This window comes from Trichomycterus rosablanca, chromosome 12 (genome assembly GCF_030014385.1).
Source record: "Trichomycterus rosablanca isolate fTriRos1 chromosome 12, fTriRos1.hap1, whole genome shotgun sequence".
Lineage (NCBI taxonomy): Eukaryota > Metazoa > Chordata > Actinopteri > Siluriformes > Trichomycteridae > Trichomycterus > Trichomycterus rosablanca.
The window spans coordinates 13,128,726-13,417,083 of record NC_085999.1 but is presented as its reverse complement, the minus strand read 5'-3'; the positions used below and the strand labels follow the sequence as shown (position 1 = coordinate 13,417,083).

At 38.2% G+C, this 288,358-nt stretch overlaps 11 protein-coding genes across 22 annotated transcripts; 5 read left to right on the top strand and 6 right to left on the bottom strand.

Annotated features, from left to right (window-relative positions):
* Positions 1-73,888: 73,888 nt before the first annotated feature.
* On the bottom strand, positions 73,889-98,636 carry arhgef7a (Rho guanine nucleotide exchange factor (GEF) 7a). 4 transcript variants are annotated; one of them, XM_063005348.1, is made up of 22 exons: positions 98,472-98,636; positions 94,265-94,348; positions 90,568-90,652; positions 90,151-90,284; positions 87,956-88,157; positions 87,739-87,827; positions 87,031-87,125; positions 86,027-86,122; positions 84,915-85,037; positions 84,675-84,813; positions 84,524-84,583; positions 84,184-84,330; positions 83,276-83,362; positions 83,029-83,107; positions 82,769-82,908; positions 81,532-81,753; positions 80,090-80,183; positions 79,924-80,013; positions 79,390-79,560; positions 76,146-76,245; positions 75,983-76,037; positions 73,889-74,703 (listed from the first exon to the last, which is right to left on the bottom strand). In XM_063005348.1, the coding sequence occupies exons 1-22, from the start codon at positions 98,634-98,636 to the stop codon at positions 74,578-74,580; spliced, it is 2,583 nt and encodes an 860-aa protein (XP_062861418.1). In that variant the 3' UTR covers positions 73,889-74,577. The 4 variants fall into 4 exon arrangements, with proteins under 4 accessions (XP_062861418.1, XP_062861415.1, XP_062861416.1 ...); XM_063005345.1 differs by lacking the exon at positions 79,390-79,560 and having other exon boundaries at positions 87,950-88,157; XM_063005346.1 differs by lacking the exon at positions 79,390-79,560.
* Positions 98,637-103,742: 5,106 nt separating this feature from the next.
* Positions 103,743-134,194, top strand: aff3 (AF4/FMR2 family, member 3). Its single transcript, XM_063006057.1, has 18 exons — positions 103,743-103,832; positions 111,870-111,947; positions 112,060-112,093; positions 115,885-115,933; positions 117,670-117,721; positions 118,485-118,522; positions 120,112-120,301; positions 124,675-126,615; positions 127,662-127,786; positions 128,626-128,758; positions 129,231-129,364; positions 129,456-129,519; positions 130,504-130,640; positions 130,785-130,856; positions 131,733-131,826; positions 132,624-132,673; positions 132,766-132,965; positions 133,375-134,194. Exons 2-18 carry the CDS (start codon positions 111,873-111,875, stop codon positions 133,494-133,496), a joined length of 3,510 nt encoding a protein of 1,169 aa, XP_062862127.1. The 5' UTR covers positions 103,743-103,832; positions 111,870-111,872; the 3' UTR covers positions 133,497-134,194.
* Positions 134,195-137,053: 2,859 nt separating this feature from the next.
* Positions 137,054-155,156, top strand: mphosph8 (M-phase phosphoprotein 8). The gene is made up of 14 exons (XM_063005737.1): positions 137,054-137,252; positions 140,903-141,052; positions 141,216-142,244; positions 143,213-143,279; positions 143,397-143,831; positions 144,689-144,811; positions 144,937-145,025; positions 148,686-148,826; positions 148,918-149,004; positions 149,119-149,273; positions 149,361-149,518; positions 151,914-152,038; positions 152,171-152,254; positions 152,354-155,156. Exons 1-14 carry the CDS (start codon positions 137,151-137,153, stop codon positions 152,393-152,395), a joined length of 2,787 nt encoding a protein of 928 aa, XP_062861807.1. The 5' UTR covers positions 137,054-137,150; the 3' UTR covers positions 152,396-155,156.
* Positions 155,157-156,822: 1,666 nt separating this feature from the next.
* zmym2 (zinc finger, MYM-type 2) lies at positions 156,823-181,003 on the top strand. Of its 3 annotated transcripts, none has more exons than XM_063005597.1 (24): positions 156,823-156,864; positions 165,261-166,077; positions 168,224-168,512; positions 168,599-168,761; positions 168,870-169,082; positions 169,891-170,038; positions 170,946-171,067; positions 171,162-171,284; positions 171,374-171,524; positions 171,738-171,910; positions 172,988-173,147; positions 173,246-173,271; positions 173,400-173,529; positions 173,626-173,753; positions 173,875-174,037; positions 174,500-174,562; positions 174,921-175,055; positions 175,253-175,365; positions 175,620-175,797; positions 176,647-176,798; positions 176,888-177,002; positions 177,665-177,907; positions 179,629-179,764; positions 179,871-181,003. In XM_063005597.1, exons 2-24 carry the CDS (start codon positions 165,276-165,278, stop codon positions 180,055-180,057), a joined length of 4,113 nt encoding a protein of 1,370 aa, XP_062861667.1. In that variant the 5' UTR covers positions 156,823-156,864; positions 165,261-165,275; the 3' UTR covers positions 180,058-181,003. The 3 variants fall into 3 exon arrangements, with proteins under 3 accessions (XP_062861667.1, XP_062861666.1, XP_062861668.1); XM_063005596.1 differs by lacking the exon at positions 156,823-156,864 and adding an exon at positions 159,836-159,885; XM_063005598.1 differs by lacking the exons at positions 156,823-156,864; positions 174,500-174,562 and adding an exon at positions 159,836-159,885.
* Positions 181,004-190,566: 9,563 nt separating this feature from the next.
* Positions 190,567-191,859, bottom strand: gja3 (gap junction protein, alpha 3). The gene has a single exon (XM_063006602.1). It carries the CDS (start codon positions 191,857-191,859, stop codon positions 190,567-190,569), a length of 1,293 nt encoding a protein of 430 aa, XP_062862672.1.
* A 3,161-nt stretch (positions 191,860-195,020) lies between these two features.
* gjb8 (gap junction protein beta 8) lies at positions 195,021-198,308 on the bottom strand. Its single transcript, XM_063005452.1, has 2 exons — positions 198,268-198,308; positions 195,021-196,547 (listed from the first exon to the last, which is right to left on the bottom strand). The coding sequence occupies exon 2, from the start codon at positions 196,521-196,523 to the stop codon at positions 195,744-195,746; it is 780 nt and encodes a 259-aa protein (XP_062861522.1). The 5' UTR covers positions 196,524-196,547; positions 198,268-198,308; the 3' UTR covers positions 195,021-195,743.
* Positions 198,309-200,216: 1,908 nt separating this feature from the next.
* Positions 200,217-219,805, bottom strand: cryl1 (crystallin, lambda 1). The gene is made up of 8 exons (XM_063005903.1): positions 219,675-219,805; positions 217,957-218,064; positions 216,990-217,116; positions 215,303-215,464; positions 214,541-214,735; positions 205,037-205,145; positions 200,700-200,806; positions 200,217-200,587 (listed from the first exon to the last, which is right to left on the bottom strand). Exons 1-8 carry the CDS (start codon positions 219,713-219,715, stop codon positions 200,489-200,491), a joined length of 948 nt encoding a protein of 315 aa, XP_062861973.1. The 5' UTR covers positions 219,716-219,805; the 3' UTR covers positions 200,217-200,488.
* A 201-nt stretch (positions 219,806-220,006) lies between these two features.
* Positions 220,007-236,647, top strand: ift88 (intraflagellar transport 88 homolog). Of its 7 annotated transcripts, none has more exons than XM_063005743.1 (28): positions 220,007-220,024; positions 220,892-221,023; positions 221,272-221,334; positions 221,480-221,539; positions 221,661-221,702; positions 221,841-221,894; positions 222,007-222,070; positions 222,218-222,287; positions 222,386-222,476; positions 222,624-222,728; positions 222,833-222,935; positions 223,157-223,271; positions 223,362-223,593; positions 225,806-225,876; positions 225,951-226,037; positions 226,251-226,350; positions 226,820-226,906; positions 227,766-227,952; positions 228,225-228,333; positions 228,528-228,678; positions 228,798-228,913; positions 232,406-232,458; positions 232,574-232,639; positions 232,745-232,851; positions 233,689-233,749; positions 234,995-235,042; positions 235,625-235,738; positions 236,094-236,647. In XM_063005743.1, the coding sequence occupies exons 2-28, from the start codon at positions 220,937-220,939 to the stop codon at positions 236,213-236,215; spliced, it is 2,565 nt and encodes an 854-aa protein (XP_062861813.1). In that variant the 5' UTR covers positions 220,007-220,024; positions 220,892-220,936; the 3' UTR covers positions 236,216-236,647. The 7 variants fall into 7 exon arrangements, 5 of the variants coding, with proteins under 5 accessions (XP_062861813.1, XP_062861812.1, XP_062861815.1 ...); XR_010014143.1 differs by lacking the exons at positions 220,007-220,024; positions 236,094-236,647 and adding exons at positions 220,084-220,217; positions 235,523-235,548 and having other exon boundaries at positions 234,995-235,419; positions 235,625-235,704; XM_063005742.1 differs by lacking the exon at positions 220,007-220,024 and adding an exon at positions 220,084-220,217.
* A 667-nt stretch (positions 236,648-237,314) lies between these two features.
* il17d (interleukin 17d) lies at positions 237,315-240,486 on the top strand. Its single transcript, XM_063006138.1, has 2 exons — positions 237,315-238,745; positions 240,110-240,486. The coding sequence occupies exons 1-2, from the start codon at positions 238,465-238,467 to the stop codon at positions 240,423-240,425; spliced, it is 597 nt and encodes a 198-aa protein (XP_062862208.1). The 5' UTR covers positions 237,315-238,464; the 3' UTR covers positions 240,426-240,486.
* A 7-nt stretch (positions 240,487-240,493) lies between these two features.
* On the bottom strand, positions 240,494-244,232 carry eef1akmt1 (EEF1A lysine methyltransferase 1). The gene is made up of 5 exons (XM_063006137.1): positions 244,138-244,232; positions 243,224-243,377; positions 242,849-242,931; positions 241,980-242,278; positions 240,494-241,755 (listed from the first exon to the last, which is right to left on the bottom strand). The coding sequence occupies exons 2-5, from the start codon at positions 243,359-243,361 to the stop codon at positions 241,625-241,627; spliced, it is 651 nt and encodes a 216-aa protein (XP_062862207.1). The 5' UTR covers positions 243,362-243,377; positions 244,138-244,232; the 3' UTR covers positions 240,494-241,624.
* Positions 244,233-247,400: 3,168 nt separating this feature from the next.
* On the bottom strand, positions 247,401-285,637 carry xpo4 (exportin 4). The gene is made up of 23 exons (XM_063005581.1): positions 285,554-285,637; positions 282,404-282,509; positions 280,109-280,250; positions 279,391-279,529; positions 276,484-276,600; positions 276,233-276,386; positions 270,968-271,080; positions 262,709-262,866; positions 261,010-261,184; positions 257,703-257,879; positions 257,368-257,510; positions 257,133-257,278; positions 256,488-256,665; positions 252,943-253,102; positions 252,642-252,811; positions 252,006-252,180; positions 251,633-251,926; positions 251,364-251,544; positions 250,208-250,329; positions 249,932-250,062; positions 249,623-249,740; positions 249,423-249,515; positions 247,401-248,110 (listed from the first exon to the last, which is right to left on the bottom strand). Exons 1-23 carry the CDS (start codon positions 285,617-285,619, stop codon positions 247,913-247,915), a joined length of 3,456 nt encoding a protein of 1,151 aa, XP_062861651.1. The 5' UTR covers positions 285,620-285,637; the 3' UTR covers positions 247,401-247,912.
* Between the last annotated feature and the right edge of the window lie 2,721 nt (positions 285,638-288,358).

The following is a 288,358-nucleotide window of genomic DNA, read 5'->3' as shown; positions in this document are numbered from 1 at the left end:
TACTGGACTAGTAATCTGAAGGTTGCCGGTTCAAACCCCACCACTGCCTGGTTGCCACTGTCGGGCCCCTGAGCAAGGCCCTTAACCCTCAATTGTTTAGACTGTATACTGTCACAGTACTGTTAGTCGCTTTGGATAAAAGTGTCCACTAAATGATGACAATTTAAATGGATTTACTTATGAATATACTGTATAACCAAACAATGATTATACCATAAAACATTTAACCATTAATCCTCAGTAACCATTACATCCTGAGCACACCCTGACCTGCAACACCAATACAGATGCAGCCTCCCTGCTGAGAATGCACATGAAGTCCAAAGTGCTGAGGATGTTTGTCCAATTTACCAGTAATACAGAAAATGCATTTCAGCAAAAAAGGAAAGAAAATTACAAAGCAAACATCACATTTGTTTAGCGAATAAAGAGCAAATTAGATACAAACTGACTGGAGCACTACATTCACAAGTGATACATTGTTTTAATGTGTAAAGATGCTGACATCCATGTTTAGTTGTTGGTTATTTAATTTTATTCACAGTATAATGTGTTGATCATTATTATATAATATTGATCATTATTCGCTAGTAATAACCAATGAACTGTAAAGAAAATACAGGTATTTTTTTAGATCTTTTTCTAGTCTCATAAATAGCTAGAAATCAATATGTTTAGTCACCAATGTAAACTTATTGAGCTAGTCAAGCTAGTGAAGTGTATTTTGGCATTCAGTAGACTAGCAGTAACAACTCTATTCACTTAATTAATATTTCTTCTTTTGTTAAAAACATTTAGTACACAAAGTAATTTTCTACATTCAAGTAACATATGTCTCTGTTTATCTGGAATTGTAATATTACATGTGTTGCCTATGGGTTATAGTCTCCAGTAAATAACATTTACACTATTTGTCATGGATTTGTTTGTCACTTGATTATTTATCCTCAGTAACCACTTTATTCTGGATAATGTTGTAGTCAGTTTGAAACCTACCCTAAAACACTGGAAACAAAGCAGGAACATACCCGGTGAGTCAAAATTATGTTAACACTTGAATGGCAGACACCATTTATTCACAAAACATACTTCATATGTGTAAGATGATTTACAGGACAGTCTCAACCTGTTCGCCATCATGTTCAACACACAAAAACCAGCAACAGTATCATTTAAAGCTCGGACACACATTTCGTGGGAAATAGATCCATTAGTGTTAACATAATTTTGACTCACTCGGTATTATGAACACAACTCTAGTCCATCATAGAGTAATACCTACTTACTTAATTACACATTTAATCATATGGACAATTTAGTTTATTGTTTTACGCAGTGAACAACAAACTACATGATACCTGTGGTCTCCATAGATATGATATTCTAAGAATTTATTAAACGTTCTTCTCCCCACATGGAGCATAAAAACGTAATCATTAGAATCAGTTCCTCTCCATCTTGATTTACACCTTAATATGTGCAGGACAAAATAAGAGAAAATTAGCTACCTAAAGTTAAATGGGCACTTTGTTACCACATTAAACTCTACACACTGAGTCACGCTTTGAGAAAGTGAAACACACTCAGCAACAATCAAGAAAATCATAAAATCCTTCATACTTTGCCAGTGGATAGAAGATCATCTCTCTCAAAAAGGCTCCATTACATGTGAACAGTAAATAACAGGCTCAGTGAGGCAGTTTACTACTGATCAGGATTGCCCAGCTCAGCTTGTGTCTCTCTATTCAACTCAATTCTAAATACTCTTGTACAGGTACAACCTCAAATTATATGTACTCTGAGGTAGGGAACGCTCGGATTGTAAAAGTGCAGACACAAGTGAAGAATGGAGAGGGAGAGACTCGCCTAACAATTTTGTCAAATGTCACATCAATTCAAAGCTAGAAAAAGGGTGGCTTGTGGCATTTAAGCAAGGGGGGTCACTAGGTTCCTATGAGGGATTTAGAGAGGGGTCAATATCTCTTCTACACGCTCACTTGACTTAGTTCTGTCCATCGTTGGCTCTGTCATTTTTCTTTTCCAAAATGTGTTTACGGGAACTGTTGACAGGAGGATGCAGAGATCAAAATGAGTTCAAGCCATGATATAACAAATGTAGATTATCACTCTCCTTTTCTCAGGTATGTTTCACGCTTCATTTATCGAATTTTATCTATACATTTGTGTTTTATTAAGGACACTTAAACATTTTAACATACTAATAAAGTATGAAATCCAGAGTTACTTACATTCATGCATGCCAGTAATAGTGCTGGTAAATTGTGTAATAAATTTTATTCTTTCCTCATAAAACATTTATTGACATAATGAAACCTGGGTGTTTACATCACTGCTATTAGAAGGGATGGCACAGAGTTGGATACCACTACCACCATCACACACACACACACACACACACACACACTCCCCCTCATCAGCCCCCTTATCCCCATCTCGTTAGTGGGGCTGCATGGCAATGATTTCTCCTTACTTTTGTGTGGGCTCTAGTTTAACCCAGCCACTAATGGGCTTTTTTCTACAGATAAGAAATTACCAGCGCAGGCCACTCTTTTGTCTCTCCCTAGGAGCTCAATAGCCATCGGCGTGGAGAAAGGCCTCGGTTACCAGAGAAACGGCGAGTGTGCTCCCCTCGTCTCCATGGTAAACAGCAGAGCATTTTGTCACAGCCTCCTTTTCAGACCCTGAACACGCTTTAGCAGTTGGGTTTCAATCAGGCCTAATGCATACTAATAATTTTTACAAGATAATTCATCTAAAACACTCCAGCATGTGTATGGAAACTTAGGAAAACTCATAAGCTGAGCACACATGGTAATAAAATGTTTATACCACATAAGGTACAGTGTTTTATACTTTGTTAAAAAAAAATTTAATACCAAATAATTTAGTAAATAGTAAAATAATAAGTTAGATTTACATAAATAATTAATTATTAACAAATGCCTATGGTGAATATTGCCATGGTGAACTAAAACCTCAAATCATAAAATGTAACATTATAGCTTTATAAAAGTTTTATATCTTCCCTTAGATTATTTAATATCAAAATTAGAAAATACTAAAGTAAGAGCATCTTTTCTGCTTACCAAACTTTGATACTGTAAGCCGATACTGGTAGTGTTGCTAGAAAAACAGAACACGATCTAATACTGTATTTTAAAAGTATAATTAATTCAATTTTATGCAAACGTATAATTATTATAATTCTGTTGGTTTGCACTTTATTGTAATGTTAATGTATTTCACTATTTATTGTGCTTGCAAGATACATGAAGATTTGTAAATTGTGTCTTTTTGCTTAATTATATATGTATAAATATATTTTTATGTAACCGGTAAAACATTTTAAAATTATTTCAAAAATACATAATAAATAAAGCATAAATAAATAAATAAATATTCTTATTATTTGTTTTTATTCTTTTTTTGTACAGAAACAGTCCACATAGTTCTAACAATTTTCTTGTTGTTTTTATTCATTAGTTTATTTACTATTATTTATTTTTTAATACAGCAGTATTCTTTTTATTTACCATATCAGGTAATGGTGTATTATACTAATAAAAAGACATTAACTGGACGTACTTTCAGTGCATAAATACACTTTAAATTTACACACTTAATGACTTTTGACTTCGTATTTACTGTATAATATTTCAACAAAATTACGACTTTATGAGCATAAAAAGTAACAATTGAAAAACTAGCCTTTAGTTAGCTGGAAAGTGTTTACACTGTATGTAAAAGTAACATTTTAACAGCATGTGTAAAGATAATAAATACAGTTTTAGATGTTAATACTGCAAATAAAGAAAAAAATATTTTCTCGTGTAAATTACATTTCAATTATATCTTGACAATGGTTGGGAAGATTTTATGCAACATGTAGTGCAACAGTGTAGTGATAATGGTAAAGGGTAATGAGCTCTAGATTTCTCAATTTCTACATTATTTATTAATAACACAGCAAATAGCAAATTAAAACACTTTTGACATTCCTAGGACTGGTTTGATAATCTATAAGTGAAAAGTTAATAAAAGCACAAATAATTCCTTTACAGGTTCCACACAATCTTAAAATAATTGCAGGATGACTTGAAAACAGCAGGAACAACAGTTAATTGCAATTATTGCACTGCAATTATCTCAGTCCCTTCACCTCATGCAAAACTACTCTGCTAAAATGAAAGCACAGGAATGCACATCTACAATTTGCACACACTAAATTAGAAAAATTAAGACGATGGGCAAACCAAACAAAATAACTCTGTGGCATTAATTCGGCGTGTCATGTTTGGAGATAGAAGAATTGTGATCCCAAAACACCAGGCTCACAATAACATATGAAGGTGGAAGCATCGTAGTATTGAGCTGATACTTTTAAAATGGCACTGGGACATGAAAACATGAATCAAGCAAGTGTACCAGGACGTTTAAGAAAAAACTCTGGACGGTTTAAGACAACAAAGAACATTCAGCCACATTAACTTAAGACTGGTTTCCAAAAAGGACTTTACATAGTCTAGCAAATCTCCTGAACTAAATCTGGTTGAACATTTTGTGCATTATGTGTATAACACAAACATTATAATAACACCAATTTATATTATATTTACAAATACAAAAAACATTCAGTCACGTTTATTCAAACAAAAAAGAAAATATGGTTGAATACTTGTTTTTACCTCCACTGCCCAAACAATTGACTACAAATTAATTGCTATAGGTGGCATGTAAATTGCTCATAACACGGAATTTACCAATAAACCCTCTAAATTCTTAAAGTAGCTATTTTGGTTTAGTAGTAATAAACTGTCACACTTGATTAATTTGAAACTAGCAAATTAAGGTAAAGAAAAAAATTATCCTAAATGTTCTGCTGTTCTAAGTTTGTTATAATGTTTTACGTATTTAACCTTTACATGTAGGTTCTTATTGCTATGTCACTGTTATAATTTATGTCACCACTAGTTTCACAATCCTTACATGTTCCCACATTTGGATATACTGGGTAAATTTTGGAAGTATTTTTCAATGTACATTTTGTACAGTAGCAATACGTTCCAATATTTAGCCTTAAAGTCTAAAATGAAAAGGTTAGGGTGTTCTTGTATTCATAAATACTAGCCAGTTACAGCATCATTTCAGTTGTCAGGTGTTCAGGCACTTTAGATTTGAAAAGAAATGAATGAATAGCAGTGCTGAAGAAAAGGGGGAAAGGCAAACAGCTCTATTTTTTGTGACAGAAAACAAGGCTGCTAGTAGCTTCCATTTCACTTCAATCAGGGCGAGGGAAACAGGGAAATTACAGCGCACACAAAGACACTGCCGTCGTAATTTTAGGGATAGACAAACCCTGCAATAAAATTACCCAAATTACCGGCGCGCCCTAAACGCTGCTCATGGTTAATCTCTCAGCGGCGGCAGGGCCCCTGCAGGAGCACACACACACACACACACACACACACACCACATCACTAGTAATACAAAACTAAATTAAATACTGTAGAATGTTTATCTAGAGTTCAGTACGAAACATATGCATGTGCTTTAAAATGCATTATGTGCTAATCTTAATTATTTAATACAGATTTTATATTAATGCAGGTGATAAATAGAGGATAACACATAATCCAACCTAAAATATAAATAATAATAATAATAATAATAACATAAATTAGCTCAAAAGGCATATAAATATAAAATCATGCAGAATACAGACAGCTAAGTTTAGTGTGTTTAACATCATGATGTAAAGTTTTACAGCATGAAGTTAAACAAACACATGTATATCACAGCATCAGGGGTGAAACTGCACTTTATAAGCAAAGTAAACAAAAAGTTAATTAACAGGTAAACCTCAACAATATCAAAAAAGGAAATCATCCAATTAGTCACTAAAACAAATGAAGAAAGCAATCAGGTAATAAGGAAATATTAGATTCTAATTCCTAAGGTAAACAAACTAGTACACTGTGGTTTACTATAAAAAAAGTAAAGCCTTACTACAAATGTACTAAAATGTGTGGGACACCCGTCAAGCTTTAAATATTAGAACTGTGCAAAAACTTTGTAGCAGGACTCAGTACAAAAATAATGCGAGTACACTATGAAAAATTGTTTATTTGTTTCTCACTAGAATGGTCAAACGTCTTTGTACATTAAATCTCATAAAATGTTTAACATATTGTTTACTGTAACTTTAATACATTTAAGGTTTACTAGACTTACTTATATCTTACAATTTACAAATCAAAGATACCAGCCCAGTGTGAAGGCAAGGCAAGTTTATTTGTATAGCACCTTTCATACAAGGTGGCAATTCACAGTGCTTAACATAAGGAAACATTAAAAGCATTAAAACATTCCTGAGATCTAAAACCTCAGAAAGGCTTTTTGCAAATATAGTTACAATTAAAAGAACATGAAATTAAAACCAGAGGGAAGTTGCTTATAAAAAGTAAGCGCAGTAAGATTTGGTGAAATATAAAAGGATTTTTAAAAAGAAGTACTTGTATGTTTTAAGACTAACTGCCCATTAGATATACTGTACATGAGTATCAAGAAGTGAGTGTCTAAAACATTGTAATAAACTGGCTTCTCGTATACAGTTAATTTATACCTTGCATACACTGTTGAAAAACAATAACTTACTGCCAGTGTTACCTAAATAAAGAAGCTTAATTTATTCATGAATGACCTAACCTTGTTCAAGACTTCAAAGATGAAGATCACTGAGTCTTAATAATGCATTACACAAGAAAGAATGGGAAAATGCTACAACTGAGCCCATGGCTTGTTGACACAACTAGTGTTAAGTGGATGAATCAATTCTATTTTCAAATGCAAATTGGGGTTCATAAAATGTGTTTTTTTATTATTAGTATGTTTTTAGACAGATGCAGTAATATCCATAAATCAATCTATATATTACTTATAGTTAAAACTGAAACACAAAATACAAAATGTTAAATAAAACAAACCACTGCATCAGATACATTTAATTTCGCTTTTAATTGTGTCACATATTTCACTACATTAGAAAGATTTAATCTCTCCACCCACATCTAGCACTAATACAGTGAGATTTGTTTAACATCTCCTTGTTTTTTTCTTTTTCATGTTAAGAAACAGGATATGTTCCAGTTGCCTACAGCAGGAGTGAACACCAAAGCTTCAGTGACAAACCACACAAAGACGAGAGCTACAGAAACTGGTTTCACTGACACCAGCTCTACTTCCATATCTCATCCAGCTGTCTTCCAAAATACAGTAGGTATGAAAGAGTCTCAGCACTAAGCAGCTTCAGCACATAATGAAACACTAAGCTCAGATTAGAGGAATGGAGGAAGTACAGCTGTACATGTTCTACATTATGCGGTGGTCAAATGGAAATGAAGCTTGTTGTCATGAGTTTCCAAAATGCTAACACAGACAGATGAGGTACAAACAACATTAGTTTAATTATGTAGTGTTCAATAACTTGTGCTTTTGTGTTTTTATTTAAGAGGACTGGCTACCTCCTGTTATGACCTGTTATATTTAGCAGGCGTTTAGTTTGAAAAATCCACCAGTCTGAAAAATGATTCTACAATTTTTGTATTAGTTATTAGAAAATGATTAGAATTTTAGTGTTTTGTGTTCTATACTACAGTATATTTACAAATGGTGTTTTGTATGCTCAGCAGAATAAATCTTTTAATTAACTTATTTCAGGTACGCAATACTGCAAATAATCCCAGAAAATACCCTTTACTATGCAGTCTAAACTGTTTTGTATTTATGACCCCTTAAGCCTTGTGTTTTATCTGTGCAATGGTCCTTACAGTGATATGCCATTCATTCATTCATTCATAGTCTGTTTTACCACCGCTTTATTCTATTAAGGTTCTCGGTGGGTCTGATTTACTGGGTGAAAGGCAGGTGTGATAGAAAATTATTTGTAAGGGGCTTCTTATAAAATCATATAAAAGTATTTCACATATTTAAAGTGTAAGATGGTTTTCACATATCCAGTAAGGTTTATAAGAGCACTGCGACCGAGGTCACAGAAGAGAACAGAACAATCAGTTAGAACATGCAAAAATAAACATAACAAGGATGTAAAAACAAAAGATATCTAAGAAATAACAAGACCAGAATGATTTAGAACATAGCAGACTCTATGGCGCTAAGATGTATCTTCTTATTTTTGAACAACACTTGTAAGAATCATCCTCCTGATGATGTTCTTGTGTCTGACTCCGAGGAGGAGGGCTTGGCAATAGGGTATAAAAGACCTATGTACATTTGCTTAGTTGTTCTTACTGCGGTATGCTTCTATGTTGTATGTAAGAATCCACAATTGTGCTTTCATTAAAACTTTAATCCAGCTAAAAAGAATCTCGTGTCTGAGTTTGCTTTCTGACAGGAAAAGTTCCACCACACAGGAAACACCCGAGAGAGGGGTGCCAGTCCATCAAAGGGCAACAGTGATTTCTTCCATGCAGGTGTGTGATCATTTTATAAAAATAAAAAAAGTGCAGATGGTTTGGTATACTAGTTATTTTATTTATTTGTTGATTAGGATTTTAACATCATGTTTTACACACTTTGGTTACATTCATGACAGAACCGGTAGTTACTCGTTACGCAAGATTCATCAGTTCACAAGTTTTAATGTCAAACACAATCACGGACAATTTTGTATCTCTAATTCACCTCACTTGCACGTCTTTGGACTGTGGGAGGAAACCGGAGACACAGGGAGAACATACAAACTCCACACAGAAAAGACCCCACCTGGGGATCAAACCCAGGACCTTCTTGCTGTGAAGAGACAGTGCTACCCACTGAGCCACCGTGCCACCCCATTGGTTATTTTAGACGGAAAGGTCAGTGCTTATCAAATGATTATACAAATTGATTTAGACTGCTCGTTTAATTGCTTAGAAAATTAAAAATAGAACATTTCTATCCTGAAAGAATCCCTAAATTATGGAATAGTCTCCCACTTGATATCAGACTCCCTGAGTCTACATTGACCTTCAAGAACGTCTTAAGACACACTTTTATTCTTTAGCACTTCAGAGCAGTGATCTTAAGCAATGGGGCTGAATTTCTTTGTAAAATGTGTGTGTGTATGGGTATATGTGTGTATGTACAGTATATGTATGTGTATTTATAGTGCGTTTATAGTGTCTTATTTGGGATTAATGTTGTATTAATGTATTTATGTTATTGTGTAGCATTTATGAGTTTTAATTTTGTGTTTTATTATATTATATTTTACTTTGTGCTATATAAATAAACTTTACTTACTTATTAAATTCTTGGATTAGTATTAAAAAGTAATTAATTATATGCTATGGCCTTGTAGTTGCCAGATTTTTAACCCAGTTAGACATTTATTAGATGTTTGGACTGACTAAACATCACTGTCCATCATGATCATCAAAACAGGAATTAAATTAATTTATTTAAAAAAATTTTGTTTTATCTTTCCTGTTCAGTTCCAGAGACTTATAGGAGGTATATGGTGGCAAAAAACCCTCAATGACACAAAATGTAAAAGAAATCCTAGCACAGATATTTATCCAGTGTTCCTATGCTCACCTTATACATACCACCATTTAATACAAGCTTTGTTTCCAAATTACTGCACATTTCACTATTTTATAGCCATCAATGGAACCTTTAAAATAATTTAAATTGCATCTGGCTCAGTTAGTGTGCTGCATAGCATTAGCTGGGCGTGACAAAGAGCATGAGTAATTGGATTGTACGTATGTTACTGTATGTGAGTGAACTCATGCCCAAGGCCTCGCTGGCTGGCTGCAGGCTGGGTTTATTTGTTGAGGAGATACTGCAGAGCTGCACTAAGAGAGCTAATCACCAGGAGGGGGAGAGACCATGACACATAGTGTGATTGACACACAATAGCCATGGATTCCCTCGCTCTGCTCATCTCCTCTCGCTCTTTCTAAAGAAAAGGGAGAATCAAGAGACAGGAGAGGGAAGAAGAGGGGGTGTGATGGAGGGAGGATGGAAACAATGCAGGGCAGAAGGGTGGAAGAGAAGGAGGAAGAGTTGAGATCAGGCAAATCTGTAACTTAAAGATGATACTTACAGTATGTAGCTGATGTACATGCACATACATGCACACACACACACACACACACACACGAACACAGTATCATTATAATTATTTTCTTTTTCCTGATTATTAGGGTAGTTAAATAATGCAATTTTACATCCAACCCTAAAATTAAACCATGCAACCAGACTTTTGGTTTTGTTTGTTGCATTTTGTTTACCACTAATAACAGCTCTAGGATAGATTGATGCCCTGCCCAAGGTTTTTATGCTCTGTGGTCAATGTTTCCAGGTAGCGCTGGGCCTATCGCACTGACCAGGATAAAACTATAAGAGAAAATAAATGAAAAGTTTTAGTGGGTCAAATTACACCGATCAGGCATAACATTATTGGTCGGTGTATACTTGTAACTTCTGGGAATTTTTGTTTAAAGGTGAGTGGGAACCAAGTCTTACTAGAGTGAGGTGGGACAGTGGTAGCCTAGTGAGTAGAGCTTTGGGCTATCAATCGAAAGGCTCTGCCATGCTGCCACTGTTGGGCCCTTGAGCAAGACCCTAAAGCCTCTCTTCTTCAGGGACGTCGTACAACGGCTGACCCTGCGCTCTGACCTCAGCTTCCAAAGAAAATGGGAAATTCGTTCAAAGAAAGAATTTCGTTGTACTGTACACCTGTATATGTATATATGACCAATAAGGGCATTCTTCTTTAGGTAGAATGTAATATAAGTTCTGTTAGCCAATACCTGACTCCTGAAGGTTGCAGTGACTAAAAAGGAATGCATTTCAATTACCATCCTAACATACCACAAATCATGTCTATTTAGCACTACCAATAGTACAGTTACACACAATGTAGCAGCCAGGAAATCACTTGTGTAATAGGTCTGTCATGATGTGAACGGTCATGGCTAGAAAAAATCAGCAATAATATGTCTATTAAGTGTGAATGTTAGTCTGAACAGCACATCAATTGCAGCAAAAAAAAAAAAAAAAAACATTATTGAAAGGCGTAAGCTGTTTAGCTGATATCATATAAGATGCACAGGACAGATGAAGTGAAAGTCTGTCTCTGCTCATCACAACCAAGATCAAGCTGTTGAAGTAAATATGATGCTAAATACATTGATAGCAACAGTAATAAATATTTGAACACTAGAACATTTTTTGAAGCCAAGTACTTGAAGCTGATACCCATAAGAATGGATGCAGCAATTATACTAGTGCAATCAAACACATCTTAGGAAACCAAATCAAATGATAAGCCTAATTCTAAAACATTCAACTTGAAGATTTATTCTCTAAGGTTAGCAATGTCATCTCACTCAACAATGAAGTGTTTATAAAACTATGCTATGGAACAAGAAGCAAAATGACTCAATACATGTATAGCATGAGAAATAACACTATACAGTGTATCACAAAAGGGAGTACACCCCTCACATTTCTGCAAATATTTTATTATATCTTTTCATGGGACAACACTATAGAAATGAAACTTGGATATAACTTAGAGTAGTCAGTGTACAACTTGTATAGCAGTGTAGATTTACTGTCTTCTGAAAATAACTCAACACACAGCCATTAATGTCTAAATGGCTGGCAACATAAGTGAGTACACCCCACAGTGAACATGTCCAAATTGTGCCCAAAGTGTCAATATTTTGTGTGACCACCATTATTATCCAGCACTGCCTTAACCCTCCTGGGCATGGAATTCACCAGAGCTGCACAGGTTGCTACTGGAATCCTCTTCCACTCCTCCATGATGACATCATGGAGCTGGTGGATGTTAGACACCTTGAACTCCTCCACCTTCCACTTGAGGATGCGCCACAGGTGCTCAATTGGGTTTTCGAAGGGAGGGGATCATGCTCTGTTTCAGAATGTCACAGTACATGTTGGAATTCATGTTTCCCTCAATGAACTGCAGCTCCCCAGTGCCAGCAACACTCATGCAGCCCAAGACCATGATGCTACCACCACCATGCTTGACTGTAGGCAAGATACAGTTGTCTTGGTACTTCTCACCAGGGCGCCGCCACACATGCTGGACACCATCTGAGCCAAACAAGTTTATCTTGGTCTCGTCAGACCACAGGGCATTCCAGTAATCCATGTTCTTGGACTGCTTGTCTTCAGCAAACTGTTTGCGGGCTTTCTTGTGCGTCAGCTTCCTTCTGGGATGACGACCATGCAGACCGAGTTGATGCAGTGTGCGGCGTATGGTCTGAGCACTGACAGGCTGACCTCCCACGTCTTCAACCTCTGCAGCAATGCTGGCAGCACTCATGTGTCTATTTTTTAAAGCCAACCTCTGGATATGACGCCGAACACGTGGACTCAACTTCTTTGGTCGACCCTGGCGAAGTCTGTTCCGAGTGGAACCTGTCCTGGAAAACCGCTGTATGACCTTGGCCACCATGCTGTAGCTCAGTTTCAGGGTGTTAGCAATCTTCTTATAGCCCAGGCCATCTTTGTGGAGAGCAACAATTCTATTTCTCACATCCTCAGAGAGTTCTTTGCCATGAGGTGCCATGTTGAATATCCAGTGGCCAGTATGAGAGAATTGTACCCAAAACACCAAATTTAACAGCCCTGCTCCCCATTTACACCTGGGACCTTGACACATGACACCAGGGAGGGACAACGACACATTTGGGCACAATTTGGACATGTTCACTGTGGGGTGTACTCACTTATGTTGCCAGCTATTTAGACATTAATGGCTGTGTGTTGAGTTATTTTCAGAAGACAGTAAATCTACACTGCTATACAAGCTGTACACTGACTACTCTAAATTATATCCAAGTTTCATGTCTATAGTGTTGTCCCATGAAAAGATATAATGAAATATTTGCAGAAATGTGAGGGGTGTACTCACTTTTGTGATACACTGTATATTATACAGTATATATATATGGGTCAATGACGAATAAGGAATTTCAACAGGCCAATTTTAAAATACTAAAAATAAGAGTGTTTCTTGCAATTGTTCACTTATTTAGAATGTTGTGTACATGTAAATTCCTATTAAAATTTTTAATTAAGTCATTTTAGTGTTTTTTCATCCAGATGAATTGGCTGTGGCCTAACAAAATGTCATGTGGTGCGACTGTGATTTATTTTAAAATTAATTAATTTTCTCAATATGCTTAACAGTGTTTTTGCAAGAACTCAATAATATAATGTGTTTAGAAACAAATTATGTTATTACTTTAAGTTTTTGTAAATAATGTACTTGTATTTTTTGTTGTATAACATCAAATTCACTACCTTAAATGTACTTGACAGACTTATTTTTCCTGTAAATCCCATTAAACATATTAATTTTTTTTACAACTACCTTTAACTTAGGCATACTGCATCAGTGATTAATATTTTAGCAACATAAGTGAGATTTATTATTTATAATTTAATTCAGTTACTTCTGTTATTGGTTGCACCACATGATAAGTGGTCGCCCCAAATGACATGAAGACCTCTTATTGTTAAAAATCTATTTGAAGAGATCAATAAACAAATTGCCTACAACAATAAATTTAAACCAGATTTTATTAACATTTCATCAAACTGACATGAATAGAAATGTTTCACAAACTTTCCATGAAAGGGTGAACATGGTCTGCAACAATGTTTAGGTAGGAGCTACGTGTCAGAGTAAAATCCACAAGGATGGCAGGACCCGAGGTTTCCCAGCACAATGTTGCCCAAAGCATCACACTGCCTCCGCTGGCTTGCCTTCTTTCTATAGTGCATCCTGGTGCCATGTGTTCCCCATGTAAGCAACACACAGCACCAGCACCCGGCCATCCACATGATGTAAAAGAAAACGTGCTTCATCAGACCAGGCCACCTTCTTCCATTGCATGGGCACCCTGACTGGTCTGCGGCTAAGCAGCCCCATATGCAACAAACTGTGATGCACTGTGTATTCTGACACCTTTCTATCAGAACCAGCATTAACGTCTTCAGCAATTTGAGCTACAGTAGCTCGTCTGTTGGATCGGACCACACGGGCCAGCCTTCACTCCCCACGTGCATCAATGAGCCTTGGCCGACCATGCCCCTGTCACCGGTTTACCACTGTTCCTTCTTTGGACCACTTTGATAGATACTGACCACTGCAGACCGGGAACACCCCACAAGAGCTGCAGTTTTGGAGATGCTCTGACCCAGTCGTCTAGCCATCACAGTTTGGCCCTCGTCAAACTCATCAAACTTTTCCTGCTTCTAACATCAACTTTGAGGATAAAATGTTCACTTGCTGCCTAATATACCCACCCTCCCCCCCAACTAACATGTGCTGTGAAGAAGAAATAATCAGTGTTATTCACTTTAACCTGTCAGTGCTCATACTGTTATGCCTGGTCAGTAAATAGTGTTATGCCTTAATTATAGGGTATATTTTATTTTGCACTAATGATAGACAGCAGAAAAACATGTTAATGAAAAATCTATTTTTCTCCAGGTGATAAAAAGAACTACAATACACCCAAGCTATATGTACTTCATGTTTGTTTATTTATGCTGCATGTTTAACATAACCTTTCTCTTCTCCTAGCCAGGTACTGAGATCATACTGCAGATATAAATAAATATATAAATAAAAAAAGAATAAATGGCTAAAAATGCATAATTACCAAAGTGAAATTACATTTACTAATTTTAATTTTGCGTTTTTCAAAAATTGTTCAAAGTTTAAACAGAAGTCATTGTTTCTGAAATATATTAGTCATGTTGCAATAAAAAATATCCCAAAAACTATAATAAAGTACTTTACGTATATAAATAATCAGCTTTATATATATATAAAAGCACAAATACTGCAAATCTAGGACATAAATCCATCATGGAAATCACTCATGATATTTGGTTGCACCACATGATATTTTCAAGTTGAGTTCAAATTTACAGGCACAGAATTGGCCACCTTAACAAAATAAGCTAGCTTCCCACATAATGTAATTCTGAAATCTATAATTAAAATATATGTTTGTAGAAATAACTTAATATTCATTATATTTTTGAGGTCATACCACATGATATCCAAATATGACAACTATATACTAGCTGTTAAAAGGGTTATTTTTTTGAAAATTGAGTTTGAGTTACAAACCTGCTTGTTGCTTTCAAGGGCCCTTGACAAATAGGTGTATGATACAACTTCAAGTCTTTGACTTGTTTTCAACATTAAAACCCCAAAGTGGTCATTTCTTCATGGTCGCACCACATGATATTTCATAAAATGGGCATCATCGGACAAAGTTTGTTTGTATATTATGATGGAAATTAAAATAAAAACGCTTTGCATTTTTGTACAGTACTGCAAAACACTTTAAAAAATATGCCGAGTAGGACATAAAATAAAGACGAACAGGTGTAGAGAATTTAAATGAAGTTTTTAAACCAGAAGTCATGGCCGGACAGTCGCACCATATGATATTTTGACACTTTAAAAATCAAAAAATGACAATTTACTAATGTTTTGTGAAAATTTTAATTGAGTGCATATATGGGAGAGATACTACATACATATGGCATCTTTTTATGCATTTAAACATTTTCTTAACTGAAGAAAATGCAGTCGGACAGAAAATTTAGGCGTCACGTCAATGACCCATATATAACATAATTATAACATTACTATATAATGTAATAACATTGTTATGCTTTTATTTTGACAGGTAAGTCCAGAATAAAAAAAACACCTTATGTCCTGAAAGTAACTTGCTTGAGAAGAATGGCTGCATCCAACCAGCTGCTTCATTCATGCTAATTTTGTCAACTATCAGAACTAGGAGTTAGTTGTAAAGAGCGAATCTTTTGTTAGCTGCTTAGCTAGATCATTTTCAGCATCTTACATGTCAACATTTTAACAAAGTATGATTTATTGTTGGCAAGGCTATGGATACTTGAGGGCAGAGGTAGCCTAGAGGGTTGAGCTGTGGGTTACCAGCTAGAGAGTTGTGAGTTCAAATCCTGGTGGGTTCAAATCTTGGCACTCAAGGGCCCAACCATTGAGCAAGACCCTTAACCCTCTTGGCTCCAGGGGCACAATGGCTGAACCTGCACTCTGACCCTAACTTCCAATCATCATCATCATCATTATTATTATTATTATTATTATTATTATATACTGTGTATTATGCTAAATTATATTATTATTATTATTATTATTATTATATACTGGGTATTGTGCTAAATTATATTATTATTATTATATACTGGGTATTGTGCTAAATGATATTATTATTATTATTATTTATATTTTTATTATTATTCTTACTAGTAGCGGTACTGGGTATTGTACTGTATATATTTGGCATTATATATTATTCTAAATTATATTATTATTATTAAATATTATATACTGTGTATTATGCTAAATTATATTAGTATTATTATTATATACTGGGTATTGTGCTAAATGATATTATAATTATTATTAATATTATTATTATTGTTACTAGTAGCGGTAGTATTACATATTGGGTATTACATATTGGAAAGTGGTAGCTCAGTGGTTAAGGTACTGGACTAGTAAACAGAAGGTTGCCGGTTCAAGCCCCGCCACCACCAAGTTGCCACTGTTGGGTCCCTGAGCAAGGCCCTTAACCCTCAATTGCTTAAAATCGTGTTTAGTCATAATTGCGCTTTGGATAAAAGCGTCTGCTAAGTGCTAAAAATGTAAATGTATTATGCTAAATTATATTATTCATATTATTAAATATTATATACTGTGTATTATGCTAAATTATATTATTATTATTTACATTTATTATTATTTTTTTATAAAATCAAGCCATGGGCAGTTGAGTAGGCTAAATTTACAACCTGGTGGTTTACAAAAACCAAAAGGAACTAGCATATTTTAATGATTTCTTGATTGCAGGCCATAACGACTACTGGTTCCAAAACCTAGAAATCATGAAAGTGCTTGGAAGCCTGTGACTTTTTTCATTTTGTATCTGAGCTCCATGTGCAGCAGCTCTGACTCTGTTAGATCTCAGGCTGAGCTTAAAAAGATCACAGGCAGATCAGAAATGAGTCAGTAATGACATGGGAAAATTTCCTGAATTTCTCTCAGCTAGATCACACCGAAAAAAAAGAGAGGAAGGTCAGAGTCAATGTGATGAAGATTACAGAGTAATTTAACAGGTGCTCCTCATAGTGCCAGATTTCTGTAATGCAGGCTAAAAGGTGCCCTGACCAAAAGTGGCCCTTCTTACTGTTAACTGAATGATAAAAGTCTAACGGTAATCAGTGTGCTGTGAAAATACTGACGTTTATCCAAATTGAGGTTTATCAAGGTGATCTACAGTAATTCATGGGGCTTCAATTACTTCTGCGATTGTTCTTATATAATGTATATTGTGTATATACATATACATATATACACTGATCAGCCATAACATTAAAACCACCTCCTTGTTCCTACACTCACCGTCCATTTTATCAGCTCCACTTACCATATAGAAGCACTTTGTAGTTCTACAATTACTGACTGTAGTCCATCTGTTTCTCTGCATACTTTTTTAGCCTGCTTACACCCTGTTCTTCAATGGTCAGGACCCCCCACAGGACCACCACAGAGCAGTTATTATTTGGGTGGTGGATCATTCTTAGCACTGCTGAGACACTGACATGGTGGTGGTGTGTTAGTGTGTGTTGTGCTGGTATGAGTGGATCAGACACAGCAGCACTGCTGGAGTTTTTAAATACTGTGTCCACTCACTGTCCACTCTATTAGACACTCCTACCTAGTTGGTCCACCTTGTAGATGTAAAGTCAGAGACGATCGCTCATCTATTGCTGCTGTTTGAGTTGGTCATCTTCTAGACCTTCATCAGTGGTCACAGGACGCTGCCCATGGGGCACTGTTGGCTGGATATATTTTTGGTTGGTGGACTATTCTCAGTCCAGCAGTGACAGTGAGGTGTTTAAAAACTCCAGCAGTGCTGCTGTGTCTTATCCAATCATACCAGCACAACACACACCAACACACCACCACCATGTCAGTGTCACTGCAGTGCTGAGAATGACCCACCACCCAAATAATACCTACTGTGGTGGTCCTGACCATTGAAGAACAGCATGAAAGGGGGCTAACAAAGCATGCAGAGAAACTGATGGACTACAGTCAGTAATTGTAGAACTACAAAGTGCTTCTATATGGTAAGTGGAGCTGATAAAATGGACAGTGAGAGTAGAAACAAGGACGTGGATTTAATGTTATGGCTGATCAGTGTGTATATATATATATATATATATATATATATATATATACACTTTATAGTGCAAACAACCTAGACCAAAATAAAGCAGTGGTAAACATGAGTAAAAATATGAGTATGATTGACTATAGCTAGTCATTTTTGTGCCCAGTTTGAGTGCAGCCTATAAAAAGTACATGGAGCAAAACTCTTGCCAATGTCAAAAAGAAGTCTTCTTAGGCTGAGAAGAAATTTGTCATCATGGTCAAATACAAGAATGACATGAATTACAAGCCTGACATTATCCATAGTCAAGGCACACATGGTACACAAAAAGATGCCCATTTTCATACTCATTAAATATTACAGTGAGTCCTTATGCTATGTAGATGGTATAATATTTTTTTATCATAGTAATTAGGTGATCAGTCAGTATAATAGTATGAGTTTGTAGTAACCCTTATTGTAATTATTAATTCATTGTTTTGCGTCTGCACTGTATGTTTCTTTAATCATTTATTCTTGTTTTCCTTTAAATGTGTTTCCTTCATTTTTTTTCTATGCACGAGCACAGAGACCAGACTGCACCTAACCTTCAGTTTGAGTGTAAATAGTCAGTGCTAGACCACATAAAGGCAAACAAACTGCTTTCACCACCCAAGCATCTCATATATATATATAAGCACACATATATAAGAATTACCACAATAGCTATGCAGATAAACATATGAACCTAAAATGAACAGCATGGCTGGATAAATATTTCATTAGCACTGCACTGCACCATCATCATCTAGTGTTATTTTAAATCATTCAAGTTAGTGCACAGAACTGAGTTGGAGGGTTACAGAGCTCCCCCTGTTGTTCGTATTAACAAACATTCATTACAATCTTGGTCGCTTCTTTAAAAACAAAATGAAAGGTGTCTTATTAAAAAAAAAAATACTGTAAATAAATACACTTTAGGTATGGTGACATGGACATAACTGGTCTGGAAGATTCGACAATAGTAGAACAGCTGGAACTCCAGTCAAAATTCCAATTTAGGAGTAAAAGAAACTTTTTGTGGAATAAATACAGATGTCGATCTCTTCTTTTTAAAGACCCCCACCCCTCCTCTGAGCTAATTAACCTGGTTGCTCTGTAGTAATGAGTTCTCTCTGGTGGCAGGCTAGCACTGAAAGGGAAGGCATAGGGTACCGATCCTCTCTGCCGTATCATCGGAACATTGTCAGGCCAAACAATGGGCTTATCGGCCTGGTTTTCAGACCCCCATGATTAACGCAAAGAAATGGGGGGGATGAAGAAAAGGGCATGTCCTTGCACAGGCACAATAAATGTCAGCAAAAAGGCCATGGAACCAGCCATACCCTTAAATACATTAGATTTTAGAACAAAGAATCCGGGTCAAGACAAATGAGGGTAAACGGGGAAGGAAACATGCCACACACATCTACTTTATTAGTTACCGAATTCAAGAGAACACAGTTTAAAACTCTGTCACCACAGCAGAACCTGAGATAGACATTTTGCTCAAGGAGGACAGTTTCCCATAATGTCCAGAAACTGAACTGACAGGTGTACACAGTGAAGTGGTGCAGTGATATGTGTCGGTGGAGGGAAGGGGGGTATTGGGTTTGAATAAGGACAAGTATTCAGTCATTTTTGGGCTTTTTTCAGTGTATCAATTTTAAATTAAGAACCATGACTTTGTACTTATTCCCTTTGGACAAACAAATATTTGTATTTATATGTATTTAAAAATAATGGGTGAACAATTCAAGGGCGGCACGGTGGCTAAGTGGGTAGCCCTGTCGCCTCACAGCAAGAAGGTCCTGGGTTCGATCCCCAGGTGGGGCGGTCCGGGTCCTTTCTGTGTGGTGTGTGTGTGTGTGTGTGTGTGTGTGTGTGTGTGTGTGTGTGTGTGTGTGTGTGCGTGTCTGCCCTGTTACTGTGTGAAAAGCAGTTCAAATTTTATTTTTAAAATGTTGCTGTTACTTGATAAGAATGTTTATTTTAAAGGAAAATAAGTTTCCCATAATTTTTATGGGACAAAATTAAGGGAAATGATACAGAGCCAAAGGAAACACCATAAAGTTAAATGTCAAGTGAAAGGTTCATGGAACCATAAATAATCCACAAACATTTGTGACTCACAATTTCATAAAATGCTCAAAGACTAATCATAAGGAGGGTAAAGAGGCTTGTAATTACTTGAGAAAAGCTGAGGGACAAACTAAATTAAAAAACAAATGTAACAACTGCCACACTGTAAATAATAAACAATTAGCAATCATTTCTGTATCTACAATAACATTTCTAACATCTAAAATTTAGCAAACAAGCATTTAGACAAATTAGAACAATCGTTACATTAAACAAAAATAGAACTCTATTTAATAATTTAACTAATCATCCCTAAAGAAAAAAGGGGTTGTGCATATAATTTTAAGAACACCATGCTCACAGTAAATTATAGCTGAGAGCATTATGATATGGGGCTGCTTTTCTAAAGTGTGACTGAAACAATGTCCCAGAACATATTAGTCAGTTAAATTTTATAAGCCAAGAAACTAAATATCGACATTTTAAGAGGAAAAAAGAAACAAAAACATGTAGTAAAAATATTTCCAGTCAAAAGACATAAAGTGGACATATGTACTAAAAGTGTATTTTATGACATAGAACCATTGTATTAAGTATTATATTATAAACCTAAGATATTGAAGAGTAATTTAAATGTTGGTGGCACTGATGTGCAGTGGATATTGTTGCCTTGCAGCAACAAGGGCCTGGGTTTAACACAGGGTCCTCTCACTTTAAGCCTGCATGTTCTCCCTGTGTCTCTGTGGGTTTCCTTAGGAAGCTCCGGTTTTCTCCCACAAGTACAAACACATGAAATCAGAGCAATTGTAGTTTGCCCTATATTACATATTGCCGTGTGTGGGTGTGTGTGTGTTTGTGTGTGTGCCTTATGATGGACTGATGACCTGAATGAATTAGGCTCACTGCAACCCTGAAGAGGATATAGTGGTGTTAAAATAAATTATTAAATAAATAATTCTAATGTCTTTAATATCAGGGTTGTTATTATAGTTAAGAGGAGCTACTATTGTGAGCCCATGAAAACTACAGAAAACTATAACAATAAAGCATTCAAATAAATGACAAACAGGCTATAAAACTAAACTAAAATAATAATTCCAAATATACAGTGGTTTTTCATTAACATCTGTATAACTTGAGTACTGGCTTAATATAAAAATAGTGATTGCCACATTGAGTAACTGCACAGTGACAGTATTTAAATTCAGTTACATTTGCAAAGTTACCATTAACCGATTCATCAAGAGAACTAAATTTACAAAAAAAAATAGCATTTGAAGCTAAATAAAAACTAATAAAAACTGACAAAAATGATATGCAAATCAAATTAGACAAAACTGTGGTGTAAATAAAAATGTATTTAAAAATAAAACTGTATCAATACTGTTTGTACCACATTTTCTCCCTCTCTTCTTAAGTATTTCCCTGTTTTTATCTAAATGAACAATGGAGTAATGAGAAGGCTGGGCAGTCTGAAGATCCAGAGCTCACCTCACTTCCTAACTGTGCACTATGAGTGGCCACTTAGCACTGGGACAAGTTGGGGGACAGGGAAAATAGAAAAGGAGAGTAAATGAGGACAAGGGCACATGACAGATTAAGAATGAGAGGGAGAGAGGAAGTGATGCTGAGAAACAGTAAAAGAAAAAGAAAGAAATAAAAATAGAAAATAATTCTACACTAGCAATAAGAATAAGCACTGAATTGATGGGCAGATGCCACTCAGATACTGTCTCAGACGATAAGAGCATTTTAGATGTATCCGCATAAATCACAGATTGTTTTGTTAGGAGAAGAGGCTATGTAAGCTATGATGGCTGGGAAATTTGGAGGATGGGAGCATGAGGGAGGACAGCTTCTTTAATAGATCCTGTTTATTTCATTATCTAGTTGGAAACAAATGTGTCTTTCTCCATGTGATGGGGCCTCCCACAGAAATACAAACCAAACAAAGATGCTTCTGTCTGGGCTCTCTGCCCCCTGAAGACCCCCTTAAGTGCCTCAAGGTTTGCAAAAAGCCTGCAGGAGCGACCTATTCACACATTCGTACATCTATTCATTCAGATTCACACAGACGCATACATGCTTGTATTTTTCTAGTGCAGCAAAATAATTTAAAAAATTAGCAGCCGGAGTGGCCTCATTCAGTTTCACATGTAAATGCAGTGGTAATGTTGGGAAAAAGAACCTTAGGAATAACTTCAGATCAAATTACTTATAAATTCTGCATATTTCTGTCATTATATGAACTTTTCAACCCAGTAAAGAGATAAAAACAGGTTCAGACACAAATAAAGAGACACCGAGAGAGAGAGAGAGAGAGAGAGAGAGAGAGAGAGAGAGAGAGAGACTGTTCTGCAACACTAATTAATTCCAATATTACCCAGCCAATTACTATCATACTGGTTCTGTTCAGAAATTATTCGAAGCATTTTTCAATTAGCCTGCACATGCTCGTTGAGTTAGACCACCATGCATAACGTAGCATGAGAGTGTATTATTGCATATATACTGTACACCGATCAGCCATAACATCAAAATCACCTCCTTGTTTCTACACACATTGTCCATTTTATTAGCTCCACTTACCATATAGAAGCACTTTGTAGTTATACAATTACTGACTGTTGTCCATCTGTTTCTCTACATACTTTTTTAGCCTGCTTTCACCCTGTTCTTCAATGGTCAGGACCCCCACAGAGCAGGTATTATTTAGGTGGTGGATCATTCTCAGCACTGCAGTGACACTGACATGGTGGTGGTGTGTTAGTGTGTGTTGTGCTGGTATGAGTGGATCAGACACAGCAGCGCTGCTGGAGTTTTTAAACACCCTGTCCATTCACTGTCCACTCTATTAGACACTCCTACCTAGTTGGTCCACCTTGTAGATGTAAAGTCAGAGACGATCGCTCATCTATTGCTGCTGTTTGAGTTGGTCATCTTCTAAACCTTCATCAGTGGTCACAGGATGCTGCCCACAGGGTGCTGTTGGTTGGATATTTTTGGTTGGTAGACTATTCTCAGTCCAGCAGTGACAGTGAGGTGTTTAAACACTACAGCAGCACTGCTGTGTCTAATCCAATCATACCAGCACAACACACACTAACACATTATGTCACTGCAGTGCTGAGAATGATCCACCACCCAAATAATACTTACTCTGTAGTGGTCCTGGGAGAGTCCTGACCATTGAAGAACAGCATGAAAGGGGGCTAACAAAGCATGCAGAGAAACAGATGGACTACAGTCAGTAATTGTAGAACTACAAAGTGCTTCTATATGGTAAGTGGAGCTGATAAAATGGACAGCGAGTGTAAAAACAAGGAGGTGGTTTTAATGTTATGGCTGATCAGTGTATATACACCGCTGCTTTCACATCATCATCACATGAAAATCTTTGTCCCCTTAAATCTTCTTTAAGCAGTCCAAAAAGGTGGGAATCAGATGGTGCTAATCCGGACTATAAGGTCTCTCAGACACGACCAATTACTATTCCTCCCACCTTCACCTTTTCCAACCAAAATCCAACCAGACTTTTTGAAGATCCCTCGTATTTTTCATTTATCACAAAAACTTTAACAACACTGTTTTGAACACACTGTTCAATCTTGCTGGAGCCTATCCCAGCTTTTCAATGGGCGCAAGGTACACAGTAACACCCTGGATGGGGCGCCAGTCCATCGCAGGGCAGACACACATACACATACACACACACAAATACACACACACATACACACACCCATTCTCCTATAGGGCAATTCAGTGTCTCCAATTAACCTAACTGCATGATTTTGGACTGTGGGAGGAAACCCACGCAGACATAGGGAGAACGTGCAAACTCTCTACCTGGACCTCTCTACCAGTGGATCGAACCCAGGAACTTCTTGCTGTGAGGCGACAGTGCTACCCACCGAGCCATTTAATTGAATTAAATTAAAATTAAACTAAACAAGCATATGAAGATTGCATACTATATGGCCGTAAGTTGTGCGAGACTTTCTTCTAGGTTACTTGTTTTGCCTGACATTTAACATACAATAAAACTGTAAAGATGTAAAGCTAAATTGGCTACAGGATCAAGAGCATATGTAGTAGCCCAATTTGTAGAGCTTTGAGCTATCAATCGAAAGGTTGTGGGTTTGAATCTTAGCTCTGCAAGGCCGTGAGCAAGGCCCTTAACTCTTCCGGCTCCAGGGGCGCCGTACAATGGCTGTTAAATGCAGTAAATTAGGTACGAGAAAATTAAATGTAGGAATATTAAACTATTTTACTCCAAAAATCTGCACTTGTTTACTTTGAGCCTATCACTGCTATACACCCGAGGTCCTCAGTTATTGCAGGGCAGCATGGGCCACAGAGATAAAAAAAAAAACAATCTAAAAGGCTGTAAACATGAATTAACATACAGATATTATAGGTCATAAGTAGAGAAGTGCAGGCTGCGTCTCTGGAAACATACCACCCAGGCTTGCAGGTTAAGAACCCCTGCTATACAATTACGCATGTTTGTGGTTTGTGGCCTGTGGCTTGTGGTTCATGGCCACTGTTGCAAATCAGATGATAAAAAGGTTGTCCATCATTGATCTAAATAGAATGCAATATTAAAACCATTCCAGAGTAAAACACTTTCTTACTGTATTTCTTACCAAAGCCAAATACATATTTCACCCAACATAATCCTATCAAATACCACGGTTCATGGCTCTTTATCTCTCAATACTGCGCTCTTCATTTCTCCCTCCTTTTCCATGACACACTCCTGCATACACACTTGCTTTCTCTCTCTCTACACCTATTTGAGATTGAGCATGCCTCTGAGGGATTGCTGTTCAGCGCTTGTCAGGCTAAATTGAAAAGATGATCCACTGAGCCATGGGGTAAACACTGAAGCCTTTTAATCTGAAGAGTCCACAGTTAAATAAATAGAGGAGTGTTCGCTCGCTGCCACCCAGCCCCTCTGGGCTTCATTAGGCTCCAATTACAGGTTCATTCAGCTGTGAAATACAGAAACGCAACAGCTGTATAAACCGCTTATGGAGTAGCAATTTGTGCGTTATCCATAAGGCTGATGCTATCACGCCCTAATATGACATAGCGTTTATCATTACATAATGCTAACTGTGCTCTCCACGACAATTCAGGTAATTAATTTCAATTCTGTTTTTAAGCCTTGCTGCGGGACTGCCAGCTCCAGTGCTCCAGCATTCAGACACGTGCTGTTATCAAAGAACAATTATATGCGTACACACTCATGCAAAAACAAACACAAGCACACACAAGGATTTACAGGCTAAAAGTTTGTGGACAGCCCTTATAATTATTGGGTGTAGATACTTCAGCCACATACAATGCAACACCCATCCAAATAAAATCAAGCATACATCCATTAAATCTTCACTGACACACATTAAGAATAGAATTAGTAATACAGATGTGCAGTGGCTTTCAATGTGTCGCCAACATGCCAAAGTGCAAATTATACCCTGCTACAATTACCCTGATAAAATTTCCCAACCCTAAATTGTTGAAAATGGTCAAATGTACGTTTTCTTTATGTACTTTTAGTATGTCTAGTTTTGCATGGTGAGTAATATAACAGCGGTGTGTTACACTGATCAGCCATAACATTAAAACCACCTCCTTGTTTCTACACACATTGTTCATTTTATCTGCTCCACTTACCATATAGAAGCACTTTGTAGTTGTACAATTACTGACAGTAGTCCATCTATTTCTCTGCATACTTTTTAGCCTGCTTTCACCCTGTTCTTCAATGATCAGGACCCCCCACAGGACCACCACAGAGCAGGTATTATTTGGGTGGTGGATCATTCTCAGCACTGCAGTGACACTGACATGGTGGTGGTGTGTCAGTGTGTGTTGTGCTGGTATGAGTGGATGAGACAGCAGCGCTGCTGGAGTTTTTAAATACCGTGTCCACTCACTGTCCACTCTATTAGACACTCCTACCTAGTTGGTCCACCTTGTAGATGTAAAGTCAGAGACGATCGCTCACCTATTGCTGCTGTTTGAGTTGGTCATCTTCTAGACCTTCATCACTGGTCACAGGACGCTGCCCACAGGGCGCTGTTGGCTGCAGTAACAGTGTAACAGTGAGGTGTTTAAAAACTCCAGCAGTGCTGCTGTCTGATCCACTCATACCAGCACAACACACACTAACACATTATGTCACTGCAGTGCTGAGAATGATCCACCACCCAAATAATACCTACTCTGTGGTGGTCCTGGGAGAGTCCTGACCATTGAAGAACAGCATGAAAGGGGGCTAACAAAGCATGCAGAGAAACATATGGACTACAGTCAGTAATTGTAGAACTACAAAGTGCTCCTATATGGTAAGTGGGGCTGATAAAATGGACAGTGAGTGTAGAAACAAGGAGGTGGTTTTAATGTTATGGCTGATTGGTGTATATCCATCAAATGAGTTCACGTTTTACATTTTAGCAGACCGACTAACAAAACTTTGCCTGTCTAAAAGCAGATTCCTCACCGTAAACTGTATATTTTTCATGAATGAAGCCTAGTGAGGGAAAATCCTAATACTATAGATTACAGTGACATTTCTGAGAATTTTCTGTTTCCAACTCAAGCCTGACAATTTCCCCATTCACTACACAAGGTCCATAAAAACATTTCTCTCTTTTTTTTCGAGTGGGGTAGTAGAAGAACTTCATTGTTGTCCAGCTTAAGTGTCTGCTTCACCAATGCTCCAGTGCTCTTGTGGCTGAATGGAACAGAATCCACATAGAAAGGGTGAAGCAGTTATAGCAGAAGAGGGGAGCATGGGTTTTAAATTAAATGCTAAAAAAAAAAAAAAGAAACCTAAAGATAGGATTTTCTAGTGTCCACATACTTTTGGACACATACAGTAAATTGAAACATTAATTATTTTAGTATGAAGACGTGAACGACCAGGCTACAAAGTAGCTTTTTTTCCACAGTCCATTATGCTCATGAACAATTGAACAGTACTGAACTGTTTATGCTCGGGACACTTGTCTAAAACTACCTATTTAATTTATATAATTGCATACACAGGATTTTCACGTTCACTTCAATTCCTTATTTATATATTTTTCTATTTTTCTATAGTTTTTATATTGCACAAAACACTGCACCTTTTTAAACTCACAATGTGAACTGCACATGCCAATGTTTACAATGTTTACAGGTACGAATGTGTGTGTTAAGGAGAGAGTGAGATGTGTGAGTAAGATTATCTGTACTGTATTTTTCATGCACTGCAAGCATCTGTGTAACCAAAAACAAATTCCTTGTATGTGTGAGCATACTTGGCCAATAAAGCCTGATTCTGATTCAAAAAGGACTGATCTTGGTCCAAAAAAACCTGACCATAGTGTATTTTATTCCACAATATTCTGGAGTGTTCAGGTGCTTGCTTTCTAGGCAGAAAGAGACTATGGAGAGCAAATAAATAAGTAGCATGAAAAAATTCAACCATCGATTTGGCCAAGCTAAGAAAATGACTGAATGGGTTTTCAAGGACAACGAGTACAAGAGACTGAGTAATAAAAAGGTATAATGAGAAGCCGCTGTTAAAGATAGCAGATTTCTCCTCCTAAAAGGAAGAGAAATCTGCTAGACACACACGATCCCCCGCATGCACTAATGTTAGTATGATTATCAGACACACATAAACACAAACACAAACACAAACACATCCCCTTGGACTGAGGCATAATGGTTGCATGAAAGTCATCAGCCACATCCTTCTAAAAGCATCTCCCCCTCCATACTACCCCCTACCCCACCCCCAGGAGTCTGTTTCATCATTTTAATTAATTTCTAATCAAGCAACAGTAAACTAATCAGTGAGTGTGTGAAAACAAGGGTGGAGGTGCTCAGCTGTGACGACGACACAGTTCTGATAGAACGCTATGCATTGCTCAGAACAAACACTATTCTGTTACTTATATTATGACCTAAAGAATCTCATGTTTAGCATTATAAAATAAATAAATCACTACCCAATATACAACACTGTCACATTGGTGAGGCATTGCTAAATGACATGACTGTTTTAAAAATGCAATCATTTCACCATTATCTTAAACTGCATAATTTTAATAAATTATGCCACAGAAAACACAATATAATGGCAGGACATAATCATAAAACTGGCTGCATTTATTTAATTAAATTAAGTGGCCAACATTTGTTAACATGCCTCTTATTACTTTTTAAAAAGACCCACCCTGAGACCATCAGTTAAAAAAAGACAAAGACAAAAATCTACAAAAGTAAAAACAAACCCTAAATCAGTTTGTATGTATAATACAGATTTGCAATATATATATATATATATATATATATATATATACACTGTATATCTCAGTGGCGATTTCTCTAAGACTGCAAGGGAAGCTCAGCTTCCCCTAAAATGTCCAAAATTAAATGGTCAAATAGGTACAGTTTGTGTTAACATTTCATTGACTACTAATGCGTTAGAACACGTATATCTCTCGAAGACGAGTTCGTTCAGAATCAGCTAATTATCACAAATCGACTCGATTTTCTTAACTTAACTCATACATTCCCATAGCGTCAATGCATTTGCCCGCAGAAGCTGAGCGTCTCTTCACCTCTATGGGACTGCGTTGAGGTTTTTTTTTTTATGCTCCGAAACTCGCCGGTCATTGGATAAATGCCTCGATTTTGTCCCGCCCCCGGACGCTGAGCGTCTCTGGGGGTGAATGGGGCTGTGGGCGGGTCTGGATGCTGAGCTTCTGCAAGATGATTGGAGGATCAGTGGAAAGGCTGGCTGAATCCCGTTTTGATTGACAGCTAGTTTGAGCGCTACACCGTCACTTCTCAAACTCAAAAGAAGCTTTATTGGCATGACAAATAGGGACATTCGTATTGCCAAAGCAATACACTTCATTAGTCATTTAATCACTGGGAGCTTCAGTCCCATCGCGGATTAAAGTCGGAGTAAAGTCGAAAGACAAACTGCAACCCATTTCAGGTCATTTTCTTGTAAAAGGAATGGAGGGCAGAATTTATGTGTAAATAAATTGACAAATTTTATGATGTAAGCCGACAATGAGCTTCCCCCCTCTTTGAAAGACCAGCGGCCGCCACTGATATAGATTTATATATACAGTGTATCACAAAAGTGAGTACACCCCTCACATTTCTGCAAATATTTCATTATATCTTTTCATGGGACAACACTATAGACATGAAACTTGGATATAACTTAGAGTAGTCAGTGTACAGCTTGTATAGCAGTGTAGATTTACTGTCTTCTGAAAATAACTCAACACACAGCCATTAATGTCTAAATAGCTGGCAACATAAGTGAGTACACCCCACAGTGAACATGTCCAAATTGTGCCCAAATGTGTCGTTGTCCCTCCCTGGTGTCATGTGTCAAGGTCCCAGGTGTAAATGGGGAGCAGGGCTGTTAAATTTGGTGTTTTGGGTACAATTCTCTCATACTGGCCACTGGATATTCAACATGGCACCTCATGGCAAAGAACTCTCTGAGGATGTGAGAAATAGAATTGTTGCTCTCCACAAAGATGGCCTGGGCTATAAGAAGATTGCTAACACCCTGAAACTGAGCTACAGCATGGTGGCCAAGGTCATACAGCGGTTTTCCAGGACAGGTTCCACTCGGAAGAGGCTTCGCCAGGGTCGACCGAAGAAGTTGAGTCCACGTGTTCGACGTCATATCCAGAGGTTGGCTGAAAAAAATAGACACATGAGTGCTGCCAGCATTGCTGCAGAGGTTGAAGACGTGGGAGGTCAGCCTGTCAGTGCTCAGACCATACGCCGCACACTGCATCAAATCGGTCTGCATGGTCGTCTGCAAAACAGTTTGCTGAAGACAAGCAGTCCAAGAACATGGATTACTGGAATGCCCTGTGGTCTGACGAGACCAAGATAAACTTGTTTGGCTCAGATGGTGTCCAGCATGTGTGGCGGCGCCCTGGTGAGAAGTACCAAGACAACTGTATCTTGCCTACAGTCAAGCATGGTGGTGGTAGCATCATGGTCTTGGGCTGCATGAGTGTTGCTGGCACTGGGGAGCTGCAGTTCATTGAGGGAAACATGAATTCCAACATGTACTGTGACATTCTGAAACAGAGCATGATCCCCTCCCTTCGAAAACTGGGCCTCATGGCAGTTTTCCAACAGGATAACGACCCCAAACACAACCTCCAAGATGACAACTGCCTTGCTGAGGAAGCTGAAGGTAAAGGTGATGGACTAAACCCAATTGAGCACCTGTGGCGCATCCTCAAGTGGAAGGTGGAGGAGTTCAAGGTGTCTAACATCCACCAGCTCCGTGATGTCATCATGGAGGAGTGGAAGAGGATTCCAGTAGCAACCTGTGCAGCTCTGGTGAATTCCATGCCCAGGAGGGTTAAGGCAGTGCTGGATAATAATGGTGGTCACACAAAATATTGACACTTTGGGCACAATTTGGACATGTTCACTGTGGGGTGTACTCACTTATGTTGCCAGCCATTTAGACATTAATGGCTGTGTGTTGAGTTATTATCAGAAGACAGTAAATCTACACTGCTATACAAGTTGTACACTGACTACTCTAAGTTATATCCAAGTTTTATTTCTATAGTGTTGTCCCATGAAAAGATATAATAAAATATTTGCAGAAATGTGAGGGGTGTACTCACTTTTGTGATACACTGTATATATATATATATATATATATATAGTGGGGGGGGTATGCAGACACGGGGAGAACATGCAAACTCAGACCGCACCGCCTGGGGATCGAACCCAGGACCTTCTTGCTGTGAGATGACAGTGCTACCCACTGAGCCACCGTGCCCCAGGATGAATTATTCATTTATATATAAGGATTTTAACATCATGTCTTACACTTTGGTTACATTCATGACAGGGCAGGTAGTTTCAGGGTAAACATGATTCATCAGTTCATGTTCAATGTCAAATACAGTCATTGGCAATTTAGTGTCTCCAAATTCGTCTGACCTACACGTCTTTGAACTATGGGAAGAAACCGGAGCTACCAGAGGACACTCAACCAAACACCTTCCTGCTGTGAGGCAACACACGTATGACGGATCATTATTATACAAAAAGCAACAGAGTATACCGAGTCTTGTCTACGTACAGTGGGGCCAAAAAGTATTTAGTCAGCCACTGATTGTGCAAGTTCTCCTACTTAGAAAGATGAGAGAGATCTGTAATTTTCATCATAGGTACAGAGAAAAATAAATCCAGGAAATCACACTGAAGGATTTTATAAGAATTTATTTGTAAATTATGGTGGAAAATAAGTATTTGGTCACCCACAAACAAGCAAGATTTCTGGCTCTCACAGACCTGTAACAACTTCTTTAAGAAGCTCTTCTGTCCTCCACTCGTTACCTGTATTAATGGCACCTGTTTGACCTCGTTATCTGTATAAAAGACACCTGTCCACAGCCTCAAACAGTCAGACTCCAAACTCAACCATGGCCAAGACCAAAGAGCTGTCGAAGGACACCAGGAAGAAAATTGTAGACCTGCACCAGGCTGGGAAGAGTGAATCTACAATAGGCAAGCAGGTTGGTGTGAATAAATCAACTGTGGGAGCAATTGTAAGAAAATGGAAGACATACAAGACTATTGATAATCTCCCTCGATCTGGGGCCCCACGCAAGATCTCATCCCGTGGGGTCAAAATGATCATGAGAACGGTGAGCAAAAATCCCAGAACTACACGGAGGGACCTGATGAATGACCTGCAGAGAGCTGGGACCAAAGTAACAAGGCTACCATCAGTAACACACTACGCCGAGAGGGACTCAAATCCTGCAGTGCCAGGCGTGTCCCCCTCCTTAAGCCAGTACATGTCCAGGCCCGTCTGAAGTTTGCCAGAGAGCATATGGATGATCCAGAAGAGGATTGGGAGAATATCATGTGGTCAGATGAAACCAAAATGGAACTTTTTGGTAAAAACTCAACTCGTTGTGTTTGGAGGAAGAAGAATGCTGAGTTGCATCCCAAGAACACCATACCTACTGTGAAGCATGGGGGTGGAAACATCATGCTTTGGGGCTGTTTTTCTGCAAAGGGGACAGGACGACTGATCCGTGTTAAGGGAAGAATGAACGGGGCCATGTATCGTGAGATTTTAAGCCAAAACCTCCTTCCATCAGTGAGAGCATTGAAGATGGAACGTGGCTGGGTCTTCCAGCATGACAATGATCCCAAACACACCGCTCGGGCAACGAAGGAGTGGCTCCGTAAAAAGCATTTCACGGTCCTGGAGTGGCCTAGCCAGTCTCCAGACCTCAACCCCATAGAAAATTTGTGGAGGGAGTTGAAAGTCCGTGTTGCCCAGCGACAGCCCCAAAACATCACTGCTCTAGAGGAGATCTGCATGGAGGAATGGGTCAAAATACCAGCTACAGTGTGTGCAAACCTGGTGAAGACTTACAGGAAACGTTTGACCTCTGTCATTGCCAACAAAGGTTATGTTACAAAGTATTGAGTTGAACTTTTGTTATTGACCAAATACTTATTTTCCACCATAATTTACAAATAAATTCTTTAAAAATCCTACAATGTGATTTCCTGGATTTTTTTTTCTCATTTTGTCTCTCATAGTTGAAGTGTACCTATGATGAAAATTACAGACCTCTCTCATCTTTCTAAGTAGGAGAACTTGCACAATCAGTGGCTGACTAAATACTTTTTGGCCCCACTGTATATTAGAAGTTTTCTACACTGGAAAGAAATTGATTGTAAACCTGTTGAAGATAAACTTTAAAAAGCATGACTAGCAGCAGAGTGTCTCTCTGACTCAACCTGAGTGCATTATAAATTCAAATCTTTAATCTTTCTCAAGCCTTTAGGATTATACTTCTCTCTCTCAGTGTGAGCGAACATGTTTACCCACTGTGAATATATTTAGACTCTAAATTCCACTGCTGTTTCCTCTACCCACTGGCTGGCACAGAGTAGGGCAAAAGAAGAGTGCCAAGTAGCAGATAATAATACAGAATATGAGAGAGAGAGAGAGAGAGAGAGGGGGGGGGGGTAAGAATGAGAGAGTCCCCTGAAGCAGAAAGGGAGGGAGAGAAGAAGGATTAGGCTTCTCATCTCCCTATGGATCATCCACTCTCTTCACTGATGGTGTTCTCTGATATCCAACAGCACAGAGGGATGATCTTATTACACGCCAATAAACACACCAGCACAAAAATACAGTTGCAGTGCTGCAGCGCACCAATTTAAGAGACAGTCCAACAATGTACAACCTGTACAGAACTTAATACAACACGCTATACCACAGACTAGCTTTCCAAACTACCCCAAATACTACATTTACACTTCATATGTGTACACATTACTAATAAATAATAATACATTTATTTATCTTAAGTAACTGCTTTATTCTGAACAGGGGTGTTGTGTGTGGGGTTACTCACTGCAACCCTTAAAACAGATCTGTCTCTGTACAGTATGTGCATTATGCAAGAGCTGACAATGCAATACGAGGAATTAGACATGTCTAAACAAGAAAAGCAATAAAAAGGAAAAAAATCTGTCAAACCAACCAAAAAACACCAGAGCAAAGCAACAATTGATGTCTTTGCCAGTCTTAATCTTAACTCTGTGGCAAAATCTTAAAGGTGCTGTACTCAACTAACCTGGCAGAACTTTAGAGGTTGTTTGTTTGTTTATTAGGATTTTAACATCATGTTTTACACTTTGGTTACATTCATGACAGGAACGGTAGTTACTCATTACACAAGGTTCATCAGTTCACAAGGTTATATCAAACACAGTCGTGGACAATTTTATATCTCCAATTCACCTGACTTGCATGTCTTTGGACTGTGGGAGGAAACCAGAGCACCCGGAGTAAACTCCACACGGAAAGGACCCAGACCGCCCCTCCTGGGGACAGAACCCAAGACCTTCTTGCTGTGAGGTGACAGTGCTACCCACTTAGCCACCGTGCCGCCCACAAAACTTGAGAGTCATGTAAAGTAGAGAGTCATGTCCAAACAGACTATTAACTGTCATAGCTGTAGTACAATAAAGCCTGTACTCAACAGGAGGGGTGCATACTTATTAACTTCCCATAACAAGTAGTGAATGTAAAGAAAATGGTAAAATGCCCACAGATAAAATCAGAGTAATACAAAAATCAAGACTGACCGACAATGGGTATCCACCTGCATATTTCCTGTCTCAGACAGGGAGATAATAAAGTGCTCTTTTCACACAGTGATGCCCTAGGTGTGGGGAGGAGAAGGGTGGGGTTGCATCCAGCAAAAGACTTGAACAGGAACAGGTGTAACTCTAGCTGACTGGGCTCCATAAAGCCCACTCTCGGGTAACCGCTGACCTTAGACATGAACTTGAGAGGGATATCAAATCAGCTTCAAAAGATGAAAGAAAAATGATAGATTACAGTATCTGACATCTAAACAAGGACATTGGTGACAGTAAGAGACGGATTTACTGCACATCGACCCTGGTTTACATCAGTAAAATACAATAATGTATTTCTTCTTCATTATGATGAATGTGTGTGTTTTGTTCTGGAAATTGTACCACTATTACAACCTATCTAAAACAATTTTTTCTCCCCTTTTTCTCTCTCTTTTTTCTCTCTGCGTCATGCTTCCCCTACACTAATGCTGGCCCCAGCTCTGATTTGAGGAGAACGGAGCTAATCCACGCCCCCTCCGACACGTGGGCAGCAGCCGTATGCATCTTTTCACCTACACTAGACGAGATCAGCTGCGGATCAGCTCTGTGTACGGAGAGACACACCGTGATCCGCACTCTTTTCCCCGCCTCTTTGCAGGCCCCATCAACCAACCAGCAGAGGTCGTAGTTGCATCAGTGATGAGAGAGTCTCTATCCGGCTTAATGCCCCACCCCTATATGAACAACAGGCCAATCGTTGTTCATGTGGTTGCTCAGCCCAGCCGGCAGGCAGAGCTCATATGTAGATGTATTCGAGATCCCAGCTCTGGTGTCAGCGTGTGTCAGTGTTTTACCACTGCCCCACCTGAAGCAGCATCTAAAACTATTTTTTAAATACATTTTACTTTTCTGTCTGACTTTATTATAAATAAGAGTCGACATGCCTGTCTCACCCATTACGATTAACCATCTTAATGGATTTGGTTTATCTCAATTTTTCAGTTAATCTCCCTTACTCACTGAGATAAACTAAAAATGACTAAATATAACAATCTGCAATGGGGAGGTAATAAATCCTGCACATTTATTTCCCATTACATCAAGAGAAAACAATTCTGTAATAGTTTGTTTGTTTGTTTATTAGGATTTAAACGTCATGTTTTACACTTTGGTTACATTCATGACAGGAATGGTAGTTACTCATTACACAAGATTCATCAGTTCACAAGGTTATATCGAACACAGTCCTGGACAATTTAGTATCTCCAATTCACCTCACTTGCATGTCTTTGGACTGTGGGAGGAAACCGGAGCTCCTGGAGGAAACCCATGCGGACATGGGGAGAATATGGAAACTCCAAACAGAAAGGACCTGTACCTCCCCACCAATTCTGTAATAGAGTGACAATTTGTGCAGTACAGATGTTTGTCACAAAAGTGTTGCCTTCTATTCAAGAGGAATGAGGAGTCTATCTAGTTTTATTGTTAGATGTGGACAAAATAGAAACAGTCACACATAATGTACAGTATAACAGTTGGTATGTGATGTTGAAGGGCTCAAACCACCCACACCACTAGATGTATAACCTAAAAATCAAATAAAAATCAAAAGGCCAATGGTAGCTCTATAGTTAAAGTACTGTACTAGTGATCAGTAGCTTGTAGGGTTCAGACCCCACCACTGCGAAGTTGCCACTGTTGGGCCCTTCAGCAATGTTCTTACCCTTAATTGCTCACAATTGTAAATCACTTTGGATTAAAGTGTCTGCTTAATGCAAAAATTGAAAATAATAAGATTGTACTATCTTGTAAGGTAAGGGGTTGAAATCATTGTAAAAGTACAATAAAAGTTATTGTGTCTAAAATCTGTCAGGATAGGATATTTTAAGTGGCAGTGCATCTTGAAACCAGCATTGGGAAAGAATTTGAATATCTTCAATCATGCCCCTTGTCAGCGTGATGAAACAGAAGGAAAGTAATGAAGAAGAATGAGAAGCTGATCGATGAAATTCTGTCCCCTGGGTACGCATAGAATCGGCACTGGAATTTTACAAATCTGTGATTTGAGATTTGGTAAACACAGAAAGAACTGCATTTATTAGCTTTTTTGTATGTATGCGAGAGGTGAATGTGTCACATATTTAGTTCAGATGAAAGAAGACAGAACCACAGGAAACAGCACACCTCAAGCTATTTTACAGTCATTTTTTCAGTCATGCATTAATTTGGGATCAAAAATGCCTTAGAATCATTTTTATTTACTTTAACAGTCTTTACAGTACCTTGAACACTAAATATAACAGCTCCTCTGGCTAGGATTATGTGTCGCTTGGTGGTACAACATAATTTGTGTTGTAAAACAAAAATGGCTCTTCATATGCCGAAATAATTGACAATAATAATAAGTTAATTAAAAAATTAGTAATGCTTACAAAAATTGTCAGTAACTGAGTCACTGATGCATGATGCAACACTAATTGCACATTCTAGCATCAAAACACGTTCTGCCAGTATCACTAATTATAAAACCACATTTAAAAAAGGGCCAGATATCAAGTAATGTGCAAACTTATAAACTTGAGCTCATCCAGACTAATACAAGGTTTTAAGATATTATGTAGAGTTTAAATATTTTTGATATAATATCCTGCTTCTAAATACTACATCCTTACCTTCTTTATGGACTGAAACTGAAATAGGCCCTCACAAATTGTTGTCCCAAATTAAAAGCATTATTTACTTTATATTAAATGATTTTATATGCCTAAATATATTTGCTAAATAATATGCTTTATATTGCACATTATAACACAGTAATTACAGTAAATTGTTATGCTTTAAAAAAAAAAAAAGCTTTTTAGACTCTCTCAGAAAAGCTGATTCTCACCATTTCTCAGCACCCTGAGCTATAACACAAGTTTAAAAGTGAAACGGGAATACAGCTAAACACAGATACATGTGGATGTGGAAGCACTAAACAAAGCAACAGTCGCACACGTCAAGTTTACAGGAAACGAGTTTAAGGGAACAAATTTCTCAACGAAGAGGTTAGAGTTTCAAAGATTTCGAGTTTAGGGGATGTCAAGGCACCTCTGTATTGCTATAAATAATCAATTTAAAAGAGAATGTGATTAAAGATGGACAAACATACCAAACAAATGTTCCACAGTGACGAAAACTTAGTTCCAGTACTAAGGTAGCTGAAAAAATTGGCAGGTACTATTTAGTTGGTTCATTTCCATTGTTACAGTTTGTATATCTTTGGTGAGTGTGCTTGGGATTATGAGTAGAAATAATTAAAAAAAATAGAAAAACATTTTCTATATGTAGAAAATCACCACAACTTTTATATTTTCGTTGGAAACGGTGAGGGCGGGAGGAGTAGTAATTGGTCGTGTCTGAGAGACTGAGAGCGAGCTTGTAGTCCAGATTTAGCAACATCTGAATTCCACCTTTTTGGCTGCTCAAAGAAGCTTTAAGGGAAAGAAGATTTTCATGTGATAAGGTGAAAGCAGCGGTGCATCAGTGGCTACACACTCAACCAAACGCTGGGAAAAATGCATCGCAAAGGAAGGTGTTTATGTAGAAAAGTGGTGTAATTTGTTTTTGAAATTCTTAATAAATAGAGTAAAAAACTTTTTGAAGAACCCTCAAACATCAATAATTAGATTTTTAGTTATTTTATCAATACGAATAATAAGCAATGGTAAACAACCTTGCAGATTCTACAAGGCTGTTTACCATTGCTTAACATTCTTATTGGTATAACAGGGCAGTGATAGCTCAGTGGTTAAGGTACTGGACTTAACCAAAAGGTTGCCGGTTCAAGCCTCACTACCACCAAGTTGCCACTGTTGGGCCCCTGAGCAAGGTCCTTAACCCTCAATTGCTCAAAATTGTGTTCAGTCATAATTGTAAGTCGCTTTGGATAAAAACGTCTGCTAAATGCCAAAAATGTAAATGTAAATTGGTAAAATAACTAAAAATCTAATTCTTGACAGCTAGATTTAGTGAATTAAAATGGGCAATGTAAAAAATTTGTAAGGACATGGTTTAAAATGGGGTTAATAAATTCAAATTGACATCAGTGATACAATTATATATGCATACACACATACTATATATGTAGGAATGTCTATGAATTAGAACATTTAGATAATCACCAGGCTCTCTCTTTAAGGCCAGGCCTCATTGGTGCACATACCCCGCTCCTGTATGGCACAGAGCCTTAGAGATATCACAGTGGAAGCTCCCAGCCACCTGTCAATCTTTCTCTACCTCCCCCTGGACTAACCACCCATCACAGCTAAATTGCAGTTTAAAAAGATGGGGGAGCCGGAGAGTGTGTGTGCGCGCCAGTGTGTTAGAGGGGCTCGTGGGACAGCACACAAAAGAGTGGAGAGCTGACCAGCGCTCAGGTGAAATTGACTTGGAAATCTTCCATGACTCGTTAGCATAAGAAAGGAGCGTGTGGCTTTAGACAAAGACTCCTTTTCTCATGCAGAAAATCAATCTCTCCCGAGGCCCAGCTATTGTTCCCCGCCACAGTACAGGTGTCCCTTCAATGGTCCTTAATCAAAAGTGTCAAAACAAAGTTAGAAGTTATCTCACCACTGCTGTCTGTGTGTGTGTGTGTGTGTGTGTGTGTGTGTGTGTGTGTGTGTGTGTGTGTGTGTGTGTGTGTGTGTGTACGTGTATCTACATGCAAATATGAGTGAGAGTTTTCACATAAATAAGAGTGGAAGTATGAGCTCTAGGTGTACCGTATATGGAGAGTGTAGGAATCATACAAAGATGAAATGAAATAAAGGTAATATTGCTACTAACCTTGTATCCAGTATGTTTAATCTCAGAGAATTGCTCTTAAATCCTGTTCTCAGTAGAACTACATCCTCGGGTGTTTAGTATACATGTATACCCGAGCGTCCTTACACAAAATCAAGACCAAGGTCTTTTAGTAAGCTATGCATTCAGCTTTGTACTGTAGCTCTAATACTTTTCTTTTTTTTTACCTTTCATGGTCATACAAGTGTAGGCTGACATGATTCAGAGACGCATGCTTTCACAGCGGGATCTCAACCTGATGTATTGATTAAAAAAATGCCAGAAATCTAGCTTAAATTATTTGTATTTTTTTAGCTAGTGTTGTCTGTAAATCCCAAATTTCATATATAAAGGGCACATTTTTTATTAGATAAATAACATTATAATGGCATATAATAACTGCTAAAATTAGCTTAGCAGTTCAGATACTGGATTTTTGATACTAATCCTAGAAAATACTAGAAAATTGTTGGTTTTAGCCTCACCAATGCCAAGCTGCAACGGCTGGGCCCTTGAGCAAGGCCTTTAACCCTTAACTGCTTACATTGTATTTAGTCACTAGAGCTGGGCAGTTCCTGAATCACCTGGGTAAATGATTCAAATCTTTGTACTGAATCAGGAATCACCAGTCCGAAATTAATATGAATTATTTAACAGAAATGATATGCTTTTTAAAATATTTTTTATGCGTTTTTCTCCCATTTTTCTTCCAATTTAGTGTAATAAATTTGATTCCCCAATTTCCGCTGCTGGGGAGCCCCCATTTTTTGCAGTTGAGGAGGGTATGTTGCTGCTCACGCCTCCTCCGACACGTGCACAGCCCTTAATGGAACCCTTTTCCACCCATGCACTCTGCACAGGCGCGTCTATCCGCCAATCAGTGTCCTTACACAGCGCCCAGCCGACCGGTGGCAACACCGAGTTTCGAACCGAGGAGTTCAGAATCTCAACGCTGGTGTGCTAGCGGAATATCCGCTAGGCTGGCTGCTGCTAAGTACACAAGGCGAGTGAGCAGCTCACCGGAAACACCGCGGACTGTGATTTGGCTGAACCGACTTCTCTCCAGTCCGTGAATGTAAGTAATAAGTTAAATATTCCAATAAACAAGCAGGTAAACACACTGGTGTTTGTTATGTGGCTGATTGTATGGTGAAGACAAGTGATATTTGGATGCATTTTCATGCAGTAAATCAATCGCAATCAGAATGTCAGTACAAGTGACTCAACTTACTCAAGTGAACCGGATCACATTACTGAATGACTTAGATTAACCCATGTCCATAGAATGAACCGAATTTACCACCACTATTAGTCACAACTGTAAGTGGCATTGGATAAAAGCGTCTGCTGTATGCCATAAATCTAAATGTAATTATTAATTTAAACTTATCCATGGTTGTTAATTCATTTGGGCATTTATCTTAATAAATCTATTTGTCAAGCATATAATTTTGGCGCCCAGGTGGCGCAGCGGTATATTCCGCTAGCACACCAGCGTTGAGATTCTGAAGTCCTCGGTTCGAAACTCGGTGTTGCCACCGGTCGGCTGGGCGCTGTGTAAGGACACTGATTGGCGGATAGACGCGCCTGTGCAGAGTGCATGGGTGGAAAAGGGTTCCATTAAGGGCTGTGCACGGGTCGGAGGAAGCGTGAGCAGCAACATACCCTCCTCAACTGCAAAAAATCGGGGCTCCCCAGCAGTGGAAGACAAATTGATTACACTAAATTGGAAGAAAAATGGGAGAAAAACGCATAAAAAAATATTTTAAAAAGCATATAATTTCTGTTAAATAATTCATATTACTAATACCAAATGTCAGAATATACATCCATTTATTCATTCATTGTCTGTGGGTCGCTGTGGGTCTGATTCATTGGGCAAAAGAGAGGAAACACCCTGGACAGGTTGCCAGGCCATCACAGGGCAGACACACACACACACACCTGACTGCATGTCTTTGGACTTGTTAGAGGTAACCGAAGCACCTCTAGGAAACCCACATAAACACAGAGAGAACATGCAAACTCCACACAGAAAGAATCGTGGCCGTCCAGCTGGGAATGGAACCCATGTCCTTCTTGGTGTGAGGAAACAGCACCCCATATTAAAACATTGTTAATTACAAAGTTAATTACAAACATAAATATATATATTTTCAATTTAAGTGTAAGTACAGAGCGGCACTGAAGCCAATGAAGTTCCACTAAAGTACAGTGCACAGGGCACTGTTGTGCTGAGGGAGGAAAGGGCCTTCCCAAAACTGTTGCCACAAAGTTGAAAGCAAATAATTTGTTTTCTATGATTGATTTTATACACATTAGCAATGAGTGTGACTTAAATACCTGAACTTAATACCTGAGAGTGGTGTCCATGGTGCAGTCATTGAATAGCTCCCCAGTCTACAGTACTGAGCTTTTTCATTTCTCTCCCCAGCTCAGTCCCGGGTTGTCCCTCTTGTCCCTAGGGCCCCACACCCTAAACACAATCCCAGCATCCCCCAGGCAATCCATATGCAAACAGAGGGTTGATTAAAAATGCCTTTGCCAGGCAAAGAATTGAAGCCATATCATCTGTTTAATATCTCTGTGCAGAAGCCCGGAGAATGTTAATGTTAACCAAGCCAGCAATTTAATACATTAATGTAGATACAGCACATATGTCATAGCTCAGAGGAGTTTCAGCAACAGCTTTCTCAAGCTTTTCAACAAGTACATCAGAAAAAGGACAGGGAATAGTGTGGGGCTGATGAAAATGATTCTAGTTTGCTTTTTCCTCAAATTGAATTCAGTTATAACAACGATTTAAGTGAAAAATTAAATGCACATAAATTTGACTTACTTTAGTATTTGTGTCCCCCTTTTACTATATTAACAATATGCATTTAAGATCCATGACAGTCAGTACTTCTTGATATTTGTTGGTCCTCAAAGAGATATTGCAAAGTTTTAAGGTTTAAGATTTGTAAAAATGTTAAACAGATGCTAAATAGTGGCCAAATACTTTTTGGCCTCAACTGTATATTCACTAATTAGGACCTCCTAAAATGTGCATGGGACGAGCCGCTCAGGTGGCGCAGCGGTAAAAAGACACGCTGCAACCAGAGCTGGATTCTGAGTACCTCGTATCGAATCCAGCACTGCCTCCCCGGTTCGAGGCTGAGTGGCTGTATGAGCAACGATTGGCCGGTTGCTCAGTTGGGGGGTGGGACAAAGAACCGGATGTGGGTCTCTCTCTGTCAGAATGCGATTACGACCTCTGCCGGCTGATTAGAGGCACCTGCACAGAGATGAGGAAGAGTGCCCTTAGGGTGTGTCTCTCCGCATGCAACGCTAGGTGGCGCCAAACTCGTCAATGTGCGGGTGGCAAAAATGCATCCGGCATGCTGCCCATGTTTCGGAGGGGATATGGGTTAGCTTCGATCTCCTCGGTCAGGGCAGGGTTCGGCATAAACAGAGAGGAAGCACGATGCAAATTGAACAATTGGATGTGGAAGGGGAAAAATTATAAAAAAAAATAAAAATAATTTTAAAAAAATGTGCATGGGACTACCAGTGTACAACAATTGTGCATGTCAGGGTCAGGAATTTTAAGAACTGCATCAGAACTGGAAACGGCAATGGAAGAAGGTCGACTGGTCAGATCAGTCTTGTTTTCCTAAAGATAAAGTAGATGGGTGGGTGAGTACACTAAAGTGCTAGAAAAACTGGCACAACAGTCTTATACTTGGTAGATCCCCAATGGGAGCATAGGACTTGCAGAAATATTCTGTAGGCATTCAACACCATATGTCCTGCAGAATTGTCCACAATCCCAGATGTGTTTAATAACGTTGAGATCTGGTGACTTAGAAGTGCAACACAAATCAAAAGCATTTAAACAAACCAAACACATGATATGATGATGTCAGAAGATGCAACACTACGTACTGTGAGAAAACAGAGTGCATTGAAAACAATTATTCTGGCACTGTTATGACTCCTTTATCCATTTTACCACTTCTTGCTGTGTTTCCATTTGGTAAAAATACTATCAGGTATACACAACCCTGATAAGTGCATCAAGCCCAGCATGATGCATGACGACCGGCTCGCAAAATAAGTTATATGTGCGTCATAGTTTTTTTCTTATTTTGATTCAGTTGTAAATTCAAGAACGCTAAGTAAACCAGGACTAAAAGGTAACCATGTATTATTTTCTTGGTTGGTCCAGACCAAAGGGAACGGAACAACAAGTATAAACACTACCTTAATCGCAAAATAATAAAAAGAAACAAATCTTTTGGATCACACTAATATAAAACTATATCTAAACCAATGGTTTCTCTAAAAGACCAACAAAACGTTCTTTTCAGAGAGAGAATCTGTTGGATGGCAACCATCTCTACAGCACTCTCTACATCAGGCCTATATGGTAGCGTGTCAAGACAGAAGCCATTGTTGAGTAAAAGGCATACGATGGCATGTAATTGTAATGTGGAAAAAGACCATCCTAGAATAAAACCTACTACAGAGGGCAAATCCACGTCTGCAAAAAAACAAAGTTGCTCAAAAAGTTGCTATTGTCTACATTATGAGGGACCTTCAAAACATGAACTTTGTATCAGATGGTCAGCTGTAGTGGTGGAACTAAAATTTTATTAAGTGCACTAAATTAAGTTGACCTCATAAAGGATTGAGACGAAACCCACTTGGCTTCGTCGTGGCTTAGTGACAAGCATGTCAGCCTGTGATGGCTGAGACAGGCCATGCAGCTGGGAATGACAGGGGGCATGATGTCAGGCTAAGGTCCTTGGCCTGTCACTTCCAGATGGTCAAACAACACCAACGTAACTTACAGCACTTAAATAAATGTCTGTTGTAAGTGGAGTCTGTGGGTCTCTACATAGACTGAATTTTACGTCATTCTACACACTCCCGAGTAGAAGGCTGTCTAAATTCTTAAATACCTTCAAATGCTGCCTACTGAGACGCCTTATTCTGACCAACATTCTGACTGAATGACTGAGCATCCAGTGCTTCCTCAACGGTGAAGGCAATCCAAGCATTCAGCGTAGCACAACTTTTCTCTCAAAAAAGATTTAAATATGGTAGACAGATTGATGTTATTAATTGGTATAAAGGTGCACAAGTGTAATTTATTTGCAAATTTTGGGTTGTCTGTGACAAGTTACCAATTTTCGGACTGCTGGCCGTGTCTCCTCAGCCCATTGAATAGGTTTAAATGGCGTGAGGCTAACTGTGTTAGCTTAGTAAGAAACTGTGATGACGTAATCGCTGTAGTTGCAGTATAAGCAGTGCGTCTAATAATCTGCCTTATGAATACAATGTCTTATTAAAATCTGCTCTATTAAGCAGTGGGCAGCTCACTAGATTTTTTGACAACAAGACCCACTGTCAGAATGTCTTCACTCCAAATGCCACAGCAAATAAAGTTTACATTTCGTGTTCAATGCGTTAATGTTAAACGGGAACAAATTAAAGCTGAAACACTAAATCACTTGGTATTCTCGGTGCCAAAATGTCCTTTAAGTCAGGTGAAAAGGAATGGCAACATTACAAAGTGGTAAATGCTTTACTGTCCCAACTATTTCTGGAATGTGTTGCAGGCCTAAAATGCAGGAATGGATGTTTATTAATAAATGAAATGAAGCTGACCAGACAAAACATGAAATATTTCAGGTTCATCCTGTCTGCAATGAAATAAAAGTCAAAGTAAATGTAAGAAACTGTTTTTTTATTATTTGCATTTTCCATGCTGTCCCAACTTTTTCTGATTTGGGGTTGTCAAATAATAGGCCTATGGTATATTATCATCATCATCACCATTTTCATGTTTTACCAACACTTAATCCTGCTCAGGAACCCTGGAATCACTGGCCACAATGCAGCAACACAACCCGGACAGGACAACACTCCATTGTGTGGCCTTGGCTACCTACCCTGCCCTGACATAGCACTAATGGGGATTTGAATCCTAGAGGTACTGGGTTAGCGTAATGTACCGCTATCCCACTTGAGCCCCGCTATAGCATAATAGATTATTATTACTACTATTATTATTATTATTATTATTATTATTATTAGTGTAATAATTTTATATTATATTTATAATATTTTCTGGTCAACTAAAGTACAAGTCAAAATACATGGGTAGTAATTTTCTCCCATCTAAAATATGTTCATCCTTACACATTTAAAAGTACACATATAAACACAGGCTAATTTTGTTTCCTTAATTTTTCTGCAATTAATAAAATCACCATTTTTTAAACTGAAGTTTAACAACCCCCTCCTGTTTCTTGGGCGGTAACAGGGACATTCCAGGCCTGATTTACCCAGTAATTATTATGCCATCAGTCAGTCTGCTGTCAAATTCAGAGTCGTAATATCAATAAAGATGCTATACGTTTCTATTGCACTCGAGCATCTGACACAAGGCTCAGGGGGGTCTCTTCAGAACAAAAAAAGATCAAGGGGCATGACAAAAGCAGAGTCTGATGATAATCCCTCAGGGATAATATACTGGACAAGCCCTAAAGATGAAAAGTGTACTCTAGCTTAGAAGGATTTAAAACCTTCTGTGTATGTCTCCTAAGCCTAGAGGGACATCTCTCAATCCTCTCTGAATGACCAGAGTAACATATCTCTGTACATGTCAGATAGTCTGACTTCCATTCTATCAAAGCCTATTAGAGATGAACTGCAGTCGGCCTCTATTTCAGCCTGTCAGGGATGCACTGATTTCAAGAATATCAGAATAGTAAAGCCAGAATGAGCACCGCTCTGAAAGTGCTGCTTGCTGAGAAGTGGTGATCTTTCTAATGTGGATAATTGTGGGCTGGAGATTAGAGTGGACACATTTTACACATTAGTCAAAATGTGTGTGCTCTTGGCACTGACTGTGGCATTTTTTAGTACAGGAAATCAGACAGTTGGAAGAGCAGACAGACAGTGAGACAACTTGCTCTGGCAAAGGGGGCTAGACATGCTAAATGGGATAATTACATGTCATTACAGAGCATCTATCTCTGAAGGATATGAATCTTTAAAAAGAAATGGAGGAGAGACAGCATGGAGAAGTGCAATGTGTCTGGTGAAATTAGCACAAAACACATCTATGTTTGGAATAAATAATTAGCTACAGATGTGGAATTTTAAAATAGGTCACCCCAACACTACCTTAAAAATTCTGACTAAAAAAACAATTATTGCTAACATGAGACAAAGTGTCTTATCGTTATCCTTATCTTCCTTTTTCAAAACAGTAATGGTAAAACATGGATACAGAAGAGCATATCAATATAGTCAGATCAACTCACCACATAAACAAAGAAGAATTCACACATACTGCCAATTTATAAGTAAAAAAGAGAGAAATAGGACTAGCATACATTCGCATATGTGGTGTATGTGTGTGTTAGATTAGAGTATAATGAGTGGATAAGACACAGCAGTAACACTAATGGAGTTTTTAAACCCCTCACTGTCACTGCTAGACTGAGAATAGTCCACCAACCAAAAATATCCAGAGCCCTGTGGGCAGCGTCCTGTGACCACTGATGAAGGTGTAGAAGATGACCAACTCGAACAGCAGCAATAGATGAGCGATCGTCTCTGACTTTACATCAACAAGGTGTAACAACTAGGTAGGAGTGTCTAATAGAGTGGACAGTGAGTGGACACGGTATTGAAAAACTCCAGCAGCATTGCTGTGTCTGATCCACTCATACCAGCACAACACACACTAACACACCACCATCATGTCATTGTCACTGCAGGGCTGAGAATGATCCACCACCTAAAATAATACTTGCTCTGTGGTGGTCCTGTGGGGGTCCTGACCATTAAAGAACAGGGTGAAAGCAGGCTAAAAAAAGTATGTAGAGAAATAGACGGACTACAGTCAGTAATTGTAGAACTACAAGGTGCTACTACAAGGAGTGTAGAAACAAGGAGGTGGTTTAAATGTTATGGCTGATCAGTGTATATACTTTATATGTCTAATGTACACTTGTGTCACTGTTGAGATCTTGAGCTTGAGTGTGAATCTCAGCTATGCACTATCAATCTGGCAGCGTGTCCAACACACGCATTTAATCGTGCCTGAGGAATGGATGGGGAGGTCTGAGAGAGATCTGTTCCAGGTATCTGCATGAATGGTGGATGAGGTACAGCATAGCATCACTCTCTGTACACGATACAGCTCTCTGTGAGACTTCATCCCTGCCAGGTAAAAACAGGCTGTCAGAGGGAGTCCTTGATATCTGTAGCTCCTCTCTGGGGGTGTAAAAGGCAAGGAAATTGCAATTGGGAATTGGGAATGAATAGATTGGGAGAAAACTGGTATAAAGGGCAAAAAAATGCTGAGTGGCATCAAGCGCCTTTTTATCACCTGATCAATCAGGATGCAGCACAGAAGAACTGAGATAAAGGCCTGAGTGTTGATTGAATGTTGCTGGTTAATATAAGCAACTGCAGGACACAATACATAGAAGATATACTGTAGAAGTCTGAGCAGACAGAATTGGGGTCCAAAACAGATTAACTTTACATTTTAGATTATTTTTTACAGTATGGTTCTGATCTGTGGACATAATTCACTAGCCAACTGTTTACATGGTTGCTCTAGTGAGAAGTTGCATGTGTTCCTTATCTCTGCTTTGCCTGTGCCTTAAAATGCACTTCAAATAAACAACCATGTTGTGCACATTACTTTATAAAAACAATGTACTTTATCAACTGAATTACCCAGAGGAAAGCCTAATACTTTTGTTGCTGTATTGCTGTGCCTACTACCAAGCATCCACACGTCCAGGATCGGTCTGCGACTTGGTGGTTGGAAATTATACAGCCTAAAGTCTGAGGCAGCTCAAAGTTAGATAGTCCTTATTGTTAAACTTTACCTTAATCTTTAATAAAATAGAAGAGGCTGTAAACCCAAGTGAACTAAAAAGAGAAGAAACAAAAGTCTCAGAGCCTGTTTGCTTTTCTTGATTATTTTCATGTCATAATGACATCTAAAATGACAACTTCATGGGTTGACAAAGACAGACAGGCAGCACTGACAGCGCTACAACTTTTAACAGATGTCGCGTTCCTCAGTCCTTTGAAACGTACATGAATGACAGGCAACAAGTAGCACTGTGTTGTTCCATTCACAGAACTCACAAAGGAACAGAAACAATAGAGTAAAACGGTTAGAGCCAAAAATGGGTGGGGGGGATCTTTGGGTAGTAATCAAGGTAGCAAATAAGACAAAGGCAACAGCACATTTCAAAAAGTCTACTGTAAGTGTTTATTATCTCTGCAGATGTACAGGACACTTTTCAGTAAAACGTGTTTAGTCCTAGAAGAGCTTAGAGACTCTATGAACCCTGTACGACCTGTATTTCGTGAGTCTTAACAGTGTGGACAACACAAACACAGCTCAAATGAGCAGTAACTCAAGGTGAAAAAAGCTACTCATGAGACTAGTCGAGTTGTGATAGGAGGAGAGATATGGTGTCCTATTGTAAAACAAGGAGACAAAGCCTGAAAGTAAGAGACCGAGGCAGAGAAAGAGAGGATGGTTAAGTCTACTCTGTGTCAGGGGACAGTGTCATTTTTCACACCACACACTCACAGGGCTGGGCGAAAACATCAGTTCTGCCAACATACTGAGTAAAAAAATATAGATTGGGGTACCACACAGTTAAGAAAGGCTGTTATTGGTCGCCCAGAAGCCTTTAGAGTGAGGTAAAAAAAAAAAAAAAAATGAATGACGGGGATCACTAAAGAGTGGGTGTAGGTACAGGCAAAGACAATTAACTTTAGATAAGAACAGGCAGGTGTGTGGGGGAAAACAGAGCTCAATATGAAGGTGAATTTAGTGATGGAGGGAAAAAAGTTGGATAAAAGACAGAGATGTGGGATCAAGAGATGGGGTTGATTTAAATAAAGATGGCCATGACTGTAAATGAGAGCCTCCTCTTGGGATTCTAACTAATTAAAGCGTCCTCTCTTGGAGAGACAGAGATCACATTGACAGGCAGCTGTTGGTAAATGCTTAGTGTCAGAGGAAACATCCCACAATGCATTGCTTCCTGAGGGGCTCCGATCAGACCACTAATTACAGTCTGGCCCTGTCAATGTCATTCAGATGCTGTCAAAAACACTAAGATGACATCAAAAACACACCAACGAGCAAGTACACACGTTCACAACAACAAACACATACACACACATAAATACATAGACAATTCTGAATACAGCCACACACAGGTGCGTACACAATCCTTGTTCTGTGTTATGATTCTTCATCTTATTTTGCTGACCTTTGCATGGCGGGAGTTCAAAAGGACCTGCACACAATCTAGCCCAATCTAGCAGTGTTGTGCCAAGGGGGGAATTGGATCACCTCTGTGCTGACCCAACCACAAGTGACGCCCTGCTCTCTGTGCCCTCTGGTGTTAGGGTGAGCGTTCAGGACGTTCAATCCTGACCCTGCGTTTCACCCCACTCCCTTCTGCTGGCGCCTACATTTCCATAAGTTGCCATTTGTCTCCGTCTTCCTCTTACAAACACAAACTAAAAATCAGGCTTCCATCTCTCGGCTAAATGCTCAAACATGCTTAATTACACATCTGAAAATATATATTTACACACATTTAAAGTGAAATATTTGAATTTGAATATATACAGTATATATACTGTATATATACACACACAGTGTATCACAAAAGTGAGTACACCCCTCACATTTCTGCAAATATTTCATTATATCTTTTCATGGGACAACACCATAGACATGAAACTTGGATATAACTTAGAGTAGTCAGTGTACAGCTTGTATAGCAGTGTAGATTTACTGTCTTCTGAAAATAACTCAACACACAGCCATTAATGTCTAAATAGCTGGCAACATAAGTGAGTACACCCCACAGTGAACATGTCCAAATTGTGCCCAAATGTGTCGTTGTCCTTCCCCGGTGTCATGTGTCAAGGTCCCAGGTGTAAATGGGGAGCAGGGCTGTTAAATTTGGTGTTTTGGGTACAATTCTCTCAAACATGGCACCTCATGGCAAAGAACTCTCTGAGGATGTGAGAAATAGAATTGTTGCACTCCACAAAGATGGCCTGGGCTATAAGAAGATTGCTAAAACCCAGAAACTGAGCTACAGCATGGTGGCCAAGGTCATACAGTGGTTTTCCAGGACAGGTTCCACTCGGAACAGGCTTCGCCAGGGTCGACCAAAGAAGTTGAGTCCACGTGTTCGGCGTCATATCCAGAGGTTGGCTTTAAAAAATAGACACGAGTGCTGCCAGCATTGCTACAGAGGTTGAAGATGTGGGAGGTCAGCCTGTCAGTGCTCAGACCATACGCCGCACACTGCATCAACTCGGTCTGCATGGTCGTCATCCCAGAAGGAAGCTGACGCACAAGAAAGCCCGCAAACAGTTTGCTGAAGACAAGCAGTCCAAGAACATGGAGTACTGGAATGCCCTGTGGTCTGACGAGACCAAGATAAACTTGTTTGGCTCAGATGGTGTCCAGCATGTGTGGCGGCGCCCTGGTGAGAAGTACTAAGACAACTGTATCTTGCCTACAGTCAAGCATGGTGGTGGTAGCATCATGGTCTTGGGCTGCATGAGTGTTGCTGGCACTGGGGAGCTGCGGTTCATTGAGGGAAACATGAATTCCAACATGTACTGTGACATTCTGAAACAGAGCATGATCCCCTCCCTTCGAAAACTGGGCCTCATGGCAGTTTTCCAACAGGATAACGACCCCAAACACAACCTCCAAGATGACAACTGCCTTGCTGAGGAAGCTGAAGGTAAAGGTGATGGACTAAACCCAATTGAGCACCTGTGGCGCATCCTCAAGTGGAAGGTGGAGGAATTCAAGGTGTCTAACATCCACCAGCTCCGTGATGTCATCATGGAGGAGTGGAAGAGGATTCCAGTAGCAACCTGTGCAGCTCTGGTGAATTCCATGCCCAGGAGGCAATGGTGGTCACACAAAATATTGACACTTTGGGCACAATTCGGACATGTTCACTGTGGGGTGTACTCACTTATGTTGCCAGCTATTTAGACATTAATGGCTGTGTGTTGAGTTATTTTCAGAAGACAGTAAATCTACACTGCTATACAAGCTGTACACTGACTACTCTAAGTTATATCCAAGTTTCATGTCTATAGTGTTGTCCCATGAAAAGATATAATAAAATATTTGCAGAAATGTGAGGGGTGTACTCACTTTTGTGATACACTGTAGATAATACAACAGTTAGTTCCGTGATATTCGTGATAACAGCACGGCCTTTTCACACCACAACTGTATTACTCCGCTGACGCGTTGCCAGTAACGACAAGCTTCATGCACACAAACGCGCACGCAGGCAACACAGCCTTTTTTTCCGATCGCGTTTTAAATCAGTTATCTGATACACAATCTAGCGCACTGTGTAGGGAACATAAATCAATTGTCTAGAAGTAGTGAACATGAATGCGTTATCCGATACACAATCTAGTGCACTATGTAGGGAACATTAATGTGTTCGTAACGCGAACAGTTAGCTTAATAGCCCAGTTAGCAGCTCCTAAGAGTTCTGTTATCACCCATAATCCTTTGGTGTGTGCGAGAGGTTTTTTATTTCTTTTTTTCCCTTCGGAGGTTCTTGCCTTTTTCTTCTTGTTCTTCTTACCTCCCTGAAATGAGTTTTTGCAACTTGGGATGTCTGCTTTGTAGTGTTAAACTTTATATTCTTGTGGAACTACTTTTTGGCGGAAGGTATTGTCAATATTAAAGCATATTTATTATGAAATTCAGGGCTTCTTTGATTTATTTTCTTTCTTTATTTTGTAAAAACTGTTGTATGAAAGCAAAAGAACACTTGAGGTCGTGTGTTATCGCGACCTCAAGTGCGCCTTCGGCTCGTGCCTGCGACCAAATCACAGCCGTGATGTTATTCGCGATAACACACTCCCTCTCGTGATTTACATTTACATTTTCATTTTCAGCATTTAGCAGACGCTTTTATCCAAAGCGACTTACACAATGAGCGGAACACACACTAATACACCACCACCATGTCAGTGCTACTGCAGTGCTGAGAATGATCCACCACCCAAATAATACCTACTCTGTAGTGGTTTTGGGAGAGTCCTGACCATTTAAGAACAGCATGTAAGGGGGCTAACAAAGCATGCAGAGAAACAGATGGACTTCAGTCAGTAATTGTATAACTACGAAGTGCTTCTATGATCTATTATATATTATATTATAGATCTATTATATATACACCGATAAGCCATAACATTAAAACCACCTCCTAGTTTCTACACTCACTGTGCATTTTATCAGCTCCACCTACCATATAGAAGCACTTCGTAGTTATACAATTACTGACTGAAGTCCATCTGTTTCTCTGCATGCTTTGTTAGCCCCCTTACATGCTGTTCTTAAATGGTCAGGACTCTCCCAAAACCACTACAGAGTAGGTATTATTTGGGTGGTGGATCATTCTCAGCACTGCAGTAGCACTGACATGGTGGTGGTGTATTAGTGTGTGTTGTGCTGGTATGAGTGGATCAGACACAGCAATGCTGATGGAGTTTTTAAACACTTCACCCTCACTGCTGGACTGAGAATAGTCCACCAACCAAAAATAAATCCAGCCAACAGCGCCCCGTGGGCAGCGTCCTGTGACCACTGGTGAAGGCCTAGAAAACGACCAACTCAAACAGCAGCAATAGATGAGCGATCGTCTCTGAGTTTACATGGAACCGGGTCTGCCAAAACCCTGACTAGGACAAAGCAATAAATAAAATGTAAAAAGAAATTGAATTATTATTATTATTACTATCATTATTATTATGGTTGTTGTTATTATTATTATAATAAGTACTGACATTTTACATTACTTTAAAAGCAGTTATTTGCTTTCAACCCCCAGTAATAGTACACACGGTATTGTCATTGCAGACAATGAAGCTTAGAATTTTTATTTTGAATATGCATTCATAAATATGAAGGCATATATTTAATGCACAAGTAAGCAGGTCAGCTATTTTAAAATGGTGCATTTTAGAAGCAACCCTGCTGAGACAGTCACACACCTATCATTCAGTCTTACAGCGGCACTCCACTCATGACCATCAACAGAGCATGCGAGTTGCACGCGCACCACTAAGTCTTATATATTAATAGTGAATAGAACTGAACAAAACACCATTGGGGGGGGTCAAAACAATGTTTTTTTGTTTTTTTTACTATATAACCAACAAACCTGGGTATGGTAAAAGACAGTGAGAGGAGAAAAGCGCCACGTGGGAGAGGACAAGCAGACACATCTTGTATTCATTTGAATAGCTTTGAATTCAAGCTATTGAATAATACAGATCGTTTTTGAAAAGCCTAACTAAAAGTAATTCCATTTTAAAAACAATTACAGCTCTGAATCCTCATCCCATGCCTGAGGTCATAGATGCTGTTCACCTCTCCATGGTTACTGTCCGGCTGTGCGCTGAGGTAATTATGGGCCGTTTTAGGCAAGACCCCCGTATTTGTATAGCGCGCCTCAGTCTCAGCATCTGCATGCTACCATGGCTACCCCTGCCGTTTTGTCTTACCATGACCTGCATAATGAGTGTCACATTAGCAACACAACAAATCAAAACGCACAGCTGTCAGCCATATCGTGTCATCTGATTTTAATTAATATGATAAGTAATGCTTATTAGATGAGTCTCCTTCTCTATCACTTTTCAATTTGCGAAAATTTCAACAGCGATTAAAAAAAGGCTAAGGGGGTTGCGTGAAAAAAGGATGAATATGAACTGATGTTGCACACCATCCATTAAGCTTTATAAAAAAAAACACACACACCAACATTAGCTTACATTCAGAACTTTTAGTCAAGTGAATCTTTCCGTTTCCTGTAAAGTGGAATTTTTTATGGAGCAGGAAAAGTTGCTGCTACTAATCGCTGCTCATTTTTTCTGGATGACATCCTGACATCTTTGAAGCAACGGAAATGCAATCATTGGCCCGCTTCACCTCCACAGTACCACCCAAACCTTGCTCCTTTCCAGGGGAGCAGAGAGTGAACCCCTGCTGACTGGAGCATATGAGCTTATGAGACTCTGTGATTAAGCTAACACTGCTAATCAATGAAACATTCAGTCAGCTTCCTGTACCACCGCTCATTCCCTGCTAGCTCTTAATTGGCCCATTCTCTGGTAAATAAGATGAGTTCACACTGCACTTCAGCAATTGCCAAAAATCATCTATATTACACATACAAGAAACATACAAACAGATGTGTTCTCCAAATTAATGTGCACATGCTCACACACACATACATGTACGCACACACACCAATACACACATAAGCGCACACGCAAACACACACACATGCACACAAAAAAGAATCAGAAAGCTAAAAGAAAAGGGCACAAAGGGGCAAATTTAACTTTAAATTTATCCTTAATTGCCAAATTTAATTTACCAGAGAAAATAACTATATCTACACAAATGCTGTAATAAGGAGAACATTTCATCCAGGTGAGGACAAAAAACGACTTAAAAAAAGACGTCCTTAAAATTAGTTTTTGTCTGGTTGAGGGTTAGGTTATATTCTATAATGAAGTGAATTGTAAACCCTTTTTAAGCTCCCGTGAACAACCAAAATGCCACCTATACACAAACAAGAGAACTGCCTGTTTCTGTCCCTAAAGCATTGCTGAATGTAGACAAAAGAGAGACAGATACTACAGCAGTAACCTAAAGTAATGTTTAACATGAAGTAATCAATATAAATTGGCTTAAAAATAAAGTAATTAAAGCAAAACTGTTATTTGGTATTGTGTGACAGAAATAAGGGCTAGAGTTTGTCATATTAAAATATCCAACAGCTGTTTTTATTTATTATATTTACAAATTAAAACAGCTGTAATATTTTGTGTTATTTTAAGTAGCTATACAGTAAAATGTGCATCCTACAATGTGTATATACACTGATCAGCCATAACATTAAAACCACCTCCTTGTTTCTACACTCACTGTCCATTTTATCAGCTCCACTTACCATATAGAAGCACTTTGTAGTTCTACAATTACTGACTGTAGTCCATCTGTTTCTCTGCATACCTTTTTAGCCTGCTTTCACCCTGTTCTTAAATGGTCAGGACCCCCACAGGACCACCACAGAGCAGGTATTATTTGGGTGGTGGTGTGTTGGTGTGTGTTGTGCTGGTATGAGTGGATCAGACACAGCAGCGCTGCTGGAGTTTTTCAATACCGTGTCCACTCACTGTACACTCTATTAGACACTCCTACCTGGTTGGTTCACCTTGTAGATGTAAAGTCAGAGACAATCGCTCACCTATTGCTGCTGTTTGAGTTGATCATCTTCTAGACCTTCATCAGTGGTCACAGGACGCTGCCCAATGGGTGCTGTTTTTTTGGTTAGTGGATTATTCTCAGTCCAGCAGTGACAGTGAGGTGTTTAAAAACTCCATCAGCGCTGCTGTGTCTTATCCACTCATACCAGCACAACACACACTAACACACCGCCACCATGTCAATGTCACTGCAGTGCTGAGAATGATTCACCACCCAAATAATACCTGCTCTGTAGTGGTCCTGTGGGGGGTCCTGACCATTGAAGAACAGGGTGAAAGCAGGCTAAAAAGTATGTAGAGAAATAGATGGACTACAGTCAGTAATTGTAGAACTACAAAGTGCTCCTATATGGTAAGTGGAGCTGATAAAATGGACAGTGAGTGTAGACACAAGGAGGTGGTTTTAATGTTATGGCTGTTCAGTGAATACTTGTTACAGAGCAGAAAGATGACCAACAAGAGCTGGCAGATGTCAGAAATTCACAGATGAGCCAGAGACCACCATAGTCAACATGGATTTAGAAAATAATGCCATCACCCTGAGGGAAATCAGAGACAGAGTCTTTGAGGACAGTGTCCGATTCACAAACATTGATCAGGTCAGCCTGTCCACAATCAACGGTGTCTTGAATTAACACCAGCTGAGGATGAAACAAGTATATTTGTATATTCCATTTGAGCGCAGCTCTAAGGTGAAGGTGCAATGATACCAAGAGGTGTGCGAGTATTTAAGCATTTTGTCTAAAATATTTATTCTCCGTTTTTTTAAAGAGTGCTTGAACTTGATGCCAGTGTTGTTCCCTGTAAACAGATCTTTATTGACAGGGTAGGTTTAACCAACAGAAGACCAGGTGGAAGGATAGTATTATCACTGATGACCATGCCATTGTCAATGTCCATGGGCAGCGTGGTGAAAATGTCAAGACAAGTCAAATTTATTTGTATAGTGCTTTTTACAATAAACATTCTCAAAGCAACTTTAAAGAATCCAGGACCGACAGACCAAAAACCCTGTTGAGCAAGCCGAGGGCGACAGTAGCAAGGAAACACTTTCTCAAAAGTATAGGAAGAAACCTTGAGAGAAGCTGCTATTGGTCAGTGTGGGGTCATACATTGCCATGCACAAGTTGGTCCCTATAACACTCTCTGTATGCTAACATTCCTTGAAAAACTATCCTCATCCTCCCACAGGACGAGGAACCAGAACTACCCACCTATGTTGTCAGTTGGGTGGGATAAAGGGCTGCTCTGATCCACAACCGGTTCACCAATAACTCACAGGTTGTAGTGTTGTACTTTCCACCATATTTCCCAATTCTTTTCAGTATGGCAGTTGAAAGTGTACGAATGCAGACCACACAAGCGTGTGGCACTACTGCAGGCAATGGAGGAGGCATGTCATGACATCCATGTAATTGAATGCCAGGGATGGATCTGCCATGCCAAGCGGCTTCCCCCCACTTCTTGGCCGCATAAAACATCACAGCAGATGTAAATGAGCTCCTGCGGCCTGACCAAGATCATTCGTTACCTTTTTAAATCTCTGCACTACTTTTCTTTGTGGCATTTCTCATTGTAACGCTAAGTGGGTAGCACTGTCGCCTCACAGCAAGAAATCCTGGGTTTGATCCCCAGGTGGGGTGGTCCGGGTCCTTTCTGTGTGGAATTTGCATGTTCTCCCCGTGTCTGCGTGGGTTTCCTCCCACAGTCCAAAGACATGCAAGTGAGGTGAATTGGAGATACAAAATTGTCCATGACTGTGTTTGATATAACCTTGTGTAAACTGATGAACGTTGTGTAATGAATAACTACCGTTCCTGTCATGAATGTAACCAAAGTGTAAAACATGACGTTAAAATCCTAATATACAAACAAACAAACAAACATTGTACTTACCCAAATGAAACTTACTTATACATGAAGTACTGTACAGTCTTTTTTGGGACCAAAAAACTTTACCTAAATTAGAAAAAGGAAACTTATTTCAACGCACTTGCATGGATTTGAATATGTAACATGAAATCGTGAAGCCAAAACACACACTTAACATACACTTTTGATGGTATTGTTTTGAATTTATCACATCAGTGTTTAACTGAAAGCGTATGATAGCTGTGTTTATTGTTTTTGGTGGAAGGGATCCGTTTTGAAAAGAGAGAATGTGGTTTTAAGTGCTGTGTTTCATTTAGCAAGATATTTGTGGAGTTTTGACAAAGTAGTTAACTCCTCTCAGTTTGTGTTTGAAGATTTGAGAAACTAAGCCACCGTTTTTGGAATTGTGTTTAGGTAAAACAAATGGGGTAAAATAAGTTCATAAAAGATATCATAAATATGAAAGACATACTAGCTTTCAGTAGCACAGTGGTGCTTATTTTATATATATATATATATATATTCTGGCCACTTGATTACGTATTGTATTAAACAAGTATTGTTCTTGCACCTTGTTTTGTTCTTGCACCTTATATTGTTTTTGCACCTTATATTGTCTTGTCATTGCACCTTGTCTATGCACCTTATGTATGGTTTTCTTTTGGTAACTTCCCCCATCCCCTCCCCCATTGTTTTTGCACTATTGTCTTTCATTGTCTGCACTGGAGATGTAGCCTGACAGTGTTTCGTTATACTGTACAACCCTGTATTGTATAATGACAATAAAGTTGAATTGAATTGAATTGAATTGAATTGAATTGAAGTCAATGATCAGAAATTAGTCACATTTGACACCTTGGCCAGACTCTGGACATGCCCAGTGTAGGAACTTCATGGCTATGATTTCTCTAAAAAGTCCAGTTTATTCCTTTGGTGTTTTACCCAATGGTTAACCAGACTTTTTACAAGTACATAAACACACCAAATCAACCAAATTCTAAAAAAATATGTTGGCAATGTCCTGGTGAAAAAGACGCCACATACGTGAGTGTCATTCAATTGAAGAGAGCAACACTTCTATCGAAACAGATGCCATTACCAGCCTCTCCATGTAGCACTACTGACTTGGAGCGTCCTCTCTGACAGGTTTGTGTGTGTGCGTATTCTCTCTGACAGGTAGAGCGATAGCGGCACACACCTCCAATCCCTCTGTCAACAACACTTAGCACTCAAGAGCACGCTAAAACACCACTGCAGATAAAGAACACAAATATTAGTGTTGGGTAGTGTGCATCTGTGTATGTGTGTATACATGTGTGGGTGCATAAATTGGTTTGTGGGTAAAAGTGTGATGTGGACGTACAAAACACATTCACAAAAATACAGCTTATTCTATTCCAGACTAGCTTTATGCTAATTTAATTTCAGGAATGTAATGTAATGCAGACATTAAATACAGTACATAATAGATCAATTATCTTCGTAAATATTGAACACGTCTGGCCTAAATGCAAATGTTTTTTAATAATAGTTAAAATAATTAATGCAGAACTGGTAAAACATTTTATTATATAGCAACACATGTCTTTTTCTTTCACAAAGATGCTTGCCATTGCCCACAAATACATTTATGGCTCCTGCCATGTGCTAAACGGTTAGATTCTCTATACAATATTGTTGTTGAGAAAAAAAAAAACATATCTACTATACTATCTCCGACAGTAGTAAATTTGAAGACTGCCTATACAAGATGAAAAACTTTGTTGTTTTTGTTCGACAACCAATACTGTAATCTGTCTCTCTTACCTCCTCTAACTGCTAGAAAAGTTCTATACAAAATCAATTAAATTAATTTATACATATAGAGGGAATTGAAAAAGCTCAATGAAAAAAAGAGTGCAAAAAGCCAACCTCAGTGAGGTAAGTAGAGAATAAAAACTAGATGAATTAACACAAAATATAATTTTATAAATTATTTTAGTACTACACTTAAACTTAAACAAGTTAAACTTTAGGCCTACTAATTTTTATAAATAATCAGAAAGGGGTTCAAATAAAACACAAATTAAAAACCTTATAATTATAACTTCTTAAAACCTACAGTTATATTTAGCTATATATAAAGCTATAATTACAAAATAACAAAGATACATTTTAGTGCTCTGGAGACCTTAATACAAATACAGTAACTTAAAGCTTTGCATCAGAATCCCAGTTAATAGCCTTGTTCCTTTTTAACAGATTAATTGATCAATTTACAATCATTATTACAGTTCAGACTGATGAATTGTTTTTTATTTAAACATGGTGCTTTTTAGGAAATCAGTTAATAGTAGATGCTATTGAAAATGAAAAATTTGAATTTCAAGTAATTTGTTACTATAATATAATTAGATTTATTTAATTATTATTTATTAAACTAGTATACAAAATACTTGTGAAATATCAACTCTAAACATAAATACAGACAATATATTAAATCCCTAATGTCTTTAATAGTTTCTAAAATGGTATATTCCCAAAGAAAGAATACATAATGACAGACAAAATTATAGACTGTTCTTAAGAAAATATTGGCATCACTCTGGACACATGACGTTTAAAGTTACATGCAGTTTGTTACATTTAGTTCCTTTATTCATCAGCAATACAGCCTTATTGCTCTTAATATTAAACACTATTTTAAAATGCTTGCCAGGTAAACTTTTTACTTTTGGGCAGTAACATGATGCTATTAACTATTAATGCAATACAAAAGGTGAAATTAGAAAGAAGAATGCCCTTACTGTCCATACTCATGTACAATACAATAATTTGCATATCCTGGCATGTTTAAAAAGTAACGTCATAGCACAGGTCAGCCATTATATGGAATCCTCAGGCCGAGGGTGAAGGGCCTTTCTAATAGGCCCAACAGTGGCAGCTTGGCAGAGCCAGGATTTAAAAAACACTCAGGGGTGGCACGGTGGCTAAGTGGGTAGCACTGTCGCCTCACAGCAAGAAGGTCCTGGGTTTGATCCCCAGGTGGGAAGGTCCGGGTCCTTTCTATGTGGAGTTTGCATGTTCTCCCCGTGTCTGTGTGGGTTTCCTCCGGGTGCTCCGGTTTCCTCCCACAGTCCAAATACATGCAAGCGAGGTGAATTGGAGATACAAAACTGTCCAAGACTGTGTCTGATATAACCTTGTGAACTGATGAATCTAACGAGTAACGAGTAACTACCCTTCCTGTCATGAATGTAACCAGAGTGTAAAACGTGATCCTAATAAACGAACAAACAAAAAACACTCAGCCTTTCACCAACATGGCCTGAAGGCCCTAACCACTAAGCTGCCACAATGTTTGAACAACATTTGGAAGGCAGTGTGCTGCATCAGTGAAAGGTGATTGTGAACAAATCAAAAACGAATGGATGGAAGGCTCATTGAAAAGAAGGGTGGCTATAATGGTCACTGAATATGGTCGCTGAATATTTTTTTGAAAGACCAAAATATTATTTAATTGTTATTTTGTCAAATGGAGAATCGACATTTGTGATTTGAGTTTTTTACACCTATAGATCATGCTAAGACAAAACTTACTTTTCCTTTGTTAAACATTAAAGTTTGCCTTTCACCAACATGGCCTGAAGGCCCTAACCACTAAGCTGCCACTGCTCCACTTGAACTTTTAGGTTGAAGTAATGTTATTGAACATTTAAAGCAGTTATTGGTGCAGTTTCTATTATTCACAGATACACACCAGCACATAATGCTTTTACAGTAATCATATCAGGAGATGATTGCATTATTATTATCAAATATACACATACATTTAGTTGACATTAATTCTTATTCTATGTTTTACACACACACACTGATTAAACTCTGTCACACATTAAACTCTAGGTCTCGTCACTAATCACCAGCATTAGATAAAACAAAGGAGGTTAATGGTCCATGTGGCCTTGCAGCACATGAAAAATCTAGATAAGAGCAGAGGCTCTGTATCATGGACCTCAATGGAGCCATTACTCTCGCCTCCAGTGTAAGAGAACAGAAGGGAATAGCAAAGGAACAATCGATGCGAAAGAGAAGCACTTTCTCAGTTAAAGCCGCAAAACTTATTGTAAAGTCGAAGGCACAAAGGGCGGGGGTCTCACTCTAAACCACAACCTTTTGTGTCCCTGTCACCTTCTCCTGTGATGTATAATAGCCTATTACAAAAATGTGCGGCCAAGCTCTATTCAATTAGCTTATCAAATTCTTAATAGCCAGATCATGAATGGGTTATCGCAGATGGAGATAAAACAAATTTATAACCCCAATAATGATTCACAACAAAAGAATTTGTGCTGAATGCCACTGTTTCCTTCCTTAGTGTGTAGTCAATGAAGCGTACACCAAATCCAAATGGTAAAAAGCACATTTTCGAACACAAACACAAATTTCTGAAATAGTGACATTATATTCATCATCTTATAAGGTGATATCTGGCAAATCATTATACACTATATGGACAATATTATAATACCATTCTATTTAAATAACAATGTGCAATACTATACAGTTGTGGCTATGGCTGTGACTATACAGTTGTGGCTGTAAGAACCTCCACTGTGAAGTATTTCCACAAGATTCTGAAGGGTGTCTATGGACATTTGTGACTGTTTAGTCAAAAGAGCATTTTTGAGGTTCGTCACTGATGTTGAACGAGAAAGCCCGGCTCATAATCAGCGTTTTATTTTATTCCAAAGGTGGTCATGGGTAGAAGTCAGGGTTCTAAGCAGGCCACTGGAGTTCCTTCCCACCAAACTTATCAAACAATGTAATCTTAATTAGGTATTAATTAATAAGTTGTTTTACATATACACATTACACATACATTTAGGTACAACCTGTGCCTCACAATCTATATTATTGTATACTTTATCAGTAGAGGCAACATGCTTAAGGACTAGTAATCAGAATGCCCTTGGTTAATTCCACCACTACTAGGTTGTCATTGTTGGGGCCTTGAGCAAGGCCCTACCTTTCATTAGCTTAGATTGTATATGGTCACAGCCATAAGTCTCTTTGGATAAAAGCATCCTCTAAATACCATAAATGTAAATGCAAATGTTAAACAACCGGCCAAACCATTTATGAGAGCACATATGCACTATCTGAACACAAATGAACTCTGGCATGTTATGATAAATAGAAAGAAGGCTCCACTTCAAATTCAGGACAGAGAAAGGGATGTTTAAATTTTAAATGACAAATAGACTGTGACGACTAGAAAATAGCACGCAATTTCCTTTTCACTGAAGCAGCCAATACAATGTCCAAAGGATCGATACAAATGCACTGTGAGACTCTGACCATTACTCTGATTGAATCTCCGCTATGATGCTCTTGTATGGCAGGAGCTCAGGTACAGCACTCCACTCTGTGGGCTTTGCAGATGAATTAATAGTCTTTAAGATGAAGCTGATGGCCTGCCATCTCTTTCATAGAGCGCCTGTCGTTGGTAATGTGTATCAGTTATAAAAGAGCACTGGATAAGTAAATGAAGAAGCAAACAATCAGGTTTAAAAATAAGCGGAGAAGAGATGGCCTACAAAAACACATCATACAACCATGTGTGGGCCTAAGCCCTCCAGTCTACCTAGAAATGAATATAAAGTGCATGTAAGAGAAAATAAACTGCCAGACTGTCATACTGCTTACCTAAGGGTGACATTTGGACACCAGTGAACCAAATACTCAATGGATGAGCCTGAGAGAGCAAAATGGATGTCATCATAAATATATCTAGATTAAATAAAAAGAATGGCTTGCTGCCGTATTACTTAAAGTGAGGTAAAGGCCATGTTTTTTTCTGCAGAAAAATTGCAAGACCAGTTACTGTATGTGTTAGCTGAAGTGCAGCTGTGTACACTATATGGTCAAAAGTATAAGGACAGCTGAGCTTGTTGAAAGTCCTATTTACCCTTGTGGATATTGATGTTTAACAATATGGCTTGAATTGGCAGTTAAATTCACATACATGTGGCCATTTAGTGTATACAGAATACAGTAAGCAATCTGCAGTTATGGACAACTTTAATAAGTACTTTTACTCTTCATTCATTCATCTTCAGTAACTGCTTCATCGAGGTGCCACAAAGCAGGAATACAACTTGAACTGGGCACAACACACTCGCCCGTTAACTTACTTGCTTACACCTAGGGGCAATTTACAGTAACAAATCCACCCTTATCATGTTTTTAGAAGGCAGGAAGAAACCAAAGTACATGGAGAGAACACATAGCAGTCACAGGGCATTTTTTAATTCCACAGAGACAGTAACCAAAGGCAAGGTTTGAACTTAGATCCCCAAGATGCCACCAACTGTATTTCTGAAAGCAATAGCTATCTTTTATTTCACCTTATATTTAACCCTATATAACACCTTATATTAAAAAGTCAACAAAATGCATGCCAGAAACTCATTAGTCTCCAGTGCCACCATATTCCAGAACTGCAACCTACCTGGAGTGTCCAAAAGCACAAAGTGCCAGGCACTAAGAGACATGGCCAAGTAAAAATTGGCTGAAACTAGACCACCACTGAATAAGATTCACAACTTGAAGCATCAAGATTTGGCCAATAACTTCCCAAACACATATTTCTCAAAGGCTTTGTGGACAGATCAAAGAAAGTGACTCTTAATTAACCAGATAAACTGGCCCATGGCTGGATCACTAACAGACACACGGCACCACAAAGTCAGACTCCAGAAAAGTGAAAGTGTTACTGATATAGTCTCATTTTATTAAAGATGAGCTAGTTAGATCTTTTCATATTGAAAAGAGACTGAAAATTAACTCCCAGTCCTACTGCTATTATTGAAAGATACTTTCTTTAAGAAGCAGTACAGGAAAAAAGACAGTAGAATACAAAAAAGCCATTATCTTTATGTGGAACAATGCTCCATCATATGCATTCAGGTACTCCACTGCTTGGCTATCCAGCAAGGGCCTTAAAGATGACCAAATGATGACCTGGCTCCCTTCCTCACCTCAATTAAATCTTATTAAGTACATGTTGACCCTTAACACAAGTGTGAGATTTACAATTAGTGAAGACAAAATACATGTTTGAACAACATTTGGAAGGCAGTGTGCTGCATCAGTGAAAGGTGATTGTGAACAAATCAAAAACTAATGGATGGAAGGCTCATTGAAAAGAAGGGTGGCTATAATGGTCACTGAATATGGTCGCTGAATATTTTTTGAAAGACCAAAATATTATTTAATTGTTATTTTGTCAAATGGAGAATCGACATTTGTGATTTGAGTTTTTTACACCTATAGATCATGCTAAGACAAAACTTACTTTTCCTTTGTTAAACATTAAAGTTTGCCTGAGATCACTGTGTGCACTTGACAATAACATTAAACCTAAAGAATACAAATGGGGTAACAGTTGTTTGTTTATATCATTTATGGGTTTAACCAGGAGGCCAGGCTAACTGCCCATCACATCACTGTCCTGCTGCAGAACGTGTCCTCCGAGGAAACGGAAAAGTGCATTAAGAGCGCCATCTACAGGTAAATAACTTCAAATTGCAGTCACTTGCCAATAACCTTTTAGCTAAAATTATTGATCATCTTGTCAGTTAGACCTACTAAATAGGTGCACTCTTGAGCAAAACTGTTATTGACTGTAGCTATGTTGCTATGCACAAATGCAAGACACAATCTACTCTGTCCAAAGGGGTCACTGTCACTGTCAGCGGAGTAGTGGATCATTTTTAGCACAACCAGTGACTATTATCATAGTGACATGTTGGTGTTGTTCTGGTAGAAGTGAGTCAGGTGTAGAAGCGTAGCTGGGGCTTCAGACAGTGTGTAAATGCCACCTTATGTGGCACACCTACCTTGTAAATACAACTACACAGCTGTTCACTTATCTGATATTCTTACATGCATGGTTTGTTCGTCATCCCCATAACCAAGGGGCACTGTTAGACATTTTAAGTGCTGGGCTATTCCTAACCCGGCTTTGGCATTTACTTACTAACCTATCTAATATGGCAAGGTGATAGTGGCAATCCTGTATCTAACTCTTAAAGCCCCTTTTTAAAGCAGTAGCTGCTTTTTAAAAAATGTGTACCGATACAAGGCTGGCTTACGTAATAATTAATAACAAAATAATCACATCACCCCACTGCTGCGTTCTCTTCACTGGCTTCCTGTAGCTGCACGCATTCAGTTTAAAACACTGATGCTCGCCTACAAAGCCAAAAATGGACCAGCTCCAAGCTACCTTTGTGGTCTAATCAAAGCCCGCTCTGTACCACGCAACCTCCGAGCCACTAGTCTCGCTCGACTTGAGCCTCCACCCAGGACTAAAGGAAGACAAGCATCAAGGCTCTTCTCTGTTCTAGCACCCAAGTGGTGGAATGAACTTTCTCTGTCTGTCCGAACATCTGAGTCTTTTGCTGTCTTTAAAAAAAACGATTAAAAACCCACCTTTTTACTAAACACTTAAGCTGACCTATACCTATTTACTAACATTTTTTTTCCATTTCATTAATAAAAAAAAAATAATAAAAAATAAAAAAAAACACTTTGGTTCTAACAGGTTTCAGCAGATTTGTGTTCTTTGACTGTTGTTTACTAAAACTTGAGAAATGAAATGTTTACTATGGAAGCACTTCTGTAAGTCGCTCTGGATAAGAGCGTCTGCTAAATGCTGAAAATGTAAATGTAATAACACAATCAAATAATTACCACATACCACCATACAACCAGACAATTTTGAGCAAGTAAATTTAGTTAAGAGTTCTTCTAGCCTTTTTCAGCAATAACAGCCTTTCCACAGCAAATGACTTGATGAAAAAAAATGATAAACACAATGAAAATGCTAACTGTTACTAGCATCCACACTGCCACTTTTACACTAAAATACAGCCACGTGTCGTGTACACAGCCCAAAAGAGGCAGCTTCATTAAAACTATTTCCTTTCTTTCTCTTTTTTTTTAATTCAATTCAATTTAATTCAGTGTTACAAAGTCAACTCTTCACAAACACTTACACGCAAATGTACTCAGTTTAATTATGATTTGCATTTTCCTACCTTGAAATGCAGATAGCAGGCGTGAGTGTTGGTGTAAAAACTGAAGTTTTTCGTCATACTAGACGTTCTTTATTTAATATTTGAAATGTATTAATTGCTTCATGAATTCAAAACACTGAGAGGGAAAATGTGACAAGTTCTTTGAGTGCAAATAAAAATATCATGTCTGCTCAAAAGTATTATTATTTAAAAGCATTTTTTTCGCCCCATCTGGCGGTAAAGACACGCCACGCCGCTGCCAGCTACAGCTTCTGAACGCCATTTTGTCCAGTACAACACTGTCCTCTGCTGTCCACATATTTTAACTACAACGAATTTTTCACATCTACTTTCTCACTTTTTTTTAGAAATAAACACCAGACAACATTTCTACAGATTTCTGAAGATAACGAGACGTAAAATATATATTTTTAAAAATTGTTTGTCTGGCTAATAGTAACAGGCCTGGTTAAAAATAACGGACAACCGGCTGTGCCGTTTCCTACGCCGCACACTATACGCTGTTATTGGGACGCTATGGCGGCATTAAATTATTCTTAATAGCTTTCGTGAAACAGATTTTGTTGGATACTTTGGTTTTCTTTTACCTTCGAAATACATGCAAGATGGTGGGTTGGCTGCTCGAAATTGTCCCTGGGCGTGAATGTCTCGCCCCTGTGATGGATTGTGTTTGGTGTGTCCCTCCGCGAATCTAACCAGGGTGAAGCGGTCAGTGTAACAGGACTATTAAACTATATAAAAAATAGCTTAAATAAACATTATGAATGATTTTTTATTTTCCTACCCTGAAATGCACAGACAGCAGGCGTGAGTGTTCATGTAAACACTGAAGTTTTTTGTCATAATAGACGTTCTAACTATCTAACTTTTTGACTGTTAGTCAGAGTAAAATTACCTGCCAGAATTTCTGACCAGATCTGTTCTGTTTTAAAGTCAATTAAACATCAACATAACATATAAATGATATTAAACATTTGCTATCAGAACCTAATATGCAGTCAAAACAGCTCTGACCTGCCAACGCAGGGACGTCACAATATACCTGAAGGGTTCCAGTGGTATCTGATGCCAACCCAGCAGAAATGGGGCTGTGTACACATTGTAGAGCATTTCACAGTGGAAAAGAGTAACTATGGGCACACTGACTGGCCTGTGACTACACTGTCCCATACACAGAAGGGTTCAATATATTGTGTGTTGTGACACATTCACTTCATCACTAGTATTGAAATGATCTGCAAGTTGAGTCACATTAGACCTTCTGTAGTCAGAGTAGCCACAGCATTCAGTTCAATGAGTGTTGGACATCTACCTATCAGCGATTTGTGGCCATAATGATTTGCCCTTCATAAAAGTCACCCAGGTCAGGGCACATGCAAGGAATAGACTATACAGAGAACCATTCCACTTTTGCCATAATTTTTAGAGGTGAGGAACAACTGGATTACATAAAGGAAACCATAATGTGTACAGCCAAACAACAGGCCAGATCGAACCCAGGCCAGGACGAATGTTTTTGTGCAACACTGGTCCACCATCCTATTGCTTGTATCTAAATTAAATGTAGTGGTAAAGTTAAACGATGAATCCAAATACTTTGTTTGACAAAATTATTCCTATTTTTATGGTATCAATGTGTAAAAACTGCTTTTTACTATGGCATTTGTTACTAAAAGTTATTGTAAAATGAGGCATGGAATTGAATGGAATACATTTGTTGCTATGGTTACATTTCAACAGCACATTGATTGAGAAATACTTTAGTAGAATAGGATGCATACCTTGCATACCTTTTAGTTATTTTTAACACATTTATGTCTACATAAACAGATGTGATACCATTTGTGTCATTTGGCTTTCTTATTGGTCATCAAACATTTGGTAAATTTGCATACTCCAATAGGTTCTTAATCAATGTTAAAATTCAGTAATTAGCCCAGAATGCTGTACAATAACAAGACAGACAAAGCTTTCTTTTTACAATAACTGAATGTAAAAAATTTAGGGTGAAACGGGGGCGCAGTGGGTAGCAAATTCGCCTCACAGCAAGAAGGGTCTGGGTTCAAGATCTTTCTATGTGGTATATGCACGTTCTCCTTGTGTCCATGTGAGTTTCCTCCCGGTACTCCACACTGGTCATACACACAGACATACAGTCAGGTCAATTGGGGCTACTAAAATTGCCCTAAATATATATGTATGTGTGTTTGACCCATCGCAACAATGACCAGGATAAAGCAGTGGTAAAACAGACAATAAATGAATGAATTATGTCAACTGATATTTTGAAAAGTCTTTTTTTCTTGTGTTGGTCAGTTTTTTGTTTGTGTTGCTTTAACTGAACACGAATTTGTCAGCACCTGCTACCATAAATGTATTAATGACTGATTAAATGTCTTGTGTGCACTTATCTTATCCAGGGACCATGTGCTGGTCATGTAACTGGTTCTCTGCTTAAAGCAGAAATAAGTGCATGTATCTGTTTCATAAGAGTGATTAAACTGTACGTATTCTATTTCACAAGTTCTAATGTATTATTTTAAAAAGTTATTTCCATTTTTGTCTGAGCAACATATCAGTCTTAAACCCACTGCTGTCATTTGAGCATCAGGTACTAAATGAAAGCAACATTTTACATCAAATACCTATTAGTTACCATTTCAGGTTTTAGAGTCTATAGCAATTATTTCAGCAACTACACTTAACAACTTATCATTAACAAAACAAAAACAGCATATTTATTTACATTGATTGTGGTGTAACTGCACCATAAGAGACAAAAAGCAATCCTTAAGTTCTAGCGGTGTACCTGAAATGAGTTTTAAATGTACACTTGATTCAGTTTTTCAGGTAAAATAAATACTAAAGGAACCACCATTGGAGGGTAGCACATCAGGAAGACTGTGCCTTAAAAGTTATAGTCACTTGACTCACTTTTACCTGAAGACGTTGATCAAGTGTACATTTGTTTTGGCCAGAAACAGGATTGTAGAATTAAGACAGGAGTGCTGCTAGAATTATGTCAAATGTGCACATTTTTAACAAGCAGCATGATCAATGCCTCATCGTTTACATCTTTCTGCAGTCCCATAAAACACTGATCTTACACTTAATACCTCTTTGTTTTTAACTTGTAAAACAGTTTTACAGATTCTAATTAATCCCTGATAAGGGTGATGTACATCCTGGTAACAATCATTTTGCAATTAAGCAATGACTTGCATATACTCCTGGCATATATTCCTGAACAATCATAAACATCTGAATTTAAATGTGGGGGAAAATAAAAGTCAATGTAATGATTTATGAGATGACATGAACCAAAACCACAATAATGAACAATCACAGAAACACGATACAAGATAAAAACACACTCACTTACTTACACATATCTGCTGATTTATTGCTGAAATGTCACTGCTCCACATGAGTTTTTTACATAAAGACAACAAAGAAGTCTTCTGAAAACTATATTTCTTGAATTCCGGAATTCCACAAAGTTACAAATAATTCCTGATTATTTTCCTTTGATAAGAGAAAATCCACCAATATAAGAAATAAATTGCTATAAAAATCACCAGAAGGAAAGAAAATGTCAGCAAGATCTTAGAAAAGTGTTTTCCTTCCCATTAATAGTCTTAATTGGTTCTCTCTGAAAACATGAGTGACTTTTTACTTGAAATGCACATCCCCAAGTTCCTTCATGCTCTGCAACATGATGTAATAAATGATACAGTTCCTTAAATGAAGTGTGTATTCCAGCTTCACAAATGTATAAAATGTGTAGATTCCTTTTAAACCATTCCTTTTCCTCAGCTCCACTTGCTTTGTGATGACAGGAATCTAGCATTGCACTTTCCACTCCCACAATCCTGTTAGTCCAGTAGTTTCCCTTGGGAATGCAGGTGGAGCTTCAAGAGTGAGTCCAAGAAAGAAATCCAGCACTGTCCAAGTTCCTTTAAGGTGAAGAACTAATCCTGACTTGAGAGATTGAAAAGCAAGATCCAGATAACATTCAGTACATAGCTGGAATAAACAACATTAATCTTGGAAGCATGTAATGTAGAATCCGAAAGTAGAAACTAATAAAAAGAAAACTTACAGTGTAAAAATGTTGAGAATTGAGAGCTTGCGAGAGCTTACAAGTAAAAAGAAGCTCTCACTGAGCAGGCTGGTTATAAAGAGTCCAGGAGCAACCCATCCCTCTCTTCATGCACACAGCTATAGTACTGCCTTCTAGCCTTTCCCCAGCATGAATATATTACTATGCACACAATGACACTGCTTATTGTTTATGAATTACTGGCATCCTCGCCAACAAAGGCTATTTTCATAAGAAAACTCTAATTCATTTCAGTTCCTATTTGATTGGAGGCAGAGGAAAAGAAGCCCTTTGGTCAAAGCCCCAGAGGACTGTTTTTATTCAGTGCTTTTCAATAGGGCTTTATTGCTCTTCTTTTCAAAAGCTGACGGGGAAAGGCTTTTAGAGTTAAACATTGACGAAAAATTATTGGGCGGCTGTTTTTTTGTGCAATAACAAACCCTTTCAAAAGGACACTGAGCTCTTATCCATCCATCCGTCCCTCATTCTCCTTTCTTTCTTTTTGGCAAATTGTAAAGCCTGGAAATTAATGACAGACAGTAGCAAAAGCGAGAGAGAGCAAAAGAGAAAGACAAGCTCAGCCACAATGCATGTCAAATCTAAATGATCACAAGCTACTGAATAGACCCAGGGGAAGAAAGAAAAAGACACAGTCTTAGAGAAGTGTGTGCATGTGTGTGTATAGGTTGGTCAAAAGCTAATTGATTCAATGTCCGCAGAGTCCTGCTGTCCCTTTCACCCAAGCCTTCAAAGACACCCATTATATTTCACTGTCAGGAACAGCGGAGGAGGTATTAATACCTGGCCTGAAACTTCCCTTCTAATAGAGAACCATTACACTCCACAAGTATTACTGGCATCGTACTAAAGTAGACTTGCACAACTTCAGTCATATAGGACAAGTGTCCAGCATAGTTTGGTGACTTATCTTTTTTAAGACAGCTACTTAACATTGTCATTGCATAATTAATCCAAATTATTAAACTGTGCTGAATGTACCCCTTTCCTAAACTGTCTATGATTCAGGCCAGATTTCTAAATGAATTATGTATGTTTTTTTATGAATGATTATTTGAAGCAACTTGTAAAGCTGGTGTCATAATGGCAGGAGTTAAAGATCTAAATGATTGATGATTATAAATGCAAAAAGTATATAAATGCAAGGAAACGTATATAGGGAAGTCTAAGGATATGTTACAAGCATGCCAAAATCCTATCTGACATTGATCTGAGGCAAGGTTCAAACCCAGTTTCACAATGTGCTACACAGACATGAATTATTAATTTGCATTGTTCAGTTCCTCAAAGCATCCATGCTGTGTTTTTTTTCTTGATATGCTTGTTATGTGCTGCAGACAGTTGTCATATACATAATACCAGCACAACGTCTTCTAAACTCTCAGTGAAAAAAATATTAAAGAATAAACGCGAACAAAAATGAAAAGGCCAACCTGGCATTTATCTGCGGGTTTTATCTACACACGACAGGATAAATCAGGATAAATCAGGCTTTCTTTTTATCAGGATGGCATTATGCCCCTTTGTATTTATGCAGGAATATTTAACTGAAGACAAAAGGTGACTTTCTCCTCATTCATCTACGAACAAGGGAACGCTGGCATTCTGAAAAAGGCTGACATTTGAGCTTTTTGCCAAGACCAGCAAAATGATATTCTTTCCTTTGTAAATCGATGGAGTATAATCATCTCCCACAAAGGGCCTAGATCATGTTGTTACTGTAATAGATCCAGGTGTATGCACAACCTTCATCTAGCACTGCTGTACCAGAAGGAGCGACACAAAGTTATCCTTATCACTGGTCTTCCTTTCATGAACTTAGTGCAAATATTATTCTGTAAAACTCTGGTCTTAGATTTGCACAGCTATTCATATGACTTGGATAAATTTCTAATTAAATATACAGGTAATAAACTTTATTATAGCTTTGTTTGGTTGGCTGTTTTGTCATGTTAGCATCTACGGCTATTTAATTGACAGACACCTGGATTTCTAAAAAGTCTACTGTACCAGTTTGGAGTCCAGCTGCTTTCATATATCTGCATTTCAAGCTACTGTTAAGCAGTTATGTGCCACCCAGCTCAGTGGCATGTGTAAAAATGCTCATTAGGCACAATTACCTTCAACCTAGGATCAAGATGGCACAAGAAGTGATCCCAGGACATGGACTGTTTGTCCTTCTGCCTTCAGGACAGAGATACAGAACAATAAATCTCAGACTAGCAGGCTGAGGAACAGCTTCTTCCCCAGAGCTGTGACCTCCATCACTCCCTCTGTACACCCCCACTCAAACTTTTAAGAGCCGACACATTTTTGCACCTAATTTTTGCCACGTGGCACCTCAAATCTTTATATGCTGCTATTATTGACTGCATGTATTATGTCTGTGTGTTGCCATGTGTTGTTTTTCTTGTTATATGATACATTTATGTTGAGAAGTACTGCACAGTATATGGTGTACAGTACTATGTACACTGACAAATAGTTTCTATTCTATTCGATTCTATTCTATGACTAATAAATCATTCTTGTAAAACTAGTACATGGGCAGTGGTAGTTTAGTAGTTAAAATACTGAACTAATGACCATTAGTGCAGTACCTCTGTTATGATTTGGGTCCACTTGTCCTCTAAAAGGAGATTATTCTGCAATCTATCATCATAAAGGTCTCATCTAGGAGCTCCATCCTCAAAGTACAAAGGCTCAGGGAATGATTTAAATACTATGATATTGTAATTCATATGCAATGGTGCCAGCCTCGTAAAGGTGTTGGGTCGCCACAAGTCATCTGGGGGTCCCTCCTGTAAAAAGACATGTAGGCTCTACAGCAGATGCATTGAACCTAATAAGGCAACAATGTTGTTGTTTTTTATTCGTTTAAGTTACCCCCCTGCAGCTTAATTTATTTCTTTTCTTTCTTTACCAAAAATGACCAAAAAAAACAAAGCAAATTATAACAGATTGTCTTTATTTACAAAATGTACAAAGGTTACAGTGTCAATAAATACTTTGAAAGATGTGTGGTAATTCTTCTCAGTCAACAATAGTTGTTACATTAGATGTAGTCAGTAAGTGTATGTGCAATGACAAATATAATTTTTTACAAAGCAGTGTGCGTTTTTAGTTTTTTTTTTTTCTAAATTATGTTTGACAACCATGTAAAAAATAGGAACTATTACCATGTTTAAAAATTTGTTTTGACACCATGTCTTCTATAATGCTGACTTGTCTGTTAGACTAATATTTAAATGGGATTACTCATTATTATCAGACCTTTAGGTCACTTTAGTTTGCAAATACACACACAAAACGCTGTAGTTTTATTATTCACAAATTACATGTTTCTGTACAGAACTGCTTGTTGTTTGTAATGACATACCAAGTAATAAAATAAATCCTGCACCAGAGCTGGGGACAGAAAGATGTAAAATCCAAACCAAAAATAACCATTTTATATTGCGGTGGGCAGCTAAAACACTAAAATAACTTTATTGTAGCAATATAAAGATGGTGCAAGTGACTCATTTTGCTTTTGGGATTGTTAGTCTTTAATAAAAAATAAATAAAAATGTTGGTAGTTTGAAGGCACATTGGTATAAAGCACAGGTATCACTTTTATACTGGCAACATACAAAGTTAAATGATCAAGCCCCACAAAACACGTAAGATGCTTCCAATTACCTCATATATTGGTTTCATCCCAAGATGGGTCTTGATTTGTAGTCTTTAGAACTTTTCGAACAATTTTCTCTAGATCTTTGCGAGCTGTCTGTACATCTTCCAGAGATCGTTTCATTTTCTTATTGTCCTGTAGGTAGATTAAAACAGATAAGCACATCAAGACATAAAAAATATAATATTGTACAATGCTTACATTTGATCTTCATACATCTTATTATTAGTATTCCTTTGTATGAAATGCAGGTGTAACTGCATCCTTATTTTTTTTTTGTTTTTATTAAGTGTCTTGCCAGGTAATGTTTTTATTTTGTTTAAGTCAAACTGCACTTTTTTTAAATTATTTAATAATTTTTGCCACAAACTACTCATTGCTCAACTATTAAAAACCAACAGTTTGCATTGTCCAGAAAAGTGAGCATCTACAATGGCAGAGCAGTTATTTACATAGTACTTTCTTACAAAAGGCAATAAAAAGATTAATCCATGATTTGTTGATTCTATGTTGATCGTATTTTGTAAATATAAACACATTTAGAATTTGATGCCTGCAACGCACTCCAAAAAAGTTAAGACAGAGGAATGCTTTGCAATGTGTTCAATCACCTTTCCTGTTAATGAGACTTTTTAATGGTTTGGGAACTGAGGACTGAGTTGCAGTTTTGCTTGCTTGAAACCAGACTTCAGCTGGTCAATAGTCTGTTGTCATTGTTGTCCGATTCTCGTCTTAATGATGGTCCATACATTTTCAATAAGAAATAGCAATGGACTGAAGGCAGGCCAGCCAAGCACACACCCTTTGTGTCTTCTTGTCTCACATACAGAATGAAGCCTGGCATCATCTTGCTGAAATAATTATGAACTTCCCAGGAAGATATCACCTTAATAGCAGCATGTTTCTCATCTGTCTCAATGGTACATTCACACATATGTAAGTCTTGATGCAGCAGTGGATTGTGTTAAGTAACAATGGTTTTATTAAGAACTCCCAAACCCATGTGGCATTCAGAACACTAGCATGATGGTTTCTCAAGCAGTGTCGTCTGAGGATTCTAAGGTCACATACTGAGGTTGTTATGGATTTTCAGATTTCTTTTCGTTTTTCATTTTTATAAACTTTAAAACATAATTTATTTTTCATTTTCTTTGTTGTACCATTCAACTTCAGTTATTAATTTATTTAAATCAAAATAGCTCTGCAGAAAGGTTCATTTTCATTGGAGGGAGGTGAATATTTCTGACTGCAACTGTAGGAGACAGAAATGAGATCTCAGGCTGGCTAACCAAAGGCTGATTTGAATTTAAATGGTTAAAATCCTCCTAGGATAGCCTTTAGATACATGATTAAAAAAATAATAATAAATAAACAGGGTCAGAGATTAAGAAATCCTTGAAGAAATGAAACTCACCTGTTTAAGTTCTTGGACCTGATCTCTGAGAGAATATAACACATCTACTAAAGTCCTGTAAAATGGTTAAAATAAGTAATTAATGAATAAATGATGTTTTATAGAACTGAATGTATAATATGTAAAGACGGGGAATAAGATTGCACTAGCTAAGTATTCTTACTTCTCCTCTATTACAGTCTGTCCATTACTTTTCATCTCCTCCACGATCATCGTCTCTTCTGCAGGAAGTATAAGGGCGGGAACAGAATCTCTCCCCTGTCCTGTTCCAAAAAGAAAAGTCCTGCAGTTGTGTTTCCACATATGTCTGTGTGACGAACTGAGTGATAAAGGGTTAAAGTGAAACACATGCTCTAAAACAGTGACTGACAGGCTCAGAATTAAAGAACTGTGAGGGACACAGAAGGCAGACAGGTAAGTCATGCAAGAGGGAATGTCAAAGACAATATATTCCAACAAAGTATTGCTTAGGTATTAAGAATTACATTACATAAAACATTTAAAAATAAATGACATTTTAGGAAAAATAGATAAACTGAATAAAATATCATTTAAAGAATAAAACACAGTGTATAAGTACTGCACCAAAAAGGACAAAACTATTGCCAAAGATTCTACCAAAACCAATATTTATTGAAAACATATATTACAATGACTGTAATCTGTCTTATTTGATCTGCATATACAGTATATATGCACTAGTTGTATTTTCATTTCAAATCACGTAAACATCATTGACTTCTGATTTATACAGAGAATACCAGCACATGACAACATACAAATGGTCAGCAAGTGTTTCACGGAGTCACTGAGTTCATGTGTCTTATCTATTTTTTTTCTTGTTTAACCACAGAAGAGAACATGGTCACAAGGAATACCACACAACATGAAGCGCTTGTTAGTCTTGTTCTTTGTTCAAGTACTAGCATTATTCTTATTATTGGCAATATGGATTTTTCTTTAGTCTGATAATTATCTCACACAGAAAACAAAATAGTTCATCTTTTAACACTATATGTATTCACAGAGCCTTTAAGACTGTAAGGAACCCTTGAAAGTGGGTGATATAGTTCACAATGAAATAATAGAGATACGACTTTGACACTTCGCAATATTAGAACCAGGTGTGAAAGGCTTGAAAAAGCTCTCACATACGCAGACACGCCAACTGACGTCAAGAAATTTCAGAATTAAAAAAAAAAAAAAAAAAAAAAAAGAATCAAAATAAAAATTGAAGTTATACTCTTTTCAAAACCGTTTAGGTTTTTTTTTACTTCAATAAATGCATTAAAGTTAATCAGTTAAATTAAATAGGATGTAATCATTTAATTTTGGTTTTATTAATATAGTAAAATTTTTATATAGCTTTATAGTTGTTTATAGATGTTATGTTACAGAAAATCAATCCAAAATAACAAATTAAAAACAAAAGGAACAAAGGAACAAAAAATGATTATGGCCGATGCACAAGAGTAGCACAGTTGGCACTGAATTCATAATTAGACGCCATTTAGCAGCAAATACTGGTATTTAAAGAAAATCTTTATTGAGTTATATTAAAAACTGTTTGGATCATCGAACGTTTTTACAACTGTTAATTTAGTGTACATTTAGTGAAACTTGTTTTCAAGATTTCTCTATAGAAACTTTAATGAATTAGTGTTTTAAATTTAGAATTAGTGAGTCTATTTTTAAAGTATTTATTTTACACGGATCAGGCATAACATTATGATAACATTATGTCCTTGTTTCTACACTCACTGTCCATTTTATCAGCTCCACTTACCATACAGAAGCACTTTGTAGTTCTACAATTACTGACTGTAGTCCATCTGTTTCTCTACATACTTTTTTAGAATGCTTTCACCCTGTTCTTCAATGGTCAGGACCCCCACAGGACCACCACAGAGCAGGTATTATTTAGGTGGTGGATCATTCTCAGCACTGCAGTGACACTGACATGGTGGTGGTGTGTTAGTGTGTGTTGTGCTGGTATGAGTGGATAAGACACAGCAGTAGCAGGAGTTTTTAAACACCTCACTGTCACTGCTGGACTGAGAATAGTCCACCAACCAAAAATATCCAACCAACAGCGCCCCGTGGGCAGCGTCGTGTGACCACCGATGAAGGTCTAGAAGATGACCAACTCAAACAGCAGCAATAGATGAGCGATCATCTCTGACTTTACATCTACAAGATGGACCAACTAGGTAGGAGTGTCTAATAGAGTGGACAGTGAGTGGACACGGGATTTAAAAGGGAGCTGCTGTGTCTGATCCACTCATACCAGCACAACACACACTAACACACCACCACCAAGTCATTGTCACTGCGGTGCTGAGAATGATCCACCACCCAAATAATACCTACTCCGTGGTGGTCCTGACCATTAAAGAACAGGGTGAAAGCATGGTAAAAAGTATGTATAGAAATAGATGGACTAATGTTATGGCTAATCAGTGTATATTGTTAGTTAAAATGTTTACTGTACAAATTTCCCCAAATATTGTGATATTATTTTAAGGCCATATCACCCACTCCTGCTTAAAAATATAGGCAATCAACCAATAAACTATTTACAAATAAAAGTGCCAGAAAATGTTTTATACTGCAAGCATTATGTGGGAAACCAAACATGGTTCTTTTATGGTTTGGTTGTTTTTTTCAGTAATTTTGAAAAATTTTTTGTACCTGGTTTGAACTCAATAAAATAAACAGACATTAAACGTAGCATATTTTGGTAACCATTCACATATGTATCTCATACAATCATAGAAAAATAAATAAATAAAAATGTATGAACTGTATGACTAAATAATAAATACATAAATATAAGAAATACAGAGTTACTCATAGCAATACTGTCCAAAGTAGCAAGAATTTTACCAAAGCGTCTTCTATTGCCCTGCATCCTGAAACACTGAAACTGAAGTTATGTGCCCAAGACATCCTTTAAATAAACATACAAATTTTACAATAATACTTCACATCTTAAATAAATGACAATTGCAACATATTTACAAGGTTTTAGATTCTGCAAGTTCAAACAGGACAGGATCAAGAGGACATTCTAAAAGTTTTAAAACAAATAACGTTCATTATTAATATGGTTCTTATTTCAGAAAACAGGAAAGTGTATTCCCCAACAATCACATGTGGGGGAAGTTAAAAGAGAAAACAGGCAGAAAAGGTGTCAAGGCAACAAGGAGTCACTTTGGATAAGTGCACAAATAGGAAACGATATCAAGAAGTGAGGTTATATACAGGTACAGGTACGTGAAAAGACAAATAAATACAATAAATAGAAAAATAAATAGCTACATTAAGAATAAATAAACTGAAAAAGATAAATAATAGAAGTGAGGAAGTTTAGTTCTGGTGGGAGATGTAGGAGCTGCAGCTCTTACGGGAAACAGGTCCCATCCTGTAAGAGTGCGCCGTCCATATACTATCATAATCAGAGTCCTCTGACAGGTCAGAGCTTCCCTCCGGTCGTGAGATGCTGCTGCGCCGGCCCATGCTCTCCATGCTCGACTGATCTAGCACGTGATTATGCATCAGATCAGTGCCCTGCCATGCTGGGGAGGGGGGAAGCCACCAGTCATGGTAAAAAGGGGCAGCCGGGTCATGTGAATGAAGAGTGGAAAAATTCCCCAAAACGCAATAATGAAATGCAGGATGAAAAAATTAATGGGTAATAAAGCAGAAATGGGAGGGATAAGTGGATGTTAGTCGAGGACAAAATCCAAAAAGAGTATAAAAAATAAGCAGGGGTTAATTGTGATTTAATGAATGATGACAAAAAGTGAGAAAAGAGAAAAAGAAGATCTTGTTATCAGAGTTTCACAAAGTACCATGTTAAAAAGACTTCATTTAGTTCTAGTAACAGAAGAGATAAAACAGGTCAATAAGACTGCGTGCAAATTTCTTGGTATTCTTACTTGAATTAAGAGTCTGTCTGGTTTTGGCACTGGTACAGTAGGCCTCAATCACTTTCAGAATCTGAGCATCCTCCTCCAGAGCTACAGTACCTGTGTAACAACAATCATTACAGACGTGTCTCTACAGTATCCTATTCTATCAGCACAATCAATCAAACCTACTCACTTTTCCGTAAAGCAAACTCTTCCTCAGACGGCTTCCTCTCAGGCTTTCGTTTGGGCAGCAGCTTCTTCATACTCTTGGGGCTTTTACTGAGATCCTGAGGTAGTGTGAATGAAAGTGTGGAGACAAGATAAAGCAGAGTGTTTAAGTTATGTCTCAGGCCCTACCTAATTCATGACCATGAATATAAGCCTTTTCCTGTGTAATACACCCACACTATATTTATTTATTTATTAGCCTTTATTTAATCAGCAAGATCTAATTGAGATTAAGAATCTCTTTTTCAAATATCCTGGGAGTCCTGGGATATAAACACACACACTATATATATACACACACACACACTATATACACACACATGTTTTTAATTCGTGTAGCGTTCAAGTATCTCAGGTTTACTGGTTAATTTGCACAACGAGGCGAGTCCGGCAATCCTACGGCAATTTATTAAGCAATTGGTTAGTCAAAATGTCCAAGATGTCGAAGTCTAAAGTAGCTAAAAACACTACTCTGAGTAACTGAGTTTGGAAAACTCCCAACTAATTCTGTGGATGCAGGGGGGGAGTGTCAAAACACAGAAGAGTATTTTCGTATTTGAGACAGAGCCTGTAACCATTGCTGGATGTTTTAGGTTTACATTCAACCAATAAGGTAGGCTGTGATTTATTTTATCAATCAATTTATAAATGTAATTTAATGAAATGCTGTGAAATGTGGCACTTTTCTTTAAAATCTGTAAAATGTGTGATTTTAAAAAAAAAGCACATTTTCCCATGAATTTAGTAGGGCCCTAGTTATATCAACAATGTAAAAAATAAGAATGTCATTCAACCTAAACAAGGCTGCTGCAGTTTTACACAATAAAATCAGGTGCAGGGCAAAAACACACCCTGGACATCTTGTGCCTATTCACTTACTTATACACCCACACCTGAGGCCAGATTAGAGCAGCCAAGTCACCTACAACATTGTTTTAGGAGGTGGGCAAAAACTTATGTACACAGACAAAGGATACTCAAAGCAAAGAGTGCACATATAGCTCCGTGAATCTGAGTGGGAAATAACTCTTGTATCTTGACTACAGTTGTACACCATATTTTCTAAAACTAAACAACCTCATTGCATTTTGGGATGCAGTATGTCATGTTTGTAATTGGAACAAGGTAGTACATCGTCTGTGTGTGTTTGGCCTACTGGAAATATTTATGTTGTCTGTACACTGCTTACTGTATAGTAGGATATTGGTAATTTGGTATGAATTTGATCAAATTACAGGAACTGAAAACCACACCTATAATAACATATGACCAAATGTATGTAAGCACCTGAAGTTATTTATTTTTTATATATTATATAGCCACAATTAGTGTGGATAAAACACACATTGCACAGTGCACATTAAAACATGAAAGCAAAAAAATATCATGATCCAATAACACACTGACCTCTTTGTAGCAGAGAGCAGCTGATGGTCTAAGTGGGGGTGCAGGTCTCAGGCAGCTCAAGCTCCAAGGCTTCTGAGTTTTAGGAGGCTCCAGAGGGCCCCACATCACAGAGCTGTGTGGAGTTCCATGGGAAGAGGAATGAGGGAGCGTGTGGTAGGCAGGAGCTACAGTTAGGCCTCGGCTCTCTGCGTGTCTGGACGGTGTTAGAGGGTGAGATGGCAGCTGTGGAAATAGGAATTAACAAAAAAGGCAGGAGAAGCATGAAGCTGAATCTTTAGTCTTCTTGCTGTTGGATTGTTACCTGCACCTAAATGTATCATGGTAAACCAAATATAAAATTACAATGAAGCATGTAGCATGGTATGAGACTGTTTCTAATCAAAACCCAGAACTATTTATATCCTTGTCAAAGCACCTCTGCTAATTGTCTATGACATAACAGAACCCAAATAAGCTCTCTAGAAATTGTGGGGTAGTGACTAGCACTGGACGCCAATCAGGAAGGTAAACCACACAGCATTGATATTTAAAATAGGTATGATGGGCTGTACTTAAGTTCATTAAAACATAGCCTTGGGCATTGAGGAGCCAAAACAGTAGGGCCACTCCCCGAAAATGTGCATGACAATGCCTATTTCATAACATTTGTGCATATAATGGTCAGGGATATATATATATATATATATATCCCATTTTATATAGGCTCACAGGCAGCTCTGGTGAGTACCCACCAACAGTGGAACTAGGAAGGACAAGCCACGAATCGTCGCCAGGTTGCTGGGCAGCCAAGACTCATTAATGCCAAAGGAAATTAAGGATATGAAGTCTGGTACTGAGGAGCAACTATGCCTATAATATATAATTATATATTATATATTATATATATATAATTATAATACTATTAATAAAATGAATGTGTCACAACACACTGTGCATTAAACCTGTGTATCTGTGTATGGGACTGTGTAGTCGCAGGCCAGTTAAGGTAACTACGAAACCGATTGTCCACTATTGACAGCACTTACAGTGGGCATGCAAGCATCGGAACTGGACATCCGAGCACTGGAAGAAGATGAACTGGCGAATCTAGTGGAATCCATGTTTTAGTGAATCAGAGCTATTATGACAGCGCTGGTGGTCATAATGCTTTGGCTCATTGGTGTATTGGTAAAATTAGACAATGTTTTGGCAAATATTGACTACATTACTACAACACATTCTTTAGTGAGAGACTCACCGTGTGGCAGGGCACTGTGAGTGGCTTCATGCTGGGGGCAGTCATGGTGGTGTGTTTGGTCTGCCGATTTAGATGCTCTAACCAATCCTGTTGATCCTGCTTATTAAAGCAGACGACCTGCAACCTCTCAAACATGCAGCCTGCAAATATGATTGAGAAAACAGCTCACTGTACCTCCCCCAGACATAAACATTTATCTACTGAACTATATTCACTGTCTTAAGTTGGAATCGAAGCAAAAGGTAGCAGCAATTTCTTACCAGAGAGTTCAAAAGCATTCTTGTGGCTCTCACAATCCTCTAATGGAGTCACTGTCATGCCGTTCAAAGGAAGCTTGGTCTGTGATAAATAAAGGAAACATTTACTTGTGGCACAGGGGAAACAGTAGCGTTCATCATAAACAGTAAATCTGAAAAACGATTTAAATGGGGGGGGGGGGGGGGGGGGTGTACGTTACTGCATATATAAGCATGCTGCCATATGTTTTGGTCATAGTTATTTTCTAACCTGGTAGATAAAGCCACTCATCCTTGGGCTGGCCGAGAGGAGAAGTAGAATATGGGGGAAGAGCAAGAGGTAACGTTCATTACTTTCCTGAAAAACACAATTATAACCATTAGGTTTTTGAATTGATAAAAAGATAGATAGACAGATAGACAGGCAGACAGGCAGACAGGCAGGCAGACAGAAAGCTAGACAGATAGACACATAGATAGACAGACAGACAGGACTTTTGACATTTTCGGCATTTAGCAGACGCTCTTATCCAAAGCAACTTACAGCACTGTGACAGTATATTGTCTAAGCAACTGAAGGTCAAGGGTCTTACTCAAGGGCCCACCAGTGGTAACCTGACAGTGGTGGGACTTGAACCAGCAATCTTTCAATTACTAGTCCAGTAACCACTAGGCTACAACTGCCCTTAAAGTCACATATTACAGCAGCTCAAGGTAAAGTAAAAAGAATTAAAGTACGTAATACTGTATACTTATAAAATAAAGAAATATAATATGTAATATAATAAACTATTATGAAAGTGTGCAGTAAATATTAACATTTGTAATGTACAATGTAGGCTTCATAAACAGAGTGGCAGATCATGCTCCATGAGTCTGTCCTGATAGTGTCTCAGTGTTCTATGATGTCCCGGCACAGTGAAGAGGTGTTATACAGTGTGATCGCTGTTGGTAAGAAAAATCTCCTGTTTGACACAAATATTTTGCTTGAAATTAAATATTGAAGTTTGTTATTTGTATTTCATTAGTTTAGTATTAGTGCTAAACGTACTTCCCTATTAAAGTGCGTGTATGCCTGTGTGTATATTGCTATAATGTACATTCTAGAATTTCTAATCCACATACACTAACAATTTCCTTTTTTAAAACAGTGTTCGTTAGTTGTGAAAACTCACTCACCTCACAACCATGGTTTTGCACCATAGCTTGGCTCATGTAGATCACAGAGCCCAGAGTCTTAATGTCCTCACCCTCCCACAGCTGAATGGTCTCAGTGAGTATTTGCAGCTCCAGCTCCTTCCGCTTCCGCACCTCCTGACACTGGGCCTGTAACCATAGAAACACGGGGTGGGGGGAAACATGTTGCCTTAAAAATGAGCCCATCTGACTGGCAATGCAGTGTAATAGGACAGCAGTGAGTAATGATAAATATGATAAACATTTAATAGCATTATAACTAAAAGCCAGTAATGACAATAAATGTATGTGCAAATAATAATAAAAATATAATAAAACTCACAGAAAGATTTTTGAATGCATTCATGCACTTCTGAATTTCAGTTCGATCTGAGTGGCCTTCCTAAAAAAACAGATTGTTGACAACATGTTATATAAATTAAAATAAAATATTTCAACAGAATCAACAGCAGTACTAAAGGTTACCATCTTACCTCCATGTGTCTCTCTAGCTCTTGTAGTAAAGTGGGATATTTGTCCAGTCTCATGAACGGTTTGCTAAGGCCTGTGGTCAGAATAAGGATGCCTGGGAAACTTGCTCCTCTACTCTCCATAAAAACCCCTAGCTCCTCACTGTGAGTCAAACATTCAAACATAACCTAAACTTAATGCTACTTACTAACCACTTGTAAAATGTCCAAATATGAAGTCAAGGCAGTTTGCAGTAATCATACCTGTGATCAGTGAGAACGTTGATAGCTGATGGATGGTTGGAGCAGTAACCTGTATAAAGAGCTCTCAGTTTAGGCATTAGGTTCAGGAAAAAGCCTCCTATTTTTTGCTGAAGCTCAGGAAGTCTGAGGACAGATAGGGAGAAATATGATTGGCTTTTTATCATGAGATTTGGAGACAGAAGAAAGGTATTTTTTAGGTCTTAAGAGTGCTCACAATGTCTGGGGAAAAAGAGCAAGCAAGTAATAATAAACATTTTTTTTTCCTAATAAACAATTTCTCCCCTAATTTAGTCGTATCCAATTACCCTGATTGCATTACACTTCAGCTCTACCGATACTACCCTCCAATGCTGACTGAGGAGCTTTGCAACTGACACACGCCCCCTCCGACAAGTGCGCAGTACCGACTGCATCTTTTCACCTGCACGGGGCGAGTTCCCATCTCTGCGCAGACAACAACAATCAGCCAGCAGAGGTTGTAATTGTTATGAGAAACCCTGGTCCGGCTTGTCCCACCCTGTGAACAACAGCCAATCGTTGTTTATGTAGCCACCCAGCTCAGACAGATGGCAGAGCTGAGATTCAGTATGATGTATCTGAAATCCCAGCTCTGGTGTGCTAGCGTATTTTACCGCTGCGACCATAATAAACAATTTTTAAAAAGTTTCTTTTTTCTTTTCTTTCTTTTCTTTAAACTTTCCTTTGATTACCTCACCTTAGACACTGTCACAACGTTTTTGTTTAATTAGTCCTGGAAATTAATGCTACATTTTTTCATTTAAAAGGTGCAGGGGTTGATATTTACTTGTTCTTCATCTTGCAAAAGAATTCAAACAGAAATGAACAAAATCTACCCAAATTTGTACTGCTTACAAATGAAAATACATAATGAAATGTATATTTGAATTTCATGCCAAATGAGTAGCATCTCTTGATACTGCCATTGCGCCAGAAAAAAACCACTGCTGCAATATTTCACCTAGCAACCAATATTGCAACGTTCCTATCTACTCTATGCACCTTTACTGTTACACATTTCTAAAGCAGCTACTGTCAGGATAATCAAAAAATTGCAGCCTACAATAAAGTGGCTGGTTATTAATCATACTCACTTGGTGCATTCCTCTAGTGACTGGACAAGGGTTTGTTGAAAGGTACTAATTTCCTCCAGGTTCCCAATGATGACCGCTGTATCTGCAGGGCTCAGCCTAAACAGCACCAGTGACAAAACAGGGAAGAGAAAGCACAAGTAATCATTTACAGAGTATAAAACCTATTCAAAGGAAATAATGTAGGTGCTCGGTGGTGTATTGATCTAATGCGCTATCCGACTGCTGCTAGGATCCGAGTTCAAATCTGAATCTCAATCGATACTGCTCTCTGTGTGAAACTGCCTCATGCAGGTGAAAAGAGGCATTTGGTAACTGCACAAGTGTCAGAGCGGGCGTGTTTGATACACTCATGCTCAGGCAGTGTGGGGGTCTTCAGCAGTGGAGAAAATATACTAATGGGTAATTGGATACAACAACATTTGGGGGGAAAGGAAAAATCCATGAATAGAATTTAAAAACACAAACAAAAACAATAATGCACAACAACTCCTGTTATTTCCTTCAGCTAAATTATAATTGATAAAAATCTGACATTTGTACAATAATTGGTAATAGAATGAATTGCAAAGCATGTAAATTAGGTAATTATACAACCTTTATTAATTAAACACTCATTGAGCACTTTAACAATCTTTTTTCCACACCTTTTTTATCTAGAGTTAAACACTAGATCATCTTTTATAAAGCCATCAGAGGTCAGTTTCTGAGCAAGGCTGGCTAGATTAATTTAATCCATTGAAGTAGTGACATTAAGGTTTCTAAAAACCTGATTCCTACAACCAAAGAATAGTATATGGTCAGTGGTAGTCCACTAGTGCAGGGGTTTTCAACCTGTGGGGCACAAGTACCTGTCCAGGGGGCACCCACAGGAGGCATATTTAATTAGTCTTGCTGACCACGCACACATGCATGTCTAATGTTATCCAGCTCAGTCTAAAAAAAAGTTCAATGTAGATACAATGGTAACTTTGTATACACTGTACAACAAAAACAACAGCACTTACTTGTCTGTGTTCTGGAGTGGTCTTAGGTAGTTGGTTAGAAGATTCTGAAGCTCTTTTGAATATTCTGTTTCCTTCTCTAAAATGTTCTGTAAGACCTGTTGTAAGAAAGGCCAGAGATATTGAGAGCATAATCATGTTTAGTAGTGAGCTTTGTATTTTTTTAATCACACAGTGGACCTTGGTAAACGTCAATCCTCTAAATTCTGATTTAAAGTCCGATAGTCAAATGCTAAAACATTTTGACATTACGCCACAAGAAAAAATACTTACGTTTTTGGTATTAATTATTTGACAAAAGAATCCTTTTAGAATCCTTTTACTTGAACCCTTAAGTTTATTTTGATAGTGTGCAAGTTTGAATATAGATGTTTATCTTTATAAGATGATTATCCTGATCAGATGAAAACAGTGTGTTCATTTTGTTTTAACTCTTGGCACATAGCCTCGCTAGTAAAGCTAGTACTGTATGTTTTCATTTAGCAGAAACTATAAACAGTGTTTGTTTTTATTTACATTTTTCTTACTGTTCCATTTTTTTAGAATTGGATTTGTAAGATAAGGAGTAAGTTGTGCTTGCTTGGTATGAAATACCTGCAGACACACATTAGCTCTTTGTGGCAAAGCCTGGATATCCCTGGTATCATTCATTCATAAACATAAATACATGCAAGTTTACAAGCCTGTAAATACTGATGTAAAAGTTCTCACCAGGTTGTAGTAGGTTTTACTAATCGCAGTGGTGTCAAAGCCTTTTGGGGGGCTTTTAAGTGTTCCAGATTTGGGGGAGACCTGTTTGTCTGTAACAGCAAAACATAAAAAATTTGTCTCACACAGAATAGAACTTTTCAGTCTTTAAAGACTTGATGAAAATTATTTACTGATAAACAAATATTATGAAGAATGCTGTTATATTACTAACACTTGCCACAAGCTTTGACCTCTCTGACGTAGTTGCTTGGAAACCAGCCGTTTTTTCCGTTGAGGGAACCCTCCCACCATCCCCCATCATCGGTGCGGGTTACAGTGATGATGTCACCCTTGGTGAAGGAGAGCTCATCCTCATTGTTCTGCTGGAAGTTGAAGCGAGCTTTCACCACCAACTGAGAGTTACTGTTCTCTGTCATATCCTAAACAAGAGAGGTGATGGGACACGTACAGCCATTAGCATTACATACAACACTTCCATAATTCAGTGTTCTTATAAACCATCCAGACCTTATATAACTTATCATCAGGCTTGTTATATTAACAGCAAATCAACATGTATGACATTATCACTGGCGTAATTATACGACTGACATTTAAAATGTTGTTTACTAAATCAATATTCTGTTACCAATTCCCAGCTACAATTTACAATTATTAAACAAATAGATTTAATGTGGGGTATTATTTTTGTTTTGTGACAAAAAGAATGCAATAACACATTGGAAGACCACTTCAGCCCTGACATAGCGCACCTGTTCTGAACCAATTGTTTCAACATCTTTCTTTTATCATGTTGTCTATAAATGTTCATATAATTTGTAACAGTAGGTTTTTGGGACATAAGCACAAGCATACTTCTTTTAGGAATGTGCTAACCAAAATCTTCAGATTTCATAGTTAACCTGGTCAAAATGCAATTATGCACAATGCATATTACAATGGGGGGAAACACTAAACAAAAAAACAGTAAGAGGTGATTAGTAAATTGTTTTTACATGTATTTAATTAAAAAAAACACAAAAATATATATAATACATTTTATACTAGGGCAAATACGCCGATCTGGCATAACATTATGACCAACTTCCAAACTGACTGGTCTGCGGCCATGTAGCCCCATACGCAACAAACTGTGATGCACTGTGTATTCTGACATCTTTCTATCAGAACCAGCATTAACTTAACAATAACAATTTGAGCTACAGCAGCTCGTCTGTTGGATCGGACCACACGGGCCAGCGTTCACTCCCCACGTGCATTTATGAGCCTTGGCTGCCCATTGACCCTGTCGTTGGTTTACCATTGTTCCTTCCTTGGACCACTTTTGATAGATACTGACCACTGCAGCCTGGAAACACAAGAGCTGCAGTTTTGAAGATGCTCTGACCCAGTCACCTAGGCCTCACAATTTGGCCCTTGTCAAACTCGCTCAAATCCTTATGCTCGCCCATTTTTCCTGCTTCTAACACATTAACTTTGAGGATAAAATGTTCCCTTGCTGCCTAATATATCCCACCCACTAACAGGTGTCGTGATGAAGAGATAATCAGTGTTATTCACTTCACCTGTCAGTAGTCATAATGTTATGCCTTGTCAATGTACAGTATATGCTAATTCTGAAGTATTTTGAAGTTTTTATATGCTTAAAAACTTCTCTGGAAACTTTCTGCCAATGATGCGATCATGATTCAGTATAAAAGTAACATTAACAGAAGGCTCATTTATTTGCCAACAAGGATTTGTCAAGCTTCGCTACTTTGCAAAAAAAAATAAAAAATTGAGGGAAAATAGCCTAAGCGCATAATAAAGCACAACACACATTAAAAGCTACTCTAGACTATTGAGCAGCTGATGTTTTATATTAAAAACGTTATATAAGAAAATCCACTTAAATAATTGTAATAATTGGTGTCCTCATTTCCCAAACTATTACAGAACACTGTATAAAACAGTTGTAAAACATCAAACAAATAAGAAAGCATAAACTTACAAAACAAATCAAGTGGTTAAACCTTAAAATATATTGTCTTTGTACTGCTTTAATTTCAATCAAATTCAAAATAGATTGACAAATCAAATTTGATTTCATTTACATTGTTCCTATGTCCCACCTCTTTTGCAATAAGGTTTGTATAAATTAACCAAAACACCTAGCCTTCTACACTAACTACATTTCATTACTAGACATAACAGTTAAGTAATGCATGTATGCAAGCAGCAATTCAGAGGTTAAGAAGAACTCCTCTTAACCCTAATACTAAGGTAATAATTACCACATTACTTCAAAACTTTTTAGCCAATTTGCATTATAATCCTATTTGGCTTTGAATTTCAGCAAATTGTTCATTGTTGCCTGGGTTTGCTGATGTACTTAAATTACCGTCAAGGCTTTATATATTTTTCTTTACCCACCAAGCTTCGGAACTGATTGTGAAGCAGTTTGGACGATCGGCTCACTGATGTCTGTGAAACCAGAGATTCAAAGGACTTGATACGGTGAGCGGTAGAGTAGCGTGTACATACAGAGTCGCTGTCGATGCCAATGTCTGTTGCAAGAAAACAAGAATAAGGCAAAAGTTTTAACAGTTAATAAGATACATATCTAACATACAATGACTGATGAAGCAATTTGTCAACAGTGAAGTCTTTTATTAAGATATGACAGATAAGGTGGATGCCTGTTAGCCTGCTAGGAAACTGCCATCAAACTCAGGGTTTTACCATGATGCAGTTTAGTGTAGTGTGCTGGTAGTTTTTAAATATGTTTAAAGTGTAAACATGCACATGGCTAATAAATATTTGTTTATCTTATTTATCCGTGTAGCTCACCTGCAGTAACTTTGTTGAGCGCTACTAATGTGGTGAGGACTTTGCTGAAGTTCTGGCCTTGAAACAGGTCATTTGGCTCAAATGGCTAAAGAGACAAGAAGATAAAAAAAACCACAATTGAGCTGAACTGGTTTACAGACCTCCAATATCATGTCCAGAAATAGTTTAAGTCAACATCATTTTACATAATTTATTTACTTGGGTCATCTATGTTTTGACTGTTTACCAAAAATCTCACATTGGGCTGTGTGTTACAAACATGTCAGTGGTAACAATAGGATGATCATTTAACTACCTAAGACTTCATGGCCAGATAGGTCAACTGGAAAATACCAAAAGGAAACTTATATATGCCTGAAGAGTTTCGAGACACAGTTCTATGGGCAGGCAGTGCTGAGTGATTTTAGTAACAACCAAATCATTGGTCTAACTGGGTCAAAAGTATCTCCAAATTATCAATTACTCATGCACAGGTTCTGAACTAGTTCTGATAATACTGTTTGTGTTCATGTTACTGTTTTACATTACTGCCATATTCTCAGTTTATCTGTTGTGACATCAAATAAAGCATAGTCTAATGACAGTCGGCTACAAGTTAAAAGAGATTGGCAAAATTTGCATGTCTACATCAAACCCATTAAAAATACAAAACATATCAGTGGACTTGATTTTTTAATGTGTAAAATCTAATTCAATACCAATCCAACATTTAGACAATAATGACTTTACCAGTACCAATAGTGGTAGCATTACATCTTCCACTGGCTTAACTGTTATTGTGTTCATCTGTGATTTAGCACAGCAGCAATGATGTGTGTCTTCACCACAGACAAAGAAAGGTTTGTGTAGACAAACTGCAGCTGACTATGGGTAATGCCAGGATACCACAGTATGAGCAACATGGTGATAGGATTGCACTTTTAGTAGTAATGGTAGAGAATGTTCTTATGGAGATAAATATTTACAGATATTTTAAATACGATAAACGTACTCTTAGATAAGAATGTAACAATTATGAATAAAAAGAGAACAATCAAATGAAACACTATATATTAAAGAATGTTCATTTACTTGGGTCGGGGAGCAATTAAGAGCGATGTGTTCAATATGACAAATATCACATTAAATATGATGTTAAAGATGCAAGATGAAAAAGCATTTATTTTATCAGTTTACTTGACTTCATCACAATTAGGGTTATGGTGGGTCCAACACATACCCGGAAACACTGAATGTAAGGTGTGAATACACTATGGTCAGGCCAGCAATGTGCATTAGATCATTTTACATATTGCTAACTAACTATTTTTATGTGGGTGCAACTTTGATGATCCATATTCTGTATGCTTTAGGTCACTTATGCAGAACCACCAAGTGGACAAGGAAAAACATGACAGATGCCTCACAGAGAAGCACCCACACTATCTGATGTACAACCTTGCCACCAATACCAAATCTTCACATTCTTATCTCTTTGGGTTCATTTTTCATTTTCAAAACATATATCAAAAGCAAAACATATATAAACTATATACTGTATCAGGGTAATAAAGATATAAAGATATTTGAACTACCCCACCGACAATGTCAGTAACACCTTTTCTGACAAATTGACAAAAGATTAACACAAACACATGCTGTCAGAAACAAAACAAATTACTTTCTGGTTTTAATAAAGCATTAAAGTTAATAATATGTTCAAATTTCATTAAATATAAACAAAACATTTTTGAAAAATGTCAGGACAAATATGTATTATTAAACAGCCAACAAGGACAACCCCCTCTCCCCTCTATACACTTGAGTATACATAGGCTCTATCTACACCCATCTGGCCCCATAATAAATGCGCATAATTTAGCATGCAGCAATCTGGCCCTTTGTATTATTTTTTAAACAAAATATATAAACTTCTCCACCCACAGAAACTGGCGGAGTGTGCCACACAGAACTGACATTATGTATTATTAACTGTATTTATCAACACACTGAATATCTGAGCAGTTAAATCAAGGTTCTTTGCAGTCATTAAGAATTAAAATAGATTCTGTTATTTTGACAGTGGTACACCATATTAGGGATCTACTATTGTGTATATAAATGTGATTTTAACTCATATAACACAAATTACTTAACCTGAAACAAAATGTTACTGTCACTTTGGTGACTGTGAAAATGTGGGAACCCAATTAGTATTTGTATTGTGCAAGACTTAAAGCTTTGTTATTAGAATTAGATGAAAAATTAAAAAGAAATTGAACTAGTACAAATAGGATATACCGTAGTGTTTCTCAAAATATAAAAAAATATAAAATAACTGACACCAGACTTTGACAACACTAAGTCAACTGACAACAGATGACTGTCTATTGTCCAGCTGACAAAGCCAAAATCAATAGGCAAACCTTGCAGGAATCAGACTAGAATGAAAAGCAGACTGAAAGCAGACTGTTTTTGGTTGAAAAACACAAATACTCTAATAATGATTTAGCATAAAAGCAGGCCTTTTCTGTTACGTCCAACGTATATAACACCTTAATCATAGATTTGTTGTAGATACCATTCCAAAACCAATGCACAATAATATAGGTTGGTCCTCCTCAATAAGGTTAGGCACCGATGTTGGATAAGAAGGATTGGCTAGCAATGTACCATTGGTGTTCCAAATCATGTCTTTAGGGACTTTGCTTTGTGTATAGAGGCAGTCATGCTAGAACAGGAAAACATTTGGCCTTAAACTGTTGCCACAATGTACTAAGCATAAAAGTGATTTTATATAAACAATATATTTTAAGATATGTTAACAAAGATTATAAATAAAAGGTCACATCCCAACTATTGTACATCTTTGTGTAATAGAAAAAGCCTAAGTGTATTACTACATTCCATAACGCTTAAATTATTTACATTATTTAATGTTGTAGAACCTCTGTGTATTTGAGTAACAAGTTTCATAAGGTGTAAAGAGTTAAAGTGGACGTTTACTGCTACAGTAATATACAATATATAAGGCAACAGGCAAGTTAATAAAATTGCTACACGTAAATGCTCCTATTACAACTGTAAATGACAGTTTAATAATTGAGGAAGGTCTGCAGATGTAGCCTCCTAATAGTGCTGATTTCTGTGTGGCTTATGCATAATAGTACTGATTCCTGTTGTATGTATAGCCTTTTTATATAATATTGATCTGTCTTATGTGTAGACTACAGATAATGGTTCTAATATGATTTATGTGGAGTCTGTTTATATAATACTATTGATCTGTTTGTGTAGCTTATAGATAATAGTACTAATCAGATTTATGTGTAGAATATTTATATAATATTATTGATCTGTTGATTTAGCATATAGATGGTCTTATTGACATTGAAAGAGTATTACAGATAATAGTAGTGATTTGTGTAACATACAGATATTAGAAACTCAAAGTATCACATTGTCTGTGTGTAAAAGGCCACACTAATTGTGTGCAACACCTTTATCATTTATTCTCTTTGATTTACAGTCACCTTTGGGGGGTTTTCATTACATCAACGCATTTTATGTTGTGCCTAATACTGCCAGCCTGTGTCTCAAGTCTCTTTTGTTATTTGTTCTGCACATGGCACTGTTTACTAATGAAGCAGTTATTAAATCTCAGCGAAGACAAGTCATAACGGCGCTGCTGTGATTTTTGGAAAGTAAATGAACTCACCTCAACCCGAAACACCGCACAAGCTTTTAGGAACTCCTTTATATTGTAGAGACACTCGCAGTCACTGTTAGGCTCCTGATACACCTGAAGAAAGTAAAGTACAGTGAGGAAAATAATGATGCAGCCCTGTGCTTTTATTCCTTTGTTTTCGGTGTAAATTTGGAAGGCTGTGTGTGAATAAAATATTCCTCATTAGAGCCCCACACATGCAGACAGACAGAGACACAAAGCGGACCTCTGCGCATCAAGCGCTACCGCGACTACACAGTACAGACACACTCTAGGAAGTGAGACAGGAGACCGGAAATGACGCTAAAGTGTGGCGTGAGGATGCACATATGGCTAACATGGAAAGCCGAATAAAACGTTTCTCTTATTAGTAAAAGTAGAACCAGTCTAGACGGTGACATGGTTAAGTGTATAAAGATAGACTGGATATTACACTTAGTTGCCAAATTATTAGAAAAACAAGTCATATTGTTGCGTACAGACCAGGTACATGCGCAGAGGTTGACAAAGTAAGGTTACCATGTTTAATACATCATGTACAGGTAACGGTGTCCCGCACACTTGAGCTTTATCGTTGAGGTTTGTATTAATTAAGGTTCAAATCTGTCTCATAATTAAATAGAGCACTTACTGTGTGTTTTGTCATCAATAGAAATATAAATCGTACTATAAGAAGACCAAAATTCTAGACTTCGACAACAGTAAGTCAACTGACAATGCCAAAATCAATAGGCAAGCATTGCAGGAATTAAACCAGAATGAAAAGCAGACTAAAAAACACACTGGTTTTGGTTAAAAAACACAAATACTTTGATACTGATTTAGCAAATGAGCAGGCCTTTTCTGTTACGTCTACTATACAAGACCAGATCATAGACTCATTGTAGAAATCATTCCAAAACCCATGCACTGTAATATTAAGTAGGTCCTGCTATTGTGGCTTTAACAGCAAGAAATGCTTGCAACCAGATTATGTAATGTATCTAAGAGAATATGCACCGGTTTCATCAAAAGAGCATCAATACGTTAGGTATGTGGGATAAGAATGATTGACTGGCAATGTCCCATTAGTGTTTCTCAACACCAGACTTGTCAAACCATGTTTTTAGGGAACTGTCCCTCACAGTTGAGTTTTATCGTTAAGTTTTAAATTAATTAAGGTTCAAATCTGTCTGTCATTCAAATTGTCATTAGTAGAAATATAAATTATACTATAAGACAACCAAATTCCTAAAACCAAAACTGAGTGTTCTGAAAATTAAAAAAATGATAATGTCTATGAAGAAAAAACAAGGACAATTTTGGATAAACCTCTATTTTTTTACATTTTCCGCTGTTTTTACTGTGCTTTGTTCATATTACTTATTTTATACTTATTTAATACTTCCCATCTGCAAAATGTAGCTTCTAAATAAAACCCTTACTAGATTTAAACTATGCTATTATATTTAAGTTTAGAGGGTTTAATAGCTTTTAAACAAAGAAAAACTTGGTCAAACTACAATTTTTGTAGGCCGCTCAGGTGGCACAGCAGTGACAACACATGCTGGAACCCGAGCTGGGATCTCAAATACATCGTATCGAATCCCAGCTCTGCCTGCCGGCTAAGGCTGAGCGGCCACATGAACAACGATTGGCCTGTTGTTCAGATATGGGCGGGACTAAGCCGGATGGGGTCTCTCTCCCATGACTGGTGCAATTACGACCTCTGCTGGCTGTTTGATGGTGCCTGCACAGAGATGAGAAAAAAGTGCTCTCAGGGTGTGTCTCTCCATACACAACGCTAAGATGCACTGCACTCGTCAAAGTGTAGGTGATAAGATGTATACGGCATGCTGCCCATGTGTCGGAGGGGGTGGGGGTTAGCTTTGTTCTCCTCAATCAGAGCAGGGATCGGCATTGGTGGAGAGGAAGCATGACGCAATCGGGCAATTGGACGCGCTAAAAGGGAGAAAAAGGGGAGAAAATGCATAAACAAAATTTTTTTTTTTTTAAACCTGTAATTTTTGTAGATTTAAATGTATCACATGTGCATTTAAAAAAAGTTCTCCAGAACATCCCACAAAGGTGGACATAAAGTTACATACACAACCGCAACTTCACAAGTTCATATAAAGTAGACACAATTTTATGTTATAACCAACCTAAATGTAACATAGTATTTGCAGTGTTGCAACTGCATGTTATATATTGTTGATGCCAAACTATGCACAGCTAAATACAACATTGTGAGAACATTGTGCATTTGCTAGGTTTGACATTTTCTTACCTATTTAATATAATAATTGCTATTGTAATATTTCAATAATTGTGATAGATAAACTGAGTTTTTAACATCCTGAGGTGCTAAATTGAAAAAAACAAGAATTCCAAAAAAATCAAGAGTGGAATTAGATGAAATTATATGTATTTGGCGTAGTCCAGTGCAAATAAACTAATACATACATTTTTTTTTTTTGCATTTGTCTCAATTTTCCTCCCAATCCAGTCATATTCAGTTACCCGATTGCATCACTCTCCTCTCTACCGATTCTGATCTCCACTTTTGATTAAGGAGAACAAATCTGACACACGCCCCCTCCGACATGTGTGCAGTAGCTGACTGCATCTTTTCACCTGCACAAGGCGAGTTCATATGCGGATCAGTTTGTGTAGGGAGAGCCACACCCTGATCAACACAACTAATCCCTATCCGGTTCCCCACCCTGTATGAACAACAGCCAATCCTTTATGTAGCAGCCCAGCCGGATGGCAGAGCTGAGTTTTGAACTGATGAGTTCGAAATGTCAGCTCTGGTGTGCTAGCGTGGGGTTTATCTGTTTTAAAATTGAAACATTTTCTTATTAGATGACTAAGATAATTTTACCTTTTAAAAAGATGTACCTTTTTGCTGTATGTCTTTTCGTCAAGTGTTCATTCACATTACAGGTGATTTTAAATGCACAGCAAAATTGTAGACCTTTCTAAGGAAAGCTTTAGACGCTAATGAATCACTCTGGCTGTTTATGATGTGTTCCCATTAAATATCAATTAAAGACTGGAAAAATTGGGGGTCTTCTTAGATAATATTGAAGTAACATTTCAAGCCTTGCTGTTTAAACATTTATCTGTTAAATATACAAGTCAGTATAATTGGCTAATTTGGCATTAGTAAGATACAAAAACTACTGTCCTTTCCACTAAATTGCATATTTTTCCATATTTTTTGAATGGAGATGAACTCTTGCCAACTCCAGCGTGTCCAGTATTTCCAGTTGATGGAATGAAGCACTTCACTTCAATTAAATGAATGCATGAATAAATTGATAAATGAATGTAATATCGGGTTAGGTATATGGATGGCAAAACTGGTAGAATTGTAGCCACACAGCAACTTGGGTTTGAGGAACTTGGGATTGACCAAGGGGTTTACAAGTGTCTAAGTTTTGCATGTTCTTCTGGGTGCATTTTTGTGGTTTCCTCCAATCTCCCAAAACATGTAAAAAGTGGATTGGTTATTCTTAATTGCTTGTAGGTATGAGTAAATGTTTGTTGACAGATGCACTGAAATTGGCACCTTGTCCAGGGTGTGTTTCTGTCTGTGCCCAATGGTTTAAAGTGATGCAATGCCCACCGTGATCCAAACTAGAATGAATTGGCTAGTGAATTGGCTTATGAATTTCACTATGGCTAGTTTTTACATGATAAAAATAAACACACAATTCAACATGTCAAGTTTTCTTAGATTTATCATAAAACTATCCACAGAACAGGCCTACTGAATTGCAGAAGGGGCTTAATAGCCCCTGCTGATTTGTCTATGCTAAGTTAAGGGTTGTAATGACAAAACACATAGTGTATAGATTTAGATTTAGTCTATTGCAGTCCATTGTGAATGATTAGCTACAGATGCGTCTTATATGCGTCTTATGTAACATTTCTGTTTCCAGCACAGAATGTAGATGAAGATCAGCCTTACAGAACTGGATTTTTATATAATTTCTGCTGACGCCGCTTAGATGTAGTGCGCGTAATAATGCACCTGCCGCTCTTCAGTGCTGTTATGCGGATCAGCCGTACTAATCTTATAAAATACCTAATAACGTAGCATAACGCACTGTTAAATGCAGGTCGGACGGTTCGTCCTGAAGCATATCACACAGCACAATATGACCAGACAGAAAAAAATGTGCATTGGAGGAAGAAACACTGCTCTTACTTGGTCGGTGGTACCGGGGCGCAGGCGCTCGATCAGTCTGCACAGCACCACTCCGTCCCTCAGCGCGCCCTGCAGAAACGCACCCGGGTCCGACACGCTCTTTTTCGGAGACTCCAAAACGCCGAGCGTGATAAGCCAAGTAACCGTCTGCTCCGCCGGATTCATGGTCACTGTCAAAGTCCCAGCAGTGGTTATCACAGAAAAACCTTAGTAATAGTAATCGTTGAATTAAGCGCCACCATTTTTCTTGGAGCCGCCCGTCTGAATGTGGCGCATCTCGCTTTCTTTACGCGCTCACTAGTGGAAGATCACGAACGATGTGCCCGTCAAAATGCCTTTCACAGGAACACACAAGTGCAAGATACCATCCACTTGCTTCCCTTAACCTACGTGTTTCTTTATAGTCTTCCTTCCAGATGACATCACTGGCACAGACGGATGGTCTGGATGGTCTATATGCTCGCTCGCTGGCTTCCTCACAGGCCAATTTGCATGCTCACTCAGTCGGACTTACATGGTTTTGCATCTACTGCCTATTCCACATAACAAAGACAGCTGAGACACATTGCTGTAGATAGCTAATTAATCCATGAAGACGTCTGCAAATCCAAGGAAAGGTCTATGCAATAGATTTACAGATTATAGTCCAGAAGGTTCATGTCCATAAGACCAGTCCAGCACTATCAGCAACAAAATACCAGCATCGTCCCTCCCACTGAAAAATATATAGGCTACCTAGTGTATACTTCCATTTCAGAGTCACTTTTTCAGCTAGCCGCAGTGTGGCGCTATCTCACCTATTTACACCATGAAATACTATTATTATTCCACAACGTTCATGCAGATACAGCGACAGAAATTTATGCACTGGTAGCAACAACGGTGATGGGCCATGACAAACTGGAGATTCCTGTTACTGGATTGATACAACACCATTCTTTTAAAATCTAATGTGTTTTAAGATAGCACTGTCTAACAACCCTATATATTTAGCACATCATTAGGGATTGCATATGATTTACATAATTTCCATATCCATTAGACCATTTACTGACCCCTTGTGCATCAAGAAGTATTTCATCACTTTGGGTGAGCCTTCCTTCTATGTACAAAAGGGAATGCCTTTATTTGTCATATATACATATACAGATGTACAGTACAATAAAATTATTTCATCACATATCCCAGCTTGTTTGGAAGCTGGGGTCAGAGTGCAGGGTCAGTTATTGTATGTACCCCTGGAGCAGAGAGGGTTAAGGGCCTTGTTCAAGGGCCCAACAGTGACTGCATGGCAGAGCTGGGATTCAAACTCTCAAAGTTTCAGTTGATAGCCCAAAGCTCTACCCACTACACTACCACTGTCCATATGTCTATGTCTATGGAGACAGTTAGACCCAAATCAAGTAATACATCTATATGATGAAAACTCTTTTGACTGTAACAATGCCACACTCAATACCATGCTCTGAGACCCCGCCCCTGCCAGGTAAAAAGAAGAGATCGGCTGCTGTGAGCATTTAGGAAGGGGCGTGTGAAAGTTCCTGCCCTCCTTGTTTAGTGGTGATGGTGGCATCAGCAACGAGAAAGAGAGATAAGTTCCATGACCATGAAAAAGGGGGAAACAATAAATAATTGATCAAACAAAGTATTTGGTGGTTTCTGGATCAATGATCATCTGGCCACTGATCATCTGATCCTCTCAGCATAAGTTTTCTGTTTTACCCTAGCATTCATGGACAAATACAGACAATTGTTTGTACAAATAATTTTGGACCTGAACTTGCTTATTAATATCTATTTATATGAACACAGAGAATTCACAGACTGTAGTCACAAACAAGGAATTAGGAGGCCATGCCATAAAATAAACTGACATAGAATATCCAAAGTTGCTGCGTTAATATTGTTTGGCTATGCTGTCTTCCAGACGCAGATTACACCCAGTCCTAAATTACATCTGACAGTAATTTAATTGTAATGGTAGTCAATGCATTCTGTATCTGTGAAAGCAGCCCACATTCTGCTCTCCAAGACATCACCTGACTGGATACCTAGAGGAATCCAGTCTCTAGGTGGGTCACCATGGATACCAGTAAAGGTTCATGATCTCTCCCCTAGGTGTTGAGGTGGGAGAACATGCACTCATGAGGCTGAGAGTTCAGAATATCATGTATTAACAGGTTTGCCTTGGGTATATGTATAATCCCCCAGGTTAGTCATCACTATGAACTGTAACCAAGAGATCTCCTGCAAAGACTTCCTTCAGCTTCATACTCTAGATGATCTAGCTAATATTTGTTGTTTTCCTTTTGGTGGAACATTTAGAGTTGACTGTTATATAAAAACCCATGTAAGAAGTAAATGCTGGAATGTGCTTTAGCTTTTTATGAAAACCTCTTTCTTTTTCAAGTGTGTGTGTATTCCATTGTAAAGCAATACATGACTGTGAACATTGTTATTGATTTTAAAGACTATTTAGGACTACTTTCCCCTCGTGATTTATTATAATGTTGTACGAATAGGACAGGCACCTGCACCCTCATATGTAGGAATATAATAACACCATAACTTAAGATATTATTCCATATGGAAGTGCCTCCATATAAACAAACCGTCAGGCATCATTAAACACAAAGGCTTTGCTAACACAGTGCAATCTCTCGGGTGTGCAGCTGTCATCCTACAAACCTTCTCTGCATTCAAATGAGCTTACTTATTTGAGTGTAATTGCTTCTTAAAAGTCTATCTGTGTTCTCTTTTACCCACACGTTTAGTTTCTTAGTTTCAGGGCTGTGATGATTTTCCTCCCCAGGTGTGACTCTCTTTTTTGCTCATATGGGTAAAAGGTCTCAGTGGTAAAAAAGCTGCACATGCTCTGTCTGGATTGTGAAACTTTGACAAAGAAAAGAGCATTTGCCATAAACACATCTACACAATAGGATTACGTTGGACCTTACAAAGTCACACTTATATTGTACTGAGGCATTATTCTATGCTACCCAGCACATTACTGCATCAAAATAAAAATAAAACATAATTGTTTTTTCTCTTCACTCAATGAATGTACATCCAGGCAGCACAGTTTTACACCTGCTCAAATTCCTTCCTGAAAATCAACAGAATTAAGGTTTTGACATGAGTTGGCTGAGTCAAAGCACTGACTTTCCCACTGAAATCCCATTGATATTCTGCGTACATTTCATGCTTAAAAACCCAACAGTGTAGCTGAATTACAATAATTCTGCAAATGAGTAGGCTAAAATTCATTTTGAGAGACGTAAAAGATTGCAAACATTTGATTGCAGTTTTTACTGCCAAGGATGGGACAGTTAGTAGGTTGGGAGGGGCTAACATGGTAATATAGGTTTTAAATACATTATTTTTACTAAATGGATGGATAATTTAAAGCTGCATTTTGTGTTCACTTGTGTTATCTTTATGTTAAATTATTTGGAAGATCTGAAACATTTAAATGTAACAAATTAGCAGAAAATACAAGAAAATCCACTCAGGTGGTGCAATGGTAAAACATGCTAGCACACCATAGCTGTGATTTTGAATACATCGTATTGAATCTCAGCTCTGCCATCCGTCTGGGCTGGGCAGCTGCATGAAAAACGATTGGCTGTTGTTCATAGGGTAGGATGAGCCGGACCGGGTTTCTCATAACTAAGCAAATTATGACCTCTGCTGACTTTGATGGCATCTGCACAAAGTCGAGGAATAATGCTGATCAGGGTGTGGCTCTCCATGCACAGAGCTGATCAGCATATGAACTCGCCTCGTGCAGGTGAAAAATGCAGTCAGCTAATGCACACGTGTCGGAGGGGGCGTGTGACAGTCTCGCTCTCCTCAAACTGGGCGGGGGTCAGCTCCAGTAGAGAGAAAGCATAACGCACTTGGGTAAAAACTGGAGAAAAAGCAGAATAGAAGAAATTGGTGGAGGGGCAAATACTTTTTCACAGCACTGTATTTACCATTGACAAACAAAAATATATTTTACTCATACCACACCAGTTCATGATTAAAGCCTTTGCCTCTCTATTTTACAGTAAATATTTTAAAAAATAATTTAATAAAACTAATAAGACACTAAATATTTATACTTCAAAACAATATCTAACAATAAGATTGGTGTGACTTCTTTGTGCAGATAACTGCATCTGTGCATGCAATATGTTCATCATTTGTGGATATCAGTGGCTTGTAACTCATTCATTTACTCACTTACATTGAACAGAAAAACACTTCTCCAGAAGTGTCTCACCATAGTTTTTTTCAGGACCACACACTGATGTTTTGCTTCTTTGGTGTTTGGGTTCTTTTCTCAGTACAGAAAAAAAGTGTCGAAAACCTTGTTCAGGGTAATCAGGCATGTACTACATACAGATGCAGTAAATAGTGCTAAGGCTGCAAATTGGACTATTCCATTAATACGATTACTGTTCTCTTTGTTTGCTCTGAACTGTAAACTACAGACGCGTCTTGTCTCAATATTGTTGAATTATTTGGTAGTGGAGTAGAACGTGTCTCCGCCCTGCATGGGCGCTTCGGGATTCAGCCATGTGTGATGTGTTAATGCTGTTTACTGTTCAGAAGAGAAGCGCACACGCACCATAATGCGTAACCTAACGGATTAACTACAGAAACATGCATCCTGAATTAGCTGGAAAAGTGGACATTTGTTGGAATATTGCATTCTTCTATTTTTATTACAGGTAACAAAGTGAATTTTAACAAACTACTAAGTCGAGTTTTATTGTTATTCATTTAGAACATCATTTATGATGTTATTTGGTTATTGCTTATGCGTAAATGATTGTTTTGGTTGGTTTATTAATGGACAAAGCTAACTACTCTCCATGCACTGTTGTAGTATTATCTTGTATTAGTGTTGAATGAGTTTTAACAGTATTGAGTGCAGCTTTGTCAGTTGAAAGCGTTTTCCGGTTGCAGGCGCACTGTGCGCAGCTTTTGGTGTTTTCGGTTTTGCTCTGTGGCCAGGCGCAGCGTTGATTAGATGAAGTTTGAAATATTCAAATGTAAACATTCAAGCTAAGACTTCCTCTCTTGTGCCACTGCAGGGTTCCTGAGCTTCGTTCTTTGCGTCTTTCAGGGTGACAGAATGCGCCTCCAGGCGTCTCCTGGCCAAGTTTGGAGAGGCCGGTAGCGCACTTAGCAGAGCCGGGAAGTTTAACTTTCAGCTGGTAGTGATTGTTTAGACTGATGTTGGGAACTGCATGTATACAAACAATAACATCTGGCTGTAGAAAGAGGAGTCAGGAGAAGAGCAGAAGGGTGCTTAATCACAACAAACCCCTGAGACATTGCTGCCGCAGCTCAGCGGATCTGTTTGGATGAGTAAGTAATCAAAACAGATTTAGTTAAAACCATGATGTATTTTTAAGATGTAAAATTGCTGGACTACAGCTTTTACACCACTGTTTTTTCTTGGTTGCTCTCAGCCCTAAGTTTCACAAAGTTCTGTTTTAACACTACACAATTAGTAAGCACTAGCAGTACACATGACTTTCTCAGTCTGTCTCACAGCTCTGCAAAAATGAGTCATTGTTTCATAGAGAAAAACTTGTGGAGCAAGGTGGAGTAAGACACCTGGTAGAGGCTGGGTGCGAAGAAGATTATATAGAGAAATGACATCAGAGACAATGGGATGCTTGATCTATTGCAATTGAGGTTAACATCATACTTATAAACCACATTATATGCAACAGCTGGATTATTAGTCAGCACATGGATTCACTTTGCCACAGCAACACTGTGTTTGTTTGTAATTTGCACAAGCATTTGATAAGCCTCACTGTAAGTGCATATTCAGTTAGTGTCATTTTTCCCACACGTTTTCCAGATGTTTCTATTAAAAGCAAAAATATACTGTATATAAATTTATTTCCTGCATAGCCATGCATTTCTATTTAATTACTTAATAGTATTCTCAACATAAATGATTAGTTAATTATAGATGTAAAAACTTTAAAAAAAAAAACGTTATTATTTTATCTTCATTAACCACATCATTCTGGTCAGGGTCATGGTGGGCCAGACTTTACCCAGAAAAACTAGGTGCAAGGCAGGAACAGACCTTGAAAAGTAGCCAATTTACCTTATGCATATATTTGAGCATTGTCTTGCAACACAATAGTAATCACTTAAACATAACATTTTAAGGACTGTTTAACAAAATTTTAACATTTATGAAAACAGATTATACCACAATGGACTGGCACCTGGGATGTGTTACTGCATTGTTCTCTGTGTTTCAGAAATACATTTAACAGAACACAATATTTGATGTCTGTGGCATGACCTTAAACACTTTTGAACAACTTCCTGTTTACAGAGGTTAAACAAGGGCAACCATTTTAAAATGCATGCTGGGGAAAGCATCTCTTATTTAAATTAAAGAAATAACCACATCACATTTAGTTTTTTTCAGTGGTGTTTAATTAATATACTGTATATGATCAAATATACAATATACAGTATATAGTATAAAAAGTCACAAATAGCTTCAATTTTAAGTATTTACTGTCAGTATTTAATGTGAGCACCCTCGGCACTATAAGCACATCTTGAACACTTTTGTGAGGACTGTCCTAAACTTTTCTGAATCATTTAGTATATGATACCAATTTTCTTTTAGCACTTTCCAGAGTTATTCTTTAAATTTAGGCAGTGTTTTATTTATTTTTACGTCCAGGTGATTCCTTACTGCCTCTATAAAATCCATGACTATTAGTGTTTTATCACCTTTTTCTCTCCAAATACATTAGCATTAGCAGTGTGCTTAGGTTTGTTATCATGCTAAAAAATAAAACCATTCCCAATCAGGCGCTTTCCAGAAGGAATGGCATGATGAATTAAAACCTGTCTGTACTTTTCAGCATTTATAATCCCATAAATTTGGACAATATTGCTAACACATCTGGCAGAAATTCAGCCCCAAACCAGGACAGACCCTCCACAACATTTCACTAAAAGAATCAAATCACCAAAAGAGTTTGGCAGTGTGAGTTTACTTTTGGTCAAACTATTGGCATCTCCACTTTACAAGAAAAATCAAATGCAGCATTTGCCCTCTTCAATTACTGGGAACAATTCACAGATCTGCCACTTACTAGATGTTTTTGTTTGTCTGTTTGTTTTTGCACCATAATGTGTAAAATCTGGCTCCCTTGATTATTTCACATTTAAACTCTCTCATATCTTTTTCAGTCTGTTATGGCCATTACCTGAAACTTTTGACCATTGTCTGTATGATTTTATGCACTGTGTTGCTGTTACATGACTGTATAAAAACATGTATGTGCAGGTGTCCACATGTATGTACTCACTGTCCATTTTATCAGCTCCACTTACCATATACCATATTTGTAGTTCTACAATTACTGACTGTAGTCCACCTGTTTCTCTGCATGCTTTGTTAGCCCCCTTTCATGCTGTTCTTCAATGGTCAGGACCACTACAGAGTAGGTATTATTTGGGTGGTGGATCATTCTCAGCACTGCAGTGACACTGACATGGTGGTGTGTTAGTGTGTGTTGTGCTGGTATGAGTGGATCAGACACAGCAGCACTGCTCGGGTTTTTTAAACACTTCATTGTCACTGATGGACTGAGAATAGTCCACCAACCAAAAACATCCAGCCAACAGCAGCCCGTGGGCAGCTTCCTATGACCGCTGATGAAGGTCTAGAAGATGACCAACTCAAATAACAGCAATAAATAAGCGATCGTCTCTGACTTTACATCTACAAGGTGGACCAACTAAGTAGGAGTTACACACCACCACCATGTCACTGCAGTGCTGAGAATGATCCACCACCTAAATAATACCTGCTCAGTGGTGGTCCTGTGGGGGTCCTGACCATTGAGGAACAGGGTGAAAGCAGGTTAAAAAAGTACGTAGAGAAACACATCAACTACAGTCAGTAATTGTAGAACTACAAAGTGATATATATATATATATATACATGTGGGTTTTCAGCTGTGTGGGCGCTGCAGTTGTATTGCACTGGTTCTCACCTGCTTCACTAGCACATGCGTGCAGCTGTAGGCAACCAACTTCCATCATGCTCACAAACTAATCATTTATTATCTGTCTGCAAGTGTATGTGTGGTTTTGTTGGCATTATGTGTGTAGGAGTGTTTCTAAATTAGGCTGTTTCTGTATTATTCACTTCCGTATAGGTCATACAGACTTATTTACTTATGTCTGAATACAATAACAAGCTCTTTATGTTAAAATGTTATGGAAATGTTAAACGCTGTTAAAAGCTTAATTTTAGGTAGGCCATGCAATAATGCTGGATTGTGGGTAAGAGGTGTGCAGAGAGACATAGACACACAGTACATAGCAGAAGATTCACCTGGGAAAGCCTTGTTGTTGATAGAGGGGGGATGAGCTGGTCCTTAGTGACTGTGAGAGAAGTGAGACATAACAAGGCTAAAGTATGAGTGGAAAGAGGGAAGCTAATGTTCCATAGGGATGAGTGTGTTTGTGTGATAAAGATGGTTCGAGACAGAGATTAATATAGGTAAGCATGAGATAGTTAGACTGTAAAATGGGTTCTAAATTAGGAGTATTAATAAACGTGCCATTTACTGTTCAGGTGTTCATTTTTGGAAATGCTGTATGTTTGAATTATGAATGATTGTATAATTCTAGGATGTATGTTGGTGTACAGGTATGTTTGTAGAGGGCTTGGCCAAAATAACAGAGATAACCTGTTTAAAATGAGCCTGACATTGTAGTGAATTACAGTTACAAACATGAACTTTATTAGGTAGATTGTCAATTAACAACATGAATCAGCTTAATAAAAATAACATAAGAGCTGTAGAAATTAGCACTTTGTGCTTTTAAAGCAATGAACTGATTTCCAAAGGTTCTTCAATAATAAAAACTACAAAAATGTTTAGGTTTTAAAGTAAACTGTCTTACAAGCCATATCATGTCACGGCTCAGAAGGACATCAGCCAGGAGGAACTATGGTTGAACGTACTGACATGGGTAGATGCCTCTTTACAAGATAGTTACTAAATGCCAAAAAAAAATAAAACTGTGTTATCATTTTCAATTACTTAAAATGGTCTAAAGACTGGTTGGTCTAAAAGGCGACCATATAGTTCATTACTACCAAATACCAAATAGTTCATTAATAACATCCAATAATTTTTGAGGCAGTTTAACAATAATTGGGTGCACCCTTGACCTTTGTAGGGTAGGGTAGGGTAGGGTAGGGTAGGGTAGGGTAGGGTAGGGTAGGGTAGGGTATAGGATAGGATATACGATAGGATATTGAATATAGGATAGGATAGGATATTGAATATAGGATATAGGATATAGGATAGGATAGGATAGGATAGGATAGGATAGGATAGGATAGGATAGGATAGGATAGGATAGGATAGGATAGGATAGGATAGGATAGGATAGGATAGGATAGGATAGGATAGGATAGGATAGGATAGGATATTGGATTGGATTGGATAGGATAGGATAGGACAGGATATAGGATAGGATATTGAATATATAGGATATAGGATATGATAGGATAGGATAGGATATTGGATTGGATAGGATAGGACAGGATATAGGATAGGATATTGAATATAGGGTAGGATAGGATATTGGATTGGATAGGATAGGACAGGATATAGGATAAGATATTGAATATAGGGTAGGATAGGATATTGGATATAGGAAACTACACTTAAGCACCTATGCTTAATTAAAGTAATTACAATTAAGTACAATACTTAAGCTACAAAATCTAGCTAAATAATAAGTAAAAAAAAAATACAATTAAAGTGTAAATTAGAGTAGTAAAGTAAAGTGTTTGGTGCCAGGAGCAATGCAGAGTTTTTGCACCGAACGGTTATTTAAGAGTTCTATATTGCACATTGTATAGTTATATATTGCATTTACGGAGGTCATATACAGGGTGTCCCAAAATGAACTGACATTTAAAATTTGCCGCCATTTTTTCGCAGCAAAACCAGAGTTCGAGATTTTTAAATTTCTGTCATTAGTAAACGTTGAGGTTAAAGCATGAAAAGGTACACAATTGGACAACGCGTAGAAATTGTACAAATTCACTTTAAAAGTGGTGATGTGAACTGGCTGCCAAGATCATGTGACTTGACGCCGTTAGACTTCTTTCTTTGGGGTTATCTTAAGGATAAAGTGTACACCAGCAAACCACAATCCATTGAGGACCTCAAAGAAGAAATTTGACACAACATTGCAATTTAATCAAAAGAGTGAACATGTGCTGCCACAGTCGAGGCGGTCATTTGTCAAATGTTTTGTTTCATACATAACCTCCATGTCTTCAAATAATGTTCAAATAAAAAATGTGTTTTATTAAAAAATTTAAATGTCAGTTCATTTTGGGACACCCTGTATAATCTACAAACAAAGGCTTTGGAATTTATTGTAAGTACATAGAATAAATAATGATAAGGATAACAATGCATACTGCTAAAAGTGCTGTGAAGAAAACCCTGATGAAGCTAAGTGACTTCAGTTACTTCTAGTAATATTTAATATTTTATGTTGTTTTATTTTTGTTTGTAGTTAAGTACACAGTTGTATTATATCTTTGTAAATAATGTTGAGCTGACCTGGAACTTGCTATTGTAGCTGTTTCTAGCATTTTTGAAGATTTTATTTTAGACATGTACTGTACTACAGACAGGAGTTTCCTCCTAATATTTGCCCTATCTTACATCCTCATCTGTTCCTCTGACAAACTACAACTGTCAGAGCAGATAACACTTGACCTTTTTGGCAAACTGCTTCCTGTTCATTACACACACATCATACACACAGGGTATCAGTTACAGATTATGCAACAAATCCTTTCCAAATTATATTCTGAGATGTGTAAGTACATTCAGATGCATACAGATACATTATGTTTGTCTGTATTAGTTTATTGTAAAAATTCGACATGCATGATATTTTTTGGTGGATTTTAGGATATCATAAGATTGTATCTGTCAAATGAACCTATTCGTTCAACGCTGCCTATTTGACTACCTTTAGTGTTAATCTCCGATAGCATCTACATTTCCTGTGAGGGGGTTTCTCAACAAAAAGAAACATTAAACAATTATCATCTGACACTGGTGCTCCATACATATAGAAATGTTAGATGGATTGATTGGTGTTTGCAGCAATGGATAGATAAATCTTTTCTAATAGAGGGTGCAAAGGGCAAAGCAAGTTAGTGATTAATTCTTTTGAATCTTTGAAAACGAGAAAAGATTTCTGGTGTTTTCACTGATCAAATTTATTGTATTCTGTAAGTATAAACACATAGGCCTGCAACAAACTCAAAAAATGTTTGGCATGTTTACCATCATGTACTACTATTAACTAAAGCAATAAGCCACGAGAGGCCGTACGTTACTGTGATTTTAGCACGGGGATGACGTTTTTGGCACGACACGAAGCGGAGTCTCGAGTGGCTTATTGCTTTTATAAAACGGCGGTCAACATAAAATATAATAAATACAACAATGTTTAATTCATAAATGTATTTATTGTGTATAAACTTACAATAAAGCATTCTTCCGCGACGCAAAATAGTTCGATTAACAGTGTTGCTAGGCAACATGAGGGCGAAAATAACATTAAATTTTTCTTTTCAGTGGCGTATTAATATGGAATGATGTGAGGTGGTCATAGGTGTGAGTTTATCGGGGATTTTACAACGGCTTCGAACGCGGCTCAGCCAATCAGATTTTAGGACCGGAACTATCCGTTTTATAATACACGTTTTAATAATTTGCTTAATAACTGTTGCACTTTTTCAGGTGTAATTTGGCTCATTATGGCTGCTCAGGTGGCGCAGTGGTAAAACATACTAGCACATCAGAGTTGTGATTTCAGATACATTGTATCGAATCTCAGCTTTGCCATCCGACTGAGCTGGGCGGCTGCATGAACAACAATTGGCTGTTGTTCATAGGGTAGGACAAGCCAGATAGGGACTCCTCATAAGTGAACGAATTATGACCTCTGCTGGCTGGTTGATGGCGTCTGCACAGAGTCAAGGAATAATGCTGATCAAGGTGTGGCTCTCCGTGCACAAAGCTGATCTGCATATGAACTCGTGCAGGTAAAAAAATGCAGTCGGCTACCGCACACAAGTCGGAGGGGGTGTGTGACAGTATTGCTCCCCTCAATCAAGGCAGAGGTCAGCTACAGTGGAGAGGAAGCATAACGCAATTGGGTATAAATTGGACTCACAAAAATCGGGAGAAAAAAGGGAGAAAATGCATTAAAAAAATAAATAAATTTTGGCCCATTATTGCTTTATATAAGACTTTAGCTGCTTAACAGTTTGTGGTTGTTGTTGTCTAATTCTCCTCTGCGTGTCATTTTCAAAAGGAGACAGATTTGGACTCCAGGCAGGCCAGTCAAGCACACACACTCTGTGTTTATGAAGCCATGCTGTTGTAGCATTTACGTTTACAGCATTAAGCAAACGCTTTTATTCAAAGTGACTTTTTTTAAGCAATTGAGGGTTAAGGACAGTGCTTAGGGTCCATCAGTCCCCACAACATGGGTGACTTGCATGTGTCGATGAACCATTGCAGCAATCCAGACAGCATAATGTCCTGGAAATTCCATGCTTAATTCAGCAAGACAGTGTCAGACCTTATTCTGCAAGGGCTACAATAGCATGTGCATGTGCTTGACTGGCCTGCCTGCAGTTCAGATTTGTCAACCATTAAAAATGTATGATGACGACACAACATTGAACATTGAGCAGCTGAAATCTTGTATGAAGCAAGAATGGGCAAAATTCCACTTCCAATTGTTGCAAAACTGCAAAAATTTGTGTCCTCAGTTCCAAACAATTAATTAAAAAGGTGACTTAACACAGTGGTAAACATTCCTCTATGCCAGCTTTTTTAAGTGTGTTGCAAGCATCAACATCTAAATTAGTTTAGTAAAACATTACTTTTATCAGTTAAATAAAGTTTAAGATAATTAGGAAATCGCAGATTTTTGGTTGTTTTAATTCTATGGTCGCTTATATTTTTTTCTGTTGTATAAAGCTCATTAAGCTCCATGGCAATCAAGTGGTTTTTTAACATCACCACAGCCACCCTGCTGTAAATGACCTGGCAAAAAAGCTTTTGTAATTCAAACCACCTGGTACGTTCTCTAGTGGTCACTACTTAGAATAAGAGGGTGTAGATAACCCTAAACTGAGAGGTGCTAGCCATAAAATAAACATATAATGTCAGAGGGCATCTCTGCACAGCAAACCCATGCATGTCCACTCTGCAGGTTTTCCAATTCCGAGTCTTTAAATCTTTTTTATCCTTAACCTTTGATGATATTTCTCACTTCCTTTAGAACATGACCCACTCCTGGCCTTCCCAGCAGCCCCCAGGGGGTGGGGGGCCTGAACGATTCCTATATTCAGATTCTAAGGTAAGTATAAGCGATGTTAACGTATTGATACATGGTTTACAAGTAATATAAAATAGTTTAAATGTAGATACTTGGTGGGTGGATCATGTTTTACTCTGTATGTTTGTTACAGGAGGCGAAACGACATAGCTCACAACATAAAAATGGTAATGCTGCATGAAGTTGGCCATGGATGGGTGCTGTGTGTGTGCTTGTATCTGTGTAGATATTAATATACAATCAGCTCGTGAATTATTGATATGCTTGGTAAAAATGCCATAAAAGATCTTTCTGACTATTATGCTTAATATTACACTATTTAATTCACAAGATGTAATTCTAACCATAGTTAAAGATGAAAACAGTATTCTTACTATCCTTACTGTGTACAGAAAATAACACTATGCCCTAAATGTTCTTTTACTACCACTATTTTTAAAAATAAATTCTATAAAATTTTAAATTCTATAGAACTTAAAATTAGATCACTCATCTAAAAAGGAATGTCCCCAGGTCCTCCAACTGCTATGTCCTCTCTTGTGGACTCTTCTTTTGCTGGATTGAAAGGCTTTTGAATAGGTTTTTGGTCAGTGCCAACCGACGGCAAAGGCTTAACTCTGCTTATTTGGATGTTTGTTATCTATTTGAGGTACAACCCAGTTAAATGGACATATTTCTACATTACAGATCCTTAAATCTATATCCATTCCTTTTTATGTCAAATCCACATTTGTTACCAGAAATCTTAATCTAATCGCTGAGTCCAGTCCCAAGCCAAGAGCTTTTCAGCATACTCAAAACACTTATGTTTGTGGTAAAATATAGAAAGAGTGGTAGCACCATGGCTCAGCTGGTGGAGTAAGTGCCATAAAACACCATGGCTCATGAGGACCTGGGGTCCATGTGGGTTTTCATCAGGCACTATACTTTTCTCTCACCTCTCAAACATTCGCAGATGGTGGGATGACTGCTAACCTTTGGTATGAATGACTAAGTAAATGTGTGAGTGTGTGTTTCTCTGTGAATAAATCTGCATCCAGAGAGTAATACTATCCTGTGCACACTGTTTTCTGGTGTTGCCAGACCCACCACAACCCTGATTATTATGGTTATTAAAAATTAATTAATAAGAATCAATGAGGGAAATAGCTTTCTTCTAATATGCTATCCAAATAGTTTATTGGCATGGTCACGCTCCAGCTTTGCTTCTCTAACCATCCTCCAAACTGCACATGGGAGCAAATGTCATGTGTCATTGTTTTCTATAATCTGTTTTTTCATTTATGTATTCTGGTATTTTCCATGTTATTACATGACCAATAGAATTAGCCATATGTGTTACTTCAGTTTCACCTCAGTAAAACAAACAGTTATAGATGCCTGTTCAAGAGTTATTAAACATTCAGGTGAACTTGGACACCTTAGGTATTTTGAATGGTATTTCAGGTATTTTTTAACTGTACATTAACATTAATAAAGGGCGAGGAGCAGTACTATGAGTGTTTATGGTACAAGACTGTTGATGTTTAAAAGTTTAATTCCCACTGTCGCCAAGCTGCCACCTTTAGGGCCTTAAGCAAGGATTTAACCCTCAGTCTGACAAATGCTTAGCATAAAAGTAGAAGCATGTACTTTCATGCATTTATACATTTAATACTTCAACTACTATCAGTTTTTGCATAAGTAGACTATATGGCCAAAAGTATCAAGACATCTTTCTATAAGCTTGTTGAATATTCCATTCCAAAACCATAGGCATTAATATGGTGGCACCACTACTCTTTTGTTTAAGGCAATGTCAGCTTTTCCTTTACTTTTTTGGAAAGGCCTTCCACAAGAATGTTTAACCTTTACTTGAACAAGAATGTTTTGCTTGCAATCAATGTTTCAAATCATCCCAGTGGTTTTAACAGGATTAAGATCAGGACACTGTATAGTTTCTCTACACCACTCTTGTCAAGACCATGTCTTCATTGACCTTGCAATGTTCACAGGGGAACAGTCATATCGGAGAACATGAAAATGGCCTTTCCTAAACTGTTGTCAAATATTTTGAGGCATATTATTTATTTTATACATTGAATGGAAATGAGTGTGTCTGAAATATCTGAACTTAGTAATTAAGAGGGGTGTCCCAATACTTTTGTCCATATAGTGTATTTCTTAATTGCTATTACTGCTGCAATATTGGTATTTTGTCAATGATGAACAAAAACCATAAGAATATACTTTTTCACATATGTTTATTCACATATATGTACAGTGTATCACAAAAGTGAGTACACCCCTCACATTTCTGCAGATATTTAAGTATATCTTTTCATGGGACAACACTGACAAAATGACACTTTGACACAATGAAAAGTACTCTGTGTGCAGCTTATATAACAGTGTAAATTTATTCTTCCCTCAAAATAACTCAATATACAGCCATTACTGTCTAAACCACCAGCAACAAAAGTGAGTACACCCCTTAGTGAAAGTTCCTGAAGTGTCAATATTTTGTGTGGCCACCATTATTTCCCAGAACTGCCTTAACTCTCCTGGGCATGGACTTTACCAGAGCTTCACAGGTTGCCACTGGAATGCTTTTCCACTCCTCCATGACGACATCACGGAGCTGGCGGATATTCGAGACTTTACGCTCCTCCACCTTCCGCTTGAGGATGCCCCAAAGATGTTCTATTGGGTTTAGGTCTGGAGACATGCATGGCCAGTCCATCACCTTTACCCTCAGCCTCTTCAATAAAGCAGTGGTCGTCTTAGAGGTGTGTTTGGGGTCATTATCATGCTGGAACACTGCCCTGCGACCCAGTTTCCGGAGGGAGGGGATCATGCTCTGCTTCAGTATTTCACAGTACATATTGGAGTTCATGTGTCCCTCAATGAAATGTAACTCCCCAACACCTGCTGCACTCATGCAGCCCCAGACCATGGCATTCCCACCACCATGCTTGACTGTAGGCATGACACACTTATCTTTGTACTCCTTACCTGATTGCCGCCACACATGCTTGAGACCATCTGAACCAAACAAATTAATCTTGGTCTCATCAGACCATAGGACATGGTTCCAGTAATCCATGTCCTTTGTTGACATGTCTTCAGCAAACTGTTTGCGGGCTTTCTTGTGTAGAGACTTCAGAAGAGGCTTCCTTCTGGGGTGACAGCCATGCAGACCAATTTGATGTAGTGTGCGGCGTATGGTCTGAGCACTGACAGGCTGACCCCCCACCTTTTCAATCTCTGCAGCAATGCTGACAGCATTCCTGCGCCTATCTTTCAAAGACAGCAGTTGGATGTGACGCCGAGCACGTGCACTCAGCTTCTTTGGACGACCAACGTGAGGTCTGTTTTGAGTGGACCCTGCTCTTTTAAAACGCTGGATGATCTTGGCCACTGTGCTGCAGCTCAGTTTCAGGGTGTTGGCTATCTTCTTGTAGCCTTGGCCATCTTCATGTAGCGCAACAATTCGTCTTTTAAGATCCTCAGAGAGTTCTTTGCCATGAGGTGCCATGTTGGAACTTTCAGTGACCAGTATGAGAGAGTGTGAGAGCTGTACTACTAAATTGAACACACCTGCTCCCTATGCACACCTGAGACCTAGTAACACTAACAAATCACATGACATTTTTGAGGGAAAATGACAAGCAGTGCTCAATTTGGACATTTAGGGGTGTAGTCTCTTAGGGGTGTACTCACTTTTGTTGCCGGTGGTTTAGACATTAATGGCTGTATATTGAGTTATTTTGAGGGAAGAATAAATTTACACTGTTATATAAGCTGCACACAGACTACTTTTCATTGTGTCAAAGTGTCATTTTGTCAGTGTTGTCCCATGAAAAGATATACTTAAATATCTGCAGAAATGTGAGGGATGTACTCACTTTTGTGATACACTGTATGTATGTATGTACTGTTTTCGATGTTTACTAATACTTTTACTCTCTTTCCTCAGTGCAAAATGACACTTCTATTAGCAAGCCCCGTGTGGCCCCTCACAAATCGTAAGTGAGATGCATGACACTGATCAGGCTGTGGTAACCAGGCACTAGTGCTATGTGCTTGGACTGCTTCAGACTGTGCAGCTATATTACATAGACAACCACAAACCGCAAACAAATACAAACACACACACGGCCACTTAATTAAAAACAACACACTAATACTGGGTAGACAACCCATTTTACTCTTTGTTCTTAACTTTGTTTCTTTGACATTGTGGTGCATGATGACATAACATGCATCAGGTAAATGTATGGCTAACAGGAGTGGAATCTGATATGGTCTGTTGCTGTTGTAGCCAATCTGTCTCATGTTCTGTGTTCTGAGATGCACTCAGCATGTAGCTCTATGTGGACAATATGTATTTAATTCAGACTCACGTTTGATAACATATAAATTCACAGTATTGGCTCATTTTGTTTATCAATCCATGGCTTTATCAATTTTTTGCTACATAATGCACAAACTATTAGCACAGTCAATGCTTTGAGCTGAGATTATGTAAAATGTTAGGGTTCAGTCAGGCTCCATCTTTCCCAGCTCCATTAACTTAATGCACTTTTTGATTTAGCATATAATTAAAGAGATTACTAGAGGGAGGCCAGAATCACTTAACATAAAACCAAAATGTCAATAACTGTCTGAAGGATTTGTTTATCTTTGGGACTTACTATCAACCCTTCAGATATTTGACTGGCACTGAATTAATAAAATTAGAGAATAAATATAATACGTCAATCTACAATTGTTCACAATTTACAGAAGTGGCATTCCAAACTGTGGTCAAGTGCATCCTGTTTTACTTAAATATCCATTAAAGGCACACATCTGGGCATAAGGGCTCACAATTTACACTGCATTGCCAGTAAAAAACCAAGCCATTAAATCCAAGGACCTGTCTGTGGATCTTTGTGGTCAAACACAGCAAGGATATACTGTATATATACTGTATATATATATATATATATATATATATATATATATATATATATATATATACTGTATATATATATCAATGTTTAAGGATTTGAGTGTTTCCAGGATCCCATAGCCTTAAAAAATTTAAAATTGAAGAAGCTTGGCACAACCTTGAACTTTCTATCTGGCCTAATTGGGAGTCTGGGCCAGAAAAGTCTTGGCCAGGGATGTACAAATGTAGTAAAAAGCTTTAAAAGCCTGCACAGAGATGGAGAAACTGTTCGTCTTTGGAGGGACAATCATCTTTGCAGCTCTCCATAACACAGGTCTCCATGGCAGAGTGGCAGGACAGAAGTCACTGTTAAGTAAAAGGCACATGACAGTTTGCTTGGTTAGTTAAATGGCATGTAAAGGACTAATAAAGAACATAGGAATATATATTAAACATATACATTAAAGGCTACACTACAACCACCATCATATGTGGACACCATGGGACAGTGGTAGCCTAGTGGGTAGAGCATTGAGCTATCAACTAATAGGTTGAGAGTTTGAATCCCAGCCCTGCCATGCAGCAGCTACTGTTGGGCCCTTGAGGGCGCTATACATTGGCTGACCCTGTGCTCTGACCTCAGCTTCCAAACAAGCTGGGATACATGAAGAAAGAATTTCGTTCTGTATGTCTGTATATGTATATATGACAAATAAGAGCATTCTTCTTTATGTTATTTTATGTTATTCTTTTGGGAGAACTATGGTCTTATAATATAATACATGGTTTTCACTCTAGTTTGTTTGGCTTTCCATTTTGCTTTTCCAGCATGCTTGCCGATGACCTGAAGCTTAGCAGTGATGAGGATGACGGTGACAAGGTATAAATCTTAAACAGTTCAGTAATACAACCAACTTTTTGTGGTACAGGCTGCTCAGTCTCATGACTGTTTCATTCATAGCTAGACATTCTTTCTCTCCTGTGCATGACTATTTGTGATTACACCAGTTTTTATCCTAACAATGAACAATTGTTAAAGAGAAAAATACATAGAGACGGAATGTGTCTGCATCAACCTATAAGGGTTAGCTGTGGGTATTTTATAGACCGTATGTAAGACACAAACAGTGTCCTTTGTGCAGACATGCAGATATAATTTACCTCAACTGTGTTTTTACTTCCAGACTTTCACCTCCTTGTCTTGATCTATCCTGTAGAGTGGTTACATGACTTACTCTTATTTTCTTTAAAGGCAATCTGTAAAAACATGGGCAATTATTTTTAAAGCTGAGCTGTAAACTCCCATGCACTTTATGGGTGTATAAGTCTGCGTGTATAAGCTGGTCATCTTAGGATAATTAGACAAGTGTAATAGCTGTGTCAGATGGTTCATGTAGTAAAATAAAAACCAGATGTTTTTTTCATGTGTGTGTGTGTGTGTGTACCCTTAGCTCACCAGGCTCTTAGTTTATTAGTCTCAGTTTGACTCAAAGCAGTACTGTGGTTTTAATGGTAATCTATTTAAAGTTTTTGTGCTGCTATGTTCAGTGATCTGGTTGTTCACTGCTTGTAATTTTAATGTTATAGAAAATCTTTACTGAAATTTACTGTTATTTTATTTTGTTATTTTATCTTGCAACAAGGGACCTCAGCAAAATGCTTCCTGGGCTGAAAACCACAAGTAAGTGTGTGTGTGTGTGTGTGTGTTTATATGTGTATGCCTAACACCAATGAGGGTTTGGTTGCACAGGAGGTATTTTAGGTGTAATCGCCGCATAGCACCAAGCTCATAGCACCAAATTTATAGTTTTTGTGTTATTATGTTTTTAAAATTTTTTTTTTTTTTTACTGACTTACATAAAGGTGCACACATTGACATTTTTATATGAAGAAAAACCACATCAAAAATAAGGAAAGTTGAAGCACCGTAAGTGGGGGTATATATGTAATGATGACATTTACATTTTAATTGCTGTCATGTTATTGTAAAGAACCATGGTATCTTTATTCCTGTTTACATTACTGATATAAACCCTTTGTTTTGTAAAAATGTCAGGAACACTATAGTTTGTGAACATGTGATATGTCCTTCCTCTGAAAGATATTTCTGTAGTGGGTGTTTTAAGAATAGTGCTCTGGAGTCTGCTGTCCAACACTTCAGAAAGAATGATTAACTGCCAGGTGATTATTTGTTTGTCCTCTCAGATTGAAGGACCACTACAAATCAGGTTGTCAAATAATCAAAGATATTCTGAGTGATCGTCTGATCAATATAATAGAACAGTTTGATTTCTCATGGGTTTCTTTTTGATACTTCACTTTTTTCCCAGCTCTAAAAACAAGCTAAAGGTGGATTGGCTGCCCTAAATTGCTCTTCGGTGGGAAGTGGCATTTCTGTGGCGTATTCCTGCATTTGACTCTGAAAATAGGGATATTGAAGATGAATTAATGAATAATGCAGTGGTAGCTTAGCGGTTAAGGTACTGGACTAGTAATCAGAAGATTGCCAGTTCAAGCCCCATCTCCGCCAAGTTGCCATTGTTGGGCCCCTTAGCAAGGCCCCTTAACCCTCAATTTCTTGAATCGAAATCAGTCATACTTGTAAGTTGCTTTGGATAAAAGTGTCTTCTGAATGCTGTAAATGTAAATGTAAAATTAATAAATATGAAGCCGGGCACCCAGGTGGAGCAGCAAGATATTCTGCTAGCACACCAGCGCCAAGATTCTGAACTTATCGGTTCGAAACCGGTCGGATGGGCACCATATAGCCGGTATAATTTGCAGTGCCTGCAGCAGACATGTCTCTGCTGGGGGGGGGATGACCTGACTATGTGGGTGGGGTCTTCAAATGCTGTGTAAGGACCCTGATTGGCAGATAAAGAGGCACCTGTGCAGAGTGCATTGGTGAAAAAGGGTTCCGCTAAGGGCTGCATGCGGGTCGGAGGAGGCGTGAGCAGCAATATACCCACATTGACTGCAATCAGGGATCCCGTAGCAGTGGAGGACAAATTGACTACGATAAATTGGAAGAAAATGGCATAAATAAAATAGAAAAAAATAAACATAAAGCCACATTCAAAGAGTAATGAATTTATCAATCAGGTCATGGCTAGAGGTTTACAAACTTGCAACTGTGTGCACTGTACTGTATGCGCACCTCAGTTTGTATTGCTTTTAAGCCATGCATGTTTTACATGTTCTGATTCTAACTCCTTCATTACTTTGCTTTTTTACTAATGTGCGTGTATGTGTCTATGTGGGTGTTGGCAGTCGGCCGGGGCAGCGCGCACACACACATGGCGGGAGGGCGAGACATTCCAGCTCAGGCTCCTCAGGATCTGATTCCACCAGTGAGTCGGAGAGCAGTAGCCAGCGGTCACGCAGCCCAAGCCCAGAAATACCAATTCAGACTGAGATAGTCAGCCAACCCCAGCCTTCTACCTACATCAAGGAAACACAGGTTAGCGTTTACTATTATGTTTTTTACTTTTCCTGCCTTTACATTTTCCCAACAGTCACTGTTTCGTGGGATGTATTGAAGTTTGGTGGCGAGTAGAGAAGGAAGCACCATAAGGAGAGGGTGGGGGATGAGGAATGTAAGGGAGGGGGTGGAGGGCTGCAGGCCACAGAGAATTTAGAGCTTCCTTGTCACGTCAACATGTGAAGTCCCTATGGCCTAAATAGGTATGACTAATTTGAAATAAGCCACTAATGCATGAAATTAAATGCTTCTAAGAACATGTGTAGTGCAGCTGAACAACTTCTGATTCAAAATTAACTAACAATATATACAGTGTATCACAAAAGTGAGTACACCCCTCACATTTCTGCAGATATTTAAGTATATCTTTTCATGGGACAACACTGACAAAATGACACTTTGACACAATGAAAAGTAGTCTGTGTGCAGCTTATATAACAGTGTAAATTTATTCTTCCCTCAAAATAACTCAATATACAGCCATTAATGTCTAAACCACCGGCAACAAAAGTGAGTACACCCCTAAGAGACTACACCCCTAAATGTCCAAATTGAGCACTGCTTGTCTTTTTCCCTCCAAAATGTCATGTGATTTGTTAGTGTTACTAGGTCTCAGGTGTGCATAGGGAGCAGGTGTGTTCAATTTAGTAGTACAGCTCTCACACTCTCTCATACTGGTCACTGAAAGTTCCAACATGCATGCAGCCCCAGACCATGGCATTCCCACCACCATGCTTGACTGTAGGCATGACACACTTATCTTTGTACTCCTCACCTGATTGCTGCCACACATGCTTGAGACCATCTGAACCAAACAAATTAATCTTGGTCTCATCAGACCATAGGACATGGTTCCAGTAATCCATGTCCTTTGTTGACATGTCTTCAGCAAACTGTTTGCGGGCTTTCTTGTGTAGAGACTTCAGAAGAGGCTTCCTTCTGGGGTGAGAGCCATGCAGACCAATTTGATGTAGTGTGCGGCGTATGGTCTGAGCACTGACAGGCTGACCCCCCACCTTTTCAATCTCTGCAGCAATGCTGACAGCACTCCTGCGCCTATCTTTCAAAGACAGCAGTTGGATGTGACGCTGAGCACGTGCACTCAGCTTCTTTGGACGACCAATGCGAGGTCTGTTCTGAGTGGACCCTGCTCTTTTAAAACGCTGGATGATCTTGGCCACTGTGCTGCAGCTCAGTTTCAGGGTGTTGGCAATCTTCTTGTAGCCTTGGCCATCTTCATGTAGCGCAACAATTCGTCTTTTAAGATCCTCAGAGAGTTCTTTGCCATGAGGTGCCATGAGTGCAGCAGGTGTTGGGGAGTTACATTTCATTGAGGGACACATGAACTCCAATATGTACTGTGAAATACTGAAGCAGAGCATGATCCCCTCCCTCCGGAAACTGGGTCGCAGGGCAGTGTTCCAGCATGATAATGACCCCAAACACACCTCTAAGACGACCACTGCTTTATTGAAGAGGCTGAGGGTAAAGGTGATGGACTGGCCAAGCATGTCTCATAAAACATCTTTGGGGCATCCTCAAGCGGAAGGTGGAGGAGCGCAAAGTCTCGAATATCCGCCAGCTCCGTGATGTCGTCATGGAGGAGTGGAAAAGCATTCCAGTGGCAACCTGTGAAGCTCTGGTAAACTCCATGCCCAGGAGAGTTAAGGCAGTTCTGGGAAATAATGGTGGCCACACAAAATATTGACACTTCAGGAACTTTCACTAAGGGGTGTACTCACTTTTGTTGCCGGTGGTTTAGACATTAATGGCTGTATATTGAGTTATTTTGAGGGAAGAATACATTTACACTGTTATATAAGCTGCACACAGACTACTTTTCATTGTGTCAAAGTGTCATTTTGTCAGTGTTGTCCCATGAAAAGATATACTTAAATATCTGCAAAAATGTGAGGGGTGTACTCACTTTTGTGATACACTGTACGTATTAAATGTAGACTACAGGATGTACATTTGTTTACATTCTACCTAATGCTATTAAACAGATGCTTATTTGATAAAAACCTAGAGTTAATTGCCGGAGAGGATGAGGAGGCTGGAAGGGTCAGCTACCCCATGCACCCTGGGAGCAGAGACCTGCAGAACTGTATGAATGCAAGTGCCTGTTTGAAATCACTTGCTTTACATGCAGTATACAGAGGACCATAGGGTGTAGAGTGGGTGGTGCCATGTGTTTTTCATCTATGTGCGGCAATGGAGTGTCTCCAAGGAGGGATGCTTGAACGCAGATTGCAGTTCCAGGTAGTTGGCTCATGGAGAGGACCGGTTGGAAAGGGGAGGGGGGCAGGTTAGAGGGCACAAGAGATGTAGTGTCTTCTCTGGAAAGAGAGAGAGGGAAGAGGAGGGGGTGTTTAAATAGAGCAGTGGATGTTTAAATTAGCACTGGTCAACCACCAGTAGAAAGCAGGGAAAGCAGACTGTCTTCATTGCTACGTTTGCCTTCAAGTAAGTTTTGTTCCATTATACTGTATATTATATACCAAGGTTTAATATATATATATAAGGATTTGTTGTGTATTATGTATAAAATGTCATTTCATTTTAGATGCAGTAGTTTGGAATCAGTGATGTATATTGCTACTGGTGTAAAGGCCTTGTTTTTACATGATGGTTAAAGAGGGGCAATAAAAATGTAACATAAATACAGATTTATTCTGTTAATTCGTTCCAGGAAAGATGACTTAAGTCATAAAACGAGTCCAATTAACTAGAATAACCTAGAAACCCTAGAATCCCCTATAAGCAACCCATTACGTAGCTAATACAATACATTGTTTAATAGTACATTTTAAATAAATGTATATATTTTAATGGAGGCTTATGTACACTCATGTAAAATACTGTATGTGAAAAAATTTTTTTCCTTTTCATGCCGTTTTATCATAGCCACCTCATCTACCAATGATATAGAATGATGTTTAGAAGCACCAGCATAAGCAGTAGGAACTTTCTTTGTAGCTTTGGGAACAAATGTTGAAGTCACAGATTCAACGCAGACAAGACACGGTGAATAAAACCCACACAAATAGTTTGTGTACCAATTATGGGTACAATGTTTAAGCTTTTAAATAATTTACATTACATTATTTTATATATTTTAACTTTAAGGCATTGATAGCTCAGCAATAAAGGTATTGGACTAGTAATCAGAAGGTTGTGGGTTCAAGCCCCATCGAGTGCCACTGTTGGGCCCCTGAGCAAGGTCCTTAACCCTCAATTGCTCAAACTGTATTAGTCATAACTCTAAGTTGCTTTGGATAAATGCGTCTTCTAAATGCGGTAAACTTCTTATTGTTTTAGGTTAAAAATTTTTTTATTTTTAATATTTTTTTGCTGACTGACATCAAGTAGCATAAATTGACGATATTTAAATTAACAAAAACCACCATAACATCGAAAATAAGGGAAGTTGAAACACCATAAGTGGAGGTATTTCTGTAATGGTGACATTTACAATGTAATTGTTGTCATGGCGTTATTGTAAAGAACCATAGAATAGAACGCCCTTAATTCGTCATGTATACATAGGTGTACAGTACAACGAAATTCTTACATAGCATATTCCAGCTTGTTTGGAAGCTGTGGTCAGAGTGCAGTGTCATCCATTGTACAGCACCCCTGGAGCAGAGAGGGTTAGGGTCCCTGCTCAAGGGCCCAACAGTGGCTGCATGGCAAAGCTGTTGATAGCCCAAAGCCTTACCCACTAGGCTACCACTGTCTTTAAACCATGGTATCTTTATTGTTGTTTACATCACTGATATAATCCATTTGTTTTGTCAAGATGTCAGGAACACTAGGTTGTGGACATGTGACATGTCCTATACCTGAAAGATATTTGTGTACTGGGTGTTTTGAGAATAGTGCTCTGGAAACCACTACTTCAGGAAGAATAATTAACTGTCAGGTGTTTATTGGTTTGTCCTCCTAGAGTGAAGGGTCTCTGCAAATCAGGTTGTCAAATAATTATAGTTATAGTAATTATAATTATAGTTGAGTGATCTTCTAATCGATTTAATAAAACAGTTCAATTTTATTTTCATGTTTACCAGTACTAAAGTGGCCCCCATCTACAGTGATTTAAAATTGATGAAAATTTTATTTTGACCTTCATAGTCACCAATTCTTAAACCATATTAGCAAGATGTTTCTTCTAGTCAGCTTTTAGTTGTATTATTTTGGTAAGCAATGACTACTAGTAGTCATATATTAGTTGTCATTGACCATTATAACTTTAACTCATTTAGCTAGAGCTCTAGTCTGCAGTCGATTACTAAAGATGATGATGAAGTAATCGGGGCATTTTTGCTAAATACATCTTTCTATACAACCAGGACTCATCTTTGACGCACTGGCAGCTGGACAAGTGGCTTGAGAGAGTTCGTAAAAACAGACACTCGGTGGATGACGACGCAAGAGGAAGTAAAAGCTCTGGTGCTGCTCTGGATTCTGATCGAGGACCATCTCCAGGAGGATACTGGGAAAGAGATTCTGGTTTTGGGACAAGACAAAGCTACAGCCCAGGTCAAAGCCCTGTGCCTAGCCCTAAGTTTGACTACAGCCCTAGGCACAGTCGTCGATCTAGTCTGGAATATAGCCCTTGCCCAAGTCCTGGAAGTAGTCCGGTGCCAAGTCCAGTGCCCAGTGTTTGCCCTAGCCCAGGTGCCAGCTTAAGGATTAGCCGAAGTCCCAGTCCTTTACCCCTTCATCCACCCAAAAGCCCCAGTCCCAGCCTGAACTCTGCTCCTGCCTCTCCAAGACACACTTTTTATTCTCAGGATTCAAAAACTTTCCAGGAAAGCTCCAGGTTTCCTGCACAGCCTAGGTTGTCCTCCAGTCCTGTATGTCAGCCAAAAGTCAAGTCATGGGTACTACAAGATCAAAGCACTGACCTTATTATTAACTTTAAACCCAAAGATTCCAGACCAACTGCCCCTCCACACAATACTTCCAAACACAGCTCAACTCACAAAGAGACTCCACACAGACCTAAAAGCACTGAATACAGATCTAAGTCCACTGATTGTCCTGTTCCACATCACTCTCATTCTAGTTCCAGGTCGGCCCTTAAAATAAAAGCTAGACACTTGTCTTTTACTGACCACAGCACTGAGCATAGCCGTAGACCTGGTGAACCCAACAAATTCAACCAGAGTTTCAACTCAAAACCAAAGCACAGTCCTACAACAAAATCAAAAGACCACATTGAGTCGAACACCCACTTAATCCACAATCCCAGTTCTAGGCCTTCAAATCGGCCTGCACCAGAGGTTCCAGGTAGGTCAGTCTCAAAACCTAGCTCTAGGCGTAGCCCAAGTCCAAAACCAAAAGCAAGATTAAAGGAGGTCCCTGTGTCCAGTGGCAGGCCCTCTCAGAAAGAACGAAAGCCAAAGAACCAAGAGCAGGACGTTCACAGTCGTAGTAAGGTCCAGGGAGAAGCCCTGGTCCAAGCTACAGAATCTCAAAGACACGGGAGACTGGCGGAGGAGCAGCTAATAAGGCATCGCTGGGCTCGAAGTTCTGAAGAAGAGGAACACAAGAGGAGAAAAGAGCAAGTAGAGAGAGAGAGGAAGAGGAGGAGGAAAGAGCATAATGCTGAATGGCAGGCGGTACAGCCCAAGCAGAGACCACACACAAACAGTCAGCATCAGACCCAAACTGAACACAGTGTACCTGAACGAGGGGAGCAACACAGGAAAAAGAGGAGAAGCAGTGAAGACCAGTCCTCTCATAATGAAGTCATAGACAATCCATCTCCCCCGCTGTCTCCACCCTCCCCTTCTTCCATTGTCCGCCCCACACATCGACCTTCTACCTCTTCTTCCTCTTCTTCCTCCTCGTCTTCCTCCTCATCTTCCTCAGATTCAGACTCTGAGCCCAGTCACCCTCCAAATGTTGCTAAAGTTCCTGCAGATTCAACTTCTAGTCAGCGACCTGCACCAAAGCGAAGGCATCAAGAGCAGTGTAGACCTGCAGAGTTAAGGACAAATGCCATTTCCACAGATGAAGGGCAGCAACATCGAGGCAAACACAAACTGTACACACTTGTGCCGTTCGGCCGTACTGAGAAGTCCACTGCTGTCTCTCATCGAGGACTGAGAAATCTGGTTGTAAAGATAGACCTTTCCCTTCTGACCAGAGTCCCAAGTACAAGTGAGGACTCACAGAGAGGGTCATCGTCATCTTCATCCTCACAGGCATCAGCTAAAGAAAAGACCTCCATGAGGCACCAGTACCATCACGAGGAATCTGGTGATGCCAAGAGTAAACGAAAGGTAAAAAGATTAAAAATGGTTATTTAAATGAAGAATAAAATGCCATTAGTAGTATGTACATGTAGTCGTTTTGCAATTAGTCAGAAGTTTTATTTTGTTTGTTTTATTAGGATTTTAATGCCATGTTTTACACTTTGGTTGCATTAATGACAGAAACAGTAGTTACACATTACACAAGGTTCATCAGTTTACGCAAGGCTATATCGAACACAGTCATGGACAATTTAGTATCTCCAATTCACCTCACTTGTATGTCTTTGGACTGTGGGAGGAAACTGGAGCACCCGGAGTAAACCCACACAGACAGGATTGGTTCGCTGTTTTTCCGCTTCCCGAATAAAAGATGTTAACTGTGGAAAGGTAGTCTGGACATTAAGGGGGGTGGCATTGGTTACAATCCTCTTCTGCTTGATCTGCTTTATTAATCTGATCATTGTACAAAACATTTCATACTGGTCAAGATGGCAATGGATTTTGTGTCACCTGAATACACTGGACGCAAGGTGAGAGGAAATCCTGGACAGTGTGGCAATTAATCTCAGGGCAACACACAACCAGAAGAAACACACACATTCACACAATGAACAGTAACTGCTTTAAATGTAAGGGAATGTCTATGTGTGTATGGCCCTACCCAGGGTGTATTACTTGTGTCCAGTGTCTCTAGAAGTTACTGATCTTATCATGACCCAGTTAAGGATTTAGGGTTAACTAAAGTAAATAATTAAATTAGTAACACTACATGCAGCCAAATCTGGTTTTAGACCAGTGGTTCTTAAACTGTTGTACCACTGATGGGCTCAAATCCCCAGCGTTGTTATCAGCTGGTCAAACATCTACATACAGACATGACTGGCTATGACTATACCAGTGAACTGTACCCCCTGCAACCCTGAATAGCATAAAGCATTGGTAAAACAGATAGTGAATGAACAAATTAATGGTTTGACAGTTTAAGTTTATGTAGGCACATTTCCTGAATTTGCATTACAATGCTAGAGGGAAACTTCATTTCACTTTGATTTGTCTGTTGCTCTGTTTTTCAGGCTGAGAATAGAGAGGCTCAAAGAGAAAGTAAGAAAAGCCATCTTCACACAGAAAAGCCTTCAGCTCCCAAATACTCAGCTGAGGGTGAAAATCAGGAAAGTCGCTTCAACAGCAAACAGAATGGGTATGATTTAACACTAACGTTTGTCCATTGTCCAACATTAACGTTGGTACAATTTACTTGATTAGAATACAGCATTTTAAATAAGAAGCAACTCTTTGACAAGGCTTGCGACTTACACTTTACTTGTGGAAAAATACATTTTATGTAATTTTTTCAGATGGACATGGTCCAGACAGTTGAATGATGGATGGATGGAGGAATGGATGGATGGATGGATGGATGGATATAATAGTAATATTATTAATAATAGAAAAAGGATTTGAATGTATATTATTACCTGTGCCATGTGTGGATGGATGGATAGATAGCGCGAGAGAGAGAGAGAGAGAGAGAGAGAGAGGGAGGGAGAGAGGGAGGGAGAGAGGGAGGGAGAGAGGGAGGGAGAGAGGGAGGGAGGGAGGGAGGGAGGGAGGGAGGGAGGGAGGGAGGGAGGGAGGTAGGTAGGTAGGTAGGTAGGTAGGTAGATAGATAGATAGATAGAATGAATTGAATATAGAATGAATATAATAATAATAGAAAGTGGCTGTTTATTGTGGAGGTACCATATACATATGTTATTACCTATACCATGTGCGTGCAATAATGGTGCATAGTGATATGTGTTTAGTGTGATTAGTGTCCATAGTGTTTTTATTGCCAAATAATAACCGAGGAGCTGAATAAAACCCCTGATGAAGGTACTCCGCTGTCTTACCAGTAGATCATGGAGAATGTCTGACATGTTTTCCATAATAGCAGTGACAGTGGTTGTATATTAAGCAGGTTCAGTTGCTTCATTTAACAGCCAAATAAGCATCAAAGCCTGATAGTTTTTCTTATCATTGTTTTTTAATACACAGGCATCTTGGGGAGTATATATACACCAATAGGCCGCTGTCCCCACTCTCTCCTTCAACTGGTGTAAAGGTGCAGAATGAAGACCAGAAACACATACACACCCCAAAAGACGAATCTGGAGTGAAAAAAACACAGGTACAGCAATCACTTAATTACACTGAACACATTTAAGCAGAATCTCATTACACAGCCAGTGTGAAATGCCCTGCTGTGTGCTGTAAGCATTAAAACATATTTTTCTTAAGCACTCTTGTCTCTGTACAAGTGTTAGGTAGGAGGTGTGATTCATTATTTAAAAGTGGGATTGTATGGTAAAATTGCACCGCCCAGGTCACTGGGTTTACTCTGCAGAAATGCACTTGCTAACAAAATGTGCCAACCCCTCGTATAAAGAGGTATTTTACAAGATGCCATCCAAATCAATCCAACAGTGCTACTGGCTACTGGTAATTGTGCCTGGACAAGTTCAAGTAGGCCAGAAAGGGTTCCTGCTCCTCAGTGGGACACATTATCTTGTTAGATGGGCTTTCCACTGTCCAGTTTCTGAACTTGCATTATGCTTTATGCTTTAATGTTTTTCAAATTACAAAACCCTTACACCTTGTAGATGCAGAAAGCACGGCCCAAGATCGAAGCAGAGTTTCTGGGTGTCTTAGGAAACACACAGCCGCCACCTGGGTCCTGGGCCCCTTCTGCGACCCAGCCAACATACTTCAGAAGAACTGTGCCTTACACTGATGTGTGAGTTATCAGAAGTAACTTTTGTATCCATACAAATACCAATACCAGTATTTACTTACCACCTACTTACAGTCTCTCCTTCTAATTTAAGTTCACACCATGCTGAGTACTACATGCACGAGGCCAAAAGACTGAAACATCGAGCAGATGCTATGGTATGTCATTAATGCAAATACATTTTTAATTAAAAGGTTTAGTACAATGCGAATGTTCCTATCCTAGCATATATGTGCCCCTGTGCACAAGGCGAGGTTCAGGCATGGTTTGGGCACTTGGATGAAGCAGCGGTAAAACATGCTAACACGCCAGAGCCGACACTAAATTCGCAAGTTCAAATCTCAGCTCTGCTACTAACAGGCCGGGCACCTGTACAGACAATGATTGACTCGTCTGAGGGTGGAAATGTCGGAGGATGTCAGGAATTCCTCATGACTGCTGCAATTCTGACCTCTGCTGGCTGATTAATGGTGCCTGCACAGAGACAGGGGATAATGGGGATTTGTGCGTGACTCTACATGCATAATACGGATCTCCATATGAATCACTTCGTGCTGGTGAAAAGAAGCAGTCAGCTACTGCACACTTATCAGAGGGGGGCGTGTGTTAGTCATGGCTCTCCTCGGTCAGGAGTGGAGGTCAGCAGCACTTTTGGGTAAAGTTCATAAAAATGATAAATAAATAAATATATAAAGACCTGGTTCGACAGGTTTTGTGTAGAGGAACTCAGAGCCCTGACCACAAGCCCAAAGAACAACATAGAATAAACTGATTGCAAGCCAGGCCTTTTCGTACAACATCAGTGCCTGACCTAAGAAATGCTTTTTAATTTGACTGAAAAGGATCAAATTCTCACACTACAAAGCCTTCAGTGAAAAGTGTAAGCTGTGAAAGCTGCAAAAAGTGCAAAATCCATTTTGATGTCTATGGTTTTTAAATGGGATTCAGTCGTTTAAAGAAAATAACAAAATTATGTGCATCATTCTCTGATTGTTAGGTTATAAAAACATGCCTAAGTATTATACAAAAGAAGTATGTTGATTAAATATGTGAACCAGTGCCACAGTTGATTTAATCAATGCATTTCTTTTCCATTTAGTTGTCGTAATCTTGTATTCTTTCCCTCCCCCAACTACTTTCAGGTGGATAAACTCGGGAAAGCTGTAAATTACATAGATGCTGCTTTGTCCTTTATGGAGTGTGGTAAAGCCATGGAGGAAGGGCCTCTGGAGGCCAAATCTCCTCATACCATGTATGCAGAAACTGTGGAGCTAATAAGGTGATTAACCAAGTGTCCGTTCCCTTTTTGTTTGTTGGTTACTTTCTCTCTTTTTTTCCACGTGCACACACATACACACACACACACACACACTCAAATACACACAATTGTTGCTGTGTTGTTGATACACTCTATGTTTGGTAGATATGCAATGAGGCTGAAGAGCCACACAAGCCCTGGAGCCAGGCAGGAGGACAAACAGCTGGCTGTGCTTTGGTAAATATGACACTGTAAACATCTGAATTTAACTATCTATACATTTGTATTTTTCTAGTAGCATTACTAGCCATACAGCATAGTGGAACAGCACCTTACCAGTTTGTCTATTTTTTAAAGGTTCCAAAAACATGGGGTCGAGTAATGTGCTGTTGTAGTTACAGGGTGAACTATAACAGCCATTTTTCCTTTGCAATCATAATATCTTGACAATGTGATCACAGGTCCCAAAAATTAGTGACTGCTTGTGTGTCAGAGGGTGCGAGTGATAGTCTGCGGCTATCCACAGTCAGGGTGGGGGTCTGTAGCAGTGAAGAAAATTACAGTTGGGGAATAAGATATAACTAGATTATGAGGAACAGAGGAAAACTCTGATGTTGCTGCTTTGTTGTGGACCTGCATGGACAGAGATTATTTTCTTTATGGGAAACTTTTCTTTTTGTAAACTGCAGTTGTACTTACTTCTACAGTTGTATCAGAAATATTCAATTATTAAGACAGATTTATAACTCTATACTTTTTTGCAAAGATAGATTTTGATTTAAAGTTATTGTCAGTTGAATTATGCAGCAAATAAGGAAAATGAGTGATGTATTGATGATTATTTATGAACAGAAGCTAGATATTTGGATCGTGGATTTAAGGTCTTGAAAAGTATTAAATTAGAAACATGTCTTATGATACGTTCACATTCTTTTGACAATTCTGTTTCAAAATGTTCTTTAGATATTTTTACCTTCTAAGTATGTAATAGAAAACAATAAATTATTGGCTTTAATAGCATCAACACGTGTAGAGAAACTATACTATATTTCAGACTGAGATACTGTACACAGGAGTTATTTATTTATTCTTTTACTTCTGTCTGGATTGCAGTTTTCGTTGTCTTGCTCTTCTGTACTGGCAAATGTTCCGGCTGAAAAAAGACCATGCTCTGAAATATTCTAAAGCCCTGACAGACTACTTCAAGGTATGGCTTAACACACTACAAATGCAAATAATGTTCATAAAAAGTGATATAACAATAATTAGGGTTGGACTGAGCTCATTTTTCCCATTTCCAGTAAAATAATTATAACATAATCATTAAATGGTACTGAACCAGATCCAATACTAACATCCTCACAGTAACCAAGCAAATTTTCACTAATATTTACACTAATATTAGATTAGATGGCTTGGCTCATATTCAGTGTTTCAATTCATCCCTAAGATTTTAACAGGGTTGAGGTCAGGGCTTTGTGCAGACTATTGGAGTTTTTTCGCACCAAACTTTATGTCTTTATGGACTGTGCTTTGTGCACAGGGAGAGAGTCATGATGGAACAGGAAAGAACTTTCTAAATAATATTGTCTTTGTTGTTGGAAGGAAATAATTAGTTTTATATAACTAATTTGACACACCTGTTAGCTTTGGGTATGGCTGAAACTCCTAAGCTCAATACTTGTTGGGGATGACCACAATGTTTTCACAATATATTGTAGTTGGTCACTATGAATAATAAGTGTCATGTTTTTTTTTAAGTTACGTATGCTAACAGCATAAAATGTATTAGTGGATCAAATAAGAAATGTCAAATCCAATCCAATACCAACCAACCAATTAAGACCAATACCTGCAGTGATACCAATACTTAATATATGCTCAGTACATCCCTAATAATTGGTAAAGTCACTGAATAGGCACTGAAGTGAGATAATTTCTGTTTTGGCCATCCATATCTTACTGACCAGTATTTTTAACATTTATTTTTTGTCTTTTTTACAGAGCTCTCCAAAAGTGCCTCACACAGCATCCTCCTGGAACGACGCCACAAAGTATGAATTGATTAGGTGTTGATATCAAAAATTGCAAAAAAGGGCTTGTTAAAGACATATTTTTCTTCCTCTCATTGTGTGTGTGTGTGTAGGGGAAGTATTGTGCCTCCGTCATACATATCCCCTGTTGGTTTAATTGGAACCCAGAATGGCAGCTCCCCCTCCTCCCCTTTCATCAACATTCCCCAACGTATCCACCAGATGGCAGCAAACCACCTTAATATCACCAACAGTGTGCTTTATAGTTATGAGTACTGGGAGGTTGCTGATAACTTAGCAAAGGAAAACAAAGGTGAGTTAAATATAGTCAGATATAAACAAGATTGACCAAACATACAATTTTCACTCCTCAACACAAATATCCTTTATGATTAGAAACAAATTGACAAATTTGAAAATTAACACTCACTCACTTTCTTAACCGCTTATCCACTTAGGGTCGCTTGAGCCTATCCCAACTTTTCAATGGGCGCAAGGCACACAGTAACACCCTCGACAGGGCGCCAGTCCATCGCAAAAATAAATAATAAATAAAAAAATACATAAATAATTAAATAAATAAATACCTTCCAGTTAAGATTATTACTGCAAAGGTTATCTGTAGACAATAGTTATATAGTACCAATATTTCTGGAGCTGACTATTTCAAGGCTTTATATTCTCACATATTCTTACATTATTCTGTTTTTCTTCACAACTAGAGTTCTTTAACTACCTGAACACTTTGACTGGACCCCTAACTCTGCACAGCAGCATGGCTCATATAGTCCAGTACGCCAGACAGGGACTGCAGTGGATACGGATCAGTGCCAATCTATCTTAACTTTCATGCTCGGCCTCCACCTCGGTGACTCTACTGTACTACCAACTATAACCTGGACACATGGTCAACTTTATCTGTCTGTCTCAGTTTAGTTCCATTTGTCACTGAAATTATTTTAGGACTTCAGTCCTATAGCTGGACACAGTCACAGTATGACAGAGGAACTCACAAACTCTTGTGGATTTAGTAAAAGAGCTGTTGGACTTGCTAACCATTAAGAGGCATCAGGGACGGATTTCTTGTCTGCCAGCTTTTCACTAGAATTTGGACATTGAAAAGACTTGTCAAGATATTTGTTCTTTGTATTTAATTTTAAAAAGTGTATCTTAACAAAGTACGCATATCAGGTATATAAGAATTCACTCAGTTACAAAGTTACAATGCCAAAAGTGTTACATTTTTATAAAATGTGCTTTTTTAATTGTGATTGTATAGTTAAAATAGTCATATGTATTGAAGTGGCATTAAATAGTAAAGTGCTTAATTCCGGTAGCTCTAAACAGTGTAATTAGAGCCTTAATTTTGTATATTTTTGTAACTTTACACTGTGAATATGGTCCATTTTTGCTGTTTTCAGAAGTTGTTGTGTCTGTTTTGTCATTTTTATGTATAGTACAATGGTGCTACAAACGGAAGTGGTAAGCATACTTTCCAGACTATGCAAAACTACTATTCTGCTATTCTTATGCACATATATTTCCCAGTCTGAGCACAAAAGTCATTAAACAAATCAGTTCTAAAAATATTTGCATTATTTCTAATGTATTATTTAAATAAACAAGTTTATACATCCAATCAGCTAAAATTAGCTGTAACACACTATGTTGTCACAAAGCTGGGGACACACTGTAGCAATCAAAATGATTCAACCCCTTTGCAAATTAGGTTGATTAGCAAAATGTACAAACTTTCAGCTGTACAGTCAAACAAACCAGTCAAACTTAAACAATTTAAATAGCTCAACTCAATTAATATAACATGTTGCTTCTCTGAATTCAGCACAAAATGCCACTTCCTCAGTCTCAGAATTCTTTAATTTCTCATAAGAGCACACATAAGCTAACCTGATGCAACTAATCAAGGACTTCATTAGTTGCATCAGATGTGCTCAAGACAACACATCAAATACCAGGACTGGCTAGGGGTTTGCTGAATGTGACTTCTGACTGCATGTTAGAAATATAGTAAAGTCAAGAGAGTTGTCCAAAAGAAAAGAGATAACTGTCTTCCACAAACAGGAAAAATTTTACAAAAAGATAGCAACGGCAATGAATGTTCATGGAGATACAGTTGGAAGCACAGTTCACAAATTCAAAGTTATAGGAACACTGGCTACACTACCTTGAAGTAGCAGAAAGAGGAAGCTATCACCGGCGGCCTCCAGATTCCTGAGGAGGCAGGTGGTCAAAAACCCTTAAAATAAGTTGGGACAGAGGCATGATTATCGCTGTGTAATTCTTTCACTGTGTAATGGTTGCTCTTGTCTAATTATTTTCTATTTTTTTATTTATTTATTTTTGCATTTTCTCCGGATTTTTTAGCGCGTCCAATTTTTACTCAATTGTCTTATGCTTCCTCTCTACTGGTACTGACCCCCACCCCTGATTGAGGAGAGCGAACTGACACACACCCCCTCCGACACGTGAGCAGTAGCCGACTGTATTTTTTTACGTGCACTAAGCGAGTTCCTATGCAATCAGCCTTGTGCACGGAGAGCCACACCCTGATCAGCATTACTGCTCTACTCTGTGCAGACGCCATCAATCAGCCAGCAGAGGTCGTAATTGCATCAGTTATTAGGTCCCTATCCGGCTCCCTACCCTGCATGAACAACTGCCAAAAGTTGTTCATATAGCCGCCCAGCCCAGCTGGATGGCAGAGCTGAGATTTGATAAGATGTATTAGAAATCCCAGCTCTGGTGTGCTAGCGTACCTTACCGCTGCGCCACACCACACATTTTCAACAGGAGAAATATATGGACTGCAAACAGGCCAGTCACATACAAACTCTATATATATATGAGGCCAGAATACAAACAAGTTGGTCAGTCAAAATCATTCATTTGTTCTTTTCTCAGTTAAATAGAGGTTTAAAAATCTTTTAAAAAATCACAAATTGCTGTGTGTTGCATTTACATTTTCTGCATTTAGCAGACACTTTTGTCCAAATCGACTTACAGTAGTGTGACAGTATACAGTCTAAGCAATTGTAGGTTAAGGGCCTTGCTCAAGGGCCCAACAGTAGTGGGGCTTGAACCAGCAACCAGTTTGGATTACTAATCTAGTACCTTAACCACAAACATTTGAGGAAATTTAGTTTGTAGATATGTGTTATTTTTTCAGTGACTGAAAACAGTTGCATAAATCATTAAAATCCCAGTGTGTTTGATGCGCTTGTTATTGACAAACACACTCACGAATGCGCACGCACATACACGCACGCACACACACACACACACACGCACACAAAGTTGTGAATAGGCTCCGCCCACTGACGCTCCGCCCATCGCGTCCTGTCAGTAGTGATGGGAATTTCGGCTCCTTTTGGAGAGCCGGTTCTTTTGGCTCGGCTCACTAAAAAGAGCCGGCTTTTTCGGCTCCCAAGTGGCTCCTTAGATTTTTTTGTTGCTTTAAATTAATTTATTACCAAATTACATGTTAAATGAATTACTAATGTAAAAAAACATTGTATCAAATGTTTATTATTTAAATTGCTTTATTTATACACTCAACATGGAACACAGTCAAAAAGGTCTGATTGTGTATATTATTTGTAAATTTGCATCTAAAGTGGGACGGCACGGTGGCTAAGTGGGTAGCACTGTCGCCTCACGGCAAGAAGGTCCTGGGTTCGATTCCCAGGTGAAGAGGTCCGGGTCCTTTATGTGTGGAGTTTGCATGTTCTCCCCGTGTCTGCGTGGGTTTCCTCCGGGTGCTCCGGTTTCCTCCCACAGTCCAAAGACATGCAAGTGAGGTGAATGTTCCTGTCATGAATGTAACCAGAGTGTAAAACGTGACGTTAAAATCCTAATAAACAAAACAAAATAAACAAGCATCTAGAGTGAAACAACACAACATCAACGAAGCATCACTCAACAAAATATAAATGAAAATGTGCAAAACAAAAAGAAAAATCAGCATCCAGGTGACAGTATTTGTAAGTATTTAGTGAAGATGAGCATTCAGAAAAACCAAGGAGCTCATCTTTGAGGGGTTGATCCTGTTTCTCTTTTCTGTTATGGAGGGACTGAGCACCTGAGCATTTCACTCACCTTTCACACCTGTGTTAATGTGATGTGACAATAAAGTGATTTGATTTGTGTAAAGCGCTGAGTTCTCTCTCTCTCCTGTTCGTGTGCACGCTGTGTGTGTGTGTGTGTGTGTGTGTGTGTGTGTGTGTGTGTGTGTGTGTGTGTGTGTGTGTGTGTGTGTGGCTTTGACAGAAAAAAAAGGGGAAAAAACGAATCGGCTCCCAATAAGGAGCCGGATCCCGTCGGTCACTTTAAAGAGCCGACTCTTAGAGCCGAACCGACCCATCACTACAGTGCAGCAGCTCTCCAGGTTACAACAGCTCCACATAAACGCTGCGTCTGTACTGCTATGTTCCTCCTGTACTGAGCTCTCAGCTACACACTACACCCTCTACACACAATAATGGCGACCGGTCTGGAGAGAGCGGAGCCAGGGGACAGCGAGCAGGATGAAGAAGAGGATGTATATGAAGTAGAGAAGATTATTGATATGCGAGTGGAAGAAGTGAGTACTGACCACTGCTAGCTTTTAAGCTAATTACTATTTTGCTAACCTGGATGCCATCTTGTTAGCTTGGTGGCTAATGTTACCCGCCTAGGTATTTCTACATTGAAAGCAGCCTATTGCGTCTGAGGTTAATTCTGTATTGTATTTTTTTCCGTCTTCAGGCAAACAGGTTCACTTTTTAAAGCTAAGCGGCGAGCACTTTTCTTAGTTGTGGACATGTATAGTTTCTGGTAGAGTTAGCTAAAATAGCTAACTTTTTTGTCGCTAGCTGCTGCAGGGTCACATCTCATAACTAGCTCATCAAACATGACCGCGCTGCAGAGTATTATAAGTATTGTTGGGTCAATTTGGAAATGCGCCAGGACGTACATCATTTTAAAGCACTGACTTTATGTTTTGCTTTCAAAACGAACTCCGTTTTGTTGTCCTATGTAAAACAAGAGCAAAGTAAATCAGGTACATCTCTTGCTTCAGCTCTGTTGACATTAGTGATCTGCCGTCATGTCTAAACTCAGGCCGGAACATAGTTCTTAGGTGGAATAGTAATGACGAGGCATGATTCAGAGGTTAATGTTTACAACACTGACACTGACCCTCTCCCAGTCATAGTGACACCACCATAAGACCCCTGATGACCTTACCATGTAATGTAATGTTTGTGTGCATTTCCTGTCTTATCAGTCTCAGTGTTTCTTTCTTTCTACAAATGATGCAACTTAAAAGCTTATGCAAAGTTTGAAAGTAGCTTGAACTTAATGATTTAGAGCAGAAACCTGGATCTTTAAGAACCACTGATAATTTGATGTACATAATTGCAATGACTGTTAAAGCCACTAGTATAACTTAAGTGATAGTAGAAGTAATGTAAATACTAAACATTAATAAACATACACAAGTTGTTTTTAGGTGTGCCCTGACAACACTGTGCTCATTTCATCTTTAACTTTTGCTTATATGTAAATATTAGCAGATACCAGACACTAAGCTAGAAATTAAGTCTGTTTATGACAATTACTGTCTTTATAAGCAAATATGTCAAATCAGACTTTTAACTGCTAAAACGGTTCTGCCCTTTATAAGACACACTGTCAAGCTGGTACATTCCTATTTGTTTCTTTCATTTGCAATGCATTGTTTAAAAAGACGCATTGAAAATTATTTGAATTATTTACATGAACATGGTCTACTACGTAAATATATATTAGGAAACACATTTGCAAAATCTAGATAATTGATTGCCGTCACTCCACATAATCACACTTAATTGATTATACAGTAATCCCTGCAAAGCTAATCACAAATCAACAACACATGACCGGGTAGTATACATTTAAAGTTGTTCCTGTAATATAGCTTTTTAAAAAATGTATTTATCAAGAAACTATTTAAAAAAATACCTAGCCTGTTAAAGTGTCAGGACCCAGAAGTATGCATGAATATAAATATGCTTAAACTGTGTCTATCAGTTATCCACAATTACTGGGAAACTGTCTGTCTTTGCATTGTGCAATCTGTTAAACAGTAGTTAAACCTGAAAAAGATACTAAACATAAACTATGGTAACTTTTTAATCACTCACACTGGCCAAATAAACTTAAAATGTTGGTCTTGATAAAAGTGGTTAATATATTAATTAAAATTCATAATACAGTATTTTTCTCAAGACAGAAGAAACAGGTGTCTGTTTATAAATTCTAATTTATAAAATGTAATACAAAATTGAAACTGTGTTAGATTATTTGAATGTCCCACATTGTTGGTCTGCATTAAGCTTATGCTTGTTCTATGCTTGTTTTGTCCATTTTATATATCTGGTATTGAGCATCCAAGAATATAAAAAAAGTCATTGAAGTCATGTTTTCAATATATTTAGTACTTTCAGTGCAATGGAGTGAATCAGCAGTTTTAGATTTAGCTGTGACCTCCCCCTTTCCCACTGGTACTTAAACTAACCATGATGTATTGTGCATGATCAGTGTGTGCAAGCCTGAGTTGTAGCACTGAGCAGTGGAAACCATTTTAGAAGCTCACGCTCTAGCCTGTAGCTGTTTTAGGGAGGGTTGTTTTTATCTGCCAATCTGTTTCTCGTCACATTTTACCTACTGTTAAGTGGCGTTTTAAGCTGTCTGTGACTTTAGACAGGGTCTCCTGGGAAAAATGTCAGCTATCACATTACAGTTGGATAAAATGGTGCAAATCTAAAGTGCTGATACTAACTGACATTGCCCTGTTCCCTTTCTAAAGCAGGTCTTGTTCTTGCAACATGCTTTATCCAGGTTGCCGCTTAAACATTATGATGATGTCTTAATGCATTGTGCGTCACAGTGTGGTTATTGCAGGTTTGCAATTTTATTGTTTTTTTCCCTTTAATAACAGGCTGTAAAGTCATGAGTGCTTGGGGAGCTCGTGTCTGACAACTGATTTTCAAGAATGATGTTATGAGTGTTGTTATGAAATTAAATTTCATCAGCTTTTTGTAAATAGGACTGTATTGATACCAAGTAAGTTAATACTGGTGCAACCGATCAGAAAAAAAAATGCCCAGCCACTCTGAATTTAAATGAATGCAGATTATCCTCAGAGTCTGTGGTAATTATTCAGGTGCTGTCCAGAAACAGACACTCTCAGTCTGGTTGAATTCTGTTACTTAGCAACTTGCTGATTAATGCACATCTGTGGAATTAACCTGCGTGACATATAAATTGTTCATTTCATAAACTGTTGGCTTTCATCCCGATCAGGGTTACAGTTTCTCCTGAAAACACTGGCTGCAAGGAAGGAATACCCTGGACAGGGCACCAATCTATCGCAGGGATTCGGGCATAGTCAGTCATGTTTGTGTAGATGCCTGGCTGGCCAATAGCATTGCTGATATTCGAACTCTAAAGGTTTTTGTTAAGATGGCAAATGCCTGTTTATTTTACTAAACAGCAGATCAATAAATAGGACTAGAATCAACATTATGTGCACTGCCAGTTGCAGTGTGTGTCTAATTGATCTCATATCTGAGATAACCAACAAAAACTTCAAATACCGAAATCCATTAAAGAAGCACCTAAACAAGAAAATGCCCAAAAAATGTTCATGTTCCTTACAAACACAGGACTATAGCCACATATCTAAATCCCAAGTTAAGGACATCTCCATATAACCTCATTGTAAACATGGCAATGAAAACCCAAACAAGCAAGCAAACATATCTAAGAAGGTACAAGGACTTTTCTGAGCAATTATGTAAACTTTACACCCTTATAATGATGAAAGCATTTTTGCTGTTGTCAGCTGTAACGTTATGTTCTTGTCTCTCAAGTTGGTGGAAAAAGATTTAAAGCCCCAAACGTAAATCCTCACCCAAAAAAAGAGCAATCCTAAACTTCCTGGCAGAAAGAGAATTAAAAACTAAAATATAAATAGACAAATAGTAACAAGAAATAATAAAAAGAACTGAACTTACTTTTGTTTTAGAATGTTCATAAAAACACTGTCGGTTGTTCCTTCTAGTGTAATTACCTACACACCAAAGGCCCATAAAAAGCTACATTGAAGTTTTATTGTGTTTTTACTAATGCTGCTATACTTTAGTACATCTGTGTTTTAATGTCTTGCATGTGGGTCCAAAAACTGACTCTGTATTTTGTATAATTTAGGGAGAGGTGCTGTACCGTGTGCGATGGAAGAACTATTCATCAGATGATGATACCTGGGAGCCCAGGACCCACCTGGAGGACTGTCATGAGGTTCTGCTGGCGTATGAGAGAGTTCTGACTGAGAGGAAAGTTAAGAAAGACTCCAGCATGGTAAGATTTTTGAGGTCAATACAAAATCCAACTGGCCAATTTCCTGTTAATCAGAAACTGAATAGAGAAAAATGTTGCTTGGCAGTGGGACGTCTGAGTGGCTATAAATTACATGTAAAAGGAAGTGATATAACACTTGTTTTTTTTTATTTTTTATTCCCAGATACTCCCGATGAAGAGTGACTTATTTGATGCAAATTCTGATAGTGACAGCAGTAAAGACAGACCAAAAGACTCGCCTATCAAGCTAAAGAAAAAAAAGAAAAAACACACAGAGGAATCGGAGGATGAAAAGTCAGTAAAGGAGAAGAAAAAAAAGAAAAAGAAGGAAAAATCAAGGGAAGACAAACCATTGCCTGCTCCCGAGTCTGACGAGGAGGAGGAAAGTGTTCCCACACCACCACTTCCCAAGAAGGAAAAGACCACAGATGCCAAAAAGAGAATTGTTGAAAAGGAGGATGATGATGATGAGGAGGAGGAGGATGGTCCAGCTGCAGCAAAGAAACACAAGAAGGACAACAAAGCTAAAGATGGAGGGAAGCACAAGAAAGAAACTGTTGATGAGAAAAAGAAAAAGAAGGTAAAATCAAAAAGAGAGATCGAGTCCTCTGATGATGAGACAGATAGGGGTGATGTTCCATTTGAATCACACCTTGATGACACTACACCAACAGACCTCATCACTCCAGCAAAGTCCACACCTCCCAAATCAACAGAAAAGTCCTCTATGGGGGAAAGCGGGGCCGATCAGTTCAAGGCAAAACAGAAGAAAAGCAAGTCTGACTTAAAACTGCAAGGTATCAGAAACTTGATTCAAGACAAGAACCCCAAAAAGGCAGACAGCCCTGCTCCTCTTAAAGAGAGTGGCCTAAACAAGCTAAAAAGTCTGACTAGTAGTAAGAGCAGTATCAGGTCATCCCGGAGTGAAGAAGAACCTGACTCCAGCGATGCTGGGACCATCGCAAAAGCAAAAAATAAAGTCAAATATCAGGAATCGACCTTGCCTACTCAGAAAGAGTCATGTGTATCCTCATCCTCTACAGTCTCTTTAACTCCCAACAAGCCCAAAGACGATGAGCTGAAGGAAGAGGTTGGGGAAAAAGGAGCTGCTCCTAATCTCTTTGAGAAGTTTTTGCTCACCTGTGAGGCCAAGGACCGTGTGCCCAGGAAACAAGCAGCTCATGCACCAAAGGTACAGATCATGTGATTTATAGGCCTGTCTTTTTTTTTTTTTTTACACAGTTAACTAACTGCAGTTGTTTGTGTTATTTTAAACAAGACTACCTTAAACATCAGGCTCCATAAACAGTCGATCATTCTGGTCCGTATATCAGACTTGGCGCATTTTTTACGCCAGATGCCCATTCTGACGCAAACCTCCTTCTTTTATCCAGGCTTGAGATTGGCACCGAGAGTGCACGGTTAGGTGCACTTCAAATGACTAGCCTTTAAGACATAGCCACTTGCAGGCAATCGTGTCTGTGTAGATGCCCGATAGCTGTTTTAACCCTGAATCTCAGTGGTGGTGGTATAGGGTAATATAACGCTGCTCCACCTGAGCACCTTCTATCAGTGTAATCAAATCACTGAGGATAATTCTTAGTTTTTGTATTGTAATTATGGTGTTTTGTACAATGAAATTCTTTTCCATATATAGCTTTTTTTAGAAGGGGTCAGCCATTGTACAGCACCCCTTGCATACAGAGTTAAGGGCCTTGCTCAAGGGCCCAACTCTGGCTGCATAGCAGAGCCTGGATTTGAACCGACAGTATTCTGACTGATAGCCCAAAGCTCTACCCACTAGGCTACCACTGTCCCTATTGTTGGTCATCAATAAAGTTTTTCATAATTCGTGTCATAATGTGCGATTTTGTTGCAGCACTGTTTAAAATAGATTTAGTAATTTCATGTGTTGTTGTTTTTACAAACTTGCTTCACTCCCTAACTTTCATGTATCCGACATGGTTTCCCTTCAGGTTTTCGGCCCTACTGAACAGTTCTTTATGTATCATCATGTTTCTATAACAGCATATAAAACATGTGCCATAAAGTTGTCAATAAGTGTCAGATTTATTTATATGTCTCCTAAAAAAGCCTAGAACTTTGTCTGCTAGTGTACTTGATAGTTTTATTTACCATCGCTGTTTTCTTATGTTTTAGAGTTCAGTGAGACCTGATAAAAAGCTGAGAAAGGAATCTCCAGTGCAGAAATCTGAGCTTAGTGAAGGTAAGAATAACATGAGTTTCTAAAACAGAAATCCTTGAGTTTTTTTTTAAGCACTTCTGTATAATTTAGTGTATATTAAAAATAAAAATGTATGTTTTAATTCCTGCTTATTTCCAGGCCACATTGCCATGGAGACTGATGAAAACCTGGAAAAGGCCACACCGGAGTCTGAAAAGAGTGACTGCTTTGATGAGTCTGCTACTAAAGCAAAAGAGGAAATACTGCGTGAACAAAAAGAGGAGCAGCAACGAAAAAGAAAAGAACGATTGGAGGAAGAGGAAAGAAAAAGAAAAGAGAGGATAGAGGAAGCCCAGAGAGAAAGGAAGGTAAAGATGGAGGAGGCACAGAGAGAGAGACAGAGGCTGGCAGATGAGACACGGTTAGACAGGAAGTCTATAGTGGATGCAATGGCATCTGCTGAGCCTACAGAAGATTTAAGGTGGAAGGAGAGGAGAAGAAAAAGGCGAGAGGACAGCGAGTCTCGTCTCCTTATTGCCTGCGATGACAATCAGGACTCTCAGGATCCCCTGGAACGCTCAGAGAAAACTTCTGGTTTGTATTAAAATAGATGCTTATTTACCGTTGTGATTATATCAATTATTTTTAATAAAGCGTCTACACAAACAATGGTTAGCTTGTTCAGGAAAGGGTGCCGAAGGGGATTCCTCATAACTGATGCAATTACGACCTCTGCTGGCTGATTGATGGCACCTGCACAGAGGCAGGGGATGATGTGTGATCAGAGTGTGTCTCTCCGTACACAAAGCTGATCCACATATGAACTCGTGCAGGTGAAAAGTGTCAGAGAGGGTGTGTGTTAGTCACAGCTATCTTTAGTCAGAGTGAAGGTCAGCATCAGTAGAGAGGAAGCGTAATGCAATCAGTAATTGGATAAGATTAGACCAGGACCACAAACTACTAATGAACAAGCCTAGGGCAACAAGCCCCTATTTCCAGAAAAGAAAACAAGCCCCTATTTCCAGAAAAGATATTCTTTCAAAACACTGTACCTTCAATATTTTATCAACTTTTCATTTTGCCTCTGTCCCAACTTTTTTGGAGTGTGTTGTAGGCATCAATTTTTAAAAGTTCTTGTATTTACAGAACACAGTACAGTTGATCAGTAAAAATATTGGAAATCTTTTCTTTTTTTTCTCCATTTGTCCTTTCTCTTTTTATTGTTTAACATTTACAAAACGTCCCAGCTTTTCTGGAAATGGGTTTAGTGAAGGGAAAAACTAACAATTAAAAGAAAGCAGTCCTAGTCCAGCACTGTGCAGTCTGGGTGAGTTTTGGTAATATTTGTCCAACAGGTGGAACTCAGCTGAAGAGTACAAAAATATCACTTTTAGTTTTACTTGGATGCTGTCACTTTTGTACTTAAATACTGTTACTGTGTGCCTTGACAGACCGGGGCCCACCTTCTCTCAACCTTGGAGTCGAGCTGAAGCTAGACTGGATGACACTGGAGGATTTTCAAAAACACTTGAATGGGGAAGATGAAAATCTCTCCCCACTATCCCTAACGCCTAGTAAGTCTGAATACATTCCAACAACTCCAGTCAGCATAAATCTTTTTGTCCTGCGTATTCAACTCAGATGAATCTAGTTATTTACCACTTTGTTATAATACAAATGTTATGTTTTTGTGTTCTAGCTGAGCTGCGGGATGCTGTAAAAAATGGCAATTATATGGCTGTCAAACGTGCACTCAGTTCCAAAGAGGACTATAATCTGGACCAGGAGGTATGTACCTCTCAACTGTGCAAGGTCTTGCTGTGTTTGACAACAAAACACTCTGGTAACTAGGGGTGTGCTATATCGTATCATTCACGATGATACCGGTATAATTTTACAAACGATACAAAAAGTACCATATCGTAATAATAGCGATATTCTGCGTACTTTACGTAATGACGTCACACAGCTACGCAAATTCGTTCGTTACGTGGGTCATTTGGGTACAGTAACGAGTATGGTGGAACGCGGCTCTGCGGTGGAGGAGCTCGTTCCAAAAACTCCATGTCCACCATAAATTAATCTTTGGCAACCCAAACCCCAACCACCGATTGCCGGCAGCTTTTCTGCGGAAGTATTTCTGCACGCAGGTTTACACAGGGACGCAATTCAACAGCGCACCTCCACCAAACCGTGCAGGAATACTTTTAACATTAATGTCAACCACCAACACAGAAGTACTACTACTACTACTTAGTACTAATACTACTACTGTACTTAGTAGTAATTGTGGCGCGCTACGAGTAAAGGCCCACCGGGCTCTGCGTGTTCCAGTGTTGCCCGGTTGGGCGGTTATGCGCCAAACAATTTAATAGCAGTTAAATAACACTTCTATTTTAAAGAAAATATTCCGTTTTAAAAAGCTCCAGCATTGTAGAAGGTTTTTAAAAGTAAAGTCAATTTTCAATGCTGATTTGGCTCAATAGTGTTGGTCAGTCTGTATCATATTGTTGAAAGAAAATTATTTTTCCATGCATTCACACTGGCATGTTTTGGGGTTCAATTGAGTGTCATCATTACACACAAGTTGGCAGCCAAGTGATAAAATATTGCAAAGGAAAATTTTTTCTCATAATGTTAAGGTTGCTATATATATACAGTGTATCACAAAAGTGAGTACACCCCTCACATTTCTGCAGATATTTAAGTATATCTTTTCATGGGACAACACTGACAAAATGACACTGACACAATGAAAAGTAGTCTGTGTGCAGCTTATATAACAGTGTACATTTATTCTTCCCTCAAAATAACTCAATATACAGCCATTAATGTCTAAACCACCGGCAACAAAAGTGAGTACACCCCACAGTGAAAGTTCCTGAAGTGTCAATATTTTGTGTGGCCACCATTATTTCCCAGAACTGCCTTAACTCTCCTGGGCATGGAGTTTACCAGAGCTTCACATGTTGCCACTGGAATGCTTTTCCACTCCTCCATGACGACATCACGGAGCTGGCGGATATTCGAGACTTTGCGCTCCTCCACCTTCCGCTTGAGGATGCCCCAAAGATGTTCTATTGGGTTTAGGTCTGGAGACATGCTTGGCCAGTCCATCACCTTTACCCTCAGCCTCTTCAATAAAGCAGTGGTCATCTTAGAGGTGTGTTTGGGGTCATTATCATGCTGGAACACTGCCCTGCGACCCAGTTTCCGGAGGGAGGGGATCATGCTCTGCTTCAGTATTTCACAGTACATATTGGAGTTCATGTGTCCCTCAATGAAATGTAACTCCCCAACACCTGCTGCACTCATGCAGCCCCAGACCATGGCATTCCCACCACCATGCTTGACTGTAGGCATGACACACTTATCTTTGTACTCCTCACCTGATTGCCGCCACACATGCTTGAGACCATCTGAACCAAACAAATTAATCTTGGTCTCATCAGACCATAGGACATGGTTCCAGTAATCCATGTCCTTTGTTGACATGTCTTCAGCAAACTGTTTGCGGGCTTTCTTGTGTAGAGACTTCAGAAGAGGCTTCCTTCTGGGGTGACAGCCATGCAGACCAATTTGATGTAGTGTGCGGCGTATGGTCTGAGCACTGACAGGCTGACCCCCCACCTCTTCAATCTCTGCAGCAATGCTGACAGCACTCCTGCGCCTATCTTTCAAAGACAGCAGTTGGATGTGACGCTGAGCACGTGCACTCAGCTTCTTTGGACGACCAACTCAAGGTCTGTTCTGAGTGGACCCTGCTCTTTTAAAACGCTGGATGATCTTGGCCACTGTGCTGCAGCCCAGTTTCAGGGTGTTGGCAAACTTCTTGTAGCCTTGGCCATCTTCATGTAGCGCAACAATTCGTCTTTTAGGATCCTCAGAGAGTTCTTTGCCATGAGGTGCCATGTTGGAACTTTCAGTGACCAGTATGAGAGAGTGTGAGAGCTGTACTACTAAATTGAACACACCTGCTCCCTATGCACACCTGAGACCTAGTAACACTAACAAATCACATGACATTTTGGAGGGAAAATGACAAGCAGTGCTCAATTTGGACATTTAGAGGTGTAGTCTCTTAGGGGTGTACTCACTTTTGTTGCCGGTGGTTTAGACATTAATGGCTGTATATTGAGTTATTTTGAGGAAAGAATAAATTTACACTGTTATATAAGCTGCACACAGACTACTTTTCATTGTGTCAAAGTGTCATTTTGTCAGTGTTGTCCCATGAAAAGATATACTTAAATATCTGCAGAAATGTGAGGGGTGTACTCACTTTTGTGATACACTGTGTATATATATATATATATATATATACTGTATATATACTTGTCAGGGAAAATAGAAAGAGAAAAAACCTTATTATTATTATGCGGGTCTTCGTGATGTAATTCTACATGGCACTCACTGCCTGTGTAGGTAAATAAATGAGTGACCACATAAAAAAAAGGTATTAGATTCTGTGCCACCCCTGTGTGAGCAATGGTCTCAGTCTGGCCACCCCTATGGAAATTGTCTGACTTCGCCACTTCATTATGTTACATTATTTTTACTGGAAAGACAAAATAAAGAAAAGTGTGTGTAATTCTTACATACGTCTTACATTTTTTTACGTGTTAACTTATATTAATTCTAAATAAAACCTGAACATAATTTTTTTTTGCAATAGTGTTTTCTCGAAATAAATATTTTTCAGTGTTTTGTTATATCGCCAAAAATATTGTTATCGCAAAAATAACCTGAAATATCGTGATATTATTTTAGGGCCATATCGCCCACCCCTACTGGTTGGTAACTTCACATTTTGCAAAAGCACTGATGTCAAATTTTTTATTATAATTATTATTTTTATTACTACTGTATTATTATTATTATTATTAAGAAATTCAGTTCTATGTGTTTGGGTGGTGCAGCGGTCTAGTGTGCAAATGCATCTCCTCAGAGTGTTCAAGCTCAGCAGAGCCACAGACTTGTACAAATGTACAAATTTAGCCTAACATTTAAACATACTGTTCAAAATTCACCACATCGGGCTGCTCACAGAAATGAGAAGAGCTGCTGTTTTAATAGACAAGTAAAAGCACATGTACAATGTACAGTCTGATGCAGTGAGTTTTATGCTGAAATGTAACATGCATGCTTTAAATTCTTTTTATATGCACATTCTTAGTGTTTGAATAGGAGGCTTAATCACTAATTGGTGTCTGAACAAATCAGATTGCTAAGCAGTGCACACTAAATGATTGTTTATGACGGACACACGCTGTGTTTATATCCCATTAAAGCTCTAATATGAGTTGGTGACTGGAACATTGGGCATGAAAAATCATGTAGTGTGTACTTGGAATTAAATAAACATGATTAGCTAAGGTATTAGAAATGGGCCAAGTGCCAGTCTTGATTTTCTTGCGTGACTATGCATGCCTATGATGTCTCCTGCAGGACTCCAGCGGTATGTCCTTGTTAATGCTGGCCGCTGCTGGAGGACAGGACGACATCCTCCGGCTGCTGATTAAGAAAGGAGTGAAGGTGAACGGGCGTCAGAAGAATGGTACCACAGCTCTTATGCATGCTGCTGAGAAGGTAAGCACTGAGGTGCTGCTAAAGCTGTTTGTTCTTATTTGTCATAGAAGAGTGGTCCTGTGTTACCTTTGTTTTATCTCTTTTTGGCTAGAACTTTCTCACCACTGTGGCCATTCTTCTTGAGGCTGGATCTTGCCTTAATGCTCAGACACTAGGTGGGGAGACGGCACTTATGAAGGTGAGAATAGAAATAAGAGGGAAGATATTAATTTAATAGTTTTTCAAAGTGAAAATGTGCAACTGTTGTTGGAGGATAAATTCAGGAATTAACTGAAAATCTCATCTTTGTTAGGCATGTAAAAGAGGAAATGCAGATGTTGTGCGCCTCCTGCTTGAGTATGGAGCTGACTGCAACATTCTGTCCAAGCACAAGAACACGGCCTTGCACTATGCCAAGCTTAGCAATAACATGATGGTGTATGACCTTATTAAAGACCACAATCAGACGTGAGTTGTTTTAAAACTGTCTAAATGCAAGAAATATGTTTACAGTAAAGCATGATGTTTTCAAGGACATTTAATATATATTTTCAGATTGTCAACGGTGGCAGAGGACACTATTAGAGCATATTTTGAGACAAGATTGGCTCTGCTAGAGCCAGTGTTTCCTCTGGCGTGTCATCGTCTCTGTGAGGGACCAGACTTTTCATTGGAATTTAATTACAAACCCCCACAACATCCACCGGTGGAGGGTAAGAATCAATACTCTGCCCAAAGAGATTGCTATACTATATACAGGCTGGTTATGGTGTCTTAGTTTTATTCATTTCATTTTAATCAACTGCTTTATCCTGGTCAGGGTCACAGTGGGCAAACACTGAGCGCAGGCAGGAATACCTTGAACAGGGTGCCAATCCGTCCCTTTCATCCCCTCAGACATAGCCATCATGCCTGTGTAAACACCCAGCAAGCCGATAGCAGTGTCAAGATTCAAACTCGGAGGTTGCAGGTTAGCGTGATAGACTGCGGTGCCACCCGAGTGCCCTCACAGTTGTACAGTTAATCGATATGTAAAATTTGGTTAATACACCCCCCCTTCCTCAGCTGCTCTCATATTTTTGGGGGTTGCCAGAGAGAGTCATTCTTCCTAATGCATCCCTCCTTTCTAGGACTGGCCTTGAGAGTACATCGATAAGTGGCTACTTTCCAATGGCTCTGCCTTATTTTTTTTTATTGAATTAACACTTTTTTCTTTTTTAACAATCACATCAACTCATAAGTATACTAGAAAAATACAAAATAACACACATGTTAAATGTTAAACTATTCTGGCACGTCCTTTTACAACCCACCATCTGCTTATTGGTCATTGGTATTAATTAACAGACAATATTTACTTCTACTTAGTGAGTGTTATTGTTATAGTGAGCCGAATTAACATATTGTACGCGAAATTGCAGACCACACTGAAAATTATAGACTTAAAACAAGCTGGGAGTGATAACATTTGTTAAAATCAATCACACTGGTGTCCCTCTGAGCGCAAGGCAGCTGCTGCTGGTGTTCACTGTGTAAAGCAGGGGTGTCCAAACTTTTCTTGTTGGGGGCCAAATGTAGAAAAAACAAGCAGTGATGGGCCACAAAGTCTGTAATAAATAAAAAAGGGCTACTTGATTATTATCAAAGACAGATTTTTTTTTTTAAGTGACTAATGACTTATGTATTACAGTGTTACGTAAAGTACAATTTTGCTTATCAGTAAATAATTCTAATGGGAACAAATTACAGTGAATAATCCTAATGGGAACAAATTACACTCCATTACAGCAGCTGTTTCCCCACGAATTAAACATACACACTTGACTCTGAAATCAGTGTCAAAAAATTGTCATTTTGCCAACGTGCCTGCAAGTATTTTTGAGAGGGTTATTTTGAGCCACCAGGGCTATTCAAATGTTTAGGACCATTAATGTAGGTGTAACGTCGTTAATGTTTTAAGTTACGGGGAAAGGCGATATGGAGCGTTTTGGACTGGTATGTGATGGCGACACCCAGTGTTCAAACTAGGAATTTCTTCTGCTGACCAGTGGGCCAGCTATCATTTTATTTCTAAAATACCGTTTAAAAAGGAAACGGGTCAGAGTTTGGACACCCCTGGTATAGAGCGTTTCCTGCATTATTAGTAGGAATGCTGAGTTATTGATATGATGAAGCACAGAAAGATTAGCCTGCCTGTTTTACAACCCTAATGACACACCAAACTCACTCATACCTACCTGCCAAAGGGACACCAGGCCAGTTGCCCCTCTGTTGATGAAGAACCTCTGTCAAACATATCCTCCATGAATGTCAAAAGATGAACAACAAAACAAAAGGATAAAGGGTAGGGGGTAAATTATTTTTACTGAGTAAATATTAAAAGAAGACTTAATAAAAATATATAATTATGTACAAAGAGACTTTGTTGTGGTAATGCTTGTATTTTGCTTGTATTTTGCTTGTACTTTTTTTAAATCTTTGATGGAACTGTGGCACAGTTGGTTCAATGCCTCACCTCTTGCCACTGTATGTGTAGAGTGTTGCGTGTTTTCTTTTTGTGTTTACGTGGCTTTCTAGCTGGTTTGCCAGTTTCCTCTCTACTAAACTACAAAAACATGCAGAATACTACTACTGACCATAGATTGCATCAAACCCACCAGACCCCAGAACATGATAAAGTGATTAGTGTAAATGAATGAATACAATTAATAGAAATCACTTGCAGTACACAAGTGCAGCTGGTAGTGTGGGTGCCGCACAACACTTGTACTTTGAAAGTTTGGCACTATCCTATTTCTGTGTGGATTTTTTGCACATGCTTGCGAGCATGTGATGCCATGCTATGGATTGGCACTGTGTCAATTTTATTTCTGCCTTGCACTTTGTGCTCCCACGTAGCTCTAGACCCCTATAATCATGGTCAGGATGGTTGTTGTTATGAATAAACTAATATATTTAGGTTATACTACTTGCTTGTGTCATTTATAATAATTCATTTTATACAATAAAACTGTTTGGCTTTATTATTATGTGTTAAATGTCATTGACTATTTATTTTTTATTATAAAATATGTTATTTTACACAACATATTCTGTTTTATTTGCCAGGATCTGGTATTCTGCTCTTTATCTTCCATGCTAATTTCATGACTGAAATCACAGCCAGACTCTGCGGGCCCTGCAGTGTTCATGCAGTCGTTCTTAACGACAAGTTTCAGCTGCCCATTTTCCTCGTAAGACCCTGAGCATACCACTTCTTTAAATGACAGTTTAAATGTGCATTCTTTTTGTACTTTTTAAAAGACAAATGATTGTAAGCTGCTTTAATGTATACAGTGTGTTATTATGTGCTCTTCCCGTAACAGGATAGCCACTTTATTTATTCATTCAGCCCAGTCCAAGGAACCAACAAAATGTTTATTCGCCTAGCTGAGTCACCAACAGCGAAGGTAAGGTGTTTAACCGGAGTGCTCCTGTACATACAAATACATAAACACATTGTACTGTAGATGAATAACCGAAGGCCATCTCTTCTTGTACTTCTGTAGGTTAAACTTCTCATCGGTGCATATAGAGTTCAGCTTCAGTGATGTCCAGACTTTCCTTCCAGGTCAAAGCTTGGCAGAGAGAATCTCAACTGCTGAGAACTGAGAGTCATTACCCAAAGCTGTTTCTCTGAAATGGTTCTTGTTCAGTGTCATTTAAGTGTAATTGCCTAAAAATGAAGGCCCTAATACACTAGACAGTAATGGATGGTGCATCTAGAAGTGTGATTCTAGGTACAAGTTCAGCAACATGTCAGAAGTGTTTTATAGGTTTTACAAGACATGTATTTTGTCCAAAATATTTTGGAGAGCCTGTCTTTTGCAGATGTGGTTACAATGAAAAGGGTGGGCATTTGTAAATCTTGTTTGTATAGGTTTTATTTGAAAATACAGTAATTTATCACTCCAGATTTTCCCATACATCCCTTTTGAGTTATGCTTTTTATTATGAACTTATTTGGCTGTATGTGTGTGAAAATGACGTAGTAGTGAGTAGCATCTGTCTCTCTGATTCGTCCTCTCGGGACCAAATTTAAACTGGACCTAGAAATGTTTAAACACCAGAGTTAATTTCAATCCTGCTGTTGTTTCACACTGAATCCCACTGGACAGCTTGTGTAAGATGGTTTGTGTAAAATGTATTATAACTTTTGGGTTTCTTCAACAGTACAGAGAATGTATTGCTTAGCTGCGTTTCTGCTTAGCTGATCTGCTAGTATCTGCTACCCACATCTGATGATGAATTTTGTTTAGGAATCAGCAGCTTGCTATTGATTATTTTAGACTATAATGATCCTTTGTGTTAATTAAATTTAATTTTTCATTCTTCTCCAAGCACTTCTCAGTGTATATGTTTAGAAGTTTATACACAGGGACTAAAATGCAAGAGACTGTAATGCAATTGTTAATGAATGATCCCCTGATTATTTTTAATCAATGATTATCACTAATAATCAAACAGATTGAGTTTTAAGTAAAAGATTTGGAATTTGAGTCCAGGATGAATGCTCATAAATTCTGTTAACTGTACGCCACCCAACACTGTGTTTAACCTTTCCCCTAACTGTACCCACAAATTACTAATTTGCCCTTGATTACTTTGATTTATCCAACCTAACAGATAAGAAATGTAAAATGTCAGTGTCATGACTAGTATCTGTCAAATCAACAAGGTTTCATATTTATTTTATCATGTCTTTGTGCTGCATTACTAATTAATTTATTAAAAGTTGTAGGCAAAATTAAAGTGGTGACCTAATGCATCATAAACAAGAAAGGAAAACCAGAATTTACTCTCACTTCCACATTAATAATTTATAACCTGTGACACCCCCGCCCCCCCCAATCCAATTCATCTTTGGTATTATGGTACTGCTTTCTAATATGCTATATTTTCTTTGATTTCTCATTTAAAATTCCTTAACTATAGCATATCATCTAAACAGGCTATCTTTACAGGCTATCCTAAACCCGTCCTCATTCAGGTTAAGATGACATTCTCAAGAGCATGTTCAGTAAATCTTTACTCGTTTGAAAAGTATATAGTTGAAATAAATTAGCCAGGTCATGTACATAACGTTGTTGTTTTCTATTATAGACACATACAAATCATTATTTAAATTTCCAATAATATTTACTGTGTATTAGCAATCAGTTATTTTAATCAGCTGTTACTGTTTGCCCACACTCATGGCCCTTCCTTAATTTGTATCTGTTAAATTAAGGGGTTTCCCTCTTTCAGATAAAATGACCTACATGATGTCCAAGTGAATATTGACTAAATTCTGTTTTGAAAGTGATTTGTTAAAATGACAGATTTTTGTGATGTAAAAAAACGAAACCAAATGAATCATTTAAGAAAGTTTTTTCAAATTTAATGTGACCTATAATCTGTACAGTTTAATTAAAAAGCAAACTATCTTTTAGGGGGAAATTAAAAAAATGCAATAATATGGTTGTATAAATATGCATACCCCAAAAGTAATATTTTGTTGAAGCACCTGTTGATTTTATGACAGCATTCAGTCTTTTTGGGTAGCAGTCTATCAGAATGTATATCTAGACTTGGCAATCTTTGCCCACTCCTCCAAATCTTGTCAGATTGTGAGGGCATCTCATGTGCACATCCCTCTTCTTTTATTGATGTGGAAGTATTATTAGGGTCATTGTTGTGCTGAAAGGTAAAATTCATCTTCAGCTTGTAGCAGAGGCCTGAAGGTTTTGTGCCAAATATGAATGACATTTGAAAATGTTCACAACTCATTCCACCATGATTAAAGTCCAAGTTCCAGTTAAAGAAGAACAGAACCAAAGTATAACGCTGCTACCACCATGTTTTACTTTTGGTATGGTCTTCTTTTATTTGTTTGTTTTTGCTTCAAATGTACCTTTTGGAATTATGGCCAAAAAGTTTAACATTGGTCTCATCAGCCCATAACCCATTTCTGCACATGCTTTTGGCAAATTTGATGTAAGTTTTTGCAGGCAGGTGTTTTTCTTGCCACCCTGTCTCACAGCCCAGATATGAAGAATGCAGGAGATTGTTGTAACATGCAGTACACAACCCAGCTTCCCAGACCAGTTTTCTTCTTTTTAACGATTTTAAACGACTTTTGTGCCATAATTCATCTACTTGACAACTGTATTCACTCTGATCCTTGTAATGTGTAATGCCTTGGAAAATTTACATTGCCAAATTTTACATTGCTTACTGTCAGGATGTGTGGGTTAATGTATTGTTAACAAGCATTACCTAGTATACTTTAACAAGCATTACTGAACTTGAATAAACCCTTTAAAATGCTTAGTTCTGATTAGGGTCACAGTGAGTCTATCACACACAGCAAAAACATGCCAAATAAATACCTAAAGGAAACTTATTGGGACATGGGGAGGACATGACAACTTTTTCACCTGAGGTAGGTTTAACTCAAGTCCATAGTACCTTGGTGCAGTGTGGCAGCCACAATCCCGCTTTTAAAAAGGATGGCATTTTTTTTTGAAGTTGGTTAGTATGACTTGAGTTGACTGCTGGCCGATCATTTTACAAGCCTAATTGATATAAACACACTAGTCAAATATTGTGACATTCTGAGGCTAGCTGTATAAAGGCCATTTCAATTGAACATTATGTGCTACTGTATTTCTCTTTTTGGCAAATGTGCATGACGAAAATGTTTACTAAAAAGATAAAAACCTGACCTTCAAGATGGACACTAGTAATTTGGCCTTGGCCTTTATCAAAAGAAAAAAACTTTTAATATATACACTGATCAGCCATAACATTAAAACCACTTGCTGCCCAATTTATCAGCTCCACTTATCATATAGAAGCACTTTGTATTTCTACAATTAGTGTAGTTCTACTGCAGTGACACTGACATGGTGGTGGAGGGTTAGTGTGTGTTGTGTTGGTATGAGTGGATAGGACAGCAATACTGATGGAGTTTTTAAACACCTCACTGAGAATAGTCCACCAAACAAAAATATCCAGCCAACAGCATCCTGTGACCACTGATGAAGGTCTAGAAGATGACCAACTCAAACAGCAGCAATAGATGAGCGATCATCTGTGACTACATCTACAAGGTGGACCAACTAGGTAGGAGTGTCTAATAGAGTGGCCAATGAGTGGACACGGTATTTAAATACTCCAGCAGTGCTGCTGTGTCTTATCCACTCGTCCCACTACAACACACACTAACACACCACCACCATGTCATTGTCCCTGCAGTGCTGAGAATGATCCACCACCCAAATAATACCTGCTCTGTTGTGGTCCTCTAGGGGTCCTGACCACTGAAGAACAGGGTGAAAAAAGGTTTAAAAAAGCATGCAGAGAAACAGATGGACTACAGTCAGTAATTGTGGAACTACAAAGTGCTTCTATATGGTAAGTGGAGCTGATAAAATGGACAGTGAGTGTAGAAACAAGAAGGTGGTTTTAATATAATGGCTGATCAATGTATATATACACTGTATATATATATATATATATATATATATATATATATATATATAGTAAATATATATATATATATATATATATATATATATATATACACATATATATATATACACAGTGTATATATATACACAGTGTATATATATATATATATATATATATATATATATATATATATATGTGTATATATATATATATATATATATATATATATATATATATATATATACTATAACCTTTGAGTAGTTGGTAACTAGAGTAACGAGCCACATGAACGAACGAAGATGCAGCAGTGAACGTACCCTGACAATTGACCATAGTATTGTCAAAATAAAAGCTCCACAACGTGTTATTTATATATTAATCATTAATATATTGATCACTATGAACATTATTTCATTTATTTTCATATTTGTATTTGTGACTTAATTGTGTTTCTTGTTGAATGCTTAACTTTAGGGTTGGTGAATGTATTGCTACATTTGGCGTGAACGCTTGTTGAATATTGACTCTAGAGAACCCTCTATTAATCGCTTTCGGGATAAGTAAGGTATGTGTTGTATAAAGCAGTTTCTAAGGTAGATCTTTGCTAATGAGAACACTAAAGGATCCTAATATTACGCAACGCTAGTGAGTGAAATATGTTTATTTATAATGTTTACAACAGTATATTGGAGGACTTTTGTGATTACGGCCTTGCCTTAATGAATCTGTTGATTTTTTTTTACTAATACGTACTAATATTTTTACATATTCGTCCAGTTCGTACCCATTTTTGGTGGTTGGTGGTGTACTTGACAGTGCTTTTTACTTTCATCTTCTCATTAGAATTTACTTATAATGTAAGCAAAAGACATTTACTATTTCCTGACCTAAAGGATCATAGCGAAGGGTGTGAATGCATATGGAGAAATTCAAATAACCTGCAAGAACCTGGTGCATACAAGGAGGAGGAACAGTTATTTACCCACTTTTCTTTCAGTGCTTATTGTAAATTTACACACAATTTCTTCTGACTTTGTACTTGACAAAAATATGTTCAAAAATAAATCAGTATATTAGTCAATATATTAAAATGTGTGTATAGTGACAAATAAGTCACTTTCTATTATTAATATTAATAAGATGTAAGGTTTAATGTAAATGATATCCTCAGCAATCTTCTGATAAGTAAAATGGAAATTACCCACAATAATGTAAAAAATGAATTTTTTCAATGTAAACGTTTTTTAATGGGTGCAAGGCACACAGTAACACCTTGGACGGGGCGCCAGTCCATCGCAGGGCAGACACGCAGACACACACACACACACACACACACGCCTATAGGGCAATTCAGTGTCTCCAGTTAACCTGACTGCATGTTTTTGGACTGTGGGAGGAAACCCATGCAGACACAGGGAGAACATGCAAACTCCGCACAGAACGGACCCGGACCGCCCCACTTGTGGATCGAACCCAGGACCTTCTTGCTGTGAGGCAACAGTGCTACTCGCCGAGCCACCGCCCTACATACTTTCTATTAGTATTAATAAGTACAGTCAAAAGATGTATGTCACTGTATATCAATAAAAAGGGACCCCCACTAAGCAGATGTTCTAAGCACTGCAGTGATATTACCATAATTGTGTGTTTTGGTAAGAGTGTATTAGCTGCAGCAGTGTGGTTGGTATTTTTAAATACACACTGTAAATCTATACAATTAGATACTAGAGCTATTATCTTTTTTCCATGCACAATGTGTGTTAATTTTCTTGCAATGTACCTGTTAACCAACAATCAAAAAGCATGAATGAGATAAATATTAACAAATTGTTAAGCCTAAATGATTACAAAATTGCCTAAAAGAGAACATGGCAGTAATGTAGTGCAGTAAGATTAATATAAACAGTATGAGAAGTAGTTTCATAGGAAGAATATTTTATGCAAAGATGGCAGTGAACTGTGCATTTTAAAGGCTAACTAAACCTGCTTATCAAAGAAAATTGAAGCAGTTGGTATTTTAAAGCTCTTCCAGGCATCATTAGCGTAGTTAATATAAGATGATTAATTGAAAGCAATCGTCAGTTAATGGAAATTCATTTAAATTACATTTTTGAACCAACATTGTTCAAACAATAATGACTTTTGTTAGATGTTAATTAAATATTGACATTTCTAGTTTGCGCACTATTCTTCTCCCAGCATTTTTATGTATGTGTTTAAACTTACCTGTTACACTTAAGCATGTGCAATACACACTATCATGACTTTACCGTGTTAGTGTCATTGCAGTGTTGAGGTCTGCCATCCAAATAACCTCTGGTCAGTGGCGGTCCTACGGGAGTCCCATTTCTTTGATAAATAGAGGGAAATAAAGTGTTCATAGCTTTATGAAATAACTATAGAAATAAACCAAATAACCATATAAAATGCATAGTGGGCAAAGTTGTTTAAGTGCTTGTAAACCTAAAAATGTCAGCCCTACCTTTGATGCTCCTTCCAAAAGCATCCCACTCCCCATTTGCATTCACACATTTAAACGTAAATGAAAAGTAAGCACTCCTTGTACTGATTGGTTAAATTTTGTCTGCAACCTTTACTGAAGTTTTTTCCTGTTTTCCTAAGCATACACTTTATTATCAGCTACCAGAATGTAATGACCGTGTACTGGTAGTTGTACATGGGACAGTGATAGCTCAGAGGTTTAGGTACTGGACTAGTAATCATGAGGTTGCCGGTTCAAACCCCACCATTGCCAGGTTGCCACTGTTGGGCCCCTGAGCAAGGACCTTAACCCTCAATTGCTTGCAATGTATTCACTGATAATTGTAGGTCACTTTGAATAAGACCGTCTGCTACATGCTGCAAATGTAGACTAAAAATTTACATTTTCGGCATTTAGAAGACGCTTTTATCCAAAGCGACTTACAGTATACAGTTTAAATAACTGAGGGTAAAGGGCCTTGCTCAAGGGCCCAACAGTGCCAACCGGGTTTGAACCAGCGACCTTCTGCTTACTAGTTCAGTACCTTAAACGCTAGGCTACAACTGCCCCCAGATATTCTGACTTGCACCGAATTAATAGAATTAGAGAATGAATATAATCCGTCAATCTACAATTAAAAACCAGATCACACATGGACACAAAGAAACCCTTATAAAGTTCCTTGGTCAGTATCTGGAGGTGAAATTGGAAGCCAGGTCTGTGAACCCTAGAGCTGTATGGCAACCAGACTATCTAATGCAAATAAATGTTTGTATTCAAAATATGTATTCTGAATAATTGCACTCCCTTGCTGCCCAGTACCTGTTTTTGCTGTTATTAAGTTTGCAACTGGATTTATGCTTGCTGTTGAACTGTGCAGCAACAGATCGCTTAATGGACACACCACATAGACCGTTCTTTGTTGGGTTTCGAGTTGTAAGTTGATCGGAGGGCAGTGCGCATGCGCGACGGTGAGCGGCGAGGACCTCGTTGGCAGTATCCTCCCACGCGCCTGGAAGGGCCGTACGTTTTGGCGCATGCGCGTCGGAATTTATGTCACGGCACAAAACTGGCGCTATAACGCTTGCAGCTCCGTCTACTCCGGTAAGATTTTCACTGGCGCTTTATCATGCTATCTGTACTGGCTTTAACTGGCCAAAGTTCTTCTAAGTGTGTGTACTTTAGAGCTCGTCTTGAAGACCTGAATGGGGTCACCTGCACTGTAGTTAAAGCTAATTTAAGCAGAGAAGGCAGCAGGCAGTTTTACCCGCCTGATATTTTCTCTCCCTCAGTGTGAGCGCTGTGGCAGCAGGCTGCTGTTACCCGCTGCACTCTCGCGCATTGTTTCTCTCGCGCTCTAATGGCGGACATGAGGCATTGCTGCCTACTGAGGGGGTAAATTACTGCTCACCTAGCCATCTAGATTTCCTTTCATCTTGCTGTTTGGGATTAATTGTTATCTGGAGTCTATAGCTGTCAGAATTTAACGGTTGATTTGGGTTATTTTAAGCACAGAGGCTTTATATTTGATGCTGTAAACTGTAAAGCGCCCCTTCTGGTAGCCACGTGTATGTGCTTTTGATTGCTCGGGGTAAAAGCTCTGGGGTAACTTCTTAATTAAACGTTGACTTTAATGCAATAAGGGCAATAATTGGTTTGATATTGTATTTGGGTCATTATTAGATAAAACAAATGTGTGTTGGTGCTCATTATTAACATTTAATAACAACCACCAGCGTGGTGTCGAGTCAATAACAAAGAGTATAGATTAGTCACGGTTAGTCAAAAAAAGACATTTCTTGAGACTGTTTCGTCGCGATTATTATTTCTGTGCTCCGATTATTCGCGAATAAGTTGCGCCATATTTCCGACGCTAATAACAATGGCGCATTCTGGTAGGCTCTCCTCCCTCCACTTCCACGCTAATCCAATGGCTGCATGCGCCACACAGGCCAGAGGTGGAAACTCGCTAAACTCAAACCGCCACACTTCTTCTGCTTCCGAAATGCACGTTTGGATTCTCACTTGGATACTTTGGTCGAATACGAGCTCATGTTTTTGCCTACTGTGTGCATTCGGTTTATTTCTACAGCCAGCTCCAAGTCTGTTAATGGAAGCCTTTGAAGTAGAACGTGTAGCTGCGGCCCTGATCCGGTCCTAAACCTGGGCGCTTAACACGAGTCTAAAGTGAAAAATTCAGTCCTATTCAGGCTTTTTTTGGTTTGTTTTTAATATGCTTTTGGAACATACTTTGTATGTAAATAGTGCAAGAGAACCCACTTGAGAAACATGATTTATTTTTCATTATTAGCTCTTGATATAAGATCACATGCAGTCAACATGTAGTGTCAGTACATCATTGTCAGACAAATAACTGTGATTGGTACAGTTGCATTTTCTATTGACATTGGCACTTATAAAATGTAGTATATGTTGTTTTGTTATAGTAGAGTAGGTGAAGAATAGTAACGTCACGGCCGGGCTGGCCGCCATATCACCAGAATCACCGTCTCTGAAAAACTACTTAGAACGAATAGAATGCCTTTATTTGTCATATATACATATACAGATGTACGATACAATGAAATTCTTTCTTCACATATGAGCGCAGGGTCAGTCATCGTACGGTGCCCCTGGAGCAGACGGGGTTAAAGGCCTTGCTCAAGGACCCAACAGTGGCTGCATAGCAGAGCCTGGATTTGAACCGCCAATCTTCTAGTTGATAGCCCAAAGCTCTACCCACTAGCCTACCACTGTCCCTGCTTACCCAGCAACAGGAAAATAACCTTAAATGCATGTAGTTTTGGTCTTGGTAGTCTTGGTGGGTAGCACTGTCACCTCACAGCAACAAGGTCCTTGGTTCGATTCCCAGGTGGGGCGCTCCGGGTCCTTTTTGTGTGGAGTTTGCATGTTCTCCCTATGTCTCCGTAGGTTTCCTCTGGGAGCTCCGGTTTCCTCTCACAGTGAGGTGAATTGGAGATACAAAATTGTCCATAAACTGATAAATCTTGTGTAATGAGTAACTGTTGTTTCTGTCATGAATGTAACCAAAGTGTTAAACATGACGTTACAATCCTAATAAATAAATAATGTAGTAAATCCACAGTAAATCTTGTTTTAAAATTGCTGAATTGGCAATTCGCTACTCAGGATCAGCAACCTGCTGTAGATATACAGTGAGCTGCTTTTACAGTTAAAGTACTTTTTACAAAGGTAAAAATAATTAAGTGTACAATTGAGACAAATTCTAGTTTTTCAGCAAACTGCCCAAGTACGTATTTGTGCGTTGTTTTTCATTCCAATAATATCCACATTTTTACATTATGGACAACATTCATTCATTCTCATGTTTACCACCGCTTTATTCTGGTCAGGGTAACAATGAGTCTGGTTTTGCCAGAATCATTGGGTGCAATGCAGTAACACACCCCTGCTATGTCCCCAGATGTAGCTATTCAATTCTGTATGTAAACGCTCGACTGGCTGATAGCACTGCTGGAGATTTGAACCCTGGATCCCAGTGGTAGTGGGCTAGTGTGACTTGCCGCAGCACCACCCAATAGGAAAGTATGACGATGGTTGTGGGAAAAAAACTGTCAGTGAATTTAATGGTGAGCAGAACTAAGAGTGTAAATGTATGAATGAACGTAGGAAAAGGCACCAAGTCAGAATCAGTTTTGAATGCCTCATTTGTATGTTTGTGATAGTATTAACAATTTTTTCCCATGTCGCCTTCTTCATTCCCGCGTTTTATGTTATAGCAGAATAGTAAAACAAATGCATTTCTAAAGCAGCAGCCATTCAAACTGTATGGTGTTTTCTTTTTCACATGTTTTTACATTTTAACTTTTTCACCGCCCGACTGAGAAGGGTTGCTGACTAGCATGCGCTCCTTCCAACATGCATGTTGTCACCAGCTGCTTCTTTTCTCCTGCCAGAGGCGGATTCTCACAAAAAGCCACACTGTGTTATTCTGTGATCCACCACTTGTGCAAGTACCTCGACCAGCCTGCAGATGCCGCATTTGCTGCGGAATTGATCAAACACTTTTGACTCCCCTACCTCAGGCACAGCCAAATGTTCCAGCTAGAAGTGAGGTCTATAGCACAGCTGAGATTCAAGCTTGAAATCTTAGTGGTGGTGGGCCATATTTAAAGGTCTTATTTAAAATGCATGCAGTGTGGTGGAATATTTTATATTGTAAAGATTTGAAAGTCACACTTGTGTACTTAAAAGCTAATTAATACTTTTCAAATGATCCTGGTTATGAATTTTTAGTGACAACTGTTTTAAAAAATGAGAATTAATATAATCATAAATTTTAAAAGTACTCCCAATGGTAGCTTATCGGTTAAGGTACTGGACTAGTAATTATAAGGCAGTTGGTTCAGACCCCACCATCGCCAAGTTGCCATTGTTGAGCCATTGAGCAAGGCCCATAACCCTTAGTTGCTTGAATTGTATTCAGTGATAATTAATTTGTAAGTCGCTTTGGATAAAAGTGTCTGCTAAATGCTGCAAATGTAATGTAAATGCAAACAGTTGAAGCAAAAATAGAACATAGTGAAATTAAAAGTACTCTCAAACAGTTAAAACAAAAAAGCCCTTTCCAGGTATGTAGACTAATAAAAACAAATCTGTTTGCTAGTTTTTTTTTTCCAAACAGTAGCTTAAAGCCAATTGTGAAGGTTTTTTTCCACGATAAAGTCACTGATTGCCCTCAGATGGACTACCCTGTAATGCTTTTATTGCCTCATTAGCTTGGATTGCACAGATACCAGGGGCCAATACTGGTACTCAAGCAGTATAGACCAAATAGAGCAGTACCACTATGACATCATTTTTTAAATGCACACTTTTCCCCTGTTGTAAACGCCTTATGCTAAACAATCTCTCTCTACATTGAAGGCTTAATATACTTGAGCAGTTTTTATATATCACTACACCAACACTAATCATCCAACAAACGGCAACCCTAAAACTATATACAATACGAAAATCCATTAGTGTCTAGTTCCAAAAACGTAGCATTAAAAACTAGGGATGCATCAATACCATTTTTTCCCAACCGAGTACAAGTACATGTATTTTTGTACTTGCTGATATTGATACCAATACCTATTTAGAATACCATTTTTTTTTTTAAACAAAAACACACGTGAGAAGTGTCGAGAAGTTTAATGATACCACGTCCAAAAATGCACGTCAACAAGTAGCGAGTGATCAAAGTGTTTGTGCGCTGATGTGCAGCGTAAAATCAAGGAGGCAAAATAAATGAATCTGAGTGGATTTGGCAACACGAACAGTATGGATTGTCCTGTAGTGAGTTGGAGGTTAATAAATATTTTTGCAATGTTGGTGTTTTGTTGTTATGTGTTGTAGAGAACGATCAGGTCAGAAATACTGTAAAACATGTGTGTGCCAGTGTATTCTGATATAAACTATATTATCCCCCTGTCCCACCTGTTTACACTCCTCTCCTGCGTTTCCCTTCACACCGTATCCTGCGTTCTCATTGGCTGTTCGACATGTCACTCATTCCCAGTCGCACATCTCAGATCAGATATCTGACGTGCTAGAAAACTCGAGCGCTCGGTGAGCCGGTCGGATCGAGTTGTTGGATAGTTCACACTTGGCGATCGAGAGCCGAGTTTTGAGCCGGCAAATCTAGCGCCGACCAGCCGCCGAGCGGAAATCAGGGCATAATGTGGTGTAGTGTGAACCAGGCGTAACGCAGCAACGTGCACTAGGTACACGGTATCGGATGTTTAGTATCGGAGCCTCGTTTGCGAGTACGAGTACAAGTTAATGAGCGCGGTATCGGGCAAATACCCGATACCAGTATCGGTGCTCATGCATCTCTATTAAAAACACCCTGTTTGAGTCCAAATGCCTAGTTAGTGTGGCATGTTTGAGCTTCAGTTCCATTTAGTTAGTTCTGTTAGTATTGCTCACATGCCTCACAGTGCCTGAAGATCCTTTCAGGTTGTGCCAGAGCAAAACCTTTGTTTGATACCAGAGCAAAACCTTTGTTTGATAAATGACTTCCTTTACTGGCTTTAAACTATGTATTGCCCCTAGTGGTTAGCATATGCATATATAAATGTGTACACGTTTCCACATTAAAAGGATGTAATAGTACCTGTTGCCCTGTAACAGTAATTTCTAGTTGTCTATTTTGCTATTGGAAGATTGCATTGTTATTGCTAAATGTTTTTGAGTTGGTGGGAGGTCAGCATTTCATACAGAGAAATGAAGCACTGTAATGATCAGTAAAACTGCTTGGCAGTAAGAATGGCATTTCACCATAAGATGTAAAAGAAAAAGGCTGCTGTTTAATTATTACTTGTATTGCTTTCATAATTTATTACTTAGGCGTTAGCTGTATTGTATTGGATATATAAATGGCTGCCCAGGTACCCATTACATTTTGCCAGCTTTTCCAGGCAATGATCTCACTCCTTTATTTGTGGCTACAGGTGGTTACCTAAGCGATGGATGGAGAGTTGGAGCCCATGACAGATGTGAAGGAGTCCATTAGCAATGGGGAGGAGCCCATGGAAACCACACCTTCAACAGAGCTTTGCTCAGACGAGCAGCGTCAAGAAACTGATGCCATGACAACAGACCAACCCAAGGCTCCAGAGGATAACGATGATGACGTTGTGCTAGTGGAGGAGCCCCACTGTCAGGGAGAGAACGTGGCAGCGAGCCCCTCCAGCAACCCCGCACCTGCCGAGGCCCTTGCTGCTGCCAAAGCCACAGACCATGCAGAGTCTGCCACCACAGCAACAGCATCCTCCAACACTCCTCCTCCTTCCTCTACAGCTGAAGCAGTTACCACTCCCCAAACCCATACTGAGCCCATTGTTATCGATGATGAGGAAGATTCTGAGCAAAGATCTTCCTCTTTGTCAGCCAGTCAGAGCGGAGAAGCCTTGAGTAGCACAGAGCCAGACTCGGAAATTAAAATCGCTAGTGTCACTACATTAGGAGCATCGGAGGTCACTATGGCGACGTCAGCAGAAACATCTGTTGCCACGCCTGCTGAGGAAGGTATGAACCTCATGATCACAAGTGTAACTTCATTGAAAGGTGATAGAGGAGCAGAGGCTGGGGGAGAGGAGGGGGTTGCAGAGAATGGTCTGCAAATTAGTAACACATTCAGCCTAAATCCAGAAGCCCAGCAGAGTCAAGAATCGGCCAGCAGACCTTCATCTACGTTTAACCCAGGACGCGTCAACTCATCCACGCAGCCTGTTCAAAATGGAGAGACTGGGACTCACCAGAGATCTGGTAATGCATATGTACATTTTATGGTCTTTTTATTTTATTAAAACACACAATTCTTAGGTTTCTGTAAAAGAGTGGCTATAAATTTAAGACATGGCTACAAACTGTTTTTTTATGCTATGATGCTAGTAGTTGTAGTTGTGTATTATTAGGAAAATGTGGCTTTGAGGGAGTCATCAACCTAACAGGGTTGTGTTGGTGCTTTACTGATTTGCTGAAAAGCTGTCTTGAGTTATAATATTTGTAGCTTTTTTTTACATAATGTTACAAATGTAGAAGTTTATTCTTCCGTTGTCCATTGAGGCTAGATGGCTCCACTATGGGGGCAGGATCTACAGCATTCCTGCCTCTCCTGTTTATTATGGGACTGTAGCCTTTCCAGAACGTCTGTAAGCTTGAAATGGACAGGAAACACCCTCCTTAAACCACAGCACTTAATGTACTTTTTCTTCTTTTTGGGAAAAAGTGAAACACAATCTATAATTATCTTTGCACTTTATTTTACTTCAAAAATGATAAAAATGCTTAGATGAATTGTCTTATTTGCTAAATCAGTATGGACATTTGAGATGTAGCTTAATTAAATGTAATGTTTAACGTTGTGGATACACATTTTGCCAAATTCCTTAAATCCATGACCAGTCGTTACCTCAGTGGTGCTGGGATCTCTTGGAGATCTGCAGGTCCACTTTTTATATCAACTGCCGATCGGCATGGTGGCTCAGTGGGTAGCACTGTCACCTCACAGCAAAAAGGGTTTGATTCGATTCCCAGGTGGAACGGTCTGGGTCCTTTCTGTGTGGTTTGCATGTTCTTCCAGTGTCTGTGTGGGTTTCCTCCGGGAGCTCCGGTTTCCTTCCACAATCCAAAGACTTGAAAGTGAGGTGAATTGGAGATACAAAATTGTCCGTGTTTGACGTTGAGACTTGAACTGATGAATCTTGTGTAACCAGTAATTACCTGTTCTGTCATGAATGTAACCAAAGTATAAAACCTGACATTAAAATCTTAATAAAATAAATAGCATCAGCTGTTAGAAATTTATTTAAACAACATGATTTACCAACAGTGTTAATGGAGCAAGCACTTGTCAGCAATAAGTTCTCTATTAACATTAAATAAATTTTAACAGTATTTAACAGTAAATAAAGTACATCAAACAATTATTTTTTTACCCACAGGAGACATATTTCATTAGTCTAACTGACCACACACACACGCAGGTTTAATGTTATCCAGTTCAGTCTGAAAAAACCTTAAAAAGAGCCTCACAGTGAAGATAAACCGGAGCAGCGTGTGTGTGTTTGTGCCTTTAAGAGAAATGATCTGTTCACTGTATCGCTTAAAGTGATTCACGAGTCGATTCATTTTTCGCGAAGCATAAGTTTCTCTTCTCAGTTATCTCTCCGTGTTTACTGTTATTAAGTAAATGTGGTTTTAAATAAACACCAGCTACTACAGAACATTCTGTGTGACTCTCTTACATTAAAAAGCTTAATTAAAAAGCTTAATTAAACTGCTATTACCACAGATCTGTAACCGACCGTCAGACCCGTTCCGTCTAAGGAGCTAAAAGTTCAGCAGATGATCCTGAACTAATGAATTTGGTAATGAATAAACTTTTGCCTCTGATTGGCTCTGTAACGTTTTCTGTTCTCATCTACATCACAAGTAAGAACCGCTCACGATTGACCAAAGTGAACCAGGAGTTTATATAACGTGCTGATAGAATCGACTCAGATGTGACCGGGTTGAATTATCTTTTTAAAGTAAATATTACAATCAGCAAAATTACATCGTATGTATGATGCACAACGTTAATGATGTTATTTTAGGTCATGAAGAGCTTTCACTGTGGTTTCTGTACGATTGTTGACGAATTTTGATGTGATGGTTGGTGCTTTGTAGCTCAAAGTCTGGATCAATCCACTGAGCTGTTAACTTAACGTGATCTTTATATATCACGCGATCGGATCGGCTACTTTTAGGAAATATCGGCCGATAGCATATTTTGATTAAAAATCGGCTGATACCGATTCGTAGCCGATCGATCGTCCCATCTCTAGTTATAACATTTAAGTAGACTAAACCCTCTTTATGTGTTTAGATAATTTTCCTTTCATTGTAATGTCATTCATATTTTCCCCAGATTCCTGGATCTCACAATCGGCATCCTTTCCCCGCAACCAAAAACAGCCAGGAGTGGATTCTCCCTCCCACACAGCGTCTCTTCCTAAAGCACCAGGCCAGTCCTCGTCAGGCTCCCAGCAGCCCTCGCGCACCATGAAGGTCACCTGCGCCAACTGCAAAAAGCCTTTAAAGAAAGGTCAGACTGCCTATCAGCGTAAAGGCTCCTCTCACTTATTTTGCTCCACCACCTGCCTATCTGCCTTCTCCCACAAGCCCGCACCCAAGAAAAACTGCACTATGTGCAAGAAGTAAGACTTGATTTTTTTTTTACTTTCCCTTTTTGATTGCATCTTTATGTGCCAAACTTGCCAATTGTGATTGTTCTTTAAACCAGGGACATTACTACTATGAAAGGAACAATTGTGGCTCAGGTGGACTCAAGCGAGTCATTTCAGGAGTTCTGCAGCACTGGCTGTCTGGCTGCGTATGAAAATAAACAAAATACCCCAAAGAACACGCTCAAAACCAAGTGTACCGTCTGTGGAAAACTTACCGAGGTGAGAGGTGTACAGAATTTTTATGGTTTATAAAGATTACAATGTTACAATTATTATGGTATTTATTTTATCGAGCATATTTATTTCATGATTATATTTATGTCACAGATTCGACATGAAGTTAGTTTTAAGAACGTCACCCACAAGATCTGCAGCGACGCCTGCTTCAACCGTTACCGTATGGCCAATGGTCTGATCATGAACTGTTGTGAGCAGTGTGGAAACTACCTGCCCAGCCGGGCCACGGCAAATCATTTCTTACTTATTGATGGGCAGCAAAAACGGTTCTGTTGTCAGAACTGTGTCAGGGAGTACAAGCAGGTGAGTGCCAGAAGTCTGATTGCTGAGGTTTTTAATGTTTGCAGAACAAACACCTTACACAACAAACACAAGATTAAGGAGTTTATTCATGTTCATTACAAAGTGAGTTGCAGGTCCAAAGACCCCCTCTTACTGAAGTGGGGCATTCGTCCCGCTTTTTGCCATTGTTGGGTTCTCACAGATCAGCATTGTGTAGAGATTCATGCTATGACTTTTTAGTCATCCACCTTGCATGCAGGCTGCTCAATCAAACAGCAGAGGTTAAACTTCTGCAGCAGAAATGAGGAGAAACTGTATCGACCTCTTCTTCCACAGACACGGCCAATTGCGCCTGTTTGATTCCAGGCCAGGTCAACAGCACCGCTAAAATTTAAACTTAAGCTCTGCAGTTTTGGCCAGGCATTATAGACCGCTCAGCCCTGCATAGTGGCATTTCTTAGTCATTAGTGCTACATTTAAGTAGTAGTAAATGTTGCAAAAGTGTAATTACTATAATGATAATCAGTTAATCTTTTCATTATTGCCTTGATTCATCAACTAAAGCACACAGATTAAGGTGGTGACTATTTCCCTAGTGTAGAATTTTCTTCTTTAGCATTGTTTTTACTTTTATAAAATTTATAAAATTGTGCTTTCTGTGACTTTTGGTTTTCTGTGAATGTGCTTCCAAGATTCTAGGACCAAGCTCATGTTGAAGTAAAGAACTGTGTTGCAAAATTAGTGCTATTGATTAACTGTTGTCGATCAGTCATACTTTCCCCATACATTTAAAATGCTAACCTGAATTGCCTTTTCCTCCCTACCACAGGCTCATGGAAAGATGGTCCAGTGTAGTGGATGTAAAGTGATGTGCAGGTCATTTGAAGTTACTCATGGCATTGGACCCACTGGTATTATGGAGCCTTATTGTTCCACAGCCTGTATAACTAAAAGCAAATTTTCAGCTGTAGCACCGAGTAAGTACTGCTAAAAGACAATGACATTTTCTTGTTAGAGTGCTGTAAATCATTACATCCAAAATGTATTTGCGATATCACAGAACCTTGAGCGTTCGGTTGCTTTTATACACAATTTTTGACTAAATAAAAACAAACAATATAGACCAGAAAAGCTCAGAATTTCATACTGAATGTGTCTTACTAAAAAGGTTGCTTTGTAGGATGTGCATTGGCATCAAACAGTCCAGCTCACTTTGCTGGTGGTACGCTCCACTTTTTCTGTCAGTTACTGTGGGGTAATCCATTAAAGTAATCAATTTTGTCAATTCCAGTTTACACCTTAAATAGAATACAACATTCCAGTAAATACTAATACTTCAATACTTATAAGAAATTGAAGCTAGTTAGCTATGTGCTACTCATAAGATAGTGTCAGTCAACACAAGTTACTATTCTGATCTGTTTCTGGTTTATTGAATTTAGTCAAACAATACATTGTCCATCTAGACCCAAAAATAAAATGTGTTAAATTACATTATAATAATTAAACTAAAATTAACTCAAAACATCCCTTCTGATGTGTTTTATATTGTATAAAAAAGACAAATGTAGGGATTTGGTTAAAGTACAAAAAATTGTGTTATAATTGTGTTATTATTGGTTATTCTATTTTTTTTTTATTCATAGGACAGCTACAGCTATCTAGTTTTTTTTAAATAAAAGTTACAGCCAGCAATCGTACTGAATATAAAAAATCCACCCAATGTTTGCCTATTGTTAACAATGCTTATCTGGGTATTCAGCTAGACTGAATCTGGAGAAAGCATATTAAATGTTTAATGACTATTATTCATATTTCATTAGCATATCAATTTTAGATATTTAGAACCTGTTTTGCTTGAATTAACTCTTCACCTCTAATTAGTTTTAGCTGCTGAGCCTTCCTGTCATTTCTGTAAAAGAAATGCATTACCTCAATATCAGGCAACTCTGCCTGAAGGAATCGTCTTAAGCTTCTGCAGCGCTCAGTGTGTCACAAAGTTCCAGGTATGTGATCAACTTTAAACTAGTTTAAAAAAAACTGTATTTCACATGCAAGAACTAAGCGAATTAAATCCGCACAATTATCTGTTTCGTATAGAATGCTACTATTCAAGCAGCAGCCAATGGTCAGCTTTCTGACCCGGCTACCTTTAACATCCAGCTTAAATGCACTTACTGCCGAGGCTCTTTTGGGCTGAAGCCTGAAATTCTGGAGTGGGAGGTAAGGGTTTTTTAAACCTGCTCTTTTTTTATTCTTGGTATCGTTTTAGCATATAACTTGGGTATAACCTTTTTGGTTTTAATTTTTAGGATAGAGTATTCCAGTTCTGCAGTAAAACATGTTGTGAAGACTATAAGAAGCTCCATTGTATTGTAACTGTCTGCGAGTATTGTCAAGAGGAGAAAACGCTTCATGAGACTGTCAAGTACTCAGGGGTTAAAAAACCCTTCTGTAGTGAAGGTAGCTTTTTGTCATTTATTTTTCAGCAGGAAACCTCTGCATTGCCCTTTGAGGGCTTGCTCTTTTATCTAAACATCATAACTGATAACTAATTAAAACAGCAACAAAATTACCAGTGTTTGTACTGTAAGGACAGTGCATAGATTATACATACATTTTATATATAACTCTACTGATTGAAGTTGCAGAATTCCACCTACATTCTTTGTACAGGTTGCAAGCTATTGTTCAAGCGGGACTTCATACAGCGTCTGGGCCTCAAGTGTGTTACCTGCAACCACTGCTCTCAGATGTGCAAAAAATCTGTAACCAAGCAGATTGATGAAGTCACAAGAGACTTCTGCAGTGAAACATGTGCAAATAAGTTTCATGACTGGTACTACAAGGTATGTAAATATCTTTACGGTCAAAACAAATCGTAGTAAATTTGGTGAGTGCATTTTAGTTTCAGAAGTGTCCTGTGATTATAATCTTTTTGCTGTTCACATTCTGAACCATGGTGTGGACTTCTTTTATTATATGAGGACACAGAGCCTTTGTGGTCTTTTAGTATGATGTGCTAAGCCCCCATTCATTTAATCTCCACTATTTAGAATTCATAGTCAGTATAATTTTATTGTTTATGTGAATGCCTGAAAAGTGTCAATAAACAATATTTAATTATTAAATACCTTTGCTGGTTTAGTTTACTGTAGCTTTATCTAATGGTTTTAGGATCAAATTGGTCACATCACTGCATGTTGTGTGTTTTCAGAAATTACTCCAAAATTATGAGTAATTACGATAAATATTTTGAGTTATGAATATGTTTCACAGAGTGTGAAGTAAAATAAAATAATGCCTTGGTGCAGTGGTATAGGATTTAGAAAATAATTGTTATGGGTAAACCGGTGGCTCAGTGGCCTCACAGCAAGAAGGTCCTGGGTTTGATCCCCAGGTGGGGGTCCAGGTCCTTTCTGTGCGGAGTTTGCATGTTCTCCCCGCGTCTGCGTTGGTTTCCTCTGGGAGCTCTGGTTTCCTCCCACAGTCCAAAGACATGCAAGTCTGGTGAATTGGAGATACAAAATTGTCCATGACTGTGTTTGATATAACCTTGTGAACTGATGAACGTTGTGTAATGAATAACTACCGTTCCTGTCATGAATGTAACCAAAGTGTAAAACATGACGTTAAAATCCTAATAAACAAACATAAACAAATAAACTAAAATAAGAGGGTTGCATCAAAAAGGGTATCTGGCATGAGAACTGGCAGACCAGATTCACTGTGGTGACCCCTAAATACGGGAGCTGCTAAAAGGAAAAAAATGATCATAAATTTATTTTGAGCATGGGTATTTTAATGCAGGGGGAAGGTATGTAGATTTAAAATATGTAGATGTAAATTTATATAAATAGTAATTAATTAAAGCCAGTTGATCTAAAGCAATTCTGAAAGCTGTGCATCTTTGGTTTGACCACTAGGCGGCGCGCTGTGACTGCTGTAAAGTACAAGGGAGCTTGACGGAGTCGGTGCAGTGGCGTTCTGAAATGAAACAGTTCTGTGACCAAGAGTGTCTTCTTCGATTCTACAGCCAACAAAACGAGCCCAATATGGAAACACAGAAGGGGCCTGAAAACACAGGTTTGTGTTTTAAACATGCCTAATCGCATTTTTTAAGAGATACAATAACTTTGACAATTTAAAAATAAAATGTAATTGTCAATTTTGCCCCATAACAGGACTTGATGGAGAGGCAAAGCTGACGGTGAGTGTTAGATTTATTATTATTATTTTTTTCTTCAAATAATGAAGAGATAACCGCAGGATCAAGCATAAAGAAATCCACTGTATTTAAATGTATTGAAGTAGTAACACTTCTAATTTTTAAATCAGGGGCCTGTGTCGTATGCTGGAGGAGGTGCCCTTAAGGATGTTAAGAATAAAGCTGTACTTTGTAAACCCCTCACCATGACCAAGGCTACCTACTGCAAACCTCATATGCAAAGTAAACCACTTCAGACAGGTAGTGTCCTAAAATCTGTTACTGAATACGAAATCAAACATATCTCTGTGTTTAATGGTACAGAGTAACATGCTTGTTCTCCTTTATGTTTGGCAGATGAAGAGGGTTTGGAAGGCTTGGTAAAAGAATATGTCCCTGTTCCAGTTCCCGTTCCTGTGTATGTTCCTGTACCAATGAATCTCTATGCTCAGGCAACACCCACACCTATGACAATACCAGTACCGGTAAGAGCTTCTGATACAGCCATCAAAGCCATAGTCTCCTGCAGTCCATGTGCTGATGCCTGCAGTACTGATGGCAACATACATTAGTAAATGACCTTTTATTTGCTTCTGCTGTTCTCAGGTACCTGTGCCAGTGTTTTTGCCCACCACTTTGCAGAGTGCTGAGCAGATTGTAAAGACCATAGACGAGCTTAAAGCCAAGGTTCTCCCTAATCCTTTGGAGGCGGATCTGATAGCTATGGCTGACATCATTGCTAATGATGAAAAGAAACGTGACTGCTCAGGTAAAAAAAAATTACTGGAAATTATGCATTAATCTGGGCCTCAAGTGTGTTACCTGCAACCACTGCTCTCAAATGTGCAAAACATCTGTAACCAAGCAGATGATGTCACAAGAGACTTCTGCAGTGAAACATGTGCAAAGAAGTTTCATGACTGGTACTACAAGGTGTGTAAATATCTTTAGGGTCAAACAAATCGTAGTAAATTTGGTGAGTGCACTTTAGTTTCACAAGTGTCCTGTGATTATAATCTTTTTGCTGTTCACATTCTGAACCATGGTGTGGACTTCTTTTATTATATGAGGACACAGAGCCTTTGTGGTCTAAGCCTTTTAGTATGATGTGCTAAGCCCCCATTCATTTAATCTCCAGTATTTAGAATTCATAGTCAGTATAATTCTGTTAATGTGAATACCTAAAAAGTCCATAAATGTGCTTAAAGCCAAGATTCCCCCAATCTTTTAGAGGCGGATCTGATAGCTATGGCTGACATGATTGCTGATGATGAAAAGAAACGTGACCACTCAGGTAAAAAAAAATACTGGAAATCATGCATTAATTTTTATCAACATACATTCTTCAGATACTGTGGTGTTCTCCTTTCTTCCAAAACATGCAGAAGGTGTGTTGGTAAATGTAAATTGGCCTTGGATTATGATGGATTGTTGCTTGTCAGGAATTCTCCTGCCTTGTTTCCAGTGGTTTCTGGAAGGTTCCAAAAACTTTCAAAACTTATAAACCCTAAACTTGCTGCTGAAAATGACCTAGATTACAGTCTCAGACGGTCTTGCTAAAAACTGAATACCAATTATCTATGCCATGAAGTTGATGGCATATAATATGTCCAATGAATAAAAAAATATTCTGTTTTGTGTTATCTTTGCAGAAATCAAATGTGAAAAGATGAGTGATGAAGTGAACCAAGAAACAGTAAAGAGTGAAAGTGATGGTAGCAGTTCTGAGGAAGAGGATGAGGACAAATATGAGCCGGAGCTGGACTTGGAGAATGATCTTCCTTTAGGTACAAGACAATTAATGGTTGAACCGTTAAAAGTTCATCAGTTCGTTACTGTAAGGCTAGTCACAGTCCTATCAGACATATTCCTTATATTCCATGAACACAACTGTGTAAAGTAACTATGTTCGAACAATTGCACTATTCTATCTTGGGTTGGTCAGGCTGAAAGCATTTAGCCTTGTCATTTTGTATCTCCTTAGCATCAGAGCCTGTGCCTGCCTTGGAGGGGCTTGATGCAGAAATGGGTTTCACTCTGCCGCCTGTCCTCAGTGATGAACAAGAGGAGACATCCTGTCCCAGACCCAGGCGGAGGGTATTTAACATGCACGCTCACACACACACACACTCTGTGGTCTTTTTGCACAACAGAAGCTGTCCGATGATTATAACCACTATGCTGTTCACATGCTGATGTGCTGTGATTGTTCAATTTTTATTATGAGGACATTACATAAAATGTAGGTTTATAATGACCACGCATGTCCCTACGGTACCAGTTGTATAGATTTAATGTTTTTAAGTTTATACAAGCTAGCATCAGTGATTTTTGTGTTTGTGATGACTTAGGGTAATAAGAGGCGGGCTGTGGAAACTAACTCTTCTCCAGCATTGTCGGCAGAGCCCACTGCAACAGATAGCTCATTTCCCCTGAGCTTCAGGTATGGACTTAATGCGTGGAGGAGGTGGACCACATTATCAGCTGCAGAGTCCACTGACGAAAAGGTGAAAGGCTTGGACAAACAAGGTGAGAGAATTTTCTTAACTAATATAATCTATGCAATATGTAAATGTCCGATGATTATAACTTATCTGCTGTTCACATCCTGAAATGTGATGTTGATCAATTAAAGTTATGAGGACATGAGCATTTTTATTCTAAAATTTGTTAGTTAGTTTTTTTTAATTGGCCACCATGGCAACTTTGGCCTGTAACTAAACATACGTAGAAGGGTTGGGTGCACTGTGTGTTCACCTCATTCATTCACCTCATCATCAGGATTAAAATGACCTGCAGTTTAGGCCACAGTAACCCTTTTGTTGCTCTGTACCGCTTTCATGTTCTCTGGCATCAATGAATCTTGGGCTGTCAGTGGATTGTGACTTTGGATTGCTGTCAGTGGGTACTTACCCCACTTTGAAGATATTTCAACCCAGTCATCTGTGCATAACAATTTGGCCCTTATAAAAGTCACTTGGGTGTTTATGCTACCCATATGTGCTGCATTCATCAGTGTACTAAAGTAACTACCAGCAGCCCAACATTTAATAAATCCCTGACCGTGACATGCACAATTGTTAAGAAATAGCCATTGCATGCATTGCATCATTTAATTGGTTTAGTTTATATGAATTAAAAACAGTAGTTGATCCATTCTGCTCTAAAGAGGGTCTCTCCTTCACCCACTAACCAGTTAATAATTAGTCAAACCTTATGCTTACCAGTGACACAAATATATTTACTATTTTTACACTTTGGTGATAGTATTTAAGTCAGAAAAAACAGGAGACATGAATATTTGCTTGTTATTTTCTGTTCTTTAAGTGTGAATGCATAGTAAATATCTTAATCTTTTGTATTTGCTCATGTTTTCAGTGACCCCATCTTTGCTGATGAGCAATCTTGATTCTCTAAGCTCAGTTGAGCTGAACAAGGCTCTTGTACAGTTTGTGAAAGAGGTGCGTCGGCCCAATGGCGAGTCCTATTCTCCAGACAGCATTTTCTACCTTTGCCTTAGCATACAAAAGGTAAGCCTGACTCATTTGGATCCGATGTCATTACTGCTTAAAGAGAATCTTTTGCTAAACCTTTTTTATTTATTTATTTTTATTTAAAGCATTTGCAGAAAAAAGGAAGAAAGGATGATCTTTTTAATGATCCCTGCTACAAAATGTTTGGGGAAGAACTTAACAAGATACTCAAAGACTGGCAACCTAGTGTTCTTCCTGATGGTAACTGTTTATATATAGAACTCCCTGTTTCATACACCGACTCAGCATAACTTTATGACCACTGACAGGTGAAGTAAAAAACACTGATTATCTCATCACGGCACCTGTTAGTGGGTGGAATATATTAGGCAGCAAGTGAACATTTTATCCTCAAAGTTGATGCGTTTGAAGCAGGAAAATCAGGCAAACGTAAGGATTTGAGTGAGTTTGACAAGGGCCAAATTTTGATGGCTAAACGACTGGGTCAGAGCATCTCCAAAACTCCCGGTCATGGGCGGCCAAGGCTCGTTAATGCACGTGGGGAACGAAGGCTGGCTCGTGTGGTCCGATCCAACAGACAAGCTACTGTAGCTCAAATTGCTGAAGAAGTTAATTCTGGTTCTGATAGAAAAGTGTCAGAATACACAGCGCATCGCAGTTGCAGGGCTGTTTTGGCAGCAAAAAGGGGACCAACACAATATTAGGAAAGTGGTCATAATGTTATGCCTGATCGGAGTATATAAATATATATTTTATTAGTCCAATGATTATAACTATCTGCTGTTCACATCCTGAACAAAAGATGTAGACTTACTTGAAATATGAGGACTTTTTGATTCACTGCTGATTTAGTTTTAATCTTAATCAGATGCTGTTAGTTACATGTGTGTTTGTTTGTGTAGGCTCTCTGTGGGGTCGTGTTGAGGAGTTGTGTCTGTGGAGCAGCAGACAGCTGGGAGAGCACACCCCTTCCGTTCTCCTGCGCTCCCTCGTCTATCTCAACACAAAATACTTTGGTCTGCGCACCGTCGAGCAGCATTTGCGCCTCTCTTTTGCCAACATCTACGGCCCCAGCACTTCCAAACCTCACGATCACGAGACCACCGTCTGTATTCGCATCCCCTCCATCTCACAGGATCAGCATGGTATGGCTTCAGGACTCACCTGTAAAAAATTTTCTCATAGTGTTAAAATATTGTTGTATGCATCACAGATTCGTCACTGTTTTAGTGTCTTAGTATTCATGTTTGAAGATTTAATGCCTTTTTTCAGATTTTATGGAGTGAAATTAGAATTAAAGTCCCCCCAATCATTTTTAAAACTAAGATTATTTATGCAATATGTAAATGTCCTATGATTATAACTTATCTGCTGTTCACATCCTGAAATGTGATGTTGATCAATTGAAGTTATGAGGACATGAGCATTTTCATTCAAAAAAAAAGTCACAATAATTTGAATCTTTAGCTATGCTTGATAACGTGGAATAATATCTACAGTGGCATCAGTAAAACGTTTGCTAGTGTTTAGTTCACAAAGGCATCAGCCATTAAATATATGGATGTGCTTTACTGGCCTTTTGCTAATGTGTTAGGTGGCATAAATATTGCTTGGAAGCAACTTGGCTTTCCATATACACTAATAGGCCAAAACATTAGGACCACTTACCTAATACACTAACGTAACAGCTCTCAGGACTCACTTGTAAGATCTTGAATCTAGTACCTAGTATCTAACCTGTGTTGCATCAGTAAGGGCTCTCGGGTGGGGCAGCGGTCTAGCGTGTTAGCACACCACTGCAGAAGGTTCAAACTTATTATTTGGAGTCTCAGCAGAGCTGTCGGTGTCCACTCGAACGCATGTGACTTTGTTTGATGGTGACTCCCCACTCCCTGTGATATACGATCTCCCGGACTGCTCCTGTGTGAGTGTGGTGGGCTCACGTGTGCTCTAAGGATCTGTGTGAGAACCAAACACTGAGATGTGATAGGTAGCGGGTGCAGATTGGACAGATCATCTGAGTCCTTGAGCAGTTTAGGGGTTGTGCATTCACACAAAAAATCAAGGGGTATAATCCATCATTATAACATTCAAGGGGCTTGATTTCTGCTTTATTCAACACCTTTAATTTCTTATTTACTGGCAGAAACAATGAAGCCTTTGTCATGGGTTATAAGAACTGACCTTTTTAAAACTTTTTAAAACAAGTTAATCAAATATATTTTAGACTTGACTTTCTTTTGATTGTTGCTTTGTTAATAAAAGCTGAAGTTTACACAATGGGGCATCCTTATTACTGAATAACCAAGAAAACTGTTAACTGCGACTCGTTTGCTGCCTGTTTTCTACTTCTGGTGTGTTTATCTCCTGCTGCAGAAATATAAAATAGTCCAAATTATATAGACAAGATAAAATAAGCAGACAGAAACATAATACCTATTTTGCCACAAAATGACACGCGTGTTAAACATGGCATTAAAATCCAAATAAATAAATATCTCCCTCCGCAATACTTCCTGTCTAGTAGTACTGTGTCTCGCCACTAAGTGGCAGCAGTTAGCATTTTTCTGTCCAGATAGCGGCCACACACCAAGTGGCAGAGCAATGCCGTAACTGAATGCATCTTATTGAGAAGTGTCGTCTGTGATTGAAAGCTCCAGTCTCAATGAGTAAGACTTAAAAACCTACTCTGTGTTCCAAAAATAGGTAACAGGCACCAGACAACTCGAAACAGTTCTAAAGCTATTAATAATTTGGTTGGTTTAAATAGATGATTGTCTAAAAGTGTGTAAAAGTGGTGGTGTGTTCAGGTCCTAAAGTGAAATTGTGTTTTTGATTAATCTTTGTGTCGTTATGTCTTTTACAGAACCAGCAGCAAGTAAGAGGAGACGTACAGATGGAGATGATTCAGGCTTAGAGCTCATTGATGGTACGGGGGGCTCCACACACTGTCCTGTTAAAAAACGCGAGTGTCGTTTGTATGAGCTTTATCTTTCTAAGTGGTGAGTCTGATAAACTCTTATAACTACAAAAATTTAAATATGAGGAACTGTTAAGCATTTATTTCTTTGTTTGTCCTGAAACGTTGACATTTTCTTTTATTCTCAGCCCGGAGTCTGTGAGGGAGAGGACAGATTTTTTCTACGTGAAGCCAGAGGTCTCTTCTACCTCAGGTAGTCCACTGTGGTTCAGCTCAACTCCTCTAGAAAAGTGTGTCCTGGAAAGCCTTCTAACTCAAATCCTTCTGGTGAGAGACGTCTACAGGGAGAGCTGCTCTGAAGAGGGGGGGATTTAGAAAAACCGAAAGCTGTTGGTTCAACGATAGCACCCACTGCATTATATCATACCCCAGTCCCTTTAATCACACTGATACTATTAGAGCTATAAGCAATGAGAATACTGTATGTTGCGACCGGAGGTGTTTAAAGCTTAACACTGATTTCTACATCAGTGGCTTCTGAAGACTGGTGCTTTTTGTGAAGAGCAACCAATAGACTGCTGCTTTTTTTCTTCCATGTATGTTTTCATTTGTTAGGAACTTGAGTGTATGTGATGTAGCATTAACTACGAAGCCCAGATTGGGCTGCTGTGGTCTGTAAATATTTTCAGAAGTAATGTCAGAGAGTTTGTGAATGTGTGCGTGTTAAAAGCAAAAGCCAATAAAATACTACAAATAAATTGAACTCGACACAAACCCAACAAAGCTTTCATAAAATACAAGAATTATTTATTGCAGGTTGTGATGTGGTGGAGTCCTTTTTATGACAGGATTAAGTATGGATGTCTGACCATTTCTCACCTTTTATTAAAAGCATTAAAACTTGCTTCAGCCATTCAGCACCTATTTGTGTTTGTTTCTATCATTCTCTCTTTTCCTTTAGAGTTTGGGTGTTGGGTGGCTGACAGGGTATTTGTTAGTATTTATCCTTTATTTCCGTTGCTGTTCTTTTGAACAATGTGATCTGATTTACACCCCTCACTGCCGTGCATTATTTTCTTCAAGCCTACGTTACTGACATTTAGGTTTTTGTTTATTACATTTAAAATAAACAAAGCACTTGGTTTGAAAGTGCAATGTTAACTCCACAGTGGCGTTGGTAATGTGGTTGATAGAGCACATCAGTATCTTTTTTCTGTACCTTATTTTATTGGAAGTGATAAACGATGTATGGCTGAATGATACGTTTCATGTTTTGTGTTTTTTTTTTTTAAACCAATAAATTAATGTTATGTTTCTTAAATCGCACAGACCCACCATCGGGTCCAAAATCATGGTTTTTTTTATTATTATTATTTTTTTTTTAGCGTATCTTGTTGACTATGGCTCACACTTACTACTTTTTAAAGGACTTGCCAAGTCTAAAATCATTCATCTTAACTGTTTCCATCATTTTAACATTTTTGCTCTGTGTAGATGGAACATATGGCAAACAGAATACTAGTAACAGAAATCTAGCCTGACTTTGAAGTGACTTAATTACAAACAGCTGCACACAACTTCTGTTAGGTTGATTAATGGCATCATGATGCTTTGAAATCTCACATCAGCATACTGTTAGAACTTTTGTAGCTAATAATTAGGAATTCAAATAACCCCAAGTTGTGGATATTCAAAATGCAGGAATATAATAAAGAACAGAAATTTGAAGCACAAACAGCTTGTAAATGCTCCTAAAATGGCCACATGTTCACTGAGTATATCCTGGGCTCAATCTTGAATGTAATTTTACATTGTAAGCTTCACCAGGGTAGAATTTATAACAAAGCTAGCATTTGGAAGTTTTATTTGGATATGCTGAAAATGTATTCCACTCACTTTGTGTAATGTTAGTAATATGGCAGGAACCCCCCAGACCCTTCTCCCAATGTTATGTTGAAAACACTTGTCATGTGTTTCTGTATTTGATGGATGATAATGCCTGAATATTTTCATGATGTTATGAACTGTAGATGGTAATATACTTAGATCTTGCACTGAGAAACATTGTGTTTGAACTGATTGACAATTCTCTTACAGAGTTTGACACAAAGTATCCAGAAAATAATTTGCAGCATTGTGTTCATTTTAACCTATTCCTTTTTCTTAAGATTAGTCTTGACTTTTTTAATATTTGGTAATTAAATACTCTTATCTTTGATGAAGCGTTTATATTGTAGTTGATGTGCAGGGTTATTTGAAACTCTTTGGATAGAATCTAAACCGTCTTGTGGATTGTGTGTTATTTTTAGATGTCCACTGCCTGCTGAAGTGTGTGAGAAAAGGAGGAGGTGTGGAAATGCTGTTGCTGGCATGTGACCTTGATGTGGCATGTTTAAGTGACCTTTAAGGTTTACAACTTCTTGAACTGTCTCCACTAATATGACAATGTGGACAGTGTGTATTTCTAGCAACAACAAAAAAAGTTTCTTATTTTATTAGACTGCTGAAGTTTTCTGGTGGCAGCATTCTTCATATGAAATGATGATGCCTTTTTACCCTTGATTACTATTGGATTGCTATTTGGGGGTTTAGGAAACAGTGGGCACAAGGTGGCAATATACTCTTGTCAGGATGGATTGCAGCCATGTGGCCAATATTTCCAGCTAGCTCTGAACCCACTGCGACCATAATTAGGATAAAGTAATAATGAAAATGAGTAATCAAACTAGCAATACGGATGTCATCTTTGACAGTTGACTGATTTAGATTTTCCTTTTTATAGTTACAGAAATAGCTGAACATTCTGACACGCAGAAGTAAGTAGTAGCAAACAGAATCAGAGAATCCATGGCTCACTTTGCCAAACAATGGTAGGCTTGTGTAAACGAACACCTAAATTCTTGAGTTGAATTTTTGTATCATTTCCCTTGTCCTCAGATCACTGATGTTATTTTTGGTAAGGTCTTCATCACTGATATTGTCTAAGTCAACAAGGAAAGGATTACAAATCCATGTCTCAACTCAAGGTCACCTGAGAAGAAGTAACTTTTGAAAGAGTTCTGCAGTGTCAGACTGGACTTTGTCACTCTCGATTCCATCTTCCAAGAGCACTTCTTCTAACATTAAAAAGTTAACATAGTAGTCTCTCCTCCACAGTGGCAGCTTGGCCAAAATGCTGGTAGTCTTTTAGCAGCATTCATAACGTTTACTGCAGGGCAGTGAATCAAACAATTTACCATGAATGAACTTGTTGCTGTCAAACCTTTTTAATAATGGGCTTTCTCTCTGTCTTAAACAAAGTTAAACTTCTACCTGAAGTTCAATCATTAAACTTATGACTGATTGACTGAGTGAGTGTCTATGGACCTAAAAGCCTAAATGCACAATACTTAATCGTTCTGTTGTTTAATTTTTCTTTATCTGTTAAAACTGGACCTTCTCAAATAAGCTTTTCCTTTAATCCAGGACTAAAATGACCCCGTGCACAAAGCCAGGCTAGCAATAGGGTGGGTGGACGTAAAACATTTTTTACCCTTGCGGGTTTTTTTGTTTGAGCTCAATCCCCAGACCTTTCAAGGGACATAAAGAAAGTGCTGCCCTCAGCAGGGTCAACTGGGATCGAGCCATGGCAGGGACGAGGGCAGACTATAGGTGGCGATTAGGCCCTTTAATGTTTGATGAATTCTTTTGGAATCACATGATATGTACTAATGTCACCATTTAATTATAAAACAACAGATAGGAGGGGGGCACAGTGCCAGTGTGTGTTCAGGGACAACAAAGAGTTCATCTGCACAGCAGAGAGGAGGAACAGAATGGATGACAACTGCATTTCTCACATTTTTTGTTACAACAAATTTTTAGACATTTGTAATTGTTTTTATGGGGCTACACTGGCTTGTAAATAAATACATAAATTCCACAATATGTTTAATCACAAAAATGCCTTATTCTAACAAACTTTACATAGCCATTCCATTTATTTGAGGGGGTAAAGAAGGGGTAAATCTATTTTACAATCTAATTTAAAACTCCCAGTTGGATTCATTTATGTATAAATATTGTTATTGCTGGGGCTATAGAAGACGCCACATCCAGGTAAATAATTTTAGCTGCATGTATGGGGGCACTGTTATTCATTCACACCGCATTATTCTGGAATATTGGAACATAATTGGTAAAGGGTTTTTGCTACATAGGGTGTATCTAGTCATGTCAATGGACTTGTATTTGTTGGCTTTTAAACAACCATGCAAAATTAACCTAGTGATTTCTACAATGTGGTTGCATATACCATTATCATCCACTTTATTTTAAGATAAATATGTTATGGATTTCTATGGAACAGGTGTTCAGATGTAGAAATAATGGTGCGTCATACATCTTTTCCTATTTTCCTATTGTTTTGATATGTACTCTTATTGTCCAGTGCTTTTGATTGGTTGTAGACCTACTGCAACCTTGATTAACATTAAGATTAAGTGCTTATTTAAAATGATTGAATGGCAAAGTAAATGCATTACAGACTGCTGGAAAAATGCCACGCCAGAGGTTAGTTTGAATAGGCTTGGTGATTAATAGCTATAAATAACTGTCAGTGTTGTCCTCTTTGTGCTGGTGCTACAGGGCCCCACATAGACACCTCTCTTTACAGCTAACAATGAGTCCCGTTACTAACAGTCTATCTTATGACACACTGCAGCCGACTAATCCAACACCTGCTTTCTATTATCTGTCACCCTCTTTTAATTCTTCTGTTATACTTTTCTCTTTTAGAATTATCTATTTTGGAGGATTTGTTTTATTCTATTGTTGTTACATGCTTGTTATTTCCTAGATGCCTAGACATCGGCTATATCAAACAGAGCTTAATATTATTGCTTAATAATTAAGTAGTCCAAAGTTTGGCAACAATTTTGCCTAAAGTTGGAGCCATAACCAATCATTACATGTAAAGACTGATCCTTTGGTGAATCCTCCTTTTATACCAAATCATGATTCCCATTTCACCTGCTTATTGTGGAAAACTGTAACTTAAATATTCTCTAAACTTTTCACTCATATTTTGTCTCTGCCTCAACTTTTTTGGAGTCTGTTTACAAAATAATATAAAGTGGATCAGTGAAAACAATAAAAATCTCTTCATTTTCATTATTACATAAAGGAAGTTTAAGAGAATTAAACTTTTTCAGAATTTGGTTTTGTAAGTATGTGGACTGGCTACATTCATCTTAGTTTGGGTGGATCTGGGTAATGTCCCTTGATGGAATTGTGCCCTAGTTTTTGGGAATATACTGTGAACCCATCACAACACTGATTAGAATGCCTGATGTAAATTGTTAGGTTTACGAGCTTTGACTAATTTAATAGTTTCTTGGTTATTTAAAGTATTGCAATATTTTATTAGTATATAGAAAGAATATTTAACAGTTTTAAAGTTACATATTTGGTGTACATTTACATTTAAATTTCTTAAATATAACAAAATCAAAATAAACCACACAATTTCAGGATTTTTGTTTGTAATCTTGTATTAGGAATTTTGTAACCCACAAACTAATAAACATGCAAGTTGTAGGCAGTGCAAGTAGGTTATTTCTAGAAAATAATTGAAGGTTGATTTTTTTAAAAGAACATATGATATGTGTATATGTTGTACGGTGAGCAAAGTGAGAGTGATATGTCATATTTGCCTCCCTTCCAACTCACTATCACATCCTCTCATCCCCCTGTGGAATTTGGTGTCGAGGAGTGATAAGTATAGAAGGCATAGGTCAGTGAATGTTCGTGCTATGAAATGATGTACACATGCCTGTTGCCTCTAAACAAATAATTGAAATCTGATTTTAATCTAACTGTGTCTATACAAAATAAAATGTAGCCCCCCCGTTTCCAAAAAGTATTTATTACCTTAAATATGTAAACTTCTTGGATCCCACATTTAAATATGGCACTATTTTCAGCATGGTAATGACAGAAAGCGCAATGGTTTTAAATAAAAACAACTGATTTCCATAAGTGTTCCAATATTGATCTTAACCTCATTAAATGAATATGGTGAGACCTCAAAATGTATGTACACTGACACTCCCAAACTAAAATATTTGGTAAAACAGGCCATAATTGCTCTCCAAATGTGCAAAAATAATTGAGACCTATCCAAAAAATTTGTAATATCCGACAAAGATGACTCAGTACTAAACAAGATTGATGCATACATGATCTGTTGGCATTTTAGTTTTGAATTTCTTTGGGGACAAATTAATTTCGGTCTTTCTGTCTTCTAAGTAAACAGGCCTGATTTAAAGATGTCAAACTTACTTATATAAACTGTAACAATAATTGAAGTCACATGGTTAGAGGCAGAATATAAAGTTACTGTATCCTCTCTTTCTAGTGGGCCTGTACTTAGCTCAGTGTTGAAAATAATCCATATGAAAGAAAGTAGTATTAATACTTTTTAAAGCAATCTCAGAAAAGGGTTATTGTACAAAAAGTTTATTAAGAGATTTGTAAACAATTGAGGTAAATGAACATTTACATCAACGTGTTTTTACAAAATATAATACACAAGTCCATTTTCTTAAGACAGCATTAAACAAGCTGCTGTTCTGAGCATATGTAGATGGTGTACTTCCCTGATTAACCAGAGTAATGTTGCTCTGTATGAGATGAATCTTTTAAAAAATCCGCATTATAGCAAAACTAGATTATTACATAATGTATGGATCTTAATGTAAATGCGTTGATATCTCTAAGAAACACAAGTATACAAATATACAATAAGTTCATTGCGAAAGTCTCTTTGTGTATCCCACAGTTCCACAGTTTATAGATCCCATCTGTTGTCAGCTCTATTAAATAATACTGTCTTTAAAGCAGATATATTATTTTATTAAGACATTTTCCTTAAAGGATCTTCAAACACTTTGTTTCATCTTAGTGTGTAAAAAAAATCTATCTAAAATGTAAACTTTTAAAAACCAAAGATGGCAACACACGTGCAATAAAATATCAGAAAATAAACAACATACATCTGTTAATACTGTGTGTGGGGGGGTAAATTCTGCAAATTTTATATAAGAGCACTGAACCCTTACTTGCTATCTGCAGTGGTTAGTTTTAAGTATGACCATAATAATAACATGGAACTAGATGATTCACAGACTGATGACAAGACACTGTGAACTGAAATTATTAAACAGAAAAACTGTATTTTGTTTGTTCTTTTTCAAAGGCACTTTTGGAAATAAAACCATTTAAACACTGAATTGTATTTAGAGTGGTACATCTGCATTCACATTATGGTATAATCAGATGCACAATTAAATGTGTATCTAATAACAAAATGTTAAGAACTCATTCTAATCAAGTGGTGCAGCCTAAAGTTAAACTCAAGGGACCGCAAAACACATTCCTATTATAAAACCAAATCTGCATCAATACATTTGTGCAAACTTTAAAGTAAATGTACAATCAAATGTACTTGAGTAAATAAAATTGGTGCCAATTAATAACAGATTTATTTTTAGAGTTACTTCTATTAGTTATTACTATTTATATAAGATTGATATAAGTTACTATTTGGATTTGTAATGTTTGTTTTTATATTTCATCACAAATATCAACTTTTTATGCCAATACGTTTCTATCAATATTCCACAACACACTCGTATACAATTCATGGCAGTAGGTAACCAAGAAAATTAATTTTAGTAGTAAATAGAGCTGTAAAATATAATCACATTACATGTACCTTGTTCTTAAAGGAACAGCATATTGTTTAATTTTACTGCACATAAAATATTATTAGATATGTAAATGGTTTAGTACTGGATGTTTTCTAATTGCAATATTGTAAAATCTGAACTTAAACAACAACCCTGGTGAAACTTGACCAAAACAAGTAAATCCTACTCTGGGAAGTCAAACAAATAGTTTGAAATTGTATTTTTTTTTTATTTGGATTTGTATATACTGAAAATTTTATAGAACAACAATGGACTGCTCCACAGCAATAAGCAGCAATGGACTGCTCCACTGATTTTTTTTATAGAATTTAACTTCACCACTTAAAGGCTTTGCTTTTTTATTACAGTGTTGTTTTTGTTGGTGTGTTTGGAATAACTGTCCTGTTACAAGGTGAACGACCAACTCATGTCAGGAGTCTAGTAGAGAGACGCATGTTTTTTCTTAAAAATTTGGGTGTACTTGGAGGCATCCAATCTTGGCCATAAAGACTTGTAAGTCTATTAAAGTTGACATAGTCCTTTTGGTTGCATCCCTGATCAATAAACTCCTTGGTATGTCATTGTGGATTTGCCCAATCTAGGCAAAGTGTTTCGGTGTTATGCAGTTACCACCTCTTTATAATGTTCTGAATGGTGCTCAGAGGGGTAGAATGGGGCCAGTTAGCCTGCTATGTAATCTGGAAGGTAATTGGTTGTACCTGAGCAAGGTTATAATGATTACTCAAAGGGTCGAAGGTGATCAGGTGGTGCAACGGTCTGTTATGCTAACCCACCACCTCTGAGATTCAAGCTCAAATCTCAGAAGTGCAATTGGCCAGCTGGGCATCTACACAGACATGAATGACTATGTCTGAGGAGTGGGGAATGGCCAAAGCCCTGCAACTGATTGGCACCCTGTCCATGGTATACCCGCCTTGTTCTCAGTGTTTCCCTGTGGAACTGGGCCAGTGCGACCCTGACCAGGATAAAGGAAAATATATCAACAACTTTAAAAATCCTAAATGTCCTTATCTAGCCCCATGTGCTGGTTGCCAAGAAATTTTAAAGAGGTTAAAAAGACAGCCAGACTTTAAATGTTTGGTGTTCTGTTTAGCTTATAATTAATAATACATTCATTTCATTTTCATTTCATTTTTTTTTATTTCTTGCATGTTTTACCACCACTTTATCCAGGTCAGGGTTGCACTGTGTCTGATTTATTGGGCAAAAGGCAGGAAACACCCCAGACTGCATGTCACCCAGGGGAAACCCACGCGGACACAGGGAGAACATGCAAACTCCACACAAAAGGATCCTAATCACCCTGCACTAGAATCAAACCCAGGCCTTTCTTACTGTAAGGCGACAACACTACACACTGAACCATTGTGCTGCCACTACTAATACTCACTGAGAACTTCATATTTTTACATAACTGCCAGTTTGTTTTAAAGATGTGGGTGTTTGAATGTGTGCCATAATGTCACATTTAAAATATGTCAAGTAAAAGAAATGTGATGCTAGCAGAGAACACCACATTCAGTAGTCATATATTAGCCAAACAGTTCCTGCAATTAGTTTTGTTAGGCACAAAGACAACAGGCTAAAATGATGCCCTGTGCACCTTCTCAAAGTGAACAAGGGTGAAAACGTGTATAAGCATTTAGGATTGTGCCTCTGATAGCCACTCATTTTCTCTGTCACACCACCAAGTGATATATGAACCAACTGGAGAAAAGCTGGGGAAATTATTTTTTGCACTTGTTTGCTGGGCTAGTAACCTTGACATAAAATCTGTCTGGGCTAGTGAGTAGTCCACCCCTGAGCACTATACTTTAACACTATAAATCACTAATTCACAGCTCTAACAGTTATATTTGAATCCCCTTTGGTAACATTTAAGAACCTAGAACATATATATACTTATCAAGCACTTTATTAGGTACACCTACATATTTTTGTTGATTATTCTGTAAACTACAACTAACACACAAATGTATCTTATGAGTACACAATTACTAACTCTAGACCATCTGTTGCTCTGTACACTTTGTCACTCCACTGTACCCCCACTGATCAGATGTTATTTGGGTGGTGGACCATTCTGAGCACTGTAATAACACGATAAAGACAGCAGCAGTTATTTGGATTTTTAAACACCCCAATATTAATGTTGGGAGGAAAGCATTATACAATTATAACTAGTCTGTCTCTGGCCTGTACACATTATCAACCCTCTCTATGCCATCCATAAATGGAAAGGGACCCACTGACCAGATAATTTTTGGGTGATAGATAGTTCACAGCACTGCAGTAACACAAACATGGTAATAATATGGTAGTGTGTTGAACGAGTATGATGGTTGTGAGATGGTATGAGTATATCAAATACAACCATATTTTAGGATTTTTTAAATACTGTTTACATTTATTATGAACACATACCCTTTTATGTTGTGGGTGTTCTGTTATAGTGTAGGGCTATTTTCATTTCTAATACACGATATGAGTCTCCCTCTACTCTGATCCTGATCAATGGATGCTTTTTGCCTTTTGTTTTTAGTTGGATCACTTTCAGTATTGACAGTGAGGTGTAGACTGCTGCACCTGCTACAACACACACAACCACATTATTACCATGTTAGTGCCATTGCAGTGTTGAGAATGGTCTGCCAGCCAAATAATCTGGTCAGTGGTGGACCTATAAGTCTCCCTTTCAATTAAAAAATTGGATACAGGAGGTGACAAAATGTACAGGATAACAGATGGGATATAGACAGTAATTGTACTGAATATACAATTACTATCTGTGTGGTAGATATAGCTTATAAAATAATAAATAAATGTATGCACCAGATAAATAAATATAAATATATAAAAGACATTACTGGGCCTGTAAATCCTAAAATGTCCTTATCTAGTCCTATGTGCTGGTTTCAAATTTTTTTTAAAGAAGCTAAAAAAGAAAGCAAGACTCAGAATGTATGATGTTCTGTTAAGAATAAATATAATAAATATTATAAGATATTAATACATACCCATAGTTCATCTGTACAGTAGATATAGCTTATAAAATAATCAATGAATGTATGTAAACAAGGTGTACCTAATAAAGTGCTGAGTGAGTAAAGCCACAGCTGTGGCCTGGAGGTTACTAAACAGCTAGATCATTGTGCCTTGCTCTTAAGCTACTCATTTTGCTTGCCCTGCTCATACGCCGGAGGTCAGTAGACAAGTTGGGTGGCTCATGCATCTCCACTGTAGTGATGACATAGCCTTCCTCTGGCTCAGATTTCTCGCCCGTTAAAATGCCTCCCCTGGGAACAATTATGGGAGGTGGGGGATCACTGGGAACCTGCACATTATCACAGGAAGAGGTGGAGGTGGCGTAAGAGGGAGAAGGGGCAGGTCCTTTCTTCTCCATAGTTTGCTGCTCGGTGGCCAGGTTGGCCCAATTCTGCTCAGCAGCCAGCCTGTGGTTGCTAATGTAGAAAGCGGTTTGCTCCTTATGCAGAGGATTAATCTTGAACTCCGCCGTGGAGGATGCTGACCCAGGCTGCAGGAATGTTCCACTACCTGTCGCCACCTCGTGGTATTTGGGTGGGTAGCTAAGGGTGGCAAGGGCAGTTCTGGGGGCAGTAGGCATAGATTCTATTTCCACTGCATTATTATTGGCAAACGACTCAGGAACATATCCATTGGTCATGCCCTGTTTGACCTTCTTCCATCCAAGGTGATATATCTCTACTAAATTTAACACAAGAGATACACAAGCCACCACAAGCATAAATATGATAAAGATGGTCTTCTCTGTGGGCCTGGAAATAAAGCAGTCCACAGTGTTAGGACAGGGCCACCGTGAGCACTTATACAGTGGCCTGAGCTTGAAGCCATACAAAAAATACTGACCTAAAATGAACCCAACCTCAAACAGGGTCTTAAAAATGATATTAAACACATAGGTGCGCAACAATGCACCTCTGATGCGGATTTTGCCGTGCTCATCTCTGATTGGTGGTTTTTGTTTTTTCTCACCTCCTTTGCCACCATCTTCACCTGCTCCATTTCTATAAAGTTCTTTCTCCTCTTGGAGTCTGCTTGACTTTTGCAGTTCATCCTCCCTCTCCTTGCGCTTTTCGTCCATACGGACAATGTGCAGTATGTGACCAAGATAAATAAGAGTTGGTGTGGACACAAAGATGATCTGCAGAACCCAGAAACGGATGTGTGAGATGGGGAAAGCCTCATCATAGCAAACGTTCTCGCAACCAGGCTGCTGAGTGTTGCAGGTAAAGTCTGACTGTTCATCTCCCCAGACTTCCTCAGCTGCTGCTCCCAGGACCAGGATCCTGAAGATGAAGAGAACAGTCAGCCAAACTTTGCCGATCACTGTTGAGTGTTCTTGAGCGTTCTCCAAAAGCCGCCCAAGAAAGCTCCAATCACCCATGCTTCACAGATTCTACCCTAGGGAGAAAGTACAGTTTAGAGTAAACATACCCAAGAGGAGGAAAATAGATGAGGAATATAAAATATAAAATCTTTACATTTAAATTTCAAGACAGTTAATACACTAAGTTGTACTTACACGGTTATCCCGTACTATTGTATAAAACCTTTTATGTCTCCTTGGTTAAATAGCTACAAATCTTTGATCCACATTAGGCAAACAAAATTGATAAAAGGACTAAAGATTGTTTTTTAAAGCCATTGATAAGTCTGGTATGCCCGACCAATTCTGATGCCAACACACGCACTCATACACACATTATACCATCACACAGCCTTTTTCACTCTCACCTGTTCGCTCCACTGCTTAGCAGGCATGTGCTGAGATCAACATTAGAAGCTACAAAAACAGTTGAGAGCAATGAGTGGACACTGATGTGGAGGGCCCAGATGTACCCTGTTCATTAAAGACAAGAAGAAGACATGAATTATCCAAGGTCAATATTTTGTTCTAAAACATTGGTGCCAACAGATCACCAACTTTTCAACTCTGTTCAACAAAGAATGAACAAGAAATCATACCACAAATTAAAAATGAAAATCTTCAAAGAATATCCATCTATTATTTAATCACCCATGGTAAAATTTAAAGAACAAATAGCCATGAACTTAGTTTTTTAACTTATTTTGTTTATCCAGTAGAGCTAAACACCTAGCAGCTTGTATTTAGTTCAAAACGTAACTTATTTACTAAAATTGGCTCGTATTGTATGATTCGTTTAAGATTAGATCTAAAAACAGCGAGAGATAACCTGCCCCCCACCCTTGAAAACATAGCAGTGTTAAATGTCTAAATTCTGAGCTACATTTGTTTAGTGAAGTAAAATATGTCTTCAAAGGTTCCAGCTTCATTAAGTATTTCATTCAAAGATACAAATGCCACAAATGAGTGGATTCTTTAGATTATTTAAGTGTTACAAATATGACCATTAAAAATTTAAAGTAGTTATTGTTTGTTGTTAATGCTATTTAAGTCTGTTAGCTAGTTTTACACTGAACATAAACTCATGTTTGCTTTATTTCTGAGCTTTGAGATACACACAGTTTAGACCTGATGACACCCAGTGTGACAATATGGAAAGTGACAGAATTACTTTTGTTTCATTCATATCACGTCATACCTAAAACAATGTGCTAATTATCTATGTGACAGACAAAAATATACCTATGCTTAGACATACCTGGGAACGAAGCTGCCAAGCCCAGTAGAAAAGGTGACTGATGGCATCATTAGATGACCTCCCATCCAAAACCCTGAGAGTTTAGCAGTATACCCCACTCTTTTGTAAACAGCTGGCCCATTTACTGTTGTACACAGGACTCGAGGTAGGAGTTTAGCAGGAACATTTATTGCTTGGAGGTGAAGAGTTGGGTGCTTTGGGTGAAGCGCTGCTGAGTCCCTCTATAGGCCATTGAGCTCCTCTCACTGCGCCCAGGGGAATGTGGGCATGTGTGCCATGAGCCCTGGAGCTCACGACCACGCCCACACCCTACCCCCACCCTCATCTCACACTCTCACACACACACACTCACAACTTAAAAATCATTAAGCTTTTAAGTGCAGTTTATTATGAGAAAAGCACCTTAAAGACTAAAAATCCAACAGCTTAAATGAATCAGAGGTGAGAACAACAATGCACCTCATCAGCTGAATAAATGCCTATGGAATCTCAGAAGCAGTTTATTAAAAACAAATAGCTAAAGCTTTACCATTTTTGTCTCTACAAAGTATCACATGCCAAACGATATAAAAGGGCATATAAACTGTAAGTAATATCTATCGTGAAATGTAACGGACTGCATTTTCTGTGGAGTTTACACCGTTATGTTATGTGATGTGTGGAATGGACTTCATCCACAGAAACTACACGTTTACTAGTAACAAATTTCTGACATCGTTATGCTGCCATCTAGCGGTAGCTTTGTTCAGCGCGCTACAGTAAAACCGCTCTCAACATCCAACATTCAGATTTCCCCGTGACTCTTTTCATTACTCAGTTTCAGTAAACATACCTTACTTTTTAATACAAACCTAGTTTCAAAAATGTTACGACAGTTGCCTAAGATTTTACAGGAATTTAAATGTGTGGGACTACACCTTGTGCTTCACCACTGACAAAGTGGATAGAAGAAGATAGAGCAACTGTCCTGCATTGAGATATTTTATGTAGCACATTGTGATATTTAGGTGTAATTTAAATAAAAACCATTTGATCCTTTTACTTAAAAATTACATTGGCCAGATGAATGGATTAAAAACGTTAAGATTATTTTGTTTATTAAATTCCAGGCACACTGACAACCATGATAGATCATCTACCTTAAACATAGTCATTTATGTTTCCCCTTTCTGTCAGTGGAGGCTATGCAGCTGCATGTATAAAAACTTATTTTTGAGTGTATGTTTTATGTGTTTTCAGAGGATGACAGAATCTTATAAAGATGACAAACATTCAACACCTGTGACAAAGTAAACATTGGCTATCCTGGCCTGTTAAATTTATGCTAATGCTACCAAATACCTGTACTCGCAGTTAGAGTAGTAGAGCATCTTTCACAGGTTTGGCTACTATTAAATAACTTTTATAAATTAATTTACTAAATTGTAGTTTCTGAATTTTAGGTTCTACTAGAAACTAATATTTTGTCAGCTTTAAGCCAGTTTGTTTGCAGTGTCCTAATGCTACTACATAACATTGTGGCTATGTTGATATGCTATGTTGTGGCTATACTTAATTTCCTTTGGGCTTAATAAAGTATCTATCCATCCATCTATCTGAAACAGTTAAGGTTAATATACTTTAGGATGTCGACAATAAAATCATACTGATCGTTATCTAGTTACCATGATATGCCACCATTATTTTGATTGACATCTGTTTTAAATGTGCTGTATTGCTGCACTTGTTACTGTTCATTTTAAAGGCCAATTATGAACAATTTTATTTTTTAATTGTTTAGCAATGGCCTGGGCTTTTAAATTTAGTTGATCTAATGCTGTTTTAGACTGACTTGTGAGAGTCTGATGCTGGGACACATTATAATGTATGTAATGGAGTAAAATGTTAAAGATTTAAGCAATAAAACTTATTGCTAGGGCATTTATTGCAAACAGTGAAGTAGTTTGACATTATTGTCTGTGGACTAATAAAGTTACCAACACATCTATTGCTGCTGTTGCAGGGTTTAAGATTAAGGTAAATTGTGTAATTATAACATGGGTGTAATTTATTTCAAATATATTCATGTCTCAATTCATCAATAAAAATACTTTATATAAAGATGTCATAATGGAAGCAAGCACAGAAGTGACTATTTCAGTAACAGTTTCCTTGTTGCTAAGGCACAATCACTACCTGTAGTCTTCCTTTTCATCAGCAGAAAGCTGGCTGCCTGTCAAAGTAATTGCAACGATATAAAAACACTATAGTAACAATACAGACAAAGGCTTATACAATGTGACAGTACAAAATAAAGACATGATATATGAAAATAAAAAAAGGATTTAACATTGTTTGAACATCATTTGATTGTGCTGACCACTAGGTGTCAATTGATCCTACTCTAAACAAGACACGCTCTTGCACCAAGTGTGAACTGTGAAACAAGGCCCCTATTAAACCATTACTGAATGTGTAAAGACACGTGCATTCGTTTCTGTTTAAGAGATTACCCCTACTTAAGTAGTATTTTGCAGTGTTGTTCTCTTGCATTCAAGGCAAAAAAGTTTAATACTAAAAATATGGTTTTGTCTGAGGGAGTAAAGCTTAAATAGTCTAGAATGTCCCCCATGGGATCAATCAAGGAATCTTATCTTAAGGAATCTTATACAGACTTGCTAGCACTGGAATCAGAGACAGATGAAAGCATCTCATTCTTTCTGTTTTGCAAAAGTGCTCTGTCTGAGTGAGCGTACGAGTGCCTGCTCTTAGTTCTTGCGGCGCATCGCATCAGTGCCTTACTAATCAAGTAGACCAGCTCAGCCACATTCAGCACAATGCAAAAAGCTGAAGACGCCACCATAAAAATCGTGAAAATTGTCTTTTCTGTTGGTCGTGAGATGAAGCAATCAACTTTATTTGGACAAGGCCACTGTTCACATTTGACAAGGCGTGGCATTTGAAAGCCATCATAGACAAAGTAGAGCGCGTACATGAAGCCGGCTTCAAAAAGTAGCCGGAAAAACAGGCTAGAGGTGTAGGTCCACCAAAGCGGGCCTGTAATGTGCAAACGCCTTTTCTTCAGACCCTCCAGGTCTTCTTCTTTTTTATCTCCATTGGATGCGATAAGTTCTTTCCTCACACCCCGTTTGCGATATGCTACGTGCATTGCAACCAGTAGAGCTGGGGTGGACACGAAGATTAGTTGAAGGCACCAGAGACGAATGTGTGAGACTGGGAAGAAGTGGTCATAGCAGACATTTTTGCAGCCTGGCTGTTGTGTGTTGCAAGTGAAGTCTGACTGCTCATCACCCCAGACACTTTCTGCAGCCAACACTAAAATGGTGATGCGGAAGATGAAGAGAACAGACAGCCAGATTTTCCCCAGACTAGTGGAGTGTTTGTTCACGCCACCCAGCTGGCTATACAGTGCTGCCCAACTCATATTGCTTTCTGCTTATCACGACACCTGCGGAAAAAAAAAAGAAAGAAATTGGGTAGGTGTCAGTTTTTTTCCCCCTCACCCTTATTCGGTAGACATACAATATAGCCTCCCAGGCACTTCACAGATGCAATTTACAATATTCTTTAAATAGGTTTACAGCATTATTTAGAATAATTGTCTAAATCATATCTCCTTTCTCAAATTTGACTAATTAAACTGCTAAAGAACATCCTGGCTAATCTTAAAGAATACAATGTTAAAATAGATTATTAAAAAAATCTATACTGCTAATGTTAGATGCTCTGTTGCATCTACTTCCTGCTCCGAAAACAAAAAAGTTAAAATTTCTTTCACCAAGCCTAAGTGGTAACAACATCAAAAGTCCCTCAGACCAGAAACAGGAATAAGGAAATTTCATTCAGACGTTTCACTCATTTCTTAGCAGCATTAGCTTGGTCGTGCCAAAACTAAACACACAAACTTAAGACACCAAACGTTTTGCTATTGTTTAGTAAGATTAAGACTTAATTTTGGCTTAACTTTTCATGTAAGGTCATAAATCATTTAGGAATAAAACATGTATTGGATTTCAATGAATTTTTAAACAAGTTTTTGCATTAAGTTCTAATGGAATATTAAAAATGTGTAATTATATTGGTTAAATTGTATATCATTCTCTTTGTTCAGTCATTCCTACATTTACTAACTTATATTTACTAACATTTGTATACTTAACAGTACACAATAAGGAATGCATGTTTTTAAATATTGTGGGATAACTAAACTTCTTTACTTAATAAGAATGTCCACTTCATAGATTAGCAATCAACAACTTGTAATTAAAACGCTGTTAAAACGTTGAATAAACACTTGAAGTAGTTCATAAAATGTAGACTATTATTTTTATATAGCATCTCTTATGACCCAATATAAGTGACTTGTTGTCTTATGGTTTGTTTCAGGCGGTTATTTAAAAAAAAAAAAAAACACTATAATGCATCATGTTTAAATATCAGCCTTTGTAAACCAACACATAGAACCAGACGTGGATTAATGCACCAATAACATTGTTGTGTCTGTATCAAGCTGGGTGAAAACTCATAAAATTTCCATACCACCTTTTCACCAACAAACCATGGCCCTCCCAAGTTTTCTTATTAACTGTTAGGAAAGTGCTATTTCTAGGTAAAAAATTAAAATAATCAAATGTGCCTGCCAGCAACCTAATAAGGTAGAATGTGCTTTATCTAACTAACAATACCAATTGGTCTTTAATTGCTGTTTTGTAGCAACACAAGATTGAGAAATAACATTGACATTTGTAAACCTGATTTATAAATCAAGCTGAACTACAGGTGCATTACAGTGTACTTTTCAGATTTTTGGTGATTTTCACTAATAATGTATAGCATTAGCACATTTGTGTTAAATTGGATGAAAACACGTGTTCCTAGCAGAACACACTGATGTGTAAAACACATATTCTTGCTTCTTTTGATATAAGAAAGTTCTTATACAGTACATTAAAGACAAAACACAGTGGAAAGTTTACCCTGTCTGTCCTACACTTTTAACCGGGTTTTACTTTTTCAGCAACAATCATTCGGGAAAACCACTAGTATAAAAATAAAATAACTTAAATAACAGAACAAAGTTTGGATTAGGATCATTCGAACTGTTGGGTTCGAATTAATAATGAAATGATTCAGAATAAACAGCAGCTTTTAAATGAGCGTGTTCCTACCTATGATTAGAGGATAAAGCAGGAGTAGTCCATGATCAGGTGTACAGAGGAAGTTAAATGAACAGGCGCCACTTACTTGCCCTGATTTAACATTTCTAGGAGGCTGCGCATGTCATTAGGGGCGGAGTCACAAACATCATTGGTTTCTTACTTAATAGATTCGTGCTTTATGTGCACAGAACAGAAATATTACTAATAAATACACCGGCATAGTTTGTTCTTAAATTGCCCAATAAAGTTTTGGAATACATTGTAATATTTAATTTCCTTTAACCTTTTAAAATACAAAGATAATGTTTCAGAATATGGAACGCATTTTGCTATACTGTATTGGCTGTATAATATCCAACCATGTGAATAAACTTTATCTTCAGTATAAGCCATCAAGGAGCTGTTAATAATTAAAACTTCAAACTACTGAGGTAATTTTTTCATGTGACATATATTCCATTAAAACTTTATTACTAGCCTATGATCAGATTCGAATCTCCACAGTGCTAATCTCCACAGATATGAGTGGCATTGTCCAAGTAGGGATGGCAAGAGCCCCATGATAGACTGGCACCCTGTCCATGGTATTTCTGCATTGCACCCAGTGTTTTCCTGCTGGAACTGAGACCGCTGTGACCTTGACCAGGATAAAGCAGCTAATGAAAATAAAATGAATCATTAATATATAATAATTTACAACAGGTGTGGAAAAAAAGTCAAAATCTTAAATCACAGTCTAAATAGGCATATGTGGTTATACTCATTTACAGTGCCAGAAGGCTATACAGTGCCATATAGTAGCTTTTGTAGAAATTCTAGCTGTTAATGGATTATATGACACAAAACAATAAGCCTATGTATTATTAAACAAATTATAAACATTTCCAGTCTATAGGCTGTCCTGTTTTTATTTTTAAGATGGTATACAGAGTTTATGTTGCTTTTAAATACGAACTTAAATACGAAAGTTGACCAGGCTTTTTCTTTTAGTCCTGTGTACAACATCTCACTCCCATGCTGCTTTGTCATTTTCCTAATGAGATGATTGAGATGTATAGTTTTAACTGGACCAATAAAGGCATATTGCATACCCGACCCCTCTGACATCACCAGATCAATATCCTTTACAGAGATCGCACCCTCCAAAAGAAACAGCAAAAAACACAGGCGGGTAATTAAATTTTATTTCAAGTGCTATTTGGTGAAGACTATATTTAGTAAGCTCTTTGGTTCCCTGTGCTTCTAGCACAGTTTGAAAAATAACCTCATTCAAACCTAAATTAAGATGCTTTATAATGGATTTAAAGCCGGAAAGAATAAAATTCCCAAGTCTATTCAAGATAAGCAGCACTTATTTGTAAAAGTTTACAGAATATATCTATTCTGATCTGTTGTTCTAACATTAGATTAAGTGATGGCAAATGTCTATCAAACGAAATACACTTTAGCCTGTCTGTGAGTTTTCTATGTTCTCCCCACATCTGCTTAGGTTTCCACTAAGTACTACGGTTATTAAAAAAAACCAGTAGCTGAACTGATTATTTTAAATTGCACCAAAGAATAAATTAGCTTATGTGTGATTTCATGACCAGGGAGTAACCCAGTGTTCTTGCAAAATGTTCTGGATAACCTCAACCCTGACCAGGATAGGCAGTTACTAACGATGAATGTACATTAAACAACTGTGAACTTTAAAAAACTTGTACTTGCCTTTTTTTGCCTTCAAAAACACACATCTGCATTTATTTAATACAGTTTAGCAGCTCACTTTCACATACTATTTTAACAAACCAGCTTTGCCTATTTAACCCTGTTTAGGTCTAGATGTGCTGACAGAGATGTATACAGTGCAAAACACAAATGAATCACAAGGAAGTTACAACTGAGGAAAGATAAACTATAGTCAACTGAGGGCTGTTACCTTGAAATTCCACAATGCTGAGTCTAACTACACAGAACACAAAGAACAAAAACACTTTACCAGCTTCCATTTTTTTAATTCAGATCAGTCAGTAATGGCTGGGTTTGGATTTATAGAAATCAACTTTACATAATACTTTTACTTTGTAATTCAGGCACAGTAGTGCTGCTTATTTAACAGTAAGCACATACATCCTGGTGTTAAAACAGTATTCCTGAGTAGAAAGGATCAGCCTGTTCTTTAAAGCACAGGTGCAATATGTAACACTAGTTTCTTTAATTAGGCCATCAGTGCTAGGGCAAGGGTCCCTCATTTTTTCAGCTTAGCCAGCCCCATCAACAGCTGATCCCTTCTTTCTCTTCTTGCAGAGAGATGCACCGGATCACTGGGGATGAGCTCGCTTATCTCCTAAATAGATAACAGAAGGGTAAAACTATTCCACATGCGTTCTAAAGAGAAAAACCTTGTATAATTAAAAACCTCAACAAAGACTTTGGTCAAGTAAATCATAAGCACATACTTTAGTGATTCTCTCTGCTGCCTCTCCATCAAACTCAGGAACAGGTCCAAAACTAGAGAGCACTCTCTTCATGCCCTCCCGGTAGCGACCAAGATAGTCCTCGAGACCTGAGAGTATAAAGAATCCAGGTTTTAACATAAAAGTCTGTTTCCGTTTCCTGCCTGCCAAGTTACATTTTTCATACAAGCCTACTTGGTTAGTTTTATCAGCACGCTCTCCTTAAACTGATTTGTTGTGAAATTATAAGTGCTAACTTTTTGCACTCTGACCTTTTAGTTAGTATACACCAAATCACATCCAAGATGACTCAGCTGGTTAAAAAGAAAGCTCTTGTGTCTTTTCACTACACTGAATTCTGAAGGGTAACTGAACTGTTGGAATGAGTGCTTACTGGATCCCCTCACAGAGAGATAAGAAGTCCTTTCCTATACAAATATCACACTGCTGGAACTGCAACATGGATTTCCAAAACAGAATGTGAATAGTTTTGATCCATAATGTTGCAAAGTGGCTTAAGGAATTAACTCACTTAGAAACATTTTTTAATTATATATATATATATATATACAGTGTATCACAAAAGTGAGTACACCCCTCACATTTCTGCAAATATTTTATTATATCTTTTCATGGGACAACACTATAGAAATAAAACTTGGATATAACTTAGAGTAGTCAGTGTACAGCTTGTATAGCAGTGTAGATTTACTGTCTTCTGAAAATAACTCAACACACAGCCATTAATGTCTAAATGGCTGGCAACATAAGTGAGTACACCCCACAGTGAACATGTCCAAATTGTGCCCAAAGTGTCAATATTTTGTGTGACCACCATTATTATCCAGCACTGCCTTAACCCTCCTGGGCATGGAATTCACCAGAGCTGCACAGGTTGCTACTGGAATCCTCTTCCACTCCTCCATGATGACATCACGGAGCTGGTGGATGTTAGACACCTTGAACTCCTCCACCTTCCACTTGAGGATGCGCCACAGGTGCTCAATTGGGTTTAGTCCATCACCTTTACCTTCAGCTTCCTCAGCAAGGCAGTTGTCATCTTGGAGGTTGTGTTTGGGGTCGTTATCCTGTTGGAAAACTGCCATGAGGCCCAGTTTTCGAAGGGAGGGGATCATGCTCTGTTTCAGAATGTCACAGTACATGTTGGAATTCATGTTTCCCTCAATGAACTGCAGCTCCCCAGTGCCAGCAACACTCATGCAGCCCAAGACCATGATGCTACCACCACCATGCTTGACTGTAGGCAAGATACAGTTGTCTTGGTACTTCTCACCAGGGCGCCGCCACACATGCTGGACACCATCTGAGCCAAACAAGTTTATCTTGGTCTCGTCAGACCACAGGGCATTCCAGTAATCCATGTTCTTGGACTGCTTGTCTTCAGCAAACTGTTTGCGGGCTTTCTTGTGCGTCAGCTTCCTTCTGGGATGACGACCATGCAGACCGAGTTGATGCAGTGTGCGGCGTATGGTCTGAGCACTGACAGGCTGACCTCCCACGTCTTCAACCTCTGCAGCAATGCTGGCAGCACTCATGTGTCTATTTTTTAAAGCCAACCTCTGGATATGACGCCGAACACGTGGACTCGACTTCTTTGGTCGACCCTGGCGAAGCCTGTTCCGAGTGGAACCTGTCCTGGAAAACCGCTGTATGACCTTGGCCACCATGCTGTAGCTCAGTTTCAGGGTGTTAGCAATCTTCTTATAGCCCAGGCCATCTTTGTGGAGAGCAACAATTCTATTTCTCACATTTTCAGAGAGTTCTTTGCCATGAGGTGCCATGTTGAATATCCAGTGGCCAGTATGAGAGAATTGTACCCAAAACACCAAATTTAACAGCCCTGCTCCCCATTTACACCTGGGACCTTGACACATGACACCAGGGAGGGACAACGACACATTTGGGCACAATTTGGACATGTTTACTGTGGGGTGTACTCACTTATGTTGCCAGCTATTTAGACATTAATGGCTGTGTGTTGAGTTATTTTCAGAAGACAGTAAATCTACACTGCTATACAAGCTGTACACTGACTACTCTAAATTATATCCAAGTTTCATGTCTATAGTGTTGTCCCATGAAAAGATATAATGAAATATTTGCAGAAATGTGAGGGGTGTACTCACTTTTGTGATACACTGTATATATACAGTGTATCACAAAAGTGAGTACACCCCTCACATTTCTGCAGATATTTAAGTATATCTTTTCATGGGACAACACTGACAAAATGACACTTTGACACAATGAAAAGTAGTCTGTGTGCAGCTTATATAACAGTGTAAATTTATTCTTCCCTCAAAATAACTCAATATACAGCCATTAATGTCTAAACCACCGGCAACAAAAGTGAGTACACCCCTTAGTGAAAGTTCCTGAAGTGTCAATATTTTGTGTGGCCACAATTATTTCCCAGAACTGCCTTAACTTTCCTGGGCATGGAGTTTACCAGAGCTTCACAGGTTGCCACTGGAATGCTTTTCCACTCCTCCATGACGACATCACGGAGCTGGCGGATATTCGAGACTTTGCGCTCCTCCACCTTCCGCTTGAGGATGCCCCAAAGATGTTCTATTGGGTTTAGGTCTGGAGACATGCTTGGCCAGTCCATCACCTTTACCCTCAGCCTCTTCAATAAAGCAGTGGTCGTCTTAGAGGTGTGTTTGGGGTCATTATCATGCTGGAACACTGCCCTGCGACCCAGTTTCCGGAGGGAGGGGATCATGCTCTGCTTCAGTTTTTCACAGTACATATTGGAGTTCATGTGTCCCTCAATGAAATGTAACTCCCCAACACCTGCTGCACCCATGCAGCCCCAGACCATGGCATTCCCACCACCATGCTTGACTGTAGGCATGACACACTTATCTTTGTACTCCTCACCTGATTGCCGCCACACATGCTTGAGACCATCTGAACCAAACAAATTAATCTTGGTCTCATCAGACCATAGGACATGGTTCCAGTAATCCATGTCCTTTGTTGACATGTCTTCAGCAAACTGTTTGCGGGCTTTCTTGTGTAGAGACTTCAGAAGAGGCTTCCTTCTGGGGTGACAGCCATGCAGACGTAGTGTTTGATGTAGTGTGCGGCGTATGGTCTGAGCACTGACAGGCTGACCCCCCACCTTTTCAATCTCTGCAGCAATGCTGACAGCACTCCTGCGCCTATCTTTCAAAGACAGCAGTTGGATGTGACGCTGAGCACGTGCACTCAGCTTCTTTGGACGACCAACGCGAGGTCTGTTCTGAGTGGACCCTGCTCTTTTAAAACGCTGGATGATCTTGGCCACTGTGCTGCAGCTCAGTTTCAGGGTGTTGGCAATCTTCTTGTAGCCTTGGCCATCTTCATGTAGCGCAACAATTCGTCTTTTAAGATCCTCAGAGAGTTCTTTGCCATGAGGTGCCATGTTGGAACTTTCAGTGACCAGTATGAGAGAGTGTGAGAGCTGTACTACTAAATTGAACACACCTGCTCCCTATGCACACCTGAGACCTAGTAACACTAACAAATCACATGACATTTTGGAGGGAAAATGACAAGCAGTGCTCAATTTGGACATTTAGGGGTGTAGTCTCTTAGGGGTGTACTCACTTTTGTTGCCGGTGGTTTAGACATTAATGGCTGTATATTGAGTTATTTTGAGGGAAGAATAAATTTACACTGTTATATAAGCTGCACACAGACTACTTTTCATTGTGTCAAAGTGTCATTTTGTCAGTGTTGTCCCATGAAAAGATATACTTAAATATCTGCAGAAATGTGAGGGGTGTACTCACTTTTGTGATACACTGTATATATATATACATATACAGTATATATATAGTGCTCAGAGTCAGGATGGATTTAAAGCTAATTCTGGGAACACATAGACATGACTGAACTGACATAAGTAGAAGAAAGCAATGTGGTAATGTCAGCCTTAATACTGCAGTTAACCATAGTTTATAGGTCCTTGGAGCTGTGTGGCACCCACGACCTTGTTTTCACATGGCCTTACAGAGTAGGATCAATGTGCAAAACAAGGCCATCCTGCAGATTTCACACTGCCTTCTGATATTTACCATGAGTATGAGGCCTCCTCATCACACAATTTCTGTCTCTCACAATTTCACACTCATACACTGATCAACATAAAGAACATCAGTTATGTGAGGCACACTGTGATGTGAGCAGATGCATTTGACATGCGTTTCCAGCATAGAATCTTAATGCTTAGATATTTTTTTGCTAAACTAAACCCTCTCAGCTTTGGTCTGGTTATTCCAAATACAATTATTTTTATGACAATTTTAAAATAATAGCATTAAGATACTTGCCATTTGGTGCATTGAGATGCATAGTTTCAATTGGACCAATGAAGGCATAGCGCATACCCAGCCCCTCGGACATCACCAGATCAATATCCTTTACAGAGATCACACCCTCCTAAAAAAGACAAAAAAAACCCTCAAAACTCAATTACATTTAAATGGCTATTCGGTGAAGACTAGACTAGCACAGCACGTAGCATCAAACATAACAAAAGATCTGCTAAACTCAAGGACAAGAAACAATAGTTTTTCTTCAGAAACAATGTAAAACACATGCAGAATGTGGTTTGGCATTGTCTTGATGAAACAAGCAAAGCCATTCCTAACAATGTAGCCTCAAATGTATATGAAACTCTCAACAATAATGGAGCCTTAATAGATGTGCAAGTTACCAATGCCTTTGCCACTACCATATTTCCATATCGTGACAGACACTAGTTTTAGAACTTTATTAAGAGCATTAGTAATAATCACAATAGTCAATCTTGTCTTTGGCCTATCCTTTATTTCTAAATCCATTCTACAATGTAATCCTGTAAGACCACAACACATTTGCAACTCATGTCAGTCCACCTTAGATGAGTCCAGCTAATTTGACATTTCTGGATGTTTCTGATGGATTGTTTCTTTGCATAGTAAAGTTCTAACTAATATTTATAAATGATGTTACAAACTGACAAGGGTTTTCTGAAGTATTTATGAGTTCATGTGGTTATATTCATTATAAAAGCATTTCAGTATTGAATGCAGTGACCTCTAAAAAATAAAAGTTCATTTAATGTTGGTTTTCGGCCCTGCTCTTTATATACAGCGATTTATTTTAAATTATTTGAATCTTTTAACAGTAATAGGGACTAAAGATTGGGAAATTTTTAAATTGCTTGCAATCATACATTAAGAAACATTGTTCCTAAGCTGTCAGATGATTTACTCTCTCAGTTTGTTGCAAAGTGCTGAACCTCAACCCGTTCTTGCTTAAAAACGATGGAGCTTTCAATAATGCTTCTCTTTATATATCTTTATATATGCTTCTCTTTATATATCATGATAACATCATCTATTATCTATGTACATGTGAGAAGTTCACAAAGTCTTTTGTTTAGAATTTTACAAACGTCCCAGGCTTACAATGCCCCTGTCCTAACTTTTTAAAAACATGTTTCAGTCAATACATTAAGAATAAGCATTTAGGGATTGTGTATAATTAGGAATTATATTTACAATAAAGTTAAAAATGAAAAAAACTATATATTAATGTTTTACCTTTTTAATCTTTCCTCACCTCACTATCCTCTTTGTGCTGTTTTTAATGCTTGTAAAAGACAGTTTACTAATCTTTGCCTCCTGGTTTTGATCTATTTCTGCATTGTACTTTTGAAGTGTTTTTAAACATAATTAATTAGATTATTGTCATGTTTATTATTGGGAAATAAAATCGCTTTGGTTTCTGCTGCAATTGTCAGTGTTATCCTAAAATTAGTGTCTTTCTGATCTTTTTGTCTCAAAAACTCACACAGGTCCCTTAGAGAGAGTGAAAATGTGTCAGTCTTTCTTTTCATACCTGTACAAGAGCACTAAAACTGCTCCCAATGTATTGGATTTCCCCCATCATTCAATTCTGTGCCAAAGGAACAATAGCACTGTCTGGGCTAAAGGGGGTACATGGTTGTGCCAGGCTTTAGGCCTTCTCTGCTCTCACATTACCTCAGGCTACAGATACCTGTTGCCTGACAGGCTTGAAATCAAAGCTTGGACAAAGACCTGGTAGAAGGGGAACAGACAGGACGAGGGACAGGGTGGTCTTTGTTCATTTCCTGTAGGCAACAACGAGCCTGTTATATCTCCATTCCCGGGCGACGGATTGGCTGTGGGAGTCGTAAAAAAGGCCTTTCCTCGGCAGTAATCACCGGAGGCTTTCTCAGCTGCTCCACTTTCAGGTTTTGGCTCTTTCTCAATAGTCCTGCCTAAACCAACTGGTACACTTGCAAAAATAAGTTTTGTGTTCCTGTGTGGAATTATCTTCATTTCCACTTAAGGTGTGGTTTGATAATGAATTAATCAGAAATAATACAGTCGCTCTTGTTTAACAAGCACTACACATGTAAGTACACATAATAAACAACCTATAATGCTTAAGGCCACCTGCTGATCAGTCGTGTGTAGCAAGTAATGTTTGCTTTATGCTTATTATTCTGTAAAAAAAAAAAAAAAAAAAAAAAAAAAAAAAAAAAAAAAAGTCTGTATATTTTCATGCTGCCTTTCTATTATGGCTTGCTTTAAAACATGTGGCAGCACTTTAACTATGCATCATTTATCTGCTTGAGCCACTTAATTGTTGTGTTTTGGGTCACTGTTATGTTGTACACTGATGAGCCAAAAAACACCCTCCCAAAAATGTGCATTGTGATGACTATTTCGAATTGTGCATGTCACATTCAGGTCATTAAAAGTTGTGTAAAACAAATGGAACAATCACGAAGAAACAGTGATAATACCATAAAGCACATTTAAATAAAATTAAAAATATTGGTTGCCCAGTGATAACTCTGTAATAAGAAATCATTTATATAGCATCACCATTCCTAAATCATTTTGGGTGCTGTAAAGCAGAGAGAAAAGGATTAGCTAATTTTAATGTTGTGTAAGGCTCAGTGAAATCTAATACCACTCAGATGCTGTCTTGACATCCTTTAAAAGGGGGTTTAAAGGAAGTGTTTAGCTTACTGGAAATAATCTACTACAAATAGTAAATAGCTCACTTATTTTCTGGCATCTTTCCAAAATCTGCAAAATAGCAGTGATGAAGTGAAAGTAGTATTCAATCAGCTTAGCAAATTTTAAACTTAAATAGTCAAATGACATTAACCATAATTAACCATTAACCAAACTAAAATGGAGCTCTGCCTTTGATAACATATACCATTTGCTATTTCCTTAATTTCCTTCGGGATTAATAAAGTGTCTATCTATCTATCCATCCATCCATCCATCCATCCATCCATCCATCTATCTATCTCCATCCATCCAACCTACCACAAATTAGTTCTATATAGACTGGAAAAGTGGGTAGAATTAACTGGAACTGTTTGATACATCTACAAGAGAAAATCCTGTGGCAGCTTTAAGACAGGACAAAATACAATAAATATCTGGGAACCATGAAGCATCGAACATTGCCTTTACATATTCACATTGAGTGAAACCCTGCAGATCAACCGAATCTCCCATTTTCTGTACCTATATAGATGACACCCAGATGTACATAGCATCATCACCAAACAACTATTGGACATACAGTCCTTTAAAAATGTATTTGCAATTTTTTCAATTTTCACATTTGAAGTATAAAGATGAAAAGGTTCTTCATGAATTCTGCTCTTTATCAGAAATATGAATGTTTTCCTGTCAGTTCATGTTCTAACATTTAAGCACAGTTCGGTTAGGCAGCAGGACAATGATAGCAGCGCATATGAAAGTCCACTTCTTTGAGATGCTGTGGCAAGACCTTAAACAGGGAGTCTATGCTCAAAAACCCTCCAATGTAGCCCAAGTAAAATGATCAGGCAAAGAAGAGTAGGTGAATGGCCAAATTAAGACCAATAAGCTATTTAGTTGAAACAAACTAGCAAAAGAGATACAAAATTGACCAAATCTGGCCATCTTCAAATGCAAACTGAAATTTTTTTTGTTCACCTTAGGTAAAACCCATTTTTACGTTTATGTATTTTCAATTTAATTCTTATTTTATCATTTCAATACTGCTTCCCTGTCTTGTGACTGACACACAGCTTTGCCAAGATGACGCAGTACTGTTTCCACTAACGCCATGGAATGTTTAAACTATATGTTACATAGCGATATACAGTATATGGCAATGTATACTATGCATGGATCTGTTTTTTTATTACTTATTTACTGGCTGTACTGTAAGAAAGACAACACTTTTAAAGAGATTAAAGTAGAATACTATGACAGTCAGTACTAGTTTCCCAACTGCATTTAGCCGAAACCTATATTATGAGTCTGTGGGTGTGGTTACAACAGAGTACACCTCGGAACTATAATAAACACTGAAATAAAGCAACAAAGGCTGCTGCCCATCTACTGTTAGACTGCTTTGTGCTTGCTATTGAAAGGTTTATAGTGTAATATTTACCGACCAGTCATGAAAAATAAATGCCATGACCTACTACCCAGGGACCTTCCACTTAACATAGTATTCAAATTTGCCCTCAGAGACCTTCTGGGGTCTTTTCAACCCAACACTCCTCTGCAGTATCTTTGCACAGCATTAAAACCAAACAAAACAAAAACATTAAGAACATTAAACATTCTCTTACACCTTTTAGGTAAAACCAGATTGTCTACATTCCCACATGTTTAAAATCCTTACTAAAAGAACTGAAAGATGTTTTGGATTAACCAATGAAAATACAACTCACTACTATTAGCACATAGGGCTGTGCTGCAGACTGTGCTAAGCTATGCTAAGCTTTGAGCCTGCAGCGATACTGATGCAAGACACTGAGCAAAACATCAGATGTACTACGGCTAAGTTAGTGGTTTCTGGGTAATGTGATGACACGTTAGGACAAACATGCTTAGCTAATGCTATTAGTTTTTGGTGTGTTTTAAAGTTTCAACCATTTAAAATAAATTGCTGGTTGGCCCGTTAAGCTGGTTTTACAGCATGACTGGGTGTGTTTAATTAGCATGACTAGGTTTGTGCTAAATGGCTTCCTTAAAGCAATGTCTAAACCCTGTTACATTTTAACATGACATACGAAAAACACAATTATTGTAAAACAGAAATATATTTACACAGCATTTGGGACATAGAATGCTTTTTGGGATGCAGACAGGAAACCACTGCATGTGTGCTGCATAAGCATTGACCGTTAAAATGAAAGCCCTGCACTAGAAGGAACCTCACCCATTTTTACATTCCTTTGTCTTTATGCAAATAATAACAAGTCTACAGATACATACAACACCAAATTCGAAAATGTTTAGTCAGTAAGTAAAATGCAAATAAAACGAGATTTGTGGATGGTTTTAACAGGTATTTAATGCCTGCAACACATTTCAAATAACGGGAAATATAAGACTGGGCAGTTCATGCATATCATTAAAAAGATTCATAAAAATCTAAAGAAATGTGCAAAAGACAGTGCCAAAAACCAATACTATATGCCAGCGATCTTAGTTCCATTAAATTACACAGCATTACAAATTTACTGATGAGCCAAACCATGTATACAATCAAATGAGCCAAACACACTTATTACTTCATTACTAGAAGACTAAACGATGAATATTCCAGTTAAAGTCACTGGCATTAAAAAACAGGCTCATGTTCCTCTGAGCGAATAGTAATTATTACTAAGAACACAGGTTACATCTCCTGATTCCTTAACAGGAAAACGTTTATTTATTATTATCTACATATTACATTTTTTATTTGCTAAAGGTCTTATTATTTAGGTATAACCCTATTAAAATACAAATACACTGACTATACTAATGACTTGTAAGGAAATGTTTTGCTATAACTATTGGTTTTAGGTGATTAGATTTCCTCTTTAATTTTGACTCTTGTGGGGAAATATGGAAAATAAGTCTTTAAAATAAGACTGCTCCAATTGTAGTTTAAGCAAACCTCTGCCTTCTGAAGGCAATGCTAGAAGTAAGAGCAGGCTAGAACACCCTAGCATATTAAATAGTATGCTGAAGTACTGCACCACCAATAATATAGTTACACACCGTGCTGCATAAGCAGTAAGTCATTACCATGGATGTAACTGACTAAAATCACAAGAAAATGAAAGTCAAAGTAACTCTGCTGATTACTAAACAATACAAAGGCATGTGGGTGTTGTCTGTGTTCATTTGTTGTTGTGAGTGATAGCTAACTTTAGCAGTGACATTTCCCACACAGAACTCTTATATCATGACTTACCCTGCAACACTATTAAACTAATAATTGTATCAAATGTTACATTCATTAGTCATGTACTATAATAATAAAGGACAAATGTGGGTTGTGAGGAAAGGCCTGCAGAAACCCCCTGCTTTGTCAGACAAGTTTAGGCTGGGACTGTGGAAAGTATCTCTAAAAGATAAAGAACGTGATGAAATAAAGCTTGAGTCTTTGCACAGATAAATGAGATCAGTGTGTCTGTACACTTCTGTACATTTGATATGAAGTTGTCTCTAACAACAAATACATCTTTTAATGCGTAAGAAACAGAGAATTTCCAGAAGTACAGTGGGGCCAAAAAGTATTTAGTCAGCCACTGATTGTGCAAGTTCTCCTACTTAGAAAGATGAGAGAGGTCTGTAATTTTCATCATAGGTACACTTCAACTATGAGAGACAAAATGAGAAAACAAAATCCAGGAAATCACATTGTAGGATTTTTATTTTTAGGAAATTTACTGGCTAGGCCACTCCAGGACCTTCAAATGCTTTTTACGGAGCCACTCCTTCGTTGCCCGAGCGGTGTGTTTGGGATCATTGTCATGCTGGAAGACCCAGCCACGTTCCATCTTCAATGCTCTCACTGATGGAAGGAGGTTTTGGCTTAAAATCTCCCGATACATGTCTCCGTTCATTCTTCCCTTAACACGGATCAGTCGTCCTGTCCCCTTTGCAGAAAAACAGCCCCAAAGCATGATGTTTCCACCCCCATGCTTCACAGTAGGTATGGTGTTCTTGGGTTTTTCTTCTTCCTCCAAACACGACGAGTTGAGTTTTTACCAAAAAGTTCCATTTTGGTTTCATCTGACCACATGATATTCTCCCAATCCTCTTCTGGATCATCCATATGCTCTCTGGCGAACATCAGACGGGCCTGGACATGTACTGGCTTAAGCAGGGGGACACACCTGGCACTGCAGGATTTGAGTCCCTCTCGGCATAGTGTGTATACTGATGGTAGCCTTTGTTACTTTAGTCCCAGCTCTCTGCAGGTCATTCATCAGGTCCCTCCGTGTAGTTCTGGGATTTTTGCTCACCGTTCTCATGATCATTTTGACCCCACGGGATGAGATCTTGACCCCAAGGGAGATTATCAATGGTCTTGTATGTCTTCCATTTTCTTACAATTGCTCCCACAGTTGATTTATTCACACCAACCTGCTTGCCTATTGTAGATTTACTCTTCCCAGCCTGGTGCAGGTCTACAATTTTCTTCCTGGTGTCCTTCGACAGCTCTTTGGTCTTGGCCATGGTTGAGTTTGGAGTCTGACTGTTTGAGGCTGTGGACAGGTGTCTTTTATACAGATAACGAGGTCAAACAGGTGGCATTAATACAGGTAACGAGTGGAGGACAGAAGAGCTTCTTAAAGAAGAAGTTACAGGTCTGTGAGAGCCAGAAATCTTGCTTGTTTGTTATTGACCAAATACTTATTTTCCACCATAATTTACGAATAAATTCTTTAAAAATCCTACAATGTGATTTCCTGGATTTTTTTTTCTCATTTTGTCTCTCATAGTTGAAGTGTACCTATGATGAAAATTACAGACCTCTCTCATCTTTCTAAGTAGGAGAACCTGCACAATCAGTGGCTGACTAAATACTTTTTGACCCCACTGTATATATTCGCAAAGATTTCAAAAAATAGATTGCATGGCCTCAGAAACAGAAATGTCACAAAACTGGCAAAATAAAGACCCTAGTATGTAGCAGGATGAAAAGAAGTTTTATACCACCTCTAAAGATTCTTATATTTTACTTTAAAGGTTTATTTTTTTTAAATAAATGCATTGTATTTTAAAATCAGACTATTTCTGAATCATAGTTTTTTGCTAGCTGAAAGAGGCAGGAGTTGTTCAGGACTTGGACCTGTTTGCTTTGTACTGTAAAAAGAAGCCACGGGAATCAAACTCTTAAAAAGGACTGCTTCTCACTGTTCAGTAAGCACCTGATACACTTCAACACAGGCCTACTTTATAACCAGGGACAAAATGTCCTGTGTGAGCAATGAAAGCCAACTGCTTGGCAAATTACACAAGTAAAAGATAGTGAAAAGATATTTTGGTAGGTAAAAGGATATTCCCGTGTGCTTTATAACAAATACAACAGTGTCTCCTACTTTTAAATTCTCTTTTTCTTTCTTCCTTTGAGATAGAAGAGCACACTGATTTAAGGATATAATCCCAAAACTGCAAATATTATCAATTTTCTTTGTAGATTTAGAAATGCAACAAAGGATAACTCATGTGCTATGGCCTGCAGAAGAGTTTCAACAGAAGCTTCGGATAATAACCAATATGGTGATGTCTAAGAATATGTTTAAATTACATGATAACTGTCACTGACATAATGCCATTTAAAAAAATAAAAGAAAACTTGTAGTCCATCAGTGGTACGGTTTTTAAGCATCCGGAGCTGAAAACTGCCTTGTGACCAGTCGAGTGGGTGTTGCTGGACAGAACTGATATCTTGCTTATATATGATAAGGTGAATGTTCAAGGCACTTGGATTTTTGGTTTCACAGCTTTCTAACACAGATAACGCACCTTTTTTTAAATTAAATGGCAGGAGGTTAAGATAATGTCTTTGTTAATGTATTTAGTAAAATATTATTTTCTGCTTTTTCTTGTGTTTTCCAACTACAGTATAGATAAGACTAAGTAAATATCTATGTTTTTATTGTATTATATAGTAAATTTCATTCTATTTGACTGTACTATTTTGTAAATGGTTGTTGTTTTCTGTGTTCAAGGTAAAGGGGCAAAGATTTAAAATGCTTATTGATGAGCCTTTTAAACATGACTGCTGGAAATTACATCTAATAAGCCACAAAAGCATTAAAAGGGCTAGGCACTGATGGCCTGGCTCACGGTAAGTGTTTGAATTCATTCCAAGTTTTGTACATACCCGGTTTCTTCCCCTAAATTTTTTAATTGCTTTCATTTAGCCAACTTTGGCAAGTCATGCAAAAATCAGAAAGAACCTTTTTAAATGTCATGTGACAAAGTGCACAATTCTCCAAAATGTCTTGGTTGTGGCAATACATGACAGTACTTTACTGAAAGTAATAGACCCTGCCCAAACCACCAGGAATGCTTAAAGTGACCCTTCTTACAGAACATGTTTCTATTGCTTCAGTTTTACAATTCCAAAGTGCTTCACAATACTCTAGTCAGTGTTTGGAAGTGTGCATAATGACCTTAGGCTTGTTCACAGCTGCTCAACAATGAAAGCCCTACCCAAGAAGCTCCTGTAAATTAATTGTTATGCTGATCTTTTTTCCAGAAGCAGTTTGTAGGCCAGTAGTATAGTCTATTTTATGTGCTTCACATGTTATCCCTTTGTGGCCCTGTTCTGTAAGTTTGTTTGTTTTACCACTGCTGACTGGGCTCTTGTTAATGCTAGAAATTTCACTTCACAATAAACTTACACTTTACTGGAGTTGGGACTATATGCTTAATTGTATGTGCTTCTTATCAACAGGTGTTCATGTGTGATTAATTTATTGTGTAAATCTTTATTGTTGGACTTACTTTAACCAGTCTCCAGCTTTCTGCAATAATAGCGTATTGAACTCTGTTGAGGGCAAAGCCATCAATCTCCTTCCTAAGACGCACAGGTGCCTGCCCCACCTCAGTCATCAGCTCACATGCCACATCCATAGCTGCAGGAAGGGTCTCGGGGTGAGGAACCAGCTCGACTAGACGAACGTAGTAGGGTGGATTTACCTGGAAGGGGTAAGAAGGCCACTGATAACAAAACATCAAAACACGAGTTCCCTTTGGGAACAGACCTAGACCTGTTTACCTTTGCTACAGATAACAGTCAGTCAATTATTCTACTTAAAAGGTCTCATTGTCCAACTAATCCCTAATGTTTAGCACTGTAGGATTAAACATTTACTCACTGCACAAGTAACAAGCATTTTCTTGGTCATGCAGTAATTGGTCTTGGTTAAAAACAACCCATTTCTACAAATATCTGACAAGTGTCTCAAAATGTCAATACAAAACAAAGCTGTAAAAAAGGTTCAAAGTAAAAGACGAAGTAAATTCAGTATATACAGGTTTTGCTGAAGAAGACCAAGAAAAGGCTTGATCGATAAAATCACGACGTGTATTGAATTATCAGGGACTAGTCTGCTACAACTAACACAAGACAGAAGGAATTGGAGAAAGCTGACCCCTTTGTGCAGCCCAAAAGTGATGATGACATAGTGACATTAAATGAATGAGACACTTGGTAGTATAAATAAAAATAAAAATAAACAGTGCTAAAATTCAAGCCTCACTAACCGGGTGTGATATAATACACCTTGTTCGATTCTGGACCAAAGAAAAGACATTGCTGGGCATCAGACACGAGGTGGAGCTGCTGAGGATTGTGTTTTCACCCACGTGATCTTCCACGGCCTTAAATACAGTCTGCTTGGCCTGAATCTCCTCGAACACACACTCCTGTCAATAATAACCATATACAAAATATAAGTATATCTCTAGAATAGATAAAACAACATACAGATGGGTATTTAAACATATTTATTACAACAGTAATTGTTTTATTATTTACAATTCCTAAAATTGGACTTTAATAAACCTGCTGACAGCATTAAGAGAAATATTTTCACCACTCGGTTAATACGGAGGTGAAAAAATCATTCTGAAAAACACTTTAAATATGTTTTTAAAAGTGTTTAAATGATTAAAAAAATAATTAAATTAAGTTTACATTTGAACATCAAATACTCATTATTCTTCAGACCCTGGAGTGAGCACTACTAAACTGCAAGGCAACACACACTATTCATTCACTCACTCATTCCAAGGGTAATTTAGAGCAGCCAGTTCACCTTCTGCTTGTTTTTCTAAGGTGGGAGGAGACCCATGTGAACAAGTAAAACCATGCATGAAGGTGATCTATTTTCTGCATTATTTAAAATGTTACAATCATTGTAGGTAGCACTTTTCCTCAACTTACTCATTTAGCATGGAAATAAAGCAGGTGATTTTTTTTTCACATTTTTTTTTCTAAAATGTTCTTAGCTATGTCTGGATTGTGTGGTATGAGAAACAAACAGTTGAAAACTTTTGATTTACTGTCAGTACATGGAAATGCAAAAAAAAAAAGTTAAACTAACTTCCTTATTAAAGATTAGTTTCATAATTCATAATAATTTCATAATGCAGGCACATTATACTAATAACATGTAGATTACAATTAGCCAAACATGCTTTTAGTAGCACTGACACAATCAAAATCTCAGATATTTGAAGGGAAACTGTGCAGACAGCATTAAAGGTTTACTTTAATTTCATCTCTGACACTTGTTTTCAGGCAGACCGGATTTCAATACCTAGGACTTAAGCTTAAAAACTACTTTCAAACATACCAAACTAGCGACCAAAACAAACATTGGTGGAGACAAAAAGCATAAGTGAACATGCCTTTACTAAGACATGCCTATACTACCAATCTTACAGTATCAGCATATGCTTGTCACAACTTAATTGTATTAAGATCTGAACAATAATACAAATAAAAACGATTCTTATTATTAAGGCAGGGATGATTTTTGGCTCGCGTCACTCGTGTCAATTCTTTTCCATGTCTGCATTGGTTTCCTTCATGTACTCCGTTTTTACAAGATCCGCTGCTATAATTAAAGTGAAAGTAGGTACTGTTTTAAATTGCAGGTGTTCCACATCTCGTTACCAACCAGTGTCATTCTTGGCAAGTTGGCATAGTATAATAAAGCCTATATGCTGTAACTGAAAATAATACATTTAAATTAGTTCACTTTTTCATTTCATATAGCAGCATGGCACATAGGCCTCTTTAGAAATGACTTAATTACAAGAACACCTGTTTATCACAGGTATCCACATTATGTTCCTACCTCTCTGATATAACACAGAGAAACTAATACAATGCAAACTGAACACTAAAGGATTTGGGCTAATCATTTTCCAGCTAGAACTGTACCTGAACAAAAAATGCCTCCTCTAAAGCCCGTGAAAGGTCATCATGACTGCTAAGCAGGCTCAGCTGTTCTGCAGCACTGAGATTTCCTCTAAGCATCTGTGCATCCTGAAGCCCTTCAACTTCCTTCCTGTTCAAACATAAAGTAGTTTATGTTTTGCACCCATGTTACAAGAAAGATATATTTTTATAGCCACAGCAGGAACCAAGAGCTTGTCTGTCTCAAAAGTAACTCTGGATATAAAGCATCTTCTAAATGCATAAATACAAATGCATATATTCTAACTCCACATTAGAAATGTTTCATATTTTAATTTTTCTTCAATTCAATAGAATGTTTTTTTTTCACCATAAATCACATAACAATTTAAATTTAATTAAACTTAAATTAGTACTTGATATAGTCATATTTACAACAGTGGCTGCAGATTTATTCACATTTATCATAGGCATTTTACCAAAGATTTCATTTTTCATTCAAATTATGCTAATAATATGAACTGTAACAAAAACACACTATTAAATTTAAGGTAAAACGTGATCTTGAACGTTCAGCCCTCACTGTATATGTAGACTTAATGTTAAGTGTCCTGCTACTCCCTCTACTGACAGAAAAGCTCAAATTCAGTACATAGTGAAAAGCGGACACTAACATGCATAAAAGGCCATTTATAAACATGACGGCTAAGGTTAATGAGTTGTTACAGCATGGTTGTTCAGTAACAATTCAAACTGGTGGTAAGACTTGTGACTCATGCAAGAAGGTTTAAACATTTGTTTAGGTACCAGGGTAAACTATCTGAACAGATAAATGTAACTACTTAAGGTTAAACAGCAAAGTCAGATTTTCATACATACATAATATGTTTGCATGTTAGTCTTTTAACTGAATAGGGCAATTCTATGCATTTATACTTGCAAACTTTTTCATCATGTGTTACTATATGGCTTGTCACCAATCACCACAAACCTGATTTCTGTGATGGCTCTTGACGCTTGTCCTGGCTGGTTATCATAGAGCTTCACCCTGTATCCTCCACTCAGGAACACCATGGCCCAGGAGCGCCCAATCAGCCCACTAAAAGAGACAATAAGTATTGTAATACACTACAAAATACATTAGTTGATTATTTTGTCCTTTTTTTTTTTTAACTTGTGTTCCTCTCTACTTTATATGAATTCTGTTAAATTTGTCACACTTCCTCACGGTGTCATTAAATACCAATCTGTGCTTCATGACTTAAATTAAAGGTTAAATTAAACTAAAATAAATAATATAAAATAACAATGATATGTATTCCACTATGTATGGCAAGCTATTCTGAACAGTCATATCAAGAGCTGTCAAAACTGAACATAAGTTAAATAGTAAATTTTATATATTAATAGTTGGGTCAAATTTAAATACATACAACCATCAAATGAATCTGTGCTGTGCAATCTATGTTGCACCAAAGATTCCTAAAGGAAGTTCTCTAACTGCAAAAAGAAGTTACATAATGCAACTTTAAAGGACAGCCAACTATAGAATTCAACTTAAATTATAGCCTAAATTAAAGCTCTAATCTATTTGAGCTTTTTGGTTATAAATTAAAGGGCGCTGTGTATTGCCCTATAAATCCTGTGTAATTACTTTGTAATTAAAGCTGTCAGGTCAAGTTTTGCATCACTTAAATGTAATAAAACTTAGGCACTAATTACACAAACTTATGTCTCACAAAAATAATTTTCACAAGAGTGGCTTGCAAGAACATGCAGCTTGATTGAAGCGTGAAATGTTCACGTACACTTGTATAGTTATTTATTGAGTGTAACAGCTAAAAATCATGGTATGCCATCAGTTAGAACAGCTTTTGTTTATTTTATTAATGATAGACCAGTATTTTGGTGATAGCATTACATCTAACCCCGCTTTACAACAGGTGTAGCAGACGTACTAGCCCTATTTACAAAAGTACAAAAAGTTACCAGCACTAATAAATCATAACTACTGACAAGGAATAAAGACGCAATGCAATAAAGTTAGATGAAATTATAAAGCTGTCTACACTACAGCAACACTACCAGGACAGTTGTAGCCTAGTGGGTAAGGTACTGGACTAGTATTTTAAAGGTTGCTGGTTCAAGCCCTACCACTGAGAGGTTGCCACTGTTGGGCCCTTGAACAAGGCCTTTAACCCTCAATTGCTTATACAATATACAGTGACAGTTAGTCGCTGTGGATAAGAAACAATGTTATGTATATATGAACTTATTTATAGGTATATAAAAAATATTTTTAAATATCAGTGTCCACAGTCAATAAAAAAAGAACAGTTGTAGGAATTATTAAAAACAAAAAACTGACAAACATGTCACGAGTATATGTAAACTTTTATCTTTCAACGTTATGGTTTGCACTAGAGCTAAACGAATACATGTAAAAGTAGCAACCTGTTACACTTTATATACAAATATAACAATAACAACAATAATAATAACCCTGCGGTAAATTTGTACCAGAAAACCAAACACCGACCCTAACAATGTGATTAGTTTTTGATTTTGTTTCAAATGTACTGGGAGCTATGTATCCATATCAAGGGTCGATGTGAATTTCAGATAGAACATTTACGAAATTTGAACCTTTAACAGGCTAAATTTAACATGTACGTAGCATGTTGAAGAAAAGTCAGTAAACTTGCTCACCTTCCTACAACTGTAATTACTTTCCCTTTAGATGAAGCCATTGTGCAGTTCAAATATGATGTAAATATTTAGTTGTAATTCATTCAAGTCCAAATTCCCATTCTGCACTCTACTGTTCAGTACTGATGGATCATGTGCCCTCCTAAAGGCGGGGAGTTCAGCTAACTACGGCAACCTTCATGTACCAAACTAGCTTACTAGTTTGCACAACAGCTTCGCTTATTTTGTGAACTGACTTTTTATTTAATGATAAAGATGTAGTTGTAAAAATGGACATATGAAATAAAAACGTGTTTATTTCTTCATAAAAGGTTTAAAACTTTAGGAAAAACAAAGCAGGTTAAAGCGAGGTAGGTAAGCCCTCAGCGCTACACATACTCTGTATCCTAGCAACAGTGTGCAGCTTTACTCTGTTAGTGTACACAAGAGTCAGCTCGGATAAACACCGATAGCGGTGATAACGCTGTGGGAAAGACAACATTTTACGTATAAGAGGACTGTTTATTCCAAACTAAGAGCCACTGTAGGTGTGCTAACTCAATGGTAGGTTACATGGCATCAAATATCTAATGTGGCGAGCTAAGCTAGCTAGTCAGCTACGTTATATTAACTCTATTTCGTACGTCAGGCGTATTTTAAATTGTTAAATTGTACTTAGGTGTTTTTATTTATTAAAACGGAACCATGTGTGATATTTCTTATTAACAATTAATATAAAATACAATTTGCACGGCTGTTTAATTGTTTTCTGGATATACTGTAAACAGCACTATGAAACATGGTGGCGTGCGGAATACAGTGATGATAAGTTAACGTTTAAACCAAAGTAGACCCATCATGTACCTGATCAGCATGAAGCAGTTAGTAAATATGAAAAAATAAATGTAAAATACATATAAAAATATTTATTATTTTTTTAAGTGAGTGAAATCACTTACTGAAATTTATTTAGAAATAAAGCATGCAAACATTTGCAGACTGGGCTGTTTTGTGTAGAAATAATAAAATATTCAAATTCATTTTGTGTCAAAACAATGAATATCTTATTTTCAGGTTAATCTATTGCCTGTTTAACTAGTTTTTTTTGTTAAACTAGCTTTGTACTGAAACGTTCTTGTTAAAAGTTGTAAAGAAACTCTAAAAATGATATATGAATTTTCTGTACAATGGTAGTTAAACGAACAACCCTTAAATTGTTGTGTTTTCGATTCTGTTAGTGTTTAGAAATCAATTATTTGACTTTTTTGCTGTTGTAAACGTCTATGATGGAGAACGTTCATCTTGTGGCAGAGGATGAAGATGACCTCTACACTGGTTACAATGACTACAATCCAGCATTTGACTCAGAGGTATCAACTTTATTTATATAGTCAAGTCAACTTTATTTATATAGCGCTTTTTACAATATACATTGTCTCAAAGCAACTTTACAAAATCCAGGACCAACTTTACATACCATCCAGGTATGTGCATTACATCTGCAGGGCAGTGGTACCACTGCCAAGTTGCCACTGTTGCGCTTCTGAGCAATTATATTCAGTCACAACTGTAATTTAATTCTGCTTAATCTTTCAATAACCACATTATTTTTCTTCAGGAGCTGGACAATGATGCTGGCTTTCAGCAAGCTGTCAGAACTAGTCATGGCAGGCGGCCTCCTGTAAGAATTTTACGTTTTTTTCTACATTGTTCTTCTTATTCACTAGATTAGTGTGTGTATGTATAGATATTAACAGTATATCTTTTTTGTATTTGATAGTACTGATCACAAATACATAGATAATCAAAATACACTATTTTCTTAGATGACTGCAAAGTTTCCTGGTCCCACCACTGGGGGAAGAACAATAGGAACTTCCTTTGGCGTAAGTTAATAATTAACAGTTTTTTAAAAACAATTTTAAGCAATAATCTAGTCAGATGACAGGATTTATAGAATAAAGAGAGAACGAGCATCTTAGCATATTTGCTGTTTTGAAAACTTAGGCAGAGAGTGGTCAGGGTGAGGCAGGTGGCAGACTTTTAAAGGTGAGAGAAAAGTCTAAACTGAGTAAATGTTGTATGCTAGGGACAGCATACATAATAATAATGAACATTTATAAGGAAAGGAATCTTACAGTATTCTTATTGCAGTCTACATGATCATCTTTTTTTGTTATTTTTTAGTCACGGATACCTATGGGTACATCAGTGGGAAGGCCAATGACTGGAGCAGTACAAGTAAGAGCTTTCTACCTTACTGAATTTTTTTAAGTACTTTTATTTATGCTTTTACAAATATTCTAGAAGCAGACACACATTTCTGTACTCATCTGAATTCTTTTTACTAAAGGATGGGGCTGCACGTCCCATGACGGCAGTACGCGCAGCAGGATATTCGTCCTCTTTGACTAGAGGTAAGTGTATCTGTGTGGCAAATTTCCATTTTTTTCAACTAAAACCTTAACCTTTTGAGTTTTGTCTATGGTTACTTTATGCAGTTCAGACTCTAGCCATCTTTTATATATTTATATTTAAGTTACTTATTTAAGTGTTTTTTCCAGGTTCAACCTTTGATCCACTTGGACAATCAAGAGGACCAGCTCCTCCATTAGAAGGAAAAAATGAAGACACGTGTGTTACACTTTCCATTTTTGCCTAGTGATAACCACTCTCATTTTGCATTTTATAAATACGTAGATCATATTGTCTTAAATGTATCTGTACTACAGGCCAGAAGAAAAGATAAAAATACTGGAAAAGAAGGTAAATGATTTGATTGAGGAGAGCTGTATGGCCCATGCACAAGGAGATCTACAGTTGGTAAGTTAAAGAATATTGTAAAGATGAACGGGTTGTTTTAATGTACACGTGTATGAAATAAAACATCTTTAGTTATGTAGATTTTGATGCTTGTTTACACTTGACCTACAGAACTGGATTTTTTGAGTTTCTGTGTTGCTCATTCAGGCTCTAGAAAAGGCCAAAGAGGCTAGCAGGAAAGAAAAGGCTTTGGTGAGACAAAGGGAACAAACTGGTACTGCAGACCACATCAATTTGGATCTGTCCTATTCAGTAAGTTATTTTTACGTGTAACAATTACAGTTGTTATTAAATTATCAAATACATTCTCTTTTTAAAATTTTTAAAGGGCTGCTGTTTGTGTTTCTGCTGTTAAGGCGCAGTTTAATTTGGCAAACCAGTACGCCAATAATGACATGAACACAGAAGCACTGAATATGTATCAAGTCATTGTGAAAAACAAGATGTTCAACAATGCTGGTAATGTATAGTTTAGTGCTTTACATGTGAGTGTGTAATCTGGCCAAGCTCTAGGGAAGAAAAAAGTCCTATATCAGGTGTTTGTGAACCCAGTCTTAGCAATTATATATATATTTTTACATTTTAGTTGTTTTACAATCTTCGGATCCCAGTTGTCAGATTATTTTATGTGTAGTACTTTTGTTTAATGTAGACACATTTGTTTGTTTTTTGTAATAAAGGGCGGTTAAAAGTGAATATGGCTAACATCTACTTTAAACAGAAGAACTACCCCATGGCAATTAAATATTATCGTATGGCTTTGGACCAAATTTCAAATGCACACACAGAGATGAGGTATGTTTCTATTAAGCTCATTTGTATTGCACCTAATGTCATGCAATTTGATGTTATGTCTGTATGTATGTTTTTGTTGTTTCATTCAAGGATCAAGATCATGCAAAACATTGGTGTCACATTTATACGTCTGGGCCAGTACTCGGATGCAATCACATCTTTTGAGCACATTATGAGTGAAAGCCCAAACATAAAGACAGGCTTTAACCTAATCCTCTGCTACTATGCCATCGGAGACCGTAAAATGATGAAGAAATCTTTTCAGAAACTAATTTGTGTGCCCCTGGGCATTGATGAGGAAGACAAGTACATCACTTCAAATGTAAGCTTAAAGAAAATGTACAGTGGTGTTAAAAAAAATAGCAGTGATTTAAAAAAAAGTGAATAAAGCTCAAAATCTATATAAAAGCTTTTATTTCCATAAATGCAAATGCACTGAAAATACTACACTTTCAATTCTAAATCAAAACATTAACAAAATTTAGCCAGTTTGTGTTAATCCTTTACAGAAAATTAAGAAAAATGAATATTAGGCTGTTCAAAAAAATAGTAGTGCCAGCATTTTTCTTTAAAAACTCAAAAAAATTATCTATAAACTGAAACAAATGTTTGAGGTTTCACTTTACTTTAAATTACTGAACTAATATTTAGCATAACAATTGTTTCTGAGATCTGTGTTGCATGGAGTTGACCAACTTCTGGCACCTCTGAACAGATATTCCAGTCCAGGATGATTAGATATTCCACAGACATTTCCACTGTGGACATTCCACAGTTCCACAGTTCTTCTGCTATTTTGGGTTTTGCCTCAAAAAAACGCGTTTCAGATATCAGAACACAAGGTCTCTATGGGATTGAAGTCAGGGGATTGTGCTGATTGTTCTCTATTACCTCAATCTTGTTTGTCTGTAATCAAGATGTTTTGGGTCATTGTCATGTTGAAACACCCATTTTAAGGACATTTCTTCTTTGACATAGGGCAACATGATCTCCTCAAGTATTCTGATATACTTAAATTGATCCATGATCCCTCGTATGTGATAAATAGGTGTAACACCATGGTATGAAAAACATCCACATATCATTTTGTACCACCATGCTTTACTACCTTCACAGTGCACTTTGGCTTGAATTCAGTGCTCAGGGGTCGTCTGACATACTGTCTACGGCCACTAGACCCAAAAAGAACAATTTTGCTTTCATCAGTCCACAAAATGTTGAGCCATTTCTCTTTGGACCAGTCAATGTGCTCCTTCGCAAATTTGAACCCATTCAGGACATGTCTTTTTCTTAACAATGGGACGTTGCAAGGAGTTCTTGCTGGTAAATTGGCTTCACTTAATCATCTTCTGTACTCACTGGTAACTTCAGATGTTCCTTGATCTTTCTGGTGGTGATCATTGGCTGAGTATTTGCCATTTTGGCTATTCTTCGATCCTTTCGAACAGTAGTTCCATGCTTCCTTCCGCATCTTTCAGGTTTTGGTTGTCACTTCAAGACATCTGAGATCATTTTAGCTGAGCAGCCAATAATTTGCTGCACTTCTCTGTATGTTTTTTCCCTCTACAATAAACTTTTTAATCAAAGTACGCTGTTCATCAGAACAACCCATTTTACCCAGTATTTCAGAAGGAAATGCGCTATGACCAACCTGTGCAACATTTGCCCCCCTCCTACATTAAATAAGGGCCAAAATTGACACCCATTCTTCTGCAGAATGAATGACTTCACCAATTGAACTCCTCACTGCTATTATTTTGAAGAAGCCCCTTTCAATCAATGCTTCGATTACTCAGAATGAGCGGCATGCATGTCCTAATTGTTGGGTTTGTTTTGTTTTCATTACACTTTCAAGTAAATTTTTTACTATGCAGAAATATCACTTCTACTAAAAACAGTGATTTATCAGGTTAATGATGTTGGACTGCTATTTTTTTGAACACCACTGTATTTAATAATTATATGTTTATTTTTGATTATAATAAACATGTATTGCATATACTGTTACTTTACATATACACATACAGTGGGGTAAAAAAATCTGAGACCATCAGTAAACATGCTTTGATTTTGCATTTTCTTCATTTTTAATTGACAATACATTGATTCCGCTTAGTATTTGCTATTACTAAACAGCAAGTAAGCAGATTTAAGAAATTGATCATGTCGTGTTTTTTTTGTACAAAAGGTCAGATTTTCTTGTATTATCATTTCCATTGAAGCACACGCTTAAATAACTTTGAGCATGTGGATTTTATTTTATCTCCTTTTAAGTGAATCAATATGCAGCCTTTGATCACCTATTATTAAATATTGCATATTTAAACAAGGCACTTATAAGTAGTTCAACAAGATAATGTAATTGTTATCTTTTTTGCGAGACTTTTTAACAACTGTGGTTTAAAAGAGTATAGTCAGTATCTGTCATGGCAGTGAATAGCAGGAAATAGCTATTAAAACCAAAATCTTTAAAGAGATTTTTAATAACATAGTATGGATGTTATTTACTGTTTTATACTTTTTTTTCTTTTTAGGATGACCCACATGCAAGCTTAGTAATAGAAGCTATTAAGAATGATCAGCTTCATCAAATGGAGAGAGAAAGGTATCAAAATGTGTATATTTTCTATATATTACAATTACACAGTATTGTAATTAATTATGTCTTCCCTCTGACAGAAAAGCACTGGCTGAGAAGTGCATTATGACATCAGCAAAGCTTATTGCTCCAGCCATTGAGTCAACGTTTGCAGCTGGTTTTGACTGGTGGGTTTCTGTTGCATAGTGGAATACATGTCTGTGGGAAATTCATGCCAGGAAAAGCATTTTTTAGCAATTCATTATGATCAATTCATAATATAGCAAGAAATGAATACAACATGGCCTAATAGGAATGTTAAATGAAACATGACTGTTGCCAAAGAAAAAAAGATAATTATTGTTTGGATGCTTTATGTAGTATGGCTTGTACTGTCATAGGTGTGTAGATATGGTCAAAAGTTCACCATATGTGGAGCTGGCCAATGATCTAGAGATCAACAAAGCTATCACCTACCTGAGACAGAAGGACTTCAACCAGGTAAGCAAGGTCCTAGTACACATCTAGCATTCTGCTTTTAAAAGGTTGGCATCTCCAAAATTCTATTTCTGTGTTTTTTTTTTTTTTTTTCTATTATCTGTCTCTTTATGTTTTACATATTTACATATTTATATTGCCTCCTTTTTTTTACTTTCAATTTGCTTGCATGTAAAGGCTGAGGTATGTGTAACCTGTCAGACTTAATAACTTTGAATAAATTAGTTTTATCACAATGTTTATCTCACTGCTCCTGTCATTTGTGCAGTCACATAGCACAGAAAACTATTAGGTGATAAAAGTTACTAGCTTACTACTTTAGTTTTTGTAAGTATGATAAGTCAAAGAGTTGAATAAAGGACAATATTTAAAAATTACACAGGATGTGCAGGTAGAGTTAAATAGTAAGCCTACAAACCATCTCAGCTTAAAGAATATAGCAAATATGTGACACATTGGTTCTGTCATGCAGGCAGTGGAGACACTAAAGACTTTCGAGAAGAAGGACAGTCGGGTGAAGAGTGCTGCTGCTACTAACCTTTCCTTTCTCTACTTTTTGGTAAGAAAATATGTGAGTGGAAGGACATTCCACTTATTACATCAAGGATTGTTTATGAACAATTCAATGTACATTACAAAATACAGAGGTATGTTTATGTAAAAGCTTTATATTCTGTGCAGATGACCTGTAAATGCAGAAGAATTTATATCTAAAAGTTGTGAAGCAGGCCTCTGGGTGGCACAGTGGTATTACTCTAATCCACCACCGGGTGTCTACAAAGACTGGCAATGTTTGGGGTTGGGGAGGGGGGGTGGAGGGGTGGAATGGTGTCCTGGTCAGAGTATTCTTGCTTTGTGTGTCCAGGTGGAACCTGACCTGCCATGACCCTGACCAGGATGAAGTGGTTAATCGAAAAAAATGAAATTCATGAAGCTATGATTTGATGTATCAGCAATTGGGTGGTGCAGCAGTAAAATATGCTAGCTCACTACTGGCATGTTCTGGCATGACTATCAAAGTTGTGCTATCAGCTGGTCAGGCATCCACACAGACATGATTGGCTTTGTCTGAGGTTAGGGGGGATGTCCAAACAGGTGCACTTGTCAGGGCACTCTTAGTGCCGGATCCAAGTCCAAATAAAAATAGGAAGGCTGTGTAAGGAAGGGAATCCTTATACTGTGCCAGATCTGGTATGCAGACCAGAATGATCCGCTGTGGTGACCCCAAAATATGGGAGCAGTCAAAAGAAAAGAAAAAAATTGTTTACTTGTTATACATATTAAGAACATGTACTAATTGCTAGTTTAAGGCCATATTTGTATTTGTATATATTTTAAATATTAGTATATTATATTAATTCAGTTTAAAAAGGTGAAATTCTTGTGAAAGTCTTTAATCTTTTTAAATCTTTTTTTAGGAGAAAGATTATGACCAAGCTGATCGTTATGCAGAAATGGCTATGAACGCTGACCGTTATAATCCTGCTGCCCTCATTAACAAAGGCAATACAATATTTGTGAAGCAAGATTATGAGAAAGCAGCTGAGTTCTTTAAAGAAGCACTGCGTAATGACTCCTCCTGCACAGAGGCTCTGTATAACTTAGGTCAGCCATCAGTGTTTCATAATACAAAGTATCTGGCTTGAACAACTTAAATAATTTTACTCTATTTTTGTTGTTGATGCAGCATTATATTTTTACAAACATTTTGTAAAATGCAGTTTGATTCGTTAATTCTCCTAAATCCTTATTTAACTGACAAAAGTAGAAGGAAAACAATGTTTTCACTGATAATTGCATTTTGTAAATATAAACACATTTAGAATTTGATGATTGCAACACACTCCAAAAAAGAGACTTCTGCTATTTTTCTGTAGGTCTAACCTATAAGAAGCTTGGACGCCTGGAAGACGCTCTTGACTGCTTCCTAAAGCTTCATGCCATACTTAGAAACAGTGCTCAAATTATGTATCAGCTGGCCAGTATGTATCCTTTTTTGCAATTTTTGAAGTGATGGGTTTAGTTAAAAACACTGAGCAATGTGGTTGTGGTGTCTGAATGTAATGCTATATTAAGTAGTATTAATATTAATAATAAGTATTAATAATAACAATGCATTCGTTTTTATGCAGAAAACACAAAACCATACAGTAGATTTGTACTCCTTAAGCAGCATTTAGATATGAGATGTTGGAGGATCCCCATCAGGCTATTGAGTGGCTTATGCAGCTCATCAGTGTCACTCCTACTGACCCTCGGGTGCTGGCTAAGCTGGGAGAGTTGTACGACAATGAGGGTGACAAGTCACAAGCCTTCCAATACTATTATGAGGCAAGGCCTGATTCCTCTGTACTACTTAGTGATTTTATCTCAGTCAGCCGTAATTTTATTTGTTACAAACTGTAATTTTATTTTATTTACAAACTGTATAAGTGAACCCATTTTTTCAGTCTTTTAGATACTTTCCTTCAAACATTGAAGTCATTGAATGGCTGGGAGCATATTATATTGACACCCAGTTCTGTGAAAAGGCAATTCAGTATTTTGAGAGGGCAACACTTATTCAGTAAGTTCCTTTTCATTTGTGTTCCACACACACACACACACACACACACACACACACACACACACACACACACCTACTTATATACTGTACATGTATGTGTGTACAGATTATAGGTTACATCAAAGGTGGAAGTATATATACAGTGTATCACAAAAGTGAGTATACCCCTCACATTTCTGCAGATATTTAAGTATATCTTTTCATGGGACAACACTGACAAAATGACACTTTGACACAATGAAAAGTAGTCTGTGTGCAGCTTATATAACAGTGTAAATTTATTCTTCCCTCAAAATAACTCAATATACAGCCATTAATGTCTAAACCACCGGCAACAAAAGTGAGTACACCCCTAAGAGACTACACCCCTAAATGTCCAAATTGAGCACTGCTTGTCATTTTCCCTCCAAAATGTCATGTGACTCGTTAGTGTTACTAGGTCTCAGGTGTGCATAGGGAGCAGGTGTGTTCAATTTAGTAGTACAGCTCTCACACTCTCTCATACTGGTCACTGAAAGTTCCAACATGGCACCTCATGGCAAAGAACTCTCTGAGGATCTTAAAAGACGAATTGTTGCGCTACATGAAGATGGCCAAGGCTACAAGAAGATTGCCAACACCCTGAAACTGAGCTGCAGCACAGTGGCCAAGATCATCCAGCGTTTTAAAAGAGCAGGGTCCACTCAGAACAGACCTCGCGTTGGTCGCCCAAAGAAGCTGAGTGCACGTGCTCAGCGTCACATCCAACTGCTGTCTTTGAAAGATAGGCGCAGGAGTGCTGTCAGCATTGCTGCAGAGATTGAAAAGGTGGGGGGTCAGCCTGTCAGTGCTCAGACCATACGCCGCACACTACATCAAATTGGTCTGCATGGCTGTCACCCCAGAAGGAAGCCTCTTCTGAAGTCTCTACACAAGAAAGCCCGCAAACAGTTTGCTGAAGACATGTCAACAAAGGACATGGATTACTGGAACCATGTCCTATGGTCTGATGAGACCAAGATTAATTTGTTTGGTTCAGATGGTCTCAAGCATGTGTGGCGGCAATCAGGTGAGGAGTACAAAGATAAGTGTGTCATGCCTACAGTCAAGCATGGTGGTGGGAATGCCATGGTCTGGGGCTGCATGAGTGCAGCAGGTGTTGGGGAGTTACATTTCATTGAGGGACACATGAACTCCAATATGTACTGTGAAATACTGAAGCAGAGCATGATCCCCTCCCTCCGGAAACTGGGTCGCAGGGCAGTGTTCCAGCATGATAATGACCCCAAACACACCTCTAAGACGACCACTGCTTTATTGAAGAGGCTGAGGGTAAAGGTGATGGACTGGCCAAGCATGTCTCCAGACCTAAACCCAATAGAACATCTTTGGGGCATCCTCAAGCGGAAGGTGGAGGAGCGCAAAGTCTCGAATATCCGCCAGCTCCGTGATGTCGTCATGGAGGAGTGGAAAAGCATTCCAGTGGCAACCTGTGAAGCTCTGGTAAACTCCATGCCCAGGAGAGTTAAGGCAGTTCTGGGAAATAATGGTGGCCACACAAAATATTGACACTTCAGGAACTTTCACTAAGGGGTGTACTCACTTTTGTTGCCGGTGGTTTAGACATTAATGGCTGTATATTGAGTTATTTTGAGGGAAGAATAAATTTACACTGTTATATAAGCTGCACACAGACTACTTTTCATTGTGTCAAAGTGTCATTTTGTCAGTGTTGTCCCATGAAAAGATATACTTAAATATCTGCAAAAATGTGAGGGGTGTACTCACTTTTGTGATACACTGTATATATATATACAGTGTATCACAAAAGTGAGTACACCCCTCACATTTCTGCAAATATTTCATTATATCTTTTCATGGGACAACACTATAGACATGAAACTTGGATATAACTTAGAGTAGTCAGTGTACAGCTTGTATAGCAGTGTAGATTTACTGTCTTCTGAAAATAACTCAACACACAGCCATTAATGTCTAAATAGCTGGCAACATAAGTGAGTACACCCCACAGTGAACATGTCCAAATTGTGCCCAAATGTGTCGCTGTCCCTCCCTGGTGTCATGTGTCAAGGTCCCAGGTGTAAATGGGGAGCAGGGCTGTTAAATTTGGTGTTTTGGGTGCAATTCTCTCATACTGGCCACTGGATATTCAACATGGCACCTCATGGCAAAGAACTCTCTGAGGATGTGAGAAATAGAATTGTTGCTCTCCACAAAGATGGCCTGGGCTATAAGAAGATTGCTAACACCCTGAAACTGAGCTACAGCATGGTGGCCAAGGTCATACAGCGGTTTTCCAGGACAGGTTCCACTCGGAACAGGCTTCGCCAGGGTCGACCAAAGAAGTTGAGTCCACGTGTTCGGCGTCATATCCAGAGGTTGGCTTTAAAAAATAGACACATGAGTGCTGCCAGCATTGCTGCAGAGGTTGAAGATGTGGGAGGTCAGCCTGTCAGTGCTCAGACCATACGCCGCACACTGCATCAACTCGGTCTGCATGGTCGTCATCCCAGAAGGAAGCTGACGCACAAGAAAGCCTGCAAACAGTTTGCTGAAGACAAGCAGTCCAAGAACATGGATTACTGGAATGCCCTGTGGTCTGACGAGACCAAGATAAACTTGTTTGGCTCAGATGGTGTCCAGCATGTGTGGCGGCGCCCTGGTGAGAAGTACCAAGACAACTGTATCTTGCCTACAGTCAAGCATGGTGGTGGTAGCATCATGGTCTTGGGCTGCATGAGTGTTGCTGGCACTGGGGAGCTGCGGTTCATTGAGGGAAACATGAATTCCAACATGTACTGTGACATTCTGAAACAGAGCATGATCCCCTCCCTTCGAAAACTGGGCCTCATGGCAGTTTTCCAACAGGATAACGACCCCAAACACAACCTCCAAGATGACAACTGCCTTGCTGAGGAAGCTGAAGGTAAAGGTGATGGACTAAACCCAATTGAGCACCTGTGGCGCATCCTCAAGTGGAAGGTGGAGGAGTTCAAGGTGTCTAACATCCACCAGCTCCGTGATGTCATCATGGAGGAGTGGAAGAGGATTCCAGTAGCAACCTGTGCAGCTCTGGTGAATTCCATGCTTAGGAGGGTTAAGGCAGTGCTGGATAATAATGGTGGTCACACAAAATATTGACACTTTGGGCACAATTTGGACATGTTCACTGTGGGGTGTACTCACTTATGTTGCCAGCCATTTAGACATTAATGGCTGTGTGTTGAGTTATTTTCAGAAGACAGTAAATCTACACTGCTATACAAGCTGTACACTGACTACTCTAAGTTATATCCATGTCTCATGTCTATAGTGTTGTCCCATGAAAAGATATAATGAAATATTTGCAGAAATGTGAGGGGTGTACTCACTTTTGTGATACACTGTATATATTCTGATATTTATTGACTCTAAATTGAATGCAAATAAATTAAATCATGTCATCATTATCATCATTTCGTATTGAGAAATTTATTAAACATTTAATTGCAGGCCTAATAATGTTGTATGGCAGTTGATGATGGCTAGCTGTTACAGGAGAAGTGGTATGATACAATGTGTTACATATTAATATTATTATTATGCTTAAAAACATTTGTCATTATGTTTGCTTAGTATTGTTACTATATTCATTAATGCAACTTTTATTGTTTCCTTTAGGAAATTATCAGAAAGCACTTGAGACATATAAGGACATTCATCGCAAATTCCCTGAAAATACAGAATGTACAATATACACTTTTTAACTTTTTTTTTCTTTTTGACAAAAGTTATTGTTTATTGAAAACAATTACTGAATGATTTTTATGTATGATGTTTTTGTTTGGTTAGGTCTACGATTCCTTGTGAGGTTGTGCACAGATATGGGCTTAAAGGAGGTACAGGAATATGCCACCAAGCTCAAGAAAGTGGAAAAGATGAAGGAAATTAGAGAGCAGGTAATGGGCATGTTTCTTCAGTAGCAGCACGATACCTCTTTTTTTTATGTTTTGTGTGATTTGTAGGTCTACAAATTTATATACACTTAGTGACCACATTATTAGGAATACCCATACATTCATGTACTTAATTAATTAGCCAGTCATGTGCTGGCAATGCATTAATTCTTTGGCCCAAATATAATATACATTTCATTGGCTATTTCTAGCATTGTAATGCACTTTATCAGTTGGTTAAACAATCAGTGTGCTTTAATGACCTCTCCAGTTACCACGTCTAAATCCGGTAGCTCAGAGTTGTTTTGTGCAATTACATGATGCTAAAATGTCAAAATTGACTCAAATTCTCTAAGTATTGTCTGCTTTTAAAAATCTATGCAGTAAATAATTAATGTTATTCTGAGAGACAAAAAAGGTTTAACCCAGTGTAAATCACAAATTACTAATACATTACTAATGGACAGTGAGTGAATATAACAGATATATGCATGCTTGAGTACTGAGTTAAGAGAAAAAACATCCTTAAGTGAATGGTTTGGAAAAGAAATAGCTGTTTTAGGTCAAGATGTGTTTTTGGATCAGTAACAGCATTCAGAAAAAGGATTCCAGAAGAAAAGCCTGTTTTATGATCTCTTCAGTAGCGTGAAAAATCTGTGGGTCAGTCAGAATAATTCCTCAGATTTAATCATCTCCAATTAAACATTTAAAACATTGGTTTACAATCGTGCTGATTGTACATTTATATGTCTATCATACATTTATTATTTTTACTTTTGATGTTTACATTTTACTGCTTTAAACCCCTTTAATATCCCATACCAATTGTCTCTTTCATAGAGGGTGAAGTCAGGAAGGGAAAGCAGCCTTCGAGGCCGAAGAGAAGGTAGTGCCAGTAGTGGTGAGTGACCGATTATTCTTTGTTTATCCTTTATTTCTGGTCCGATGGGATGCATTAAGAACAGAGCAGTCTGAATGCCTTTCATACTTCTAGCTACCACAGTGGTTTAATTTACACTTCAGCAGTAGTACAGTTTCCAGAGAGCTGAACTATCTAATAGTAAAAATAAAATAAGCAATATAAATAAAACAGCAACCCTGGAACATATGCTGGTCCTATAAGATTAATGTAAAGAACAGAAACCCCATCCAAAGTTAAATCATACCCTATTTTTATTGTTCATATGTCTGTTGATGGGTATAGGTTTCTGCCATGATGCTTCTTAAGGTGTTAGAGCAGTTTCCTCTTTAGCATAATCTAAGCTGGTTACTAAACATTATACTTTCTCTTTTCAACTTTATTTGCTTCTATTTTTATAATTTTTCATCATGACATAGTTGACTTGAGTTTCTTAGTGTAGCCTACTAAAACTAACAATACATAGTGTTTATTAAGTAGCAAATGATTTATCCAAAATAACTTTAGAGAGAATTTGAACCAGAAATATTATAGAAAGACAATGTCACAGTAAGTGCATTTATTTGTCAAATATTTCTACACATGTATCCCAGCCTGTTTGGAAGCTAGGGTTAAAGCGCAGGGTCAGCCGCTGTACTGCGCCATGGAGCCAAGTACGTTAAGGGCCTTGCACAAGGGCCCAACAGTGGCTGCTTGACAGAGCCAGGATTTGAACCCACAGCCTTTTGATTGATAGCCCAAAGCTCTACCTGCTTAGGGGCACAACAGTGGTTTTTCACAGACCTGTGTTTTAAACTCATAATCTCCCAAATCATAAGAACCTCAGCTACTGAAACCCCACTGGTCTCACAGTACTATAATTAAACAATTCAATTTAAACATGTAACACAAAACTGATAGAAATGTCAATATTCTCCAAAACTCCCACTGTACACATTTAAAAGAAAACATAAAGACTAATGCTTACACTAAGAAAACAAGCATTTGATGTGTACTCTTTTAGTTATGTACTGTAGTTTAGAGTGACCATTTATTTTAGCAGATTTTTGTAACTGGCATTAAAATTTATTTCAGCTCAATATTCTGTCTATTTTGGTAAGTAATTGTATATTTAGTAACTAGTACTTTGTAGAAAAAATGATCAGTTTTCTGTTTACATACTTTCCCTGCTGTGTTTTCCTGAGTTCTGTTTCCTCCCATTTCTTACACACTCTGTTTGGTCTTCAGCCTCTTGCTCTGAGATGAACCACAGCCCTGTACTGGAGCATGCCAGAGGTATGTGCTGTGGTGCAGGAATTTCCACCCGCTATGTAGGAATAATCCACAGCACAGAACAAACAATAAACTACAGCCCCTTACCTGCTGGACCCAGCCTGTTAAACTAAAATCCTGATGTGAAGTAAACCATTAACACTTACTGATTTGACTTTTTATAACAGTCTGCCATACAGTTACAACAAAATATTTTAAAACAATTATGGTATTTGCCAAAATAAGCAACGGGCACTCGGATGGTAGCACACCACTGCAGAGATCCAGGTTCCAATCTCAGCATTGCTAACGGCCAGCCGGACATCTACACCCACATGATTGGCTATGTGTCAAGAAGGGGGGATGACCATAGCCCTGCCATGGATTGGCACTCTGTCCAGGTGTATTCCTGCCCTCCCTTCCCAAAAAAGAATAAACAGTATATAGCTGTAAAATTGCAATGGCATTTGTTCAGTTTAATAGTTATTTCAAACCTGACTTCAGCTAATAGGAACCATGATGAGTTCCAGGTAAGTGATTTCACTTCTGAGACTATTTTTTTTTTGAGATGCCTGCAACTTTAGTATCTCTGGATGTGCTTTTTAGACAGTGGACAAAGCAGCTATGGTACCAGTGCCAAGGGAGAGCGGCTAAGTGCCAAGTTAAGGTCACTTCCCGGCACCCACGAACCATATGAGGCAACCACCCCAGAAAACATAGGTAAGCAATCATCATTTAAGCATTTTAAGCTTAAGAGGGAACAATAGAACAGAATCTTATTTTGTCACTTTATTGCTAATGGGAATCTTATGGGAATAGAGATATATGTATGCTTCTTTTTTACACGCTATGCTCTATGTATTCACCCACCATACCTGCCTATATCTCAACCAGTCAGGTGGATTTACTGTTGTAGCGGCTAAAAGGTGACTCCCATACGGACCCAAACATTAATATTTTTTATGATCAACGTATTTCTGTTATCTGCGAAGAGTGAAGAGGGAAGCCTGCGTTGTTGAACCACTGGAAAAACACTTATCCTTGCACTTTTATACTTTTTTCATCATATTTTCAGATGCTTCGTATATTGACCCTTTGGGACCTCAAGCGGAAAGACCAAAGACTGCAGCAAAGAAACGCACAGAGGAAGATGAGTTTGCAGATGAAGAGTTGGGGGATGACCTGTTACCAGAATGATTTATCAAATAGAATTCTGTTGTGATTAATATGTAAGCAAAGCTATGTAGCAAGTTGATGATCATTATAGAACATTCATAGAAATATACTACATGACCAAAGGTATATGGACACTTGAAAACACATCCATGTGCTTGTAGTAAATAACATGGGATATCTGGCTCTATAGTCCCAAGAGCATAGCTCAGTGTGCTTTACACCACTCCAGCAGACACTTGCTATTGCACATTGTAATGTGCAAAGAACTGCATACATCTGCTGGAGAAAATGACCAAGTGCAGATTCTGGGGAGAGAGGCATTGGTCCACTTAAAGAAATAAAGTTCCATCCCTTTTAGATGCTTGGTTGCTAAGCTGTGTTGATGGCTCAGGGTGGCCCAGCACAATATCTTTTGTTATTTAGGAGTGAATAAATCTGTGTGCTGCCCTGTGATGGATTTGTTAAGATTTTGTGGTGTTTTTGAGTTAATGAATGGTTGTCCAACTGTATGTCAGCTAAGTAAGACCATTTACCACAATTTATTTCACTTTTATCTTAATTAATCTGGCGTCTTTGTAGCCATTTTGATAGTTTATGAGTCTTTGATAGCTGTGAGTCTTTACCAGTGGGTTGTACATGTGTGTCAGTGTTAAAGAGTGAGAGGAGAACGCCGAGCAATAACCAGACCTCTAAAGAAGCTGTGGCCAAATCGAAAAGAGTGAAAAAACCTAAAAACTAGAATTCAGATGCACTCAAGGACGGATTAAGGATAGTCTGGGCCCCTGGGCAAAGAGTTGTATTGTATCAATTCATCTGCCAGGCTCATGTTCAGATCTGAAGGATATGCTGCAGCGAGTGAGTTAGCCTTTAAAGTGAGCTCACTGTTGGACATATTGTCAGGCATGAAAAGAACATCAGATAGCTCAGTTAAGTGTGTGTATGCATTCAAACTGCTTGAAATTGCTTGTCTTAAATTTAAATAATTGCAAAATTGCTAAATTAATTTGTGTCTCTGCGCTTAAGAGAAATTGAACATAATAATTTTGAAACAATACAAATTCAGAAACATTAAGTAAGGGCCTGAATCGCATATTTGCAACAAAACGTCTGTTATGAAATATGGTAGCTTGCCTGGCAATTTGTAGGTCCCTAGAAAGTCAAGGAGCCATGGTAAACGACTTCTATGGAAGTCAAGGGCCCCATAGCAGGGGCCCTCGTGATCAAGGGCCCTCTAATGGTATGCCCTGCTCTTCTCTAGGGCCCCCTGGTAGGGGCTCTCATAACCAGGGCCCTCTAAAAATATGCCCCCCTCTTTCCTAGGACCCCTAATAGCCAGAAGTCGAAGTCAGAGCAGTGCCTCATCCATTTTCATAAGGGGCCCAAAAGCATGGCTAGGGCCCCCAAAAGCATGGCTAGGGCCCAAAAGCATGGCTAGGGCCCCCAAGAGGCCCTGGGGTCAAAGTCCCTAATAGTCAGAGGATCCTTAAAATGGAGGGCCCTCGGAAATAAAAAATATATTGTATCATAAATGTTGATAGGCATTCCAAAATGTTTTGGGCCCCTGGGCGCTGGCCCCACTGGCCCGGTCAGTAATCCAGCCATGGATGCACTATGTATTAACAAAAACATTTGAAAGGCTTTGCACCCATTTACCAACACTATGCAAAAAAGTTTTATATTTATTCATATTGTGGTGTTTCTCTGTCTGAGAAATGAACGAGGTAATGAATGGTTGTCCAACTGTATATCAACTAAGACCATTTACCACAATTTATTTAACTTTTATCTTAATTAATCTGGCGTCTTTATAGCCATGTTGATGGTTTAAAATGTTTTGGTTTATAAAATTGAAGTGAAATAACTAGTGTTCATGTTCCCAGTTCATTGTGAGTAGACACTAAGCAGCGGTGTTAGGCAAGATCCTCCGAGTCTCTTTAAAAACTCAAGAACTTACCACAGCGGAAAATCACGGCCATACGAGAACTGTCACTCTACATCGATTCAGTAAAGAATAGGACAGTTTAAGTGGATCGAGCTCTCTGACGACACACCTTTCACAATATTTTAGAAGAAACTCTCAGAAGCTAAAGGAGGATCCATCTAGGAGCAGTAAAACCCTCAGTGAGAGAGAAGAAACGACCTACAGAAGCTGGACATGCACGCAGCGCTGCTCGGAAGCCTTTTATACAGCAGTGCTGTTATTGTAATCTAAAAGAGGACTGAAGTTGTGACTGGGTGGCGCCAGACTGGTTTGCGTGGGTAGCAGCAGTATGCCGGGGTGCGGTGTTGTGTCGGTGCTGCTGTTGCTGTTGGTGAGCTCGGAGGCGCGGGGACAGAGGGGGAACCGCAGACGCTGTGCGGATTTACCTGATGAGATTTTGGAGCAGCGGTTCGGTCGCCTTTCTGTTGGAGTGCTCAGCGCTTTCCATCACACACTGCAGCTGGCGTCAGAAACCCACAACCTGAGCTGCCCATCAGGTGGTCGCCCTCAGCCCGACACCAGGTCCCACATCCCGGTCAACCTACTCAGCCTTTCACCTTGGGCTTACAGGTACACTGCAAAAAAAAACTTCATCACCACTGTACATGCACCCTATAAACAGAAGTGTTCTTTTATCTAGGTCTGTGTGAACAGTAAGATGCTCTGTGGTGAAGGGGAGAAAATTGAGCAAAGAAATACAACAAGAGAATGATGTAACTTTTTAGGCCTGTCAGTTCTTACATCATCGCAGTTATTTAAACTAATAGTGATTATTTAAGAATGCCAACAATAGTTAGGTTTGACAGTACATTTTAAATCATCATGTTTATTTTTAATGACTATTTATTCAACGAAATCACCGAATTTTAATTGTTAATTAAGTCTTTGCATTTAAAAACGTTTGCAGTAATATATGCTAGAGTTATTTTAAACATTGGCATTAATATTAAAATATAGGCCGGAATTCCATGAAGTAAAGTAGGACATTAAGTCGTGTATGACCTTTTTTATCTGGCAGTAATTCTCCAGGTAAAATGGTGTGATTGTGACACTTTCTTACCCGATTAAACATTTGCTAAAATAAGGCTACCGTGACATAAATGTCCATTACAAGTTTGTGAAAACTTCAGACTTTTTTTTACGTTCTGTTGTTCCATTACAGATGTGCTTGCTGGCAGGGTGTCATATACTGTGGGCATAATTTATATGTGAAAGAGTCTTATTAAGCATCATTTAACCTTTTCAAATAACAGTTATACAACAAATAATTCTAATCATGCAATGTAATTAGTATAAAATGTTATGAAGCTTATCAGTTTCTCCACCAAGCCATTATTCTTGTTAAGTAACGGTGACAGATCTCTCAGATAAACTCCAGAGCTGTCACTGCACTCAGTCCAGCACTGAGGCAATCTGATGTGGACAATTCACTGTTAGACATGCACCCAATTAACTGAGACCTGTTAAATATTAGTGGTCATTAAAGCACACTAACAGACTTTATTCACAGCCTTTATACAGGCAGTTTTAGCTAATTAGAGTGCCACAGCAAAGGGTCTGAATACTTTTCTGAAGAGGTTTGCTAAAACTTCATTATTATGTTAAGTATAGATTGTTGAGTAAAAACGTGAGAATACTGTAGTCTGGGTTTTGACAGTTTATCCCATTTTCATGGGATATTCTTAAGCTCATTCAGATTGGATGGATGCTTTGAACAGCAATATTCAGGTCTGTACACAGATGTTTGAAGGATTAAGTTTGGGCATTGGCTGAGCCTCTCAAGAAAATAAAGAGACTTTAAAAGAAAGCTGCTGTATACGTTGGGCCAACCCAAACATATTTTACAGCAGTCAGGTAAACAAAATAGTTTTTTCCACTACAATGGATGTTTTTATGTCTTTATTTTTAACAGTTTTATTTTTTCCTAAATGCAGAATAAGCCACGATGCAGCTCGCTACCCTCGGTTTATTCCTGAAGCCTACTGCCTGTGTAAGGGCTGCCTGACAGGACCAAGTGGGGAGGAAAGCAATGAATACCGAAGTGCTCCTGTGTTTGTCCCTATGTCTGTGCTGCGGCGCTCAGGCTCATGTGTTGGGGGCCGCCTTTCCTACACAGAGAGCTATGAGTCTTTACCAGTGGGCTGTACATGTGTGTCAGTGTTAAAGAGTGAGAGGAGAACGCCGAGCAATAACCAGACCTCTAAAGGAGCTGTGGCCAAATCAAAAAGAGTGAAAAAACCTAAAAACTAGAATTCAGATGCACTATGTATTAACAAAAACATTTGCAAGGCTTTGCACCCATTTACCAACACTATGCAAAAAAGTTTAACATTTATTCTTGCACATTTACAACAGACATACACACTATTAAACTGGGGGTTATCAGTGCAGAGGTAGCTTTATAGACAAATGTTATAAATGTACAATTTTGTTTTCGAGGCACCACACTCCTAGAACCAGAGCTTAATGCTAATAATAGTCAATGTGCCATTAAGTAAAATAGAAAAGAATGATGATTTCTACCCTTGAAGCAAACAGTAATCTGGCACATGATGCTAGAACTTTGCAACTTTTGCAATTTAAATGTTTGCTGTAAACAAACAAGGAAATGTTTAATGTAGGCAGACATGTGATGAATAAAAATAATAATTATTTAATAGGTCTAAGATGTATGTAATTAGAAATTAGGAAAATGTGGTACAAGTTGTGGTATTTGTTTAGCACAGGCTATAACCAACCAGCCATAATAAAGCTTACAAAATTATTTCACATGTACATTTAATCTTTGCACATTTCTGAGGATCGTTTTCAGTGTGCTTGAAGCTTGCTCTTCTGTGTTGTGGCGCCACACCATGGTTTTATTAGCTACAGCCCTGAGACCGTCAATACATCATTTACCTCAAGTGTAGTCAGTCAACCAAGCTAAAAACTAAAACAAGATATAGAACTAAATCTGTTTTACGTAATCAGTTCATAGTTATGTGGCGTGATGCATAAATTACCACCATAAGGCTTACAATTACAGTTTTATGTATTTGTTTACTGTATGTTGTGTAATTTCTAGCACCAATCCTTCCCACTGGCTTCTGTATACTACAGTAGAATGCAAGATTTCAATGACCATATTAATCTCATAAGCATGCTTGTATCTCCACTGAAGATGCAATATAAAGATGTAAATTGTATTAAATGTTAGCAAACTTTTTTTTATTAGTGACTAGAGCCTGGCACACAGTATTTACAATATGCAAATATTTTGTGATTACCTCAATAAAAACTACAAATTGGTAAATCTGAATTTACTCTATTAAGGTGTGATAATTCAGTCCAGTGTCAACAGCAGAGACACCCATGAATATGGTTAGATCATTGGGATGTTCAGTGATCTAAACCTGGAGTTACTTCAAAATCATCAAACAGATTTTTAGGTCCAAATCCAAACCTACCCGTTAAGTAAGAAGACTTAATTCATAGTTAACATAACACCGGAATTCATTAGCAAGGTTGTGATTGTGTTTTGGTAGATAACTGCACATCTTCACACCCATGTGTTTCTCTGCATGTTCTTCCATGATAGCCCCTGAAATTAGAAGAATAGACAAAAAAGTGAATGCAGGCATTTACATTTAAGACTTTATATGTAACAATATAAAATGGAACAACTCTGCTTAAAAGTGCAACATGAAAGTAATTAAAATATATACTTCTGCCAACTAATATTAAGTTGCAGTATTGTAATAATACATTTTAAGGAGTAATTTTTAAGCAAGTAGTCAAGATGTTTGTGTGCTTATCTTTACTAACCTGTACACAGCAGGATTTTACTCTTGGTGAGGTATTTTACTGTAAGTGCTACTTTGTTCAGGCACTCCTCTGACAAGTAGGGAGGATCTACAACAACAATGTCGAAGCTCTGTGGAAGGACATCCTCAGGTAAACACAGCGGGTTATTGTAGTCGTAGAAAATGAATTCATCGCCATATGCAGCAAATCGTTGGTCAAACTCAAACAGCACAGCTGACACTTGGCAAGACTCATCTTTCCTCTCTGACCCCAGCTGCTTTAGCTTCTGGTAGACACTGGGCGCACTGATACATGCTATTCTGCAGGTCATAGACAGAGCTTCATTATTCTGTTGCTGACTTATTTGGTTTCTTACTGTTAAGCTGTATATGATTGTCAAAAATATAGTTTGTTTTAAAGGCAAATGAACACACACCCATCATCTGAAGTAAATCTACTGTAAATCCTTTATCATATTTTACAATGAGAAAAACCTTTGTTGTCCTTTATTTAAGACCTTCATTTCAAAATTGTAAACCCATTGAAAATCACCAGCAAATTTAGCAAGGTTAGTTGACTGACAGTACTAAAATTTGGATAAATTAAACATATATTCTGCCATAACAGACATTTACCACTGTTGACTATGAACAAAAATATTCCTACCACTCAAACAAATACTTTCTTTTGACCTAAGACAGTAGGCCAGAAGATCAACATTAGCTACTAAAATTGTAATGAAATGTATTTAAATAATAAATAGTTGTAAGAGCCACATTTCGACATGAAAGCTCCATATATGGCTCTCAATTTCTACTGCCCTTAATTACTTAAAACAAAGAATAAGCAAAATAATTACAATAATTACCATTACATATATTAAAACGTACCTTCCCCGTTTCCCCGCATGATGTATGGCTTCCTCAGCTAACCGTAAAGCTGTCTCATCGCTGTACCAAAACTGGCTCATACGCTAGATAAAGATATAATCAGAATGCACCTGACTACAATTTGGTGTGGTACAGCAAAGGGTCTGAATACTTTTATGAATAAGAAGCTTTGTAATAACTAACTTATTTAATAAATAAGTACAATTAATTAATATTTATTATGGGTGATTGTGTGGGTAAGCAAGTCATTTATATATCAATTTAAAATCAAATCCACAACACAAAGTGCACAAATCAAGGTCTGAATACTTTCTGAATCCACTGTACATCAACTACTATATTATTCAATGTGCATGTAAGTAAAAACTTTTGTACCCAGTCCTCCTTGATGGCTCCCACAGTGTAGCTGCTGTTAACAGTTGTGTGTCCTGCTTCTTTTTCTGCATAAAATTCCTGCAGTGCAGCAAGAGTAGCAGCTGAGAGCTGAGGGACTTCATCATCACTGTCACTCATAATCCACTGAAGAAACCTGAAAGAAAATTCACATATAACACACAGCTGACTCAGACTATACAGGGTGTCACTAAAGTCTGGACACATGGGAAATATCACTAACTATATATGTTTACTAAAATACACACACATACGTCTTACACATATGGCATCACAAATACTGGAAAACACACTGAAGATGTTATTTAATGAAATAAAATGTTGGTGAAAATTGTATTGAAAATATGCATTCTGCCTATGTGTCCAGACTTTAGGGACACCCTGTAGTACCTGTCCAGATTTTTTTGCTCCCTACACCAAGTTATGTTTTTTTTTTTTTAATTTTTTTTTAAGTATTAAGCTTTAATAAGAAAATGAGGCAGCCCTGCTATAAATTACAGCTTTATGAAGCTTATGATGTTTCGTCAAGACTGGATCATGGAAGTACGAATCAAATTTAAGAATTATTATAGTGGCAGTTGTTCTGAGGAGTTAGATACTATCCACCTCTCTATGTCAAACAGTAACTTGCGACCACTGTTCCTCTCAGTTTTTAGTTAAACACGAAGTATTGTTTATATTATTGTTTCTATTTTCTTCCCTGACCAAGTACCTTAAATAGAGCACTAGTTTATTAGCATACTTACTTGGCTAAACTGTTCTTTTAACAACACTGCAGCAGGGATACAGCTGTATCGATTTCTTTTAAATAAAGACTGTATTATACAATACGACTGTCATTTAAAACATATCTATATGTATATGTATATCTGTAACTATAAGGTGCACACACTTACCATGCAAGTCTCACGTGTTTTAGTAGTAGTGGTTAGCTAGCCGTGTAGTGTAGCCATAGCACGTCTAGCGCAGTACGGCAAACGTAGAGGGACAAACAGTCTCAAAACTTTAAATACAACATAGTCCATACGTCCAACAAACCAAAATAAATGTAATAATTAATTATTATTACTATTTTTATTAACATATGCTGAACTATACTGGGTAAATCTGCTTCCTCAGACACGGTACTTGTTTTTCCCAAAAAAACAAAAAACAAAAAAAACCCTCGTCAGAGATAATTCTAAACTCCCATAATAACACAAATACATGCAACGGAACATATAAATATTGCTTGATGTTTGACGTTTAATGTATTCATTCATTCAATTTTAATTAAGTATATCGTTTTATTTGATGTTTTTTTCCTTTTATTCCTTTATTTGTGGTCTTTTAGTGGTCTATTTGTGGGCTTTATGTATTTAATTGTGGTCCCTGTGCCAATTTGAACCGCTGTTGTATAAAAGGTGCCATAAAAATATTGATTCACGTTTTAAGTTTTAGTCTGCTTCTTTAGCAGAACATTTAAAAAATTTTCTATAGTGTTAATTTAATAACTTTTAATAACGTTTCCACCATCTTTCTTTTTTCAGTCCATCTGAGATGACTTCAGGCCCCTCTTTGTATAATACAGTTTCAGGTGGCATTTCTAAATGCAGTGGCAATCTATGTTAAGTTGTAGAAAGTAGTCACGACACGGTTTCCATCCTTGGCCTTTACGTACCTTTACGCAGATTTCTCCTGACTGTTTGAATCTTTTCATGATATTACAAACTGTAGATGGTAAAAGACCTAAATTATATGAAATCTTGCTCTAAGAAACATTGTGTTTGAACTGCCTGACAATTGTCTTTGTCACAAAGTTTGGCACAAAGTGGTAGTCCTGAAATTTTGTCTTCCTGCATGTGTAGTGAAATCATGTGACATGTGCTGTTGTCTGTTGGTCTCAAGGTTTAATGTGTTACATGTTCCAAGATGCTATTCTGTTACTAGCCTACTTGTCTGCTGCAGCCAATCTGATCTTTCTCTTCTGACCTCTCTTACCTACACATCTTTGCCTACAACCTCATTGTCACTTCATTATAACTCTCGAGATTATCAGAAGTATAAAGCATGCCAGAAACTGTTATGGGATTTGTTTGATGAAAACAATGACTGAAACTTTGACGAACGAGCAGGTTCTCCTAAAAGTGACATTAAAATGACTGCCATGTTCATGAAATTAAGTAGCCTGAAATAATGCATCTTATGATTATCATAGCACCTTACTTAATTGTTACACCATAGAATTCAAGAAAAAAAAAAAACACACATTAATTTATATAATCCATGTCTGTACATTTTATTTTACATTTTAGGCATTCAAAACTGGATTAGTGCTATAAACAAATGGAAAAAGGAAGGAAAGGAATCTGTATTCCAAAAAAATATTTTCCAAAGAAATGTTTTGGTATTTTATTGCTACAGCACAACATTGGTATTTTGGATGCACCATGAGGTTAAAATATTTAAAACAATAGCAAAGGGCAAATATCTTCCAGATGCTCATGGATTTGCTGGAAATGGCTATTTGATCAGATATATGTGTAATGGCTTTCAGAACAACCTTAGTCAGGGAGAAATGGGGAAAAATACAAAACAGCAACAAAAATCTGCCCCTTTTAACAATAGGTGAGAGCATAAAAAACTGTAATGACGGTCATTTACATTCGTATAAAAATTCAGTCTTTTTTGTTTTTAAACATATATGTACACCTTTAATGAACACAAAGTGATTTGGTTTCTCATCATAACTGGTCTTCCACATTTTAGGTTCAGTAAAAAGGCCTCTCTCTCATTATGGCAAAGAAAATCTGCACTTGAAGTATCTAACAGTATAAACATGAATAAGGGGTTGTAGCTCTACTGCTTTAGAAGGTTCTAGATATTGTTCCTTCCAAGGAGATCGTTCCTTATTTGTTGAATGCAATATGCAGTTTAGTTTGGTTATTTAACATTATAACCATTTGAAGTCCAATAAGCTACAATAATGCTATATGTGCTACTAAAGGACAATAATCATGAAAATCATAACATTAAAGCCTGCCTGTATGATGTAATATTTTGCTGGACTATGAAAAGTGACTGGGGATTAACCTTATAATACATGCGCAAAAATGTGCAGGTTAGTGTCCAAAATTTACCCCCAGTTCAACAATTGTACCTAAAGCCTCACAAAGGCAGCAATAACTAATCAAACCAAACAGATTTAGCCCTCCACATGTGAATAATTACCCAGGAGTCTACTGGTGATTTACTGTGGAGTTAAATGTAAAGGGACACCAGATACAGAATCCTGGTTAGACTGGACCAGGATAATCCATTTGTAAACAAAAGCTCAATCATAACCAGTTAAGGCCTACTAACCTATTGAGGCTCCTGGTTCAAAACAACAGCACAATGATGAGACAAGAGAAAGAGGCTAAAGTTAATTAAAAAAATATATTTGAAGTCAGGCTTTGGTTGGTCAGGTGTTACCCAGCAAGCCCTAGCGGCCAAACAGTGTAAAATCCACTTCCTCCCCACAGCCTTGTATTCAAAATCAGCGAGATTTTTTAACAGACAGAATTAAGTAACAATTTAGTGTCTGTGTGTTGTGACTGTATTGGTTTGTGGATATACACGACATGAAATGGCTTGATTCTTTGTATTGATAGGGCAGCTTTCTTGTCTCCTCTACCCATCATGTACCAACAGCCTGTTCCCGTCATCTGTGAGCTCATTAAATGGGAAGCTGAGCCATCATTTCAGCAAAATGACCAAACCAATTATATTACATGCGCTACAACTTAATGTGTAATCAGCCAACCAGCATTTCTAGCCCAGTGAGACTTAGGGCATTGGTTTAAATAATGCCAGTGGACAATAGTGTGTCTATGAACCAAATAAGCAAAGACATGAATGTACTTTCTGGGGTATGCTGGTCTACTAAGCATACCTCATGAAATGAATAAAGGCAGAACACTTTTTCCAGTTGGTTTTCTGCCTTCATGAGACAAACATGTCTGCAAATCAGTACGATTACCAATAACCTGCAGTCCGGTAATGCATAATTGTTTATATGCCAATGACCCATAAAACACTCACAAATCTAGTAACAAATGTGTAAAATGGTGCAACCCTGAAAATTACAGCGTGAGGGTGCCATGTGTGAAATACACTTAAATGAGACATTACCAGTAAAGAAAATTCAAAAATAAAGGCTTTAAGTGCAGATAGGTTTTGGTGAAGAGATGGTAGCTTCGCTGTAAGACACAGTTCTACTCATTGCTGTACACACAGCTGGATCCGAGACATGACAAAGGCACTCAAGGAGAGGAATTAAGTAAATGTGTGTCTAGAATGGGTAGGGGAACGTCAGAGAGGCTTCCTCTCTCCCCTACCCTTTGTATATATATATTTCCATCTGATAACCTCCCACTAACACTGTGGCTGTTGATCAGCTAGGATTGAGATGAGTGTGAGAAGTCATTCCCTCTCCGCATTTCCACAAGTTCCTCCACTGGTTCTGCACGTTAGACTGCCACCAAGGACAAGTGAGCAATATCTGAAACGACCTTGGACAAACAATGCTCTGCTTCAACAGTGCAGGTGCCAGGCTTCTCTAGTTTGGCATGGCAGAAATGGTTTCAATGGTAGAGGTGAGTGGAACCGAGAGGGAGTACAGAATAATAAAAGAAATGCTGGAGACAGTGGTTATTTGACACACAGCAAGCCTCCGACATTTGCTACAAACTCCTCTAAGCTCTTGAGGAAGGCCACCTTCTGCTTGCGATCCATGGTTGGAGGTGTGCTGCTGGCCGTGAGTGTGTTAAAGGCATCGGCAAGGCGCTGGTAGATCCCTGCATCCCTCTGACTCGAGAGAAGTGTCTCAACCAGCTCGGAGTACTCTGCCTGTCACACACAAACAATACTGTTAAACACAGGGGTTTAGATGTTGTGTGCTTGATTTTGCACGACTAAATAAAATACTTCGCTGTTTTAAAGAGAGTCTGTTGTAAAAAATCTGTACGAGTGAAGAAACTGGTATCAGGCTGATACAGGCCTAAAATGCTCAACTGGTATGGGGATTTATAGGTTTTCTATCCTATAAATCATGCACATGTATATAGAAATAAAACATTACAGACACATTAAGGTTTTGCATAAGGGGGCAGTATTTACTACATCAATCCTTAGTATTTTTTTTACATTTAAAACATCCATATTTACATAGTTAACAGTTAACAAGTTTTTTAACTTATACTGAAATCATTATGGCAGTTATTGGGGTAGTTGATGAGACCACTATGGCCTGATTACTGAAGCTTTTTCTTAATGAAAATGGTATCTGCTTTCCTACTGAAGTTTAACTTGAAGGTGTTTATTCAATTGAATTATTTTTTTTTAATAACTGCTTAAAAAGAGTTTCCGATGAGCAGTTCTGGGCTGAACTTACAGCACGTCCAGATCTACATGGAGGATTAAAAAAAAAATACTATATGGAAGTGTTGACTGTGGGTGCTGAGAGTATATATCTTTAGTTATACCCAAGAATTAAGTTAAATGCAACAGTAACTAAATTACTGTAACCTTTCAGATCTGTACAATTCTAGCATAAACATAAAAAAATTAACATCAAAAAATGTTCATTATGGACCAGTTAACACACATGTGCATCCAAGCTTATGCATATTAACTTGGATATTTAGAGCACAAAGAAAACTTAAGTTTTATGACCATACTAATAGATGTCTACTGTGAACCAAAAAACATCATACCTGACATTAACTGGACTGAAAAGTTTAAACCACTCATGATTTGTCAAAGGTTACATGGGTCACTTTTGAAATGTATTTATTTATTATTTATTGTTTTATTAGGATTTTAATGTCATGTTTTACACACTTTGGTTACATTCATGACAGGACAGGTAGTTACTGGTTACACAAGATTCATCAGCTCAAGTTTTAAATGTCAAACACAGTCATAGACAATTTTGTATCTCCAATTCACCTCACTTGCAGGTCTTTGGACTGTGGGCTACTGGACCGGAGCTACTGGAGGAATCTCATGCAGACACGGGGAGAACATGCAAACTCCACACAGAAAGGACCTGGATGGCTCCACCGGTGATTTGAACTCATGACCTTATTGCTGTGAGGCGACAGTGCTATTCACTGAGCCACCGTGCTGCCCCACGTTTGAAATAAATAGTAGTACTTACTTGATGCAGGCACACAAGTGTATAGAGAGCTTCTCCTGCAGCTACAGTCATTTCAGTGTTGTGCTTCTGAAGTACCAGCATATCAAATACCAACTGGAAACGGAAAGAAAAGGCCAGAAAACAAGGTCAGATTCTCACAAACTAAATAAAAACGTACTGATAACCTAAATGAAAACGTACTGATAAAAAAAAATGTTTACCTTGAGAAAATGTCGAGTAGCAATAAATAGAGGCGTGTCCTTCTCCTGTGTTTTGGCACATTGCTCAGCCAGCGGAGACAAAGATTCTAAACACAACTGACTAATCTCTGCACTCATCCTAAACAATGTGTGTTAAGGTAGAAACTGAGTAGCATTTTTTCAAAGAATTATTTATATTCATGGATTTCAGTTCGACTCTATCTGCCGTATCAGTCAAAATATCTAGGTGTGAAGTTATTTAAAACATGATTTTTAAAAATAAAAACAGTGGTAAATTGGATCTCAAACACACAAGCAGTAAAAGGATACGAGGTCATGCCCAACTCGAGAGAGAACATCAAACTCTTAAAAAGCTCCTCTGGCAACTGAGGAATCTTCTCAGGGAAAATCTCACAGATGAAGGTAATAAGCTTATAATACTGGTTACATAGTGATGGAAACTAAGAAAAGACAAAAGAAAACGTTTTAATACAAATATTAAATTCCACACTGCATTGCACAATTCTACATTTAAGCATCAATAGCTTTCACAGCCTTCCACTACAAGTGCAATTAATATGCTTTTTTATAAGAGCTATGTATCACCTTTAATAGGTCCTGAGACATGAGGGGCAGCACAATGTTGACCCCAAACAGCACCACATCAGCAGCTGATACTGTTCGTCCAGCTCCCGAACTCTGCTCCTGTCCCCGAAACACCTCATCTGCTTTATAAACAAAGTTCAATCACTTTACATTTCCAAGCAACAGGAATATTTATTTATTAATTCTTAGAAAGTCACCCTGGATAAATCTTGTACTATGTTGTGCCCAGTATTAGAACTGCTCTCCAAAAAATCTTTCCTAACTGTTACCATATCAGTTATTTATGTTTATTTAGGATTTTAACGTCATGTTTTACACACTTTGGTTCCATTAATTACAGAACAGGTATTTACTCGTTACACAAGATTTATCAGTTCAAGTCTTTAATATCGAACACAGTCATGGACAATTTTGTATCTCCAATTAACCTCACTTGCACATCTTTGGACTGTGTGAGGAAACCAGAGCTACCGAAGTAAACCCACACAGACCCAAAGAGAACACTCCACACAGAAAGGACCCAGACCGCTCCACCTTGGAATCAAACCCAGGACCTTCCTGTTGTGAGGCAACAATGTAGTGACCATTTCAAAATTATTTTAATGTCAACAAAAATAATTTAAAATGCCAACATTAAAATAGCCTCGTCAATAAATCCACCATGTATGTCAGAAACGAAAGGTAGGTAATCTCTGTAAAGTGATGTTAAAAGGTTAATACAATAAAGATTCTTAATTAAAAAAACAGCAGCAATGCTGCTGCAGCATGTTACTTTAATTAAATTTTCAGTCACAGACGACACTGGACATGACTGGAGGCATCTGTGATGTTTTGTTGTGACCTGGCTGTGATTTTAATACTATGATGTCCAGAAGAGGCACACACAAAACTTGGCAGCCATGTATTTTACTTTATAATTATCTAAAATATAACAAAGTCAAAGTCATAAAAAGTCATTATGAAATCACTTTTGCCATGGACATCTACCTAAAAATTTTAACTTAAATCACTCACTGGAATCACTGCTCCTGGGATAAGTTACAGTTAATAAAAAAAATTAAATGAAAAATTAAAGAAAACAAACTACTGCACATCAGCACACATAAATTCCCCACTGAAAGAGTAAAATCTTCTAACCAAGTCTAAGTGCTCTTACCAGTATCGCTAAAGTCTATAAACTCTTTGGAGAGCAAGTTTGTGAGAAGCTCCATAATAAGCAGCAAGTCCTGGTACTGGTCCTCTTCTGCTGCCACATCCAGCCTCTTCCGGCCCAGGTTATTCTTAGAGTAGACTTGGAGCAAGGTCAAACACACCTCGTACAGCTTCATAGACTTACTCTGTCAGGAAAAAAATTATAATGATAAACACAATGTACAAGGAGCGTCCCTTAATTTAATATCAATTCTTAAAATCCCTGTAACTAACCTCTCCTAGGTAACAGATTTGCTTATGGGCCACTTCCACAAACACCTCAATGATAAGGTTGACAGTTTCTGGGGAATTCTGGTAGACCTCCATGAGACCAATGCAGTTGGATAAAAAGTCCATGAGGAAGCTGAAGAGAGAGGCCACATTGTCTATCTGAGTAGCCTCCGCAATGCCACAAAGTGCTTCCAAAGTCGCCACAATCTCCTGCTTTACTGCCTCCTCCTGACAGATCTGAGCAAAGTTCTCCTGATTAACAAGGTTCAGGAAGCGTTGCTGGAGTGGATGAAGCACCTGAAAAACAAAAAGGCATTTGTAGTGTTAAGCTGGACTTGGAATGACCACAAATTTGTTCTAGGGGTGGGCGACATACCTCTGCCCAGTATTGCTGTTTTGTATCAGAGTCCATTTGTGCAAAGCCTCCAAGCACCAGTGCCTTCATTAGCGTGCGCTGAATCGGGCTGGACAGAAGGTGTAGCGGTGGACTACGGCTAGCAAACTGCTTGGCCAGATTCCACCAGTTCTCACACTGTACCACAATGTTTGCTCTAATGGAAATAGATGAAAATAGAAGGGATATTAGCACTCAATGCAACTTGAGTGAGGCTTTATAGATTACAACAAGAACTTTGGCTACACAGTGATATCTTCTTACCATATGTGAAAATAATCAGCTACAAGTTTTGAATAGATTTTAGTCAACAATAAGCGATTAAGCAAAAGTGCAAAAAACAGTTATTAAACCAGTTCTGCAGTCAATCACAAGATACCCATTAATGTTGTAACTCTTTCAACAATCACACTGAGCTACTAGTTCATCACACAAGATTCATCAGTTTAAGTCTTTATTGTCAAACACAGTCATGGACAATTTGCATTTGCATCTCCAATTCACCTCACTTCCAGAGGAAACCCATGCAGATGCGGGGGGGGGGGGGGGGGGGGGGCATACAAAGAAACAAATCATAATATACATCTCAGAAACCAATCACTGTATATTCCCACCTACCTCTCTCTCTTTTCAACAAGAGTGACCAGTAGCTCCACTGTATCATTGGCTAGCTCAGGTTCAGAGCTCCACACTGAAAGATTATTGATCACCTTTTCCAGCAGGTACCCCACAATCCACTGTGCCCCGTCAGTATCAGCACCAAACGCCGTGCTTAATGGCATACTAATCTAAGGGTCAGACAATCAGAAAATGTTTAGTAAAGGTTAGCAAAGTAAAACAGCATCACAGTCTTTAGACAACCTATTGTCTTCTAAAATAATAAGTAACTAATTGTTTGTAGAAGATGTTCGGAGCTCACCTGACCATACAGCTTCTCATCCACTAGCAGGTAAGTTTTGGCCCAGCGCCTCAAAAACCAAACAATGTCTTTACCCATCTGGGGACTCAACAGTTCTGTTAGACTAGCCCGTGTTGCCCGTGATTCCACCTCAGATGTCCTTAATACTGCTGATAACAGTCTAAGAGAAAAGAGAAAAAAGTGTTTATAGCAACCAACAAAAAGCTGTAATTTCACATATGAAGTCAGTGTAATCCTTGTTTCATGGTTTTTACATCGTAATCAGGTGCCAGTCCTAATGACCCATGGAACTGCAGAGTTTAGCATTCACATTTAATCAGCTAATCACTTAGAAAGTCAGCAAGTACTTATCATTGACTAATTTTGTTGTTCAAAAAGGAAAAATCTATGTAGGGCAAAAGCCCCATTTGAATCTGAGGTTGTCAAGTCTGTTTTAACAGTAAATGCTCCCACTAACCCCTCAAGCCAAAGAAGAAAAAGAAATGTGAGCATTATAAAATGTCTATATCGGTTAATTTTCACATGTTTGGAAACTTCTAAACTAGAAAATTAACACACTGAGGAATACTACAGTGTAATAGTCCGTATAATAGATATCTATTCTCTTCAGGGTCTACACATCGCAGCCAAATGTTTCACATTGTTTGCCAAAACAAAACCCCTTTGACATTTCATAGCTGTGGAGTCAGGGCTCTGTTATTAGGAAACCTGATCTCCCAGTCCACTGTCTTTCCAAATCCCTTAACCTCCATACAACACCGAGCACCACACTTCACACTCAACCAACCTTTGCCTGCTGCTATCCTCTTACTGTCTCTCTATTCCTGAACCCATTATGAACCCATCAACACAACATCCTTTTAATGCCTCAGCCCTGACCTCAGTACCCGCTCCTATTGTCACATCACTGACGGAAAGGGCTCCAGATAAAGCTAAATACTTTAGTGAAACCATATCAGACCACAGTACACATCATCTAACAACATCTACAGTTGCATGTTGGGCCTGCTATAACACAATGCCCTTTAATCAAATCTAAGCACACAGCCATTTAACTTACATTTAAAACAATACACACACATGCTAGCTTATATGTAAACTTTTACTTGCTTGTCGATTTTAATTAATAATTTAATTAAAACCAAAACAACTGTTCATAATCTAGCATTGAAATATCTAACAGGGGTCGAAGGTTATGCTTTTTATTAAGAGCTGAAGATAAACAACAACAGACGACAGAAAGAGTGCTGAGCCATATTTTACTTCATGCTAAAGAACAATAAAGCGTATGGCAAAAACCTTTAAGCAAAAAAAGACTGTACAAACTTCTTCTGAATCACTGGTTTTTATTGGAAACTTAACTGCTCATATAGAGGAACAATTTGCAGCTTTAACCACATAAGTAATTAAAACTAACAATTTTAGCAAGTTTAGACAAAAAAGCACCAGTAAAGCATAGGGTTGCCAGGTGGTTACCACTGATAAAGGTCTAGAAAATGACCAACTCAAACAGCAGCAATAGATGAGCGATCGTCTCTGACTTTACATCTACAAGGTGGACCAACTAGGTTGGAGTGTCTATTAGAGTGGACAGTGAGTGGACACTGTATTTAAAAACTCCAGCAGCGATGCTGTGTCTGATCCACTCATACCAGCACAACACACACTAACACACCACCACCATGTCATTGTCCCTGCAGTGCTGAGAATCATCCACCACCCTAATAATACCTACTCTGTGGTGGTCCTGGGAGAGTCCTGACCATTGAAGAACAGCATGAAAAGGGATGCAGAGAAACAGATGGACTACAGTCAGTAATTGTAGAACTACCAGTGGGCCAGTGATAGCTCAGTGGTTAAGGTACTGGACTAGTAAACAGAAGGTTGCTGGTTCAAGCCCTGTCACCACCAAGTTGCCACTGTTGGGTCCCTGAGCAAGGCCCTTAACCCTCAATTGCTCATTGTGTAAGTCGCTTTGGATAAAAGCGTCTGCTAAATGCTGAAAATGTAAATGTAAACTACAAAGTGCTTCTATATGGTAAGTGGAGCTGATAAAATGGACAGTGAGTGTAGAAACAAGGAGGTGGTTTTAATGTTATGGCTGATCAGTGTAAGTGTGCCTGTTAGTGCAGGTAACTCAAAAATCAAATCAAATCAAGGTTTATTTGTCACATACATAGTCATACACAGTACAACTGGCAGTGAAATGCTTTTGTGACTGCTCCGCCAACGAAATCAATAAAAATAGGTAGAAAGTTGTCGGAAAAGTCGTGATGGCAGCCGACTTCACCGGCGCCATCTTGGAATCTATGATATTAATCATAGATTAACTCTGATATTAATATCTTTCATAAGGTTTAAAAGTTGTAAGAAATTGTGTTTGGTAGGTTTGAGTGGGGGTGTGTGTAGAGTGAAGTGTTGGGTAACCATAGCTAGAAAGATCAAAAGGACACACAGAAAACAAGCAAACAGCAAATTTGGACACAAGGGAAAAGGACGATGCAAATGGCAGCATAATCTGTGGAAAGTAAATGTAACACACTGTGTGTGTATGTGAATTAAAATAAAAACAGTACACATTTCTTATTTCTGAACTTAAACTGAAATCATTATACAAAAAAAAAAAACACAAACAACACAAATGCACTACAAACAAGAATGCCATAAGACGTATATAAATAGAAAATTACACACAACCTTTGGTCATAAAAAAATTGTTGTGGCTAGGGTTGGAAAGCGGAGATCAAAATTAGCAACAATGACTCAAGATTCAAGTGAACAGTAACTACTATCTAGACAATGAATTTGCAGCAGTTTTGTGGTGACGTTTGGTACTTAGGACTTTGTGCTTTTACTTCACATTGTTAGGTAAAAGTGGACACTGCTTGTGAGGTAGGAGTATTTGTAAATGTACCAGATTTATAGGGGACACTTAAACTTTTACAAAAATTTTCTTTACACAAACTTTACACTAATCTAAACATTTTCAACCCATCGGCCAACACAAACCCTCTCTGTCCGTTCATAAACATGCCCTGATCGCCTCTCTATAGTGCTGCACCTGTCCTGGCTCTAATTGAATAATGTATGCGGCATAGCGTTAGAGGCTCTGCTGGCGCCATGGCAAGGCAGCTATTCGCGTGGACGCTACGCCTGGCACAGGGTCAAAACATTCCCCACTAGACATTAGAGCTGCGGCAACCAAGGCAGCTCACACGCTCCCTGCTGCACAACTCATTTTCCTGTCGCTAACCCCCCAATGTGATCTTAAGAAATAAGAGGCTTAAGGGCGTGCTTTGCTGGCTGCCTCAGCAAACAACTGAAGCGCTTACAGTGTAACAGATCACCAGAGACTCTGTCTGACATGGAAATAGCACTCATTTAACATTAAAGAGAGGGATAAGCCGCTGACAGACATGCACCGGCTGCTCTTAAGTCACTTTACAGTATGCTTCCTAATGCTCTGCACATATAAATACCACAGAAGTTTTTAAATTTAAATTCAAAGAGTGCCAAAGAGCAAAGCACACCTATTTCTTTCTTACCTGATGACCGAGTCAGTCCTGTTGCAGCCAGGAATGGAGGAAGCCTTCTCCCCAGGTGAGCCAAGGATCTGTAACGTGGTATTGATATCCACTTCAGTGGAATGTTTAATAGAGTATTCCATCACCTCGGAGGGGATGAGCGGCGTCTCGCCCTGAGGATCATCAGCCAAGAGGTAGCCTGCCACATCCCAAAGCAACTACAATTAGCCTAAGTAAAAATATGACTTTTTTTAAATTTCCTCTTCACTTCAGTTTTGCTAAACACTGTAAGCATTTTTTTAAAGCTCTGGCATCATAAGGGGGTTATTTTATTCATATATACACAAAGTTCTGCAGATAAGGTTAAAAATCCTGGCAGAATTTGTAACAAGTGTACCATTGTTTAAATAAAACATGAGTGATTAGGCAACACACATTTCTTTTACTCTAATGGGATTTATCATAGAACAGCACAATCATTAAACACAACATAGCAATTAAGAAAGTACTAAGGACTCATTTAAGTTTGTATAATCCTAGTTTTTAATACTGTGCATTGCCCCTTTAGCATAAATAAAGGCTTGCAGTCTATTTTTAAAAGGATATCTAAGAGTATATTTTTGTCATAACCTTTAACAACAGTAAAACAGCATAAACCAGACAAACCTGAGACTAATATAAGCCAATGAATATCTTCATAGAGATCATCTAAAACTTTGCGGTCCACAGAGTCAGGCTCTGATGAAGCCATGAGGTGTTGCTGGTGTCTCTGGAGCTGCCCATGAAGCCTTGTGACTCTCTCCTCTAACAAACTGAAAGTAAAACCCAAAATGCTGGTAAATATTTAACATTTTTGAAGAAGATTTTTAAAAAAAGTTAAATCGTAAGCATGAGGATGTACCTTGTGAGAAGAGGGATACAGTGCTCAGCCGCAATGCGCCCCAACATGCCGATACTTGCTAACTGATCTGAGAACAGCTCTCGGTCATCCTCTTGCAATTCGTTTATTTCCTCCTCATCATGAGATGCTACTCCGTTTGCAGTCTAGCAAACAAGACATAAACCATATTAAATTTTTAGCATGATACTGGAGCTGCTAATGGCATATTAATGAGGGGAAAATAGATCACAGACATAAAAGGAAAAATAAGTATAATTTTTTTTGGCTAATAAAAAGCTCTGACATGAAAACATGTGGATATATACATAAGGGACAGATGCATATATTGTTCTGACCAGGTTTCTGGTTCCGTCAGGTGCTGCGAGGTGACACTGGATGTAGGAGTTGAAGACCTGCACAGCTGGCTGGACAAAGCACCCACGAGGAAAGTGCTCATCCTCCTGTACCAGTGTCAGCCATGACTCCAACAGCTTGTCATATGCTTCCATATACACCATGTCATCTTTATCAAGCTACAAGAGACAGAAAAATGACATTTAGTAAATAAATACAAGCCAAATGCGATAGTACCCTGTACTAAAAAAGGAACAGAATATCGAATGACATTTGTTGATCTACAGTTTGTGCTTCTGGTCTACTCCACACAGATAAAATAAGCATTGCTTTTTTTTTCTCAGAGATAACACCAAGGCTTTGGCACTACTCGATGTTTGGAATCTAACTTCTTGAGGCATTTGTTTAGTCTCTGAACTAGTAATATTAGACAATGAAACCTCCCTGTTCTATTTAAGCAAAGCTTAATATCTAAATACCTCATGAATCAAGCTCCAAAAGACCATTTGTTAAGTATTGGATTATTATGGTTCAAGTCCTTGCCAAGCGAAACTAAAGAAGATTAATTTCTTATATACAACGGTCAAGAACTGTAAGTACTATATTTTAAGAGCATTCTTATTGGGGTCTTAAATTAAAATATAGAATTACAGAAGCACTTCAGAATCAAAAATTATTCAGCCAATGCTTGACTGCAGTTTGCCAGCCTTAAGCACTGGCAGCAGTTTGTATCACAGCAAACATAAATAGAGAGAAGATCTACATCCAAGTAAGATGAAGTCACTGAAATATCAACAGATGGTTTGCTGGGATTTCATATGCTTTGATAAAAATCCCCACCTGATGTCAGCCCTGCATTCCCCTCACAAGTTGCCTATAATCCAAGTTAGGAAGGTCTACAAAAGCCTCCTGGCAGTCAAAGTGAGCAAAGGACTAGGCTCTAATTAAATCTCAAAAATCCTTAGCTTGCCTGTGGGATAAATAAGCCCTTTCTGCAACAAAATATTTAAAATACAAGCAGGAGGCAGTGTCAATGCTCAGATACTGAAAGAGAACAACATGTGAACATTTAAACTGAGGATGCAAATTTAGCCCATTTTTATTAAGTGATCATCATTAGTCAACAATAAACCAATCTAACTGATAAGCTTACAGTGTCCCATAAAATATAAAACACATCACTGAGTTTCATATCAACAAGTACATATACTTGTTCAACTTACTGTTAGACATTACTGTCAATTTTACCATGATCAGGACCAGTTCACCATTCCAAATTTAGATTTTTGCAGTAGTGAACAGTTCATTACAAGCGCTAAGTAAACATGCCAATCATAATAAATAGAGATGCAGTCTGTATCTAGTTCAGTTTATGTGCTGCTGTAGTTTTACTTTTATACTGGAGCATGATGCAAAATCCAAATAATTTCTGTCAAAAGCTTTAAAAACAATGTACACAGTGCAAATGTGCCGAGTTTAACATGCAGTCATGCATCCTGACAAACCCTACGTTTGTGATTTTATCACCTAGTTAAGCTGCTCATGATTTATATAATATTAAAACTACTGATGTCAGAAAGAACTCCACAGACAGCAGCAGAAGACAGCAGCTGTATCTCTGTTCTTTAATTAACAGGTTTCGTTATCTATTGTAACTGTTTTTGTGGTACTCTTCTATATTACTGGCATGTTCACAACATTAAACTGTTTTTATTTAACAAAACTTAAATACTTGATGTATATTGTCATGGGACACCAGAAGCTTGTCGGTTAGCTTATAACCATCAATTAATTACGGTTATTTATCCGCTAATAGAAACTGCAAAAGTTGCATTACTTATTTGATTTTAGACAATTTTGTGGCAATTAGGTGACACAGAGTCAGGCTGACATCATAGCCCAAAATGCTTCTCAAAAATCTACAAAACCAGAATGAATTGACACCCTAATAGACACTAATAGACACCCTAAAGCTATAATATGTATTTAACCTTAGGCCTGTTGCACCTATTACATAAATGATTTAAGCTCACTTAATTCAAGCAAGATGTTTCAATGAGCAACCTTTAAAAAAAAAAAAACATGGATTAGGATTATGGATTAGATGTGAAGCCACACCACTTCACCACTGAGAAAGAGGCCAAACACTTGGAGGAGGCGATTTGTCAGATTTGCAATAAAATGGTGGCTGTAAAAGTTGCCAATAAAACAAACCTGAGAAGCCATCTGTGGATCCACCACCCCAGCCAGTTCACTGAACTTGGAAAGACAACTGCAGCCACAGATTTTTCCCAGCAGCTGGCTATTTGGGTGGCTTTCAAGCGAATAAATATGAACGCAACTGTACCAGATGGCACACATGTACCTACAGTGTTTATAGCCAAGGAAATGCTACTGGTACATTATATTACTAATGACTAAAATCAAAACGTTTAGAAACTAGATTTATTCTGAAGAACCACACTGCTGATACTGTCTGCTTCAGTCTGTTTGGCAGACTGGTCATTAGTTGAGTTACTACTGTTTCTGAGAGAATGTTCAGTACAGCTGGCAACATCGTGACTGAAGTATGATATGGCCCTAAGCCTAATAAAGGTTAACATAATAGCATTACTCGCCCGAATCTACCTAGCCAGTAAAGAATGATGTTTTGGCCATAGTAAATTTTTTTACCTTATAGGAATGCAAATGTTAATTTATTCAAATGCATTTATTGTTCAATAAATTGAGTCATCATAATAAAAGTGTGTTTGTGTACATTACACTATTATTAAGGCACATCCAGCGTAAAAATTGTGCCAAATCAATGCAGATCATGATCCGCCGACCCCGCAACCGAACAGGACAAAGGCCGAGGAAGAAGAAGATTATTAAGGCTACAGACTTACTTAAAATCAGACAAAAATAATTATTTATTTAAAATAATGGTTTGTCTGTTGTGTCTGTATAATCATTATATAATTATTATTATAATTATTATAATCAATAATTATTTGTATGACAAAAAGCTGTCAACTAGAATTTAGTCATTGCAACAGCCCAGTTTAAGCTAATATTTACAGTGTAACAAACTCTACATGCACATGACTACATTTTAGCTACATGTTCCCAAAGTAAAGAACAGTCAGTGAAGTGACTGCTGTTTAAAACAAACCTCTAAACCTTAGAACCAATTTGGTTAGGAAATCAAATTTGACATAACACTACAGATTTCAAACAAACAAGGGTTTAAAAAATGCAGCCGCAATAAAAAGAGTAAAAAATAAAGAGATCGAGACATTAAGAATGAAAGAAGCTCCTCGTACTCACCACCTCCTCAAGGGCAGCACTGCGTCCGAACGAGCAGGTGAGCAGCGTGAGACAATTAATGAATGAGGAAAAAAGTTCGCTAGGCAAAGCAGTGAGAACACTCCGGGGAAACGTGGCGATCAGATTACTGATAATGTTTGCAATGCCCACTGCTTCTGAGTCTTCAATCTCGATCCTGCATAACAGAATACAAAATGTTTTGTGCCAGGATACTGAGGCTACAAAGTCAATCACAACATATAGCAAAAACTATATAGACACACACATTTTTATTATAGTATTATAGTGCCCCTGTGAAAAGTGAGGTCCATAAAGACATGGTTTATCAAGACTGCACAGAATCCCAACCTTAACCACACTGAACACCTGGAATTGGAGATGAATTGGAATGTCAAGTGCACACCAATGCTTTTTGTCCAACATCAGTGCTAAAGTCACAAATGTTCTTGAGACAAAGTCCATACTTCAACAGTTTGTGGAAAGTGTTCCATGAAGAATGGAATCCGCCATATTAATGCTTTTTGGTTTGGAAAGGGATGTCCAACAAGCTCAAGGTCAGGTGTCCACATACTTCCAGTCATTAGCATTTAGCTTACTGCCGAGTTTAAAGCTGATCTAAATCTGATCTGAAAAGTTGTTCAACTACACAGTTACATGAAAGTATTTTAAAATACCAACTGGCAAAACCATTAAACCCCCTGCTTGGGGAAAAATGCACCATGGACTAGTGCACTACCAGAATACAAAGCATGACCCTGCATAAATCAACAGCATTCACTATAATTTCTAGAAAAATTTGTTCAGGGAGAAAAAAGTAAACAAGTACATTTCAGAGTATAAAGACTACCAGGATTGTTTGAATGAAATATTCCCTGAGCTTGCTAGAGGCGGACTTATAGATTGCTTGAGGAAAATGGATCCTAACCGCTCTAACCCATATCAGATGGATTTAAATTGCAAGCAGAACAGTTCAATCAGAGCCGACCCGCTGCGTAGTTTTCCAGTGATGCAACTGGAAAAAGTTCCAAAAATAGGTGATTATGGAGCAGCAAGAAGGCAAGAAAGGACTAGAAAGAAAAGAAGGACCCTGACGTACTCTACAAACTATGGATCAAATTTCAGAGAACTGCCTACATGTATAAAATACTTTTTTCTTAGCTCACGATTAAAAAAGAATAAAGACAAATGCATGTTGGAGGTGGTATATGAGCAGTAGAAGTATGTAAATCATGTGTTTTTAAATTGTCTTTAAACTCTTTAATGGTTTTTTGCATTTCTTAGTGTCTTGGGACTATACCAACAAAAAAGAATGAATATTTTTTTACTAGTGCACACGTTCATGGATGATTTTTCAGCTGCTAGCTTCAAGTTGACATATAGGTTAGAAAGGCTGTTTTTTTTAAAACCATCTACCAATATTTTTTAGTTTAACACGTCAACCAAAAAGTAGATACGGCCCAAACAAGATTATTTAAATACAGCTTATTTTCAACCAGTTACTGGAACTTGAAACTATGGTAAGAATTGCAAATATTAAACAAACATTATCCTTTTTTAAAGTCCAAATCCAGTTAACTTTTGATTCACACCTCTGCCCCTAAATGATGACATCTCTAGCAAGAGCAACAGACTATAGATACAAATCATTAACCTAAAATAGCCTAATATTACAAAACAATTAAACAAAAGTCTTACTCACCCATTAATCATGCTTAGCAGCCCCTCCACAAGATGGGCTAGGTAGGTGACTTGAGCACTCTCATCTGGGAAGATGGGCCCGTGCAAAGATGCCAGCTGAGCCAGGCACTGCAAGGAATCCTGGGCCATATCGGAGTCCTCCCGGATCTTTCTGTGTACCTGAGTGTCCAGACAGAGAGATATTTTAAGTACATCATGAAAAGTTTCCCAACAGTTCAGCACACTACATGCAAGGTAACCCAGAAGTTAAATCATGCAAAAACATGGGTGCATGAAGACACCTGAAAAAAGCAGACATCCTGTAAATAGCCTGAATGCTTCTGTCTCGAGGTTAGAGCTCTCAGATTAGGAGGCATGTTCCCAGCCAGAGAAAGACAAAAGTGAGCAGGGAGAATGTTTAGGAATGAAAGAGGCTAAGCAAAAGAACCTGTGAGGGTATATACGACCCCCAAGGGCATTCCGTAGGAGGAACTACAGACTGGCTCGCTGGCAGCTGATCAAACACACAGCCGGGAAACTCAGTCTTTCTGAATTACACAGAAAAGCATCACTCTCAGGCTAACAGCCATTCTGGCTCTCCTTACAGGCTTTCTTGAAAAGAGCTGTCGTTGATTATAAAATCATTCCAAAAACAAAAAGCATTCTTTCATTTATGGCTTTATGGCACAGTAAGAAACAAAGCCTGCTCACCTCCCACTTAAGTAAAGCACCTCTTTGTGATCCAGATAAAAAATAAAAATAAAAGTTTAATTCAAAGTCAAATCAGTTAAGGTCCGACGTAATAATACAGCTCAAAGAAATTGGTTTCTTGGTGAATCGTGAAGAATGAGGAATCCCCAGCCTTATCGCCACCATAGCGAAAAGCGTGTGAGTCCAGGCTAGTTTTCTACTCTCCTCTACCAGATACACATGTGGTTCCACTGCAGAGCGGCTGTTTGGCACAAACTTCTACTTCCTTTTAATGGGTCTGTCTATTTCTCGTCCAGAATCCCACTCTTAATTCTCACTTCCTCTGTCCAGCAAACATTGTAAACCAAAATTCTTTAAATAAAAATTAAAAAAAAACACGCACCTCAGTAATAACTAAAACTGCTCTTTATGTGTCAATACAGCCACCACTCCATATGGAAAATACCCACAGCTACTGAGAGACCCAATTCCACTAACATGGTTTAGCACTGGTCTGTGTAATGGACTGGAGTCCAGAGTGTGAAGCAAAAGGGAGGGAAAGAACAAGTTGGGAGGAGGTCAATAAGAGATAGACAAGAGACAAAGCAAAAGAAGACAGATCTAAATACAGAGACAAGAGTACAAGGCCAAAGTTACGTGAGCAGTAAAAACAGCTGCGCTTGTGAACATCCACACCATGCGAACTATTCCAACTGCCTTGAATCCAACAATAGTTACACCGATATATTCATTTAAATGCCTCGTGTCAGAGGCAGAGAGAACCATTTTTAGAAGGAAGACAAAGCAGGAAAACTTCTGTCTATTTCCTGAGCGGCTTCCATCTTTCCCTTTGTCTTTTGTTCTTTGTTCGTTAATGTCCATCTGTTTATACAGATTACCCAGTATATACACGGATCAGCCATAACATTAAAACCACCTCCTTGTTTCTACACTCACTGTCCATTTTATCAGCTCCACTTACCATATAGGAGCACTTTGAAGTTCTACAATTACTGACTGTAGTCCATCTGTTTCTCTACATACTTTTTTAGCCTGCTTTCACCCTGTTATTCAATGATCAGGACCCCCAGAGGACCACCACAGAGTAGGTATTATTTATGTGGTGGATGATTCTCAGCACTGCAGTGACAAAGACATGGTGGTGGTGTGTTAGTGTGTGTTGTGCTGGTATGAGTGGATCAGACACAGCAGCGCTGCTGGAGTTTTTAAATACCATGTCCACTCACTGTCCACTCTATTAGACACTCCTACCTAATTGGTCCAGCTTGTAGATGTAAAGTCAGAGACGACCGCTCATCTATTGCTTCTGTTTGAGTTGGTCATCTTCTAGGCCTTCATCAGTGGTCACAGGACGCTGCTTACGGGGCGCTGTTGGCTGCATATATTTTTGGTTGGTGGACTATTCTCAGTCCAGCAGTGACAGTGATGTGTTTCATAACTCCATCAGCGCTGCTGTGTCTTATCCACTCATACCAGCACAACACACACTAACACACCACCACCATGTCAGTGTCACTGCAGTGCTGAGAATGACCCACCACCTAAATAATACCTGCTCTGTAGTGGTCCTGTGGGGGTCCACACAGGCTGATGTTAATGTTATGGCTGATCAGTGTATATTCACTCTAACCAACTCAATCGGTTCAGGCCATAAATCTTACCACACATCCATAAGAAGAATGAAAAAGAATGATTGCCTTTATTTGTCATATATACATGTACACAAGTAAGGTACAATTAAATATTTTTTCCACATATCTCAGCTTGTTTTGAAGCTGGGTCAGTGATTGTACGCCGCCCCTGGAGCAGACAGGGTTAAGGGTCTTGCTCAAGTGCCCAACAGTGACTGCATAGCTGAGCCTGGATTTGAACCGACAATCTTCCCCGACTGATAGCCCAAAGCTCTACCTACTAAGCTGCCACTGGCCCTCAAAAAAAAACCCTACCAAGGACAAATCCAATTCTAATAGTCTGCCTGCATTCAAAAACATTTTATTAGCAGAATAATAGTAATTTTATTGCCCATAGATTTTTTTAATGGCTATTCTCAATGCACCACATTGAGCAAATGAAGCCACCTTAGGGCTATAAAATGTTCTACCCACGTAAAACTGGTGCCAACTAACAAACTGTGAGCATAAAAGACCAGAACAGAGCCTAGATTTTAAGAGCATAGCACAATACAGAGCAAAGAAGCCAGAAATACAATTTAAATAACCAGGTGGTGCATCCGGCTGATGCCTGACACAAGCTGAAAGACAAAAGCCCCTGCAGGATAAGCTGGCGTCCATCAAAAGCATATTTAACCACTAACCAGAGTGTTTTTAGTAACAATAGTGCTAACGTTACTATAAAAAAGGCAAGCACTGCTGAGAAGTGGCAGCACAAGCATGCAGGCATCAAACAGTAACTATAGTCTGTTAGTATGTGTGTGAGAGAAGAAACAGGGCCGTGAGTAAAAATAAACCTTAACCACAAGCAAAACACTGCTTGCTAGATTTGATTTTGGATAGGAAAATGTTACTCCACGAGGACTTTATTAGGTGTGAAGAGAAGCCAGCATGTTTTATTTTAGACCGTGCTTCATTCCCTCAGTCTGCTGTACCAAAGAGCAAACGCAGAACTTCATCACCGAAGGGACAGTCTTTACACTGGACGTCAGTCACGTCTGAGGGACCACTGCTCTCAGTGACGGACCAAGAGAGGTCAGAGGCTGCTAACAGGGGCTCTTAATACAGGGTTCAAAAACTAATCCAGCCTAACCTCCACACTCACCTCTGACCCCTGAGCACATGGCCAGATGCCCCACCTGCCCCCCGTCACAGCTGAGGGCACGCTCACACAATCTCAGGTATGAGCAAAGAAAAACACATCACACACAGAGATATGGAAAGAGACAGCTGACTACATTTCGGTCCAACAAAAACAAGCCCCCACCCTCTGCAAATACAAGCAAATGCCACACTTCAAGGGTACCAACCCACAGCAGGAGCCACTAGTCAGATTAATCTGATTAATGTTCATCCAGCTGATTTGTCAAGCTTCTCCCTCACATCCTTCATTCATGTCAATGAGTACAAGTCAGTCTCTGGCTCATGCATGATAAGGTCAGGGTGCATTTTATTATGTACAGCAGTTCGAACATAACTTTTTAATGAATGGATGATATCAGTGTCTGCTTCAATACATCATTCTTTTTTTTAAGTCACCGAGAGACGAGCAGTGAAATTGGAATTTTAGTAGTAGGGCACAAACTGAGCACTGCTGCAGAGGTTAAACATGTGTTTATTCATTCATTAAACACATAATGACCGACACCAAAACTACACTCACACTGCAGGTAAAAAAAAAAAAGGGGGTTACAATGCAGCTAAGTAACTAAGTAACTTAACCCTCTTGGCTTCAGGGGCACCATATACTGACCCTTTGCTTTGATCCCTGTTTCCAAACAAACCATGATACATGGAGGAAGAATTTCACTATACTGTACAGGTTGCCATGTGTACACACACACATTATATATACAGTGTATCACAAAAGTGAGTACACCCCTCACATTTCTGCAAATATTTCATTATATCTTTTCATGGGACAACACTATAGACATGAAACTTGGATATAACTTAGAGTAGTCAGTGTACAGCTTGTATAGCAGTGTAGATTTACTGTCTTCTGAAAATAACTCAACACACAGCCATTAATGTCTAAATAGCTGGCAACATAAGTGAGTACACCCCACAGTGAACATGTCCAAATTGTGCCCAAATGTGTCGTTGTCCCTCCCTGGTGTCATGTGTCAAGGTCCCAGGTGTAAATGGGGAGCAGGGCTGTTAAATTTGGTGTTTTGGGTACAATTCTCTCATACTGGCCACTGGATATTCAACATGGCACCTCATGGCAAAGAACTCTCTGAGGATGTGAGAAATAGAATTGTTGCTCTCCACAAAGATGGCCTGGGCTATAAGAAGATTGCTAACACCCTGAAACTGAGCTACAGCATGGTGGCCAAGGTCATACAGCGGTTTTCCAGGACAGGTTCCACTCGGAACAGGCTTCGCCAGGGTCGACCAAAGAAGTTGAGTCCACGTGTTCGACGTCATATCCAGAGGTTGGCTTTAAAAAATAGACACATGAGTGCTGCCAGCATTGCTGCAGAGGTTGAAGACGTGGGAGGTCAGCCTGTCAGTGCTCAGACCATACGCCGCACACTGCATCAACTCGGTCTGCATGGTCGTCATCCCAGAAGGAAGCTGACGCACAAGAAAGCCCGCAAACAGTTTGCTGAAGACAAGCAGTCCAAGAACATGGATTACTGGAATGCCCTGTGGTCTGACGAGACCAAGATAAACTTGTTTGGCTCAGATGGTGTCCAGCATGTGTGGCGGCGCCCTGGTGAGAAGTACCAAGACAACTGTATCTTGCCTACAATCAAGCATGGTGGTGGTAGCATCATGGTCTTGGGCTGCATGAGTGTTGCTGGCACTGGGGAGCTGCGGTTCGTTGAGGGAAACATGAATTCCAACATGTACTGTGACATTCTGAAACAGAGCATGATTCCCTCCCTTCGAAAACTGGGCCTCATGGCAGTTTTCCAACAGGATAACGACCCCAAACACAACCTCCAAGATGACAACTGCCTTGCTGAGGAAGCTGAAGGTAAAGGTGATGGACTAAACCCAATTGAGCACCTGTGGCGCATCCTCAAGTGGAAGGTGGAGGAGTTCAAGGTGTCTAACATCCACCAGCTCCGTGATGTCATCATGGAGGAGTGGAAGAGGATTCCAGTAGCAACCTGTGCAGCTCTGGTGAATTCCATGCCCAGGAGGGTTAAGGCAGTGCTGGATAATAATGGTGGTCACACAAAATATTGACACTTTGGGCACAATTTGGACATGTTCACTGTGGGGTGTACTCACTTATGTTGCCAGCCATTTAGACATTAATGGCTGTGTGTTGAGTTATTTTCAGAAGACAGTAAATCTACACTGCTATACAAGTTGTACACTGACTACTCTAAGTTATATCCAAGTTTTATTTCTATAGTGTTGTCCCATGAAAAGACATAATAAAATATTTGCAGAAATGTGAGGGGTGTACTCACTTTTGTGATACACTGTATATATGGTGGTTTTAATGTTATGGCTGAACGGTATATAATTATAAATATATACCGTTCAGCCATAACATTAAAACCACCTCCTTGTTTCTACACTCACTGTTCATTTTATCAGCTCCACTTACCATATAGAAGCACTTTGTAGTTCTACAATTACTGACTGTAGTCCATCTGTTTCTCTGCATGCTTTGTTAGCCCCCCTTTCATGCTGTGAAGAACTCTCCCAGTACCACTACAGAGCAGGTATTATCTGGGTGGTGGATCATTCTCAGCACTGCAGTGACAATGACATGGTGGTGGTGTGTTAGTGTGTGTTGTGCTGGTATGAGTGGATAAGACACAGCAGCGCTGATAGAGTTTTAAAACACCTCACTGTCACTGCTGGACTAAGAGTAGTCCACCAGACAAAAACATCCAGCCAACAGCGCCCCGTGGGCAAAGTTCTTCTATATGGTAAGTGGAGCTGATAAAATGGACAGTGAGTGTAGAAACAAGGAGGTGGTTTTAATGTTATGGCTGATCAGTGTATATACTAGTATGTGTGTGTGTGTGTGGTACTAAGATATGATGTGGAATAGAATGCCTTCACACACACACACCACACACACACACACACACGTCAACATGGCACATAAAAGAACCAAGTTTATGTTTTATTACACTTGTATTGTATTTTAATAACTTAATATGTATTAATTAAATGCATTAAAAAAATTATTGTAAGTGTACTACTTATAAGTATATAAAATACATAAAAAGTGTTAATGGTGAGACACAACATGCTAATGTACAGTGCGAGTGTGGCCATGGACTTAATGCCTCATGGTCATGGTGCTGATGAAAAAGGAGAGCAATATTTGGCAGCTGATGGCTTAGGGAGACTATGAATATGTAATGGAAGAATGGGGAGGAATATTTGGAAGTCATGCTTTGGATGGTGATGGAAAGATGACTGATTTGTTCCACACAAAGCTCTCAAATCTGCCAAAGCTTCCTCTCATACAACTTGCATAATACTTTTAGGCTGTTTGGTTTCTGGCAGCTTAGCTGCTTCAACATTTTTTTTACTTTGGTAAACTACAGGAAATTATTACAGCCACAACAATTACTAACAGACAAAATAAATCACTTAATTATTATTATTTATTAGGATTTTAAAGTCATGTTTTACACACTTTGGTTACAATTATGACAGGACAGGTAGTTACTGGTTACAGAAGATTCATCAGTTCAAGTCTTTGATATCAAACACAGTCATGGATAATTTTGTATCTCCAATTCACCTCACTTGCATGTCTTTAGACTGAGGGAGGAAACTGAAGCTTCCGGAGGAAACCCACACAGACATGGGGAGATCATGCAAACTCCACACAGAAAGGACCTTGACCGCCACACCTGGGAATCAAACGCAGTACCTTCTTGTTGTGAGATAACAGTGCTACCCACCGAGCTTATATGTTTTCGTTATATGTAACTTTACAGCAACAGTTTAGGGAAGGCCTTTTCCTGCATTACAGTGCCCCTGTGCACAAAGCAAGGTCTATTAAGACATGAAGAAAAACTTGATTTAAAAAAGCCCCAGTGACCTGCACAGAGCACTGACCTCAGCCCCACTGAACAGCTTTGGAATGAACTGGAACATCAATTAGGGCTTTCTTGAACAACATCACTGCCCAGCCACACAAATGCTCTTTTAACCAAATGGGCACAAATTCTTACAGACATCATTCAAATTCTTGTGAGAACCTGAGAAGGATATTCAGATATATTTACATTTTAAAGAGACACATGCTACAATTAGGGTGATGCCTTTCCACAGAAAGTTCATGGTTGTTTAAGAAAGACTATGTCATGGCTTTGTAAAACCTGTGCGAATGTTCTGGACTGGCCTGCCAGCAGTCCAGATCTGACTCCTATTAAAATTTATGGTGCATCATGAAGTAGAGAATCAGACAAGAAAGTAAGCAAGACAGTTTTACTTGCAAAACTCAAACAATTCATCAGTTTCAACATGAATATAAAGTGTAATTAATAGGAAAAGGGATGTGATTTATATAAACATTTCTCTAACCAAACTTTTTTTTAAATGTGTTGCAGGCATCAAGTGTGTTGTGGGTGGCAAAGTGTACAGAGCAACAGATGCTTAATTCAGTAACTGTGCACCAATAAAGATACTCAGTATGGTTAATGTAGTGTAAAGGTAATCAATAGATGGACATACCAGATAGGTGTACCTGATAAGAGTGTTTAGCAAGCACATAAAAACATTAACCAGTTAGTGGGGTTAATAAGTGGGGTCCAGTGATGGTATAAGGTGTACCTCAGTAAGTGCTTTTTACATATATAATGTAAATATCAAATGACTTAATAGAGCAGCAGGGAGCAGAAATGATAGGTAGTAAGTAAAAACTGAAAAGAAAAAAAAATTTAAGGTATGAATGAAATTGTACTCACAGTGAAAAAGAGGTCCATGACTCTTTGGTCTAGAAGGGCTTCCCTCCAAGATTCAGTAGGTTTCAGCATGACGTTCTGCGTGGCTTCGAACATGGCAATGTAGTGTCTGCCCAGTGATGTCTCAGTTAAGGTCAGCAGCAGCATCGCAGAGATGTACCAGTCTAAAAACTCTAACTCTTCACTCCTCCCTGACTCTTGCGGCTTTTACTATCTTCAGAGCCTTTCCTTTACTTTATTCAGGCTTTTCCACTTCTGTCCCCAAGTTTTTCAGACCAAACGTTACTGTGGATAAAGCCAACTGTCCCCTCCCATCTCATTACTACAACTACTGTGCATTTAATAACCAATCGGGAAGAAAGAGACACACAGAGATATAAAGACGGAGAGAGAGAGAGCGAGAGAGCAAAAGAGAGAGAGAGAGCAAAATAAAACTCTCCCGCAGGAATGTATGATCAAGGCCAGTTACCGGCAAAGGCCGAGCATTCCTTTTGGCCGAACCTAGTCACTCCCTACAGACACACGTTACAGTACGTGCATCACATCAAGGACATACATTTATTACACAGTAACAAATACCAACAATTTAAGGACCAACACAATCATAACAGCGTGCGGTTAAAGTATTATCTGTAAAATAGAAGCAGATGTTTCCATACACACACCCATTTTCCTTTCTCCCCCTCTCAACCAAGTCTGGCCTTATGGCCTTTTAAATATAGCGCTGGGCCAGCAGAACTCTGCGTGACCTGTGCTTAGGATGGCAAAAAAGCAGAGCAGAATCCTAAACATTAAGAAGCAATCGAGCGTTAATGGTATGATTTCTATTCATCCCTCTTTTTAATATTCTATACAAATATAGCTGCACCACAAAAACACACACACAAATCACTATATAAATATAAATACATACATATATATATATATATATATATATATATATATCCTCCTTAGAAAACTTAGAAAATTTTCTGCAGAACTGGATTCCACTATAATTTAAGTCATTATAAGTTCAATGATGCAGCAAATAAACAAGGAATAAAAATATTAATAATGTAGTATTTGAGTAGCAGGATACTTTTTACATGTCCGCCATGTCTAAATTATTATTACTATTATACTACCATGTGAAAATAATTCAAACCCTATATAATACTGCTGATCTTAAAACCACCTGCTAGTCTGTATGACCTAAAGTTGGGTTACAACATGACAAAAGCATTGGAAGGTCAATAACAACCATCAATCAACAACACATGATGCCAACAAGCATTTTCTCCACATAGTAAAAATGTCCAGGGGATCTGGGTTCTATCCTTTTCCCCGATTTCTAAATGTAAGGAGTTTAGCATGTTCAAATTAAGGCTGTGTAAGTTTCCACTGGGTACTCTGGTTTTTTAGCCACCTCTTAGAAACAGGCAAAGGACAACCTAGGTACTTTAAATTTCCCCTTGGTTTGAAACTGGTACTGTGTCTAGGTTGTGTTTCTGCCTTGCATCCAGTGCTTTAGAAAAAAACAGACACCGCAACCTAGATCAGGATGTAAATATTACAAATAAATAACTAAATGCTCTGGATTCTATTTTATAATGTGCTGTAAGGGGAAAATACTTGTTACGGGGGTACTGAAAAATGCAAGATGTATAGGGGGCTTTGCCAAGAAGTTAGAACACCACCAAAATAAATATACAGACAATAGTAGAGCTATTAAAATTACATTTGTTTGTTAGATATTTAAAGACATGGTAAACACAGGCACTAAAAACATTACAAGAGGACTGCTTGAAAGTAATAGTCTTAGGAGTGTCGACTGGGACTCAGACAGCTAGCTAAGACATGTATGCAGGCTATTAGGGTCACTATTACTCTTACATATTACTGTACTACCAGTGAGTGCACCACCACTCAAAGAATTCTGTCTCAACAAACCTGCCCCTCCCCAACCAAAACACATGCACTTGAAAGCCACTCCTCTGTATGTGTGTGTTTCGTCTATCATCCCCCTTACCCATTTAGAGCACCTGACTGACACAAGGCCCAGGAAGGACCGGCCCTACAGAGGAGCAACAGGAGCCTGTCTGGCCTTCCACATGACACCTCTACACACCAGGAGAGGAGGAAGAGAGACATAGACGAATGCCACGCATGCCAGAGCGGAGACTACATACACACAGCGGCACTTTGAGGGGAATAAAGCAGACGCGGCTGTCAGAAGCGGATTTTTGAACGCGGGCCTTAAGTCAACATGTGTGCATGCACACGCTCAAAGTATACATACTGCCCCCCCCGAGTGCCTTTAATAAATGCTCCTCGTCCCAAAGGACTATCTCCTTCACGTACCACCCCGTCAACGATTACTGTGATCTCAATGCAACTACATAAACACAAAGGGACACATGCGCCTGCTCGACATTCCGACCAGATACTCATCGACTCGAGAGTTTAAAGGCACACTTATTGGAGCTCATAAAGGCACAGACCCTGTTTGAAAGCGATATGTGATCCTGGTTGGCGCTGCCGCCAGCCTAGATCCCTGTCAACCAACAAAGAGACACAGCCAGTCTGAGTGGGATTAGCACCCCAACAGTCAATGATGGACCAATGAGCAACACAGAGATAGACATAACAGCTAGCAATCAAAGAGTAAGGCCTTGATCAGAGAAGCTTCACAGAAGTACCAGAAATTAACCTTTTTTGGACCACAATGGAAAACAAACACCACAACTATTTAAATATTTCCTCACAACACATAAAGAAAATGGCATTAAACATACAGTGGATTTAAAAAGTCTACATTTCCATCTTTAATGTGACCTATAATCTGTTCGACTGAAAAACAAACTATAATATTATATATTATATATTTGAGTAGAAGTCTATCAGTGTGGTGTATCTTCTTTGCAAGAGTGCTCAGAATATGTCTGATTGTGAGGGCATCTCCTGTGCAAAGCCCTCTTCAGGTCACCCCAGAGATTTTTAATTGGATTCAGATCTGGGCTCTGACTGGGTCATTCCAAAACTTTGATCATCTTCTGGTGAAGCCATTCTTTTACTGATGTGGAGGTATGATTTGTGGTGTTGGCATGCTAAAAGGTGTAATTCATCTTAATCTTAGTTTTTTTTAAATGCATTTTCTCACCATTTTCCTCTTGATTTAGCGCACTCAATTTTGTCTTCCGCTGCTACCAGAGATACCAGACTGCATCCGAGGAGAGCACTTCGCTGTACACGCCTCTTCTGACACGTGTACAGCCCTCCTCTTTTCGCCCCTGCTTTCTGCACAGCGTCTCTTCCGCCAATCAGGGTCCTTTACACAGCGTATGACGCAGCCGCAGACGTAGCTGAGCCGACCGGAGGCGACACAGAGTTTAGAACCGAGGAGTTCAGAAACTCGGTGCTGGTGTGCAAGTGGAATATCCCGCTGCACCACCTGGGTGCCTAATCTGTGGCTTTTTAACAGAGGCCTGAACCTGTAGCTGTAGCTAAAGAAAAACAGACCCAATGCATAACACTGCCACCACCATGCTTCACTATGGGTGTGGTTTTCTTTGGGTGATGCACATTTTGCTTTAAGACTCTTGGCAGCCTCCCAAACCAGTTTTCTTTTGTCTTTTTGTGAACTTTGGAAATGTCACTGCTGTGCCATATTTTTTTCATTAACTGATGAGTATGTTTACCAGGTTCCATGGTAAATGTAATGCCTTGGAATTTCTTTGTACCCTTTTCCTAATACCTTTCAACAAGATCCTTTCGAAGATCCTTTTTGTAGACCACGGCTTTATATGACGCAACTAAATAAATGTCAAAAATCCTACTAGTGCAACTGAACTTTATGTAGGGTAAATCAGAGTCACTTTAATTGATGGTGGGTGTCAGCGACTACTATACTACTATTTATAGTTAGCTGAGTTTGAATGTCATTGGTTTATTCTTAACACAACTACATCCACAATTATAAGAGGGGTGCACACTTTATGTTTTTATTTTTCCCCTCAAAACAATTTCAGTAGTTTTTTTTAATTGAATTGCACAGATTAAAGGTCACACTGAAGATGGGAATAAAACTGAAATTAATTATCTTGGTCCAAGTTATTTTTACATCTCAAAAACCTGCCATTTTAACAGGGATGTGTAAACTTTGTATATCCACTGTAGGGTTGCCAAATATTAGCTAAGCTAAACCTTTTACTTATTTAACTAAACAGCAGCATCTTTTCTCTATAATAATTTACTTAAATAATTGTGTGCTTTAAGCAGACATTGTAACACCCAGCGAGCAAAAATTAAAACCAGAACTCCTGACAACCATAACAAAATCACTGTGCAACACATGCTTCTGATAATACGCACAAAACGTTCTTGGTTTTTATCTTGTCAGGAACCTATTATGTGTACAGTACTACGTTTAGTCCACAAATTGTTTATGTTTCCCTCTCTTTAGAATATATCTAAATAATCTCAGACTTTGGCAGGGCCACTAATCTGAACCATGCACTCCTATGTGCAAGAAAAAGGAGATGATACATGCGCTCATGTAACAATGCAGATCAAGCAATGTAGCAGCAAGATTAATCATTTAGGAAAAAAAATGTGCAAATAGGCTAATTTATTTAACAAGTATTAATAAAGTGTTTTGTGTAAATTGGTTTGTGTGAAACTTCCTCCACAACATAATTAATTTTTTTTTTCTCTGAACTTGCTGCCAGCCTTCCTTAATTTAATGTTAAATTAAGATAAACTAGTAAAAAAAATGATCTTACCTTACTACAATTAAGTGTAATTAGCGTTAGAAGCTTCTGTACTTGAAGAGGCGTGACGTTCATTACTGCAAACCAATACAGCCTTGTATCAAACAATAGGCTGCATCCCTAACCGCATGATATATACTAAACTGTATGTTCAAAAAGTAGGACTACCACTGGTTGTACTAATATCTAATACAGTATTTTCACATTTTCACACTGTATAAACAAATGTATTTACACAAAAAAACTATTTTTACTGACCAGTCACTAGAAGGGCTGGCAGCAAGTTCGGATACTGTTTGGTTTGTTTTAAAAAGTGCCTTTTTTAAATCCCTCTCATTAGAACAAAATATGCCTCAGGTTTACCCAAAGGTTTTATAAAATAAATAAATAAATAAAAGTAGTAACAAAACTAGAAATATCAGGGAAAAAACTACCATGATATCTACTAAACACAGATATAGAGTTTCCTTCATTTCAAATTTAAAAAGTACAGCAACTTGATATTTCCAAAAGAGGATATAATTAGGTGGAAGAAAGTTCCAGCTGAGAACTTGATTGGCTAGTGCAAGGTAACGCTGGAACACAGACGACATCTGAGCATTGAGATTTTCCCTTAAACTGAACTCTTGCAAAACCTCCATGGTGAGGACAAAAATCTGTTTCAGGTCATCCTCCTGTAACACACATACACACACACACACATTAAAACTAGAATGAATAAACAATAAGGCAAATCAGAAAATGATCCAACATAGGGGAAAAGGTGCTGACCTGAAAGACACGTTTGCAGCTGCCATGGAACTCCATACTGAGGCCAATGTTACTGGTTTTATTGGAGCTGGAGAACTCACTTAACAAAGCTGTCAGGATGGAGCAAGCTAGTGTTTGCTACAGGGATATAACCAACCACACAAACACAAATATCATTAATTAACTATGTTCAACAACCACACATAAAAGTTAAGCAGGACAATGGAATATTAAGTCATTAAAACACCAGTGTGTATCTTACAGTTAATATCATAAACTAAACAACTCAATATTTGTCAAATCAGCATTTATTTATTAAGATTTTAACGTCATGTTTTACACACTTTGGTTACATTCACAACAGAACAGGTAATTACTCATTACTTAAGATTCGTCAGTTCAAGTATTTAATGTCAAACACAGTCAAGGACAATTTTGTATCTCCAGGTAACCTCACTTTCACGTCTTTGGACTGTGGGAAGAAACCGGAGCTCCCGGAGGAAACCCCCAGACACAGGGAAAACATGCAAACTCCACACAGAAAGGACCTGAACCGTTTCACCTGGGGATCAAACCCAGGACCTTCTTGATGTGAGGCAACAGTGCCACCTACCGGCCTTACTGTTGAGAACCACTGGGGTAGGCTGGTTTATCAAATTCATGTCAGGAAAAGTGGAATTAAAGCTAAACTTGACAACCCAACAGAGTCCTGATAAAGAAAAGGTTGATTAACTAACCTCTGCATTTAAAGTTTGTAGAGGTTAGTTATATCACCAACCAGGAACATTAGCCTAAACTGCACTTCACTATACACACACACAAGTCGTCCAGAACGTTTACATCAGTTCAATTTAGCAATGCAGCACACACAAGGCAACACCGTCAACTGTGATTACTCAAAACTCAAAAGAAGCTTTATTGGCATGACAAATAAGGACATTCGTATTGCCAAAGCAAGTTACAGGGAAATATAAAAATAAAAATAAGAAAAAACAAAAATATACAGAACAGTTACATGTGCAAAAAATATTATAAAATAGAATAAAATATTAATAAAAACAGTGCAAAAATAATAACAATAAAAATTATAATATTTACATTAATGAGGTAGAAAAACGATCAGTTTGTGTGTGCGTGTGTGTGTGTGTATGAGACATGGTCACCCACTGTCCCTCACCTGGTGGCAGGTGTGTGTATAGAGTGCTGCTAGTGTGCAGCTCTCTCTGTGCTCCCCCAGTAGGTGGGGCAGTTTGTCGGGGTCTGGGAGGGAGGTGAAGTTGGGGATGATGTTATTAAATTTAGGGAATAATTGGGAGCGGACGTGGTGGTACTTGGTACACCGGGTGAGGAAGTGCAGCTCCGTCTCTACTGTACTGAGAGTGCAGTGCTGACACAACCTCTCCTCCCGGGGCAGCCAGGACCGGGTGTGTCGCCCAGTCTCCACGGCCAGGTCGTGTGCGCTCAGTCTGTACCTCGTCAGGGTGTTTCTTAATTTAGGGTCGGATACTGCGCTCAGATAATCTGCTGCACTGTAGTGTCTGTTTAGGGCCAAATAACACTGCATTTTACTCTGAGTTTTAGTTTCAGTTTCCCAATAATTCAGATATTTAGTTCGGAGTTTTTGTGTAATTTGGTTTATTCTAATTGGGTTTACAGATTTCTCCTGTTCCTGAGTCTTTATTGTGTTAGTGTGTGTTAGTGGTGTGTCGGCGTGTGTTATTACAGTGTCTGTGTGTGTTAGTGGTGTATCGGTGTGTGTTAGTGGTGTATCTGTGTGTGTTAGTGGTGTATGGGTGTAGTGACTCAGGACCAGTTGGATGAGGGGACTGGTATGTTTGCTCAGCTCTTGGTGTTTCAGGGCTTTATAATGATAAGATTGGGGGTCGCTCTTATTTAGATGGTTCCAGAAGTTGATTGCTCTTCTCTGTATGTTGATAATTAGTGGAAATCGGCCTAATTCTGCCTTGAATTACGCATACTAGTCAGAGTGCCTGTGGTCTTTTTCCAGAAGGGATTAACTTTACGCCGTCAACAGAAATGCTCATTTAAATGCAACCCAGGTAGGATGACAATGCAACTTACCAGGGCAAGTTCTCCTTGGACGAAATACAACATATTACTGATAAAAACTTAGACACCTTTTAAATTAATATGGTACATAAAACAGGAATAAAACGCTAAATGGCAATAAAGATATTGTACAAGAGAAATGTCTGTTAACTGGAATGAATCAGAAATAATTAGAAAAGTATCTGGACATTCATGCCCAAAAACGTACCAGTAATTCAGCATGGTTTATTAAAATTTTAAGGTCATGTTTTATACTTTGGCTATTCATGACAGGACAGGTCAAGTTTAATGTGAAACATTCTATCTCCAATTCACCTTACTGGCATGTCTTTGGACTGTGGGGAAAAAAAACAGTGCAGACATGGGGAGAACATGCAAACACCATACAGAAAGGACCTGGACTTTGGAATCAAACCCTGGACCTTCTTGATTAAGGGCCACCAAGCCACTATGCCACCCAATCAACATGGTAAATTCACCAGTGAATAACATGTCTTAAGTAATGAGAAATGCAGGTAATGCATAGAACATGTTTAATCAAGCGTTTAATTCTCACAAAATAACAAACCCTTTTTACACATGCATTTTTACCCAGGAATCAAAAACCTTCAAGTGTGCTTGACAACTTCCTAATTCTGGGAAGTAAAATTCCACTGTACATACATTTCTAATACTTAATTCTTTTAACTTCATATATAAATGAATGATAAATCTTTCTTCGCTTTACACCATTTCAGCTTACAATAGATTTTATCAAAATGCTCAACTTTTGGATAGCGGGGGAAACCTGTACAGCAAAGAGTAAAGTTAAATGCTGAAACATTCAGCAGTACCAATCAATTCTGAATCAGCTCTTACCACAGTAGGATTTCCACTGCTGATGAGCTGGCTAACTTCATGAAAGATGCTCTTACAGCTGATGGATTTGTCTAACGAGCCTCGCTTTACTATGACAGCAACTGCCAACAAGATCTGCTCTCGAACATACTTCTGTAGACTGCAAAACAGGAGAACATATTCATGAGCAAATGTTATAATTTACTTATTATTTAGATGTTTTACACTATGCTTACACAGTGGTTATATTCACAGCAGGAAGGGTAGGTATGTTTTTTTTTTTTTATCAGGCTATAGTCCTTGTTAAGTGTTGTTATAGTATTTTCAAAAAATTAAAGATTGTTTATATTTTGGCTTGGTTAAAAAATTCTCAGTCCTAGGTATTGCTGACACATTGTCGTTCCTGTAAGTATTTAGGGCATTCAGTCAGTACATCAGTATTTGGCAGGTATTACAGAATGGGGTAGCTTCCCCCTGACAAGATACAAGTGTGTTACATGTGTGTGTCCAATGCGGCATCTGGTATAGACCACCTGATCAATGTTTCTATGGCTGCATTTTTACTTTGGTAAAAATGTCAGGACATATTTCATTAAGTTTATTTTTGCACTGTGTGTTCCATTCAGTTTGTGCAAGTATTATCCAAATCAGAAGAGTGATATCTTGTCAGGAAAGCCCATAGGGTAATGGTTATTTGTTAGAAAAAAAGTAAAAACCAAATTGGTTCCTTCAGACTAACTTGGGTCTCTGTAAGACGTAGGTGAGGAGGAATGTTCTGAGAGATTCAATACTGTTCTTCTCCAGCAGGATCCATTCTCTCACCACAGCTTCCATTATGGCCGTGGCAGCTTGGAAAAGTACATAATCCACCTTACTGGTCTCTGTAAAATAAAGAAACATGCAAAACATCAAACTAACAATGCTGGTACAGACTTTAATGATTAATCACTAAACAGCTATTATTAAACAGCTTTATATATAACTTTATGTATATGCAGAGCAGAGCGTCAGATCTCTACACACACGAGAAATCAGACCACTATGCTGATACTCATACTGGGGTTCAAAAGTTTATCACACAAGTGTCTCCTATTCATCACTTAAGTCAAAATGTCAGAAATAATCTACAGCACATTTAGAACACCACTTATATGCCAATGTGTCCAAATTAGGGACGTCCCGATCCGATCTCACAGATCGGGATCGGGGCCGATCAAGGCATTTTTAACTGATCGGAAATCGGCTTTACTAATGCCGATCATAACCCGATCTTTTGTTTTACGTCAGCATGTCCGCTGTGTGGAAATACTTTAAATTGGAAAGTGAAACGAGTGCAACAGCGGTGTAATGTCTGTAATGCGAGCGTTTCATGAGGCGGTGGGAGCAGAGCTGCGTTCATTACTGTAGAATTTTACTGTTTATATGGTGTGTGAGTCGAGGATCACTCCGGTTTACAAAACAATAACTTTTAATCCGAGTATGAAAACTTCAGGACCATAACATACAGCTTTTACGAGTTTACGTGTTACAAGACTGAACGACATCTCAGTATCAAGCACTCTGATTGGCTTAGTTATGTAACCGAGCGTCGTAGTGATGCACTTGCTTAATAAAGAAATAAATACACGGTATATTCACAAATTGTCGGGAGCATAACACTTTATTAACTTATTCTGTTCCGAATAGCGGACAGCCAGAGCCGAGCACGCTATCCCATGCACTATGGAAGCCCCAAAGGGTCAAAACACACTCACTCCATCAAACCATTGTCACAATACAAGCACTTTAAGAACTGGCTTTCCTTCATAACAAAAGAGTGACTTTCCATTTTATTTTGGTATTCAGGTTTTACTGTAATGCTGTTAAGTAACTTATTTGTTTTTTTATATTCAAGTTAAGCTGCTACACCACTTGTGAGTGGAGATTTTTGTTCATTTTTAGTGTATCACTGCATTAAACAGAATTATGTTCTTTGAATATAAAGTTCAAAGTGAATTATCTCACTTCATTTTTACTAGAATGCTGCACTAGGTTTGTTTACTTTTATTTTGTAAAAGAACATTAAGCAATAGCTTGGATGCAGGCAATTTTTTTCCCTACAGCACTGCAGAGCTATTCAGTTGTTAAACATGTACATTGGATTAATCTGAATAACTGTAATGTACTTGAAGTGTGCACTGTGTGAACAGTATTATCTAGTTCTTATCTAGACAATATCTAGAAAATACTAGTATCGGTTTGAGAATCGGTATCGGATCGGGATCAAAATTAAAGATCGGGAACAAAAAAACGTGATCGGGACATCCATAGTCCAAATAAAGAGAGGAAAAAAAACAATGACAGTAGTTACATTACATTTCTCAACTTTAGACAGATAAGTATAACCAATATAGCATTACTACCATACTGCTCTAGTTACTTGCAAACACCCTAAAACTGTATAAAAAAACTGTTAGTGGTACAATTCAGTATGACAGTTATTGGGCTTCTATTAACTTTCTGTTAATGATTTCTTTTGGTCAAGAAGCATTACAAACAAGTCCAATCTAGCAAGTCTGATTTAGATGAACCCTTGAGGGTGCTCAGGTGGGGCAGCGGTAAAACACGCTAGCACACCAGAGCTGGCATCTCAAATCTCAGCTCTGCTACCGAAACAATGATTGACTCATTTGTCAGGGTTGGATGCCAGAGGAGATTCCTCATAAATGCAGTTACGACCTCTGCTGGCTGACTGATGGTGCCTGCATCAGGGAGAGGGATAATGGAGATCAGTGTGTGACTGAGCCCCATATAAACCAGCCTAATGCCGGTGAAAAGATGCAGTTAGCTAATGCACACGTGTCGAAGGGGCTTGTGTCAGTCATGGCTCTCCTCGATCAAGAGTGGTGGTCAGCAGTAGTAGAGAGGAAGTAAAATGTAATAGGGTAACTAGACATGACTAGATTGTGAGGAAAATTAGGAATGACTAAGAGCAGTGTAATATTGTAGACACTACAAACTACCTCAAACAATCTTATCTTCACTCAACACTTACCAAGGATGTGTTTACAAACAGCGAAAGGTGACTTGGATTTGCGAAAGGAAAGGAATATGTGCTCTGCATGCTGCCGCTGTTCTGTGCTGACCACGGACGGTGGTGCCTGAAAACACAAAGTGTGTATACATGAGTAGACATTAACACACACAACTCTTAGGAAGACGTGCTTTGCTTTTAATGCTAGCAATTATTTTAGCTTTTCACTAGATGCCCAAATAAAGCCAAAACTGAACAAATGTATTTGCTTTGTACAGACTGAACCTTAATAAATACTGAAGCTCTTCCTGACAGGTGAGTTTTCTTTTATACCGGAGTATGACGTGAAATCTCCACATAGTTTTTGTTTATAAACAAGGAGGACAAAGAGCCAGCAACTCCAATCAGCAAAGCCTCAGCAAAGCCATGGTCAAAAAAGAAGACCACAAAGTAGTTAATTACAACAAATTAATAATTGTAAGCTCTAGCCCTATAAAGTGAATAGAAAAAGTATACACACCCCTGTTCAAATGCCAGGTTTGTATTGTAAAAAAAGACCAAAATAAATCATTTCATTTTTTCGTTTTATTTTCACCTTTAACATGACCTGTAATCTGTACAATTTAATAGAAAAACAAACAAATATTTTTGTATTTCAATTTTTTGGGTGGGGGAGCTACTAAAATAATGTGTTCAGAATGAACCAATCACATTCAAACTCATGTTAAACAGTAGTCCATGACATCTTTCAAAAGTGAAGGTCAGAGTTTAACTCTTCTAGTAGAATTTTTCTGACATTTACTTAGTAGCATCTTACAGCAAAAGCCACAATCCACACAGAACTTGCAAAGTATCAAAGCAATCTCATTGTTAAAAGGAAGGGTACAAAAACTTCAAGGCATTACATGTACCATGGAACACAGTGAAGTCGGTCATCAACAAGTGGATAAAATGTTGCACAACAGTGACATTACCAAGCACTGGACATCCCACCAAAACTGATAAAAAGACAAGAAGAAGCTTGGTTCACAAGGCTGCCAAGAAGCCTACAGCAACATTAAAGTAGCTGGAGAAATTTCTGGCAAGTACTGATTGTGACAACGAAAATTTTCTGTATTCTTTATGTCTGGGCTGGGGGTCAGGGTGACCAGAAAAACATCCAAGACCTGCTACAATTTGCATAAACCTACATGACGTCTGCCAAAAGCACGAGGGGAAAATGTGTTATGGTCTGATGAGACCAAGGTTGAACTTTTTAGCCATGATTCCAAAAGCTATGTTTGGTGGAAAAACAACACTGCACATAACATTTATTAATCAGGATGTTTTACACACTTTAGTTACATTCATGACAGGACAGGACAGGTAATTACTGGTTACACAAGATTTATCAGTTTAAGTCTTTAAATGTCAAACACAATTTTGTATCTCCAATTCACCTCACTTGCATGTGTTTAGACTGTGGGAGGAAACCGGAGCTCCCAGAGGAAACCCACCCAGACACAGGGAGAATATGCAAACTCCACACAGAAAGGACCTGGACCCCTTCACCTGGGAATCGAACTTAGGACCTTTTGCTATGAGGCTACAGTGCTACCCACCGAGCCACTGTGCCCCCGCCACGCATAACGAAAGAACACCATACCCACAGTGAAGCATGGTGGTGGCAGGAATACACTTTGAGTCCACACAAAAAAACCCTGCTAGAGTTTTTTCATTGGTCATGTGATGGTTGCAGTCAAACTAGCCAAAACATTGCAGCTATAAAACATTACACTAAGAAATATTAAGTATTTTTGTCATACACATGGCTTAATAAAACAGTTGACATAAGTGTATGTTTAAAACATTTAGGATTACTTACTGCAAACAGGGAGGTTTTAATAACAGTATTTATATCATTTTCAATAGTTTGTTGGTAAATTTAGAAAACCATAACTGTCACCTTATGTTGTGAAAATGGACAGGCCAAACAAAGGCCCCTGGTATCCGATTTCCATCAAGCTTAAAGATGCCAGTTCTAAGCATACTCCAATATAAAGCTTGCTGTATTATGTACAATGTCACCAGCACTTCGGTCATTACAAATTTTCAGCTGACCTGTTTGTACTGGTTCTCGTATGGAATCTTTCACACAGATTTCCTCCAATCTAAACAAAAACAATACTGTGCTGTCAAACTAGTCCTATTTATATGGGCACCGAAAAAGCACCAGTCGTAGTCAATTACAATTGCCAACAAGCAAATAACGGGTCGTGCCACAAGGTTGAAAAGAGATTATGGAACTTTGGATGCCATTGAAATAGTGAGCTAAATTGATAAGTGTATTTTTTTGACCAAGTATATTTACATGTACATTTTCGTCATTTAGCAGAGGCTTTTATTCAAAGCAACTTACTGTATACAGTCTAAGCAACTGAGGGTTAAGGGCCTTGCTCAAGGGCCCAACAGTGGCAACCTTCTGCTTACTAGTCCAGTACATTAACCTTAACAACTGTGTATTGTATAATATTCTTATTAATTGTTGTTTTTTGGACAAAGAAGTGTTGCAATCATTTAATTACAGATACAAAAAAAAAAGCCAGGACATTATACCTTATCACTCATGTTACATGTGTATGTAAACTTTAACTAAGACAAAATGTATTCAAAGCTTTGCTGAACTTTCTAACAACAATGACATCGAAGGGCTTATTAATTGCAAGTAATTAAACAGTATGAAGATATTAATTAATAAATGACCGAATCAGGTACAGACAGACGTTTTCCACTTTGCTGACTTGAAGTTTCATATATAACATGTGCAATCAGAGACTGAATCAACAGCGTGTGTTTAGCCAACAGCCACCACACAGCCCCTCTCTCACACACCAACTACTCTCCACTTTAAACCAATAAAAACATGTTAACTGTGTTATTTCGTTTCTTTAGCTAAACAATCTGATCATGTAGAATCGCTTTTCTCTGCCTCCTCAATGTGAGTGTGAGAGACTGAAGCAGCGCTGTGTAACACAGCCTGTATTATTGCGGGATGTGGAAAGAAGCGGCGCCACGCATCGCTGTTAGCCCACCCTCCTCCAAACACCCGCTCCACACCGCTAACTTTCTCTAACACACTTAGTCTCCATCATACTACACCACACACAGCAAAAACAACAGCAGCTTTCTCACCATTAAAACTTTAGCAGCGTTTTCCAGCTGTGAAATCACTTCTGGTGCACCGAGCGCCGCCATCATGGTCTCTGTTCAATGACGCGCCACGCGCTGCATTGTGGGATTGAGCGGTACCTTAGGCCAATGGCTACGCAAAACTGCAGATTACATACTACATACTAAGTAGCCTGTAAGAATAGTACTCATACAGGCTGATGTTGTGTTTTAAAATACTACGTAGTAAGGTAGTATGCAATTTTCAACCTCTGACTTTATGGATACTACAACCCCTGGCAAAAATTATGGAATCACCACTCTTGGAAGATGTTCTTTCAATTGTTTAATTTTGTAGAAAAAAAATAAATCACAGACATGCCACAAAACTATCATTTTTCAAAATGTCAACCTTCTGGCATTAAGAAACAATAAAAAAAAGAAACAAATATAATAGTTGTGGTCAGTCACAATTGCTTTTTTTAGATCAAGTAGAGGAAAAAAATATGGAATCACTCAAATCTGAGGAAAAAATTATGGAATCACTCTGTAATTTGCAGTTTAAAAACAAAACATCTGCAGCAGATTAGATTTGCTAATTATTCTTCAGTTTAAAAAGAGTGCTTACACCTCGGAGAGCTGTTGCACAAAGCAGATTGTCATGAATCATGGTTCCAACACAAGATATGTCAGTTGAAACAAATGAGAGGATTATAAAACTCCTTCAAGAAGATAAATCATTGTGGAATGTCGCAAAAGATGTTGGTTGTTCCCAGTAAGCTGTGTTTAAAATCTGGACCAAGTACAAACAAAATGGGAAGGTTGTAAAAGGGAAGCATACTGGTAGACCAAGTAAGACATCAAAGCATCAAGATAGAAAACTTAAAGCAATATGTCTTGAAAACAGAAAATGCACAACAAAACAAATGAGAAACAAGTGGCCGGAAAGTGGAGTCAATGTCTGTGACTGAACTGTAAGAAATCACCTAAAAGAAATGGGATTCACATACAGAAAAGCCAAACAAAAGCCATCATTAACACCTAAAAAGAAAAGAACAAGGTTAAAGTAGGCTAAAGAAAAGCAATCGTGGACTGTGGGTGACTGGATAAAAGTGATCTTCAGTGATGAATCGCGAATCTGCATTGGGCAAGGTGATGATGCTGGAACTTTAGTTTGGTGTCTGTCCAATGAAATTTATGAAGATAACTGCCTAAAGAAAACATGTTAATTTCCACAGTTGTTGATGATATGGGCCTGCATGTCGGGTAAAGGCACAGGGGAGATGGTCTTCAATAAATGCCAAAGTCCACATTGAAATTTTGGACACTTTTCTTATTCCATCAGTTGAAAGGATGTTTGGTGATGATGACTTCATTTTTCAAGATGATAATGCATCTTGCCATAGGGCAAAGGACGTGAAAACTTTCCTTCAAGAAAACATATAATGTCAATGGTATGGCCTGCAAATAGTCCGGATCTCAATCCATTTGAAAATCTCTGGTGGAAATTGAAGAAAATGGTCAATGACAAGGTTCCAACCTGCAAAGCTGATCTGGCAACAGCAAGAGACAGTTGAAGGCAGATTGATGAAGAATACTGTTTGTCATTAGTTAACTCCATGCCTCAGAGAGTTTAAACCATTATAAAAGCCAGAGGTGGTGCAACAAAGTAATAATGGTGCAGTGTTTTCTAATGATTCCATAATTTTTTCCTCAGATTTGAGTGATTCCATATTTTTTTCCTCTACTTGATCTAAAAAAAAGCAATTGTGACTGACCACAACTATTATATTTGTTTCTTTTTTTATTGTTTCTTAATGCCAGAGGGTTGACAGTTTGAGAAATGATAGTTTTGTGGCATGTCTGTGATTTATTTTTTTTCTACAAAATTAAACAATTGAAAGAACATCTTCCAAGAGTGGTGATTCCATAATTTTTGCCAGGGGTTGTATAATGTGCAATTACGAACTTTCCAATTAGTAAATTCCAAATTAGTAAATCCTAAATGTTTATCCCTAATTACAATGAAAGTGTAACGTAACTTCAAAATGTCCAAATTTTGACTAGAATTTTAACACCTGATGAGTGGAACATTACTTGTGATTGCCCTGCTTAAGTTTTTGTTTGTTTATTAGGATATCATGTTTTACACTTTGGTTACATTCACGACAGGAACAGTAGTTACTCATTACACAAGATTCATCAGTTCACAAGGTTATATCAAACACAGTCATGGACAATTTAGTGTCTCCAATTCACCTCACTTGCATGTCTTGGACAGTGGGAGGAAACCGGAGCACCCGAAAGGAAACCCACGCAGACACAGGGAGAACATGCAAACTCCACACAGAAAGGACCCCGACCGCCCACCTGGGGATCGAACCAAGGACCTTCTTGCTGTGAGGCGACAGTGCTACCCACTTATCCACCGTGCCGCCTGCCCTGCTGAAGTAAACCAAACAACAATGACCAGCATTAGTTGGTACCTGATTTAAGCTGGGTTTTACTGACAAATACTTATCGAGGGGTCAGTGCTAGTTTGATAAAGGATTAGTTGATCAGTGAGAACTAAATTTTGCCCTTAAACACTTAACAATTTAGGTTAGGTGGCTCTATTAACTGCAACAATAAAATATTGTGACTTCAAGCTAATAGCCCAGCGAACAGACCAACATGGTTCTTGTTAATTTTGAACATGTTGTTGCTGGTCACTGACCTGAAATCTGCTGTATTTTAACAACTGGTGCTAAAATATTGAATTAAAACTAGCATTAGCAAATTTGACATCTTATTAGCATCTTATTAACTTATAAAAGATTTACAAAGATA

Coding starts and splice junctions, on each gene's coding strand:
- arhgef7a (XM_063005348.1), bottom strand. CDS start 98,636: ATGAATCCGGCGGAGCAGACGGTTACTTGGCTTATCACGCTCGGCGTT. Junction 85,038..86,026: donor TCACTAGAGGAATGCACCAA/GTGAGTATGATT, acceptor ATCTGTCCTCAG/ACTTCCTGAGCTTCAGCAAA. Junction 84,814..84,914: donor AACGTTCTCACTGATCACAG/GTATGATTACTG, acceptor TTTGACTCACAG/TGAGGAGCTAGGGGTTTTTA.
- aff3 (XM_063006057.1), top strand. CDS start 111,873: ATGACCCACTCCTGGCCTTCCCAGCAGCCCCCAGGGGGTGGGGGGCCT. Junction 115,934..117,669: donor CGTGTGGCCCCTCACAAATC/GTAAGTGAGATG, acceptor TTGCTTTTCCAG/CATGCTTGCCGATGACCTGA. Junction 120,302..124,674: donor CCTACATCAAGGAAACACAG/GTTAGCGTTTAC, acceptor CTATACAACCAG/GACTCATCTTTGACGCACTG.
- mphosph8 (XM_063005737.1), top strand. CDS start 137,151: ATGGCGACCGGTCTGGAGAGAGCGGAGCCAGGGGACAGCGAGCAGGAT. Junction 137,253..140,902: donor TTGATATGCGAGTGGAAGAA/GTGAGTACTGAC, acceptor TGTATAATTTAG/GGAGAGGTGCTGTACCGTGT. Junction 152,255..152,353: donor CTGAGTCACCAACAGCGAAG/GTAAGGTGTTTA, acceptor GTACTTCTGTAG/GTTAAACTTCTCATCGGTGC.
- zmym2 (XM_063005597.1), top strand. CDS start 165,276: ATGGATGGAGAGTTGGAGCCCATGACAGATGTGAAGGAGTCCATTAGC. Junction 173,754..173,874: donor CTATGACAATACCAGTACCG/GTAAGAGCTTCT, acceptor TGCTGTTCTCAG/GTACCTGTGCCAGTGTTTTT. Junction 174,038..174,499: donor AAAGAAACGTGACTGCTCAG/GTAAAAAAAAAT, acceptor CCAATCTTTTAG/AGGCGGATCTGATAGCTATG.
- gja3 (XM_063006602.1), bottom strand. CDS start 191,859: ATGGGTGATTGGAGCTTTCTTGGGCGGCTTTTGGAGAACGCTCAAGAA.
- gjb8 (XM_063005452.1), bottom strand. CDS start 196,523: ATGAGTTGGGCAGCACTGTATAGCCAGCTGGGTGGCGTGAACAAACAC.
- cryl1 (XM_063005903.1), bottom strand. CDS start 219,715: ATGGCTTCATCTAAAGGGAAAGTAATTACAGTTGTAGGAAG. Junction 215,465..216,989: donor AGGAGGCATTTTTTGTTCAG/GTACAGTTCTAG, acceptor TATTATTGACAG/GAGTGTGTGTTCGAGGAGAT. Junction 200,588..200,699: donor CAGCAGAGAGAATCACTAAA/GTATGTGCTTAT, acceptor TTATCTATTTAG/GAGATAAGCGAGCTCATCCC.
- ift88 (XM_063005743.1), top strand. CDS start 220,937: ATGATGGAGAACGTTCATCTTGTGGCAGAGGATGAAGATGACCTCTAC. Junction 226,907..227,765: donor TTTCCTTTCTCTACTTTTTG/GTAAGAAAATAT, acceptor ATCTTTTTTTAG/GAGAAAGATTATGACCAAGC. Junction 227,953..228,224: donor AGAGGCTCTGTATAACTTAG/GTCAGCCATCAG, acceptor ATTTTTCTGTAG/GTCTAACCTATAAGAAGCTT.
- il17d (XM_063006138.1), top strand. CDS start 238,465: ATGCCGGGGTGCGGTGTTGTGTCGGTGCTGCTGTTGCTGTTGGTGAGC. Junction 238,746..240,109: donor CTTTCACCTTGGGCTTACAG/GTACACTGCAAA, acceptor TCCTAAATGCAG/AATAAGCCACGATGCAGCTC.
- eef1akmt1 (XM_063006137.1), bottom strand. CDS start 243,361: ATGAGTGACAGTGATGATGAAGTCCCTCAGCTCTCAGCTGCTACTCTT. Junction 242,932..243,223: donor GAGCCATCAAGGAGGACTGG/GTACAAAAGTTT, acceptor ATCTTTATCTAG/CGTATGAGCCAGTTTTGGTA. Junction 241,756..241,979: donor TAAAATCCTGCTGTGTACAG/GTTAGTAAAGAT, acceptor TTCTAATTTCAG/GGGCTATCATGGAAGAACAT.
- xpo4 (XM_063005581.1), bottom strand. CDS start 285,619: ATGATGGCGGCGCTCGGTGCACCAGAAGTGATTTCACAGCTGGAAAAC. Junction 276,387..276,483: donor GCTGCAAACGTGTCTTTCAG/GTCAGCACCTTT, acceptor TGTGTGTTACAG/GAGGATGACCTGAAACAGAT. Junction 252,812..252,942: donor ATGAGAAGCTGTATGGTCAG/GTGAGCTCCGAA, acceptor TCTGACCCTTAG/ATTAGTATGCCATTAAGCAC.